The sequence below is a fragment of the Toxotes jaculatrix genome, chromosome 17 (genome assembly GCF_017976425.1).
Source record: "Toxotes jaculatrix isolate fToxJac2 chromosome 17, fToxJac2.pri, whole genome shotgun sequence".
Taxonomy (NCBI): Eukaryota; Metazoa; Chordata; class Actinopteri; family Toxotidae; genus Toxotes; species Toxotes jaculatrix.
In genome coordinates this window covers 11,879,544-12,166,363 of record NC_054410.1, presented here as the reverse complement: position 1 = coordinate 12,166,363, position 286,820 = coordinate 11,879,544, and the positions used below count along the sequence as shown (strand labels likewise).

Genomic DNA, 286,820 nt, shown 5'->3' with positions numbered 1-286,820 from the left:
TTTTGACGCCATACTATACTATGACGTTTTTTATGGCATTTTGAGGTCCAAAAAAATTTTGACTTTTTTTGGCCGATTTTGACGCCATACTATACTATGACGTTTTTTATGGCATTTTGAGGTCCAAAAAAATTTTGACTTTTTTTGGCCGATTTTGACGCCATAGTATACTATGACGTTTTTTATGGCATTTTGAGGTCCAAAAAAATTTTGACTTTTTTTGGCCGAAAAAAACGCCATACTATACTATGACGTTTTTTATGACATTTTGAGGTCCAAAAAAATTTTGACTTTTTTTGGCCGAAAAAAACGCCTTACTATACTATGACGTTTTTTATGGCATTTTGAGGTCCAAAAAAATTTTGACTTTTTTTGGCCGATTTTGACGCCATAGTATACTATGACGTTTTTTATGACATTTTGAGGTCCAAAAAAATTTTGACTTTTTTTGGCCGAAAAAAACGCCATACTATACTATGACGTTTTTTATGACATTTTGAGGTCCAAAAAAATTTTGACTTTTTTTGGCCGATTTTGACGCCATACTATACTATGACGTTTTTTATGGCATTTTGAGGTCCAAAAAAATTTTGACTTTTTTTGGCCGATTTTGACGCCATACTATACTATGACGTTTTTTATGGCATTTTGAGGTCCAAAAAAATTTTGACTTTTTTTGGCCGAAAAAAACGCCATACTATACTATGACGTTTTTTATGACATTTTGAGGTCCAAAAAAATTTTGACTTTTTTTGGCCGAAAAAAAACGCCATAGTATACTATGACGTTTTTTATGACATTTTGAGGTCCAAAAAAATTTTGACTTTTTTTGGCCGATTTTGACGCCATACTATACTATGACGTTTTTTATGGCATTTTGAGGTCCAAAAAAATTTTGACTTTTTTTGGCCGATTTTGACGCCATAGTATACTATGACGTTTTTTATGACATTTTGAGGTCCAAAAAAATTTTGACTTTTTTTGGCCGATTTTGACGCCATACTATACTATGACGTTTTTTATGGCATTTTGAGGTCCAAAAAAATTTTGACTTTTTTTGGCCGATTTTGACGCCATACTATACTATGACGTTTTTTATGGCATTTTGAGGTCCAAAAAAATTTTGACTTTTTTTGGCCGATTTTGACGCCATAGTATACTATGACGTTTTTTATGGCATTTTGAGGTCCAAAAAAATTTTGACTTTTTTTGGCCGATTTTGACGCCATAGTATACTATGACGTTTTTTATGACATTTTGAGGTCCAAAAAAATTTTGACTTTTTTTGGCCGAAAAAAACGCCATACTATACTATGACGTTTTTTATGGCATTTTGAGGTCCAAAAAAATTTTGACTTTTTTTGGCCGAAAAAAACGCCATACTATACTATGACGTTTTTTATGACATTTTGAGGTCCAAAAAAATTTTGACTTTTTTTGGCCGAAAAAAACGCCATACTATACTATGACGTTTTTTATGACATTTTGAGGTCCAAAAAAATTTTGACTTTTTTTGCCCGAAAAAAACGCCATACTATACTATGACGTTTTTTATGACATTTTGAGGTCCAAAAAAATTTTGACTTTTTTTGGCCGAAAAAAACGCCATACTATACTATGACGTTTTTTATGACATTTTGAGGTCCAAAAAAATTTTGACTTTTTTTGCCCGAAAAAAACGCCATACTATACTATGACGTTTTTTATGACATTTTGAGGTCCAAAAAAATTTTGACTTTTTTTGGCCGAAAAAAACGCCATACTATACTATGACGTTTTTTATGACATTTTGAGGTCCAAAAAAATTTTGACTTTTTTTGGCCGAAAAAAACGCCATACTATACTATGACGTTTTTTATGACATTTTGAGGTCCAAAAAAATTTTGACTTTTTTTGGCCGAAAAAAACGCCATACTATACTATGACGTTTTTTATGGCATTTTGAGGTCCAAAAAAATTTTGACTTTTTTTGGCCGAAAAAAACGCCATACTATATTATGACGTTTTTTATGGCATTTTGAGGTCCAAAAAAATTTTGACTTTTTTTGGCCGAAAAAAACGCCATACTATACTATGACGTTTTTTATGGCATTTTGAGGTCCAAAAAAATTTTGACTTTTTTTGGCCGATTTTGACGCCATACTATACTATGACGTTTTTTATGACATTTTGAGGTCCAAAAAAATTTTGACTTTTTTTGGCCGAAAAAAACGCCATACTATACTATGACGTTTTTTATGACATTTTGAGGTCCAAAAAAATTTTGACTTTTTTTGGCCGATTTTGACGCCATACTATACTATGACGTTTTTTATGGCATTTTGAGGTCCAAAAAAATTTTGACTTTTTTTGGCCGAAAAAAACGCCATACTATACTATGACGTTTTTTATGACATTTTGAGGTCCAAAAAAATTTTGACTTTTTTTGGCCGAAAAAAAACGCCATACTATACTATGACGTTTTTTATGACATTTTGAGGTCCAAAAAAATTTTGACTTTTTTTGGCCGAAAAAAACGCCATACTATACTATGACGTTTTTTATGGCATTTTGAGGTCCAAAAAAATTTTGACTTTTTTTGGCCGAAAAAAACGCCATACTATACTATGACGTTTTTTATGGCATTTTGAGGTCCAAAAAAATTTTGACTTTTTTTGGCCGAAAAAAACGCCATACTATACTATGACGTTTTTTATGACATTTTGAGGTCCAAAAAAATTTTGACTTTTTTTGGCCGAAAAAAACGCCATACTATACTATGACGTTTTTTATGACATTTTGAGGTCCAAAAAAATTTTGACTTTTTTTGCCCGAAAAAAACGCCATACTATACTATGACGTTTTTTATGACATTTTGAGGTCCAAAAAAATTTTGACTTTTTTTGCCCGAAAAAAACGCCATACTATACTATGACGTTTTTTATGACATTTTGAGGTCCAAAAAAATTTTGACTTTTTTTGGCCGAAAAAAACGCCATACTATACTATGACGTTTTTTATGACATTTTGAGGTCCAAAAAAATTTTGACTTTTTTTGGCCGAAAAAAACGCCATACTATACTATGACGTTTTTTATGACATTTTGAGGTCCAAAAAAATTTTGACTTTTTTTGGCCGAAAAAAACGCCATACTATACTATGACGTTTTTTATGGCATTTTGAGGTCCAAAAAAATTTTGACTTTTTTTGGCCGAAAAAAACGCCATACTATACTATGACGTTTTTTATGGCATTTTGAGGTCCAAAAAAATTTTGACTTTTTTTAGCCGAAAAAAACGCCATACTATACTATGACGTTTTTTATGGCATTTTGAGGTCCAAAAAAATTTTGACTTTTTTTGGCCGATTTTGACGCCATACTATACTATGACGTTTTTTATGGCATTTTGAGGTCCAAAAAAATTTTGACTTTTTTTGGCCGATTTTGACGCCATACTATACTATGACGTTTTTTATGACATTTTGAGGTCCAAAAAAATTTTGACTTTTTTTGGCCGAAAAAAACGCCATACTATACTATGACGTTTTTTATGGCATTTTGAGGTCCAAAAAAATTTTGACTTTTTTTGGCCGATTTTGACGCCATAGTATACTATGACGTTTTTTATGACATTTTGAGGTCCAAAAAAATTTTGACTTTTTTTGGCCGATTTTGACGCCATACTATACTATGACGTTTTTTATGGCATTTTGAGGTCCAAAAAAATTTTGACTTTTTTTGGCCGATTTTGACGCCATACTATACTATGACGTTTTTTATGGCATTTTGAGGTCCAAAAAAATTTTGACTTTTTTTGGCCGATTTTGACGCCATAGTATACTATGACGTTTTTTATGGCATTTTGAGGTCCAAAAAAATTTTGACTTTTTTTGGCCGAAAAAAACGCCATACTATACTATGACGTTTTTTATGACATTTTGAGGTCCAAAAAAATTTTGACTTTTTTTGGCCGAAAAAAACGCCTTACTATACTATGACGTTTTTTATGGCATTTTGAGGTCCAAAAAAATTTTGACTTTTTTTGGCCGATTTTGACGCCATACTATACTATGACGTTTTTTATGGCATTTTGAGGTCCAAAAAAATTTTGACTTTTTTTGGCCGATTTTGACGCCATACTATACTATGACGTTTTTTATGACATTTTGAGGTCCAAAAAAATTTTGACTTTTTTTGGCCGAAAAAAACGCCATACTATACTATGACGTTTTTTATGGCATTTTGAGGTCCAAAAAAATTTTGACTTTTTTTGGCCGATTTTGACGCCATACTATACTATGACGTTTTTTATGGCATTTTGAGGTCCAAAAAAATTTTGACTTTTTTTGGCCGATTTTGACGCCATACTATACTATGACGTTTTTTATGGCATTTTGAGGTCCAAAAAAATTTTGACTTTTTTTGGCCGATTTTGACGCCATAGTATACTATGACGTTTTTTATGGCATTTTGAGGTCCAAAAAAATTTTGACTTTTTTTGGCCGATTTTGACGCCATAGTATACTATGACGTTTTTTATGACATTTTGAGGTCCAAAAAAATTTTGACTTTTTTTGGCCGATTTTGACGCCATACTATACTATGACGTTTTTTATGACATTTTGAGGTCCAAAAAAATTTTGACTTTTTTTGGCCGAAAAAAACGCCATACTATACTATGACGTTTTTTATGGCATTTTGAGGTCCAAAAAAATTTTGACTTTTTTTGGCCGAAAAAAACGCCATACTATACTATGACGTTTTTTATGACATTTTGAGGTCCAAAAAAATTTTGACTTTTTTTGGCCGAAAAAAACGCCATACTATACTATGACGTTTTTTATGACATTTTGAGGTCCAAAAAAATTTTGACTTTTTTTGGCCGAAAAAAACGCCATACTATACTATGACGTTTTTTATGACATTTTGAGGTCCAAAAAAATTTTGACTTTTTTTGGCCGAAAAAAACGCCATACTATACTATGACGTTTTTTATGACATTTTGAGGTCCAAAAAAATTTTGACTTTTTTTGGCCGAAAAAAACGCCATACTATACTATGACGTTTTTTATGACATTTTGAGGTCCAAAAAAATTTTGACTTTTTTTGGCCGAAAAAAACGCCATACTATACTATGACGTTTTTTATGACATTTTGAGGTCCAAAAAAATTTTGACTTTTTTTGGCCGAAAAAAACGCCATACTATACTATGACGTTTTTTATGACATTTTGAGGTCCAAAAAAATTTTGACTTTTTTTGGCCGAAAAAAACGCCATACTATACTATGACGTTTTTTATGGCATTTTGAGGTCCAAAAAAATTTTGACTTTTTTTGGCCGAAAAAAACGCCATACTATACTATGACGTTTTTTATGGCATTTTGAGGTCCAAAAAAATTTTGACTTTTTTTGGCCGAAAAAAACGCCATACTATACTATGACGTTTTTTATGACATTTTGAGGTCCAAAAAAATTTTGACTTTTTTTGGCCGATTTTGACGCCATACTATACTATGACGTTTTTTATGGCATTTTGAGGTCCAAAAAAATTTTGACTTTTTTTGGCCGATTTTGACGCCATAGTATACTATGACGTTTTTTATGGCATTTTGAGGTCCAAAAAAATTTTGACTTTTTTTGGCCGAAAAAAACGCCATAGTATACTATGACGTTTTTTATGACATTTTGAGGTCCAAAAAAATTTTGACTTTTTTTGGCCGATTTTGACGCCATACTATACTATGACGTTTTTTATGACATTTTGAGGTCCAAAAAAATTTTGACTTTTTTTGGCCGAAAAAAACGCCATACTATACTATGACGTTTTTTATGGCATTTTGAGGTCCAAAAAAATTTTGACTTTTTTTGGCCGAAAAAAACGCCATACTATACTATGACGTTTTTTATGACATTTTGAGGTCCAAAAAAATTTTGACTTTTTTTGGCCGATTTTGACGCCATACTATACTATGACGTTTTTTATGACATTTTGAGGTCCAAAAAAATTTTGACTTTTTTTGGCCGAAAAAAACGCCATACTATACTATGACGTTTTTTATGACATTTTGAGGTCCAAAAAAATTTTGACTTTTTTTGGCCGAAAAAAACGCCATACTATACTATGACGTTTTTTATGGCATTTTGAGGTCCAAAAAAATTTTGACTTTTTTTGGCCGAAAAAAACGCCATACTATACTATGACGTTTTTTATGGCATTTTGAGGTCCAAAAAAATTTTGACTTTTTTTGGCCGAAAAAAACGCCATACTATACTATGACGTTTTTTATGGCATTTTGAGGTCCAAAAAAATTTTGACTTTTTTTGGCCGATTTTGACGCCATAGTATACTATGACGTTTTTTATGACATTTTGAGGTCCAAAAAAATTTTGACTTTTTTTGGCCGAAAAAAACGCCATACTATACTATGACGTTTTTTATGACATTTTGAGGTCCAAAAAAATTTTGACTTTTTTTGGCCGAAAAAAACGCCATACTATACTATGACGTTTTTTATGACATTTTGAGGTCCAAAAAAATTTTGACTTTTTTTGGCCGAAAAAAACGCCATACTATACTATGACGTTTTTTATGGCATTTTGAGGTCCAAAAAAATTTTGACTTTTTTTGGCCGAAAAAAACGCCATACTATACTATGACGTTTTTTATGGCATTTTGAGGTCCAAAAAAATTTTGACTTTTTTTGGCCGAAAAAAACGCCATACTATACTATGACGTTTTTTATGACATTTTGAGGTCCAAAAAAATTTTGACTTTTTTTGCCCGAAAAAAACGCCATACTATACTATGACGTTTTTTATGACATTTTGAGGTCCAAAAAAATTTTGACTTTTTTTGGCCGATTTTGACGCCATACTATACTATGACGTTTTTTATGACATTTTGAGGTCCAAAAAAATTTTGACTTTTTTTGGCCGAAAGTCAAAATTTTTTTGGTCTCAAAATGTCATAAAAAACGTCATAGTATAGTATGGCGTTTTTTTTCGGCCAAAAAAAGTCAAAATTTTTTTGGACCTCAAAATGTCATAAAAAACATCATAGTATAGTAAGGCGTCAAATCGGCCAAAAAAAGTCAACATTTTTTTTGGTCTCAAAATGTCATAAAAAGCGTCATCATATAGTAAGGCGTCAAAATAGGCCAAAAAAAGTCAAATTTTTTTTTACCTCAATGTCATAAAAAACGTCATAGTATAGTAAGGCGTTTTTTTCGGCCAAAAAAAGTCAAAATTTTTTTGGACCTCAAAATGTCATAAAAAACATCATAGTATAGTAAGGCGTCAAATCGGCCAAAAAAAGTCAACATTTTTTTTGGTCTCAAAATGTCATAAAAAGCGTCATCATATAGTAAGGCGTCAAAATAGGCCAAAAAAAGTCAATTTTTTTTTTACCTCAATGTCATAAAAAACGTCATAGTATAGTAAGGCGTCAAAATCGGCCAAAAAAAGCCTAAATTTTTTTTGGCCTTAAAATGTCATAAAAAACGTCATAGTATAGTAAGGCGTCAAAATCGGCCAAAAAAAGTCAACATTTTTTTTGGTCTCAAAATGTCATAAAAAACGTCATAGTATAGTAAGGCGTCAAAATCGGCCAAAAAAAGTCACAATTTTTTTTGACCTCAAAATGTCATAAAAACAGTCATAGTATAGTAAGGTGTCAAAATCGGCCTAAAAAAGTCAAATTTTTTCTTGACCTCAAAATGTGCCAAAAACATCATAGTATTGTAAGACGTCAAAATCGGCCAAAAAAAGTCAAAATTTTTTTGGACCTCAAAATGTCATAAAAAACGTCATAGTATAGTAAGGCATTTTTTTCGGGCAAAAAAAGTCAAAAATTTTTTTGACCTCAAAATGCCATAAAAAACGTCATAGTATAGTAAGGCGTTTTTTTCGGCCTAAAATAGTCAAATTTTTTCTTGACCTCAAAATGTGCCAAAAACATCATAGTATTGTAAGATGTCAAAATCGGCCAAAAAAAGTCACAATTTTTTTTGACCTCAAAATGTCATAAAAACAGTCATAGTATAGTAAGGCGTCAAAATCACCCAAAAAAAGTCAAAAATTTTTTTGGCCTCAAAATGTCATAAAAAACGTCATAGTATAGTAAGGCTTCAAAATCGGCCTAAAAAAGTCAAAAATTTTTTTGACCTCAAAATGTGTCAAAAACGTCATAGTATAGTAAGGCGTCAAAATATGCCAAAAAAGTCATATTTTAGTAAGACCACAAAATTCCATAAAAAATGTCATAAGGCTGTAAGGCTTCAAAATATTCTAAAAAGCGTCATTTTTTAGTAAGACCTCAAAAAAATAATAAAACATCAGTATATCATGGCTTCAAAGTCGGCCAAAGAAAGTCATACTTTAGAACAGCTACAAAATGTCATAAAAAAGTCATAGTATAGATGGCTTCAAAATTGGCTAACAAAAGTCATACTTTAGTATGGCCTCAAAATGTCAAAAAAAAAAACATCATAGTATAGTAACGTTTCAGAATTGGTAAAAAAAAAAAAAAAAAATTTTTTTGGACCTCAAAATGTCATAAAAAACGTCATAGTATAGTATGGCGTTTTTTTCGGGCAAAAAAAGTCAAAATTTTTTTGGACCTCAAAATGCCATAAAAAACGTCATAGTATAGTATGGCGTTTCTTTCGGGCAAAAAAAGTCAACATTTTTTTGGACCTCAAAATGTCATAAAAAACGTCATAGTATAGTATGGCGTTTTTTTCGGCCAAAAAAAGTCAACATTTTTTTGGGCCTCAAAATGTCATAAAAACAGTCATAGTATAGTAAGGTGTCAAAATCGGCCTAAAAAAGTCAAATTTTTTCTTGACCTCAAAATGTGCCAAAAACATCATAGTATAGTAAGACGTCAAAATCGGCCAAAAAAAGTCAAAATTTTTTTTGACCTCAAAATGTCATAAAAACAGTCATAGTATAGTAAGGCGTCAAAATCACCCAAAAAAAGTCAAAAATTTTTTTGGCCTCAAAATGTCATTAAAAACGTCATAGTATAGTAAGGCGTCAAAATCGGCCTAAAAAAGTCAAATTTTTTTTTGACCTCAAAATGTGTCAAAAACGTCATAGTATAGTAAGGTGTCAAAATATGCCAAAAAAGTCATATTTTAGTAAGACTTCAAAATTCCATAAAAAATGTCATGAGGCTGTAAGGCTTCAAAATATTCTAAAAAGCGTCATTTTTTAGCAAGACCTCAAAAAAATAATAAAACATCAGTATATCATGGCTTCAAAGTCGGCCAAAGAAAGTCATACTTTAGAACAGCTACAAAATGTCATAAAAAAGTCAAAGTATAGATGGCTTCAAAATTGGCTAACAAAAGTCATACTTTAGTATGGCCTCAAAATGTCAAAAAAAAAAAACATCATAGTATAGTAACGGTTCAGAATTTGTAAAAAAAAAAAAAAAATTTTTTTGGACCTCAAAATGTCATAAAAAACGTCATAGTATAGTAAGGCGTTTTTTTCGGGCAAAAAAAGTCAAAAATTTTTTTGACCTCAAAATGCCATAAAAAACGTCATTGTATAGTAAGGCGTTTTTTTCGGCCAAAAAAAGTCAAAATTTTTTTGGACCTCAAAATGTCATAAAAAACGTCATAGTATAGTATGGCGTTTTTTTCGGGCAAAAAAAGTCAAAATTTTTTTGGACCTCAAAATGCCATAAAAAACGTCATAGTATAGTATGGCGTTTCTTTCGGGCAAAAAAAGTCAACATTTTTTTGGACCTCAAAATGTCATAAAAAACGTCATAGTATAGTATGGCGTCAAAATCGGCCAAAAAAAGTCAACATTTTTTTTGGTCTCAAAATGTCATAAAAAACGTCATAGTATAGTAAGGCGTCAAAATCGGCCAAAAAAAGTCACAATTTTTTTTGACCTCAAAATGTCATAAAAACAGTCATAGTATAGTAAGGTGTCAAAATCGGCCTAAAAAAGTCAAATTTTTTCTTGACCTCAAAATGTGCCAAAAACATCATAGTATTGTAAGACGTCAAAATCGGCCAAAAAAAGTCAAAATTTTTTTGGACCTCAAAATGTCATAAAAAACGTCATAGTATAGTAAGGCATTTTTTTCGGGCAAAAAAAGTCAAAAATTTTTTTGACCTCAAAATGCCATAAAAAACGTCATAGTATAGTAAGGCGTTTTTTTCGGCCTAAAATAGTCAAATTTTTTCTTGACCTCAAAATGTGCCAAAAACATCATAGTATTGTAAGATGTCAAAATCGGCCAAAAAAAGTCACAATTTTTTTTGACCTCAAAATGTCATAAAAACAGTCATAGTATAGTAAGGCGTCAAAATCACCCAAAAAAAGTCAAAAATTTTTTTGGCCTCAAAATGTCATAAAAAACGTCATAGTATAGTAAGGCTTCAAAATCGGCCTAAAAAAGTCAAAAATTTTTTTGACCTCAAAATGTGTCAAAAACGTCATAGTATAGTAAGGCGTCAAAATATGCCAAAAAAGTCATATTTTAGTAAGACCACAAAATTCCATAAAAAATGTCATAAGGCTGTAAGGCTTCAAAATATTCTAAAAAGCGTCATTTTTTAGTAAGACCTCAAAAAAATAATAAAACATCAGTATATCATGGCTTCAAAGTCGGCCAAAGAAAGTCATACTTTAGAACAGCTACAAAATGTCATAAAAAAGTCATAGTATAGATGGCTTCAAAATTGGCTAACAAAAGTCATACTTTAGTATGGCCTCAAAATGTCAAAAAAAAAAACATCATAGTATAGTAACGTTTCAGAATTGGTAAAAAAAAAAAAAAAAAATTTTTTTGGACCTCAAAATGTCATAAAAAACGTCATAGTATAGTATGGCGTTTTTTTCGGGCAAAAAAAGTCAAAATTTTTTTGGACCTCAAAATGCCATAAAAAACGTCATAGTATAGTATGGCGTTTCTTTCGGGCAAAAAAAGTCAACATTTTTTTGGACCTCAAAATGTCATAAAAAACGTCATAGTATAGTATGGCGTTTTTTTCGGCCAAAAAAAGTCAACATTTTTTTGGGCCTCAAAATGTCATAAAAACAGTCATAGTATAGTAAGGTGTCAAAATCGGCCTAAAAAAGTCAAATTTTTTCTTGACCTCAAAATGTGCCAAAAACATCATAGTATAGTAAGACGTCAAAATCGGCCAAAAAAAGTCAAAATTTTTTTTGACCTCAAAATGTCATAAAAACAGTCATAGTATAGTAAGGCGTCAAAATCACCCAAAAAAAGTCAAAAATTTTTTTGGCCTCAAAATGTCATTAAAAACGTCATAGTATAGTAAGGCGTCAAAATCGGCCTAAAAAAGTCAAATTTTTTTTTGACCTCAAAATGTGTCAAAAACGTCATAGTATAGTAAGGTGTCAAAATATGCCAAAAAAGTCATATTTTAGTAAGACTTCAAAATTCCATAAAAAATGTCATGAGGCTGTAAGGCTTCAAAATATTCTAAAAAGCGTCATTTTTTAGCAAGACCTCAAAAAAATAATAAAACATCAGTATATCATGGCTTCAAAGTCGGCCAAAGAAAGTCATACTTTAGAACAGCTACAAAATGTCATAAAAAAGTCAAAGTATAGATGGCTTCAAAATTGGCTAACAAAAGTCATACTTTAGTATGGCCTCAAAATGTCAAAAAAAAAAAACATCATAGTATAGTAACGGTTCAGAATTTGTAAAAAAAAAAAAAAAATTTTTTTGGACCTCAAAATGTCATAAAAAACGTCATAGTATAGTAAGGCGTTTTTTTCGGGCAAAAAAAGTCAAAAATTTTTTTGACCTCAAAATGCCATAAAAAACGTCATTGTATAGTAAGGCGTTTTTTTCGGCCAAAAAAAGTCAAAATTTTTTTGGACCTCAAAATGTCATAAAAAACGTCATAGTATAGTATGGCGTTTTTTTCGGGCAAAAAAAGTCAAAATTTTTTTGGACCTCAAAATGCCATAAAAAACGTCATAGTATAGTATGGCGTTTCTTTCGGGCAAAAAAAGTCAACATTTTTTTGGACCTCAAAATGTCATAAAAAACGTCATAGTATAGTATGGCGTCAAAATCGGCCAAAAAAAGTCAACATTTTTTTTGGTCTCAAAATGTCATAAAAAACGTCATAGTATAGTAAGGCGTCAAAATCGGCCAAAAAAAGTCACAATTTTTTTTGACCTCAAAATGTCATAAAAACAGTCATAGTATAGTAAGGTGTCAAAATCGGCCTAAAAAAGTCAAATTTTTTCTTGACCTCAAAATGTGCCAAAAACATCATAGTATTGTAAGACGTCAAAATCGGCCAAAAAAAGTCAAAATTTTTTTGGACCTCAAAATGTCATAAAAAACGTCATAGTATAGTAAGGCATTTTTTTCGGGCAAAAAAAGTCAAAAATTTTTTTGACCTCAAAATGCCATAAAAAACGTCATAGTATAGTAAGGCGTTTTTTTCGGCCTAAAATAGTCAAATTTTTTCTTGACCTCAAAATGTGCCAAAAACATCATAGTATTGTAAGATGTCAAAATCGGCCAAAAAAAGTCACAATTTTTTTTGACCTCAAAATGTCATAAAAACAGTCATAGTATAGTAAGGCGTCAAAATCACCCAAAAAAAGTCAAAAATTTTTTTGGCCTCAAAATGTCATAAAAAACGTCATAGTATAGTAAGGCTTCAAAATCGGCCTAAAAAAGTCAAAAATTTTTTTGACCTCAAAATGTGTCAAAAACGTCATAGTATAGTAAGGCGTCAAAATATGCCAAAAAAGTCATATTTTAGTAAGACCACAAAATTCCATAAAAAATGTCATAAGGCTGTAAGGCTTCAAAATATTCTAAAAAGCGTCATTTTTTAGTAAGACCTCAAAAAAATAATAAAACATCAGTATATCATGGCTTCAAAGTCGGCCAAAGAAAGTCATACTTTAGAACAGCTACAAAATGTCATAAAAAAGTCATAGTATAGATGGCTTCAAAATTGGCTAACAAAAGTCATACTTTAGTATGGCCTCAAAATGTCAAAAAAAAAAACATCATAGTATAGTAACGTTTCAGAATTGGTAAAAAAAAAAAAAAAAATTTTTTTGGACCTCAAAATGTCATAAAAAACGTCATAGTATAGTATGGCGTTTTTTTCGGGCAAAAAAAGTCAAAATTTTTTTGGACCTCAAAATGCCATAAAAAACGTCATAGTATAGTATGGCGTTTCTTTCGGGCAAAAAAAGTCAACATTTTTTTGGACCTCAAAATGTCATAAAAAACGTCATAGTATAGTATGGCGTTTTTTTCGGCCAAAAAAAGTCAACATTTTTTTGGGCCTCAAAATGTCATAAAAACAGTCATAGTATAGTAAGGTGTCAAAATCGGCCTAAAAAAGTCAAATTTTTTCTTGACCTCAAAATGTGCCAAAAACATCATAGTATAGTAAGACGTCAAAATCGGCCAAAAAAAGTCAAAATTTTTTTTGACCTCAAAATGTCATAAAAACAGTCATAGTATAGTAAGGCGTCAAAATCACCCAAAAAAAGTCAAAAATTTTTTTGGCCTCAAAATGTCATTAAAAACGTCATAGTATAGTAAGGCGTCAAAATCGGCCTAAAAAAGTCAAATTTTTTTTTGACCTCAAAATGTGTCAAAAACGTCATAGTATAGTAAGGTGTCAAAATATGCCAAAAAAGTCATATTTTAGTAAGACTTCAAAATTCCATAAAAAATGTCATGAGGCTGTAAGGCTTCAAAATATTCTAAAAAGCGTCATTTTTTAGCAAGACCTCAAAAAAATAATAAAACATCAGTATATCATGGCTTCAAAGTCGGCCAAAGAAAGTCATACTTTAGAACAGCTACAAAATGTCATAAAAAAGTCAAAGTATAGATGGCTTCAAAATTGGCTAACAAAAGTCATACTTTAGTATGGCCTCAAAATGTCAAAAAAAAAAAACATCATAGTATAGTAACGGTTCAGAATTTGTAAAAAAAAAAAAAAAATTTTTTTGGACCTCAAAATGTCATAAAAAACGTCATAGTATAGTAAGGCGTTTTTTTCGGGCAAAAAAAGTCAAAAATTTTTTTGACCTCAAAATGCCATAAAAAACGTCATAGTATAGTATGGCGTTTTTTTCGGCCAAAAAAAGTCAACATTTTTTTGGGCCTCAAAATGTCATAAAAACAGTCATAGTATAGTAAGGTGTCAAAATCGGCCTAAAAAAGTCAAATTTTTTCTTGACCTCAAAATGTGCCAAAAACATCATAGTATAGTAAGACGTCAAAATCGGCCAAAAAAAGTCAAAATTTTTTTTGACCTCAAAATGTCATAAAAACAGTCATAGTATAGTAAGGCGTCAAAATCACCCAAAAAAAGTCAAAAATTTTTTTGGCCTCAAAATGTCATTAAAAACGTCATAGTATAGTAAGGCGTCAAAATCGGCCTAAAAAAGTCAAATTTTTTTTTGACCTCAAAATGTGTCAAAAACGTCATAGTATAGTAAGGTGTCAAAATATGCCAAAAAAGTCATATTTTAGTAAGACTTCAAAATTCCATAAAAAATGTCATGAGGCTGTAAGGCTTCAAAATATTCTAAAAAGCGTCATTTTTTAGCAAGACCTCAAAAAAATAATAAAACATCAGTATATCATGGCTTCAAAGTCGGCCAAAGAAAGTCATACTTTAGAACAGCTACAAAATGTCATAAAAAAGTCATAGTATAGATGGCTTCAAAATTGGCTAACAAAAGTCATACTTTAGTATGGCCTCAAAATGTCAAAAAAAAAAACATCATAGTATAGTAACGCTTCAGAATTTGTAAAAAAAAAAAAAAAAATTTTTTTGGACCTCAAAATGTCATAAAAAACGTCATAGTATAGTAAGGCGTTTTTTTCGGGCAAAAAAAGTCAAAAATTTTTTTGACCTCAAAATGCCATAAAAAACGTCATTGTATAGTAAGGCGTTTTTTTCGGCCAAAAAAAGTCAAAATTTTTTTGGACCTCAAAATGTCATAAAAAACGTCATAGTATAGTATGGCGTTTTTTTCGGGCAAAAAAAGTCAAAATTTTTTTGGACCTCAAAATGCCATAAAAAACGTCATAGTATAGTATGGCGTTTCTTTCGGGCAAAAAAAGTCAACATTTTTTTGGACCTCAAAATGTCATAAAAAACGTCATAGTATAGTATGGCGTCAAAATCGGGCAAAAAAAGTCAAAATTTTTTTGGACCTCAAAATGTCATAAAAAACGTCATAGTATAGTATGGCGTCAAAATCGGCCAAAAAAAGTCAAAATTTTTTTTGACCTCAAAATGTCATAAAAAACGTCATAGTATAGTATGGCGTTTTTTTCGGGCAAAAAAAGTCAAAATTTTTTTGGACCTCAAAATGTCATAAAAAACGTCATCGTATAGTAAGGCGTCAAAATCGGCCAAAAAAAGTAAAAAATTGTTTTGACCTCAAAATGTTATAAAAACAGTCATAGTATAGTAAGGCGTCAAATCGGCCAAAAAAAGTCAACATTTTTTTTGGTCTCAAAATGTCATAAAAAACGTCATCGTATAGTAAGGTGTCAAAATCGGCCTAAAAAAGTCAAATTTTTTTTTGGTCTCAAAATGTCATAAAAAACATCATAGTATAGTAAGGCGTCAAAATCGGCCAAAAAAAGTCAAAATTTTTTTTGACCTCAAAATGTCATAAAAACAGTCCTAGTATAGTAAGGCGTCAAAATCACCCAAAAAAAGTTAAAAATTTTTTTGGCCTCAAAATGTCATAAAAAACGTCATAGTATAGTAAGGCGTCAAAATCGGCCTAAAAAAGTCAAATTTTTTTTTTACCTCAAAATGTGTCAAAAACGTCATAGTATAGTAAGGCGTCAAAATATGCCAAAAAAGTCATATTTTAGTAAGACCTCAAAATTCCATAAAAAATGTAATAAGGCTGTAAGGCTTCAAAATATTCTAAAAAGCGTCATTTTTTAGTAAGACCTCAAAAAAATAATAAAACATCAGTATATCATGGCTTCAAAGTCGGCCAAAGAAAGTCATACTTTAGAACAGCTACAAAATGTCATAAAAAACGTCATAGTATAGATGGCTTCAAAATTGGCTAACAAAAGTCATACTTTAGTATGGCCTCAAAATGTCAAAAAAAAAAAACATCATAGTATAGTAACGCTTCAGAATTTGTAAAAAAAAAAAAAAAAATTTTTTTGGACCTCAAAATGTCATAAAAAACGTCATAGTATAGTAAGGCGTTTTTTTCGGGCAAAAAAAGTCAAAAATTTTTTTGACCTCAAAATGCCATAAAAAACGTCATTGTATAGTAAGGCGTTTTTTTCGGCCAAAAAAAGTCAAAATTTTTTTGGACCTCAAAATGTCATAAAAAACGTCATAGTATAGTATGGCGTTTTTTTCGGGCAAAAAAGGTCAAAATTTTTTTGGACCTCAAAATGCCATAAAAAACGTCATAGTATAGTATGGCGTTTCTTTCGGGCAAAAAAAGTCAACATTTTTTTGGACCTCAAAATGTCATAAAAAACGTCATAGTATAGTATGGCGTCAAAATCGGGCAAAAAAAGTCAAAATTTTTTTGGACCTCAAAATGTCATAAAAAACGTCATAGTATAGTATGGCGTCAAAATCGGCCAAAAAAAGTCAAAATTTTTTTTGACCTCAAAATGTCATAAAAAACGTCATAGTATAGTATGGCGTTTTTTTCGGGCAAAAAAAGTCAAAATTTTTTTGGACCTCAAAATGTCATAAAAAACGTCATCGTATAGTAAGGCGTCAAAATCGGCCAAAAAAAGTAAAAAATTGTTTTGACCTCAAAATGTCATAAAAACAGTCATAGTATAGTAAGGCGTCAAATCGGCCAAAAAAAGTCAACATTTTTTTTGGTCTCAAAATGTCATAAAAAACGTCATCGTATAGTAAGGTGTCAAAATCGGCCTAAAAAAGTCAAATTTTTTTTTGGTCTCAAAATGTCATAAAAAACATCATAGTATAGTAAGGCGTCAAAATCGGCCAAAAAAAGTCAAAATTTTTTTTGACCTCAAAATGTCATAAAAACAGTCATAGTATAGTAAGGCGTCAAAATCACCCAAAAAAAGTCAAAAATTTTTTTGGCCTCAAAATGTCATAAAAAACGTCATAGTATAGTATGGCGTCAAAATCGGCCTAAAAAAGTCAAAATTTTTTTTTACCTCAAAATGTGTCAAAAACGTCATAGTATAGTAAGGCGTCAAAATATGCCAAAAAAGTCAAATTTTTTTTTGACCTCAAAATGTGTCAAAAACGTCATAGTATAGTAAGGCGTCAAAATATGCCAAAAAAGTCATATTTTAGTAAGACCTCAAAATTCCATAAAAAATGTAATAAGGCTGTAAGGCTTCAAAATATTCTAAAAAGCGTCATTTTTTAGTAAGACCTCAAAAAAATAATAAAACATCAGTATATCATGGCTTCAAAGTCGGCCAAAGAAAGTCATACTTTAGAACAGCTACAAAATGTCATAAAAAAGTCATAGTATAGATGGCTTCAAAATTGGCTAACAAAAGTCATACTTTAGTATGGCCTCAAAATGTCAAAAAAAAAAACATCATAGTATAGTAACGCTTCAGAATTTGTAAAAAAAAAAAAAAAAATTTTTTTGGACCTCAAAATGTCATAAAAAACGTCATAGTATAGTAAGGCGTTTTTTTCGGGCAAAAAAAGTCAAAAAATTTTTTGACCTCAAAATGCCATAAAAAACGTCATAGTATAGTAAGGCATCAAAATCGGCCAAAAAAAGTCAAAAATTGTTTTGACCTCAAAATGTCATAAAAACAGTCATAGTATAGTAAGGCGTCAAATCGGCCAAAAAAAGTCAACATTTTTTTTGGTCTCAAAATGTCATAAAAAACGTCATTGTATAGTAAGGCGTCAAAATACGCTAAAAAAAGTCAAAATTTTTTTGGACCTCAAAATGTCATAAAAAACGTCATAGTATAGTAAGGCGTCAAAATCGGCCAAAAAAAGTCTAAATTTTTTTTGGCCTCAAAATGTCATAAAAAACGTCATAGTATAGTATGGCGTTTCTTTCGGGCAAAAAAAGTCAAAATTTTTTTGGACCTCAAAATGTCATAAAAAACGTCATAGTATAGTATGGCGTTTTTTTCGGGCAAAAAAAGTCTAAATTTTTTTGGACCTCAAAATGTCATAAAAAACGTCATAGTATAGTATGGCGTCAAAATCGGCCAAAAAAAGTCAAAATTTTTTTGGACCTCAAAATGTCATAAAAAACGTCATAGTATAGTATGGCGTTTTTTTCGGGCAAAAAAAGTCTAAATTTTTTTGGACCTCAAAATGTCATAAAAAACGTCATCGTATAGTAAGGCGTCAAAATCGGCCAAAAAAAGTCAAAAATTGTTTTGACCTCAAAATGTCATAAAAACAGTCATAGTATAGTAAGGCGTCAAATCGGCCAAAAAAAGTCAACATTTTTTTTGGTCTCAAAATGTCATAAAAAACGTCATCGTATAGTAAGGCGTCAAAATCGGCCAAAAAAAGTCAAAATTTTTTTTGACCTCAAAATGTCATAAAAAACGTCATAGTATAGTAAGGCGTCAAAATCGGCCAAAAAAAGTCAACATTTTTTTTGGTCTCAAAATGTCATAAAAAACGTCATAGTATAGTAAGGCGTCAAAATCGGCCAAAAAAAGTCACAATTTTTTTTGGCCTCAAAATGTCATAAAAACAGTCATAGTATAGTAAGGTGTCAAAATCGGCCTAAAAAAGTCAAATTTTTTCTTGACCTCAAAATGTGCCAAAAACATCATAGTATAGTAAGACGTCAAAATCGGCCAAAAAAAGTCAAAATTTTTTTTGACCTCAAAATGTCATAAAAACAGTCATAGTATAGTAAGGCGTCAAAATCACCCAAAAAAAGTCAAAAATTTTTTTGGCCTCAAAATGTCATAAAAAACGTCATAGTATAGTAAGGCGTCAAAATCGGCCTAAAAAAGTCAAATTTTTTTTTGACCTCAAAATGTGTCAAAAACGTCATAGTATAGTAAGGCGTCAAAATATGCCAAAAAAGTCATATTTTAGTAAGACCTCAAAATTCCATAAAAAATGTCATAAGGCTGTAAGGCTTCAAAATATTCTAAAAAGCGTCATTTTTTAGTAAGACCTCAAAAAAATAATAAAACATCAGTATATCATGGCTTCAAAGTCGGCCAAAGAAAGTCATACTTTAGAACAGCTACAAAATGTCATAAAAAGTCATAGTATAGATGGCTTCAAAATTGGCTAACAAAAGTCATACTTTAGTATGGCCTCAAAATGTCAAAAAAAAAAAAAACATCATAGTATAGTAACGCTTCAGAATTTGTAAAAAAAAAAAAAAGTCATACTTTAATAGAGCCTCAAAATGTCATAAGAAAAGGTCAAAAACAGTCTTACTTTAAAACAGACTCAAAATATGCCAAAATATGTCATAGCATAACAAAATCGGCCACAAAAGTCATACTTTAAAATGGCCTCAAAATGTCATAAAAGAGATCATGGTATAGTCAGGCTTCAAAATTGGCCAAAAAAAGTCATACTTTAGAGCGGCCTCAAAATATAACAAAAAAACATCATAGTATAGTAAGGCTTCAAAATAGGCCAAAAAATACTTTAGAATGTCCTCAAAATGTTAAGTTCCTAAGTAGATTAAGTATGTGGGAGAAACAAAACATTTCAAATGTATCAGATTATGTCCTCTCCTCTCTCCTGCTCTTCTCCCCAGAGAAGCACAGCAGTATACAGCAACAGAAAAGACATGGGCCCCTCCCAGCAGGGGGAGCTACAAGTGTGTCATCAAATGAGCATATAAATCAGTTGAGAATTTGAAGGTCATTCTGACTGTAAAGTTTGTTCAACATTGGATGAAGGATGAGGGAGATACGGGCACAAATACATCCATTTTCTGTGTTGGTGAATGGTCAATTTCATGGCGGCACCACGGCCACACCGTGTACCTTTGACGAAAGCTTTTGATAACTTTTACTCATCGCTGTCTTCTCACCCATGAGACATTTCAAATGTATCAGATTATGTCCCTAAGAGGACTTCATTAAAATACAATGTGTGGAATGTGGAAAATAGGGCTAAAACTATTGCATACAGCCAGTAGGTGGCGCTATGACTGTATTATCATATTAGCATATCAATCGGTTCAGAATCACATGCTCATCATGCCTGATTTTTTTCATCCACATTGGATGAAGTATGTGGGAGATACAACCACAATTATATCCATTTCCTGTGTGTAGGCGAAGGATCAAGTTCGTGGCGGCGCCACGGGTAGATTGTGTAACCCACACCAAAACTTGATAACTTTTTGTCCTTCATGCCTTAAGATTCAACATAAATTTTCAGCCAGATCAGACCAGTCCTCTTGGACAAGTTTGTTAAAGTACGGCTAGTCCAAAACGCCAAATGGTGGCATTTTTCCAAAATGGTGGACTTCCTGTACATCGTAGAATTTTCCTCCAAGAGACTTTTTTTCTTGTATTGAAGAGATCTATCTGTGTACCAAATTTCATGTCTGTAGGCCTCACGGGGGCTGAGTTCACATTCCAGGGGGCGCTGTTGAGCTGAGTGACCATGCCCAATTGTACTAAAATGGTGCCCTGTGGCAAGACTTGTAGGAGATTATAGGTTTCATGGCGGAATATTAGCCAGAATGGATGATAAGGGCGAAAAACCCAAAATCCTCATTTTCACAAATCAGAGGGTGAGTTTGCGGCGGTGCTCCCCCCACATTGTGTAACGTAGACAAAAGCTTTTGATAACTTTTGGACAATAGTGTCTTAAGAGCAACATGACAAGATTTCAGCTCCATCCGATGATTTCCCCTCCCTTAATTAAAAAAAAAAAAGAACTAGGTGCCACTAGGTGGCACTGTGATGATATCATCATATTAGCATATCAATCTGTTCAGAATCACATGCTCATCATGCCTGAATTCATGCCTGACATATACTTCATCCACATTGGATGAAGTATGAGATACAGACACAAATACATCCATTTCCTGTGTGTTGGCGAAGGGTCATTTTCATTGCATGTGCTTCCTGTACATCCTGGAATTTTTCTCCAAGAGGCTTTTTTTCTCGTCTCGACGCGATGCATCTGTGTACCGATTTTCAAGTCCGTAGGTCTTACGGTGAATATTTTCACACTCTAGGGGGCGCTGCAGAGTCGTTTGGCCCTTTCGCATGGACAGTGTCAAACGAATTTTTGTCGGGGGACAATTTTGGGCAAAGTTTGGTGACGTTTTGAGCACGTTCAGGGGGTCAAATTAGCCAACAAGGCAGCGGAAGAAAAATAAAAGAGGAGAATAATAATTATCCCTTCAGTTACAATAGGGTTTCGCACGAATTTCGTGCTCGGGCCCCAATTAGGCCCGCGTTAATGGGACTTTTGAAAAACAAAAGTCAGGGTCGTTGATCACATGAAAACATGTCACGTGACCGCTGCGCCTACAAGCGCCTCCCCAGCAGACACAGATGAATGTAGTGTTAGAGCCGAGGACACCAAGAACATGCTGTGAGTGCTTTTAAATAACTATAAAGTTATCGTTTCTTCTGGTCATACGGGGGAAAGAAAGTAGTCAGATAACGTTAACTCTTCTAACGTGACCGGTGCCTTAACGCACGTTGTGTTTTTTTTTTTCACCGCTTGTGATGACCTAGATAAAGAGCTGCTGCTAACAGGGCAGGTTAAAGTGCTCACACGACGGTAAAACTGCTGGAAATAACATTAACAAAACCGTGCCTTCTTTGTTTTTAAGCGCCGAGAAAGCAAACCATTTTATCCGTGCCTACGTGTTAAGAAATGGGTTTAATTTAACCTGCTTAGTCAAACTGAGACTTTGGTTTCGTATCTAACTCTGAAATAATACACCGAAATAAGGATGTTTGGAATATATCCGGCTACATATACGTGTATTTAAACGTCTGCACATGTAAATTTGATTCTGTAATGTTTTGTTTTCTCTTCCCCACAGACTGACCTTCTCCATCTCCTTGTTATTCAGCTCTTTGGTCTGGAGTGGATACCTGGAATATGACCAAGATGTCTTGTGAGCAAACTGAATCGTGAAGCTATTTCCTTATGTCTGAGTCACTTAGTAATTCATACATGTCTTTGTTTGAAAGACATTTTGAAAGTCAAGCCGCATGGGCTTTTTTTTCGTAGATACAGACCAGTCTCGACCACCCAAACGGATTTCCCTTTTCATATAAACCTATATGAAAGGGGAAATCATTGAATGCATTGTGTATGGCAGCCTATTTATCTGTTAGGCGGGAGCTGTCTGCTCAGGTTTGGGCTCTAGGACTTGTAATGACTGCAATTAATTTTTAGTTTTTGAAACTTACGTTTTTGAAATCCCTGTAAAGATCTCATGAGCTGCAGGACAGAATGGCATAAATTTAGGAAATTTCTGGGGTTTTATTTTGTTTGTTTGGTCAAAATGATCCTGTTAATGGGATTTTTGAAAATTTTGCATTTGTGTTTCTTCAGGATACCAGAAGACTGGGCTCATGTTGGTCGGGTTGATCCTACAGAGGAGCTGGAGTTGACCTTTGCCCTGAAGCAGCAGAACGTTGACCTGCTGGAGGAAAAACTCAGATTGGTGTCTGACCCTGACTCAGCTCAGTATGGTAGGGTGTGGTCTAGTTACTGCTGGCTGACCTTAAGCAACCCTAAAAAATGCTCACTGGTGTTTGGGTTTGTCCTGTCCTTCATAATGTGCAACATTTCACATGAATATTAACTTAAAATGAACTTGCTCTGACATGACAGTTTAAAAACAGCATTAACTGCTGAAACAAAAGCCTTCTCTCAGTGTTAACTTGTTTACATACTACAAACACACTGACAGAGGTCTGTTTCGTCCTCCACAGGTAAACATCTCACCCTGGAGGAAGTAGCCTCCCTCGTGCGTCCGTCTGAACTGACCCACAAGGTGGTGCGTCACTGGCTGCAGAGTCATGGGATTACAAGCTGCCTGATGGTTCGCACTCAGGATTTTTTACAGTGCACCATGACTGCAGAGTAAGCATATCTTTTTTGGCAACATTTTTTTCTGCTTACTTAACACCAAGTTTCACTTGCTCTTGACACAGTTACAAGAAAAAAAGGTACTTTTTCTGCTTTAGCTCCCTCTGTGTGTAAATCATGCAAAGACAATGCTCTTATCTTGTGAGGTAGTTCCTCTTTCTGTGGTTTTTGGTTGAAATCAAACTAACGCTCTGCTGCAGGCTTCTGCAATTTATTAAATCTAGCTTAGTGGAATGTAATAAAAACAGCACCTTACCCAAATCTCCAAGCATTGTTAACACTGTTTAACTTAGGCACTAGGAGTATATTTGACTTACTTAGAGTTATATCAAGCCAGTGAGTTTTTTTAACACACATACTTGGAATAACACGTTTGTATATTCATGACGTAGGAGTAAATGTGTACATATTTAAGCTGTGATGCTTTTTGTCTGGTTTGTGTATTAAGGGTCGCAGAGACGCTGCTTCCAGGAAGCAGGTTCCACCGTTACGTAAGGGGTGGACAGTCTCTAGTAAGGTCTTCAGCTCCGTACTCTGTTCATGATGATGTTCACCAGCACCTTGACTTTGGTGAGCATAACGTCTTTACCTATAAATTGTTTGTCATTTCTAATTTTTGTAAATTCATATTAAGATGTCTTATTATTAAGGGCTAACATCACTGGATGGAATATTATTTTTCTTCTTTTAACCCTAACCCCTAACCCTAACCCTTTTGTTCCACAGTTGGAGGGCTTCATCGCCTCCCTCCCAAAGGTCAAGAGCTCAGTAAAGAACAAAAGCAGCCAAAGGAAGGGGTGCACCTGGGAGTGACTCCTTCCATCTTGAGGGCCCGCTATAACCTGACAGCAGCTGATGTGGGAACAGCTCAGAACAACAGCCAGGCTGTAGCTCAAGTATGACCCTCTCATAATCAGCTCTTAATAAAGCGCTGTAAAACATGTAAACATTAGTTCAGACGCTTTACACTCACAACAGCTTGGGGTACTTTCTCACTGTATTTATCTCTTTTATCTCTTAGTTCTTGGAGCAGTACTATCACCCCGCAGACCTGGCTGAGTTCATGAGCATGTTCGGCGGGAGCTTCCAGCATCGGTCTCAGGTGGATCGTGTTGTAGGCACTCAGGGAGGAGGAAGGGCCGGTATTGAGGCCAGTCTGGATATAGAGTACATCATGAGCACAGGGGCAAACATCTCCACTTGGGTCTTCACCAACCCAGGTTTGTAGGAGAGAAGGAAAAAAAATATATATATCAAAGTTGGTTCACATAATGTCATGAAGCAATAAGAGAGTAAGGAAGAACATTTGCTGTAATTAGGCATAGTTTTGACTCATTGTCACATTCTGACCTCCTATATTTCAGCTCTATAAAAAAAACACACTCACATTTCCTCATTCCCCGTCAGGCCGTCATGAGTCCCAGGAACCTTTCCTCCAGTGGATGGTTCTGCTCAGCAACATGTCTGACCTGCCCTGGGTTCACACAATCAGCTACGGAGATGATGAAGACAGTCTGTCTACTGCCTACATGATGCGCATCAACACAGAGTTTATGAAGGCTGGCGTCAGGGGCATCTCTTTGCTTTTTGCGTCTGGTCAGTTTTTTGGAGGCTGTGGGGGGAAGGGGGGGGTATGCAAACACCTTGGACTCGTAGCACACAGAGAACGTTTATAAACGACAGTTAATTCGTGACAGCAACAAAACACGGCAATGAGCTAACAAAGCATTCATTTGTCCACATGTAAAGATTGTGATTGTCTCGTGTTCTGGTTGAACCTTTCATGCACTTGTTCAGATCAGTTACAAACAGATTCCTGTTTTCAGTGGTACTGGACTCTGTACTGTGATACTTCAACAAAAGGGGAACTGTAAGCTGTAATTTTTGTAGCAGCCAGAGAGAGAGAGAGAGAGAGAGAGAGAGAGAGAGAGAGCTAATGTTAAAGAACTGAGACAGCCTCAGTCTCTTTGGCAACATGTCAACTGAATGCAGCTTTGCTCCATTCTTACTGTCATTAGCTCACTTGAAACTTAAAGAAAAACCCATGACAGCATTGTGGCATAGGAAAAACTTGTTTATGTTACCTTTGTCGTAACTTACAACAGTGCTTGAAAGGCTCCCAGTTGTCAGTAAGATATGCTGCTTGATTACCTGTTACATCATGTTTTAATCTTGCTGATCTTGTTTTCATGTTCAGGTGACAGTGGTGCTGGCTGCAGACATTTGGGTAAAGATCAAAACACCTTCAGGCCCAGTTTCCCAGCTTCAAGGTGACACATTAACCCCATTTCTTAAAGTAAAACTGTTTCTGTACTTCTATGGCATAGGACTTGACCTCTGTATGAGTTATAGTAGTGATATTGCAATCTACAAAGATCCCAGTACTTTCTATAAAACACGTTACATAGAAAGTTTTAGAAATTTAAAAACTTTCGCTTGTAAAATCTTAAGGAAAAGAACCAAACATCTAACGCTCTATGCCATTTCTTGTTTCCAGCCCATATGTTACTACAGTGGGAGGAACCTCATTCAAGAACCCATTTAAGGTCTCATATGAAGTCACAGATTACATCAGTGGAGGAGGGTTCAGCAACGTCTTCAAGATGCCTGACTACCAGGTGATAATAAAATTCGACCATCAGCTCTTTTAATGCCCAGTTATTGCAAACAGTGTCATATGTGTTGTGTATTTGTGTTCCCACAGGTCAGTGCAGTGCAGGGGTATCTGAAGACTGTAGCCGCAACCCTTCCTCCTCAGTCATATTACAATATCAGCGGCAGGGCCTATCCAGACATGGCCGCCCTGTCTGATAATTACTGGGTGGTCAGCAACAGAGTGCCTGTCCCCTGGGTGTCTGGGACCTCGGTAAAGCACATCAGACTTGATTACACCTTTTGACAAACTGACAGATTAAAGGGATACAACCATAACAAAAATTGTTTTCATAAGTTCAAAAGTAACTCAATTTAACTGATGTATATTGAGAGGGAAAAAGCAATACATTAATTATGCTTTATCAAATCACCCCCCAGGCGTCAACCCCTGTGGTCGGAGGCATGCTGTCTCTCATCAATGATCATCGGCTGCTGAAGGGCCTGCCCGCCCTGGGCTTCCTCAACCCTCGCCTCTACAAGCTCAAGGGACAGGCCCTATTTGATGTAAGTCAAGCTGTTACTTTACTGAACTCACATTTTGTTTGGAAAAACCCAAGACAGTTTTTCCATTTTATTTGCTACAGTAATAAGAGGAAGCAAAGTAAATTTGCTCATTCAATGAGGCATTTTGTTAAGATGGCAAATGGAAACCCTTTTGCAACACATTTTGTTTTCATGATCTGTTATGCTTTCCTGTTTCCAGGTGACTGAAGGCTGTCACCTGGGCTGTCTGGACGAGCAGGTTCAGGGGAAAGGCTTCTGTGCTGCACTGTCGTGGGACCCTGTTACAGGCTGGGGGACACCAAACTTCCCTGCACTACTGGCTGTCCTGCTTGCTGAGTGAACACCTGCAGTTCACAAGAGCAGGTATACCACACACATTCAAACACTTGACCAGGTGCCTGATGCCAAAGACTGCATGGTGCAATGGGGGTGGAAACGATGCCTACACTTCAGATTTATGCTTCTTTGTTTTTCTTACACGTTCATTTGAGATTGAAACGCTGAATTATTCAAGTCTACAGGAATGTTTTTATGTTATTATCACTTCTATCAACTTAAGGATACACAACTCTTTTATCAGCATATTTTCTTCAGGGGTGGTGGTAATTTGGATTTTTTTTTAATACTACACTGCAGTTGCCTGTTTTTGCTATTGAGCACATTTACACTGACCCAGATATTCTCTGTGGATCTCTGAAACAAACTTACAGGTAGATGGGGGTTCAAACTAATCTTATGCTTTAAAGCACCAGTGTGTAGGATTCAGTGGGATCTATTGGGAGAAATGTAATATTCAGAAGTATGTTTTCATTGTTACATAATAACCTGAAACTAAGAATCATTGAGTTTTTGTTGCCTTAGAATCAACCCTTCATATTTACGTAGGCAGCTGGTCAGACAAACCAAACATTAGCTCTAGAGAGGGCCTCTCATGTTAAATTCATGTCACAAGATCAGTGGTTCTCAAACTCTGGTTTTGGCATGGATGACGAAATATGGAATTAAAGTAAGTTGAAAGATTATGGTTTATGTAGGAAAAATAAGAGTTTGTTTTCTGAAGGAGTGGGGCACATTCACAGCAATGGGATGTGGATATACTTGTAGCTATGCATAAAGACAAAACATAAAATAATGCTGAAATACACACATCTTTAACTTTTAGATACTTTGGCCTATTTTACTTTTTTTTTCCAGTAAGACAGCATTATATGTTAGATGTCAATCAAAAATCAGCATACTGGATGCAATCATTTCACCAGATCAAGGAATTTAGCATATGACTAGACACGTTTTTGGTTTGTGGTAAAACTGAGATGGCCATAATGTAATGTTTTGCCACACTACTGCAGGGGTGAACTAGGTACAAATGTCATCATTTAACAATAAACAGATCTGCATGAAGTTCTAAAAATGTTACTCTTGTATTTGCAATATAATGGGAACATACTTTGCTACTTAAGATTAACAGGACATTTTTAAAACTTGATTTTACTTTGGTTGTTTGCTTTATGGCTACGAACTAACCAAAATGCACTGTAATATGTGGGTTAAAATGATTCAGCAGTTCTACCCACCAGCTTTGTTGCACTAGTTTATTATCTTTTAGCCATGGAAATCCTCAAATTAGATGTATTCAATGTGAGAAAGATCGCCTATGCTGTGTTTTTCTGTGAATTTATTAAAGTTGGATTTTTAATTGGAAATGTCTGTTGATTGCTCAGGATTATCAGTCAAGAAAAGTGTGCGTGAAACCTGATCTAGATGGTACGCTTTCTGTACCAGGTAGATACCTGAAGAATAAGTACAAAATCTCTGTGAACAGATGGCATTAAAAGGAAACCTTAAATTTACAATGCAAATTCTGATGTTCGCTCGAGTTTCTACTGTGTTGTCTCATGTCAGGCAGAGAGAATGAGTAATGTGTTCAAACTCATTGTGACAAACTATGTTCCAGTTGTAAGATGCCACTTTGAAGCTGCTAAATTCAAGTTTTAAAATGTGATTAAAATTATAATAATTGTGTATATGCAGTATGCTGATGAATTAAAGAACCATACTTTGTTTCGCTTTCTTATTCCATTTTCCATTTTACCAAAAGAGGATTTGTGAAGTACTTCTTCAAACTGCTGATGGTAATACTGGTAACACATTCTGTCAACATTTAACTGCACATATGAATTTCTTACTAAGCTGCAAAACATCTACCTTTAAAACACTATTTACATTGTCCCACTGAAAGTATTAAACAACTAGGTTAATGTCAAGAACGGCCTCAGATTTGTTTAAAATGTTACATTCTTTTTGCATATAAAGGACTTCTGAAAAGGAAATGTCCCCATATCCCAGTAACACTTCCACAATAGTTAGTAGTCACCTGAGTTGCTTTATTATTTACCGTCTTTGGAGCAGCTCTGGGTTTTGTGTCCAAATGGCATTGTTATTAAAATAACTGAACATTATTATTAACATAATGTGAATTATTGTTTGAGTCTTAATTGTGACAGGACAAATGACACTTTTTGTACTGGTAATGCATGGGAAAAAAAAACATTTTTAATCAGTGATCACTATTTGAAAATACATGGCTATCTACACGATTCTGATATTGCGTTGTACAAAATGAAAATATGCAAAGACCACCCAATCTGCCCTTGAAACACACTTACATGAAGGGGAAGGTAAAACAAATTTTGAAACATGGACAGTCTTACTACATACATTACCACAGAGCTTATGTCAAACAGTGTACAATATGCACACTTGGGGAGTACAAAATTGAAAAGGTGTCATTGCTGAGGATCAATGCAAATTTGACCTATTTTGCAAAGATTTTTAACCGGCTGTGTTAAGGTATAAATAAGTTTTTAGGTGCAGATCCATGAACTTACATCTTCACAAGAAGAAACTGTAAATTGTTCCATCCAGGTAGCACTAAAGTTGGGTAGGAGGCCTGAGGGAGTTGGGGTTTTCACGAGTTCCTTGTTCAAACCCTCCATATGTATATCAAAAAGTTTGAGAAAAATTAATTTCTCTGTTTAAATCTTTATCTAGAGACGGTACAAAGGGGGCTTCTTATCTCACAATAAAGCAGACCACGGGGCATTAGTTTGTCAAGGAGAGGAGATACAGGTCAGATCCTCCGGTGTATGCTTGCGTTGTTGTTGTTACCTTGGTTCAGGGCTGATTCACTGATTGTTTTTGGCTTTGGCGTGTGTCAGGATGTGAGACTTCAGGTTGGTTGACTGGGCAAATTTTTTGTTGCAGCCGTCAAAGGGACACACGTACGGGCGGTCTCCAGTGTGAATACGCACATGTGTGCGCAAGTTAAAGTCCAGAGAGAACCGCTTGCCACAGCCCTCAAATGTGCACTGGAGACGAGAGAGACTGAATTAGCACTGCTGTATGTGTAAGTTTTCCTCAAACATAAACCCAAAAATATTTAGATTTGCATAAGTGCAATGACAATATATATACATATACATATATATATGTATATGTGTGTGTGTGTGCGCGCAAAGTTTGAAATTAAATGTCACTCAACAAGTGAAGGAACTGACCTGGAAAGGTTTCTCTCCTGTGTGTACGAGTTGATGCCTCTTCAGTTTTGAACTCTCCACGAAGGCTTTGCCACACTCTGCACAGACGTGCACGCGAGGCCCATGGGTGTGTAAGTGCTTCCTCATTGCCGAGTTGTCCCTGAACATCTTGGTGCATCCCTGAGAGAGAGAGAAACAAGATGATGCTAATCATTGGGGACATGTTCACTTGACAGTGTAGTTTTCAAGACAGAATCGGGTCAGTGTAGGATGCTGAAATGTTCCTTATACTAATGAAACAAATACCTACATGATCTCAAGAAGGTAATGCCAATAATAAACACAGCTGAGTAAACTGCTGTTTTATGTATTTAACCCGCATCTTTAACAGTACTCTACAAACATAACACTGACAGCACTCACTTTGTGCGGACAGGCTATCGTCCTGGGTGCATCGTCTTCTTTTACTTTTCTTGGCTTCATTCTGCAAAAGAAGTAAAACTTTACATCACTGAAGACAGCTGACACATCTGTCCACATTACTGAATTAAACATGTGGGAAGGGCAACAGAATCATTTGATTTCATCTTACATTCAATACTGTGTTTCACACTAAGAAAGCTGAGTCTGCAGTGTTACCACATGCTATTGCATTGCTTTGCTCACTTGTTTTGGTATGCCCCTTCATTTTGCTTGGGTTAACATGATCATCAATAATACCACTAACCTTGCAAACTCAGCCAGCTGTTTGGGGTCTGACAGGTCGATGCCTGGGATGCCCCCTGGAGGCAGCTTCTTCCCTGTCATATACTCTGAATAATCTGGAGGTGAGTTTTCTCCTGTGATTTGCTCCTCATGGTCTATGTCCTTCTTGTCATCTGAATGAGAGGAACAGATCAGTCACCAGAACATGTGGAAAGAACGAATTAAAGCCATTTACAGTTTATCACATCTCACCCAGCACTTCCTGTCACACACTATTGTCACTAATTTACTACTAAGAAAAAAAAAAAAGAAAATCACATTCTTTTGCTGGATAAGGTCATTTATAAACAGTACACTGACAGTACATCTGGTGTATTAGGTAGCTAAAATATTTCTAAAAGTCTTGTAGTATTTAAAGACACGTTGTAGCCCACCGTGTCATGGTGCTTTTTTTAACAAGAGAAATTAAGAAAATATAGTATAATTCATAACTTTTAAATATTAGGGTGAAAAGAGTTGGGTGATTCATATTTTGTCATGTGCTTTTTTTCGATAAGTCCCCCGTAAATTATCTGTTAATATTACGCTCCTGAGGCTAAAATGTCGCAAGAAGATTCACGCTGCCATGTTTACAAAAATGCCCACGTATTATATCCACAAATAAGTTACAAATGTCCAAAGCGGTCACCGGAAATAAAATGCAGAAGTTGAAATTTGTTATTTACTGGTCACATTTGAAACGGCACAATGTTTTATGTAGCCACAATTATACATGTATACCTCTCCTAAACTAATACATGTTTCCATCGCTGATGCACAGCCCCAACAATGTGAGAACTACTACTTTTGAACACAGGATCTAGTTCGCTTGTGTTAATTACACTAAGTAAACAACATGAATTCATATGTTGCGTTTAAAGCCTCGGAAATGTAATGTATGAGCGGTTCCTGAACGCACCACATCCCCTGTTACAGTTGAACTGAACTGCGCCACAGCGGCCTAACGGAGCCAGCTGCACTAGCTCCCACTCTCGCCGCCATCTTCGTCGGCCAAATAAACGCCATTTTTTCGGGCCGCCATACTTTCTAGACCGGGGAAATATGGCGGCGCCCATCGACACATAAAACATGGCTTCCCATAAAAACAAAAACATTTCAAATGGGGTTTAAGTGTCTCAAAGTTGGGAAATAGTTCCCACTTTAGCGGTGGACAAGGCCCCAACTGGGCCCCGTCACACGGCACACACGCTGAGAACAAAGCGAGGGACCAGCTTGCAGGAATTCACTCCGGACTCTGAACTTACCCGATGCCCACATAGTGACGGAAAACTCCCCCTCCAAAGTCTTTATCTGGACCTGCTTCTGTTCCCATTTTCGGCCCATTTCTCCCCCGCTCAAGTAGCTCTTTTTGCCCGCTTTCTTTCCGCTTCCAGCCTTCTTCATCCGGCCTGTCGACGAGCTTTTCCCGGCGACAGTAACCAGAGTCTGTTCGATATAGTCCTCCTCCACGGCGGGCACTGGGATGAGGATTTGGTCCTCGAAACCGTCATCAGTGTGCAGTTCAGAGTCGTCCTCGCCCACCACCTCTTCTCTTGTTTGCACCAAAATCACCTCCTGGTGCGGGTGAATCGAGTTCGGATCATCCGTGTCAAGAGGCTGTAAGGCGATCATGGGCTGGTGTTCACCGTCGTCTCCAACAACTGTTGTTTCGATTGTCTCTACTTCAATTTCGTGCAGTTCCACTATTTCGGCTGGCATTTCTGAGCCATCAGTTTCTATGTACAGGGTGTCCCCCGATGCCATGCTAAATTTTGTATTTCCTTCTACTTATGTGATATTTTTCCCACTCTAGCTTTCCCTTCTGTCTACTGTCAGCCTTCCTCCTCCCTCTCCGACAACAACTCCACTCTACTGCACTCTCGTCGCCACAACGCTCCAGTTATGAAGTCTCGCGTGATTTTGGGACAAAAAAAAAAAGTCTTGTTAAAATGAGGAACATTACCTTCGTCTTAATCAAAGTGGAATAAATGTAAATGTATGTGTTGTTAATTGTTTTATGGGAAAAATAAAAAAATGCACCAGACCATATTAATCATAGTATGTACTAATGCCTCAAAATAATATATCAATGAGCACAAACCAATGCACCTGAATCTTGATCAGCAACAACAAATTTAAAAAGTTAAATTCAAAAGTTTTATTCCTGAATAAGGTGCATATTTTGCAAAAATAATTTACCAGACTCAAATCCAACATGTTAATATTGCTGGTTTTGACTGAACAAGAATAAAAACAAAACCCGGAGATATTTTATCTGTGTTGCAAATCACTACACTCCCTGCCCAGTCTTACAGAGTTTGCAGAGAGACACCAAACATTTGTGAATGTTAACCAACTAACAGTTCGTATACTGTATTTGTGCTTGTGGCACCACTGCAGTAATTTATAGTGAAATAATGTAAGGATGCAGCTGTCCACATCTTGGACAGCATTCCCTGGAGGCTAGCATACATTTCAACAGTCGCACAGCCTTCTTTGTCCCTCCCTCTGCTCGGGGGTGGGGCTTTGTGGTCACACCTTACACCTTCACCCTGCAACCTGTGCGAGTGGGTGTGCCCCGATACTGTGAAGGCTTCATGACACACATAACGCCACAGAGCCAGTTGCCTGATACTTACAAAGGAAAGTCATGGGGAAGACAGGTGGAAGAGGCGACTTTGAATGGGTCTACAATGACCAGCCGCACACTTCGAGAAGAAAAGAAATACTAGGTAAGAAATGATAGAAAACAAAAAGCTGTGTCACTGAAAGAACTGTTGAGTTACATATGTGGTCAGTTTGTGAAATAAGTTGAAGCGTGCGGGTTTTTTTTCCCTGCCTATAAGCTACTCATAAAATCGTAGCCGGTTAAACCTGTTTACTAGTTGTTGCTTAACGAACCATCAGTCAACAGTGGATGCAGGGTAAGTGTTGAAACTTATATCCCAGTAAAGATAACACACTGTGAAATAATTAACTTACACAATGTGTGTTGGCTACGTGTTTTTTTTAACGTAGAAGTAGAAATATTCTTTTGAAACAGCGAGTCATAAGATATGAATTAATTTGCAATTGAGTGCACATGGATGAAAGACAAATGTATGGCATAAAGTCTATGAAGTTCCAGATACATTTTTTCAAGCATATTACATTTAGCAGCGTTTCTCACATTGCTTCCTCTCACAGTTGACTTAAACGTGAGGCTGCATTATTTACACTATTTTCATGACATGTTGCAAGCAAAAGTCATTTCTTAGAAGGACTGTAGATATCAGCAGCAAAGACAGGTGATGAACTTAGTCACTCATGGGAGAGATTCCTCCCTTGTCAGAGGCATGATGTTAAAGGGTAGATACTGAGATATCTATGACAGGAATGGTGTGTTTCAGTCTCTATCTCGGGACTATTAAATGCCTGAAGATTATTTAGTTTTGCTTGAAGAACGCACAGAAGGCGTCAACCTGTGTAAACCAGTCTGGCCCTCGTCATCTCTTTCTCTGACTTGTATTGATAGCAGGTGCAGCTGACAATGCCTCTGGGCTTGCTAGGTAAGAAGACACATTACCTGCTCATGATAAACACAGGTACAATGGTATGCATGAAGTGAGAAGAGAGGCTTTGTTAGAGTCTGGGAGGATCCCTGAAAGAATAACCTTCATTCACACTAAATCGCCTCAAACCACATCTGCTATCATTAGTGTATTAATGTGAGAAAATATTTCTCTGAACCTTGTCTTTAATTTATCATCCCTCATACTTTCCTACTTTTTCAAGGATATGAAATCTGTATGAAAAACAGTCATCTTTGATTATTTGATATTTTAGCTTAACAAACTCTAAACCTGTTGATGTATATTTGATACTGGCTTCGTTCAGCAGTCGCATGGTTGTTCTGGTGTGAAAGAAGGGTCTGGAAGGTGATGGGTTGTTTGACACCACTGAGCCTTGAATTATTAAAGCGTTTTGTTTTAATCATCCTCTGCCCTGCCCTGGTGGGAGACGCAGAGGGATGTGAATGTCAGAGGTCATTGTCCCTCATTTCCTCTCACATCATTGTGTGGGATATTTTGAGTAACGACTGGGTTTGTGAATTGAATGGTTTGTTGTTTGGCAGGGCTGAAGTCTAGTGTAGGTGTAGGCTCAACTCTCATGTTATAAACTTTATGTTATTCTGTGCGTTCAAAGAACATCAACGCATGCTGTAGCTTTTGAGGTCACAGCAATGATTGATAACTGGGACTGCATGACGATTCATCATTTTCAGCAGTTTCAGAAAGGCTTTGGTCTGAACAATGCATGATTTAACTGTCACTATGATTCGCACCATGCAGTTGAATCTCAGATCATTGTTAGATGAAACCTGAAGCTGTTTGAAACCTTATACAGGGGAAATATCTGACAGTAAGGCCCGTCAGGTACAGTAAATGAAGTGACTTGGTGTCTCTATGACGCAGTGGATTTGAAATCCAGTGATGGCTGCACAGCTTGTTCTGTGCTGTGTCTTTAAACAGTTTAAACAGTTTCTTTTATGATGTCTGGTTATTGATTTAACTTTATGCCCCGTGAGTGGGCTATAACACCACAACCTGAGAAAGTGTAGCCTATAAATTTGTCTACAAATAGCATGAGGAAATGACACATTGTAGGTGAGTTCACATCATAATACGGCAGATTTACAAAAGAACATGTCCTGAGAATGATGTTGGAACAGCCTGTTGATAAATTATTGTTTTAAAATGAGTGACCTGAGGGAGTGGTAGGGAATGCCCTTTGGCTAAACTTTAACTGAATAAAGAGGATTTGGTCATTAAAGGGGAGACCTACAAGAGCGACTGAATCCAGGCTCTGATATGTTTAACCTTTTAGTTACCAAGGTGCACCCAGTTTGCATAGGAATATTCACCAAGTGAGCTGAAAGCAGGCTATATTTGCATATGCCATCACCTGATGGTGGAAGTAGTTCTTGCCTCTGATGCATGATGGGACATGCTCCGGCAGCACGCTGATGAATCTGGCCAACCTACTCCCCATTTACTTGAACCAAATCTGTTAACTAGCTATAAGGTGGGGCCGATGTAACAACCTGTATGTCCTAATGAGTAGAATATGTTTTAAAGGTCTTATGAAACAAACATAGCCCTTTTTGTGGTACTCAATGTTTGTGAACCACTCCCGTGTATCTCCCTGAGTTTCATGTCCCTCAGCAAAACAACACCTCTGCCAATTAAAACTGACTTTTGGCAGCAGGCTCTTCCCAGGAGACATGCTCAACTGTGTTCTTTGGGATATACAACATGACACAGTGATGTGTGTGAGATCAACCAAATGACTATGAATTAGTCCTAGCAAACAACTTTTGCTGCTGGATTCAGGACAGATGAAAACTTTCTTTACATCCTACATACTTATTTTAAAAATTATATTAATTGCTTACAGTCTTTTCTCTTTATCTACCATTTCCATCCACTGTTTTTTTTTCGATTGGTTCCCTTTATTATCCTCTACTTCTCGATTCCTTGCTTTTTTTCCTGAACATTTAGTCCTTTATTGTTCTGACTACTTCCTCTCTTTCCTACAATCTCCTAACCTTTGGCCATGTCCATTTTCATCCTTCTTTCTTTCTTCCTCTTTCCATAGCCAAATACCCAGAGATCAAGTCTCTAATGGGTCCAGACCCCCAGCTGAAGTGGGTGGTATCAGGCATGGTCCTAACCCAGCTCCTGGCCTGCTATCTGGTTCGCGACCTCTCCTGGAAGTGGATTTTCTTCTGGGCTTACGCCTTCGGAGGCTGCATTAACCACTCCCTGACTCTGGCTATCCACGACATCTCTCACAACGTAGCCTTTGGCAACAAGCTGGCAAAGTGGAACCGCTGGTTTGCAATGTGGGCCAACCTGCCCATCGGGCTGCCCTATTCTGCCTCTTTCAAGAAGTACCACATCGACCACCATCGGTATCTGGGAGGCGACCAGCTGGATGTTGACATCCCTACAGACTTTGAGGGATGGTTCTTCTGCACCCCAGCCAGGAAGGTCCTGTGGCTTTTCCTCCAGCCGTTTTTCTACGCCCTGCGCCCACTGGTGGTCAATCCAAAGCCAGTGTGTCAGCTGGAGATCCAGAACGCAGTAGTTCAGCTCACAGTAGATTTAATTATCTACTATCTATGGGGCTTGAAGCCCATTGTTTACCTCATTGCTGGATCTATCCTGTGTATGGGACTGCACCCTATCTCTGGACATTTCATAGCTGAGCATTACATGTTCCTGAAAGGACACGAGACATATTCTTACTATGGACCACTGAACTGGATCACCTTCAATGTCGGGTATCACATGGAGCACCATGACTTCCCCAGTATACCTGGCAGTAAACTACCTCAGGTGAGATTGTGTTACTGTGATAAATCATGGCTAAATATTCAACAGGTAAACTCTGGACTTGAGTCATTTTTTCCGAGACTACTATTAGTTGAATGGCAGAGAACTAGGACGGTTACAACACTTACACCTCTTCCAGGCGTTGGCAGATAAGACAGGCCTCTCCTGTCTTTCAGAATCTAAACAAAAGGTATTATCAAATGCCACATGTCACATTTTTTTTTATCAAATGCAAATATTTATCAGATGAAAGACACAGGTTTTGTAACTGATTAACTGCTGCCTCTCTAGCACCACTGGAACATGAAGAGATTCATAGTGAGATGCCTGCTGTTTTACTCAGCTGACAATGACTCTAATGAAACTAATCCAGTTTGTTTGGAAATTCTTTTTTTGATGAGCTATTTTTTTTGCTCTTGACAGAGGAAATATTGCCCTCTTTGTTTAGAAGAATCTGATTTTGAACAGTCAAGTAGTAAATTTACAGGATTTTTCAGGGTGAAATTTCTGCTTCTGATTGTCTTAGTGAAAGCAAGTGCCATCTTGGATTAGACCTGTGTCTGTACAAAGTCTCTGAGGTGCTTCTTACATTTTGCATTTATGCAAATGCCACATGTCACATTTAGATGTCAGATATGCATGTCTGATTTGCATTCTTATTCTTTTCTAAGCTCTCAGTCTCACTAATTTCTGTTTATTTATTTATCTGGTTGTTGTTGGCAGGTCAAGCAAATCGCAGCAGAGTATTATGACTCCCTTCCTCAACACACTTCCTGGACCCGGGTATTATGGGACTTTGTGTTTGATGACAGCATTGGCCCCTACGCCAGGATCAAACGGGAGTACAAGCTAAGCAAGCAAGAATAGATGTGTGACTTATTATATGTCCCATTAAAAAGGAATGTGAATTTCAGTAGTTAGAAACCTATGGACCACTACGAAATGTCATATTCACTAGTTTAAATGTTTGGTTTTTCCATGTAGTGTGTAGTTGTCACTCTATCTACACTTTAGAATGTGGCAGACAGTCCCATCTTAAATAAGTCCTGTACTTGAGTTACTATATGGAAAATAAATATGCACATAGCAGTTGGATACATACAATTTATGGAAATGGGAATTCAGCATGTACAGCTAGATGGTTTCTTTGGCCCATTATTTACTCATGCATCTATTACTCCTATAAATAGATGTCCCGTTGTTGTGACATTGACAATGACATTTTCTTGTACACAGAAGATGCTGAGAAGGGCAAAATGATGATGATAATTGTATAATAATAGTATTCTGTGATAGTATTTGGTATAAACATCCTCATTTCTTACAAGACAAAGGTCACATGCATTCTCATGAGGTTTTACAGAGCTGTCACTACCTCTGTAGATTTCCTTCCTGCCTGTGAGCATTACGTCAGGCCTCTTAAGAATTTCTGAATGTGAGAATCAAGGCACACAAAGCCTCTTAGATTACCTAATGCAATTTCACATCCATTGCGCAGAACAGTGCTGAAGTGGAAAATGAGCATTGAAACTTACCCTTTTAGTAAGAAGAGCCTTTTCTTCAGTGACGCCTCATTCTGCTTGCTTGCCGCTCCATTGTGCTGTAAACAGTTCGATTATATCTACAGGGAGTGGACAAAATAACAGGATCAACATACAATGCAAAAATGGCTTTTTTTTCCTATGATGTGAATATCCACGGCACTGCAAGAAAACGTACTACAAAGTTACAAATAGGCTATGTTGCCTGAATTGATGATGCAGCCGGTACAAAATCCTAAATTATATGTAATGAGGTGAGGAAAAAAGCCTATGAAATCACAGCAAGAAAACTGCATTAGCAAAAAGTGGTGGTCACAAGCAGACCTTGACCTTCGCTCTATGAAAGTCTCTTAACAACACTACAAACTACCACAAATCAACACTGACTACTGAATAAAAACCTTACATACTTCCCCAATTTAGTGTTTACTGCAGGGCTGTTATGTTTCTGTTATTTTGTCCACCCACTGTATATACAACTCAATCTATGTGTTGTGATTAATAACTGTTATCTTTGTTGTTTCTATTTAAATGATTGTATAACTGTTTTTTTATAATATAAAAAAACAGTTTTTTATAATATAAAAAAACAGTGAAAGATCTGCATAAGAAGATACTACTATAAAGAATATAAGTTTTGGTTGATTTGTCATTTCCTGTTTGATTTCTTTGGTAACCAGATGTGGCCTTCTGACATACCATAAACACAAGTGAACAAACACACACAGCAGGATTTTGCGTAGATGGTTGACACGTCTATTTTTTTTTTTTTTTTTTTGAATGAATTTACTTCCAGCTTTTAAATCAGAAAGTAGTTGAGAGCGGACAGAGTGGATAGAATGCAACAACCGATAATCAACCAAATCCTTCCTGCAAAGACACATTTAGCTACCATCACATAGGCCTACCATTCACTTTCTGCACATTCTTATCTAGGTAAGATTTGCATATTGCCAGAGCAACCCCATTTATTTTTTTTCACATTGCTACCATTATCAAGTTCAACATCTCATATATAGACAGGGGAGTCTTCATGGAAACAAACCACTATAATAAATGTACCACCGTTTGTAATTTTTTTTTTTTTCCTTTTTTTTTGGTCAAACCAAATGAAAAACTAATTCATAAAGATGGGGGTTTCATGCATACTTGGTAGGTTCACAAAGCATAGGATGACTAATAGATAGTACTACGTTGGTTTATATCTTGGTAAAACCAGGTGGCACATTTACAGTTATCGGCCTGTTTTGTGAATAATCCCCAAGTTTCAATGATCTCACACATCTGAACAGGTAGAGAGAAACGTGTACCTCGGTCACACTGGAGTTGTAGAGCAAGAGTGTGTTCTTTGATTATATGCCAGAAAAAAAAATCTTTTGCTCATTTGTAATGTGTTATGCTTTGAATGAGGAGGAAAGAGGTAATTTCAGTGGCTAACTGTAGCTCAAACATTAACATGTTTTCCATCATGTCTGGAGAGAAAGGGTTAGACACACAACACCAGTATGAACAAGGTCATAAAAAGCCTGTTTTTTTTTTCCTTTTTTTTTTCTTTTTAAATACGCCAGTTGAGGGCAGGTGAGTCTGCAGCACCAGTTTGCCCATATTGTGCTTGTTATCATCAAATAGTTAGGGATAAACTAAACAAACAAAAAAGAATGATAGAAAATATAAAAGGCTGACATAAATGGTGTGCAAGATTCCTTTTTCCTTCTATAATAGCAATAAAATACTCATTGTCATCAACAGCATCATCATTATCACCACAGTTTTTAAATAATAAAACAGTAAAAACTTAGAAAACAAAAATATTTTCCTCTTAAGAACTTGGACTGAACAGAGAACAAAGAGTTGCAACTGGGCTGACTGAGTCTATAGGTGCACAGAGAGGACCACAACACCAAACTCAGCACGAATGTTCGTCCATCCCTCAATTTTAATTTATTTCTCATCCTCTGCTTAGTTCATCAGTCCTTTAATCTTTCTATACCCATCCATTTTTATTTCTTCTGCCCTTCTTTCTCATTAATCCCTTCTCTCTTATCTCGTTTTTTTCTTCTCTTCCATTTTCGCTGTCCAGCAGACTCAAATGTTGGCACAACATCTCTGCAACTTGCACCATGGCATCGCGAGGTCACAGAAACATTGAGAGAACATTCCTTGGTCCTCATGTCTGTGCATCTGCATGTCCATCCTCCTCCAGCTCCTCTTCTCGCTCTCCTCCTACTGTTGCTCAGATGAGATTAGGATGTACTGATTCTGCCGATTTCTTGTCTGATGGCTGCAAGAAAACGAATGCAACATTTAAGAGAAGGAAACTTTCTGCAGAAAAATGTCTCTCGCTTGCTCTCTCAAGCTTTTTAAGGTTAGAATTCAAGCATTTTTTTATTGCCAGTGTGTTGTAAAAACTAGTGTGGTGAAAAGATTAAAGATTAAACATGCTGTGCTACTGGATATTGCAGTAAACTGCACTGCTTACCGTTAATGATTTCATCTTTCACCTTATGCAACTCACGTACAACTTCATCCAAAATTTCCTGCAAAAAGAGACCTGCTTGTAAGTTTCTGTTCAATAGCACAGGGTGTTTAAAATCGTTACAAGTCTACAAAGCACAAAACCCCAAAAAATCACTTACATAAGAAAACACAGTAAAGAATTATACTAACCTGTTTCATCCTGTCAAACTCTGTGTCTGATTCACTAGTGCTGCCAATGGGTCTCACTCTGCAACACAAAACAAGAATATTATTTGGAGTTTGCATATTTGAAAGGTGGTGCGCTGCTGTTAAACTTAAGCAGACCTGGACACCAGTGAGGACTTTTCGGCAGAGTTGGATCGCTCCCATGGCTTCTTCACAGCATCTAGAGAGGGGGAAAGAATAATTCTGAACTCTGGTCTATAATGTAGAGTAGAAGAAATCTTAAGACATGAAGCTTTATAATGCAATAGGTATGTAACACAATGATCTGGGGAGAAAATGGGTCTATACCTGTCGAGTTCTGCTGACCTGGCCCCCGACCACTAGAGTCATCCTGCAGGAAAGAGAACAAAGGGATGATCATTCTCTTCTCAACCTGCTTTGCTATAAGTTTCCAAAACAGGTTAAATTTCTACTGACAAAGATCAATATTCTTGGAACTTAGTCGCTTTGTTGTCAAGAGTTAGATGAGAACACTGATACCACACTCCTGTCTACATGCTAAATATAAAGCCACCACCAAACTGGCTAGCTCAGCGCAAACACTCAGTTTTATGTCATGTGTTGGACTATTTCTGGTCACTGCGCACCACCCCCACCCCCCAGAGTCAAATTTTACCGACTAACATGAGAATGGTAACAATTTTCTTATCTAGCTCTTCGCAATAAATTAAATTCATGTATTCCCCAAAATGATGAACTACTGCTTTAAGGCACAAAACTTACTTCATCAGGTTTCTCTGAAGCCTTCCGTCTGTGAGAGGGTGGAATGAGGACATGAGCAACAGTGAGATACACATAAAGACAATTCAGTAACTAGTATTGAAAGTTTGTGACCAACATTAAATACTAGTGCAAGGGCTTATTTCCTTTTTTAGATAAACATTTACGACAAGGAAAACAGAACCAGGAAGACCAACGGGTACAGAACAGGCTGAGAGAACAGGTATTTCTTTGTGTTTGTCTGCGTGATTAAGGGAAAGGTGAAGTGTGAGTGGTTAACCTGCGTGCTAGTAAGGCATTCATCTCCTGCATCAGTCCCTCCCCACCACCACCACTGCCACCACTAGATCGGTTGGAGTCACTTTTGCCACCAGACCCGGGCGGACTGCTCTCATCCTGAGGGACACATTTTAAAATGAGTTTCAGTTTATGGCTGTGTCATAAACTGAAACTCAATAAGCCAATAAAATACACAAATAACATGGCTTCAGCAATTAAATACAGATAAAATAAAACCAGAAGGACTGGACCTACACCTCCTGAGGTTTGACCAGGGAGGCTCACCCTATGTACTTTACGTAGTTTAGCTCCAGCCAACGCTGCAGCTAGTCCTGAGGGTTGGTGCTGGACCCCAGGTGGCCCCCCAGGGGGTCCTCCACCAGTGGGAAGTGGAGGGGGCATGGGTGGGGGCACTGCCATTGGGGGCGGTGGGCCCGGGGGTGGTGGTGGAGCTGGAGGGCCAGCCATGGGTGCTGGAGCTGCAGCTGGAGGAGGTGCAACAGAAAGCATAGCTGGGTGACCTGCGGAGACAGGGGGGCCTGGGAAGGGCAGAATTAGAGATCAGTTAATGACTGTCAGTTTATTGATCTTTTTCCGCTTTTGGAAGATCGAGTGGCATCTTAGGAATGATAAGTTGCACACTCTCACTATGTATGATGAACACCTGACATCTGCTTTGTGCAAGGCAACTGGCCACTGGGCAGCGCTAGTGAAGCAACTGGAATTGATCTGCACATTAGCGGTATTTGGTGGGAAAAAGATATTGGTTGTTGGTAAAGTGTCTGATAAATAGTTAGGAAACTGGTTAAGTGCCAGCCACTGATTTAATTTTGTTTACTCGAGTAAGTGAATAATAAAGACTTGAAACTGATTTGAGATAGAAACTCCATCAGAATTGCATTTATTAATTTTTCTATACACATATTTATATATTTTGCTCAAGCTGCATTATCATGTCATGTCATAATTGCAGTTTTCAAAACTACACAGCTGTTGTTCAGGAAGTGTATGTGTGGGAAACCCAAACTGCTTAAGCATGCATACAATGAAACTGACAGCAGACTCCCAAGAAAAACAACAAAAAAACTCCACTACCACATGGTATTAATGTTATTTTAATGATACAATCAAGGTGACAAATTGTTGAATTTTATTGATTAAACCATGTTTTAAAAGTCTCTCCAGGATTATGTCTAGAGCATAATTAATAAATTGAAAACTAAGGCTGTCTCAGGATCAGTCCAAAAGATTTATGTCAAACCTTGAAAAACGTGCTGTGAGAATGATTTTTGCTGTGTTGGCTCTTTACTGCAGCACTTTAGTATTGTTGACAAGTGAGCATAAATTTGAAGAAAGTCATCATTTTTAATATTTTGTAGAAAATCCTTGGTGGTTTGTTTCTGGGTCAAGTCTACGACCCACAGCGATCAGCAGACACTTGATATATCTTCTGCATCTCCCCCAGTAACCAGGCCTGCACCGCAGCCATCATTGTTCCCTTTTTTGTTTTCAGTCTGGTGTTTTTGCAAATGAAACACCTGGTGAGCTGGAATAACCTCAGCTCGTGGACTTGGCAGCTCAAGAATTTTTAATAACTGGGCTATAAAAACTACTCGGTTGCATTCTTTGTATTTTTAGGATCCGAAGATATTTTGACATGTCGCAGTAGAAAAATCACAGGTGTAAATAATATTTTAATAATGTCTGAATTCCATTTAGCTGCTTCAGTTTTAGTGTTAATGTGAAGGGTGGCTCATTGTCACACTGTCATGGTTTACTGGGACACCTGAACAGAGCTGAGCCATCGTTAATATTGTTGTTAATAACCTGTGCTTTTCCTACCATGGCAAGTCAAAGGCCTACTGTCCAGCTGCACTGCGCTAAAATTTGAGAACTGCGCATAAAAAGGTGAACGAGTCCTTCGCTGCTGAAAGGGTTTCTTGTCTGATTTATAGGCTCTGCACACCCATGCAGGTGTTTCTGCTTATTCTGGCCTGGATTAGACCTTCCATCAGGCTGAAGTTGGTTGGAGCTACGATGGGAATTACATAATGCCAAAAAAGAAAATTATAATGATAACAGCTGTCTCACCCTGTAGGTCTCAATCTATAGGATTAACAGGGTGGGGTAGGATCTAGCAGAGCATGTACACACTCTCCCACAATCCTAAAAAATTGTAATTGAGTAACATAACTGAAAACACCTCTGTGGGTGGGCTTGATGGCTGATCTATTGTGTCGACATGACATACATGCCTTTTTCACATGGGTGAGGTACATTTTTTAGAGTCAGTGCACAAGACCCACCCCACACATACACATACACACATACACACACACACACACACACACACACACACACACACACACACACACACACACACACACACACACAATCTATGTGTAACATCCCTCTGCTGAGAGACTACCTCCTCCTCTCTCCTCCTAATACTTACTGCTGCTGGCCATGGGGGCCTGCTGGGGGACTGGGGAGGGGCTCTTCTTGGGCGAGCCCCCGTCAGACATTGCAGTGTAAGAGGGGGGCGAGGAGGAGGAGGAAGAGGAAGTGGTGGTGAGGGGCTGGGCCTGCTGGTGGTACACCTGCTGCTGTTGTGCTTGTTGCTGTTGCTGATGCTGCTGAGGGTGGAAGGTGGATGGGTACTGGGGCTGGTGGCTGGGGGCAGAGCCTGGGGCTGAGTGACCTATCAAAGGAGGCAGGGGGATGGCCTCGCAGAGCTGAGGGGTGAGTGGCAGATGCTGAGAATGAGGAGAGTAGGAGTCATCTGGCTGGCCGTTGGAGTGAGGATGGGGCTGGTGCTGGGGGTACTGGTGAGGGCCCGTCACGGCACTCGGGTCAAGAGGTGGGGGCTTCATCCTAGTACTCAGGGCCGGGAGGGGGTGAGCCACTGGGAGGACAGGCTGTGGGGGCAAACCCTGCTTCACAGGCATGGCCATCATGACTGGAGGGGAGGAGGAGGGGGGCAACTGGGCGTACATTTGCTGCATATGAGAGGCGGACCAGGTGCCATGTTTAGGGGGGAGCAAGATGTCTTGTTGCTGCTGTTGTTGTTGAAGGTGTGCATGGCGGGCTGCAGTGGGAGGAGACAGGGGGATCTGACGGACCTGTCGGCCCTGGGTGGTCACTCCTGTTTGGACTGGGGAAAAGGCTGAGGCGAGCGAGGTGGAGAGCTGGGAGGAGAGCTGGGCCTTGTCCCTAGCAGCCCCTACCTCTTTCTCCTGAGAGGGAGAGGAGGAGGCGGAGGAGGGAGGAGAGGAGGAGGCCACACGGACGTAGGAGGGTGGCAGTGTGCTAGCTCTGTACTGTCTGTACTCAGGAGGAGTGTCTGGGTGGGTGGGAGGAGTGGAGACTTTATATTGGAGAGTGGAAACGACTGTGACGGGCAGAGAGAGAAAGACAGAGAGAGGAGAGAGAGGAAGAGGAGATGCAGACGAAGAGGAGGACGAAGGAGGGCAACAAACAAAGGAAAACAGAAAAGAGAAAAACGTGAGAAGAATGAAAAGCAACCAACTGAGCAACCAAGCAAGTAAAGATGAGAAAATCAGGAGCAGTCCAAAAACGGAAGCCAATAGCAAATAAGAAAGAATCAAAATATTATAAAAAGAACAAGCAGCAGAATGCAACATGACTGAGCCATGATCAGAAAGCATATGGCATTTCCCCCCAACAGTAGCTGGAAGAAAGAGATGGCAGTAGAGCATGTTGCAGGGACAGAGGGGGTACTGATATCGCCACTGACAGCAGGGATAAAGGAGGATGTTTAAGTCTGTATGTGCTATTAAGGGGCAGACTTGAACATTTATATGTGTGTATGGATAAAAAGGCATAAGGGCATACAGACTGGGGAGTAGTGGTTGAAACTTAAGTGGGAAACACTAACACAAACACTGGGGAAGCGTATTTACCCCTAGGAACCTACTGTATTAGGGTTTGGAATCTCTGGTATTTAGTAATGATAAAATCACCTGTTTGCTCTGGGAAAGTAAAGCGTCCTTTGCCTGAGCCAACACCGATAACTTCCCTCATTAAAGAAGCCGAGCAAATACCCATTTGCTCCCTGCCTGGAAAGGTTGCTTATTGACAGTTGGGATGTAGTGCTGATTTTTTTGTTGACCGGTTTGTCTAAATGTTTGTGTAGCTAGGAGCAAACGCTACGAAGCCTTCAATTTATTTTGGTCTCCAGAGCAACATGTCTGTGTGTAAAACCGCTGCATTACCTGGAGAAGCAAATGCCCGAATTGGTTGAACCGAACACTAAACTGACTTTTTATTTGATTTTTTAAAAATAGGGACGATGCAGTTTAACATACTTCCAATACAGAGCACGAAACTGTCATGCTGCACATCAGTTTCATTAGCCATTGTTAATGTTAAACTGTTGTCCCTATTTGGGCTTTTACATGCATAGTTAAAATATACAGCTTTCATTCTCATAGAACCAGAATACACTACAAACACACTACAACTATGGAAATATAATGACATTCAAAAAACTGATTTAGAGTACAATTAGGTCAAAATGGCTACAGCTCTGGTTTGCTCAGCCTCTACCTTGGTTGTGAAAGATTATATATCTGTAATTACTTTGATTTCGATTGGTAATGTGTTGATAGCCCTTTATGGAGAAAGCTGATTGTCCAAATTTACCCTGCCAGCTCTCTAGGACAAAGTCCATGTGAGTCGATGTGTGAATAGAGCAGGTCATTGTCTGGAGAATTCACAGCAAGCCAGTGGGTATGTTGAGGATGCTTCTCTCCTGCCTCCTGTACGCTCTACCCAGGCACCACCCTTCGCTTAAACCGAACAGAGTATTTCCAGTAGGTGTGAGTGTGTCTCACATGGACAGTCTCCTGTTGTGTGTTGCATAAGTGAAAGTGCAACTCTAGACAACTTCCAGAGCACCAGGTCCAGTAATTGTCTGGAGCTGCCTTTCATTTGTGAAAACGGCTTGAGAGAGAGTGTGTGTGTGTTTACATAGGTGGGTGTGGGTGTGTTTGTTTAAGCCTCACCTGATCCTGATGTTCGTCGTTCCCTCTCCTTGTGCGCCTGCATCTGATGTTGCTCCATCATCCTATGAATCGCAAGGATGTCACTGCTCTTATAGTCTGCAGCTTTTAATCAGTGTGTCTTCATAAATCAAGCTTGATGTATAGTTTGACTGTGTATCACACTTTCATCAGTGCTTAACAGACCAGAACACTGAAGGCTGCTGTGTCAATCTAACACTTCGTGTAAATATATATTATATTTCCCAAACTGGGTTTCCCTACCCCACTTATAGTAAAAAATAACTTTATGCTGTAAATGTCTGCAGATTCTTATATTTTAAGTGCTCTATTTTTTTGTTTAGATTTTCTGTGTAAACACTGCTTCATGTATGAAATTGTATAAAGCAGAGCAGATCCAGGGAATCGTACCTCCTCTGTGCCTCACTTTCCTCTGAGGAGGGCCCATTTTGGCGCTGGACGACTGGACCTGGAAGGCACACAGGGAGAGAGGGGAAAAAAGTGACTAATGTGCAGTTTTTCTTTGGCATGTAAACTTTTTTGGTTTTCGATAATTCCAACAAAGGCAGAAATGCTTTCTCTTTAGCACAGAATATCAGTTTTTGCAGTAGACTGGTGCGTTTGACAGCACCATAGAGAGAAACAAGACTACGTGCATTGACCCAACATCAAAATACAATATACACCAAAAAGCATGTGGACATATTATCTACTGGCTTTACATTTTCACATCCTCTAGACCGGAGACTATTTCAGCAGCATGGGTCTATGACTTTGATGATTACACAATGCAATGCTAAGGTGTCACGCAAACATCTGTCCCTTTAAACATCCTCACTCTTTTATTTCTTGTTTGTGTTTACTCTTTTCCCCTCCCCCTGCTTCTTCCTTGTTGCTGGTATTTATCTTTATCAACCTTCTCATTTCCTCTGTCCCTTTGCTTCCCTTATTCCTGTTCTCCCTCTCCTTACAACATCCTCCTTTACTGAAAGGATCACCTCCTGATGACCAATGTGTCTGAAAAACTTTTTAATCTGTTGTGCAACATCAGTAATTGTGAGACACATTTGCATTTGGAGACAAGTTTAAGAAATTCCAATGATCTTATATAAAACAGTCCCAGTGGTGAGGGCAGGAAGAGGAGCTGTGTTTACTGAATGAACAGACAGCAGCAGGCATCATGTGAGGTACTGTGGCTTTGCCCTGGAGAGCCAAAAAGCTGTTTATAACATAATTTGCTCAACATGTTGCCAGCCACAGGAATCTCAACCATAAACCACAGCAGGAAAATAATCTAAGAGAGTTGGATAAACAGAAACGCCGAGAATATCACAGGAAAAGATCATGCAAAAAGGAAATACATCAAAACATACTGAACCCAGGCTAATGGGTTTAAATACATGGGGTGAGTCATAAAATCCTTTCAATAGAAGATAATTTATCAGTGTTTAAGTTGCTATATTAACTGGTGCTGAATGTTAAATAATCAAGATCAGCCACACGACCATCTCAGTTTAGCACTTTGCTTGTTGACCAACTACAGACTGCCTCCCCCGCTCCACCACCCCCTCCACCCCAACCCGCCTAACCGACAAAGTTAGAGCCTCATTCTGGGTGGGCTATTAACAGGGAGCATCAGGAAGAGCACTTATCACATATCACCAGAATACCAGTCATTAAACTTCAGCCTCCACCGCGACATCAAGAACACCCACGGGTGATATTTCCGTTCGCTGTGTCTGGAGCATGGGGGTGGCGGGCAGATGGGGGCAGTTAACTTGAGGCAGAGCTTTTCCTTATGTACATATTGTGTTTCTGTCCATGCGATTGATTTTTTGTGACATTTTTTTTTGTGTCCATAAAATTGACTCTACTTTAGCACTAGACCGTTAACGTCTGACTGGTGATTACTGTCATCGGGCAGTAAGTGAATGAGCTTGAAAAATGCAGGTTTCACTTGCACGCTTCAGTTTATTCTGCCACCGCTGACCTGGTCGGTGGTTGGCAGATTTCTTTTGCTGTGCTGCAGAGTAAAGAAGAGATGCCTTTGAAGATGTCTAGTTTCCCTCGCTCCCTGACACTCCCCTGAACTCTGCTTGTTAGCTCATGCTAATTATGTGCTCTGCTGGCAAAGCTGCACATTCAATTTAGCAAATATTCTAAGGGTTAAAAAACAAACTCTCTTTCTATGCAAAAAGAGAGGCTACTGAAGTATTAAAATGTTTACTTTGATCAGGGCTACATAAGAATTTAGAGCAGAACTGCTGATCTAGAATAAGCTATCACAATGAATAAGATGCTAAGAGGAAGCTGATAGGTGACAGTAGAATCGTTCTCTGAGCAGGCTTTGTAAACACAGGCCCTCTGTTCAAGTATCAGTGTGACACTGTTCTATAATTGCATTTGTTTGTACCAGCAGCAATATTTTTTGCAGCGACTCTAAATCTCAAAGAAATGATTCAAGAATATAAAGCTACAGATACAGCGTCATTTTTATTTGCTCCTGCTGACTCTCTGCTGTTCCCATATACAGTACGTTTTTTTCTCAGATTAGACTTCAGGGATTCGGTCTTTAAACATAACCCGGGGCTTTTTATTAACACTTCACAATCCTTCTGCAGACATTAATGAGGTAGATGTGAAGGACACAATTACCACCCCGTGTTGTGCATGTGTATCCATGCATATGTGCATGTGTGGGTGAGCGTGTTTCTACTGCTAACATGGTGCATGGTATAGGGCTCTGGCTGTTGCCATGGTGAAGGTCAAGGAGGAACAGGAAGCCCAGGGGACAAGAGGGCTTGATCAGACTTGTAAGCATTTTGTGGGAGAGCTCAGGAGACCACTGTGAGTGTGTGCGTATGTGAGTTGTCTTAATATGATCAAAGAAAAATCAGTTATTCCTTCTTTATTGTACTCTGCCACTCTTTCACTAAATTAAAAGATGATGAATTACTAACATCAGCCTCTATGGAAGCAGCAGCGAAGAGACAGAAACAGACAGATGGACACAATCAAACTGTCACCTTCACTTAAAAATTACATGTCTCTCTGACTTTTATTTTTATTTGTACTCTTCTCAATGATCACCAGAGGTTTTCTTAGTTTTCCCAAAATCAGTGATAAGGGCTTTAAGTTTAGGTTTATCTGTCTCAATTACTAAAGTACTGAATGCCATTAGCTCATCACATTACATCATTTAGTCTCCTAAGCTGACAGCTAGTTGAAACAAAAACAAACAAAAAATATCTTTATCAGAGGCCACAGTTTCTCTTTGATCTGTTTTTGCTGGAAAAAAGGACAATGACAAATTACTGACACGCAGTGCTTTATCATCGACTGACACACAGTTACTTAAAACATCCCAAAAAAGTGTCTCTTTTTCACAATGGGAAAATGGCTGAAGCTCAATGTCCCTCCATTTGCCAAGCAGTCTGTTACCACGGAAAACATGCATGGCTAGTTTACACATTTCTCTACAGCACAACACTTACTGAGGATGATGACGGCTGAAGAAACTCGCCTGAGGACACCAGGTGAAATCTCTGGAGTCAACATAGTGAGAAATGCCTATGCCAATGCCTATTTACTATCAATACCGTACAACACTAGAGAATAAATAAGACTTCTGTCAACAAGAAATACTATAAACGACGTGGTGGAGTGAGTAAGGAAGTGTTTCCCATGAACAGACACACTTTTTCCTTGTGTGACGAGGCTCATGATCCCACATCCAAATGCACCCAAAAAAAGGCGAGCTGCCATGTGAGCACGGTGGGGTACGACATTAAGGCTCCATATGGGATATTTTAGCCACCAATAGGAGAGTCACAAGGATGGGGTGGGATGACACCGCAGTTAAACACTCACAGATATTCTCTCATACAAGCACCGGCACACCACTTATAAGTAGCTTGTAACCAGAGCTGGTCAGAAGCTATTTTGTAAACTAAGAGTAGATAGTTAGACTTCAAGTACAGTTCAAGGTCCCTACAAAGTTTATTCACTGTCCATGTATAAAAATAATAAAAAAACTATATATCTGACCAAATGTCTATAATGATGCAGCCTCCCTGCTTGAGTTATTACGTTTTACTTTGAAAATCTGTTGTAAGTAAAGCAACAGTAACCCTTTAAATGGCAGTAATATGAGGTGTCCTGGTTCAGATGCAAACCACGTAACCACAACGTCCCTGGTTTGATTCCAGCTGGAGACCTTTGATGCCTGTCACACCCTCTCGCTACACTCTTTTCCTTTCTCTCTCTGCATAATATCAGCTGTCTAGTAATGGTGAACACACAAAAATAAATCTTTAAATAAGGATAATTTATCAGATTTCCAATTAGCAACCAGCTGATTTTGTTGCTATTGTTTGGTTTAGTGTGTAGCTGCAGTACATGTTATCAACCAGCAGAGGGTAGTACAGCTTAGTTTAGTAGCTACACTTCACAGGCTTTGAACATTGCAACATATTTAATATGGACATGCATTATAAATGAACACTTTAATATATATTGCTTAAACTGAATTGCTCTTCTCAACCAGCTTCAACATGTTTCTGCAGTCTATACTACAATATACATTCTGTTTAAGAGAGTTAGCTCTGAAGAGAAAATATCCATTAAAAAGTGCCTACGTAGTCAAAACTGTGCCGATTATTTGATTGTGGTTACCTGACATTCTTTTGAGAGCAAAAATAGATTTAAATTGATCACAGATGACAACTGAAGACAGCCGGTTGTAATTTGACCTGAAATCCATTTAAAGTTCCACTGGAAAAACATCAGCAGGTTTCCAAATCAAGCTAATGATTAAAAAAAATTCATTCCCTATTTCTCTATGGAGATGAACTGTTCAACGTGACTCACTGAAGCATTCAGAAAACTGTCTTAGAATAATTTCATGGCATGCCAGGGAGTCGAATACAAATCAAGGTGTCAATGCTTCATGAAATATATCGATGACAAAAAGGTCATGGAGTGAGTTTTTAACAGCATAGAATAAATAAATAAAAGAAACGGGCATTAAAATTATGATAAGATGCATTTATTCCATATATGAATGCTTACCTCCGCTGTCAGGTGAGCTGAGGACATTGAGGGCGAACAGCATGGCGTTGGAGAAGGTGGTGGCCTCCTCCTTACTGGCAAAGTTCAGCCCATAGACCTGGCGAGCATCACGCCACTGATGGAAAGTCGGAGTGGCTTGATTGTATTTCAGGCCCTTCACTATAGAGTAGTTGATCACCACCTTCAATAAAAGAAAGAAAATGATGTGCTGTGAATTAGAAATGTTATGTAGATTTGATAATGTGAAAAGGGAAGACATGTTGGTTAAGCATGGATACCTGCTGTTCATCAACAGCCAGTGTTGAGGGAGTGGAAGGAGATTCTTGCTCATTTTCTCACCCTTATTTTACCAGATGTTTGGAGATTTGATTTCAGTGTTCATCTGCTTCACTGTACAATTTCTAACCTCTACAGTACCAGTGCTCAGAGTAACACCCATAAAAAACAGCAAGTGTACAATAAGGACAAACTCATGTTGCAATAATGGCATCATTTTCTTTTTCTTGTGGATAAATGACAAAATGTCAACTTTGATAACAAGATCTTTTTCAGCTGTCTCAATCATGAACACTTAGCATCATGTTGTAGAGTCAAACCAAGCATCAAAACGATGGGATTTACTTTAAGATCCTCATGTTGCAAATTCAACAATCATATTCTCCGTAACATGAGAGGAAGAAACACAGATGTCTGCACCAACAAACTCCTAAAAAGGCATGAATCATAATATGCTCAAAAGGATCCTCAAAAAGTTATTATGGGAAATGTAGGAAATCACTGATCAGATGAGTAGGCAGATTGAGAGAGAGATAATACAAACAGTAAACTACAATAATGCTTCATCACATAATTCATCACTCCTGGAATCCACTGAGCACCACAGATCTGTGATTTGTGAACATGTATCTGAGGGAGGAGTAAGGAGATAATATGAGGACTGATAGATATAAACCTGGAGCTCCAGATTTCTAAAATGTGTAATGCAGATCATTTTTTTGTGTCTCTCACCTGCTGGTCCTGCAGTTTGACGCCCACCACTCTGAAGGTGTTGTTGGCAGTGTTGTGGTAGATGTTGATGCGACTGAAGCCTTGCTGCCCGGGCTTGATGGGCACCCACTTCTTACTGGCATCATCGTAAACCATCACCGAGGCCCGAGCCTGGCAGATACTCTGTTCACTGGAGAAAGAAAGAAAGGAAAAGAAAGTATGTATTAACATTACTCTGTTGGATGTGGAGACAGAAATAGAGAGCAAATAAGTGTGGGCTCTCATAGTGTCTCTTTCAACTTATAATTTTGTCATTATTCAACGACAAAATATTTCACGTCTCAGCCAAAAAAGATGCAAAAGGTCATTGTGTGCACATTCAGTCCTATATTTAGACCTCGTGGTGGAAAATAGATTCAGTGAAGGAAAAAATTTAAAGAATCTACACAGTTGATCACAGCTCCTACAACTTCATTGGACTGAAAAAAGGCTGATGTCACCCTTTGCCACAGAAGCCAAAATTTCAAAGCCCAGAGAACCCAAAAGTTCAACCTCAGTACATCATGATTTAGATTTTCAAAAATAATAATAATGTTAAGTGATGAAAGCTAATGGAACAGAAAATAAGTGGAAAGCGGGCAGTATTCTGCTCTCTAAATGGTGGAGAATACTGGCTTCCCTGCACTGTTATTCCTCATACTGTTAAAAGTGATGGTGGTCAATGAATGAAATCCAGTAAAACAGAGTTAGTGTGTAATTATCTGCTTAGCTGAGGGGTCACTGGGGAGCCACACCTTACTGCAGTTACCACTGCAAGTTACCACTTTAAAAGTAACATCCTGCCACTGCAGGAATCTGACAGCTTGTGAATCCTGAGGAGAAGGCAGGCTGCCGTTTTTAAAAAGCTATAAACAAGACCTCAACCTAAAACTCAACCCTGGTAAATTCCCTTTTCCCTTCTGGTCTTTACTGTGGTGCAGCAGCATCATTATAGTATGTCAGGAAATGTGCATAGACATCAGTGCAGAAGGGTGTGAGTGATGTGTTGGGTAACGATACAGTGTGTTAAAAACGCAAGTGTTTGATCAGCAAGCGTATCGCCAGCTGGAAACTCATTTGGAAAAAAAAAAAAAAAAAAAAAAAACGATGAAAAGTCACATATCACATACATGCACACAGCTACAAGGACGCATAAATTAACCACTAAAAAGACACATTTGGCAACTGACCGATGTGGCTTCATCACATCATAAATCACGTGACAAAACTGCCACTTCCAAGAGATGCAGCTTGAGTTTTATAAAAGTTTCTAACCACCCATATGTGTTATGTTCTGACTACTGTTATGACCTTAGCACCATATGTGCCGAAAGGTGTAAAAATTGGCTCAGAATGTAAACACATAACAGGTGGAGAGGTGACGTGGACAGGCAGAGGTGAAGTTAACCTGCAGAACCTATGAAGTGACTAAACAGTTCTCTGATTTTCACTTTCAACACCTCAGGGACTGACTCTTTTGCAGTTAGACACACATTAACAGTCTAAAGGTGTAAGAGCCAAGAAAAGCAAACCAAGATGATCGATAGTTCATATAGGATGAGTCACACTAAATAAACAAAATTTACTAGGGCCACAACTTAAAATAAACAATAATCTTTTAATCTATGAACTGTCAGAAAGCAGCGAAAAACACCCATCACAGCTTCCCAGAGGCTAAAGTGATATCTTCAAAAACCCAAAGATATTCAATTTACCATCAAATATGACAAAGAAAAGCAGCAAGTCCTCACATTTAAGAAGCTGGAACCCACTGTCATCTGGCATTTTTGCTAAAGAAAAATGTTAAAAGAGTTATCTGTTATTAAAATAGTTGGTAGTTCATTTTCTTTTGACTAACTGATAAATCAACTTATTGCTGCAGCTTTAAAATTGACAATTTCATAATTACTGTTACAATTTTTGAGTGCACAAGATTGTGCCTTACAGTCACATTTGAAATCCACTATTACATCAAAACTTACAACTTACAATAATATCTGAGACTTTGGAATGATACACAGGAGATTTTCCTGACCCTTTTAAAGAGGTTTCACAGCTGCTTAAAACTGTATAATACCGAACAAAAGCAGTGTTAAGAGTATGGAAAAAGCCAGAAATGGTGTCAAGAACCAAATGCATGATGAGTTGTTCTATTATCTTGAAAAAAAAAGAGCCTGAAGTGAGTGAGATTTTATACTGTAATTTTACAGCGCCACCAATTTAGTACAATTACATTAACAACAAAAATGACGGAAATAATAAAGCAGATATGCAAATTGGCTGATACATGAAGTTGTCATTTATCAGGGGCTGGGACTTGTCTCCAAGGCCCTGAGGATCCCAGTAACATTCAAAATGCCAACCTGTGACCCCCCTCCCCCTCTTCCTCCTCCCCCTCCTCCTCCACCAACAACCTTTCCTTCGATATGCCACTCTGCAGGAGGAACACAGCATGACACCTGAGAGATCCCCCCCCCCCGGACTGCACCAACACATGGTTTGGTCTCAGCCGGTTTCCTCTCACTTTCCTGCCATCATCTGCTCTCCGGTTCCCTTGTGGTCATCCGAACAGCCTCAAATAACTCAGCAGTGATGAGACAGCAGCTTTACTTCTTCGCTGCATCTCCATCCTCTCCAATTAATAGCTTTTTATGACACACAAGGTTTTAAGGCAGTGATGCAGACTGGTCCTAAGGCTGGTTATTGAGTATATGAAGCACTTAGTCTTAAAAAAGTCTGACCAAATGACCAAACAATTAAATGCATTTTGCATGAATTTTCCTTAACATATATGGTACGAGTAATGGATTTGGAAGGTGGAATCTTTTATCTAAAAATGATCATTTCACAAGAATCTCAGCGTGAAAGAGCCTCTTTGACACCTGACAGCTGGATAACGGATGTTTGCTTCCATGCAACATTATTAGAAAGTCTCAGTATAAACAGCACAGTGCACAGTCACGTTGTTCCTAAGGGAGAAGTCTTTAAAGTTCGCTTGACAGATGAATTTCAGCAACAACTCCCATGATTACAACTACCCTCCCTCTGTCAAATATCCATCACTCCCCACTGCACAACTGTTGTCAAGTTAACCAGCAGCAATATCAATATCAAAGCTATCAAAACACAAATTATTCATGACAATGCCTCCAACTCACAGATATTTTGATTCATAGTTAAACCACAGAATCAAAGAAATGGTTTGGCTTAGTCTCATGCTTGGATGTTGCAAGCAGGCAAGACAAAAGCAAGATGCTGGTGGCTGGAAAATGGTTACACAATAAATATCCTCCATCTATGGACAAACAGGAACTTCAAAATCAAACAGGAAACACATCTGTCATTAACACAAGCAGATCTGAATGTGAAGTTCCTCAGACACATTCAAATATAGCACAGGATCCAAACCCAACAATTCACACCAGATAAAATCTGAACTCTGGTTTGACAGCTCTGACACAAATGCAAAAGTTCAAACTTACTCTCATGCAAATGTTATCTTACTGCCTATATATCAAGATAAAGAAAAAAAAATTGTCCCTTTCAGTGGAAAATAGTAAAGAATTTCATCACTGGCAAGCCAGGCAGGAGGATTCAGCAATCTGAAAAGTTCACTGCCTCTACACTTGAGGAGAAGCTCCTGTTCTAAATGCAAAACCATAAGGGATAACTACAGACATCATGTTTCTTACATCTCTAAATAAGTTAAACAGACTCTCTAATCACATAACAGACACTTCTCTCCACTTCAGAGACCCGACAGACCACCAGAGTCTCACTGGGAAAAGGAAGAGAGGGGAGGAGGGAGGTGGCTGCATCTCTGTCATGGATCCTCTTACAAAAACAGGCCCTATTTCTGGAGCAGTTTGGGCCAGAGGGATGGAGTGCCTCGAGCCTGATGCTGACGGTTTCAGTTCTCTTCAAGCAGTCAGAAATAAAGCGGACGCTTCGTCCGCTCCTTCTTTACATACAGCACGTTGCTCAATCAACACATCATGAGATGTTGAGCAAGAAAAAAAAGGAAAACTTCTCACCACTTCTAACAGTGTGACAAATGCTTCTGTGTATTATCTAGTCACTAAGGGTGGTGGACTCTCTCTAGATCACATGACAAAGATGAGATACGGCACAGTAGTGCACATGATAGCTGCTTAACATCACAGCTGCTTTTACCAACTTAAGAAAAAAAAAAATCCAGAGGCCTGATTTGCTCAAATGCTTGATACTTGATGGATTTTCAGCCATAAAAAATAGTGACTGGGCTGAAAGATGAGCAGAGGCAAAGAACACAGAGTGACTGTGTTTGTGATGAAGGCAGCGCCGGCGATATGGCATAATCTGAAAAAGGTCAGCTTGCTGAAAATCACAATCAGTGACATTAAAATAACATGGTGAATCAAATTGATGCTCAGAGCAGGAAAACGTAAAACAGGAAGAACGGAAGGTCAAAGTGAAGCAATAGCAAACACTAAGTTACAATTTATTTGAATTACATAGAATGAAATTGTCAGCGGCACAGTTAATGAGCAGGATTTTATGTATTTAACTGGCCCTTCAGCTTTGATTTGTCCTTCCGAGCGAACCTTTTAAAATACAAGGAGCCATGTGATCCTTTTGTCAATATAAAAATATTGATTATAGCCACTCTAAGCAGTTTTATAAAGGTCCAGAATGTTTGTATGGACCTACAGCTGATGATCATTTGGGCAGTTTCCCCACTTCAGGCTGCTCCAGGCCCCTGAGGGTTTAAGTCTGCTGGTATTTTCCCGCTTGTGTATTCTATATACTACATCTTTAAAAATGCATAAGCACTTTCCCACTAACAGCTCATGAATAAAGAAAGAAATACTGTATGTTTCTCACACCGCATTGACACGCTAATAAGACAAGCACTAAAAAAATTTTAAATGTTCTGAACGTCTGTCACCCAAAACTCTTTTTGCCTTTAGAAAATAAAACATATTTGTGTTGGTGCAGAGAAAACGCATGTACTCTGAATTTCAAGTACTGGTCTGGTTCTTTCCTAGAAAAAAGGATCAACTTGACTTGATCTGGCAAACAGCTCCGATCTGAACATTTCACCTTGTTTTTGCTGGACTAAGCAAATTTCTCTCAGCGGAGGCTGAATAATATTCACCTCAAAAGGCAGCCTGAGAAGGGTGAGAAGAAAAAAAGAAGATGAAAAGAGAACAGAGAGAAAAACAAGAGCAGAAAGGATATGAGGGCTTCTGCCACACTGAGCACTTCATCGTGTCAGAAAAGCCTCATAGGCGAGTGGCGGAAAGGAGGCCACATTCCTGAGCTTTTGAATTAAGCAACACATGGTGACACATATGTGCCCCCCTCACATAAATTCTATGTATACACACTTTGAGTGTCATGGCTGTATCTTCTCCTATCAGATCAGACCATTAGCAGAAAATTCAGTGCTGGAAGAAATGATGCCTGACCCTGATCCAGTCCAGAAAACAATAGGCCTACACCTGATGGGTTGATTGTGCACATTAGGAACAGTGGTTTCGTGTTTCTGGGAGATTCAGCAACTGTGTGAGTAGATCACTGGATGTATTTAGGCTGGGAAAGTGTTTCCTTGGCATTCTGTGTGGGAGTAGGTCAGGATGGTGGGGCATATGAGGGGTTCTCTCTGGGTAGTACCCGAGGGCAGAGCTTCTGTTATCATGGCAATTAACTTTTGTTGCTGGGGTAATTGTTCCATCCTGCTGGTTCACAGTGGAAGGCACCCGAACATACCCGAATAAATGATGAGTCATTGAACACAGCCCCACACGGCTGGCTCATGGCAGCAGTTTCGTTGGGCCTTTGTTTCTGTGATGAAAACTAAATGTTAAAAACACTACCAAAGGCTACCAAAGTATGCCATCAGCAAAGATGCATTCATGACGAGCCATCAAAAGAAGTGTCTTACTGCAATAAGTCCTCATGTAAGTTCAGCTTTTGGGGAAATTCATTTTTCACAACTTAAACCTGTAGTTGATAATTTTGCCATTAATAAAGCTACAACTTATCAAACCCAATCCATTTCCTGCTTGCACCTGCAGCCACAGCAGCAGTAAAGTTCAGAAAAAGTCACTGTTGGATTCTGTATTACTTGCAATAACTAGAATTTAAGAACTAGTGAAGGGTTAATTTCACAGTATAAACCACAGTGTAGGAGAAGCTGCATTTTATTTTTTAAAGAATAAGCTTTAGGTGGTGAAAGGCCTATTCCATGTGTGTCTCTGTGTGCCTTCCGTATCTCTGCTCAACTGGCTAATAAAGGCTAAACTGATGCCTAAAATAATGAAAGGAGACCAGACAGTTTAATGAACACTAACAGAAAATCCAAGTAATTATCCCTGATCATTTGCTGCATCTTAGGCGTGCAGCAGATGATCTGCACGGCTGGTGACAACTTAATTTATCCTGTTAATCAATTCATTTCATGCTAATTAACTGCCTTAAAAATCATAACCTCCTGTACAACGAAAACCATCTGAGAGAGAAGAAAGCATCCAGAGAGGCTTCCTGTGAAGCAGGAGTGATAATTACACTGTTTTATGCATCCCTGGTTGGTGCTGTAGCTAATAGGGAAGCACAGTCAATGTCAGGGAGGGTTGATAAATCAATCCAAGGGATGTTCAGTAAATAAATAATAGCATCCTCAGGTAGACAGTGCTTGTCTCAGCAGAGGAATATGCTGCCATAACTAAAATACATCTGTCTTGAGTGGTGCAAGACTCCAGACAATGTCTACACCAACTTAATACAGTTAAATATGTTAAATAAGCATGTTCTAAATTATCCATCCTGTTTGTGTTTATGCTGGAAAGATGGAGAGATGTGGACAGGCCAAAAAAACCCACCAGACTACTGTAAAATACAAAACACAATTCTAAATTCAAATGCTACCAAAACTCCACTCTATGTTGTGATGTGTTGCAACCTCCTTTTCAAACACGAACAGAAATACATAATTATACACCCACACACAGTATATTATGGTACCCATACTGTGCATACACCCAAAATAACAGTCACTGATATTTTTAGTGATGGGCCAGCTTAGTGCAACAGAAACAGACAGGCACACACACACATACAGATTGGTTACGGCATATGGATCCAGTTAGTTGTCTGTTATTATTATGCTCACCCTGAGGATTATAGCCTCCAGGGTTCACTGGGCATTTTGGGGCAGGGCACAGCCACCGCCTGTGTATAGCATGGGTGGGGGTGTATACATTTACAGTATGGATGCCTCTGTGTGTCTGTGTGCGTCTGGGTGGGTGTGGGGGTCCAGCTGACAGAAGGAAGAGGTCTGTCTGACTGACTGGATTACAGACAGAGCCTAGCAGGCAGCTCATTACCTCACTGCAGTCTTAAATCTAAATTAACCAGGACTTAACTCTTGTACAAAACCTCTAATCTGCTCCACGGGGAAAGTACTGTTCACAGGCACACGGAGGGAAGGAGGCCTGCGGGAACTAAAAACAGCACACATCAACTTTATTGCTGAGAAACAGTGTGAAGCCCGGTCATTAGGACGTGAGCAAACAAAGTACAGTTAGCTTATCTGAAACATACAAAGAGATGTGACAGATGCTAGATTTCAGGGATTGCAGTAATGTTGCCACATGTGATGTAACATTGCTGCCAAACTATGTGGAACACAATAATTAAACTAAAGAAGTCAAATACAGCCATTTACAGCTACCATTATTAAAGTCCATTTACTAGTTACACTTTACCATGCATGTCAAATTAAATTCTTTTCTCTGTAGCCCCATCGCCTGATAAAAAGATTCAATCATTCTCTGCTGTACTCTCTGATTAATATGCTGAACATGGTGAACATACCACCTGAACACCAGCATGTTAGCACTGTGACCGACAGCATGTTGCCATGCTAGCTTTAGCATTTTGCTAAAAACACTGCTGTGCCAAAGTACAGCCATATTAAGCTGCTAGCATGATAGTCCTGTCACAATAAAAACCTTGCCATGTCAAATCTAGCACAAAACTAGCTGAGGCCTGCAGAAGAAAACAGAGTTAAATGTTACTAGGAAAATTCAAATCTAGAAAATAAGCATAGATAAAAAATGGTTGTTCAACAGTTCAGCTTGGATATTTTTAAACTGTACGTATGTAAATGTACGTAAATGGGACTTTCAATAAAATATATTACTACTGACCACAGAATATGGGTTCATAGTAATCATGGTTAAAACCACAATAATGAGGATTTGAAGACTTTAAAACTAAGCTTTAATGGCATAAAAATATCTCCAGCTCCTCCACTAATGCATCACAGTTCCACTAACAACAAGATTTATGATACACTGGCACACAGCAGTTCAGATTCTCATAATCTACAATGCCAAAGCCTCAGTGTCCCTGATCCATCATGTTGTCCAGATTGTGATCACTGTGCTACACCATAGTGCGTTTATCTAACCCCTGCCCTGCTGATACACAAAGTATAGTGCAATACTGCAGAATGGGCTACAATTAAGCCCCAAATGGGGGGTGAGGGGGTGAGGGGGAGAGAGGGAGGGAGAGGGAGAGGGAGAGAGAGAGAGAGAGAGAGAGAGAGAGAGAGAGAGAGAGAGAGAGAGAGAGCGAGAGCGAGAGAGAGCTAGCAGAGTACTGTGGCCTTAATGGCATTAATGCAAACCACATTAATGTGCTTATGTTCTTAGCTAAATGTCCCGGTTGTTGTGCAGAAAAAGCTCAATCTCAAGCTATGATGTATCAGTTTGCAGAGCTGCAATTTTTAACTCACACACAGCACAGTAGGAGTAAATGCATGACCTATATTCTCTATTTCCTTGACTGTGTCATTTGCATCTATTACAGTTTCACTACAGCACTTGTAAATGTATGTATGCGTGAACTGCTAATGGCTCTGAGCTCTCGGTTCCACTGGCACCAAAATAACTCAGAAGAATGGGAAAATAGTTCATTTCATTCAACAACCAACACAAGACTTACCCATGTTAACTTATGAAATAACATATCTACTTACTAAAATGTTATATGTAGCTTTATTTACTAAATATTGTCATTGTGATTATCTATATTGTATTTCTACTACGATGACTTCTGTCAACTCTTAATTAGTCATGGCCAACAAATCCTTACATTTTTGTATTGCAATCTCATTGTATAGTAATTGATAACAGTTAGGAAAACTAACCAGACAGGAATGTCTATTAAAATTCATCATACTGATGCAAAAATCATATAAAAATCCAATATTACCCACAATGTCCTATAAATACAAACATGTTCATATGTATGTACCATGACACAAATAGCTCATCAAACGCGTTTCATCACTAATCTCAGCCAGTGCTTTACAGTATATCATTCTGTTATCCAGTCTGTATATGTGTGCCTGTAAATGACATCTATTGCACATCTGTCCATCCAAGAAAAGGAACCCCTCTGCTGTTGTTCTTCCTGAGAAATTCAAGGGACTAAGAATAGTGGGATAAATTGAACAGACTCTAAAGGCCACTTGGAAAAAGAATTTGAGCTATATAAAGAAAATCCTTCCAAAAATCTACAAAATATGTAAATGCTAAATTTAATTTAGTGTAGGTTTTTACACAGTACAAAAAACCCAGCTACTATCATATTGTAATGGCCAGGCAGGTCATGGTGTCCTACATATTGAACGGTCCAGGTCACTTTTAAACAGCAGCTGTACATACTGCACACATTAAACCTCATTGTCCTTTATTTTTAAATCAACCCTCCCCCCCTTCTCTTCTTCCTCTCCCATGATAACAAGACAGCCAACAGAGCTGTTTGATCCTACACTTCTCATCTGGGACAGCAGCAGTGACAAAACCTCTCTCCCCTCTCTCCCTCTCCATTGCTTCCCTCTATCTTCCATCCTCCCAGCAGAAGACAGAGAGGGAAAAAGAGAAGGGCACTGGCCCATAAGGTTGCCGTTTTAGCCAGAAGCCATGCTGTCTTCAATACTTGTGTGAATTAAACATGTATGGAGCCCTTACAGAGCCCTGCTATTCAGAGATGCTCTATGTGAGGCTGTCGAGTGTTTAGAATAAAGAAGATGCTCACTGTAGTGTTCACACAGTGACTGCATCTCTCTCTGGCAGCATCACTGGCTTTGTCTGAAAAGATGCAACCAGGCAGGAGGGGGAAAAAAAGGATCATCAAAACAGGTCAGAGTCAAAACTTCTTCAAACCACTTTTATCCACAAGATACTAACAAAGTGCTGTTTTGTGCCAAAGCAAATTATTCAAGCACACAATAACTAATCCAAAACCCTCGATGATTCTGGGTCTAAACAACAGTTTGTTGAGGCCAGATTAAGATTACAGATTAGTATTTTAGCTCTGATTAAAAATACAGCAGGGAAAAGATTTGCCCGTCTGTGCTGCTGCAATATCACAACACTTTCTTTACACACAATAACTGAACCCTGTTGACCAGACTATCAGACATCTAGCACACAAAATCTGAATCATGACTATCTCCATTTCATTCACTCAAAAATGTTTTCATTTCTCTCTGCTTTCAGTTTATTTTCTGCCTTTGACATTTCACTTTTATCACTCATCACTGACATGTCCTGGAAGTAAAAATGATCTCACACACACGCAGACAAACTAAGTGTCGGTACAAACCTGGCAGCGATGTGGCTGTAAAACAACCCTGAGTCACTGACGCTCTGAGGGAGGCAGTAACGCAGAACTTGGAGTCGATGTATGTCCATTTTGGTAAACAGAAAAATCAACAGCAGCAGCAGCAGTTCATGACACAAACTCCCTCTTGTGCTGCTCCATTACTTTAAAACAATAACTCATTAAAAGCAGTTTAATCCTCCTGCTTGAAGCCTGTGACATAAATTACAAAGCGTGACGGCTTCTCGAAAAACAAAAACATCCGCTTAAGAATGAAATGAATTTAAGAACGTCCACCAGATCTGAGTTCTTGCACTGCTGCATCCACTATGATGATGTATCGAGCAACAAAGGGATGACTGACGGACAGACAGGCAGAGATGAAGTCACTGACCAGCCTGTTGTCTGACTGCATAACAGATGAGCATGTGCTTGTGTGTTTCACTGAACCTCTGAGCTATTGTCAACCCATGGGAGATTACCTCATATCCGTCTCAACCAGCTTCTACACCCCCCCCCCCCACCCACCCAAACCATATCCACACACACTACAGTTTAGTGAGTGCATGTATGTGTGTGTCTGACTCCTGCCTGCTGTTGCCATAGCCACCCAGTATTAGGCTGAATTAACCGGCACTGTGGTCAGCTCCCATTGATTGGGATGCCCTCTACATCAGAGGACAGATGTAGCGGGTGAAACTCCAACATGTACAACACACATTAAGTGGAGGAGGTGTGCGTGCTAAATGTCCATTAACATCCACTGAATGATTGACTAGCTCTAACGCTCAGTCAGAATTTGACACACAGGAGGGTCATTTTGGCGGTCAACAGCCTAATTGTCGGCCGGGGGGAATTTTTATTCAGTGTGTTCCAGATGTATTTAAGCTAGAGCTCGAACAATAAATATGGTGATGTTAGCTGACAGTAAATACAATGGTATTGGTTAATATGGCGGCCGATGAGTAACAAGAAACTGAAAACACAAAAATAGTTTTTTGAGACAGTGTCAACCATGGTTACATGTTTATATACACATACAAACTCTCTCTCTCTCTCATACACACAAAATCTCAGCACTGACACTACTCCACTACACTGCTGCAGTGAGTATAACAGCATTTTACTCTTTGAACTTTGACCTCTCTGGTTCACTGGGCTCCGCTCTAATAGCTGACCTCATATGTCGCGCTGACAGCAAACAACACAAATGACACAGAGTCACACCGCCGGGGACGTGACTGGGAACTGGGCATCAGAAAGTGCCACTTTGTGATTGGTTAAACGAGGGTCACAGTAAGCAGGGATTGGTTGAACCGGAGCGGCATTCAACAGCGATCTGTTTTTCGGGGCTCTCAGTTGACGCCTGTGCCAAGCAGAATTACCATTGGCTCGTCTGTGGCTCAGAGCGCTCAGCTGGACTGCAGGACATTTCTGTGGCAGGCCGGGCAAATGTTAACTAGCTCGATCTGTGACAGACGAGGCTTTGTTGTGCCCTGAGGAGGGGACACCGCCTGCTCACTAACATTTATATAATGATAACAGGCAACGGTAAACTGCTCCAGGTCAAGTGATCACATTCTAACATGTGATGGTAAAAAAGTGGATGTGATTCTCCTGTTTTCTCCAATAATGCATATTAGAGATATAACTCAAGCTAAACTAACCAATGTTGTGGGCTTTCCCCGCCTTCGCAATGCGTAACGCTACGCGGTACGATGCTTCGGTTGCCTCGGTAGTCACAGTGCCAAACGCCTCGATGACTTTCTTCTGTGACAGCAATTCATTAAGTTTCCGATCAAAAAACTCCCGCGGCTTGGTCGTTAAACTTTGGTGCTTGGTTTCAATATGACGCCGGGGTTTACATGATCGCATACTGTCGTTAGCTAGCACCTCTTTGCAGATAACACACTGTGGCAGCGGAGCATCGTCAGGACCAATACACGAAAAGCCAAACTTTAAATAATCAGGGTCATACTTCCCCCGTTTTCTGCTCGCCCCAGACCCCATTTTGCCCCTCGATGTTTACACTCTTTTTCTGTCTTTTCAGGTTTATTTTTTTTCTCGCCGCGCCTCCCCTGAATCCCTCTGGCGCCCCCCCGAGGGGAGGCGCGGCGAGAAAAAAAAAAACCGCTGGTCTACACGGTATGTTAGGAGTTACGTACATCATCCATTTATTAAATTTTTTTTTTTTTTTAAAGTTCAATTTAGGTCATGAGAGGAAATATGAAGCTAGTTTCTCTGAGACATAACTAACTTCTTTGTTTTCTCAGAGAGTTCCTGAGAAATACTCCACACCTTGTGAAAACACACACCAATACGAATGAAAGCTAATAAAATGTTCTTGATTTCTTTCTGGCTCTGACATTTTCTTTGTGTGTCAGCTGATGAGATACCAGTAAGTTCCAAAAATAAACATCCACACAACAGCAACAGTGCTGCATATTAGAAATTTGTCTCAGTGATCAAATTAACGTCTTTACTCGGCACTTTTCCCTCTCAAAAAAAAGGCATCACAGTAACACAAACACACTTTCAGATTAGGACTCTGAGTAGATATACTTCAAAATGTATTAGGAACTAAACACATTTTTTCATATTCTAAACACTGCTACTAAATTCTGTTGTGTCTGACTGTTAAGCCATTGAGTTTGCTCATATATGAATATCTGTCACACAGAAAAGCTCATTCCTAGTGTGATGACATTACTTCAGTTCCTCAGTAATGACTATGTGACAGCATGTTGGGGCTGGCTGTTGTGTTATTAGTAACACTTATTACAAAAGTTCCTGCAAAGAAAATCTTAATGACGTGTCAGGTCAAAAACCCTGCCACCTTTCATCAGGTCAAATTTTTCAACATTGCCTTCCTAAAATATTACACCTAAAACTAGAGTGGTTGACAAAAGAGTGATACTAGTGTGGATATGATGCCTCAGCAGGCATTTATTTGCCATTACAATCACCCACAACAGTCAAAAAGGGTCAGACAAGCGCATTAGCCAATTAGCCACCTTTAACCATGGACAGACTCATCTAGTCTCATATCACAATTCTGGTTATTTATTGATGTATAGTATCATTACATTAAATTACACAGGTTTTCTCTAATTAAAGGTTTATTAGGAATCACTGTCTTAACATAAGGGGATAATCTAGTGGTAGCACATCTACAGCAAGCAGCAATAAAGTCTCCCAGAACGTAATCAGCATACTGACCCCGATAACAACATCATTTATTCATTGCATACCTCGATAGATGCCAGTTGGCCCTCAGGCTAATTGTCACATACAGTACAATATGGATAGCAACCCCCACTTCACTGCCGCCCCTCCCCCACCTCTCCTCCTCCTCCTCACTCCACCTTCCTCAGTGCTCTCCGGTCCTCTTCTGTCACTAATCCTGATCCTTAAAGGGAAACGCCGCTTTTCCGTTTGTAGAAAATACTTTGTAGGTTACATGTGAGAAAGATGCACGGAGAACACAGGAAGACAGATTGAACGTTAGCCTGTCCATATTTGATCCAATCCTGTGTCAGTGTAGAATTACACAAACCTGTAGAGTTAATATGAGCAGTGCCTTATAAATAATGAACATACTGTGAGAGAGAAGTAAAGAGGTTTTCCCTCTGATGTACTGTACTTTACAGTAGATTACTAGAGTGCATGCGGTCAAGCGTAAACCTCTGCTGTTATCTCGTCTGCCCCACTCCGCTCCACATCTGTATTTCAGCTTCAACAAATCACCATGTCCCAACTGTAATCTGCCTGGGTCATATTATACAGAGACCCCTCTATCCATGTGTCATCTGGCTTTTGATAGTCCCACTCATTCAGCCATGCGCCCAGATTAACGCTCTCTATCCCTTTCTTCCTGCCTTTCTTTCTCACACACAAACATGCAACGAGTCAGATGGGATCAATCTTGTGAGCGAGCGAGAGCAGCTGAGCAGACGCACTGACAGACAGAGAGAAACTCGTTCCTTCTTCCCAGGAAAAAAAAAAGAAACGTGAACCAATGACAGGCTGCTAGAGGGTAACCAATCAGGCTAACAGCTGGCTACAGAGAAAACACAGACAGAGGAGTGGAAAGAAGGAGACAGACAAGAGAAAGTCAGCAACTCCTAGAGGAGACTTTCCTCTCCCATTTTTCCCCGCTCTCTCTCCAACTCAAGCCAGTTGCATTATTCAACACCATGTAAAGCTGGAAGTATAGGCCAAGAGATACAGGAGAACAAGAGAAATACAGCTTTTCTTGCAGATAAAAACTCGCTACAAATGCTGTTTGAAGGACCAAACAGATTCTGCGGTCTGAAAGCTGAGCCAGTCTTTAAACAAAAACTCTAAGAGAGAGAGAGAGAAAGAGAAAGAGAGGGAGCAACATCATTACCACATACTCCAAAGCCAGTTCTACTCAAACAACTGCAAAGCACAGACAAACTAAGAGAGACAGAGATGACGATGAGGAGTCGTGGTTTGCCTTACCCGAAATCGTCCAGGGAATACATGTCGCTGAAGAAGACAGCTCAGTCTTCAAGCAAAGGATGAAAGGAGGTATGAAGGGGAGAGATTATGGAGGAGAGGGGGAAGTGTCAGCCTGAGAGGAGAGAGCGGCACACATGCTGTCCAACGCTGAAGCAAACGCAGCCTTTTTCCCCTTCTTCACATCCTCTGAAAATGTTTTAAAGGATCCACTACGCCAACAGGGCAGACATGCAATAAAAACTGAGACACAGAGAGAGTAGGAGGGAAGGAGTGAGCGAGAAAGATGAGGACTGTTGCAAAAGAGTAAGGGAATGCAAGAGAGAGAGAGGGAAAGAGAGAGAGGGAGAACATGTGACTCGTGCAGACCAGTCACCTCTCTCTGCTTCAAGGATTTCAGAGCGGTCTTTCAACCTCTGAGGAATCATTTCCACTGGATGGAAATTACATGTTAGCCTATATGGGAAACAGGAGTGTTTTTACACCCGCCTTTCTATAGTATGTACAATTCTGAAAAACTAGGGTGAAGCTTTATAAATACATTTTACAGTAACTGATTGTTTTTTTTAAAAAAGGCATGTTGCCATAACCCTTAATCACAAATTAACTACATGGTGGGAAAAAACAGAAACACACCAGTTCATTCATTTAGAAATAGCAACAGCATTCCAGTTTAAACTCAGACTCACTGCAGGAACATGTGTAATGATTAGTTCTATATTCTAGCAACAAAAGGTTTCATTCATCTAGTGTAACGTTTGTGGTTTCCTTGCAGCTTAATCAGAATTTGTCATGCGGAGGTCCATCTGGCCGAAGCAAACTTAGACTATTAAGCTTCTTTGCCACAGTGAGCTGAGGTGTGGGAAATAAACAAAGAGCAATCTAGCCCACTAAAAGATTAGGAGGCTTTGTGGGCTTTGAAAATAGTAAGAAACATGCAACAGACCTTGGGTCTAAAATAGAGCCTGAAGGGTCAGTGAAATGAACGATAATCGTGTGTTTTCAGAACAGGGTTTGTATGAAATGGGCTACAGGAAATTTGGGCACTGAAAATTGACAGCTTGGAAAGTTGCAGAAGCTAATGTATGTATTTGGCAGACTCAGGACAACAGAACATATAAAACAATGTCAGATGCTCCACTACAAAGCCTGCCGAGTGAAAGCTGAGAGAAAGAAAAAATGCCCTGCTGAGCTGCAAATGCTTTTTACAGTATGGGGTGGGGTCATCTGATACAGCCTGTTTGACCTCCAACAAGCCAAAGCAAGAAAGATGCAGATTCACCATCAAATCTCCAATGACACAAACCCTATGTGTACTGTATGTGATCTGCCAGAAAATGACCAGATTATAGGGCATGATAAGTGTGGAGTTTTATCTGAATTACTTTTAAAAGCCTAAAGAGGTAAAACTATGCTGTGATTCACATGTGAAGAAGCAAATTTTAAAGGAATTTTTGAGACATATGTTGCCAAGTTGGATCCAATTTAAAAAGGTAACCCATGTTTGCTTAGGACTGGGTAAGCAACCGTAATACTTTTTTTGTGCTAAATTAAATATGTCTATAGTATTGAAATCAGTCAAGCACCAAAAGCTGGCAGGGTCATGCATAATTCTGGTTAGTTATTCTTTGATCAAATAGCTCCTGTGTTTGACAATAGGATTTGAAAAAAATCCTATTGTCAACCAAAGGACAAGATTTGAAAAAAACAAACAAACCTCTAGATACTGTATTGCCACTAGTATAGTTAGTGGAGTAATGTAAGGTGTCCCTGAAATCCAGGATGAACTATCAAATTCTTGCTATCAATGAAAACCTGGAGGATCAGAGTGTTGGCGTTGTGGTGACGCTGGCTCACGTGGAGCTGCTCTGTGATCAGCTGCAGCCTGCAGTAAGATGCATAACTCAGCGTTTTACCTTCCACTGGCTGCACTCGCTCATTCTACCTCTCCTACGATGAGTCACCACAACAGGCTCTTCAGAAATCATCCTGCATTGATAGTACAGGACAGACGCCTCGCTTTATGCCCTCTTCCACTGTTTCTCTTCCAAACCTCTCTGCCAGTCTCTCTCAACACACACACACACACACACACAAGCATCCAAAAGTGACCAGTATCCAACCAACCAAATGACAGCAACCAGTCTGACAACACAGAAGAGCCATCGCATAATAAAACCAGTAACATTACCAGACTAAAAATAACTACACTCACATCTGTACACACACACACACTCATGTGCACTTACATGAACATGGCCATGCACATACATAAATGCATGTGCACCCTTACATAAATGCGGCAATGGAATCATTGATGCTGAACAAATTATCTCATTGAATTAAATCTTCTTTTTCTTTACTATGCAAAAGAAAAGCCAGGTCACCTTGTTGTTGCTTTGTGGAGATTTAAGACTTCCTTTTTGGGCTTGAGTCAAAGAACAGATCTGCCTCTGGCAAAAACAAACACACAGGACCAGACACAAGCAGCACAGCTTTACAGAAAGGAGGAAACGGCGCGTTCATCCAACTGGACTGGAAGATATGAATCTTACATGTTGACTGTCTGAGAGCAAAAAAGTTCTGCTGATGGCTTTGAGCTGTACAAGGTTACAGGAAAGGGGTGAACTACTGGATCAAGAAATGCTCTTGCACTTGGATCTGGATCAAGACATGCACTTTACGCAAGCTATCCAGATGTGAGAGCACCTATGGCTTTCTGTTTTTACCACTTTTTTTATTCCCTTTCTCTATCCACCTCCTTTTCCTCCCTACACAGACAGACAGTCTCACACACACTTGAAGATGAACACCGGTAGCTACAGTAAAAGCAGAGAGAGTGCACTATATCTCAGCAGAGCTGTCAGAGTAAATCTGAAGCCATAAAACAGAATGGTGCAGGCTGCAGCTATGGAGACACGGAGGAGTCAAACTACAGGCAGCAGGGGGAAATATAAAAGGACTGTTTCATAAATAGAGCAGAATACAGAGACACTGCTGCTGGAGGAGAAGATCTGGGCCTCAGTGCCTTCCTGCATTCCAACATAAGCAGGGAAAGGGCTTAAAATACCATCCGTAAGCTCGTATATAGAATGAGGGCTTTAACATGAGACACATTTATTATAGGCTGAACGTGCATGTATGGATCCGTCATGGAGTAGGCTTATGTAGGTGTGTGTGAGGAAGGGGGTGGGGTGGGGGGGTTCTGATAACCTGCCTGGCAACCACCAGAATAAACACCCTCCTCCTCCTACTCCTGCGATGGTTATAAGGGCCTTCACTTATCCAGTTTCCCCCCTCTGAAGCCACACACACCAGTGTATTAGTCCTGGTCAACGTAACCAGTGTTTCATTTCACTAGGTGCGCCGTATTACTTATGTGGAGAAATACATGATGCTGTCGTTTCCATGACAACATTAGCCTGGATTAAATCCTGCATTCAATACAATGGGCGGGTCCGGCGGTGACAATAGAGGGGAAAATAACAGGACTGATGTAAAAGCTTTGTATTTTACGACAGTAAAGCGAACGGTAAAGGAAACCTATATGAAGCTGAGGCCCGGTGGGTGGGCCCCTGGACGCTCAATATACTGTCCTGACAAGGCGCAAAAATGAGCCACAAGATGTCCGAGAAGCTGCAATTCTTCAATACACAAACAGCTGTTTTATATTCTTGTGAGAGAAATGAATAAATGGAGATGTAGGCTGGAGGCAGAGGGCTGAGTGTCGGTGCGCATCTGTCATGACGCGTCAAACAGAGAGCATGGTGCTGGCCGCCGCTTACCTCATTTTCCCGTCTTTTATTCACCCGGAGCTGATGGCACTGATGAGGCTGATGAAATGGACCACCACAGGTCCGCTGTAAATTCTCTATGGACCGTCTGGGAGGTTTGAATGAGCCCACCAGCCTCCACCACGCGTTCCCCCCCCTCCACACACACACACACACACACACACACACACTTTTGTGCGTCTGTAGAAATATCACAGGCTGTCGATGAGTCGTGTTGCAGGAACGCTAAGCGAAAACCCGAGCGTTTTCTCCCGTCGGCTTTGTGCTCCGTGGTCTCTGCTCTCCACACACGCCGCTGCGTCTCCTTAAGTCCATGTTCAGCCGGGGTTCGTGCTCGGTAGAAGACGGTGAACGGTGGTCGTCAGCCGCCGCCTCCCTCATGCCATATTTCCTTCCCATTCGGAGTGTTTTGGTGAGGTGGAGAGATTTGGGGGAAATGCTAATACGGCGTGCGAAGGAAGTGGGGCGGGGGGTAGTAGACCGGCTCGATGCTGCCCACCTGCGGGGAAGACGCACACATGCAGCCCACTGACGCCCCCCAACCCTACATTAAGATTCCAAGGCCTGCAAGTATTCCTATATGAAGTTAGAAGTGTTTAAGTGTGCTAGTCTGCTTACGATGCTCATAAAATGTATTTTTTATCACTACATTCCCATTTTATAAAGAATATAAACTTTGTAAGAACAGAAAAGTGCATTATACTTACACATAGCTTGATCATACTTCAAATAAAGACATGAAATAAAGAAACATAAAATAAAACCATAAAGTGGGAAATATGAGACACAGCATCGTAGGAATTTCACGTTGCATTTACTTTCAGACAAATGTTAAGTGTCCAATGGTATTCTGCAGCCCAAAGTGTTTAGTGGTAAGACAAATCATGTTACATTCACTCTGTAGAGTGGTGACGGTATATCACTGCTGTTAGATTTCAGTGGTTTTCCTGATGAGACAAGTTCAACAGTCAGTCACCCGCCTGGATTTCAAAACAACATCAATGTACCTCATGGTCACACTAAAATCAGCTTAGCCCCCTTTAAAATTATCGCTTTAAAGTAATTATAGTTACACATGCATGTGAGAAATTTTGGCTTGTTGTTAACCATAGGATGAAGAGTGTGACATGCTACGAACTGTACCTTATATCTGAGCGGATGGTACAAAGCTTGGAAGGTTGAGAGCAGACATTGGTTTATGAAAAAATCCAGTAAGTGCTAAATGGTGATTTGCTTAATAGACCTGCTGCGTGTTTGTATCAGGCTGAAGCAGTGCAGTATAGAAAAATGCCTCAAGAGGGTTCAGTTCACTTAAATATTTTGCCAGTGACTGATGGTGCACACCTGAGGAGCACATCAGACGTAAACAGTTACAGTGTAATGGTCTCGACTTTCTCCTTCATAAACCGATCTGGTGCGAAACAAACTGTAAAGAGATACAGATTTGAAAAGGCTTCACATCATCGAAAAACCCAAAACATGCTTGATTTTGATTCTCCTTACACCTCAAGGCAAAAGAAACATACAACAACTCATTCCCAAAAAGTGGAAACAGTTTCAAATTCTGTATATTCACTCACATTTTGCTCATATCTGTTTCAAGCCTCTCTGTATATTTACACATCTGGGACTAACCAGGCTTTTATTGCGGGAAACAAAACTCAAATCAACTGATATTGGTAGTGGTGGATTTGAAACCTGGTCAATAAATAAAAGGAAAAGTGTGTTTTCTTTTTTAAGACCTGGAAGCACAAACATTAGGAAATCTTCAGATAATTCTGCTGAAAATAGTTAAAATCCTAATTTTGAATTCAGATAATATAACTTTTTATCACTCTAAATAATTTCCCCAGAATATGATCACTTCAAATTGCAGTTAACATTACATCTGACTGGAAAAAAAACAATGCAGTGTGTCTCCTGTTCATCTGTATTATTCTCCTTGCTGGGATGTATTTATGTCCATCAAAGTCAGCACCAGCCCTGACTGTGTAGGTAGTCTTAATACAGAATTAGTCAATGCAAATAAATCAATAATGGCTGAACAACAGCTAAATCAGATATTTACCATGGTAGATAGCTCTCTGAATATTTTAGTGAGATGTTTTTAGGGCTGCCAGAGGCTCGTCCTGATATGTCAATGTTAATAACAGGGAAGGGTCCTGCTTCACTAGTGCTTTCCTGAGTTGTTAAATACAAAATAAGAGAAAGTTTAACAATTAGAAAATCACTATTTTTGTCTTTCCATACACAGTTTTCGTCCCAGTGCTCTTGGATCTCCAGCTCGATGATACAGAGTCTGGAACGGTTCTAACAGGCAGCGAAACAAACCTATTCAGTCCATTATCTGTGGCAGGAGTGTGCACAATACAAGAACAGTGAAAGCCAAACTGTACAAATGCAGTCAGAAAGTCAGAGCCTTTGGTTCTGTTTAGTTGGATTTGATCCGTTTGATTTGTTTCGTGTCATATCATTGGTGACTAGGCTACAGTGCGAGAGAGAAAGATTTTTTTTTCTTTTTTTTTTACATGTAGTGTAAATAAAGAAAAAGGAGAAATATTCAGGATTTGTGTATTTCAAGCAACCTCACATTACACCTCTACCAGTTCATCTCATTTGGGATGTGAGAGCAGACCAGGAAGGAAACCTCAGGACACACGTTCCTCTTCTGTCAGCTCCCTTCAGTTCAGTCAGATCCACATCTTTTTAGCATCTGAGTTAATTTAAGTTTGGTTCGCTTCAGTTTAGTGCAGTTCAGTTCAGCTGGGTTTCAGGGGCCAGCAGCAGTTAAGTTGACAGTATCTGTTTCTGTCTGCTCGCTCAGACTATCCTCCACTGCATCACGCTCATGTCCTTCCCACCGGTCGACACCAGGTAGCTGTCGTCATACAGGAAGTTCACATTGGTCACGTGACTGCTGTGGCCACCGTAAAAATGGCTGGGAGCCTGAAACGAGGAGATGATTTGAAGAAGAAATTACATGTTTTTACAAGAACTTGTGTTTCTTTCTTAATATTACTGAGATGTATATTTTACATATCTTACCCTGAACTGTGAACAGGGGTATGAGAAGAGGTGGACCTTCCCAAAGTCGTCTCCAGTAACCAGGAGGCTCTTGTCACTGGACCTGCAGACGGCGTTGATGTCGGTGCCATCTGAACCGTCGGGCCACAGGCCTGAGGAGGAGAAGCCAGCAGAATCTCCTGTTTAGTGCTGTTGAATGAACATTAATACGTGGCAACGCAGAGAGAGTAAGGGAGGGAGCCCTCTCTTACCAAAAACCTGGAAGCCCAGAGTGCAGGTGGAAGAGGCCCACTCGATATCTCTGCTGGTCTCCACACTGACCACCTGTTTGCACACTGACGGGATCCCTGGGAAAACACACACAAAACCAAATACACTCCATGTTTTGGCATATATTAGTATTAGGAGTACTGTTACTTAAAGCTGCTGAATACATTTGCCTTTAAAATCAACTCTGCTGTGTGCTCTTATTAATATAATGTAGGTCCATTACACTCACGAGTCAGTTTGACATGTTTTTAATACATTTTTAACACTTGCTTCAGAACGATAAAAACCTGCTCGTCAACTCAGTCAACAAATGTCAGGTCCATTTTGCTGTCAATGGAAAATCTACACTTAATGGGATATTTCTTGTGGAGCGGAAAATTGGTCTGTCCTTAAAATCCATTCATTTATACATCAAACATTTTACTTCTCATAGTTTTTTTCCATAGTGGTTTAGTGTTCTCAATTTTAACAGGAGAGTTACTGTGTTAAATGAAGTCTGTCAGACCACCTTAGAGCAGATTTTTCACACTGACATTTTTGCACTACACAAAGTTTATAGTTTATGCTGGCATAAAATATATACTGAACATAAACACCAAAAATAGGGAAAAAAGGAATCAACTGATGCAGAAATCCTTCATGTACTCTTGTGCATGTTGTGACAATTTTAAGTATTATTTTATTTGTCATCATGTAACAGGCTGTGAGAGGATGACAGCGATCATACTTACAGTACAGTATCTCATAGTCTCCTGAATTTGATACCAGATACTGGGAGTCCACTGACCAGTCCAGGTGGGTGATGAAACTTGAATGACCCTGAGATAAGATATAACAGGACCAAGTTAGACAGCACACTTCACGGTGTTACTGCAGTGGAGGCAATACAGTTTTTCAAGCACCAGTAAAATAATCCTAGAAATGCTGATCCAGTTTGATGAAGCAACCCTTCGTCATTATGTTTACATAGACACAGCACCATTATGAGTCAGCTTGTTGTCGTTTATCATTATGAAGCTTCTCTATCAACACACAGTGAGGACAAAGTGTACAGAGCGGAGGCCCAGATATAGTGCTGAGGAGGGGGGACTAAATATAAAGTTGATGTGGGGAGGAACTAAAAATAAAGATGCCACGGATGAGGAGGGGAATATAAATACAGGTGCTCACCGAGCATTTCCCCACTCGACTGTACTTCCTTCCATTTTCTGCCACAGCGTAGATATAGATGTAGTTGTCGTGAGAACCGATGGCCAGGAAGTTACCATCTAAATAAAAGAAGACAGGAAGATTATTTGTAATTGCAGATGTTTTTTTTTATTGTAGACTGAACATGGATTATAAATATGTATGTACAAACATTTGATATTGTTTGAAGGTAACCCTGAGTTTCATGTTTGGCTACTGGAGCTATTTTAGTGGAATAAATCACCAGTTATGATCAAAAATACCAAACCATCGATCCTTAATGGTAAATTTAGTGCTCCCATGAAAGGGAAGACTTTGTGTGACCCATATTTTTTTGCAGTATTATTGTATTTATCTATATTGTATAAATATTATTCTCAAAAAATTTAAATTAACATTTGACTGTGAGACCAGCACCCTGCATGCTCACAAACACCTTGTCAGGAGTTATCAACATACCTGGCCCATAACGCATAACAGACAGCTGTTCATTCCCATCTGTGTGCACCGTGACTAAATCCTTAGAGTCAGTGTCCAGCACCAGCCACCTGCAGGATCAGTGACAGACTGCTTCACAATCACAATCAACCAATCAAATTTTTCATTAGTTTAATAACAGAAATAAATTTCGATTGTAATATTTTGGTTTTCTCATGACTTTTTTTTTTTTTTAGTTCAAACAGTCTGGCACTGCTGTAACTCCTTAGAACAGCCACTAAGTGCTTTTTTTGGTGATGGGATCTGTACCTGCCAATTTGGGTTCCTATGGCAACCACAGCTCCAGACGGGTGGAAGCCTGCTGACTGGGCAGCATCCTGTCAGAAACAAAAAGGTACAGCAAAAGATGTTTAATGTCCATAATAAACAGCAGAGGTAGAAAGTTGTGCCTCTGGTACAACACTGATTTACGTGCAGAACTGAACATTGTATTGCTTTGGTTGTCTCCATGTAAAAACATAATAATTCTACATGTAAAGTTCCTGAAGCTTCTCAAGGCCCTACTTTCTACTTGCAGTAGCATTTTGTTTGTTGGGTGCTGTGTAATTCCCATAACTGATCCCAGGGGGCAGTGTTGACTAATAATACCTCCAAGCTCTTGGTCCAGATGAGCTGATGAGCGCTAGAGTCCCACAGGCTGACCTGCCTGTCATATCCACAGGTGAGGAACTGAGACTTCCAAGGATGAACAGCCAGACCCCACAACTCATCAGTATGACCCTGGAGAAGAGAGGCGAGTTTTTCTTTAATATTTGACATCGTCTTTTGATTCTATTTATTCTCTATAAAGTCACTTAACAGAAACGTAATGAGCAATCATTAGAATTGATAAGTGATTAATTGTTTTAAGCTGAAATGCAAGGATTTGCTGCCTTTCTTTGTGTTATTTCATTGTAAAATGAATATCTGTGGGTTGTGAGCTGCTGGTTTTTAGTTGCAGCCCTACACTGTAGAGCAGCTGTAGGGATAGCGAACTAGACTCTTGCATTTACCTGTGTAATAGGCATGAATTCTCCATCCAAACTGCCTTGCAAAACAAAATTCTTGGTGGTCCCAATGAGCACAGTCTCCCCTCTGCCCTCTGCTATGGTCCTGATGGGACCAAACAACTCAGGCACCTGTGAAAAAAATATAATGAACACATAACCCTCTGTTCACCTTGAATCCAACATTTGCTAAAATAAATATAATATGGGGTCTCCTCGGACTGATCAGGCACAACATTAAAACAGGTAACTGGTTTTAATGTTGTGCCCGATCGGTGTAATACTCATCACTATCAATGTCTGAATCTGAGAGCTCAAACATATCTCTTCTTCTGTAATATTTATGATATGGTGTAGTGTTCAGAATGCAAAGTCTGCCGCCTCAGGCAAGAGTGCAATTTCTGGCTAATACAAGAGACCAAGACCTACTTTCAAAGAAGGAGCCGGATACGCAGCTTAACATTTTATTAATTCATATAAGAGAATGTGATTATAGCTGATCAGATCTTTGGGATGCTGTGGAAACTCAAGTTTCATTTTCAAGTAGCCTTGAAACATTTTGGTTTTCATACTTTTTGCCGAACTTTTTCTCACCTCCACTGTTTGTATCTGTTGGTAGCTGCTGTCCCAAGAAATGAGCCTGCGGTCTTTACCTCCAGACACCAGCGTGCCGTTCCTCAGCATACACAGAGCAAAGATGCTGCCCTCATGAGCTCCCTGGATGACCTGGCTGATACGATTAGTGCCTGCGTGACAGAGATGGGATGAGATGGATGAGAAGGTTGAGTCAGGGACACAAAGGTCGGCTGCTTGAAGAGGGCAGATTAACTGTCGAACAGACAACCAGGCAGACAGGGTGATCAATAGATAAATCAGAGACAGAGAGATTGTGGAGCTGAAGAGGGAGAGTGAGAGGTGCAGTTCTTCCTCTGAAAGTATGCTCATGAGATCCAGCTCTGTTCTGTCCTTAGTGTGACCCCGTCTCCTGCCAGCTCAAGCACAATGAAACATCTTTGAGCTTATGACCACAAAAATATTTTATAAACACAGACACATTTTTTATTTGGGTTTCTTTAAGACTTTGTCTCTTTGACTCCCTCTTGTTCCATGAGTCAGGTGATAACACACATACAGTTTTTCTATTTTTGAGAGAAAGAAGTATTTTTAACCCTTGGAAACCCTTATAAACTCCTTGTTTCTTTTCTGTCTCCACTAAAACTTTCTGGGAGGAACATTGTGTACCTTTTCCCCACACCAGGATGTTCCCACTTGAGTCTCCGGTTATCGCGTCTCCATTTTCTGCAAACGTCACGCACAACACAAACTTGGGCTTCTCCTGTTTCTGCAAGACCAGAACAAACATACATGTTATTTCATTTCTGCTAGACCTCCATTGATTTTCTATATGTAGCTACACATCACAGGTTGTCATGGTTGAATTTGTGCCTCTCCATCAAAGTTTTTTGCTTCATGTTGTGGTCCTAACATGTGAGAAAGAGTTTGGTGACCTACCTCAAACAGCCCTTGCTTCTTGACCAGCATGCCTTTCTCCAGGTTCCAAAAATAGAGATGTGACTTGCCACAGGTGACCACGATGTTGCTGTCTGTCGGGTGGAAGTCTGCAGCAAACACTGACTCGTTGGAGCACTGAACCAAACCAAAGTTGGCAGTTGACATAGAGAAAGAAGTTGAAAGTATTATTTTACCTGTACAGTGGAAAAATCTTTTCATTAGGATGTTAGGTTATATCTCAGTTTGTCTCTTTAACCCACAAAGATACATGTACACATGTCCTCATACCTTGACCTCTGCCAGTTTGTCCTCTCTCTGCCAGTCCCAGATGGAGAGGACGTGATCGTTGGAGTCGTCTACAACACACAGTGTGTTTCCTCCATTCTAACATACAGAAACAGACAATGGTTAACAAATTCAGCGTCAGAAATCTAAGTCACTAAAAAACAGCTTTAAACTCTTTGTGTCAGTGTGTCAGTGGATTTTCCTTACCGACTTGGAGAAAGACAAACAGACCAAGGCTCGGTCAAAGAAGCCTGCGCCCAGGACATGGAGGGTGTTAAGGCTCACAGAGTCCCACACACGAACATGAGGAGCCAACTGCTGCCAGGAAAAAAACACACACACACACAAACATGGGTACAACACCAGGAAAGATATATCATCAGAGTGATGTGATGTAAGGCTTATAAGTTAGTGAGGTGCACACTAAATTCACTGAATATGTAAATGAGAGCAGAGAGAATGTGTTTCGATTTCTCAGTCTGTTTATTTGGCAGAATTGCCTCAACTGGCTGACTGAACATCATTTCTTGAGGAAAATGACAAAACCATTAACTCCTCACTACAATAATAAATCAGATGTCGAAAGCTGGGGTGATAAAATATCACTGAGAGACCTCACTTACTTTCCCATCTGAAGAGGTGCCCGCCACCTGCCCGGTTGCTATGGTGATTTTGTCGGGGTGGACGGCCAGGCTGGTGAAGAGAAAGATGTGAAAAACAGACATGAAAACGTTTAAAGGCCCTTTCCGACATCAGAGGGATCATTTGAATAAAGATGAGCGACGTGCTCACAGAAGATGAAAGCCAGCGTTCGGTGAGTGAGCTTTTTTAAAGCTCTGAATGTGATACTCATTCTGTCTGTACTAATGTGTGGGAGAAGTGAAACAGTTTAAGATAAATTTATCCCCTTTTGGGTTCAACGGTGTAGCAACACTCGTAGGGTGTGTAAAGCTCTAACACTTTGCCTTCAAAGGAGTGAGAGTCTGTCTTCAAGCCAACCTTTGATCTGTAATCCAAAGTGGTGATTAATTACTTGAACTTTTATTAACCTCAGAGTGCAATAACATAATTATGACAGAGACAGCCCAAGGTTACTTTCATTGCACAACACACTTTCCTGCAAATGTACTTTAATGCTTGTGCATAAATACCTGTAAACTGCAAACTTGCACACAACACCATGCAGGAGTAAACAGGAATACTGAGCAGTCAAATCTACCTCATCATATTGCCATGCTACCTGTGTGTGTATTGTTGTGCACTTATTCCAGGTATAAGGAAAACAAAACCAGCTGTGATTGAACTCTACACCCTTTGGGGATTGTAGAAATATCAACATGTCAACTCTAACAGGGGAAAGAGATGAAAGGTAGATGACATATGATGTGGACTGCAGTGTATAATGAAAGCCTGTGTGGAGGCAGCTCCTCAGTTTAGTATGTGTGTGTTTTTTTTTTTTTTTAATTTCCAAGTGTCTCTTACCATTTGATGTCATCTGTGTGTCCAGTGTAGTGTCTCTGCAGCTGCTCGTCCACATTGAACAGGACAACCACTGAGGCGATGAAATACACCGTTTCTCCGGTGGGCAGCAAGTAAAGGTTGGAGCGACAGTCTCGACCGCGGTAACCGTAGCTGCATATTAAGGAGGTCAGGGAATCAAACAAAAGTGATGTCCAGAGTAATGCTAGTTTAATTGATCCATAGAAAATGAATCAACAACTATTTTAATAACTGATAAAATGTTTTTCATGCAAAATGTCAAACATTTCCTTGTTGCGCATGTGTCTAATTTATTCTTATCATCCAATCTAGTTCACAACAGACTCGGCATAGACAGTACATGAAGCCCACATTTCTATTTGTGTGTGTGTGTGTGTGTTTTTTTTTCTCTTCAGATTTAATCTTCTCTTTGTTTCCCTTTCTGTATTTTTCCTTTGGGTTTCTGCTACACTGAACAACACACTACATTCATTCTTTCAACAACGAATTAAAGAAAGAAAGAAACCCACACATGAAACAAAATAAAAATAAAACAGCACAAGAGGAGCTGCTGACTGTGTATGCAGGTTATTACTGACTGCAGGCTGCAGAGCCGTGAGCCCGGCTCCGACTGTGGCAGCCCCACACGCTGAAAAGGAATATCTGAGATTTCACATTTGTAGCTTCCTCTCTTAACACAGGCCAATCTTTTATTTTCTATAGAAGACTACTTCTGAAAACTTTCAAAATCAGGAATAGTGTTGTATTTGAGCTTTTCATTACAGCTGGCATCACACAAGTGATGTGACTTCCCATCTCCATCTGCTTTTCTGCAGTGAAAGGATACACCCAGTCCAGTTTGAGTTTGTTGCTGGGAAGCTCGGCTCTGGCCTCCAGGCAGTAGCTGTCCACCTGGTCTTTGGGCATGTACATGGTGATGGGACGACCCTTCAAATACATTTTCACATAACCTTCCTCTGGAAAAAGCAAAAAGAAATGGTCAGTGAGATGATACACATGGGAAAATACAAGTATAACTGGTGGAATTATATCAATTCTTATTATATTACATTGTTAATGCAAGAAGCACAGACATAATAACATTGAAGCATAGTACAATGTGCTTGTATGATGTAAATACAAGAATGATAATGCTGAATATGTGACAATATTAGAGATGATGGAGTGATATGGTATAATGTAATTGAATAATGATTTTTTTTTTTTTACTAAAAAAGTGCTAAAGACTCAGTTAAAGACAACAAATGATAGAATTTGCCAACACAAACAAATCAGCTTTTGAACTGACTTTATTAGTCATTTCAGACAAATTCTTATGACAACAAAATGAACTGCAAACACTTTGTTAAAAACTTCCACAACTCATAAATATTCAGCTCACAACAGAGGTTAACCAACATAAAATGCAGACACAAGCAGAGCAATGGAAATGTTATGACAAAAAAAACTAAACAAAAAACGGATCCAAGCTTAGAAAAGGGGATAATGAGAAATTCCCATCAATTTAAAACATGCTAACACTGAAAATAAATCATGCAGAAAATACCAAGGGGACCAAAAAAAAAAAAACCAAAAAAAAAACCCAAAAACAAACAAACAAAAATAACCTTTTTTTCCAAAGCTCATTAGCAGAGAAAATGTTACAGGTCCATTACTTGCTTGTTCACTTTTGTTTATTAGGTGGTGCTACAAAACCTGTGATCTCTCTGAAATGCCTGTGGTATAGGAGGATGTATAGAGGGAAAGTGACAATAGACCTGGTTGTAATGGTACAGACGTGACATAAAATCTACTTTTGACCATGATGTTGTCTCTGTACTGACTGAATCCAACTGAGCATAATATAGTTTGCTCACTGAAATAAACTAGTAACTAGTAGCAAATCTGGAAGTACTGGCTGGGAGATTTAATGGGGCTGCGGTAGCTAGGTGTATCAAGAGGAGAGTATGATGACAAACTCCCCGACTTCCTCAACTGGAGGCTAAAACTTGGGGTCTTTCTGACCGGTGGCACCCTGGTGGCACCACCCTTTCTCGCCACGCTGGCCTTGCTGCTTTCTGAGGTTCTCTGGGGGCAGGCAGCCGAACGGGCTGATACAGCCGAAGCCATGGGGCTGCCACTGGTCCCCGTCTGTTTGGCAGAGCGACTGAGGTAAATCTGTACTGTGACTACAATGTAGATGGGGAAAAGAGCAGATGATGGAGAGGGGTGGTGGAGGTTGTCAGGGCCGGTTGGGTGGAAGGGGAAAAGAAGCAGGGTGAAGGATAAAGAAATGTAAAGGGTGGGGGAGGTTGGTGCAATAAGTTAGACAGATTTAATGGCTGTTTTTTGTGTCATATTTAGTAAAAGCATCAGGACATTTGCAGAGACACAAACTATTAAAAGGAAACTAGGGAAAGTGACTCCTATTGTAAACCACCAGCATGTTTCTTATTATCATCAAACAGATATTCGCTGGGATCTTATTATAAAGTCGTGTTTAAAATAATTTTCTTTGACATTCCACCACTGTTAATCTTTTGTGAGTAAGATCCTGCCTCACTGGCCTAAATCAGTGGTTCCCAACCTGGGGTTCGGGACCCATGCATTGGGTCACAAGATGATTAATGGAGCAGTACATAAGAAGAAGAAGAATGTTCTGCTACTCTTTTGGTTATGCTTTACTGGTCTGTAACTTCTGAGTAATTTCCAAGTTTCCTTGAAAGAAGTACATAATTTGGTATTGATATTAGGGAAAAAGCAAAATATAATCCAACATTCATAGAGAATTAACTTTCCAATTATAAAGTACTACTAAATAAATACAGTATTTACACAGTTTTTTTTTTAGAAAATCCCAACTTTTCATTGATTAGCACCAAATTCCAAAGTTACTTTGTTCACAACACATAGAGCTAAGAAACCTGTTACGTGGGGATGCAATTCATTTTAAGGTCTCATCAGCCAAAAATGCTGGGAACTACTGGTCTAGATGTTTACGGGCATAAAATACTCATTATCTTTATTATTATCTTTAAAATTGTAAAGAGTCAATTATCCAGTAACAAAACTGGGTAAACAGCAATATTCTGTAAGGAAATGAGCCAGTCTCTTTGAAATTCTTGGCAGCTTTGTGAATACTTTGCTGAAGGGGACTACACACAAACAGATGACACTTCAGGCTGCGTGAGAAAACTACAAGCAGCAAAATCAAACAGACTTCAATAGGAACTACCCAAAAAAGGAAACTGAATGTGTTTGTAATGCAAATATTCATTTTGAGGGCACGAAGATAATAAGAGCAATGGCCAATCTACTTGCTCTGAACTGCAGCGAGGAAACTCAGAACAGAGAATTTAAAGAGTTCGCAGAGAAACTCAAAGCGACTGCGAGGAAGCGAATGTCAGAAATCTTTGTGTTGTTACTATGGTGACAAAGACTAAATGCCTACGAGCGGGAGTGAGGCTGTGAGCAAACAGACACATGTCTGGTGAAGCAGCAGCTTCATCCTCAGTTGAACAACGAGTGTGGAGACACACAAGTAAACTGCAAACACTGCAATCACACTCTGTGCTCAGTGGAGGTTAGGTAGGGTGTTTGCATGTGTGTGTTAGTTAATTCAGTCTCAAAACAAGTAAAGGGAGGGTAACTTTCACACACACATACTTTGCCATTGCACTCCCGCCACCTGTCTGGACAGCTCTCTGATCATTGCACTGAAGGGAATCACGAAAAAAACATAATTTGAAAATGTTGAAGAAAAAAAAACCCAGGACATGAACTAAAATTTCAAAATAATAGTCCTGATTTCATCCTGTGCTCCTGCAGTACAGTTCAGAGCAGAGGAGACGTGTTTACACTGATCAAAACTGCATTGTCCAGAGAGCTGTGGAGGCTAGGGGGCATTAGAGGACAGGGGGGACAGCCTACCTTTGCAGTGGGTCACACGTCGCATCCCTTGTAAAGGTCACAGAAAGAGAGACACAAGCACCACGTGAGGGGTGGCATGGCTTCCTCACTTCCTGGTTTGTCCTAATATGAGTGCACTTCCAGTTTCCTGGTGTTAATGAACAGCCGCTTCTGTCCTTAACGGTCTTAATGAATCGGTGCTTGTTTCCTGTGTGATGGTGTCCCACCCTCTGCTCCTATGTGGTAAGTAAATTATTAAATTTGTCTGCCCGCTTAGCTTTTTGTCTTATCTGTTGATCCCTCTACAAAGAAAAAAATACCACTTCCAGTTCCAGTTAAACCTGCTAGCACTGGCAGACAGTACACTCTGTTGAATCAAATCGCTTCATGTATTGCAGCTCAGCATAACCTTGGCAGAAGTTACCCTTCTAATTATCATTTGTATTGGTTAATTGTCACCCAGTGGTAGTTTATGTCCATGACACTGCCCTGATTGTGCTGTTTTGCAGGAGATTATTGGCCTATAATTAATTCAAATGTCCATTAATTGCTGTACAGTGGAATCAATTATCTCCATAGCTGCTCACAGCTTCTCCTAATAGTCAGCATCCTATTCCAGACAGCAACACCGTTAGAGATAGTTAAAGACATTTATCAGGCTCAGCTTAGGATGATATATGATTTATAACTAGGGTTACTGACTGAGTAAACAATTCTGCCTCATAATCTGATACTTACTGTGTGAAAATGTATTAGTTTTATATGTGGATCATATGTGTGAAAGGTAAAAATACTAAAGGTAGTGGGTTGGTCAGTTGTACACTAGTACAACTATAACTTTCAAAAATCTAGATAAGCTTTGTTGGGGCTGCAGACTGAACTGATGAAATCTGGAGCCAGGTGTGTAAACCAAAACAGCAGTTCAATTTACACAAAAATCAATGACATGCTGGAGATGAAAATTCTGATCAATACTCATATCATTTAATATTCACTCCCACTGTCTAGTTACCATGTGTTTCCTGCTTTTTTGTGTAAAGAATAAATCGTATAGTTGGTTCACTTGTCTGGTTTGTGGCTCCGGGAACATTATAAAGTCACAGTTAATGAGCGGCTCTTAGTTCTTTCGTTCTTCTCCTTATTTGCAAATGTCGCACCATCTGCTGAATTTTTGTTAAAATCAGCTAAAAAGACAAGAAACTTTATGAATAAAGCTATCCTGGCAAGGTTTCAGAGTGCTGTGTTCAGGGGATGCGATCAGTACTTAAAGGGAAATTCCCATACTTTTTAAACTGGTTTTGAATTATTGTTCTACTGTAGCCATTATGACAATGGGTCAAGATAACTTTATATTTGCAACCTATATTTCAGTGATTCAGGAAATGTGAACTCCAAAAGAAAAGTGTCCAAATACTGGAGTAAGCAATACGAGCTTCCCAGAGATTTCAAAATAAGCTTCAGACATTTTTAGTTGTTTGTAAGGTTGGTTTGGTTCGATGGAGCAAATCCCTGTGCAATTGGCTAACAGCTACAACAGCTAATCCAAAGACCTTCTGAGTTTCAGTCAGGCTCAGGGACAAATGTTTGAAATGATTTGTTTAAAATTTGGAAAGCTTTAGAAGGCTGGCATGACTCACTCTGGTAAACTGTGTGTTTGAGCTGGACTCCACATTTCCTCAGTCTCTATACAATAGAGGTGACGAGTGCAACATTTTTATGACCCATAGTGAGAAAAGCAACAATGATGAGAAAATACAGGAATTAGCCTTTAATCGAACTTAGCCCCTTAAACCGTGTAACTAAAAGTTTAACTTAACCAATGCAGAAAAAGTATATTAAAAAGAAAAGATGAACAGAAATTTTGATGTGAGGATGCAGTGAAGGATGAGGTTACTCGTTAAGGAATGGATCATGGAAAGGATGAATGTTGGACACTGATGTTCAAGTTGCCCTCAGCTGAACTCTGTGTGCAGAAAAGAGTTCAAGGCACTGACAACATGTATTTCCCTTCATACTGAGATGTTGTTTTGGGATAATAAATAATAAATTCTATATTTTGACAGTTTTCCTTAAAATGCATTGACCTCTGACCGACACAGAGAACCGCTGAGGTGTGTAATTGCTCTCAGTGGGTTGTATCATAGCGTGAAACTATCATAGCTGTCAGGCTAGACAGCCATGAAAGAGCCTCTGGTTCTTACCTGCATTGAACACTGGATCCCTCTGTTTGCTGCAAAGTAAATGAGTAAACAGACAGCTGTCAATCAGCGTCTCGCTCAGGATAAACCACATCTACTGTATGATTTGAAATTGCTTTACAAGGAGTGCAGTGTGTTATCTAGTGAGTCAAACTTGAAAAAAATCAGATCAAAACACAAGCTAAGTTCTTGTTGAGACAGAAAATATCAGTGACACATATGGACGCACTGGTGTGTGGCACTGAATGGGGCAAACAGATTCGTCATTACATCCATTTTACCTGTCACTTCTTTTGCCGCTGGAATTGCTGCCGGTGGATCCGGCCCGAGTTCGGTTGCCCTTGGAGTCGCCTGAATCTTTCCGCGTAAGAGTTCCCACATGTTCGTTTGAGTTGGTTCTCCTCACAGTGCTGTGGTGAGAAGGACGGTGTGCAGAGGAAGAGAAGAGGGGGGAGAGAACAAGAAATAGGTCATAAAACTACCTGACGCTGCTTTTTGAAAAATGTCCTTCGGTAAAGTTTTCATCCAAGAAATAGCTTCTGAAAGCACTTTACAGGGAAGATGTGTTTATTTGATGATTCAGCTCAGATCTGTCTTAATATTACATGGCATTTTTAAGAAAAGCCTTAAACTGAGTGCCCCCTTTGGAACAGTATAAGAGAATTAAAAGTATAGATGTTTGTTGTTTCCTGACACTTTTACTCCCTGTTTACTTCACTGTGGTGATTATAACTACAGCGTCAGTGCAGACCTGTGCAGGCCTGCATATTGGTGGTGCAGACTGCCTGCCTATTCACAACAATGAAAAGGCTCCATCAGCAATCCAATGGCCAGTAGGCACAGTCACCTAATCCACCCTATGGGAGAAAAGTCTATTCAAATCCTAAAACTGGCCGGTGGCCGTTATCCTTTCTCTAGAGCCTGCATGTGTTTGTTCGGCAAAGAGCAGAACAGAATAAAAAAAAAGGAGAGAGAGAGAGAGAGACTGTTGTTTGCTGTGTTATCCCATGAGGAATCATAGTAATTGGGCCACAGGGCATTGGGGAAAGCTGTTGTGTGTATGCCAGCGCTGATGGGATTGTGACCAATCTGCAGTTTAGACTAATCCCAGATAAAGACAGTAAACAACACAAACACAGCCTCAAAGATTTAAGCAACGTAAAGTGAATGTTACAGATGAGATAAATGGTGAAAGGGAAATGAAAAATGTCACAATTTCTCTGTAGTTACTGATTTAGTAACTGAAGATGATGGTTAACATGCGCTATTACTGTGATGCAGGAGAGGATGTTTTATGGTGACCAGTAATACACTGTAACTTGGTGACTCTCTCACCTGAGGGGCAGATAGAGAATTCTGGTAGGGCGAGACAGAGAGGACAAACTGGACAGATTGGCAGCACATCACACAGTAGATGGACAGGACATAAACAGGATACAACATCATAGTGGAAAGGACATGTTATCAGAGATGGACAATACAAGAGAAAGGACATGCAGGACAGGAAAAATGGGAAAGAGACGACAGGACATATCAAGATAAAAAGGTGATTGCTGCCTTCAAAGCCAAACATCTGGGACGACAGCAAGAAAACATGTTTAATACCTTCATTTTGCAAAGCCTGGCAGCTAAAGGACACTGAGGCCATGTGCTATGTGTTTTTTCTGGGAGGTTTGAGCAGCCTGTGGGGACTAAAACCGTATAAAGAACCGGTCTTTTTTTTGGCTGATTTCAATGTTTTTAGACTCAAAATATTTAAATTCACCAACATACAGGCCAAACATTAAATAATGAGAGATTCTGTAGTTTTCTGCTTGAATTTGTTCTGGGCATTGTGGAGAACGCTTTGAAACAGGACGACAGCATTTAGACCAACGTGGAGGAAAATTTAAAGAAAACAGCAGAAATTCATTGTTCATTCATGATTTTTGGGGAGTCTTAGGCCCATGACCTCAGCACTTCTTCATTATTAAGAGTCAAATGGTCAAAGTTCGAAGTTCAAGAAACTGTGAAGTAGAAAGAATGAACTAAGCTTGAAACCATTCAGAGAAACACAAGCCAACTCCAGGGACAAGAAGGAAATACACCAGACCAAATCTCATTTCCTGCATCGATACTGTCCTGCTTGGTGTTTGGGGTTTGTTTCTATCAACCAGCTTCATACTGGTTACGTTTCAATTTGCAGAGCCATTTCTTTACTGTCCTCTCCACTGAATCTCAAGGTGAGAGTCAGCGAGCATTAAGAGGTATCACCTCTCACTGCTGTAAACCATTCCCAGAGTAGAAATAAAGGTACACACTTGGAAAAACAAGAAAACAACATCTCATGGGAGTTAACATCTGTTAGGACTGGAGCTGATCTGCTGAGCTTCATCTGATTATGGTAATGTCATCCAGAGATGGGAAAAGGCTATTGTTCCCCTGACAGACAAGATTGATAACCTGTGCTCCACATGCATGTATAAAACACACACACACACACACACACACACACGACAGAGAAACAGAGACGTGACGTTTCTGTGTTTATCAGCCCCCGTTTAATGTCAGTGGCTTTGGCCAATAAAAAGCCAGAGATGTGACGATTTATGGCTAAAATTGTCTGACGTGGCTCAGACAGACGGGGACAAAATATTGTCTCGAGACAAATAAAATGTCTGGAGAGAAAAATGTAATAAACATGAGACCTCACAACCTGGCGTCCATGCAGCTAGATCTAGACCAAACAAGTTTCCAACTGTGTTAATGAGGCCTGAAAGTTCAGCAGAGCAACAAAACAAAATCTGCTGAAATTGGCAGAAAGCACTCAACTTAGATTTGCAGCCCAAATTATTTCAGTCACAATGGGGAAGTTTTAGTCTCCTCACCTCTTGTTGGCTGGTGCGCTGGTGTCCTTCCTGGATCCAGATCCAGATGGGGAGGGCAGGGTGCCGCTGCCTTTCTTTGGTAGGATGGTCCCGTTGTTTACTGTGGGCCGTAACGGCAGGGTGGCAATCATTGGCCTGGCTGGAAGAAAAAGGACAACAGCAGGGCATGTTCAGAAAAAAAAAAAAAGCTTGATACTGAACCAGGACCAGGATCAGCTGTTGTTGTGTCATTAAAGTAATGTGAGTGAGACGTTGCAGCATGCTGGTCAGAGAGGTTGCATTTCTTGGTGGATAATATGATCTTGATAATAACTGAAATGAGGTAAAAATCTATAAAACTATATTTAGAAACACTGTGGCGTCCCTGGAGGTGTAGTGCATAGCCTCCCAGCATGCACTGGGGTAGCAGGTTTCCTCAACATTGCTAGTGGAGTATTGTATTGACATTTTGTTCTATGGTGTTTCAGCTATTCTTACAGTTTATTTGTTGTTATTTCAGTCTGTATAAGAGGGAAATATCTTTAGACTGGGAGTGTTGTGGTGAGTTGGCTGGAGTATGAAAATGATGTGAGCAAATGAAGCCCACTATTGCACTGGAAACTTTGACTCAGAGGGACCTGGCAATTTGTGTTAATTATGGTTAAAAAAATTTAAAAATTGAATTTATGTGATTGTGATTATCACAATAGTCACATGAGAAATAAGAAGATTTTTCTAATGAAAAACAAATGAATTATTAACATTTTAAGATTGATTTTAAAATTGAGCAATAACAGTGTGTGTTTGTAGGTGATATCTTTAGTTTACCCACTATTGTTGCAGCCTGGCACATTGCACATATACAATACTTCCTCTGTGATGCTATCATGCTCTTCAGTGAGGATTCAAAGAGATAAAATGGAACATAAAAACACATACACATATACACTGGCTGTAGGGACTGTAATCCAAGTCTGAATAAGCTTAATTTAATGTTTTTAATTTTGTTTTTCTTCTCATTTTACTGAGAATATTGTTCTGTTCCAATAATCTTTTCATATAGATGCTAAATATTCACATGTTGTCGCTTAGAAGGCCGTACGACAACACAAAAGGTGCATGCACACATGCACGCACACACATACAGCACACATGCCAGTCAGGCAAGCCCAGAATAACAAATCCAAGCTGCAGCTTTATCTGCAGTGATAAATATTTAATAGACACTTTTTCATCCAGCAGAGACACACATTCACTCACACACATACACGATCAGGCACACACACAATGCATGCACACTCAGGCCTACACACGTTTGCACTGTTATCTTTCATGTAGCAATTACACAGCAGGGGTAAACTAAGGTTGTAATTTTGTTAACATGTTCAAGAAGATGGATGTGTGCGTTTCTGTGTGTCCATGACTGTCCATATGTAGCGTGCGTGCATGTGTTAAGCTTTCTGAAGCACATCATTGTGAGTCAGTAGAGGGAAGCAGGCTGCTGGCTCCCTGCAGCTCAAAGTGGAGAACAATAAGGGTAAGCAGCTCTGAGCCTGAGTCATCCTCCAGCCCCCAAATCAAACTGAAACTCCATCCAGCCAGAGTCACTCCACAGACTGAAACAGGCAGCAGCTCCGAATCATAATCCGTCTCTGTTTCATCATTAAAACCTGCATGAAGTGCAGATAATTTCACACGCACTCTTCATTGGTCACCTAGGGTGAAGACGCTATGTGTAAGACGGTGTGTATCAAACACACCTCAGCTGAAAATCGACACATGCAGCATTGTCACACAATAAAAACACAACAAAGACGGGAAAGACTAGCATCGATCAATCTATGGTATTCAATACTTTCTTTATTCTAAGATGATGTGGTGCTTTTATTAGGTCTGCCTCCCACATTTCTCATAGTGACTTCACTGAGAGAACAGATGGAAACATAATCCATTCAGCTGTGTGATATGAGGGGGAGAGAAAGCAGCAGTAGAAGGGACAACGCAGAGAGAATTTTTTGAGTTAAATAAATTAAGAGTTGTGTCTTTTACTTGGGAGGAAACGTGTCTTGCAGCTGAATTTAATTCTGGATTATTGAAACTCAACTGAGACTGTGTCAAAAGGGTGTTGATTCAACTCCAACTCAAAGACATAGTTTGGGGAAATTCACTTTCTTGACAAGAGTTAGATGACTCCCACATCTTTCTGTTCAATATAAAACTACTAATTTCTACTACTGTCCTTATGCTAAGATAGGGAAAAGAGTTTTAGGGGAGAATTGTCCTTTAATAGAAACGTCACACACACAGACTAGGACAGAACATGTACATCATAATTTTGTGTTGTAGTTCATTGGTAACTTAATACTATCAGAATGGTTTTTTTGTGTTTCCTTTGGTTAACAATGTTGTTTCTATCTACTGGATTTTCTTTATACCCAGATCACAGTGCATTGACCTAAGGCAGTGAAGTGCTGAACATAACCGTTTCCTTGTGAAATACTATACTATAAACAACACAATACTAGCAGGCAGTGACTGAAATGTGTTCGCTTGTATACACAACAGCAGGCCTGGTTAGTGCAGACAGACTACACAGTCAGCCTACCTGGCTTCCCAACATTGCTGTCTGCTGAGGGAGACTTTCTCATCAAAGCAGGGTCTATACATGTAACGTACAATACATTTAAGGACACAACACAGTCCAGGAGAAAAGAGGACAGGAGATTGACAACTAGTCAGCCAGAGAAAGGAACAAAACAGGATTTGAAGGCGACATCAACTGGAAAGAGAGGAAAGTAGGAAAGGAAAGAAAGGATGCCTATCAAAAGTGGGTGAGTAAACCCGTGTGTGTGTTGTAACCAAAAATATCAAAAGAACTGTGCTCCCTGACAGGATGTAGACCTTCTTATAGATTTCCCACATGAGGTGACTCGTAAACTCATCACAAAACACAAGCACCTGTACTGTATATTACCTTTGGTGGGTCCTCTGCGTGACCCCATGGCCTGCTGCTCCTCAGACAGGTTGAGTCTGCGGACGACATCGGCCAGAGCGGACTTCAGCAGCTGAATCTCGTCCTCCTGCATCTGGACCCTCTGCTCCAGGGAGGCGATGCGGTCAGTCACCTCCATACTGCTGGCTGCTGACGCACTGTCATCTGAGGAAACACAGAGAGCTGATGTCAGAGATGTGGAAAATGTTACTCAGGTGCCATATTAGGGATATGGTGGTCTTATGAGTCAGCCAGTGCTTATATGTGTCAGTTAGTTTTCTCACATTGTGCAAAAGCAGATAACAATTTTTATTTTAACAGCAGGACTGAAAAAAAGAGAAAGGGCAAAGCCACAACTGGAATACAAGCAGCAAACTCCGTTCAAAACACATGCTCTTTTACCCTTTCATACATTCAGACTCTTTGTCTGTGAAAGCCTTTGCCTTGTACGGTTCAAAGAGATGACCGCTTTTTTGTAAGCCCTTCATTCATAACCCTGTTTTTAATGTCTGTCTGTTCTTTGAGTTTAAACTAACTTAACACATTATTATCACCTCTCCACCTGACACCCAGATAGAGCCCAAGAGCCGGCCACCAGGGTCCACTTCATTAATGATAACACACATATACACACAGGCAGACAGACAGACAGACAGACAGACACACGCACACACACAGAGGGTCTCCTCCATTAAGCCTTTGATGTCACAGCAGTTTGATGAAATATTAATGTAAATCGCTGCTGTGTTTTCCCTGCAGACTTGTAATAACAGCCTGATGCATTATGCATTAGGGAGCAGGCATCTGGTGATTAGGCAGATCTGCGCTGTGTGTTCCTTCTGTGAATATGTGTTAAACCTTGACTGCTCGGTAACATTATTCAAATCTGAGGAAGCTCATGACTGGTAAATAACATTCTCCAACAATCAAGTACAACAACATCTAAAATACTCTAAAATATGCCTGAAATCGGACAATTATGAGAGTTGGAGTCTCTTAGACAAATGAAAATAGCACAGGGGAATCAGGACATCCTGAGCCTCTACCCAAATATTTGCTTGCAGATAAATTGCTTTCTTTAGGTTTATAGTATCTCTATAACCAAAAATTAAATGCAGTCCATTCAGTCTATGTTGCAATAACACACGCTCAGAACACAAGACATAAAATTACTAAAAACATAATTTCCTGTCGCTATTAACAACAATATTAACAAATGTGATTTTCCAACTGAAAAAGCAAAGGTGTTTTTCAATGTCGTAATATCATGAGAGAGGAGTAAAACTAGTTGGTCTTACTGGAGCAATAATTAATCTACAGAATGCTCTTGATGTGTAAATAATTATTGAAGTTGTGCTGAGTCTGAGTCTGTGCCATTAAAAGACTGCCACACTTGCTCAGATATACTTTTCATGCATCACAACAAGCATTCTGAAACATATAATCCCATAAGGTCCAGTGAAGTTGTTTTCATTTAATTGGCAGAACATGCCGGAAAAGCAGTTTCACAGATTTATTTATGAGTGGACAAATTCCATTAGTGAGAAAAATCCTCCTCCTGTTAGCTGGTCATGAATTGTTTTAGTCAGGGAGACCCTCCATGACACTGGATGGTAAATTGATGCATTAAGCAGATGTGACGCTTGACGCTTGTAGCCTAAAATGGTAATCTGAACAGATTCACAATCAATTACGATTCACACAGAAAGACAGCAGATACAGCTATAGCTATACACACACATGCACAGAAACGTGTTCTCTGGTGCCTTGGACTTTTTGAGCTGATGATGACACTAGATGAAAAGTCAGTGGATGACCAAAGTTATTACAATTTATCCTGGCGGGATATTTCAACTAAAACCATAAATGTTAACATGCTGGTGGTGCTAGAAGATCAACAAAACCATAGAGTCCATCCTCTGGGGACCATGAATGTCTGTACATAGCTTCCTGGCAATCCATTCAGTAGTTGTTGGAATATTTCAGTCTGGACCAAAGTGGCAGACTGATCCAACACTGCTGTCCCTAACCATCCCACTCTGCCAGTGTGACTAAAAAACACTGCTGGAGAACATCTGCAGAGTAGAATTATACTTCAAGGTTCACAAGGTGTGACAGGCTGCAATTTTTTGGTAGTGATACCTCTATCGCACATCATATATGCACTGTCTAATATTTTCATGTGCCCACCAAGTGAGAATCTCATAATGAAAAGCCCCATCTGGAGAAATGGATTCAGGTGAAAACTGCAGGTGGACAATCTAATACATTACACTTCCAGCAGCGACTTTACAAGCACAATGAGAAATATGTCTGCCTCAGTTTATTTGCTCATACATTCACTTACTGACAGATTTCTGCTCAAAGGAAATACTTTCTTGTTTCATAACGCACAATGCCAGTCTCACTTCTTCATATGAACACACACTGACAACACATATTCCAGAGATAAAACTGGAAATTAATAATTTTCGGCTCACCTGAGATGCTTTCTTTGAAGCAGTCCTTGTTCATATTCATATGCGAATGTGTGTCACAGAGTGAATATCCAGAGATAAAGCTTGTATTATCTGTACAGCATCTGTTGGGGGTCTGCTCCCAACACTGACACAATGACAGCATGATACCATCAGTCGTTGAAATACAATGACTGGCTGTCACGGCAGTGATTCCCTGGCTCTGCACTAACATCCTCCGTCTGTCACCCTGCTCCCCTGGTTAAAACCTCTGGGGCAAGTTGACGCCCAACAATAACACATTCACAGGCAGCACGAAAATCAGAAAAGGTCAGCGAAGCTCGAGTTTGGTGTTTGGTTTCATATAGAAAATATGTGTTGATGGTGTGACACCGATGTGACCACAGCTGAGTCAGTGTGGATTCGGCTAAATTTGCTCCTGATTTGACCGCACTCTCTGGGGCTCAGGTCACACGCTTTTTGTCCAGAGAGGCATTATCAGTCAAATGTCAATCTTCATTTAACAACAAATCCATCACCACATGTGTACCCCCCGTCCCTATCCCCACAAAAGCATATCATTACAGCCCACCAATTTCTTCCCGCTCCAGTGCGCTATTCACACCTTGTCAATCGGTTGCTTAAATTACTTCATTTCTGTCAGCATCTGCCAGACTTTCTTTTTCTGTCCTCATTTCATTATCTGGTCAATATGTGGCTGGGTCACAAATCCGAGACGGATCCCTGAACCCATCTATCTCCTCACCCTATTGCATCGTAACACGCCGCTCCCTATTACCTTCTTCTGCAAGGAGATGTCCTTCTGGGAGGACCACCTACCTGCTTAAGTGCTTGTCCGCCACTTCAGCTGCAGGGACTCAAAGAAAGGCAAACAGAAAACAGGAATCCTCTGCAGTTCATTTTTCCTGCTCTAAAAAAGCCACACCCACCTCTGCTTTCATCCCCACCTTATTTCTGAGTCATTTACTGACCTCACTGTCATCAATAATAAACACTGGACGGTGGACACATGCTCTGGCCCGTTTCCCCCCACCCCCTGCACTCTCATCAGCCACAAAGATCAATACACTGAAGGAGTAAAAAGACTACAATTGTCCAGGGGAAATGCTTCTGGTCAACACAGGGCAAACATGCTCACATTTTGAGCAATGCACGGCAACCTCATCTATTAAATATCTCTTGCAGCAGCCCTGCGCGGATCTGAGCTGTCTGGCTTTTTAGCTGACTCATTCCTTCATGGCACTGGCACATTTACAGACTTATGTAAGGATGTAAACATATACACACATACACACACACAAGGAATAAAAGGAAAATTACTTTTAAAGTGATTCCCTCTGAGGAGATGCCATGAAGCCAGCTGTCTCACCATGTGCTTGAGGACTCCTTGCACACTTTGACAACAATCCACCGGGAACCACGGTGATTGATGTCTACTTTCTTTTCACTCAGTGGTGCAGAGAAACCAAACAATAAAGCTACATTGACTTGATGGAAAGTTCAGCTGCCAGGTTAAGCTGCGCCACAATGGGAGGTTTTGAAAAACCACAACCAATGTTTGCAGAAAGCCAACAGATCAAAGAAGCAAGAGGCTGCAGGAAACGGCCTGTCACAACATTATGACAACGATTCCTGTTTTTCAGAGACAGAAAGCTAAGTGCTGATATCACCAATGCTGGCACGTCTATCTACAAGCTGGATGCAGATAGCAGAGTCCCAGCTCAGCAGCACCTTGCCATAACAAGGTTTCATAACAAGAATGCACACGGCCAGGTGGTGCGCTGCCATAGTGTCTGTTCAGCTGCTGCAGACTGTGCCTACAGCAAAGCCATTCCTCCCAAGACCAATGAGTCTCACTTATTAAACAACCTGACTTCACTAATGGAAGTGTGGACCTAATCATAATCAAGTGGCAAACAGGATTTAATTTTAGGCCAATAAGTGAATGAGGTAGTGATTTAGAGACAGACAAAGGAGAAAGCTGTGAGAGCAAATCAAGACACAGGAGATTTTCCTGATATTATGCAGAGTACAAGACAAGAAAAATGCCATGCTTGAAATTGCAGCATTTAGAAATTACATTCTGCCCCGCGTACGACTGAAACCATCCATCTGGTACATGTCAGCAGAATGAAAAATTGCAAACCCAACTGAGTTTGAAATTGGAGACAGAAAAGAGAAAAAGAGAAATGGAGGAGAAAGAAAGAGTTCCTTATAGTGCCATCAATCCCATGTGTCACCTGCAGCGAGAAGCGGAGGTGTATTAGCTAATCAACTGGCCAGATTAGAGAGACAGACTCTTGGTTTACAAGCTGCCCCTTGTGGCTCCTGCTGGACTGGAGCTTAGGAGCTATAAATAGACAGAGGTGGATCAGAGAAGGGGAAGCCCTCACACACATGACCTGAGTGGAGATTAAAGAGGAGAAAACAGTGCTGGGAGAGGGAGAGAAACATGGCAGGGAGAGCTTGTTTCAAAACAACAGCACTGAAGAATTACAAAAAGACTGACAAAGGGATAAAAGAGAAAACGATGGAGCTGTGAATGTGTGTGTGTGTGTGTGTGTGTGTGTGTGTGTGTATGTGTGTAGGGTCATAAAGATTGTCTGTACGCGTGGGTCAAAGAGGAGCATGATGATAGGCCAAACAACCCCCACAAGAGATCCTACTGTCCTTGTACGAACATGTTAAACCCTTCCTTCCTCCCATCACTTACATCCTTCCTGGGGTCAAACTCAGGTCAAATGGGAATCAGCTCCCCCCACCTCCATGCTCTCACCGTCACACAGGGTGACATTTACACACACACACACACACACACATCAAGCGCACCATATAAGAGGAGAGGTGCTTGAGCCAATGGTGTATGGAAAACCTCTGATATGCAGCCCGAACCTGGTTGTTGTTTTTTTTTTTTTTTTTTTTGCCAGCTGCAGGCTGAGTGCATGATCGGATGATGCAACAAACACCATCTGTATTTTTGTCTGCCTCCTGAGGGGAATGTGCACAAATTATTGGGAGGGGAGAGGAGGCCAGAGAAGGGGAAGGTTTCAGCATTCCCTTACAGGATTAATAAAAAATAACAAATGAATCCCATCTTTACAAATGATCTTTCAGGTATGCACAGTGCATCATAAAGGGATTTATTTCTCCCATCAGACTAAATGTTTCTATGTACATTTAAGGTGTCATACAGAGTTGGGCTATATTACAATTCAAGTTCTAAATTCAGGTTTTTTTCTACATTTGAATTAACTGGGAGATCCCACCCCCTCCCTACACAAGTAGTTTTCATATAGTCCCTAAACCCTTTCTGAGACAGTGAGAAGAATCTGAAAACCAAAAAGAAAGAGATAAGAGGGTAAAAAAGTAAAGAAAGAAGGAAGACATGGCCCATTGAGGCAGAATAACTCCTTCTTAACTCTGACACATACTGAATATACACCAATATCCCAACACCCTGCTTTACAAAACACACACACATACACACTCCGACACACACTCTCCTCTGTCAAAGAGGAAGTGCTCATGGTGTGGCGGAGGGATTATGCTGGATATGTGGAGCAGATCTTGCTCAATACTAGTGATCCCTAAACTCAGGGGGTTTGAGCTTAGCGGCAGGCTGGATTTGTATTCTTTCTCTCACTTTCTGTCTCCAACCTCTTTCACCTCTCTCTCTATTTGTCTGCCTCGCTCTCTCTCTCATGAAACTCTGGTGGGGTGAATTTTTGACACAAATATAGAAATAAAACCACTGTGGGACGATAAAGGTGACAGTATATTTACTCTCTATCTCATATATTTATACTCAGTTCCTCATCCATGATGCTAGCCATAGTAACATCTTTCCTTTTAGTGGCAGACTGCTTTAAAATGACTTGCAGACTTCAGAGTGTGGGATATGTAGAGCATCAATATGCTAAGCTGAAGCCAAAAAGTATCCTTGTTGAACTGTGCAATGTGCAGACATAAAATTGACGCGTTCGCTGCCTCAGCTAATGCAGGAATTGCTAGTTTGTGAGTCGACGTCTTTCAGCAGCTAATACGAGCTTGAAGCCTTGGTGAGAGAGGAGCTGTAGATCAGAAGTGCTTGTTCATGTATTGATTGACAGTCGTGAGCTCTCATCCCCTGACTTTGGTCTTCTCTATTTAGCTAGAAGGGCGAGGCTCGCTCAGAAACTGTAGAAGGGAATATCTCTGCCCTGCTGCCAGGCTGTTCTACGAGTCAGGATCACAGAAGCCTTTGACAACATGTCTCCACACTACGATATCCTTTGGAACATGTTTCAGCCAAAAATATCAGAAAGAAAGTTACTTACAAGTTTTAGTTTTCATTATTAGTAGCTGAATTCAATTGCAGATTCACTGGAACTACTACTACTACTTTCCTTGTGACAACAAAAATATATCAAAGCGGTTATGTGGTAGACAGGGAACGCCCCTTTCTGAATGACAGTGGTGTTTGTTGCTTATACTCATCACAAGACAGGCACATGGACGCATTTGGAAGACCTTATCAAGTTGCAAAAAAAAAAAAAAGCATGCTTAACTTTACATGACATCCTCGCCTGGATTCAACCCAGTGACTGAAAGTAATAAACATCTGAAGAAAGACAACCTTCTTATTGCTGTGACTTTTAGGGAAGAAACAGAAACACTAAGTCATGCTTGGCAGTGGCTCCGGGCTCTGACACAAGCCTCTTTCTCTGTTTCAACCTTTCTCTACATAAAACAGGCTTTGTCCCTCAGTAACAAACAACCAGGAAGGAACAGGAGGCGGGACACTTGTTCCATCCAATATGTGTGTGTGTTTGTGTTTGCACTGTGCTGTGTTGTTCCATCCAGTAACTGTGTTGTTATGGGAAACCAGATTTCCATTTTGGTGTAAGAATGGTCTCACACACTTACAGAGACACAGTGAGCCAGAAACCAACCACGGGCCAATCACATATCTGCCATCTGGAGAGGAGAGAACGTACAGTGGCACTGTTGGCAGCAGACAAGATCATTACACAACAAGACTGAAGAGAAATGTCAAAAACTGATCTCAGTGTGTGATGAGAGTTTCACTTTGGGTGTGTTTTCATTCTTGAATTCCACCCTGCAAGACACTCACACTGCTAAATGTCTGTTAATCAGCTTCAAGGGTAATTTTGTGATGATTTACTATTTGTTGTTCTCTACAAAGAGACACAAAACAACCACAAAGCAACACAAAACAACTACAACGGGACTCAAAGCCTTCAGTGAGGGGGTCTTGCTCCTATGTAAGAGATGTGCCTTTTAGCCCTGTGTCACTTCATCTTATAATATGTCCACGTAATGTCCAACATCTGATTAGACAAACATTCAATTCAGTGGGCTATAAGTAAGTTTTGGTTCTGATTGTAAAGCTGGAAAAACAAGCAGTTCAGGCAATGTCAGATGTTCCCAAGATCTGCCATGAATGTGCCATGAAAAAAACGAAACATTTTCTTCATACATTTGAGAAAAGAGGTCGTACTTGTGGTTTTGCTTTATTTCAGTTCCGGTTGATTAAAATAGTTTTGGGACTTTTGAGAGGTCCAGAGTCATATCATCATTTAAATTCTTCCCATAGCTCATTGATTGAACCAGTCATCATCTATGCAGTTGCTGGATTGTCAAAATAAAGCGCATTTAGTTTTTCTTTACCCGTAAGTGAAACTGACAAACTGACAATAACATCTCTGCAAGATCTTCAAGATGATTTTTAATGGGATTTCTAATGGGATTCTCCTCTTTTCCCTCTCCATCTGTTACAGACAGGCTGAATGCATGCAACGGGACACACACACATATGCTGAGCTGGGGTTTCCCCCTTGGTTCTTCCATTAACAACAGATGCAAGAGACCAATTAGGGTGCTGAGCAGCCTCTGGGAGGTGCACCACGGGCACCAAGAGGTTAATTATACTTGTTCATATCACAACTGGCCTGATTGAAATCCTGGATGGGGTTAAGGGACGGGAAGCGGCCAGATCAAGGCCTCAACTTTAGACCCACTGGAGACAAAACGCTGATCAAGATAATTACCATAAATATAATCGAGCCGACTCTCACCTTGTCACAGTAATTGAATTTATCTTTAATTAATCCTAAACGGTTAGGTGACGTACTGTAGGATTAAAAAGGGGGATTTATGCTCAGGCATTCATATGCACAGACACGCATGTGTACACATGAATGCGGAAACACATACCTGTATGCACATGGATGATTTCATTTGCATACTAATTTGAAACCCATTTGAATAAGTGAGTGTGTTTTACAGCATCTTCATATGTAAAAAAAAAATCATAATCCCTCTTTTCTTACCTTGACTGGGCAGAACAGGTTTAGTGATACTTAGAGCATCAGGAAACAAGTAGAGACCAAAAATAACGGCATCTCTTTGGGAATCTGCTGACCTGGGTGATTTATTACTGGTTGCCCTCCCCCATAGGTAGAATTTAACACTCTGTTGAGCACATTTAGTGCTACCGTGCAGAGTGGAAGCATCCTACTTTCCGCTGGAGAACACAATTCTGTTTCTGGCTCTTTCATGGTATTTTTACACATTCATGACATCCTGTTCAAGGACTCCTGCTGCCTGCATGTCTCCTCTCCTGACCTTGTGATGGTATGCACACACACACACACACACACACACACACACACACACACACACACACAGATAGTGAACTTGAAGATAGACATACACACACATGCAGAGTCAGTATATATATTTAGCAGAGGAACTCATACACTCCAGCTTTACATGCCTGGCTGTTTTAGTGGGTCACGGGATGAGGCTGTGTGAATGTGTGTTAGTGGAGGAAAAGACGAGAGGGAGAGGCAGAGAGAGGGGGAGAGAGAGAGAGAGAGAGAGAGAGAGAGAGAGAGAGAGAGAGAGAGAGAGAGAGAGAGAGAGAGAGGAGAGGGGAAATACTCAGGACAACAAGAAAGGGCATCTTCTGCCTGCTGGCTCACTGAGAGGCTGTTTCCATGAGCACGCTGTCTCGTAACCTTGTCCCTGAATAAAATGCAATATATCACACAGTGATCATACCATATGTAACAGTATCTATTTAACTGTAGATCTTTTACAAAGAAGAATATTTTATCTGTTCCTGGATTGTGAAGAGCTTTCAGAGTTTTACAGATGGATTTTCTATACTGTTTTTCACATAACTGAGCTAAATTTAGATGAGGAAACTTATCATGACTTATCGTCATCATCATCACTTATCATAAATGAGAAGATAATATATATAATCTAATGCTCAAAGTCAGTATGTATAACTGACTGATGTCAGTAATCATATTACAGCACACTGCATTATGCAGATACAGTATGCACACATGAAATTTCCCTGAAGAGCAGGACATCAGTGTCAAGGCTGGTACCACATGGACAGCGGACTGTTATCATTACACAAGTGGCTTCATTTCTCAACTGGTAACAAGGGCAGCCACAGATCTGCTGCTTCTCACAGATCTCAAACACACATATTTTGACTCTCCTGTAGGACAATCTGCTGTTTTAGACAACACAACACACCACTGAGCAGGAGAAGCAGCCTCTGTAGCCTGCTGCAGACACATAATACAGCTGCAACATGTACATGTTTAATGAGCACACTGTGTAAATGTTAGGAGTTAACGGCTCACGATTGTGCAGAATGAAAGAGAAAGTGCAGGGCGAAGCCTTATCAGGAGAAAGGGGGGAAAGAGAGAGAGATAAGGAGTGTGGGGAGGAGGCAGCATGACTCATGACTAGAACTGCCCAAACCACGCTGCTCAAAACAAAACAGAAAAAGCACTTTGAGCTCCACTTGGGGCATTCGCTCAAGATCAAACAAAGAGCAGGAGAGAGTTTGACGTAGGGATGAGGGTGAGAAGAAAACGCAAAAAGCTAGAGAAAGAGGGAAAGTAAAGCAAGGTGAAGGATTAGAGTTTTAAAAATGGAAGAGATCCAGCAACACTGTGGAAGATAAAAAAGAACTGGAGAGTGGTGTGTGCTCACTCTGACACAGCTAAAGGAAATCAATGTCAGCCTTTAAATGAATCAGCAGCAGCGGATGAGCTATCCCATTCAGATCGATATTTATTATACTGCTGCTCTGATACATGTTACAGTTACAGATGAATAAGGGCTGTGTTTCCCCATTGATGTTTTTGTGCAGTTTTATGTGTGGTGGACATATCAGAGTGCAGGTCAGCTTGCCAGTGGGCTTTTACAAGGCATTGATTGATAAGGTGAAAGAGGCAGGGGAAAAAGAGAAGAATGAAGGAAAGTGAGACATGGTCAAGGAGGAGAAAATAAACTAGGAGTAGATATCTTCTGGTAAATATATCGTACATTTTCAAGATGGGAAAAGGTCCATGTGGGTTTAATCACCACAGAAGCGGTGAGTAAATGCTTTGAATTGTCAATTTAAGAGCCAATTTCTGACCAAAACACAGGCCCACAGTTTATAAATAAATGTAAGAAAATAAAGGTTCTATTATTTCTAGTTGAACTTGCGTTTCAGTGTAGCTTCTAAATCAAGGAAAACAAAAGTCAGTGCACCCTCTTCCTCTCATCCTCTTCCTTCTCCTCCCTGCCATCCCTTCTTGGCTGCTGTGGTCGGTAACGTGAGCAAGACTTTAATCCTAATCCCTCTACACGTGCCATGATCAATCGGGGTTTGGATGGAGATGCCTACAGATGCAGAGCCAAGAAAGGGGAGGAGACTGGATGGAGTCGTGTCAACTCTACTGTGAATCAAAATACCTCCAGCAAACATCAAACGGGCCTCCGTCTTTATTAATTTCCCTGTATGCCCCCTGTGTCCATCCCATCCATCTGCACTCCGTCTTCTCTCTGTATCTAATTTTTGGTCGGAGACGTTTCCTGATTAAATCAACATTTGGTTTTCCTAATTAAAAACTTCCTTCCTTTGCTGGTTTTTGCTCCTGTCCTCCATCTTACCCTTTATTCCCTTCACCCTGCCCCCTCTGAGCTCTTGTGGGCATGTTCTGGTGCCATCGTGCTACAGTGCGATTGCCGGCGAGTTGAGGGTTCTGCCAGTGTGCCTGTGGCTGTACAGCACGAGTGTGGAGCAGGAAGATAAAGGGGTGTTTGATCCAAATCTGAACAGACATCATTATCTCAAAAGGTAAATGAATGAATCACATGAGTGAATGGAGGGGAAGGGATTTGTTAGGATGGAGAGGCTGAGATGAACATGAGTGTGTGATCATCAGTATTACAGTGCTGTAAGTGAGCTGGATTTACTTATTAACAGATTTACTTATTAACACATCAGGGGCTTTTGGTGCATCAGAAGCTAATGAACAAGGAATCGCATTAACTCATGTTTTTGCTCTGATAGTTGTGCATGTCTTAGCCACACATCTCACATACTCAACGTAATTATCAAAGCACAGCCTTTTAAATGTGTTCAGACTAATTTTCTACCTTTCATGCAGCCATTCTTCCATCCTCTTCTGTGTGGGGTTTAAATTCAACTTGCAGAGATATTAAAGGATACGTCATCACATCATCAAACTGTTCAGGTCATTTACTGAGCAAAACTACCCAACATTCCCTGGTTCTCTGAGCTCAAACATGAAAATGTGCTGCTTTTCTCTATTGTATAATATTGTATTACGTAAATAGTTTGGGTTTTGCACGTTTGGAAAAAACAAACCATTTGAAAAGGTTACCTTGGACTTCGGAAACTGTTGATGGGTATTTTCATTCACTGAAATCCATAAAAGTGAAGATTTTCATTAAAATCCCTGGGTAATGCATTTGTGAGGGGAGGTCTATTTTAAAACACTCTTTGGAGGTGGATTCAAGGACACTGCAATCTGCTAATTCAGACTTCCAAAAAGCATTGTTTTCGAGTTGTAAATTCAAAGTTAAAGAAGGAATAATAAGCAGACGAGACAATGTAAAAAAAAAAAAAATCATATATCTTGCTTGCTTATTGCTTTGTAAGTTGATCTGAAAATCAACTTACAAAACTGGTCTGGTAATGTTTAGGCTGACAAAACTGGCAAGAACACTAGAATAAGTTTTTACAGTGATGGTGACAACAAATGCTCACTTTCTTTCTTTCTATGATATCTGCCAGGCTGATATCATAACATTAGTAAATTCTATAAAAACAAGAGCAATCTCATTACCAGCTGCACAACACAAACTAATTCAATCAAATCTGTCCTCTCCTCCAGGCCCAGCTGATTCCAAATGTGATTTAACAGAGAGAAAAAAAGCTTCTCTAAAGGATTCACTTCCTCCATCAGATGTAATCAGTGTGAGTGTGTGGGGCTAATTTTCAGTTAGCCTGAGCTAGCCCCGACCTCCTGAGGACAAAGCATGCAGCCTGCGCTGGTTTCTGCTGTTTAGCTGACCTAGTCTCTGAACATTAGTCTGGCTGGGTGCTCCACAACACACGGGCCGAGAGAGAGAGAGAGAGAGAGAGAGAGAGAGAGAGAGAGAGAGAGAGAGAGAGGAATGAATGACATCACTGACTTTTGCTTTGAGTGGATCTGGGTTCAGCTGGACGACAGCAGCAGAGAAGTATGATGTCACTCTGGCCTAAAGGCCCAACACACAGACAAACACACACACAAATACACACTAGTCCTGCAGACTGAGCGCGCACACTCCCACTGACACACACGCATCAGCTCTAACTTGGACAGCCATGAGTGCACACACCAGGCTCACCCAATTAAGCACTTTGTTGGAGTAACTAGCAAGGCGCAGCTCCCTTGCCGTGTGAAGTTAAGACTGCGTTGGATGTATGTGAAGTAAAGAAAGAAAGAAAGAGAGTGAGAGAAAGCAGGGGGTTGGAGGTTGGAAAATCCCTGGCAACTGCCCCTGAGCAGCATGTCTTATTTCATCGACTTTCTCACAGAGAGGAAACATGACATTGTGAGGGATTACAAACATCCTCGTAGTGTCGGACAAATCAAGAGACTCTCCCTCTGCTCACAGTCATGACACTGCAAGAAGTGGAAACAGGAATCTTAAAAGAGAGTTACCTAAATCTGTACTAAGTGGGCAAAATGTAGCTGGGATTCTCTACATCTTTCAAAGACAAGAACAAAGTCAAAAAATATGTAAAAGTTTTTAGCCATATTTCATGGCTCTGACACTGAACTCCCATCTCCTGTCACGAAACCACTGAGCCTCGAGGCCAGCGCACATTGCAAAAGCTGTACCTGCCACTACATTATAATTAATGGCAGTTTTAAAGGTCAGTCATTTCCTCAGAAGAATTTGTAGCACTTACTGTACAGCCACTGCTACACCTGTTTTTCTGGTCTGTCCAACCAATCCACCCTCAGGTGTTATCACTGGCACTGTCAGCACTTTGCTCATCAGACGGGAATATAACACGTGAGCAGAAAAGGCGCATACACACCTCTCTTTCGTCTCTGGGCTACTCTAGCTTCTCAGAAATCAGCACTGATTACTGTAGCATATGCAAACCATGAAGTGGATTCAGTCTGATGCCTCACCTTTGTTACCATCACAAATGTAGCAGATGTACCATTTGTAATTAGTCATTTATGGACTTGCTGTACCAGTGGAAGCTGTGGAGGAAAATACCTCATCATATCTCTCTTCTCTTAACTAAATACACATCCACTTTGCATGATATATCTCTCAGCTGTCAGCTTCTCTAACTCATCTGCTTCTCTTTGTCTGCATCTCCTCCCTTGCAATTGCTACAAATTTAATGACAGAAATCCATAAGGGATAAAAGCTTTTAACTGGATTCGCCACTTCAGTGATTCATGAAAGTAGTGGAGTACCTAGTATCCATGGCAGGAGATACCTCAATGCAATTCCACATCCATGATTTGCTCTGTTAGACAGTAGTAGTCCCCCATCCCGTCAACTGTTAGTGCTTACACAGCGCAGTAAATATTATTGATTTTTTCATTATCCACCAATGGCAATTACGTTACTGTGTGCTTCGGGCACGGTTGCTTAAGCTCACTAACCAGTCACTGCAACAGCTCAGGACACAATGAAAAATCATAAGTGTACAACAAAAACAGTGCAGATTCCATAGTGACAGTGAAAGGAGGTGACTATTTTAGGGGAGTTCTACCCCACGTAAGCATTTATCTTTAGTTAACGGGTTGAGTGAAGCTCAACAACGACCTGGTTCAACTTCCCTCTGCTACAGTAGTCTCTGTTAGAGACACGGGTTATTGTGTAGGGGATAATCCCCTTTGTGTGGCGGGCTCACTAACTCTAGTTTGTCAGTGTGCCAGCTGTTATGGTATCACTCAACTGGGCAATATGCTGCAGAGCTTCATCTAAAAACAACACATCATTTCAAAGAAAATATTCAGGACATGTTGAATACAAGTATGTGTTACTGCAGATTATGATCAATGTAGAACATTTTTAGGGTAGTTTTTAATTTGAAGTAATAAATCTGACATTGAGGTTTACCTTCCAAGATGACACTCGAGCTTCTTGGAAACTAAACTGATGTCAGACTGATGTGTCATGCTGCTTTCCCTCTTCCCTGAGTCACCCTCTCCCACCCATAACATTAGCAGGCTGAAGCATGGTTTCTGCCTCTGCCAGCAAATAAATTACATTAGGACCGTGAGCAAAACATGAGCAATAGTGTCCTGTTCTGTCATTCCTGTTTTGTCTCATTCAGCAAACTGGTCGCAATCAGCCAACAGGGGGGAGAAATATATTCATAACATAGACTTCATCACATCAAGCAGAACCTAAGTAATCAGGGCAGTGCTGTGAGCAAAGGACTGTTCCTCATCGTCCCTCCTTCTTTGTTTATTAGCTCTATTGATGGCTGCACTGTTGACATTATTCTGGCACTGATTCCAGGAACTTCCTTAAAACTACACTGTTTTTTTCTGTAAATGTCCTCTGGAAGGCTTTACCTTAAATATTCAAATCATCTCTCTCTCTCTCTCTCTCTCTCTCTTTCCCTATATATATATATATAAGTTAATCTGTACCAAAAAAAAAAGAAAAGGTTTAAACAGTGAGGGAAAATGTTAAAGTAATGCACAACAGCATAAAGGTTGAATTCATTTCACCAAAGCCCTGAGAGCTGGACCTAAAATAGCTTCATGTCTGCAACGCAGACACACAAACACACATAAGCGTGGTGACAAGTTTAGCCAGTCAGCTGATGACATGTCAAGTCCAGAGAAACAACATGCAGCTGAAGGAAGACAGGGATGGGGGAGGAAGGAGGAAGGATTAGTTAGTTTTACCGTTGCAGAACTGTAGCAGTGATGAGGTGTCATACAAGCTGCTGTAGCTGGAAAACCCGTCCTCCATTCTCAGCCTCTGCTCTGCTCCTCTGTGCTCCCTCTGTTATCCACCACTCCTTTGCTCTCTCTCTCTCTCTCTCTCTCTCTCTCTCTCCAGTGACTCCCCTCCGTTAGTTTATCGTTCACTTGGCGTCTAAGGCGATCCCTCCATTCACTCTGCACGGGTCAGGCTCCCTGGGTGAGTCACCATGGCAACCCATTCACTCCGATTATGTCATGTGAACTCCAACCCCTCTTCTTTTCCTCTTCTTATTCCTCCCCCCCTCTCTCTCACAGAAAAAAAAGTCCTAAACTACAGTAGAGAAACACTCCCTGCTGAAGAATGGCTGCACCGGACCGCCAGAGACTCACAGACACAAGGAGTTAAGAGGCTGCTGGTGGTTTTGCTTCCCCCCTGAGCTTGTCCTTTCCTCCCTCTTTTCCCCTCCTTCTGTTCTCCTGGTGTCTCTCTTCTGTCTTCAGCAGAGGCAGCTGTGTGTCGTTAGCTCTCACTGATCTCCAGCAGAAAAACAGCTTTAAGAGGGCTTGAGCTGGGAGCGCAGGCAGGCAGGGTCTGGCATAGGCAGTTACTGTGTGTGCGTGTGTGTGTGTATGTGTGTGTGAGCGTGTCTGTGTGAGTGTGTGTGTTTAGATAATGCTCGGGACAGCCCAGCCTTCCCCTGTCACACAGTGTGGACGAGTCAGAGCGCAGGGGGCTGGGCCTGTCAGAGAGATCCTCCTCCTTTTGGTTGGTGAGAGAGGAGAGAAAGAGGGGAAGAGAAGGAGGAGAGGAAAAGAGAGGAGAATAAAAAGGAGGGGGGCAGGAGAGAGGCAGAGATAAAGAAGAGATGAGGACAAGGTGGAGACTGAAAGAGAAAGAGGAATTGGAAATAGACTAGAAAGGAGAAGAGGAGAAAAGTAGACAGGAGAAAGGAGGAGTGAAGCAGTGAGCAGAGGAGAGAAGAGGAGAGGAGAGGAAAGGAAAGAGAAAGAGAAAATAAGGAGGGAAACAGAGGAGAGGGCTTAAGAGGAGAGGATGAGGAAGGCTAGAGGAGATGATAGAAGAGAAAAACAAGAGAGGAGAAAAGGATAAGAAGGTGGAGCGGTTATGAGAGGAGAGAAGAGTGGAGGAGAAAGGAGAGGACAAGGTAGGGTAGAAGAGGAAGGAAAATGAAGAAGAGAAAAAGACCGGAGGGGGAGACGAGATGTAAGGAGAAAAGAGGAGAGAGAGAAGAGGAGGAGACAAATGCAAACACATAAAGGAAACCAAACCAATGGTTACTAGAATGACCAAGGAAGTGTGAGTCCTCAGAGAGAAGTTGCCACCTTATACTACACACACACACACACACACACACACACACACACACACACACACACACACACACACACACACACACACGTAATGAAGTCACACGGGGACACAGCATAACAAACTAAAGTCACATCTTTCCTGCAGCCGCCACCAAATATTCAAAGTGAATACTGCCAGGGGATCTCTACTGTGGCTAAACATGATTATCATTCTGTCCTCTGTCTGTCTTATCTGGCCCTCTGCAGACTGCACAGAGACCGAGGGATCCTTAAAACAAGGACAAGAGGGGGAGAGAATGAAGGGGAGACTAGGGGATTGATGAAAGAAAGAAATAAATGGGAAAAGGGGGGAGGGGGTGGAGGAGGAAAAGAAAGAGAGAATGCTTGAGGAGGGTGAGGGGTATTGAGGATTGAGAGAGGCACCAAATTAAAAAGTGAGCATGGTGGGAGTTTAGTGAGGGGGAAAAGGGGATATCCTATAGAATAAAAAGGGGAAATTGGGTGCTTCTTAATTCTGACTGGGGCTTTTTGTGTATACGGGGCAGGGGGGACTCCTTGCATTATTTATAATTCAAGCTTGCAGGGAAAAATAATAAGCCTGAAGAAGACAGAGTCTGTGGCCTATATTCATGTCGGAAACACTCCCCCCTTTCTTCCTAAATCACAAGACGGAGCCAACGAAAATTACACAAAGGCACGGATGCTCCAAAGACAGCCGTGGGAGAGACCATGAAAGGATACGTTTGTTTCACTCACTGATTTTTATTGTAGCCCAGCAGAGGCGATATGATCTGTCCGCGTGAAGCTCTTTCTGTGCAGGTATCTGTCAGAATATCTTGTTCAAAGGTGGCCCGGCTAGATTTGACCTTTAACAGCAGCATGAAAGGGATGCGGTGAAGCACCTTTTTAACGGCAGATGAGTAAAAGCCTTGATCACTTTATGGTTCAAGTTGTTGACCTCACAGCTGCAGAAATCTCTCTGCTTCCTTTCCCTCAGGAAAACACTGCACTCTGCTTCACATATGACACAACAACATCAAGCCGCCAATAGATCTACCAAGCTCAGTGGCAGACAGGATTATGTGAGGAAACAAGGTGCTCATTGTGGCGCAGTGTAATGTCAGTGCTGCATTTGCACACTGCAATACTTGTTCTGTGAAATCACAAGGATATTACAATTTCAAAACACTCAGAAAGTAAGATTGAGTGTTGACCTTTACACCATTCGTACACATCGCTCTTTGTCTGCATCTACAGTTAATACTCTTAGAGCTAGGACATGTAAAAATGCACCAAGGTATTTGCATGTATGTGCAATCGTCCTCAGACGTTATTAAACACAAAACTGCCACAATAGTCTGTGTTTTGATTCAGATACAGAAAGGAATTTCATGCAGCGCCTGGCCCAGAGTACAAGCAACACACACTGTAAACATCCTTTGTGTTTTGTTTTGAAGACTGCAGTCACAGTGGTGTTTTGTCTAGGGGGTTCAGACTACTGTAAATCTCATGCAGATTTGACATCTAGATTAGGGACAGGTCTGGTTTTTGTGTGTATCTGTCTCTCTGTGCATATGCTCACGTGAGAAGAGGCGACTAAAACTGGGGTATATTCCCTGCAAAATCCATCCCCATGGGTCTCTAAACCCCACCTACAACCCAGCGGGTGGCAGGTGGTGGAGCCGCTGCTGCGCCACCCCTCCTCGCTCCACACCTCCCCGTTGCCCCCCCCCCCCCCCCCCCCCCCCCCCTTCAGCCACTCATCAGTGAATCCAGAGGGTTCACAGACATCTGGCAGGGGTTCACTGTCTTGCTCAAGAGCACTTGAACGAGAGACTTGGCATCAGAGCTCCTTTGCTTTCTCACCTGCCCTGCTGACTCTGTTTTTACAGCTTTTGTTGTTTGGAGACACTTCAAGGTTGTGTTCAAACTGAATGGGTTGTTCTTTTCTTTTTTTCAGACAGAAACTGCTGACATTCATTTTATCCACACATGATCAGTCAGTCTGTCAGTGGGCCAGGATTATACACAATCAAATCCAGAGCTGAGGAGGAAACAAGGTCAATCCTCTGTATGATCCAGCCACCATCTGTGTGCCTGTCCTGGTTATTGGGCTGCTTTGTGCTTTACACCAAATTAATCCAACCTGAGTTCTTAATGATTCATACAAACACTGAATTTAGACAAAGCCTAGGGCCACGCAATATTTTAAAGTCAGTCATGCTGATCACACTGTATACACACCTTGATGACAATGTTTTTAGGTTGCTGTATAAAGGTTTACTCCAAGTGGTTAAACATTACAATATGAAAGTGACACGAGCTGCCGGTTGCCAATTTTATCAAATAAGATTTAGTAGGACTCAAATGTCCTTGTCATGATATGAAGAAAAGGCACACCCCTGGCTCAAAAATAAGATTGGGACTGTTCGTTTTTCACTGAAGTGACTTGAAAAATGAGAGGTGAATGTGTTAAATCTAAAATGCAAATGTAGCAGCAGGTAGCAAAGGTCACCCAATAAGAGCCTGTGCCAAAGCAAAGAGCATGAGCCAACAGGAAAGACAGAGCAAAAAACCCTCACCGTGAAACAAGTGTTATTCATTTATTTCCCTGATGATAACATTCACATGGAGGTAACGAGTTTAACAGCCTGGTCATTGTGCCAGCTCATTGTCTTAGTCAGACTCACAAAGCTACTAGCATGGTGTAGACGCTAGTCATGTTCCTTTGGGTCTGTTCATGACACTGGACAGACCCAGAACAAACAATGACAAAATACAAAAATTTAAATGTTATATCTATTGTACATTTACATAAACTTCCTTGCTTCCTCTGTGATTTTTTTTTTTTAATCTACGAATACATCGTTTTCCTTACCAAGACCAACTCTCAAAGCGCAACAGTGTGATGTCTAATAACAGAAGCTGTGATGCACCTAGATGGTGAGGAGAGACCAGGCCAGCAGAGGATGTAATACTGTCAGTGACTGACATGTTCACTCTTTTTAATAACTATCTGGACAGGAGAGCAGAGATAGAGACGGGGAGAGACAGAATGTGAGAGGGCAGAGTAAATCAGCTGAGTGACTGTTGAAAATACATCATTTCCCACCTGCTGGAGAAAATAACCTGTCATTTCTAATACATGATTATCAGTGTGGATGTCAAGTCCAGATTAAAACACATTTTATGACCCTGCCTTGTGAACTGTGGCACTTTCATGTTAGAGATTACTAGCATCCAAGAACTGAAAGTAAAGAGACTTCTTGCGTACTATTTGCTCATGAGCCATTTATCAAGGTCTAGACCAACACTAATTAGGAGAAAACTGACAATCCACTGTCTGCTGTGTGTGTGCGTGTGTGTGTGTGTGTGTGAAAGAGAGACAAATAGTTTAGTCTCACCCGGCAAGATCAACTTGAATCCATAAAGAAGAGCCTTTGTTGACAGTTTTTGTCATCATGAATTATGTGGTGGAAATGTGACCTAGTTTGAGCAGGGGGAGAATCCAGCAGAGTGATAACGTTTTATCTGCAGCTCTGCATAAGAAAAAGCACAAGGAGCAGCATCAGGCAGAATATGAGGATACTTATGGAGACATACTGTAAATGCTGCATTCAAATACACAACATGGTAACATGCTCTTATCCCAGGAAAATATCTTCTTACCTGCCATCCATAGCTATTACATTATTCCTGACAGGAGCTAAGTAAGAGTCCACAGTCATGCTAGCAGTTATGAGGCAATAGGAACAGCAAGGCTTTGAGCTAAATGCTAACTTTAGGGTGCTAAAATGCTCGCAATGAATATGCATGGCTAAAATTTCATTTTGTATGCAAAAATGTATCAGTACTTCATTGTGCTATTGGCTGCACCAGACTTATCAGCTGAAAAAGCAGGTGACTAACACTGGTTATATAGCATATTTTTTGTAATATCATTGCACAGAAACAAGGCCACAGGATGAAAGCAAATGGCAGCTACACACTGCAGTGCACTGTTGTGGGCCACACAAGCAGCAGCAATGCCAAATAATGATGCTATGATTCAGGAAAACTGGGTCACCACTTGTGTTTTTAGTGCAGTCTTTTGGTCATGGTCTCTAATAGCATTATGCATGTAGAAATCCACTGCCAGACTCTGTAATATCTACAAAAACCCACATTTACCCACATTTAACAATTTTAAAGACAGATGGAGCTGAGGGAATATACTGTATTTTGAAAGTATCACAAGTAGGACTAATTTAATGATTAAATTAACACTTATTTTTAAGATTTAATAATAAGAGATTTTTACTCTGTCTTTGGATCAGTTTGTCTTTTCAATAACAGAACTGTATTGGTAAAATGGATCTGATAAATGCTTGATCAGCACTTAAAGCCTTAAAATAAAACAATAAATGTGGACCCTGACGTGGTGCTGCAGCTGTAAGATAAACAAGGCAATGCTCATTGGATTCAAGGTGCCTGGTAGTGAAAGTGTTGGGTGGCAGAGGCTTGAAACACAACAAATCCTATCCCTTGTTAAGTCTCTGTGGATGCCGTGTCAAAGGCAGACTTTATGGGGGAGAGAAAGTGAAGGCAAGCAAGCGTTGAAGACTAGAATCTGCTTTTGGTCTGTAAATAGCTCCTAATCCTGAGGCTGTAGAGCAGCGTTACATGTCCTACTCCAGCTCCTCTTTCCTGTGTCGTGGTGCATATAACCCTGTCAATTGCAGGTCAAGCAGCACTAAAGAATTATAGATCACCAAACCACCACATGCATATTTCAGTATGCTGTCTCTCCCTATTGCACAGGTTCATTAGTAACACCCTATCTGGACTGTCCAACATAACTACTTAGCATCATCTAACTTTTGGTTGAGTTTTACAATGAAAGCGTGTTCAAGTTTGTAGCTGTAAAACCAAGAAGTGAGTCAGCAGTTTTTAAGCCACAGCTTAACTCAGCAGATTTGCAAATTTTTCCCACTGAGTTTTTGATTTATGCAAGAAATAAGGTCTCCAGAGTTTCACATTTTGTTGTATGACAAATTATATCTCTCAATATCTCTACTGTGAATTTTTAGGATGTGCCAGCTGTTCATAATACACTGTCCAGTGTTGAACGCATCAACATCAACTGACTACCATTAGCTATCAGTGGCAGCTCCCAATCCTCATCGTGAGTCCATCATAGTGCCCTAAAATGGTGAAATTCTACTCAGATGCTGAATACATTGCTAGGGGACATATTCTGATCCTTTACTTAAGTATAGACCACAATACAAACCACTGAATAACAGTACAGTAGCATTATCACAAAATATTATTATAATATCAAATGTAACAGTACTTATTGTGAAGAAAATGGCAAGTGTGTATATTGTAATATGTTTGTAAGCACACTATGTATAAAAAGAGTAAAAAAAAGTAAAGAATACTGTTCCTCTCTGAAATGTAGTGATGTAGAAGTATAAAACTGAAGTATTCAAGTAAAGTACAAGTACCCCAAAATGTGAACTTAAGCACAGTAGATGAGCAAATATGCCTACTTTTCAGCACTGGTTGAGAATCATGGACAACTCCATGGCTTAAACAGGCTTAAACAAAGCTTACGTGATAAGCCATTAAGACGTAACACACAGTTCAAAAAGTGGATCTCACTGATAGTCTAAAAGAGAATAAAGACTTTGAAATGAATTCATCTACCGAATGTAGAACTCCTTAAAAGGTGAACCCTTAACCCAAATGTAAGGTTAAGATCAGCCCCAGTGGTTTGTACACAATATATGAGCCAGTGTTAAGAGAAGATTCTTCTGGAATCAACTCTCTTATTTCAAGCAGCTCTTCAGCCATACAATGTGTTTTTTGTTTTTTTAACAAGGCCTCTGTCTCTGTTGAGATTGCACAGTAGGTCCCTCAGTGAGTCTCTGTCTAGAGTCAAGTCAAGTCAGTTTCATTTAAGTAGCCTCAAATCACAAATCACGCACTTGCCTCAAAGGGCTTTAAAATCTGCACAACATACAACACCCTCTATATATAGACCCTTGGATTAGGAAACACTCCCATAATCCTTCCTTTAACAGGGAGAAAAGGGAACAAATTGCATGAAAGGCAAAAGAGGAGGGCTCCGTCTTCCAGGATAGAGTGGGCAGACATGCAGAATAGATATTGCACATGTGTGGAGAGCAGGGTTAGATTTTCAGTGAGCACACAGGCAAACGCTTTGACAGGACCGACATGAACAGATAGGCAGGTGGGAGAGAAGAAGAAAAAAAAGCAGATGGCCATGCAGAGAGTATTATTCTGCACAAAAAGTATGACGTTCATAACATCATACCCCCTTTCAAATCATATTGTGAATATTACTTGAGCCTTCATTGCTTCTTTGTCAACCTTTGGTACCTCTTCCCACCTCCTTCCACCCGGCCTGACCTCCTCGCCTGCACACTACCCCACACTAATGATACCATAGAGGTGAGGAAGAAGGGTTATAAACCACACTGACTTCTCTAAATCTAATCTATATGTTAATAAGACATATCTTGGACACAGAAGTAGAACAGGATTGGTGTTATTCAGTGGACTGCAGTCTGTGGAAGTCTACTAATGTGACTGCTGTTGAGCACGGCCATTAAAAAGCGGAAAACAGCTCCTTGCAGGTCAGTAGGAGACATTGTAATTCCTCAGCCCCCTACAACTGTGAAAATGATCTATGTATCTGAAGCACGGCAATCTACATACACCATGAAAATCCAAGAGTGCTGTGGCACATTGTGCATCCCAGAGTGTACTGTGTGTTCTCTCAGGCGACGACAACATTAATCACATCTGACTTGGCCGCTGAAACAACCATGTACACCCTTCCCCCATTTCCTGAACAACCAAGAAGTCTACTCTACTCTTTCTCTATTTCTCTCTCTCCCTCTCTCTATATATAAATATATAAATGCAGATGGGGGCTCGAGGGGTCACCACATCTCAGCTCGGTTGAACTTTGGCCTGATGTGTTAGAAAATGCTCTCCAGCCCCATAATCAACCAACTTTGTGTTGGTTTGTCCTTTCATTTGTCACCCGTCTGCGCACAGTGTCATCTTATACTTTCCATGCACCACCTCCCGCAGCCTAACATTATAAATTCTCTTGTCTATTCTTTTCATTTCATGTTTTTATCTTTACTCATTTTCCCTGAATCTGATCATATTACTTTTCGTCCTGCACTTGCTGGCCTCTCCTCTCCTGTTCCTCTCAAAGTCAAAGCAACTCAGTCCTTCAATCAATGCAGCCTAAAATAAATTCTGCTGAGGAAATCTGCCGTCTGCTGCTGCAGAATTTATTGTAATGCATATGTTGTGGCAGTCACGCTCCTCCTTGTATGTCTCGCATATGCACACACACAAAACTGCAGGTGACTGTGCTGAAACCTGTGTGACAAATGACCTATTTTCAGACAGTTTGTTAACAAGAGGAATAGATTTAACGTCAGCAAAGCTACTTGTCCTCATATTCAGGGCACAGATGGAGGGCTGACGTCAGCGGGCCATGACGGTGTCTTCATCTCTCTCTACATTTTTGAACACACTCACTCCAGCGTGCCCACACAAATACACACACGTCTCCATGTATAGCATCTGTATTGCAAACGGTGGCAGCTGTGTGCTGATGGTTTTCCTGTCAAATAAAGTCTTGTCAGCTTCCACTGATGCCCCGATAAGTCTCAGTTACATGACACACAGCAGCCACTGCTGTTTTTCATTTTTCACCAAACTGATCTCCTTGGAGACAGACACCTCCTCGCCCCTCCATCCTCACTACCCCCCCTCCATTTCATTTCCCACTCACTTCTCCGCTTTAGTCAAATCTAATTTTCTCCACTTTAGTCACCGATCTCCATTTGTGTCCCCATCCTCAATTTCATCCTTTTTTCCTATTTAACTTTCCACTTTTCATAATGCTCTGCTTTTCATTCACTCAAAGAGCAGTACCACCATTCATAAAATATGCTAATACTGCCACCTGCAGGCCATTTATTTGAACTGCAACAGTTGTCCTGTACCAGAAAGTCAGTGCTGGGAACCAAATGTGTATATGAAAAATAAAAGTCCACTCTGGAACTCCCTGAGCCTGTCAATACATGTTTTCACCATAGATCCTACAACATTGTAAGAATCCTCCAAAATTAAACATTAAGATAAAATTACATTTACTTGCACAGCTACAACATTGCTGGGTTGGACTCAATCAATGGACAGATTAAAAAAAAAAAAGTATCAGGCTTTATGCATTTTTTGTACAGATTCAGTTGTACTCAAGAGTTTGAAGAAGGGTAATGAGGCATATCACCACTGAAAATTTTGCACAAGACATTCACAACTGCTCCTTTGATGCATTTGTGCAGCCATGAAATTGACAGGTAGACAAAATATAAGCAAAAAAAGTGTGGAAAGCACCTTAAACCTGTTAATTTAAAGCTACACAAGGGGCCATTTCAATATAATATTGGGTTTAAGTGGTTAATATGTTTGTCGTGTCAGCTGGTGGAGCTAACAAGGGCAGGGGGTGACTTAAGGATGTTTCAGTGTGTCAGTTAAAGAATCACAGTGACTTAGCTTATCAAGTTTAATGTCATTTCCTGGCAAACGCATTAGGGAACGATACGACATGATAATGGAGGTGTGGTCAGAGGATGGTCAGCTGCTTATCAAATGCAATTACCACAACATCAAACAGTTCTCATTCTGGTGTGTCGTGTTTAATTATACTGAAGAGGGAACCATGCATGAATTGAGCCAGAGAGGAAACAGGAAAAAGAAGGGATAAAGGGGACAGAGAGGGAAACTAGAGGGGAGGTAAAGAGGGAAAGGGGGCGAGAGAATGAAACATGAGTGAGTGAGTAAGTGAGTGAAAGAACAAGAGAAGGGAAGGTTTCTATTTATAACTGATTGTTTCTGTTAGTCTGTCAGCCGGGCGGTAGTAATGCTTCAGCTCCTCTGTCAGCTTGGCTGCACTTGAGGGAAATGACCCTTCACTTAACGCTTTGCTATCATGCACGCACGCACGCGGACACACACACACACACATCTTCAGGACACATCTTCATAACATTTGAGGTCATAGACGTGGAACAGCCAGGTCACATGCAGCACTGTTGTGTCCACAGGTCTTTCTCATGGGAAAAGTGGCAGAGACTGACAAGATGTATGAGCTTTCTACCTCCATCCAGCCTGACCTTCTTTCAGTCTCTACATATCTCTGATTAAAACTTCTGCAAAGTCATTCTGCATTATTTTGATGAAAGCAGAGGGGAATCACTCCAAGTTTCCATATAAGGGCCCAAACTGAACCAACTCTTCTTTGCAGCTAAATACTTGCTGGGTGAGCTGTCCCAGTGGAGAGCTTAGACTAAAACAGGATGGGCTAAGAAAGACCCCCATCCTACACAATGACAGAAAACACACACACACACAGACGTAGAAATCCAAACAATTTGCAGACTCGCATGCACACATATGCACCTCATATATTGCTCTTGAACAAGCACATGCGCACACTTCCATGCACGAGTCATGCAGAGTCTCTGTTTTCTCTTACCCATTGGTAGCCCCTCACAGTCAGACATGGTTTCAGAGAGTGAAGAGGATCAGGACAGTGTCTTCTCTTGTTAGCTGAGTCTCAGCCTGTAGCTTCGGTATCTGTGCCTCCTTGTTTTTGCTACACTGGTCATATGCTCTGTTTAAGCCTCTTAATTATTAGGATCTCTCTCTGTTTAGCTTTCTTACTAGACTTTCTGCCTCCTTGTCGTCCCCCTTCTCTCTCCCTCTCTCAACAGTCTGACCAGTGGCCAGCAGATATGCCAATCAAGCATCACACACTACACTATTGGATATCTAAATTTGTAACTAACAGTCCTCCCTTGGGATACTGTTTCCCTTAGATATGGAAGGCCTTTTTGGATATGATTTCATGGACTTTCTCATGCATCTACAACAGATTTCTCAGCATTAAAATCAAATTTTAAAAAAGGAAAGAAAGAAAAGAAAAGAAAGAAAATTGCTATTTCATTCACATGGTCTGCAACAAACAAGAAGGTCAAGCTTTCCTTTTTCAAACTCACCATGAAATTTACAGAATCGCAGTTGTTTTCTGCCAAATGTTTCTCCTTATCCCATGAGCCTGTAACAGAAAACACAGAAAGTTCCAGTAAATTTCTCACACCCTGAGAGACAGGTTGGCTAAATCCTGGCACTGTAACCAAAAAGTTCATTATTTAATTATTTATTGGCAGTAGTAGTTGTTGTTTCCTGTGAGGGGCGCTAGAGTCTCATTGAACAGTGGCTCCTTCATGTTAGGAAACATTCTTTGTTGACTCCAGTTCCTCAAGTATCCTGGTTACCAAGAAATTTCCAGGGTCAAGTAACTCTGGACTCAGCACTGCAATTCTGACAGCTAAACTAAATCTGTGTTCTCTTTTATTCCCTATAAATAAACCAGGAGCCATGTTTACGAGCAGTTGCAAGTTCTACAAAAGTCAGGCAGACAGCCAGGGAAGCAGAATAACAGAGATAAAGTTTTCTCTTTAACAGAGAGACAAGGAGTTAAGAGGCAATGTAAAGAAGAATCAGTACAAGGAAAAAGCTAGCTAGGAAATCAAAGATCACAGCCAGCTTTGTCTCTCCTTCTAAATCCTTTCACAACAGAGCAGACAAAGAAAAGTGCTCGCCAGGCACTTCATAATGCTGTACAGGTTACTGCCCCCCTTGGCTGCAAAAGCGTTCCTCAGAACATACTTAATGCTGTGCAGCTTTGATTAAGCCCGCCGCCGACCTTTCCACACACTCATTCCTGAATTACTTTTCAGCTTACTCAGCTGACCCTTTGTCACTTGACTGAGAGGATTATCACGAGGGAAGGGTCCAGCATGTGACTAAGTGGGGTCAGATGGTAGACTTGTCCAGCAGCACCAGTGTCACAGAGGTTAGGATTTAGTGCTAAGGGACTGGGGTTATCTTGAGATTTGAGAGTGAACACAGGGAATGAGATGTAGAGGGGCTTCCTGCTCTGTTATCTGTTCTCCAGACCTTTCAGTAACCACCCCCCCCCCCAACCCTAACACAACACCCCAGCCTTCACACCCAGGACCAGCTTTGATGTTTGATCTCCAACTCTTATTTGCAGGAGAGCTTGAAGGCCCCCTCTGCAAACGTAACCTAAACCTTCACCCCACAAAGACCTCTCGACTCCTCTCGCTCTGGCAAACAGAAAGTGGACCATCCACCACTGTGACTGTTTTTACACACTAGGGAGCAAATGCAATTACTTCAGCTGAGGTAATATACTCCAGTGTGCAGAATGGCGGACCAATTATGCTTAATTAGACTGTAAAGTAGTTTAATACGAGTTTTCAGGACTTATCTTGTAGTGGCTATAAACACTGTTTACATGAACACAAGAAACTAGGGTATGAGGAGGGGTCATGCTGAAGCAGGAAATCTGTGAACATATTTAAATCCCCGCTATAATAACCTGGATACTGTAAAGCAAAAAGAAGGAGAAAAACAGGATGTAAAGCTGGGAAACTGGTACTATGGTACGTAATAAGGTTTCAAAAATGGGAATGAATAAAATGGGACTGAAGATCTTTCCTTGTGGAAATTTTTTCGTAAACTGAACAAATTCAGAGGACATATTTCCTACATTTGCACACTTTGATTTGTATCTGTTTGTTAGATCATTCTCAAACCATTCATACGCATCGGAATTAAGGGGCTAGAGGGAAAGCACTAACCGCACTAGGATTTGCCTTGAAACACATACTGTAAACCATTTTCACCACTGTTCACAGATGATGAAAAGTATTTCCTCAAATTTTAAATTTATATCTACTGAGTTATTGTGTCTGTTGTTGGAATATTTGATGTTGTCGTTCACAGTATAGATTGTGACCTCGCAGATGTGTCACCTTTTCTCTTCAGCCTCTACATCACTGTCTGGGTTTCACCCAGTCTTGGTTGACCTCTGGCCAAACCACTCTCTCTTTCTACCTAGATGTTTTTCTTTCTCTCCTCTCCCCTGTGTCAGTCACTTTGTCTATCGCTGTGTACTTTAGTCTCTGCCTCCCCACCAGTCATTATCACTGTCTTCAGTTCAGTGCACAGGCCTTTCCGTTTCCCTCTATTTCTGACATCAAGTTATTTATTGGTAAGCTAAGTATTTGACCTATTTACGTACTTTCTTGTCTCCAAGTTGTGTTTACTACTGTCTCTGCTTAAAAATTAATTCTTTATATTGATGGCAACATTATTTCACAGCAGTGTTTTGTTTTGTTTGCTTATTTTTTTATCTGCATGTTAATGTTTGTATTGTACACCAGCAGTATGGATGTGGATGGTGTGGAAGCCTATATGTAAAACTCTGTCAAAATCATTAAACGATAAATAGTTTAAAGACAAAGAAATAAATTTATCTCTTTCATGATCATTCCTTTTTTATCTGCCTATTTTTTAAAGTAGCACAGTTAATTTCAAATGTAATTAATTATTTCTTAAAGGTGACAATTTAAATAATTACTTAGACTTAACCTGTTTATAAGCGCATAATTAATCAAGTGCCTCTCCACACTCTCCATGTGAAACTGTTAATCTGTTACCAGATAAGCTACAGCTTAAAGTTTAACACCTGCAGTTTGAGTATAAACCTGTGTTTTCTTTAAACATCTAAAATATATCAAAATACTCTACAGGGGATATCTAAAAGAGAGTGTAATTAATATGAGTGAAAAGGCCTCTAGCCTATTTTAATGGGTCTATGTTAATGAGCTTTCAATGGCAGCAGCAGTTGTATATGCAGGTACTAATGAACTCTTAATAGTGTTAAATCTAACAGCCTCTGAATGATTCCTCTAACTGTTTTATGGCTGTGTGGGCAGAACCCTAATTTGGGACTTGTGGCAAAGAGCTGCAGTTCACAGCTCTCCACAGGTTTAACAACCTGCACGGGGCAACTGAAGCTGCACTTCTTTGTGCCAGAGACAATGAAAGCCCCCCAAAAGGAATTGCAAGTATAATTACTTACTTGGTTAATTTCTATTTCCCTGTCAAGTATTTTGGCCATCAAAAATACAGCAAAGCAGCTGGTAACACATCTAAAAGGATAAAAGAAAGACATTTATGAAACACAACTACAAGATGTGAAGGAACGTACTGTAAATTGACATACAAAAATCTAAATTAATTGTGCATTGAATAGAAACAAAGTGCCTTTTTTGACTGTGATAGAGGGTATAAAGGGTTTTTCCCTCATCTCCCAGGCTTCTACATGTGATAAACTGGAAAAATGCAAGTAGTGAAAGTTTAAGGATTAAAGGGATTTCTTTGAGGAGAGTGTCTGCTAACTTTGTGCAAAATGAAAAGGTCAAATTTTACATGCAAAAAAAGGAACCAGACTTGTTTGTGCATTTCAAGTAATTGGACAATCTTATCAAACTAAATTCAAGTCCTGAAAGCACAAATTAATTTAATTTGTGTATGATTCTGTGACTCAGAAGGAGTCAAAGGGCGTATTTGTGATAGAAGATTAACTGCAGAGGAGGAGGAAGTCTTCCTCTGGCTGGGGGCAAGAGTCCCCCTGCTGAGAAACGGCCGAGGTGTGACGGAGGGGATTCCAGAGCATGCAACAAAAGGCAGGCGCTTTGATTTGAAAAGCAGTGGTAGTCAGCAACACACACGCACATGCACACATACACACACGCACACACACACACACACACACACACATACACACACATATATACAAACCACAGTTCCTGGTCCTCAGCAGCCCTGCCCTCAGGTCTCAGCCAGTTGAAAGACGGGGGGAAACTCCAGATGCTTCACAGCAGTTGTGGGCTGTGACTTGGAAGAAGACGGGAGCAGTGGAAGACTGGCAGGCGGAGGACACTGATGGAGGGTTGGATTTGTGTATGGAGTGGAACAATTTAACAGCAAGAGCAGAGGCCTAAATTAATAGTAAAGCGATGGAGGTTATTTTGGCCTGAAGCAGCATTTCAAACAGAGAGGGAGGGCAGTGGCAGCAGCAGCCGCAGCAGAGGTGGATGGGTGGGGTGAAAGGAGGTTCCACAGACTCTCTATGATGGATGGACTGGTGAGGAAGAGAGGTGGGGGCAGGGGGGTGGGGTGGGTTTGGGGTGCTTCAAAAGAAAAATGACCCAGTCTGCTGCTGTGATGTAGCAGGAGGGAATACAGGGCAGAGGAACATGTGGGGATCTCATAACGATAAAAGGTTTTGAAATACCTCAAAGTGAGGCTGCCCAAAAACAGATATACAAGACTGAATATCAAGTAAAAACGCTATTTTCAGGCTTTTTTGAAATATGCTTTTAAAGCTGTGACTTTTTTTTTTTTAGGTAAATTAGGCAGCACTGTAATTATCAGCTTTTCCATATAACAGATAACTATGCAGTGGGTCCATAGAGATGCCACTGGATACAATACAGAGCTATTACACCTTTCAAGATGTCTCTGTGGCTTTAGTGGTAGGCATAAACCTTTTGACTGGGGTTAACTTCAGGGCTTTTAAAACATGATCCAGCCACACCTCCCCCGCCTTCACTTCAGACAGACAGAAATGAAAACCTCTCCTCCTCACACACACCTACTTGCTCTCTGCTTCAGGGCCTGCTAAAGCCATTATGACTCTAAATGAGATAGTATCGGCTCCAGGCAGACAGACAAATAGTTAGTTAGACAGTTAGATATACAGACAGCGACCTGCAAACTAAGAAGCCTCTGTGCTCGGGACAGGCCGGCTAAATGTCTGGCTACTCTTCAGAGGCTCTCAGGTGTGACCGGCCGGTCTCCTGTGTACCGCAGCCAAGGCGGCAGACAGGCACAGAGGTGTTTCTGTGAGCCCGGAGTCGGGTGAATATCTGCTCTATCTCTCCCGTCACAGGCTGCATACGCTCCTGCGAGCAACTCAAACACAAGCCAGATCTTCTTTCCTGCAGAACTATGCAGGCTTTCACCGAGTTAATGCATATTTTTAGTCTGAGCCAAGGTCAAACATTTTGCCAAAGACCTGCCTGACACGTAATTTCTCCCAGCAGCTGCGGTTTCTAACATTTGATGACTAACTTTGCATTTGAATCAAAGACTTTAGCCAGACCGCAAATGCATTGCACGAGGATTTTAAGAGAGGATGATGGAGGCTTTGGTTCTTAGCTTAGTCATATACATCTTTCTCGCTACACTAACACTGTTACATTGGTGGAGCCTGAACCTCACAGAAGAGGCCCTGATGTCCCCCTCCCTGCACGTGCACACGTACACACACATGCGCGCACACACATACACACATACACAACTCTTCCCTAAAATTGCTGATGGCTTGTTTTCATGAACATATATTATTTCCAGATGGAGGTCATGAATAAAACCCGACGGAAACAAGTCGGGTGAAACTGGAAACTTAAAAAAACAGAAATGGTGGGGTATGGAGCTGAGTAAAAAAAACAATCTTTCTCCTCCCCCGCTCATTCCCTGAACCGTTCACAAAAGACCAACTTGTCAATTACACGGTTAAGAACAGAGGAACACTGTACCACACATGAACATGCGGACAGTAATACCACATGATCATTTTAAATGTTCGACCACGATACAAACATTAAAACATCCCTAAACAAAAAAATTACTTTCATAACAAAACAAACAAGAAAAACAAAACAAAACAGAGCTCTGAGCAGCTCAGCCATCCAACCTCCACGCATATTTCCAGCTTTCCAGCTAAATAAACAAAGTCGGGAAAGAAAGGGAATACTTTCAGAGTCTACTGAGAATACAAAAACTATGCTGTGAAGACCTCCTCTGGAACAACCGCAGAACACGCTGCTGATTCACCAACCACAGGTTCTCCAACAAACCTGTATATGAAGAAAGGTGCATAGTTGTGCTGTGACTATACACTGCATTCAGCTGAATAACCTAAAGAATCTTTCGCAGCCGGGCATTCCTGATGTGTTTAAAAACATTTGAGCAAAAAACAACATGAGCAAGCTTCGTACAAAGCCAGAACATCCATTAGCTCTGTCAAAAAGACTGCCAAGACAAACCAGACAGACTCCAGACATTTTCTTCTCCGAGCTGACGTGGAGGAGGATGAACCGCAGCTGTAAGCTTCAATAAATTAAAGCTTATCACTGGAAGAAATTCAAGTGATGTGCTCTGTATTACCAGTGTGAAGACCTTATTTGTGACTAATGTTTGCTGAGTTGGCGGCTCACCTCAGTTCATTGCTTTTCCAAATTCTTGAGAGATAACTTTTGAGTCCTAACCTGCATCAGTGTTCTGGAGAAACAAAACAGCTTTATGGTAAATATGAAACCCAGCTTTGTGAAAAGGTTAAAAAAAAAGAAGAAAAAAATCCACCAACAAGCAGCTCTAAACCCACCTAATTAACATCATATAATTTGTTGAATTCGTACAAAAAATTTAAATTTAAAAATAACAATTCTAAATACCCTAACTAAACCAACTAGCTGTTTCCAATCTTTGTGCTAAACTAAGCTAATCAGTTGCTCGTGGTAGCCACATGGTATCAATCTTCTCATCAAACAGTTAGGGAAAAAAAAAACAAATGAGCACATTTCTTGTGGCTATCTGCAGTTTTCAGTCAGGTTTTAAAAGTCTATTTACTGTAGAACAGATAAAACACTCACTCTTGTGGGGGATTATTTCCCACACCATGCATCTAGTCGGTCCTGCTGTGTTGGTCCAGTGAGTTGGTTTGGTTTTATCTAATCTGACTCAGACTCCTTATCTCCATGATCAGACTCTAATCAGCCAGCTTTGTCCAGACAAACAGGGGCCAACATGAGGCAAAGAAGACCCTGAGGCCTCCCCGGTGTCTCCGTCATAAAAGTGTAATTTGTAGACGGGACATGTCCTTTCAAGTCGGTGGTAGTTGTATGGCTGAATGGTAAAGGAATCACCACAAAACTATCTGGCATTTGCGGTATCTAAAATCTCAGCATTCTTGATATTTTTTTTTTTTTTTGCATTGTGCATTTTGTTTTTCCAGCCCAATGCTAGAATTATTGTGAAGGTTTTGATTTTTCCCCCCTCTTTGTAACTGCAACAGGAAATATGTTAAGAGTGGGGGATGACATGTTACAAAAGTCTCTGGCTTGTTTCAGGACATCATAGGTATTTGTTCTGCTCTTTCTCACCCCACCAGAAACTCTGTGGCTGATGAATCTTGATGCTACAAGTCCTGACCTTACAAATCCTTGAGTCTGCCACCCTGCAGTCCTGCCATTATCTCTACCTCACTAGGTTGCTCCTGGCAGGCACAGATGGCAAGCCCATTCGTGTGCAAACCACAGATTGAGCTCTGATTGTCCTGATGACTGTCTTTGTCTTACAGTAACACTGCCTCTCTCACCATGAGAAAGGGCTGGTAAGTAAGCTAATTTACATGTATTAATTAAAGCCCATAATGAGCCCAGCATGATGTGGCATTTGAATGCATTCCTCTGGTATTGTGCAAACTCTGCGGAGCTCCGCGGGTTTGCAGTCTCACCCATTCAGATGAGCCACAGATTGTTGATGTGGGGGCACGCGATCAGATAACGGACTTAAACACACACAAAACCAGGCTAATATACACATGCAAGTTTCACCTCCCCCACTGACGCCCACACAGATAGACAGACACACACACACACACACACACACACACACACACACACACACACACACACACACACACACACACACACACACACACACACACACAGAAAGGTGCTAAAGAGAAACCAACACCTGTTAGTTATAGTTACACTAGTATAGTAAAATAAAAATGCATATAACAATAGCAAAAAGTAGAAACAATACATTTATGTAATTACAAATCATAAAACTGTACAGTTACAATTAGTGAAATATAAAAAAAAACACTGAAGTGAATCATTTTTCATTGAAAATAAAAGTTTCACCCACAAGGTGCACGTAAGCTATAATGCACAATCATGTAAGAACAATTACATTTCATTTGATCTTATAAATATTTATGAACTAAGCACTATAAACTAAGTTTACAAAAGTATGTAAAAACAGACTGCTCTGGAATGGTTTTAATCATCTTTGCTCATTGTTGATGTGTAAATGCTTACATGGTTGTTGCCATCTCATACCACAGCGCAGCTAAGCCAGAGAACCGTGAAAAAACAGCCGCAACCTCAGCGCATTAACATCAAAGTGTATTTCTATAAGAGCTTGTTTTCTTTTCTCGTCCTCGGGCTTCAAACGCTGAGCTGTAGCGGCTGTTCTCATTACCTCTTTGGCTTAAAAATCCTACTACGGGGACCCAGCCTCACAACGAAAGCCAACACACATGGCAAATAAAGACAAGGTAGAAAAAAAAAACATGTCAAGGGCACAAGGCTCTCCCTCCCTAATAGTACCTGAAGGGAAATCCCTTTAAATAGTAGTTGGCAGAGTCAGTGAGCTGGCAGGCAGATCAAACAGTCACTGAGCAGAAGCCCTATAAATACATCACATTCACTTGCCTCACTTCAAACGCCTCCTCCTCAGCCTCTGCGCTCCTCCTGTGAACCCACAGAGCTGAGCTGCGTTGGACATGTTCACGAGGAGGACACAGTTCCTCATCTTAAGCGCAACGTTTTGCTTTGCTTCACATCACCGGCTGTGTGTTATCTCTCATCCCACTCCACTGCAGGAACTCCAACATGATTTAAACAGGGATGTTCTGTTTGTTTCTCGTGTCACACTGTAGAAGTTTCAGGAGCTTTGCTTTTCTTCACATACACCTCTGATGTCCCATCAGGCACCAGATGACTGAAGCTGCTCCTGAAAGAGGCCAGGAGGCGACCTGCAAAGCACAAAAAAAAGAAAAAAAGAAAAAAAGACAGAGAGGGGGGAGGAAAAGAGCCATGTTTAACACGTCAGCAACATCAATACACTAACATGCTCTGACTTGATGCCCTTAATAGCTGTGTACATTTCAACATTTAAAAGCTTCATCAAAAGATTAAAGAAGTAGCGACTGTATGTTTACTCAGCAGCCTCAGTCATGTGACAAACATGATTTAGTTGGCAGTTACACATACTTATTTTCATATTTGTGTGTGAGGCCAATTTAATTTTCATAATAAGTTTTATTCAGACTAAAATGAGCTGGAAACCCATATATAAGACCCAGCTTCTTGATTAGAAATAACATCTGACAGCCTTGTAGATCAGACGAAAGATCAGAGGAGTAAAAGAGTTTCAGTTTATCTGTGGCTTTACAAACCCGTCCATGTCTTCTGTCCAGTCAGAGTGAAGCTGTTGCACTGAGAATGGGAATTACAGATGTACGCAGCCTCTCTGGCACTGTGGACCGACAGCACGCAGCCCTGCTGGCTGTAGGACGGCCAGCAGCGGTACTCCACGTTCCCAGAGGTCCCCATGCCTCGCATCACGGTGTAATCTAACCACAGAAGACAAGATGCCACTTCAACACATGAGGTTACTGAAAGTTTCTGAAGCGCTCTCTGAGGAAAAGATGAAAGTTTAATGATTTCAGTGGGGAGAACTAATACAGCGCAGAATGGAGAAAATACAGATTAGAACATGAAAAGGAACAACAAAGAAAACATACTGAAAGTGAAGGTATTTGTCTACAGAGCTCCTCCTTTAAAAAAAAATGAAAATGAACCTTAATTTCTGTTGTTTTAATATACTTTCACATAAGTAAAAGGAAAACTGCAAATCCTCACAACCGAACAGGGAACCACAAAACTTTTCCTTCAAAAAAGCCAAATACAAAAATTATTTTTCTGCCAATCCACTAATTGACTAATTTGTCTCGGAAATGACAAACACACTTTTTTTCTTTGTTAATAAACCACCTTGAAAATCGATTTAGGTTGTTGGAAAATGAAAATAAATCTCATTTGATACCAGTCTGAGCTCTTCTCGCACAAACTGTTGCTTTGCACTGAAAAAAAAAAAATCCCTTCACCGTCCTCCTGCCCAACATTTGTGTTACATTCATCATTATAATTCTTTCAGTCAGACTTCTTGTGGATTGGGCCTTAAATCATCTGCTACACATTAGCAGCCATGAGAAAGAAGTACGCACATACACACAAACATGCCTACACACTCTCACGCTCTCACACAAGACACACACACACACACACACACACACACACACACCAGAAATGGACAAAAGTCTGGTCTGTGAGTCCGTACGGAGGAGGCACAGTGTTATAAACTGTTAACCTTTCTAAATGGCAGGAGCTGGTGTGTGTATAGGGGTATTGTTAAGAGGAAAAAGACATGAGGATCTGCCTTCTGGGTCTGAGAAAAGGGAACAAGGAGAAGGAGTATTTAAAGGATCCTTCTCAGGGGAGAAAAAAAATGAGGCCTGCCAGGGAGCTGAAGGGTGGCAGGCCTCAAATGTTGAGGAGACAGAGGCATATGAATATAAGCTCTGTGTGTTAGATGAACGGCGGGAAACAGTCTCCCTTTCACTTTAATATATAGAATATCAATGTCTTTATATTTATGACAGTGCTCAGGACCTAAATAAATCCAGTGGTTCGTTTTTAGCACACTACTAAATTTATAATTGCAGCAACAGCCATTTTAAGAAACTATATCTTTAGCAGATTCTGGCTTCCTTCATCAAATCACCGATGATCTCAGCTGTGGAAAAGTTAGATCCACATTACCAATGAATCTCCATCTGTCAGCAATTTCAAATTAAGACTTGGGATGTGATCAGCTTTTTTCTTCTACACACACACACGCACACTAAAGTTACTGCACTGTGTTCTTCTTCAAGCTGCGTTCCCATTTGGCTTCTTTTATCAAGCTTTGCTGTGTTTGTGTCTTTGGCTGCAATTCTGATTTTTTTTTTCTCTGCTGAGAGGAGACATGTTAATGAGCCCATGTGTTTTTTAATATACAAATGCAGGGTTTTTTAAATTATTTTCTCTCCTCTGGTTGTTTAATCATTTAAAGCAACAGTTTTAGATTGGGGGAAATAAGCTGAGATGAGTTTAAATTAAACTAAACTAAAAACTAAAGACTGGAATCAGGGAAGCAGCTGGACTGGCTCTGTCTAAAGGTAATAAAGTCGGCAACAAAGCACCTCCAAAGCTCCTTTTCTAACATGTTGTATCTTTAATTGTTTAGTCCATACAAAACCCAAAGTGTAAAGATGATGATTTGATGTTTTACTGGGGGTTATGTCCTGGACTATCTAGAAGTAACTTCCTAGAGTACTCTCATCAACCAGCAGAGAACAAACAAGATATAACATGTTGATTTTTTTTATCTTTAAAGGTGCTGGTACTGGCATATTTTTAACTGCTAGCTTGGCTGCATACAGCCAGTTTCCCCCGTTACCAGGCGGCCAGTTTCCCAATATGTCAGAGAATAAACTAAGCCAAACTAAATAAAGCCAAACTACGCTTTCCATATTGGGAAATATGTTCATTCACTTTTTTTTGCTGCGAGTTATATGAAAAGATTCACACTCTCACAGTTTTTGTTCTAAATAAATAAACTAGTAAATAAACTAAATTAAGCTAAACTAGGTTTAACTAATCTAAACAAAACCGTGACCAGGTTTGTCCTGGTACCTCTGTTTCAACAAAACCCACAATGCGGCAAAAGAATATACACACATTTTTTTTTTAGGTCTTATCACGCACACTCAGCAGCAGCAGCACCAGCAGCAGCAGGGTTGGCTCATGGCACCTCCTTGTTAAGCTAAAACATTCTCTCCCGGTGTCAGCCTCAGCGCCCTGGCCTCTTTACCCTGAATCTGTGATTAAATTCACAAAGCGCTGCTATATAAACAGTCCAGCATCTGGGGGATGGAAAAATCTCACCACAGGAACGCAGGCCAGTCATTCTGTTATTAATATTTCATAGAGCTGAGACGAACGGCGGGAGGGGTGAGGGGCCTGCAGTGGAGTGAGTGGAGCCGAGTTGGAGAGAAGAAATATGAAGGACTTTTGGTGCCTATGCTGAAAATTTACAAAAGTGGATGAAATTTTTGCCAAAAAAAATACTTTATATGACCATTTTGAAAGGAAATATGTTAACTTGAGTTTCTTATATTAAAAAAAAAACTCTAAACAAAAACGTTTCAAAAAAATCTCTATAAAACTAACAACTAAGGCAAAAGAACAAAACAGAGCATTTCTTATGTAAAGAATAACTTGATGTAATCCCAGCAGTGTTTTGTTAAATGAACGCCAACTGTGCTTTCTGAGCCGGAGACATGCAGGATTAATCCCACTTTGTTGGTCTTGTCCTGTCATTCCAGCTGCCTAATAAACCTGTCAAAACAGCCTGAACAGGAGAAACAACCCCCCCAACCCTTCATTTTTTTAAAAAAAAGACACAAAATGAAGGGGGTGTAGGCTGTCTGAGTTTTCTCTAAAAGTGGATCAAAAAGGACCAAGCATTCTCTCATAGAAAAAAGGTTTACATGAGGACCCACTGTACTTTATAAGAAAAAAAACAGCCTCCATTCCACAAGCTCTTACCTCTGATTATTGATGGAGGCAGGTTGTCCAGGTGCAGACCAGACTTGTAGAGGAGGAGGATGTGTTCAAAGGCCTCCAGCGTCTGATTGATGTCAGCTTTCAGCTCCCCTGGACACACACAATGCATTAAGTCTGATAAAAGATCTAACTGACTACAGGCATAAAGTCATACAATATGGATGATTTTTTCCTTTTTTCTCTCTTCACTATGCTTTCTCTTGTAATCCTAGCTATGTGATCTCAACAGATAAAAACTTGTATTCATTACCGTGTTACATGTCGCAATGCATTTTGTGGAGCTCATTAAAAGAAGCACTCAGAACAACATGTCATTACACGACTCCAATAATGGAATGATTTGCTTTCTGATCTTCAATAGTTAGCGTCCTGTCATGTCAAGACGTCTCTCATCCTCACCTGTGGAGTTCATGATGTGGTCTACCAGGTGTGTAAGGCCGGGCGGGGCCTGGTGAGGCAGCAGGTAGGTGAAAAAATACCTGGGGCCAGGCAGAGACAACTCATTCAGACAGACAGAAAGACAGGCAAGCCCCATCACATAGTTCCCACAGAACATGACTTGTCTCACATTGGTGTTAAAACAAACAGTCCATAAAGCTGTCAAAAATCTGAAGGCTTTTTTTTTTTTAAGGGGAAATACTCCTTTTTTTCCAATGGAACTACCAATTTAATCATCACACCTCCTCCATCAAACCACACATTTTTCAGCAGTATGTCTTTGCTATCAACAATATTTTAGGTGTCAGCTGAGCCAATCATCCATGTAGCTGCTGTTCCATCCACCACACATCTATCATGTAGTAAAACGTCACTATTCTTACCTATAGGCGTTGTAAATGTTCCTCTTCTCATTCAAGCCCTCACACACTCCACGAGGCGAGCAAGGCAGAGTGAAATTTCTGTGTGGAAATGGCAGGGTGCAGTCTGCATCGCTCTGGCAGGTGGTCTCCTCAGCGCTGGCGTCATCCAGGTCTGTGAGCTTCAGCGCACCGGACACAGTGACAAACTGCCGGGGCTGGAAGTCCAGCAGAGATACGGAGCCCAGAGGAGACTGGGAGAGGAAGTGGAGGAGCCTGACCAGGTCCAGACACACCTGGAAGGAGATCAGACATGCCAAAACCTGATCAGCTGGATTGATGACAGTTTGTTTAAGTGGACAGAAATGCAGTCAAGGAGAAACGCACTGTTGTTGTAACTCCAAAAACACTGTAACTAGGGCTGAAACAATGAGTCAGTAGTTTAGATAACCAATTCATTGTAATTTAAAAAGAAAAAATTCAAAACATTCACTGTTTACACCTCTATACTGTGATTTTTTTTATCATTTCAAATTGAATCGTTCCACTTTTGTAATGTTGGTAAAACAGAGCTTAACTTTAAAGATGTTTTCGTAGACTCTGGAAGCTTTTACCAAGACATTTTACAGTGGTTTCAGACATTTCATAGATTAAATTTGGGCTGAAACTAATGATCACTTTCATAATAATTTTTCATTTTGGCAATAAAATATATAATAAAAAATAATGCCCACCATGATTTCCTAAAGCCCAAGTTGACACATTTAAACAGCTTGTTTTGTCTGACCAACAGTCCAACAGTCCCTGACCCCCCTGCCACCCCCCCAAAAAACAGCATAAAACTGTCATTGAAGAAGCTGAGTTTTTTTTTTTTTTTTTAAGTTTGCTAAAAAAGTGATAATTCCATTTTCATCATTGTTGCTGCTTTATTTTCTGTCAATCTTAGATTTGATTAACTGACAAATTAAAAAAAAATTACCAGAAGAATCAAAAACAAAAATAATGGTTACTTTTTGCCCTAGTTGTAGCTCCCAAGTTGGCTCTAGTTTTTCTGGTTACTTCAACCTGTTCCACTTTGAGTCAAACAAAAAACTTTTTAAAAATGTTGGAAGAACCAAAACAATTCATCATGTTCAAGCTAAAAACTGATTTGTTTTTTCCTGAAAAGGTGACAGACCAGACAATATAATTAAGTTTCATGATATAGCTAAAAATGGTAAAATATAAAAACGTCCAGTCTTGCAAAAATATAGTGTTATTTGCTTTTAAGACTTTTCACCAACCACATTTGCAAGCCATTTCCTGAGACTGTTTTTATAGTTCTCTGTAAATCCTATAATAAAAACAGAAAGGTAAGTAGAAAATAAGTAGGCCACTAAAGGCAAAATAAAGGCATTAGCCACGCACTGACAGAGCATGAAATGATTCTGTCACATTACAAACATAGCTGCAGTGTTAGGTAATGTTGCGAGTCTCTTGGACGTCACTTGGTGGGATCGAAGCACTGTAAAAACAGGGCTGGGTGAAACCAAACACCCCTGGATTACTGTAGCCTGCGCAGATGCAACGTAGCTGAAAGGGGCCGAGCAGCTCAAGGGGGGGTATCATGAACGGCTGTTTGAATGATGTAGCAAAACGAGAGCCATAGTTGAGACGATACTTGCAGACTGTGATGCTACTTTTGCTAATCCAAAAACAAAACATTTTTATCTCATTCTTTCTTTCTCTTTCAAACACATCCAAGCGCGAAGACACACACACGCACATACTTGAATCCCTGGAGTTTTAAATTCAGCCTCTGTTGACTCCCACTGTGAGCATACCTGTGATGGGGGTTGAGCTGAAGCTGTGTGTGTGTGTGTGTGTGTGTGTGTGTGTGTGTGTGTGTGTGTGTGTGTGTGTGTGTGTGTGTGTGTGCATGTGATGGATGACATTCCTAGCCTCCAGTGGATTAACTCCAGGACCCATCTCCATTTCAGCCACGGCCTGATCAAATGCACTGAGGGACAGATGTCAGACCTCCAGGAGTTTCAAATGTCCTCTTTCAACCTTCATCTTTTCTACTAAGAGGAGCAGCAATATGTGTGAGGGAGTGTGTAGTGCAGTGTAAAGGACAAACGACAAGAATGTGGGTATCGAAAGCTAAAGAGCGGGAGATGAGGTGCTTACCCTGAATCTGTCCTCCCAGGGGCTCTGGAGCAGCTGGATCATCTGGAGAGGATTCCCCTGCTCCAGAATGACTGTGACTCTTCCTCTCTCTCCTCCTCTTCCTCCCTGACCTCCTGCGTCTCCAGCACAATGACCTTTGAGCTGTGGAGTGGACAATAACTGTGGTTAGTCAGTAAAATGGAACAAGTGCAGAGAATTATACAAAATAAGATCATTACCCTACTGATTGTTTGTTTGTTTTTTGTTTTGTTTTTTTGCATTTTAACTCTGTGGAAACTAAATAAAGCAACAGGCTAAAGTGGCCAAAAGTGTGTTTTGTGTGTGGGTGTAAATTGAGAGGACATGGTGTTCTGCCAGCCTTACTCCCTGCAACTCAGACTTGTGACAATAAAATCACATTATAGCCTAAAGGGGAATGTTCTCCATCCACTAGTGAATTTAATCGAGCTGTAGGACACGCTGCTGTCACACGACTGCTGGATGTGAGAAACAAACCTATCCCTTTAGTTCAAACTAGTTCTAAATTAGGCTGTAATGGTTTGAGTGTGTAAGCGCTGGGGGTTTCAGATGCAACCAGGGATTGCGGGGAGGACAGAGGCACATTGTCAGCTCTGGCCAAACTGGACCCAAAGGTCAGAAGAGGGTCAGTGAATTTAATTTAATTAGATGGGAAGGTCCTGCAGAGCCAATGAGGCCTTTCATCCAGTTCACTGTGTGCGAGACAAAGGAAAATGTGGGCAGTGGTGCATGGATTATGGAAAGTCTTAATATTCCATCAGGATCTCCAGTTGTTAGAAATGGGCAGCAGCTTCTGATGCTGTATACATTCTTTAACTTTGCAATAACATATATTGTCCATGATGTTGTTTTGGTATTTTCACTCTAACTCTACATTTCAATAAATAAAAAGTTAAAAATGGATAAACACAAGGAAGACAGAGAGAACACTTTACCTTTATGATATTTGGATGCTGTAGCCTCTGCAACAGGACTATTTCTTTCTTCAGCTTGTAGGAGACGAGCTCGCGGCAGCCTTGTGGGTCTTTAAAATCCTCCAAACACTTTCCCATATCTATCCCCTGCTCGTTGACGAGTTTTAAGGCCACGGGCTGACCCCCGGATAGATTCACTTTGACAACCAGTTTGGTGTATCCGGACCCGAGGACCTCCACAGCCTGCATGTCCACCAGAGAATCACAACCCATTTCACCCATATGCGCTTTCCTGGAGCCATGTGCGATCTCATTCCAGAGATTATAATCCAAACTCGAGTCTAATTGGGGAGAAAGTCGAGTTCCCGTTGATTGTCCGTTTTCGTCATCATCCTCATCAGGTAAAAGCAGCGGAATAATTTCCTTGCGCCTCTCGTTGAGTTGGTAAATCAACGCACCGCGGAGCGACGCGGACTGCTCCTCATCAACAGCAGCAAGAGTTGCGTTAGATAAGTGCGATACTCTGGCTCCAAACTGCTGCACGCTGCTGATCAAGAGTGACACTAAAATAGAGAGAACCACGAAAGACAGGAGGGCAGCCGCGCGTAAAGAGTTGCCCATCTCGGGCATTTTCCTCTCGTGGCACGGCTACTACTGCGGAAAGGACGCACGGCCGCAGGTTCAGACAAACGCTCTCTACTCCGAGTGAAAGCACTCCTCCTGATTTTTCTGCAGGAGAAGCTATCAGCTCCTTGTTTCCACCTCCCCGGGAACTCCCTCTAGAGGTGTGTCCTGCGCGCTCGTAACTTTACACCCGCTGAACAACTTTGCAGGAGAGCTCGACCTCATGTTGTCACTCAATCCTCATGTTAAAGCGCTTCCCGCAGCTGATTTTACAGCGAGAATCAGACGCTGTGTCTGGATTATTTGAAGAAATTCTGCTGCCTGAAAATAAACTACATGTTTTATTTAACACAGAGACACAAAAAATAGATATCAAAGAAAATATCAAAATTAAAAATGAAATTTGTACTTAAAATGTGAGTAAAATATAATCCCAAATTACTTTTCTTAGAGTGCTGATTAAATCCTATAAGCGTATGATAGTGTTACCAAGTTATGAAACCCGTGTCTGCATACAGAGCTATATTTTTTCACAGAATGAGGGAGAGACAGAGGGTATATGACTGCTGGCACCTCCACAATCTATCCAACAGGTGGCAGCAAATCACCTTTTTGTTTCCAGTAACACAACATCACTTTAAGAGATGGATTTCCTAATTACCAGGAGCCTTGTCAATTGAATCAAAACAACATGTCAGATCTATACAAGTTCACGGAAACACATTATTTTTTAATCTTTGTTTCCACATGGTCTTTTATGGTGTAGTTCTTTTTGTACCTCTGTTTATCTAACTGTATTTGTTTCACAGATCTGGAGGCAGCGTTGAAGCTGTAATGAAGCGTTTCCCAGAAATCTGCCACAGGAAATTACCATGGCTGTCACCTCAGCACCAGCCAGAAGACCCCCCCCCCCACCCCCCCTCCCCCCAAGCTTCTAACTGTATGTGTCTGTGTGTGGTATCCAGTATGTGCCTGTCACACTTTGAATATGTGTGTGTTTGCGTGTTTTTTTTCCCTATGTGTGTGTGTGTTTGCCTGGCTGCAGCTAAACAGTGTAAGTTAATCAGTGTCTGAAGTCAACAAGGCATTAGCCACGTCCACTGCATCACAGGCTGTTCAGAAAATGACACGCCAACCACCAACACAGCAGGCTGTAGTTTTGACTGATTCACACTCTCATCTAAAGCTGTGAATCAGCTCAGATGTTTACTCAGCCTATTTTACTATGTATGACATCATGACTCACTGAAGCACTAACAGGTATAAATGAAGCAACATTACTGAGATAAAATAAAAGATATCCCCCTCCACCATCTCTGCTTCTCATTTAAAACCATGAAATAAGACTTTGATCTCTCTTACAAGACTTTTCTCACACCCTCCTTTTCCCAGTCTTTTCTTCCAATAAATAATTTCCTTTTTTTTCGTGGCCCCTCACAGACAAGGGCCCAGTGCCATGATTCATATTTATAACCAGTGCCAGACCAGCGGCCACCTCATTAGCAGCAAGTCACACAGGTCTGCTGTGTCACAGTTTCTCCTTTCATTTGAGCCACTCGGCCTTGGCTTTCTGCCTTACTTCTCTTAATAAGTAGCCCAAAGTCATATCCTTTCTCTTCTTCAGTTCACATCTTTTCTCTTCAAAATTGAGAGACACTACTGTTTTGGCCATAACAAATTAGTACTAAATCAGTCTCTTTATCAGCAGAGGATGGTAACAAATTAAAGAGGTTTTTGAGATGCTGCTTGAAGATGTCCAGTTTTTCTTCTCCTACTGCAGTATATTTCAGCCGGAAATGTGCTTTATGAATGTACGATTATTCACTGGTTGCAAGCCAAGATTATGTTAATTCCAACATATTAAGTTTCTAATAAAACACAGTTTATGAAGTTATGTATAAGTTGTAACTACAGAGGTTTTGTTAATGGTTAACAAATCATTTACTATTGCTTTACAGATCAATAAGAAGACATTGATAAGAGCTTTGGGTTGCCAGGTTGTGAGAAATCCCTTTGGCTTGTGTTCAACTTTTCTATTTGGTAACGTCGTTGGTTATCCATTAATAGAGGCTAATGATTTTCTGGCTTTCTAATATGCCAGCTAGTCTTCAGATAATAAGGGTCATTAGGTTCATAATAAAGGCAACATGTCTGCAGCTGTACATGTTCTAGTCCATTAAGTGTCAAAATATTTCAACCACTCAAAGGGATTTTTCACAACCCGGCAACTATTAATAATAACTTATCCATAAAGCATTAGTAAATGATGTATTAATTATTATTAGAACCACAATATGTGGGTAGTTAGATTTGCAGCTTGTATCTAGGTACAACGTTATGATGCTTCTTTTTGTTACTATAGCGAAACAAAAACATACAAGCACCAAGCTTAAGGCTACTTTTAGGCTCTGTTTTTGACACTTGGGTGCATTCACCACTCAAACTAAAATAAAAGCTTAAATGAAAACACCATTTCTTGTAACTGGAGTATTTCTTGTGCCTTTGCTCAATTAAAAGATCTAATACCGATGATCTCAGCCTCCTCTTTATTGATTAGTGATTCGTAATAAATGAACGTGATTGGGGAGAGTGGTTTTTACCTGTTTTTACACTTCATCAGTCCTCGTAAAAGTCCTTTTTAACATACTATTAAGTGCCTTAGTGATCAGCAGCTCGGGGTCCGAGGTAAGTTATGGTTTAACTGGACACAGCGTCACTATCTGTGCGCATTCATAACGTCCATTAAACAGCAGGCTTAGCTCCTGTCCGAGCCAATTAAGCAGGCACTGATGCACACTATCCGTCACTTGGAGCTCCAGCACCGCGGCCGGTTGGACAGCGACCAGGCAGCGTCCTCAGCATCACCGCGGCTCCGCCAATCAGAGCGCAGCTCGGGGGCAGATTAACCCAAAGAGCCCTGGTGCTGCTGCTGCTGTGTAGTAGCAGCAGCAGCCTCAGAAACAAGCTCGTGCCTCTGATCCTCGTGGACCCAGTCTGGGCAGATGGGGGACCGTTTGGTTAACCCAGTTCAAAATAACAGGAAATTCACAATCGCCTCTTTTAAAATTTAGTTTTCAAAGGCGAATCAGGAGGGAGATGGATGCTTGCTCGATAATAGGAGAAAGCACGGATGCGATAGTGATGGATGATTCTCCTACAGAAGATGAAAGGGATCTTCAGGAGGCTTGCCAAAGGTTGGTTGTTTTTTTTCTTCTTTATTTCTATTATCTCTTTTTTAAATTTTGGTCTGAGTATTTTTTTTAGTGCAGTAAAAAATAAATGAGATTTACAGTTAGTAGAGGTGGATGTGTTTTTACCCTCCTGTGGCCATTGTGAATACTATTCAACGACAGTCCAGCTGTGTTTCTTCTATGGGCAATAGGTTTATGAACAGGATATGACTTTCTTTGCTTGTTATTATTTTTCCATCATACTATTATAATTGGGGGTTTTTTCAGCATAACTACATCAGTGATTCCTGATTATGCTGCATGGCTGGTGAAACCAAAAGATGCTCAGGTGCTGCTGTCAACTTATCATAGAACCAGGATTTTAAACTCTTATTTTTTGCCTTTGACAGATATACAGTATGCAGTAAACAACACAAATCTCTGACTCACACTCACACTGTAGTGGACTGGAGCACTGTGAGGTCTGTTCAGTGTCACCAGCCTCCTGCTTCGGTCTCGCCGGCTCTCTGGGTCACCGCTGTCACCCTGTCACTCACTGCATACAGCAACCCTGCATATAAAAAAAATGAAAAAAATGGCTTCAAGCTTCAGACATGAAAGTGGGGCTGGAAACAGCTGAGGCCTGCCATTCTTTAGCTCAGCAGCAGGCCACGTTTGTGTCTCTCCAGGAAGGAACCTCTCTGCAGATCCTCAAGTCTTTTTGCTCTAATAATACCCCCTGCAGAACCAGCTCTGGCTTTTTAAGAAGGTTAACAGTTTGCCTCCTGCGTACAGACTCAGCTTTAGTTCTGTTTTGGGTGCATGCACATGTGTGTGATTGGCAGTTTAGGAGATGTTTGAGGACATGACACTGACTGGCGTCCAGAGAGCAGATGAAAGAGACATGTGCTGTAGAAAGGGTGAAAGACGGGGGGCCTAAAGGCAGGCGGAGAAGAGAGTAGTGAGAGCTGACAGTTTTTAGCCTCAGAGATACTCTGGGAGTCTCCTTGCTGGAGTCTTTTGAATGCCTTAAAGCTGTCCTCAGACAATAGTTTGGCTCCAAATAAGCAACTCATGCAGTTTACAACAACTACTACTCAAACTCAGCTTTAACTACAGTAACATCACAGCAAGTGCATTTTTGCTAATGATACTTTTATGCAGTTTTGAGTCAAGTAATGGATGTGAGGATGTAAGGATGTTAATAAATATATTCTTCCTTTACTGCACTCACAGTACAGCAAACAGTTGCCAGTTTACGAGGTACACCTAACTGACACTAATGCAGTCCTGCAATAAATGCTACTTTTGTAAAGGTTATGATCCTCCATTTTTGTTGAAACCATTGTGGGGTTTTTTTTGGATGTTGTAGTTTGTGGGGATGTTGAATTGTAATACTAATAAATAGTTTACCTTTGTTAATATTGCAGGGCCTTTGTTTTAGACTGCATTACATTGGTTAGGTGAACTTCAGACACTGGCAACTGACTGTCTGCAAAATGAAATGAGAGTAACTTTTGTTTTAGCACATACACTTTGCTGTTTTGCAGCAAAGTAACACAGATTTATGAGGCCATTCTGACGTCAGTGCACAATGCCAGAGTCGATTTGTGTGTGGAGCAGTTGGGTGACACCTTCCTGCATGTATTTTTGTATTCATCCACTAAAATATTGATGAGCTCCACAAATTGCTCTCCTCTCGTTTGTGTGTGTGCCTACATTGGCCAGACCTGTGAAAAATCATCAAAGTGGAGTAATAGGCTTAAATACTCATATCCTGAACCCTGTGGTGAGGAGGCTGCCAGGCACAGGTTACACAGTACCTGCTAATAATTTGGTGTATGTTTTAACCTGCACTGCGCTCTGGGTGGGTGGAGTTTATCACGCTACAGCAACAGAAATTGTGTTAAATTAGTTGACAATGTTGACTTCCAGGTACTTTTTATGAGTGTATTTACTCACTCACTCCAGCCTCTAAATAGGCTAAACTAAATGACAAACATTTGCTTTGTGTCTAAGAGCTGCTGAGTACACTGCGAGCTATTTATTATTTAGATCATATTACAGTTTTATTGTAACACAAAGACAAAATGCTGAGGTTCAGCTCCTCACTGAGCTCTACCTTTAATCTGCTCTATAATCGCTCTGTTTCTGTATACCACCAATTCAACAGACTACTCATCATCTGTGCGCCTTATTATGGGATGCAAATAAAACTGTGTGAGGTCATTTAGGTTCTGTTTACTCTGTCGCCATGGTGACAAGACAGGAAGTGCGGTTGCATCCAGTCTACTGTGGAAAAACAAGCATGGGGTAGACTGCACAGACCTCACAGCCCCTTTACTGAGATACAACTACAGCATTTGTTTAGTTTGGTCTTTCTTTACTCTAGTTTCAAAATCATGAGCTTTTAAGAGTTTTTAAAGGTAAAATTCAGGAAATAGGTAAAAAAAAAAGCACAATAAATTATTCAGTCTGACTGAATGATTGAACGACTGATCAGATTTAACCCCTCAACATATAGTTTCCCCCATTTATATTAGTGTTTTTGAATATTTTAGAAAAGGTTTGTAGCCGTGCTGCCCGTGTGCATAAAAATAAACAATTTCTTAACCAAGTTTCATAAAGTGAGCTTGCGACATACAGTATACAATAGGAATACATTACAGGCTCAAGCTGGAGAAGCATATCATTACACTCGTCACTCCAGTGTCCTCCTGACTCCTGCCATTACCCATGAGTCATCACTCAGTCTCATGTTATCTAACCTACCTCTCTTATAATTGGTCCTCCTTACTTCCAGTAGCCACAGTGTGTAAGAAATCCATTCCTTACCTCATTAGTTGTGCTGGCCCCGCTCAATTCTCCATGGAACATGAGGAGAAGCTGAAACAAGAATATAGTCGAGAAGCTGAGATGTCCATCAATGCATAGTGGGGGAGATAGATTGTTATGCCTTGGTTTAATAAACATTACTTACTGAAGTTTGCAGTTTCACCGGCTGAACTTTTGCACCTTCTCCTTAAAAGAACATTGTTGCTTTTTTCTCTTGCCTGTCAATCATTTCTGCTCTCCTCTTTTTTTCATGTTTTCATGTCTTCTCTTTTGTTCTCTTCTCTTCACCCCCTCTCACCCGTCTGTGTTCTCCTCTCCTCAGTGAGATCCCGGCGGTTTCTCTGTGCCCTCCTGACAGCGTGTGCTCTGCTGAGGCCCCGTTGACAGTCATCCACTCTGAGGGGGGGCTATGTGACAGCTGCAGCAGCCTCGGCAGACCCTCTTCCTCCTGCCAGCTTTATCACCAAGTATGCCTGAACACTGACTCTACTGTGTGCTGTTTAGGATAGATATATAGGGACCCATTAAAATTGAGTCAGAACGTCTCAACAAACAGTTAGAAATAGACCCAGGATTTGGGAGGCAGTGGCAAATACAGCCATTGTTTCACTCCAAATACTTGGCTGATACCAGAATCCTCTATGAGTAAAGGAAAATATACACAATTTCTGTATAAGTATATCCTATTATCTTTTCTCCTTTAGGTCCCCCAGGGTCCTCGAGCTCGGGCCTACAACTCGCCACAGCCCCAAAAATGCCCCCACTGTAGCCATCACGGGCAAAACAAACCAAGCACTTGCCACGACTGTCATTCAAACACAACAGGTCCTCATGCCGAAGGAGGTGTTGTGGTCAAAGTGGGACATAGCTGTAGTTCTGCTCATCAGACATCATGTCACGGTGCGGTGAGATGCCACTGGTTGCACGGGTCAAATGAAAGCGGGACACCGAAACCAACACAGCGACATGTGGTTACAGTAAGGTGTGTTTAAAGGAGGTGGTTTGACATTTTGGGAAATATGCATATTTGCTTCCTGGCATAGAGTTTCATGAGAAGATTGATAACACTCTCAGACATTCAGATGGCAATCTTCATATTTAACTCCTGGCAAGAATACGAATAAGCAAATTTCCCCAAAATATTCTTTTAAAGGCATTTTCATTCTTTTCAAATTTGTGCAGAGACATTATTATAATAAAGTTCTCAACTATTAACAGGGATGGAGGACTCTACTGCATTCTTAGAAAGTAAGTGCTGAAGCTCATTTTCACTACAAAGCTCAAAGGTATTACATGTCACACTTCTTCTGATCATGATAATTAATCTTTACTCTGTGTCATTGACAGCTTCTTCTTCTGTGGTTTTCTAATTGGCAGTTATTCCCAGGTGGTGGTGGACTACCCATTAGCTGTGTTGGTGGGTTGTGCTGTGCTGTTGCTTGGATGTTCATTGGCCGGACTCTTTATTGGTCCACTGCCTGACTTCTCTGATCCATTGCTGGTGAGCCTTTCTCTCTCTCTCTCTCTCTCTCTCTCTCTCTCTCTCTCTCACACACACACACACACACACACACACACACACACACACACACACACACACACACACACACACAAAAAAAACATATACAAAAGCATACAGCCTCTAAAACGTAATCCTCTCTTGTTGCAGAACATGCATCTGTTTTGTCAATCTTCTGTCAAATCTACAATACAAATCTCCCTCACCACCTTAGGCTGAGTGTTAATTACCGTTTCCCTAATGACTCATGATCTCAGCCGCATCCATTTACTTCAGTCTCATCTCAGATTCGGTGGACCGCGCTGAATTAGATCACACTCGCTGTCATCTTAATTAAATACATCTTCTCACCTTTGAGATGTATGCTTACAGGATAAACACTGATTATGAAATTGCTCTGAAGATGCAACATGATTCACAACAATGTGCTATTAATGAGTTATCTAAAAAGATTTACATAAGAATATGGGTTGGGCTGTACAAGGATTTTTGTTTTATAAGTCTTGGGCTCTTTCTTTTAAGATAACATCAAACACTCATCGACCAAGCATGCTGATCTGGCTGCTTCTGGCAGTACAGACAACACTATATGGGGCGTCTTGATGCTGATTAATTCAGTAAGCTGCTGCTGTGCATCGATGAGCACCAGAGTTTACACTGCGTCTTTAACTTTGATGTCTGTCTGTGTGTGTGTGTGTGCTCCTTCCTCAGGGTTTTGAGCCACGGGGAACATACATTGGAGTTCGCCAGTCCAGCTTGTCCAAGCTGCAGGAGAACACTGGTCCGGGGAAAACTCTGTCTCCTTTACCACAGCAGCTCAGTAAAAGGTCAGTAGAGAGTTTCAGTAGAGTGCAGTGACTTTAACCTGTATTTTAGCTCATTGTTTTGGTGCCACAGCCACCAACTTATTTTGGTTCGCTTTCATCTATCTCAGCAGCTGCTGTTTCCTAACACGTTAACATCTATATCAACTGAAAGGTTAATAATCTGACAGTGTTGTGTTTACATCTCGTTTGTGCTGCCCCCAAGTGGCTAATAAAAAAAAAATTCTGGTTTAAAACGATTCAATTGTGAGAATAATTTTCTACTTGTCTGGAATAAAATGTATGTATTGAGACAGAAAAAGTGCATATAGTGTTTTATCTGTGCTATAGTTTTGGGGCTGATGTCAGCGGAGACAGTGGTGGTGGCCAAGACACCTCCAGACTTCGCATAAAGAGGATGCTGGCCAGAGACTCATCTCCAGACACCTTCCTCTGCGATGCTCCAGGTTTGTCAGTCCTGATTAGTTCATCCCTTTCAATGAACTATTAATTCACAGATGATGAATAAGTCCTTCAAGCTCTCGCAACAATAGAAACAATGAAAATACCATATGCAAAAGTTACTGAGTTAAGCAGGTTATGTAACACTGTTTGTTGCAGCACACTCAAAGTCAAAGCAAAGTAGTAAATAAAATGGAAATATTATTAAAACAAATGTGATGGCTGACTATTCAGTAGTTGAGCAGTTTCCATATATGTTAATACTGTGAGCTGAAGGCGAAATCGTCTAGCTTGTTAGGGAGTAATGAGCACCCCTAGCAAACTGATGAAAACAACACAACATAAAAACAGCAGCAACAACTTACTGGATGAATGCATATTAAAAAAAAAGAGCTACAGAGGATGTGAATAATAGCTTTTAGTGTGGCTTCAAAGGGAACTGTTTGCTGAGTGCAGGTTATCCCAGATTTTCATCTTAAAGCTCTATTTTGAAATGGTGTACTGGTACATCAAAGACTATATTTCTGTTTGCCACATAAAAACACAGAAAACTCCCTGAACGGATTTATTAGCAACACCAGGCCTTGAGGTTTTCGGAACAAGATGCCTAAATTTTACTCCACTACACAGACAGCAGGATACAACACACAAGAAACTGGTTGTTAGCCTGGTTTTACCTTTATGAATTTATAGCTACAAAATGTATTTCTTGACAGTTTAACCACTCTGAACATTTTGAACCCCATGAGTTGCTTATTCACTGCTGGTCATCTATTATATTAGTATGTTGAATCCATCTGTCTGTCTCCATGCAGGCGAGCGTTTGGCCCAGTTGGTGTTCCGATCAGAAAACTCAGCAAGTCTCTGGAGCCTGAACGCCATCCACGCCATGTGTGAGATGGAGCAATCCAGGGTTCGCTCTGATCTACTCTGCCCTCCATCTCACCTTTAGTCCTCTGCCTTTTTAGTTCTCATCCTCTGTCAGTCTCTACTCTGACCAACGATACGTCACATTTACATCTGGGAAATAAAAACACTACTTTGTGTACATTAGCTCATCTGAAATTAATTCCTTTTTGTTTCAAAACTGGGCATGTGTTCAAAAAATCTCTCCCTTGTCTGATTCAGATTCGCTCCCAGGCTCAGTTCCAGGACCTGTGCCAGCAGCATGTGAGGGCGGAGGCTGAGGGAACATCGAGAAGCGGCTGCTGTCCAAGCTGGTCTCTGGGGAATTACTTGGCTGTCCTCACTAATGCCTCCTGCTGCCTCAGCCTCACCTCACACCAGGTACTGTAGCCCTCTTTTCATTTTAAAAATTAGCATACAAACAAATTACCATATAAATTACAATCATTAGCACATGGTTTTACAAAATAGTGCATTGCAGTATGATTTTTGTCAATGTGAAAGGTCATTCTTGGCCTTAGAAACAGTAGCGTGAAAAAATAATCTTAAAGTCCAATTACTAGCTTTATACAGAGCATTTAACCGCATCTCACTGTTCTCAACAGTGGATTTTCTCAGAAAAAAAGACTGTAAAATGGACTTTGAATTACAGTAATACCGTGTTAACAGTTTTATTTTGCAGACAGGACCCGATTTGGTTGTTTGGAGTTATGTTTTTCATCCTTGTCAATGACTAAATAACACTAATCATCAGGTATTGAGCATCATTTAATTTTCTCCCTTTCACACCAGGTTTCTGATTCTCTGAACCTTCTGCGGCAGTGTGCTCTGCACTATCATGAGGGACATCTAGTGGAGGCCTGTGTTGACAGACCCAAACATGGCAGCTGTTCCTCTGTCCCATCCCGTTGCAAACAATCCCGCGTGGTGTTCCAGATCCTCCACTTCCTGGTTGATAAAGATTTTCTCGGCCCTCAGACTGTTGAATACCAAATCCCAACACTAAAGTACAGCCTTCTGTTCTTACCCGTCGACAGAGGGGAGCACATGATGGAGATATACATGAACAGTCTTGAAGGCAGGGATCTGACCTACAATAATACGACTATCACTGGCATGGACTTTGGCATCAAGCAGGCGCTGTTCAAGCATTACCTTGCAAGAGATTCAGTGTATCCTGTCCTAGCTGTTGTCTGTCTTCTTTTCACTATGGCTCTATATCTCCACTCTCTCTTCATAGTAGCATTATCTCTAATAGCAATCACAGGCTCCCTCCTGACCTCATATTTCTTCTACAAAGTAGCATTTCGCCTGACTTTCTTCCCTCTGGTCAACCTCTCTGCAGCTCTTATTCTCCTGGGAAGTTGCTCCAATCAGGTTTTCATCTTTGCTGATTTCTGGAACCTGCAGCTATCCCAGAACCCCTCAGCCTCCCTGGAGAAGAGAGTACACAGAGCTTTGCAGGAAGTCGGCTATTTAATTTTGTCATCCGGTTTGACCTCCAGCGCAGCGTTTTTCTCTGGTTATCTCAGCAGCATCACGGCAATCAGATGTTTTTCTGTTTATCTTGGAACTGCCTCTTTCATCAGTTCACTCCTGGCGCTGGTCTGGCTGCCGTGCTCCTTTGTTCTGAGGGAGCGCTACACAGAAGCGTCCTCTGCATCTCTTTCAGTGCAGGGATGGAAACCATGCTGTTCCAAAAACCCCGGCGGCTTCTGGGATACGAGTTCACGCAAGAGATGCCTCTTCACTCTTGGCCAGAAGCTGAGAGAATTAAAACGAGGGCTCACTGACACTTCAAATTTATTATTTCTAAAAATCTTGCCTTGTGGAGTGGTAAAGTTTAGGTACATCTGGGTGTGCTGGTTTGCAGTGCTTGCTGCTGGGGGCACGTACATGTCCTGGGTTGACCCAGGCATGAAGCTGCCCACCTTAGAAAGCAAGGTCACCCAGCTTTTCCGCTCCAGTCACCCGTTTGAGAGATACGACGCAGAGTATCGCCACATGTTTATGTTTGAGAGACAGAGAAATGGTGAGGATAAGCCTGTTACATTAATGCTTGTCTGGGGTGTCAAACCAACAGATAATGGGGATCACTTTGACCCTAAAAGCAACGGCTCCTTGGTTCTTGACCCAGACTTTAACATGAGCTGGCCAGACGCTCAGGTATGGTTAAGGGACCTGTGTGGAAGGGTCCAGAACCAAAGCTTTTATTCCCCGCCATCGCCTGAGGATAGAAATGTTATGACAGACAATATCTGTCTTGTGGAGCAGCTAATACACTGGGTATCTGTCAGACGGTGCTCAGAGAGTGATGACGCCCTTCACTTCTGCTGTAATGACATCCCTTTCCCCTACCCTCCCGGTGTTTTCGAGAACTGCCTTAGTATGATGCTGGCAGAGAGGTACGCTGAGGGCCATCTGGCCCACAGTGGAGGCCTGTACTTCCAGCCAGATGGCAGGGTCGCTGCCCTCGTGTTGGCATTCAAAACCACATACCTCTACAGCTTCAACTTCAGCAGAACCAGTATTTTTTATAGAGAGATCCTGACGTGGTTTAACAGAGAAATAGCAGGAGCACCACAAGGGCTGGAGAACGGCTGGTTCATCAGTCAGCTGTCTCTTTTTGATCTACAACAGTCCTTAAGCTCAGAGACTCTGGTAGTAGCTGGTTTCTCAGTAGCTCTCACATTTGTCTTGCTTCTTCTAACCACCTGGAACATCCCACTGAGCATATATGGGACTGTAGCTGTAGGAGGCAGTGTGTTTGTCACAATTGGCCTCCTGGTTCTTCTTGAATGGCAGCTGAGCGGCATCGAAGCTCTGTTTATATCATCAGCAGCAGGACTGTCTGTTGACTTTATAGCTAACTACTGCATATCCTACAGCTTGGCTCCTCATTCAGATAAAATTGGTAAAGTAGCACACTCCACTAAAAGGATGGGATGCCCCGTAGCAATAGTTTCTGGTGCATTTTTCTCCATGGGGATCATCATGTTGCCTGCCACAGCCTTGCTGTTCAGAAAACTGGGTATTTTCCTGTTTTTGGTGAAATGTGTAGCATGTGGATTTGCAACCTTCTTTTTCCAGTCCCTGTGCTGCTTTTTTGGACCCCAGAAAAACTGTGGAAAGATCACGCTGCCGTGTTTTTCAGACCAGACTGATGGCGTGCTGTCCTCCTGCTCGGCAGCAGAACCTGGTTCCTCCTCAGCTGCTAACGGGGCCTTTGGCAGATCTAGAGTGAGGAGGAGTTATGACAAAGAAGCAGGTGGCTATCTATACCCCAACCACCAACGTCAGCACAGACAGAAACCGTCCGGAGGAGGAGGAGGGGGGGGAGCTGGGGGCAGAGGAGCGGAGCAGTACGAGCTACAGCCGCTGGCTTATCGGCTGAGCGACAGCTTTGAGAACAGCACCTGCACCAGTAAACTGTCCAACCGGCCCTCTGTGCTCTCTGATGAGATTGAATACTGTGGGAGAGATGTGGCAAGAAATAGCATGGATGGGGAGAGTGAGATGTGCAGTCGTCAACATAAGATCTGCCAACCACCTCCAGCCCTCCAGACTTCATCTCCTTACAAAGAAAACACCCTGCGGCCTGTAGCGCTGGCACAAGAGGACCTCGCCAAGGACAAGCTGCTGTGTAAGACATGCAGAGGTCAGTCTGGTGGGATGAAGCAGTGGGGCAACACATCCTTCTCCTCATCTTCCAGCATACAGGAGACTATAATCAGCCACACACTGGAGACCATTGACCAGCCATCACTCTGCAAAGAGGAAGAAACCTCAGAGGAGCATGTCCATCACCACTCCCACAAAGAGCACCTCTCCTCCCAGTCCCAGAGCTCCTACGAGGGTCTGGAGGATTCATGTGAAACATGCCTCAGTGACATCGAGCCTGGGCCTTCAAACACGCAACAACATGAAGAAGAAGGAGAGGCTCAGTTACAACCAGGGTACCTAAATGGGAAGAGAGATACGCTTCGTCTCTCACTGAAAGAAACTGTTTATGAGACTTGTAACAAGGGCCGCACCAGTCAGAGTGAAGAAGTGGTTATTTTACCCAACAGTAAGCCAGATTTACCAGATGTTTGGATAAAGCGACGGGAGGATACATGTTGAGCAAAGTTGGAGGGATCTTTGCAAACACTGTGCATTAAATGCTCTGAGTTTATAAAAAAATGGAATACACAAGCATATAAAAAATACAAAAGAAGCATATACTTACTTTTGTATAATACTCAAAGGAAATATAAGCCAACTGTAACATGGGACAGCATGTTTGTCTAATGTTGCTGCTAAGGTTGTTACAGTTTCTGTTACGAATGAGGGCAAAGCATGAGTGTTTCTTCAGCGAAAGGTCAAATCAAAGCATTTGTTCAACACAGCATTTTCAGACAATAAAAGGTGACGCTTTCTTTTCTGCCACAGTTTAGCACCAATGTCACACTTGAAGAAGCTACAGCTACAGTGTCTTGTCAGCAAAAAAGAAAAAACAACAGTAAGTACTGCACCTGCTGCTACAGAATTTATTTTGTGCCTGGATTTTTTTAACATCTGCACCTGTTCACTCTGCACAGACTGGGTTATCAACAAAAACAAACAAAGCCTTTCTCCTCGCTGGAATTGACCTTAATGAGCCATATACGTTCATGGACTGAAGAATATTAAAAGATAAACGTGAGATATACAGAGAAAGAGATCCATTATGTGTGCCTGTGTGCAAATCACATATAGTATATTAGCAAGAATCAATCATTATCACAGGTAGAGTAGCAAACAACTGTCACTGAACTACAGTCAGTTGATTTTGCACCTTGTGACGATAATATGTACAGAATGTCCTTTGTGACCATGATGTAGAAAATCAGAAACGTGTCCTTCGTAATGTCATGGCTTGGTTGCATTTAATGTTTCATTGTCAAATTAAAGGCCATGCTGTTTATTCCAGTGTCAGTGCCAAAAAAATATAATGTTTACTTACTGTACTCAATCTGAAAGGGAAAAGAGGTTTCTAATGGAGATATAACACTGTATTGTAGGTTTGTACAGTGTTGGTGAATTAAAGTGCATTCTGTTCCTGGATCTGTGGGTTTCAGTACATGCCTTAGCCTTTGTAAAGAAGCAGGAGTGAGCTCTAATTTCGATTTCCAAAGCAGTAGTTGTACCATCACCTGCCACTGCTTCAACAGCTAATAATTTGTATATAAACCTTGCTGTAGGACTGTTAAGAGAAACTCCAACCGGCAATTATCTAAGGAACAGAAAGCCTTTATCTATGGCTCATCCCACAGCTGAGATGTCACATCACATGTGTCTCAATAACATTTAAATAACGGTATTTATGACATGAGCAGCATGTGCCAATTGTCTATCAAATTGTTTCATCTGATGAAACAGCTAAAAATGTGTGTGTTTTGTGCAAAGGATGTGTCCTTTAAAAAGAAGAGATGTTTTTATGATCCTAAATATGATATTAAGTGTAAAACAAAAAGGAGTTGGAGCCTTGACAAGGAAATATTTCTAAGACAGTGTTTGCTTTTGACATCTTAACTGTATAATCACAATTCTTTAATGAGCCTTGACTCAGCAGAATCATCTGCCTTAGAGACGAATGAAATCAATCACAGGCTTTCTGTGAACAGAAGAAATTATAAGGGTCTCCACCACTGTCATTTACAGCTGTCAATGTTGTTAATTTTTCACAAAACTGAAATAAAATGAAAAACATTTATTTTCCCGCAGACTGGCTTTTATTTTATTTGAATTTTTGGTTGGACTACCAGGCAGATTACAGGCTTCAAAGGATGAAATTAAATTAAACTGTATTCTTGACATTAAAACAGTCCTCAAAGTAAAATGAGAAAAAAAATCCAATTTTTGTTTAAGGCATAAACAGTTTGAAGCCAAAGAGAAAAGATAGTTCAATTCTAGTGGAAGCAGCATATGCAAAAACTAATTTACTTTGTACCACCTTCAGAAAAGCTACTGACAGACTGTCAAAAGAAATACAGCAAAAATCAAAGTGTCTTGAAGGATTTCTGGTCACACTTTTCCATGTCATGCATGACAGCAGTGACCGAATTGTCAAAGTCATCATTAGTGTTCATCAGGTTGGCTCTAATCAGCTTCGACCCAGTCTTCTTTGGCCCAATCGGGTAAATGTGTGGAATATTCAAAGTCAGGTCCTTTGTAGCGTAACGCGTGGAGATACATGATGAGCTCCTTTTCCGTAGGATCTGGTCTTACTATCTTACATTCACTACACAGGAGGTCTCTACTCCACTGAGTTTTCTGGGTAGAGTCAGTTGCTTCTGTCTGATTTCCATTTGATCTGATCGGTACATGGCTCTGAGTTTCTTGGAGTGAAGTGCTGTTACTGTCTGGGTCTGTGCAGCACTGACTCACCTCATTTACTGTCTCACTGCTTGAGCTGCAACCTGTCGACTCCTGTGTATCTAGCTTTTTGTCGCCACCGCATGCATCAGGCGGTGTCTGATGACTTTCTCCACTCTTGTCAGGTTCAGTCATACCATCTGACTTGACTATTTTCTCAGATGTCTTGTTTTTCTCAGCCTCTTGTCCAATCCCAAAGCCGTCATCAGGTAAATCCAACAGGTGTAGACTTTCTTGAGACTGATGTTCCTCTACCAGAGCCCGTAGCAGCTCCTCGTCGCTCTTCCCCACCTGTCCCCCTTTCCCCCTGTGAGGACCCCATGCTGAGGAACCATAGATGGGGTCATTGAGGATGGGGAAGCCCAGGTACTGGAGGTGGACCCTGATCTGGTGTGTACGGCCAGTATGTGGTAAACAGCGGACAACGCTGGTTTTTCCGTTAAAGCTAAGGCTCTGGAAAACAGTTCGGCACTCCTTTCCCTTAGGATCAACCCGGCAGAGGCCAATTTTAAAGGACACGACCAGGATGGGCTCCTCGCAGATCACCTCACCCTCTGGAAACTCCCCCTCCACTCGGCAAACATACTCCTTTTCAAGCTGCGAAAGAAAGCACATGTAAGGAACTTCTGAAATCGCTCTGATGTATGGGTTATAATCTGAAATGATGTACTTCAAATGTGCCTAACCACCTGATGGTCAGAATATGAATCCAAACCATCCCGAACGTACCTGCCTGTCTCTCACCAACTGGTCCAGTTTCTTTGATGTCTCCAAAGTTCTGGCAAACAGCAGCACTCCAGAGGTGAGTCTGTCCAGTCTGTGGACAGTGTGAAGCTCAGAGATGCCCAGTTCTTTCCCCAGGATGAAAATTACTGTGTTGTGGCGAAAACGACCACAGGGGTGGACTGGGATTGAGGCAGGCTTGTCGACCACAAGCACTTCACCGTCATCCACCAGAACCTCCAGGGGTCGGCCGACCACAGGTGGCTCGTGGCGGTGGACAGTGTTTCTCATGTGGTCATTATTCTGCGGATAGTAGAGAAATATGGAAAACTTCTGGACTGGCCGACAGCAGCCAGATGTCTCACCCAACACGTTTACCGTCCTTCTCAAGCCAGAATTTGAACATTTTTGGATTTTGTTTGGTTTCCTATTTTATGAGAGGAATAGTTTTTAAACCTGTCATATGGATCTTGTGAGAAATATATTAAAACATCAAGATGAAGAAAACCGTTTGTGTCATCATACTGCATACCATACTGTAACTGCTAAAGTAATTTTTAATTGCTTACTACTGATCAAACTGATAAGCCTAAAAAAACCCTGGAAAAAAAAGGGTTTTTTAGGCTTGACAGTTCACTCACCCATGGAAACAACCCTGACACTGCACTTCACATGTGACAGACAAAAGCTGCAGAACAAGCATGTAAGTGGAGCTTGGGTTGAGATTGGTTTTGTAAACAGTTTTTTTTCTTTACATTTGGCTAAGATTCCTGAAATCTAGTTAAGAATTGATTTTTTTAAGTAAGCCCACATTTAATATGATTGCATCTACTATGCTGCTGCAGAGCTTCATAGACCACACCTGAGTCGATGATACTGTGTTTCTGATATTATGAAATCACACATATGTGCTGTTGATACTGACCCTGAGCACCACAGACAGGTCCTCCACAGGTGACTCGTTGAGCCGAATGCGACCCTCTTTGGCAGCCCTCTGATAATACTCTATGGATTCAGCTCTGAACTCACTCTTGAAGACCTCGAGGAGACTCTTCCCAATCCACCTACCTTTGCAGTAGGTTTTGAAGTCAAAGTAATATGGGCGAACTTTGCGGAGGCCACCTTCGAAGTAGTAGGAAGTCTCGTTGAAATGCTCCTGGCTGAAGCTGACGCCGGGGTTCCGTTTCTGCGGAGGAGGGATGTATCGCTCGCCCGGACGTAGCTTCTTCCCCCCAGCTCCTCTCCTCCTCTTCCCTCGGCCACTTGCCTCTGGATCGACCGGCTCGTCGCTTTTACGTTTGCCGGTTTCTGCCGCCTCGCTAGCGGTGGTTCTCTGAGTAGACGCCGGGCTGTTTGCCTCCGCCGGTGTCCCTGGAGCAGCTGCTGCCTGCTCCATGGTCGGGCTGCTCTGTTGACACCGTGGAAAACAAAAACGACGATTTCGAGATTTCTCAACGTTATAAGATGAAACAAGTCGATGTGTTCTACAAACTACACGCTTATTAACTTCACTTTGACCAGAGAGGAGAAAAGGTAAATTACATTTCGTCAAACCTCTGAACGAGACACTCACGTGCATCGTTTTCTAGCTAGAGGTCTTTCTCGTCAAAGGCGCGCAGTGATGACGTTAATATGTAGTCAATTCAGACGAAAGTGTAGTCCAAACAGTAGAAGCGTCATGTTTCTTCTTTTCCTTTGGTTTTAAGGGGAAATCACCTCCTCATCGGAACATTATCGCCACCAACTGTCCACAACGTGCACCTCGTTAGGTTTTATGCGAAATCCCGTGAACGGCAACACCAAGACTGTGTGGCTGTGCAAATGATGTTTCCATATGAATATACTAACATGAAACTGTAGTTGTATTCCCATTTTGTTGCAGGTTTTTGTCTAAGAAGCGAGGTTGTGTCCATAGAATTCTCTGGATAAACGAAAATGTTGTTGAACTACCATTAAATTCAATAAAATGTATAGAAATCCAATGCAGTATGAACGTAAGGAAAATTAGCATTTAGTTGTGTGTAATCTTTTGTGCATGTGTGTCTTTAATGTCAACATGGGTTATTCAAAGTACATACATGTATTTATTGTAGTATTCTTCTCTCTGCTGGTTTTGATCATGAAATGTGTATTTTCTTGTGTTGGTGCACTGAAGTGACTGAAAAAAGAAAAAATGCTTCTGATTGTGCTTCCTTCTGCTGAGTGATAACATTTTTGTGGGTTCAGTTCCTTTCTGTGTCTTCCCATGACCTCTGTTCACTTTGAGACAATTTTACACAGAAACAGACACAAATTTATTCATTTTCAGTAAAGACTGGCAACAATCAATGAACTATCCATTAAGTGGGTTTTATTAATAAATCTGATGAGTGTACACATAACTACAATATTTGTATAGTTTCAAAAAGTTAAGTGCCTCAGTCAATTTTTGGCACGAAGTCCCTTCTGATCTACAATAACAATGTAGGACATGTCCTACACATACAGTTGATGAGGCAAGTAAGTTTTTACCACAAAACAATATTATATTGTTAAATTGCTAAATTTAAATTTAAGTTTTAAACTTCTTGGCTTTATGTGTTACTGCATTCTGCATAATCAATGCATTCCCAGATTACACACAATATCACCAATTATCCATTCATCTGAATTAAACACAGACTATAGCTCTTCAAGCTGCAGCTGCGATTTTGTCATAGCTGAACTTCACTAACTTGCCCATAAATAATGACGTGACTCACTTAAACCACAAACAACCTTATTTGTCATCTACTATGTCCTTATCAGTCTCTAACTGATTCCATGGATTCTGGTAGAAAAGTCATTAGTCCAGCGGTGGTCACTCATTCAGCCACTCACTCATTTTGGCATTCTTGGAAGGATCCTCCTTGTATGTTGCCAGGTGACAACCCACCAAGGCAGGTGGCTGTTAAGTCTGGAGCTCAGTGAAACCATGAGGAGTGCTATGGGGCCCCAGAGACACAGCACCAACGCCATCTCCTGCAGGGGCAACCACACTGCAGTCAGAGCTCACCTCTGCAGAGACAAAGGACAAGGACAGCATGGATCCCATCAGGAACAAGCTGCTGGATGTAAGTGGATGTGACTCATGAAAAATACTTTTAAGATAACAGAGGCGCCTGAAGGAGATAATGTCCAAAAATAATGTTCAGCTATTTGTCAGTACATAAAGTGGTTTTCTTTCACTGGTTTTGCTTTTAAAATGATAGGTCAGAAGTGTTATTGTGCAATACCCAGGCCACTGACGCCTCTTGTCAGTCAGGGGTACATAAACAACTCCCATCAAAGCCTTTTTAAGGAAGGTCCCGTCACTCTGGCGATCATACTGCTCCAACACCTGACTGCCACCATCAGGGCCCACTGGGAGAACCAGCCGCCCACCTGGCTTCAGCTGCTCTAAAAGCTTTAACAGAGAGAGAGAGAGAGAGAGAGAGAGAGAGAGAGAGAGAGAGAGAGAGAGAGAGAGAGAGAGAGAGCAGAAAACAGAAATATAACATGACAAATTCAGTTCAGTCAGCCAAGATGGAGACACTGGAGAAAATTTTTTTAACTTGCTGAGCCTTGTTTGTGGACTTTGGATGTAGCTTGTGCACGATTTTTTTATTCTCTTCTATCCTTTTTTCATGAGAGTAAAATCCATATGTGTCCTTACAGCCTTAGGAACAGTGGCTGCAGCTGCACCAACATGAATAGCGTCGTACGGTGCTCCTTCTGGGTAGCCCAGCCTTCCATCTCCCACTGAGGACAGGTGTAAGGAAAACGTTTATAGTACTGTGAAGTTTAAACATCCAGATTTGAGATGGTATGGCTTTGACATTGCCAGACTCACCTACAAGTCTGATACGTCCAGAGGAGAGCAGTTCTGGGTCATCAGCTTGCACGTTTTTTATTGACATTTGAACCAGTTCATCGATGTGTTCAATGCCAACCACTCTACCACTGGGTCCTGTCTACACATAATAGGAAACATGTAGCTGTTGCTCTCAGGCATACATTTTGCATCAACTCATGTGAGTAAATATAAATTCAATAATAAATTAATCATAAGAAATGTGAAGTTTATACAGAATTTACCATTCTTGCAAAACAGGCAGTAAGGTATCCACTTCCTGAACCCACATCCAGTGCTGACGCCCCTTCTGTTAGCTTGTCACTTAACAGCTCTAAAGCATGAGCATGCTGTGAAACCAAGCCCATAGGAAAACACTCAGTGAATCGTGGATGTATACCAGTGATTTTTTTTAGTCCTACCAACTGTAAAACACACTTTAAGTTATCTGAGAGTTTGTACTCACCATGTGTGGTGCACTGATGGTTGCCCTGTATCCTGAGATGAGAGAGAACCACAGTGCACATCTGTACTCATGAAACAGCTTCCACTTAACAGCACAATGAATTTAATCACATATCTGTTTCTGAATTGATAAGCATGTGTGTTTAATAAAGAATGACTGGAATGAATACCTATGGCTTGAGGAGAGTCTGCATAAGGATAGTCTCTAGAGTAGAGCCCTCTGTCTGTAGCCAGCATGGCATCAAATACTCTGTCGCTGCGGATCACCCCATGATCTAAAGAAGAAAAGAAGAGGAAATAACATTGAACTGAACATTGAACTGAATTGTATGCAAGATAAATTCTGGGGTGCTGAAGTACGGTCCTCTGTCTATTTGTGTTTCCCTCATTTGAACCTGAACCCAACCACCTTTACCACTCCTAACCACACAGAGTTTGATAATCAATATTCAAAGGGGAAAGAATTCAGCTAGGTTCAATATTTAGACCTGGGTGGTCTATCAATATAGAAATCATGAGCTCATAATCAGAACTGATGTGCAGGATTTTGGTTTCTGAGCTGTGACCAGCTATGCCCCCTCATGCACAAACAGCTTGAAAGAAAAAGAGAAAAGGGGGAAATCCCTTCTTTTCTCCTCTTTTTAAAGAGTACCACACTTAATTTAAATACATTAGAAAAAAAAACAACCCTCACAGTTAAAAATGCCTTCACATTGTGGACCTTATGATATCAAAACTGATGGCTTCAGTCTATTACCCCTCAGCCTGCTGACGAGCTCTGAATGTGTTTTGCCACTGGACATCCACGCCATGGTCCGGGACAGCAGCACACCCATAGGGACAGCCACTACTGCCAGGCGCAACGCCGCTCGCATCTCCTACCCTGGGTCTCCCTGCTGTGACATGAAGATCATATTTCTTTCTTTCAAAATCACATAATTGCAGCATAACATTTAACAGTCTGGCTGGATTCCTCCATGTTGCAACAACAGAGACAGTTCTGGTCATTTGTAACAGGTTTGTCAACCATTCCCAGCAGACTTAATGACTGAGATTATTCACATTTTAAACTGACGTAGTTTACAGCTGTAAAAACAAGTTAACGTTACATTATAAATAAACAATATCGCGGAACGGCTGCAAATTCTCATATCAACTCTGAATATAGTTAACACTCACTAATAAAATAATTCCACAGAGGTCAGGGAGATTGTTTACCTTCGCCACCGCTCGTTCCTGCTGAGACAAACTTCCTAGCCCCCTCCTTAGCAAACAGTAGCACTTGACCAATAAGATGCGTATCTTCAAACACGAAACAACAGAGAGCCAATCATAATGCAAAGCAGTTAGATTGACGGGTATAATGTCCAATAATATTCCCCCAAACGAGGAAGTGGGCTGTCGCGCGTTAAAGATTGTGGATCATGGACGCGGTCAGCTAGCAGGGCTAATCTTTAATCTTTAAATTCACACATCAGAGGAAATAACAGTTTACCTGTCGATTTTCACACAGGTAAGATGCTTAGGAGACATATTTGAGATTTATTATGGTGACAGCCATTTTGAAGAAAGTAGGTAGACACCAGTTTAGCTTAAGCATGTTGATGTAAATTATGCTTAATTTTTGGTTTCTCTTTGCATTGTGAAATATGCGCAGTTTCCATTTCTGTCTTTTATATATAAATATCCTCTAGACATGCCTGTTTTAATGCTGCTGAAAGAGCCAGGTCACAGACAAACACAGGCTAACGCTAACTGATTTTGAAAACTGACGTTGACATCTGTGACTGCACCAGAATGACCGACGACTTCGAGAGTCAGGAGGTCCGGTCCAGCGGTGAGCTGTGGACCGAGATCTGCTCCAGTCTTCCAGAGGTGCAAGCTGAGGCAGCTCCAGAGAACAACTCCGAGTTCAAAGACTCATTCCAGCCACTAGAACAAGTCGGAGTCCAGGTCAATGGACAATCAAATGGGACAAACATCAGTTCTCCCAGTGCCAAGTGGGAACCCATGGAGGATTCTGAAATCTACATAGCCAGTTTAGGTATTGGCCCGCTTCTCCCTGTCCCTTTCATGGCTGTGCACCTCAGGTCCCATTTAGCTCTCACTATATTTTGTATGCAAAGTAATGTTGCCTTCACTTCAATTGAGGTGGCCCACCTCTGCTTTCAAATGTTGTGGGAGCACCTGAAAGAAAAACTGAATTGAACACAAATGCAAAACACACAACTTTGTCAAAAATATTGTTACAAAGTACAACATCTTGACCCACAAATGGTTGTTGTAAACTTGATACCTATGTTAATTTATACATCACTTGACTAATTGGCAACCGGATATACCACCCTATTATAAGCAAAATAGAATATGTATTGCAGCCACAGCAGGGTGTAATATTGTGGCATGTTATTAATTCCTGAGAATTTTGATGCACTTTGATGGAAAGTGGTCTGCAGCTTGCTGAGTGATTGTGCTCTCAAAAAGAGAAATTGTTGCCCTTAAGCCTCCATTAAAAAAATGTCATTTATAACTTTGATGTAAGATGTAAAACAGTATATTTGGCCTATATATTTCTGCAGAGAATCGCCTGAAAAAATTAAAGGGGCAATCCAGTGATGTGACCTCCAGGGACATGTTGCGTTCATTGTCTCAAGCTAAGAAAGAATGCTGGGATAGATTCCTGCACGATGCCCAGACCTCAGAGCTTTTCCAAGGTGGTGACATGGATGAAAGGTAGGACATGGACTTGACATGAAGAGTTATCCTGGTGGAGCAGTTTTTGTTTTTTTTTTTACTGTCTTGTCTTGTCACTGTTCCACTAAATCCAAAGAAAAGATAGTGTCCTTACATTTTGCTGTGCACTGGTTTAGATGACAGATTTCCTACACATTTTGTGTTGCAAGGATAATACAGGCTTTCTGAGCAGTAGAGAGCTTTAGATAGACTTCTTCTCATCTTAACACCCTTGACCTTTTATTTACCTCTCTTCCCAGTGCCCTCGAACACTTCAAGAGGTGGTTGATTCCTGAGAAGGTGGCCATCAGCGCAGAGGAGCTGGAGTATCTGCTGAGGCCATCTCAAAATAAGGAACCAGCAGGACCAAACGAAACACAAAATGGAGAGGACACAGAGGGAGAGACACACAACCCTGAGGAAGATGACACTCACAGCCCAGAGAAATGAGCACATTAAAATAGAAACACTGACAGAAGAACTCATTTGGAGTGTATTCAGTAAGGGTGGCTTGTTAGCCCCCGTTCTCATTTCGAGCTGCGTTACATCATTCTGCTGTTTTGACCAAAGCTTTTGTTATCAGCGGTCAAAGGAGCAATTACAGCCTGTCATCATTCTCTGTATCCCCAGCAACTGAGTGTTAAGTACTTATTCAGTCACGTTTTTTGTCTTTGCTATTCATCCCTTCAACCACATCACACCATGAAAATATATAATAAAGAGTATTATAAAGAGTTGAAATTAGACTTATTTGTCCTGCAGCAGCAGAATTAGCATCTAGTCTGTCTAGTGACTCCTGCCTCCTATTTTATGAGTAACAAGAATAGCTTGTTACCCTACACACACATACAAAGGATAATGAAGGACCACATGCAGTATCATGTTGTAAATTAGACTTATATGACATAAGCAATGCATTATCTTCCAGAGACATTATTTTTCAGCGTCTCACAACTGTGACATCTAAAGTAGGAATATGATGTGATATACTCCTGAATATACTGTTACATAATATGTTACAGTATATTCAATATACAATATTATTGTTTAACATCTTTATTTTTGCCATGTTGATTTTACATATGACATTTTACCCTTGTTTCAATAAAAACAAGTAGAATTGATTTTGTTTGTGGGTCTGCTCATTAGCAGGAGCAAGTGCATTGTTACTGTATGTTTAGCTAGAGAGCTGAGGCACAGCTAAAATGCAAATTAAAATGTAATTATTAAAACTCAGAATATTCTGAGAGACTGAAGTGTGTGTGTGAGTGTGCTTCTATCTTTGTGAGGATCAAATTGAGATTCAACCTTCGGGAATGAGGACATATTGGCAAAGTGAGGACTGTTTTAGGCTTAAGGTTTTAAATATGTACAGTTCCCCTTTGTAACAGTTGGGATTAGGTGGCTGTGGAAAGCGTTTTATGAGTGAGGGCCCTCACAAGAATAGAAGTACAAGCCTGTGTGAGTAAGTGAGAGCAAGCGAGATGATAGGCAGTGTCAAGTGCAGCAGGTTTCTCCCCTGTGGTGTAACTTTCTGACTGTAGTATCTTTAGGTGGCAGCAAAGAACCAGAGTTTATTTATCTACAAAGTGCAGAAGATTTCTGTTCCACAAATTTTAAACTTGTTAGAGGCCCCTTGAGGCAGTTTGCAAGAAAGAAGGAAACGTTTAACTTAATATTTAAGGTACTAAGCTCTCTGAAAGGCTGAAAATATTGGTAACAAGAAAATGGGAGGGATATACTAGTTTGACAGTGACATTCCACTCCCTCACTGACATCTACTCACATTGTGTGTAGCAGTGTTTCCCCTTAATGATATAAAAAGCATGGGCAAAATATTTAGTGACACCCCTCAGTATAATGCAATGCAGTTCAACAGCACCGCAAACCTTAAAAATGACCATAAAAATGAATCAACATCTCTGTGAAACAGCTTCAACAATGAGGGTAAAATTTAATGCACAGTTGTTGCATCAGACTTCAGTTGTTTTACCTGGATGTGACTTATAAATTGGTGTGTATAAATTGAGTTAAAATCAATTATTAAATCAATTCAGCATGGGAAAATCTTCTCAGATAGTGTTCATTTGAGTAGCAGCAGCCACAGCTTCATTCTGTGAATCATTTTCAATTGGGGTCCTTGACATGAAAACCACTGAGGACTTCCTGATTAGCTTGCTGTCGATCTTCTAGGACCCAGAGGTCTGAAAGTGTGAAATCTACTGAACGCAGTAAAACTGAAACAGTGTTTGTCATTTTCCTTTCAAGTGGAGAATGCATTCTGCCAGTTATCTTGACATAACAAAGTGGAATCCTGATTACAGTTACTATTTCAGTAAGAATAGTCAGTGACTTGCCACCTCTTGAGGTCTCACAAAGCCCTGCCTGGTGGTAATAGGTTGGATTGGGGTGGAAGATAATGGTGTGAGTCCCCGAGTGGCAGGAAATTAAAATTTGATTGGCACCCATCCTTGATTAAAATGTCATTTCCACCTCTGGAAGGTGTTAATAAAGAAATGCACCTGCGATGTCCCCTGATAAAATGAGTCCCAGCAACCAGTTAACACTAAATGTCATCCCTAGGAAAAAGAAAAGGAAAAAAACGAAAAAGGATAAATAATTTAATTTATGAGGGAATATTATATTTTTTTTAAAAAAATCTATTCATTTATATTTATAGATTTTCCAAAAGCATAAAGAACATTTACCATTCTTTTCAATGCAATACTAGAAATCAGAGTACTAGGACTGATTCCCCTGCCAGGAAATTACAATAAATTCTGGATGTACGTTAGATCTTTGAGGGACACAGTCACTGTTGCCACACAGGACACAGAAAATGACAGAAAGTGAGGTACACCATGACCAGCGTTTCTGCCTGGGGCCCCTGCTTGGTCACATGAAAGACCAATGCAAGACCCATTTGCGCCCAGGACAAAGAATAAAGTACCGAACAAGATACGAGCAGCACATGAAAGGAAAACCAACCAAATGGGGCTTCAAGCTTTTTCTGCTGGCACAAAGTAGCAGTGATGATACATCAAACTTTAATGTTTAAGGGCTTTTCCCACAGGAGCCAGACTGGCATATAACTCAGTAACTTACCTTGTAAAGCCTGCCATGAACACTGGGGCCACTTGTGGTTGTGAAATGGATGAACACACGTAAGGTTGCTGTCTGCTCCACTTCATGTGGCATACTGCAGTGGCACAGTGCAGAGAAAGATGAAAAGCCAAGTTGTCCGGTGGTGTCCTGAGGCTGTCCTGTGTTCCACACCTGTGTTAACAAACATGTGGGAGGTTTGGATTTATCACTCCATCTGATCTAGTACTGCAGTGTCCACAACTTTTAGGTGGTAACGCACATTTATCACTTTGTGTACAATGCAGCGACAAACAGCTACATCCTTCACAAAGAACTCAGCCCGTGACCCACCTGTCACCTGCGCTCACGGTTCAGACCCCCTGAACGTGCTCAAAAAGTCACCAAACTTTGCCCAAAATTGTCCCCCGACGAAAGCTCTTGTTCGACACTGTCCGTGCGACCCGGCGAGGTCAAACGGCTCTGCAGCGCCCCCTAGAGTGTGAAAATAGACCTACGGACTTGAAAATCGGTACACAGATGCATCACGTCGAGACGAGAGAAAAAAAGCCTCTTGGAGAAAAATTCCACGACGTACTGTGCAAGACTGCACCATTTTGCCTTTCGCACTCACCGTACTTTAACAAACTCCTCCCAGGGTAATTTTCCGATTGCGCTAAATTTTGATCAGATTGCTCATAAGGCATTAGGGACAAAAAGTTGTCAAAAGTTTTTGTGTGGGTTACACGGTCTGCCCGTGGCGCCGGCACGAAATTGACCCTTCGCCAACACACAGGAAATGGATGTATTTGTCCCTCTGTCTCCCACATACTTCATCCAATATGGATTAAACAATCAGGATGACCTTCAGACTCTCAATTCATTTATATGCTCATATGATGATGATACACTCATAGCGCCTCCTGCAGGGAGGGAGCCATGTCTTTTCTGTTGCTGTATGTTGAAGAAAGCAAATTATTAAAAACTCCTGAGGGCCAATTAAACTGACATGACATGCTTCACTTTATTTCATTGACAATGACCATTATTTGCTAACTTGGATAATTACTATAAAATAATGATAAAACAGCTTTATAAACCCTTAGATATTTTTCTATGTCCTCCAGTTCATGGACCTCTTGATTACTATCACAATCAGCCTTTCAAGTAGTCCTATGCTAATGAATTTTGTCCTCGATCAACCTTTGCAGATACTTGATGAGTTACACGGTCACACTGCTTTTTGGTTAGCTCTGGCACCAAGGCTCACAGTTTTTAAATTAGGTTTAGCTTTATGAATATTTAAGATGTTTATTGCTGGAGAAAGATCATGGCTTGTCCCTTAATTGTTCAATTTTTGTTCTATTCCCTCATGTCGGTCACTCGGTGTGTCTGTTAAGAAAGTGGTCACATTGTGAAAAACCTCACAGCAGGAAATGTGACATTCTGCAGTCACAGTGATTCAGAGGAGGTGAGGGCACAGGCTATTCAAGATAATAATTTGAGATTTTTATTTCTCCTTCTTTTACACTTTGTCAAAGTCAGTCCTTCCACTCTGTTGAGATGTCTGTTTCAAGATAAATTTGATATGACAAGTGACAATACAGGGAGAAATAACATCATAAAATGTGTGTGAGATACTATAAATTGGCTACATAAAACCCTGGACACGTTCTAAGTCCCAACGGGAAAATTATAGTGATTCCATGGCAGATAAAAAGTACCATAAAACAAGGCTAGGTCATTATAAATTCACTATTTATTACCAGAGAGCTACTATAGCTCCCAAGAGGAGTATCATAGGTGATTATAATGATTGTTCACTGAGGCTGATACTGAGTGAGACTGGAATGACAGACAGGGCATCTTATTTTTTTTTATATCACACTGGATGTGACTCACTCACATGAACACGTACTGTGTGCTGTATGAGAGAGAGCGAGAGAATGAGCACACCTCTTTATTCTGAAGCAGAGCGGGCTGCAGTGAAGAGACGAGGCTGCACAGCAGTGGGACTCCCTGCAGACAGAGGACACAAACAGGTGCTGGACTGTTCATCTGACAGGTTACCAGATGTCTCTACGAGGTACCTTTCCTTTTAATTTGCTCATTTTGTAAATTCATACTCTGTTGCATGAGACTCCTTACAGAGTGAACTGTTTTTATAATAAGTTTAAGATTGGGGGATTTCTCAATATAATAATAATAATAATAATAATAATAATAATAATAATAATAATAATAATAATAATAATAATAATAATAATAATAATAATACCTCTTTATGATCATCTGCACTGGACATGATTTAACCAATTTAACCAATTATCCTGACAAAATTCAAATCATTTAGGGAGAGAAATAACATTATGACAAATGCGGTGGTAAGGAGATCTTGCTAAGTCTAAGTAGGTCATTAATATGTACTTTTTCATGTTCTACCATTGGTCAGGGAAGGTTTTTTATTGACAGTTAATAATGTAATGAACCAGCTTCCTTGGAATTTGGTGACTAATCTCACAAAAGTTGTCCTGTAAATACTGATTGTTTTCCTTTTGTTGTTTTGTTTTCTTTAATTTTGCGGATACAGTGTGATTTGCTTTTTTAATGAATGAAACTGATAAAATGAGCATGCACTTGTAGCCAGTGAATGAAGAAATGACACTAATGAGTCCAAAATGTATTCATTGTGATTTAGTAGTGATTTCTATCATTCTCAAAAGCCATTCAAGTGCTTCCATCGCTGTTTTTTTTTTTTTTTTTTTTTTGATGAATCAAATCCTTTAAGTCACAGCCATGAGAAATTCATACCATTTCCAAGCCTCTGTGCAAAATGTGGGGGAAAAAAAATTCTGCATTCATGTCCATTTGTATGCTCTTGCATAACATCTTATTGTACAGTGCCAGGTGATGAGTATAACTGGATCATTAACATCAGTGTAGACGACACATACAGATGTTGTAGCAGATGTTCAGGATGACAATCTTTGAGAGTGACTCTAAAGATATTATTTCCGGTGTGTATGAGAAAAGGCTGAGAGAGAGGAAAAGTGCCAAATGGATTGGACGAATGATTGCTGGCTGGTTAGAAAAAAAGAACAATGTGTCAGTGATGAGATGGAAAGGATTGGGAGAGGCAGAGAAAAATGAAAGGTGATAAGTGTAGAGTGAAGAGGAGAGGGGAAAGGATGTTGTGAAGATGAGACAGATGAAAGTAAACAGATGTATTACTGTTGAGAGGGACAGCTTTTTAATGAGATTGATTGACTGAGAGTTTTGAAGATGGTCACTAATTAGTCTGTCCAAATGTGACTCATCTCTTCAATCTCTATATCTTATCATCATATTAATAACACTTTGGGCTCAATCAAAATGTTGTTCAATAAATGATGCAAATATGTGTCTGTAATTATGATGGTAAATGAGGTATGATGTATGCAAAATATGCGGCAGGTTATTTGATATGATCTCATTATAAACTGTTATTCATTCTGGTTTCTGCAGCTATGGACTGGGAGAAGTCGCTGAACCGATCCAGGGTGAACTCTTCCACTCCAGCTATTTCTTCATCTCCATCCACGTCTGACTCTTCAGCCTCCTATTCCTCCACTTTCTGCAACTCCTCTCGCCCCTTCTTCTCGGCCTCCTCGTTCTCAGCTCCTTCGTTTTCTGGCCTGGACCTCCTGTTCGACCTGAAGCTCGTCTTCATCCCTCTCTACTCTGCTGTGGTCCTGATCGCCTGCTCCGGCAACCTCCTCCTGCTCTTCCTCATCTGGCACAACAAGAAAAGACACAACACCACAAACTTCCTCATCAGCAACCTGGCGCTTGTCGACCTGATCATGTGCATCTTCTGTGTCCCTTTGACGGCATCCTATGCTTTTGACAAGCGTGGATGGGTATTTGGACCGCACATGTGTCATTTTGTCACTGTCATGCAGTCTGCAGCTGTCTACGCTGCAGTCCTGTCCCTTATGGCCATTGCAGTCGATCGTTACGTTGTTGTGGCTTATCCCATCCGCAAAAGAGCAGGTTGCCAGTTTTGCTGGGGTCTGGTGGTCCTAATCTGGCTGTCCTCTCTAGCTTTATCTACACCTACAGCCCTACACACCGTCTACCTGGACCTGCAGGCTACAGGCCTGCAGATGGCCGTGTGTGAGGAGTTCTGGGACGGTCAGGAGCGAGGTCGCCTCATCTACTCCTGTTTCATTCTCTTCTTCTCCTACTTTGTCCCACTGGCTGCTGTATCCATTTCCTACTGTGCTATATCCTATCAGCTGAAGCAGAGGACCACATCTGGCCTGATGGCATGTTCAGAGCTGAGATCTGCAAGGGCTGCCTGGAGCAGACGGAGGAGGAAGACCTTCTACCTGCTGCTGGTGTCCGTCCTCTGTTTCGCCTTTTCATGGCTCCCCTTACAGGTACATGAGTGAAGAGAGAGAGATTGATGCTTTGATCAATATATGAGGGATAATTAGACATTGGAAATAAGCCTACTCACTTTCTTGCCAAGAGTTAGATGAGAAGATTGATACCACTCTCATATCTGTAGCTAAATACAGCTTTAGCTAAAGCCAGCGGCAATGACATGACATATAGACATGATGGTAGTATTGATCTTCTCATCTCTTTCTCAGCAAAAAGGTGAATAACAGAGGTGTCCTCTACTCTGTAGGAATGAATCTTTAACACAATATCTTTAAAATGAACTGATCATACCAAATCACCACTCATACTTACTGAATCAGTAGATTTTAGCAGTGTAGTTAGCTCAGTATGTTGCTAAAAGAGTACCATCAGACAGCCAAAAACCACAGGAACAATCATACTCTTGTCTGTCTGTCTTGCAAATAGGTGCTTGCTGATCTATTAAAACTATAAACACTGTTTGTATAGACCTAGTTTAGTAGTGAACTGAATATAAGAGCTTGAACAAGCAACAAAGTGAATTAATTATCAAATGAACTGTACCCTGAATCAATACTCTAAATAATCACAGTTTCTTTTGCAGGTGGTGAATCTGATCCGTGACCTGGACACAGACTTCTCTATCTTGGGGAAGAATTACGTAAATGTGATCCAGGTGTCGAGTCACCTGTTTGCCATGAGCTCCGCTTGCTACAACCCTTTTATTTACGCCTCATTACATGACAAGTTCCTGTCCTACCTGTGTCACCACTTCCTGTCCTGGAGGAGAGGAAGAGGAAAGGACCGGGGTCAAGGGTCAAGCATCCTGACAATGTCACACAGAATGCCACGTCTTCACACCTCCACCATTGTGGCAGATTTACCAGGTGCTGTTGCAAGTAACATTGTTCCTCAAGACAACTACGCTTAAGCTGTTGTTCAAGATGAATGCGCATAAGAATTTCATCCACTGGATCCACTTCATCCATTTCTTTAGCCCAGTTGGATGCAAACGTCTGCCTTGGAATTGATGCAGTTTATCTTCTTTACTTCAAATTTAAGAGGCATCTTGTCAGCCTTCATACTGGCAGACAAATGGAGTGAATAGAGAATTCATTTAAAGCACAGTGAAATTCAAACAACACATAAAGGCTTTCATGAAACAGCCACATTGTGTACAGCCCAGTGGCTGAATATAAAGATGGACGACGCGTCTTTGCTTCCTCCCACTGTACAAAAATGAAGCCAAAATATCCCGTACAGGTGCTGCCATCTTGCACTGTTGACATCATTTGAAGCCAGAGTGTGCATAGTAGTGAGGGGGGGTGTCGAGTTCCTGCCCATACACCTGTCAGTTGTGAGTCAATCACAGCCGTCAGTCATGTCAATCATTTTTTAGTTTGGCCCAGGCCCCATACGCTAACAAGGACGGGGCAGGGTTTATGGCCTATACTGCAGCCAGCCACCAGGGGACGATTTAGATGTTTTGGCCTCACTTTTAGGGAGTTGTCATATTGTCCATCTTTATACAAAATCACTGGTACAAATGATAATGGCCACAAACACACAACAACTCTGTCTTGTGTATTTTTGCTATAAACACCATAACCTCACTGACTGAGAATCTTCACAGACGGCGCCTCTGTCTCTGTGACTGAATTTCTACACATGTAAAAAGATTAAGAGAATTTGTGTGTACAGACATATTTTTTGTGTATGGATGTTTATGTTTAACTGAAAGTCCATGTAGCACTGAAAAATTTGCTATTGTGAGCTTACAGATACTAAAGACAGTGATTTTGCTCTTGTCCTTGCAAATAAAACGCAATGAAGTTTATAGTTTTTCATTATATTATTGTCCATATTCATGTCCTTGTGCATTTGTACTGTTTGCTATTCTATTTGTACTATTAGATGTGTTTTGTTGAATTCCACTCAGTAAACACGATTATTTAAACCATTTTCACTATTAATTTCATTCATAACAGTTGAGGAATAAAATAGGAACATGAAGAGATTCTGTGATAATGAGCGATTAATGTGTGTCTGTCATTCAGTTTGTTGGCCTTGAGCCAGGGAACGCTTTTCGCACTTTCTGCTACAGCTGTGACATTTGACGAACACAACCTAATATGCAAAACCTGCAGCGTTGTTTAAATGTCAACTTCTAGATGCTGATAGGTTTTAAAAAGCATCCTCTGTGCTGTTCATCAGGATATGTAAAAATAGTAGAGTGGATAAAATTGAGAGAAAGTTTAACAAGTGCAGAAATACCTCTGTGTTCTTTCTTTCTTGCAGCTGTCACACACACACACACACACACACACACACACACACACACACACACACACACACACACACACACACACACACAAAAAACGAATTCATGATATGTGCTGGTTTTGTGTCACTACTATTACTGATTGCAACAGCTCAGAGCAGCTCTACCGAAAGATGAGTCACTTTTACCTCAAAACAAGCAGTGAAAACAAGCAGTCTGGTGAGTTATGCACCATTGCAGGGTTTCTCAGTATTTTTTTGACCAAGTCCTGAAGCTTTTGTAAGATCTTTTAAAATTAGAGAGCTGTCAAGCTGTAATAAGTTGTAATGAGAATGCGAGTATAGCATTCTTCTGCTCTTTCAAGTCTGTAGATATGCTATATTTAAAACCTACACTAAAATCACACAAACAGGCTTGTATCAAGCAAACCCACATGGAATTACAACACCAAGGCTGAAAACTTCATCAGTAAAGTTGATTTTATATCACAGTTATTGCTAATGAAACCTGAATGAAAGATCATTTAAAAAAAGTTTTCTTCTGGATAATCTTTTGAAAAACCTTTCTAATACAATCTAATACAATCACAATAATGAGACACTCCAGGGAAAAAGAAGAACTGAAAACTATTCTATGAGTTGACGCACCATTAATTGCCATTAATGCACAATTAGATCAAAATATGGTGCAGTCAATTATACAGTCTGACATTTACTAAAGGAACACTTAATCCAACACGGTCCCTGTGTTTAAGTGCATAGGTGTCATTTTATTCCACATCAAGTTAAAAAGCTGAGTGGTGTCTTTTTTTTCTCTCGCTTCAGTAAGTGAATTTCTGAAGCTACATAATGCATCTAATTTACTTGATCTTTATCTCACAAAAAAGAGCATCTGACAGGATGGTGGTCTAGAGCCTGCTTGGAACTCCTCTATAGACCGGTTCACAGAGCATAAAGTATATGTTTTAGTAGCTGATGGTTGGGAGATGATTGAAAAGCACAGACAGTTTAGGCAGGGATGAGCTGCTTTCTGAGTACTATAGAAGATAAGGAGAGACTATTTGTCGAATATCCTATCAGGGAAGAGTAACTGTTGTCACCTCTGCTAAAGGGAGCATGACATTTTCCAAATGCAATATATTGTAGGCAAATCACACTTCTACTTATGCATCCTGCTATTCTCATGTCTGATTGTGTTGTGAACATCTTTTATGAAACTGCAAATGCAAGCAGGCTTTACGTAGTCTTCACATGCAAATGTCAGTGATCTTCGTATAGTGAGCACCGGCAGTTGTATGCTGTGTGTGTAAATTCAGGAGATGGTCCTCTTTCATTGTGAGGCTGTTGGAATTACTGGCCTGAACTCTATGCATTTTCAATGTTCAGGAGAAACTCAACTGGGGCATCACAAGAGCTATGAAATAAGACGATAAACAACATAAATCAATTCTAAAAAGAATATGGTGTGGTTGTAATATCAGCTCTTATTGTCTGATGATACAAAAAAAATAATAACAGCAAGCAACTGACAAGACAGTTCTGGAATAACCTTGCAGGGCATTTTGGGCTGAAGAAAACAATTTACAGGCTTTCACTTACTATTGTAGAGTAGCTTTTTTTCCTCTCTACACTCACAAGGCTCTCAGAAGAAGAAAAAAACACCTCCTGTGGAGTCATAGCTTTACCTGAAGGGTTCACTGTAGCCAGAGGTTTATAAAAAAAAAACAGAATAATTAGAGAGAGTTTTGATGAAGCATGAAAATCCTGAATGTTTGCTAAGTAATGGCTTAATTGTTTCCTCTGCCTTCATGTGGAGAGGATTTTGCACAGACCAAAAGAACAGCAGGAAAAACAAGTCTCTCCTGAATAAATCAGAAAGCTTACAGTCCCAGCTCTTATGCAAATCTGAAAAAAAAAACAAGAAACAACAGCATTGTCATGGTTATATTTAGATTTCTTACAATGTAACAAGCAAAAAATATATAGCACCATATGTGATTTCCCTTTAAGTTGTAGCAGAAAGAACAACACCAAATCGCCTCAATAATCTGAAACTTTCCAAAGGGTAAAGCTGCAGTGCCTGTGAGTCAGTACACTGCTAGTGTATACAGCCATACAGAGGGCAGGAGAGGTTGAAAAGAGAGGAAAGTGGTGCAAAATTGGAATGAGTCAGTCCGTGGAAAGCTTTGCAGGTGTGTAATTTAAACACCTTCAGACCCTCTACTGAAATACGCTTGCTCTCTGCGCAGTGTGTGTAGTTGGCTTACATGACATGAGGAAATCCCATTTGAGATCATTTCTTCACCTCCCCAGACACTTCTGACACATGGGAAAATCTTTTGTTGGAGACGTGTTTGGGGAAAAAGGCAGTTTTTCCTCTTACATTTGTAGGGAACAGTAAATGGTTATTGCCATTCATTTACAGCAACTGGTCACAGCTTTAGCTGCCTGTTTTACCTGTGAAAGTGTAAGTTAAAGAAGCAGCTCCCAACCGTTTCTGTCTGACTCACCTCTATCATATGAGCTCAAGTAACTTTTGCCATTGTTCCAAACATGTTCTTTTCAACTGACACTTTTTGCATACAAATAATTAGGTTGGTTTAACCAAGTCTGTAATTGTGTATCTTCTACCATTGTCAGGGGTAGAAGATGAACGTTTCAATTTGTTCATTTTTTAGCAATTTTGACTAGATAGTTTACAAATTAAGCCGCTTATCAATAATTTTCATGGTTTAAATACCTGAAGGTAAATAATTCCTTTTAGTTGAATAACTGTTTATCTAACTAATATTGTTAGCTATTTTAACTCTATATTCTTTTAGCCAGCAATTTCAACTATCTGTTACTTTTACTGCAGAAGAACCCCCTGGTGCGCAACTAGTACCCCTGGTTGGCAGTCATGGAGCAGGACATATTCATGAACACACATTCACTGAACAGTCATTGAGCATGCACACAGGCACACAATCTGTAAATAATCTGCGAACTGAAGCAGCTGAACTCTCTGACTCTTATTCCACACATGCTCGCTGTTGCAGATGCAAATGATTTACCTCCTCATGCCATTTAAAACCTCATAACCTGATTGAGTAGTGCCATAGGCCTCATACATATTCATGGGAGGCCTGATTATTGAAGTGAGATAATTTATGTCTCCTCGTGTCTGCCTTCGAGATGCTCTCACTCTAGTCTTCCCTGTCATGATCTACAACACGCCAGAAAAATGGAAGTGTAATCATTTCAGGTGCAAAGAGTTAATTAAAATAAAAAAAAGCAGGGACAAAAGGGGAAAGGCTTAAGGCAATGCAAAGAAAACAGACAGATTTTGATTTGTGTAGGTAAAGTATTCTTTTTCTTTATCTTCAGCTCACTTCAGTTTTATTTATATAGCGCCTTCCACTATAAAAATTGTCTCAAAGCGCTTTACATTGACCTAGAGCCTGACCCCGGAGCAAGCACTTAAGGTGACAGTGGCAAGAAAAAAAAACTCCCTTTTAACAGGAAGAAACCTTGAGCAGAACCTGGCTCATATGGGGGACCCTCCTGCCGATGGTCGGGCTGGGTGAAAGGAGGAAAAGAAGGAAGATAGGACAGTTGGGAATGGAGGAGAGGAGGAGAAGGATAAGGATGCAGAATATAAAACATGATACAAACAGGGTTGGAAGTGGACAGTGTTAGAAAGCCAGCATTCAAATTACATAACAGTTAGTAGATACTGTGTGCTCAGCAGATTATAGTTATGATAGTAAACAGAGCACAGAAGCAAAAAGGCTGTCATGATTGGTAATTATTTACATTACAGTTGGCACAGAATATTAATTCAAAATTTATCTGAAGCAGGGTGGAAAATTAAGCATAGTAATGTGTTAGCAATGGATAATTGTAGACAATAAACAGCGGCAGGTTGGTGGAGCCAGGACCACAGACAGAGAACATGCAGCTCTGGAGACAGAGATACCTGCAGAAAGGTACAGAGAAAGAGAGACCAGAGAGAAACAAGCACAGGACTACGGGAGAGAGAGGACAAAAAGTTAATGGCATGTAATAAAGGCTAATAAATGTGAGAGTGGGTCTCACATTGTCCTCAGTAAATACAAGGGCAGGTAATTCCTAAAAATTAAGAAATTATTCAATTTGTTTTCATGCAGAAGAAAGTAAATGAGTTTCTTTTAATTGCTGACAGTAAAAAAAATGAGTAATAGTGCAGGAATCTAACCCTATTTCTAATTATATTGTCCAGAAAAAAACAACAGACAATAAGCATGTACCTGAGTGAGGGAGAGTTGAGAGCTATATGCTGTGAGAACTGATCGATTCAATCATGATTACACAAGAGCCTGACAAACCTAATTAAGTTTGTAATGTGGATAGAACTTGCTGCCTCAAGTATCCTGCAAGCCTGCAGTCAATTAATATTGACTACATACGTCAATGTTGTCTTTTAAATGTTGTCTTTCCAGTTCTGCATTAGCCCTTTCTGTAGAGCAAAAACTCATCTCATACAATATCTGACGTATCAATATTAAGGTAATTCTTTGAAACGGCTCTGTGATCACTGTGATGACTGTATATGACAAAACCAGATCAGATATAGAAAATACTGGCAGAGTGAGCCACCATGTGGGCAAGAACCACTACTACAGCTGTCAACCTGGCTAGAGTATTTGCCAGTTAACCTCGATGCAAGCCATTTAAAAAAATTCCCAAACACGTATTCAAACTCATATATTATTTATTACAATTAAATATTTTTCTTATATTACAGAGGTCCATTTGAAACCATACAAATAATCTGTGCTGTGATTAATATTTCCAAGATATTTCCAAAATGCCATGCAAAGAATATGAACATAAATTCACATCAGAATAACCAAAGTTTAGATTTTTGTACACCTGGGAATGAAGATAAATTCATGTTTCAATACCTTCCTCTTTCTTTTTCTCTCTTTCTCTTTTTGGTGCAAACATTTCTTTGTGGTGATTCAAAGATCAGACCAGCGTCATCTGACAAAAATGAAAGGCATTTGGAAGGTGAGTAAAAACAACAGCAACTGTTCATCCTTCTCTTCATGGAAAACACTTGGAATATATACGGGTTAACAGGAACAGGCACAGAGGACCAATTAAGACATAAGTATCACACATCTTGATTAAACATAATTAGTTTGCTGAGTGATTCCTAAGGCCATAATATGTACTGTGTGTGGTTTCTAACACTGATCCCCTGTGGGATTTGAAATTGAAATCAAACCAAATGTAGTTTACCCAAATCTGCCTTGTAGTATTGTGCTGTGTGGGCTTTGCTACATCTATCATGCAATAATATTCCATAAAACGTTTCAATGAGTGGAGAGGTTTTTCTACCATTTTGATACAGACTGATTACCTTTGGTTTACTGAGAAAGGCAGACTGAAATGTCAGTCTATTCTCTCTATTTTAGCTTACTGAATTGAATTAACCGATATGAATATATTCATCCAAGGAGACTTGTTTGAAAGTCAAATATGAATCCATTAATTACAGTGAATTCTATTTTTGTAAATTAACAAATTGAATCCACCCCACCCTTTGTACAGAGAGTAAAGCAGAAGTAGACAGGATGTGGGTAGTTTCAAGTGATAGTACACCCAAAATCTCTTGACTATCAAAGACTCACCCACTGTGCTTGTACAGTGGCCCTTAATGTATTTTTCTCCTTCATGTAGAACAGCGCTTGCCGGCAGCTTACAGCATGTTGGATACCAAGTATTCAAATGCTGAGTGTCGAAGCACAGCAAATGACTTGTAACGTCTCAAATAATCCTGCATAATCCATTTCTTCGGTGTTGATGGCAAAATATACCACCTCTGTGTTGTGCTATCACCATCCACAAAGCTCTGCCAAAAACACTCTTTAGCAAAATTTTGGCAAAAATGTGGTAAGTTTGGAAAATAATGAGCCTGCAGATGGACAGTTAAGAGGTGGATTAGCCTGAAGAAGTGGTTAAGAGAGTTTCGATGGACTTTTTTTTTTAACAAACCGAGTACAATTCATAGCCACTGTTACAAATCAAGCTAACCACAGCCATTTGAGAACGGTAAAACTACAAACTTAAAAGAAATGTTTGACATTTTGGGAAAAAAATGCATTCTTGTAGAGAGTTAGATGAAAAGACCAAGATCATTCTCATGTCTGCATGTCAAATATGAAGCACAGCCGCTAGTTGGTTAGCTTAGTTTGGCATAAAGACTGAAAGCAGGGCTAACCGTTTCCCCATGCTTCAAGACCTTATGGTAAGCTAAACTAACTCATGGCTCATGGCTCCATCTACACCTTAGGTGTACAAATACGAGAGCGGTTTCAATCCTTTCATGCGTTGCTCTGCAAGAATGCGAATAAGCGTATTTTTAAAAATGTCAAACTATTCTTTTAACAGCCATCTAGTCTTCAGGTGTTTGATACTAATCACTGTAAGTCTGAATGAAACGTGCAGACATTTGTCAAAATAAAAGTGTTGATCAAGTGTCACTTTTGCGTTTCAGATCACATGAATGAGATGGACCTGAGATGCATTTCAAGCATCTAGGAATCAAGGTCAGCACACTAAGAAGCTTCACAATCCCAGGCTGAGATTGGTACACATTTCTAAATGAAAGGCTGGGAATGTTCTATAAGGCAGCAAGATCAAGGGCACAGGCTAATGGCAAGGTATGTTTAAATCATTGTAGCATTCTGCTTTTAAAGGTGAAGAGGCAAAGCTTTATCATCTGAGGAGACGTGAAAGGAGAATGGCAGGAAGCTGGGAGAGGCCAAGGTACGCTTTGGTCCTGCAGGTTAAGCATCTCTGGTTACGTTAGCAGGTGGTGTCCTTCAAATTGTATCTGATATCCTTCCAAATACTCCAGATGTGTCCTCAAAACTGCCTGGAGGACTTCAACATCTCAACACAACATTTAATAGACTTGTATTGGGCAAGCAAGCTCAAACAGTCACAGAAATACTATTGCAAATGACTCACACACTTTTCATCTTAGACAGTGCAGCTAAGAAGGAGAGACAACCTTCTTTCTACTCAGGAATGAAAGCCACTCATCTAAAACTCTATTCTTTAAAATTATCTTTTGAAAATAAATTATATCTTCTCAGTACAGAAATAAATACATATCTTCTCTTAAACATAGGAATGAATCATTATCACAGATTTAAATGCTACACTGAATACATTACTCACCATCGCACTGGTGAAGAAACAAGAATATAGGTGACTAACTGATGCCATCTGCCAGGGACAGACACTCATCCAGACATATAAATGCAAATATACAGTTAGCTGTCACCAGAGTCAAATCACACCTCTGGCAAACAGCTTTGAGAAAGTAAAATATTCCTCAGCATTGGCATAACAAAAATTCCCTCAATGCTCAGCTCGTTGAACATCTTCACACTGCGAAACCAAACAAACTCAACTGTGCTTTCTTTGTAGAGTGCACGTCTGTCCTACAGTGTGAAAATCACAGCTGAAGGGAATTTCAGAGTCACAGATTTGACATAAAACCTAATAATTATCTTAGAATCTCACAAGAGATGTGGCCAAAAGACTTTCGTATTTCATTGTTTGATGTGCATGAAATCAGTGATAATAAAACTGAAAAAAAATGTTAACTATTTCTTAAAAACATCCTGAACACAGATGTTAGCTCCAGAGCTTTTCTGCAAATCTTCAGTATAGAGTGCCTTGTAGAAAACTGCATATTTCTACGTTCAGATGGACACTGATCAGAGTCAGATTACAGAGGAATCTGATGATGAATCTGATTAAGTCTTCAGCCACTCAGATATCTCTTTGTTTCGACAAAATATGCGTCAGATTTTCCTTATCTATGGCGAATCACTGAGACGTTGTGTGTTTGATATCTGCAGGCAGATAGTAACATTATTCACATGTAACATTAACCTCTCTTCATATCTATCAAATGTCACATTTCTAAGAGCTACAGTAGCATTTTCTACAGCAGAGTATGTTCCAGGTTCTTCACACAGCTGCTACAACACCAGAGAGGCATGTATGATAAAGACCATTTACACTGCCATAATAACTCTTACACAATATGTCAGACCAGTACTCTTACTAAATAAATGTGCGACATGTTAAGTATGAACAAGAGATGTGAAATCAAAATAAGCTCATGTCTCCTTCATCCTAAACTTCCAGTTTCTCTCTCACAGAGGCAGCAGGTAGGTTTGTAGCTAATTAAAGTTGCAGAGGATGAAATCAGAGTAACATTAACTCACGTCCCATAGCATAATGTGTCATGCCTGTCAGATGCTACTGCAGGTTCTTGAGGAGGCGTCCATAGCGGAAGTCATAGACGTGTCGACTGAAAAACACCAGCTCTGGGTCGATGTCATCGGGCACACAGTGGTGGGTGGGCATGGCGTTACCAACAATGGGTGGCACCATGAGGGAGGCAGCACTGTCATGTACACCCTCCCTACGGCGTTTTACCAAGGCACAAAATCTGGACACAGCACATAACACAGGACATCAAGCTCAATCAGGTTAAAAAACATTCAGAAAAACAAACATGTTTCTTTGTAGCTTCAAAATGTCTGAGAACAAAGAAAACCTGCCTGAAGGAGATTCATAAACCATTATTGTAGAATTTTCACAGCAGGACCATGTAATGTTTCAAAAGCAATATGTTTAATGCAGAACTGTGAGAGAAATATGCTTGAAAGAAAAATGCTAAAAAAGTCACCAAGGCATGTAAAAATCCCTTTTTTCTTACCGACAATACTGTGCCAATGTTAGGACATAGCATTTGTCTTCAATACAGGCCACACTGTTCACATCCTGGTGACGAGACGCAAAGATCTCATTCTGGGGACAGAGAGTTGCGTTTTATTCATGTGTTAGCTCAAAACAAAAAAGTGCCATTTAGCAGCATTTGATCCTGAAAGCTTCACAGTCGGTACACGTAATCCTCAACCGAGCTGAACCACAAAAGACAACATCTGTCTGCTCTGTCGTACACAAGAGAGACTGCTGTCTAACCTTCACTTTCAGATGTAAAGGCAGATTCACAGGAGAAAGATGTTTCACTTCTTCTTCTGTGCCACAGCCACTGTTAATATCCTTCCACTGCTGCTCTGAAGTGTTTGTTGTTTGTTAATGCAGCTGGGAAATGACAGACTTTATGTGGCTTATTGTGTCTAGAGATGTAAAATTATAATGCACATGAATGATTCTGGATTTAAGACGAAATGGTCAAGGTCAGTGTGAAAAACACCTTGAGGCCATTATTTTCTCACCTGGGCGCTGCAGCTTTTATCAAATATTACACAAAAAGGAGTAAATGGTACATTCAATGGGGACTATTTTCAGCTGCGGATTAATACATATTTGGTGCTCTAGTGAGTATTTACTGCGGCAGTGACAGTGTCTTTCTCTGATTCTCCAGGACAGATGCAGATATGGACAGCTGTGGACTTGCAAACGAGGTATGTGTACGTGGACACCTTCCAAACATGACATCCACACTGACACTGACAGGAAGAAGTACAGCTCCTTTGTTGTTGTATTTAATTTTGTTATTTCACCTGATATTTTCAACATGTGAATGCGTGAATATTCTGGTCATGCTTCCATGCAGTTTAATATCCTGTACCCTGCACACTGATTTACATACAATTTGCCCACTGTTAAACTGTTAACTGGAGCTACATGATTTTAACAAGCACCTGCTGACCACTCACAAAACCATTTTTTGTCCCTGTGGCCATGGTATGAAAGAATTGGCTTCTCACCTCACAATGCATGCTGGGGTTGCGTCCCCCCTGTGTGTGTTCTGGACGGTAGTACCAAAACAAACTCATCATTAGCTCTCCTGAGGAAGAGAAACACACAAACACACAGTTCACGTCAAGGCTTAGGGCAGCTATTACTGCATTACTTCGGCTTCTCTTGAGGTGTTTGAGGAAACACTGTGTGCTGTGTGTGTCCTACCTGACTCTGGCTCTTCCCACAGAGCTGAGATCTTGGCCACATAAGGTAGAGACTTCTTCCTAGGACCAGATTTCAGCAGAACAGTGTCTCTGACCCGAATCAGCTCTCCGTCCCTCTGGACTCCCTCAAAACACTTCCTCAGCACCAGAGTCTCCTCTCCCTGGGAACAAAGGCAGCAGGAAATACTGATTCCTCCAGCAGCTACAAACTGATAAGCTGTGAGAGGCTGTGGAGCGAAATGCTGCAGGATTTAATTTGTATTGAATGACTTCGGTGTCTTGACCGAAATGTGGACAGTCAGGTGTTTGGATGAAATGCAGAAAACTGTGAATAAGCCCTGATGTGACAATGAGGCCTGTGTGATAAATCATCCCAAACTCTCTTAGGACAAGTCAAGTTAAATTACACCAGATTTAATTACAAGTGGCACCATCATGGCTGAATCAAAAAGCACCCGCATGACTTTTTCTACATACCACAGAGAAAACCTCCTTCTGAAAGGGCAGGCCAACTGGCCGCCAGCCGTTGGTGGTTTTTTGGCGGCCGTTCTTCGGCTGCTTGGCAACCGGTCGCTCTCTGACACTGGGCGAGCTGAGCTTCTGTTTCTTGTCCCTGTTGAGAGGGCAGACAGCCGAGCTGATGCTGCCGGTGCCGCGTGCGCCAGACCTCGACCCGCTGGGCGGCTTGGCACTTTGAGGGCACTCCTTCGCCACCTGCAGCGGAGGCTGTGGTTGGCTGGGGTCGGACAGCGGAGTCTGAACATGGGGCACTGATTGGCCGGCTGGAGGCACAGCGGGAATAGGGCAGCCAGTGAGGATTCTGGGGCTGGGAGAGATGGGGATGGAGGAGGGGCTGTGATGGTCACTGAGGGTTGATGGGTCTGAGGAAGGAACAGAAAGGGAAAGATAATGAAGGAGAGCGACAGAGTGAAACGTGCACACAGTCCTTTAAGAGACAGCCACAGTGATCAACAACCTTTAACAAGGTTACATAATAGAGACATAAACTGCACTCAGTTGTTATTAGTTCCGCTGAAGCAGCAGAAAAAACAAACAGGGCCTCAATTAAGGTCAATTATAGCCTTTAACAGAGCAGCCACACACATGCACACAAAATAGGCATCCCCATAAAACTGACAGTGAAAAACACTAACATCCTCCTGTGTGTGAGATAACAAGAACAGGTTGTGCACACTCCTGTGATACCGCTGTGGTGACGACATTAAAGTAAATTAATGGTCAATTTATTTCAGTGAGATCTCTCAGCTCTCTGGATCCAAACCTCAACAGCAGCCGTTATTTGCTTCATGGAGAATATATTAACATTATACTACGCTCAGCATTAGGCTGCTTGGTTTAGCGTAGAAACGGGCGGATCGCAACTAAATGCATTTACTCAAGAACTACACTTGAATACAGTTTTGCACTATTTGCACTTTATAGTTCTTGAATACTTAAATTTTCTGCCACTTTATTATTCTGCATCACTGCATTTCACAGGAACACCTCCACTACATTTACATTTTCACTCCACTACATTTATTTGCCAGCTGTAGTAGTAACCAGCTACGCTGCAGATTAAGATTTTATGTACAATACCTTTCCTTTCATAAAGTTGGGAAATACACTGCACCAACAGTATGTACATTAAACTACTACTTATGCAGTAGTGATAAAGCAGTGATTACTCCTATTTTTAACCTGAAACAACTGACGTTTTGACCAGCTGGGGGTAGCAGAAACAAGCTGTAAACACAACACCAGCTGCAAAGCAAACTGTTGCCTATTTACACATCCAGCAGATACAGAACAATGTTAGCTTCCATTTAGAGTCATGTTCGCTCTCCTTTTAACATTGTCTATGTCTCCACCACCCCCTGAGAGAAATTTCTGGCTGCTAAATGCTCCACTATGTTCACCACGTAGTCTCTAACCTCACAGGAGAGCAAGGGAGATGTAAGAGATGAAACTTGATTTGTACATGCCCATACACTCCTGAGAAGAGTTCTAATCAGGAAGGAAACACCTATGCTGGCTGTCCACAGGCCTTTTTCACAGCAGACATTCTGACTTGCCATAGCAGGAAAAGCACAGCAGTTATAAGATCATAACATTAACAATGGCTCTGTTCCGTATGTTATCATCAGATAAGGCAGCCATATGGAACTAGACAGCATTAATTCTGTTATTTACACCTGTGCTTTTCCTACTGTGAAATGTCAAAATGTCTTCAGTGAAAAAGGCCTGTTTGTAAAGATTTCCACTGAGATGAAGGTTGACAGTGCTCTTGAAGACAAGAGAGGCCAACCCTCACAGCCTGACCTGGTTTGGCCTCCTGGAGACCACAGAGTGAGTGTGTGTGTGTGTGTGTGTGAGAGAGAGAGAGAGAGAGAGAGAGAGAGAGAGAGAGAGCATGTGAGTTCATGTGTAATCAAGTGTTGTTTTGAGGTTACGTTCAGGTGTTTTTAACTATACATCCACACATTCAGAAAGACACACACAGTTACACCACAGACACTGCAAAAAGTTTTCCTGTTCTGATTCACATCTCTGACTTGAACACAGCAGCAAACTGTTAACACTCAAGCTCAAACATTCAGCTCATTAGGTTTCAGCTGCAAAGGCCTCATATTCACTGTCCGGCAGCCTGTATTCAAACTGAGACAAAAGAGGTCTTGCCCTTTATCTGATTTTTTTTTTTTTTTTTACTTCCCACTCAAGTGACATTCCAAAATGGGAAATTAAAAATGTCTGACACAATAGCTATTCTCAGCACATTGTACAGCTTTGACAGCTGGATTAAGAGGGACACTGCATACAAAATAATCTTATAACCATAGTGTGCTCATGATAATAAACTTATTAGGAAGCCCTGCTGTCTTTTGTGGCTCTGGTGGGAGCTTTGTAAAGTCTGAAAAATAACTTGATGTCATTGTACAGGGGGGCATCTTAGTTTAGGCGTGGAAACTACAAATTTATAACACACAAAAAAATCAGTGTTATAAACTGAAAGCATGGAGTTTGAAAGCTGTGGGCATTTACCAGAAGTCTAACAAAAGATTCCATTGTGTTTTTGAACTTGACCTATAACAGGGACTGAAAGTCAGGATATCTCATCCTCTGCTGCAGCGATTTTGATCATCATTTCCTTCTAATCTTGCAAACCTCCAGACTTTGTAAACTAACCCTTTCAGTCAGCTCTCTGTGATCTCTTCACTAACACAACCATTTGTACTCCTTTTAAATTTACTACCAAATCATATCTTTTTTCGAGAGCTGACACACAACTAACCCCACCAAGTTTGCTTTATCAGTTTTTGTTACACCTTTTTAACATTTGTTTGGGCATTTTGCCCTTTTCTGACAAGTAGCTGTGGAGATACACTGGGAGATGACACACTACAAATGTGTTAGTCAGACTGCTATTTCCAAAATCAGAAGCTGCTGCTGAAGCTGCTGTCCTGATGGTGATGCCATCAGGACAGACACCTGTGCAATAACTCATCTTGGTAATATCTGTCAAAACAACTCTGACAGTGCTGGAAATACATAAGAAGTAAACCTTGTAATGTCAGCCTCCTGTCTGCTCACCTCGTTTGATGCCATGGTTACAGTTGGTGCAGTCTGCGGGGCTGAAGGAACACCCTCCTCTGGCGATGGCTGGAATCACACTGGTATAAGCGGAGTAGCCGTTGATCCTGCATGGCTCTCCATAGCACGCCTCCACTGAGGTACAGCAGTACACTGGATGGCTAATCCCTGAGGGCTGCGGACCTGTGCTGGGGAGTAGTTTGGGCTTCTTGCCGCTCCTTGCGCATAAAGCGAGGGGTGATACAGGGGTGGTGGAGGCGTCCGGGTGGCTGAAGTGGACGTAGTAGCCAGGGAAACAGGTGTACGTGTGCGGACTGATGGTTATGGCTGCAGGGTGGGCTACAGAATGAGGAGACTGAAGATGGTGGTGATGATGGTGATGGTGGTGATGGTGGTGGTGGAACACGTCGGACAGCGAGCCGTCCTCTGGTTCCTTGAAGGTCTTGTCTTCCAGGAAGAGGGCCAGCCTGTGACAGTACTCGACACACCTCTCCTGGGAACAGCAGTAGCAGGAGGACACCTCAGTCTCCACCTGCTCCTCTTTGATTGTTTTTAAGGAGAATCCCAGTGCAGAGCCACAGTGGAGAGAATGTTTGAGACACTCCTGCCCCCCTGTGGCGCCTTTCCACTCAGGATCCAAAGCCTCTGTCTTACATAAACTACAGCATCCCTGGATGTTAGGGCCCAGCTGGGAATGAGCCGGATCCTCTGTACCCTGTTGTCTGTGCTTTAGTTGATCCTCATATTTGGGATGCGTTATTCTTTTGGTCTGCGTTGTTCCTCCACACAGGGGTTTACCGTTAATCTCATTCTGAGTCGTAGCTGCTGTTTCACTTCCACTCCCTGACTTGGCCTCCGACTTCTTTTGCCGTTTGGTTCCATACCGAGCACTGGTGAGTTTGAGCAGTGTTGCAGCCGTGAGGCCTGCCTGACGCCGAGGGGTTGGCGTAAACAAACTCAGCCAGTCGATGTTAAGAGCTTCCACTGATGACCTCTTCTGTTTTTTAGGTTTCTCTCTTAGCACTGCTTTCCCTCCAGAAAAAACCTTTTTGGTTTTATGACCTCTATGTTCAGTTTTAGTGAGACTGTCTTTAGCTGGACCTTCATTAGAAGAAGGTGGTTTCTTCTCGAGACTTGACACGAGAGAGTCGTCTCTGTAGAGCAGCAAGCTGTTAACAGCCTCAGCGTTAAGAGAGGCCATTCTCCGCCTGCGGGGCTCGAGGACAAGCGAGGGCAACAAGAGTAAGGCGTCAGATTGGTTGATTTTTGGTTCCAGTGCATGTTGATTGGCTGTGGAAGATTTCTTTTGTCCCGATTTGGTCCTTCTTTGAATGGAGCTGGAGTGCAGCTTCTTTTTGACTTTAACGCTTTTTTGTTTCCCAGCTTTTGTTGCATCCTTCTCTTTTCCTACGACTCCCTTCTCCTCCAGACGGGTGAGCAGGACGCAGCAGTCCAGTGCGTCTCCATCGCCCACCACCAGTGTCTTCTTCCTACGTCGATGTGACTCTTTCTTATCATTTTTTTTCTTTCCTTTCAGCTCATTCTTTCTCTCTTTCCCCTTTTTCACACCCCCTCCTTTTTCCTTGCTTCCCTTCTCCTTCCGGGGCTTCCCGCATTTCACTGGCTGGCTCCGCTGAGCTTTCACCATGGTCTCAGCGTCCGGAAGCAGATACACCACCTTCTCTTCATCCACAGGGTCTTATGATGGTGTGTCTCAGCTCAGAGAGGGCCTTCAGAAAGTATCATCATGGATGATCAAATGGGTCCATACGCTCTGCGGAGACAGAGATCAGACATTGAACCACACAGACATCACTCTTGTAGAATCTGAGAGTGACTTAATGTAACAGACAGGATCCTCTAATGAATTATTTAACAACCGTTTTTACTTAGTTTGCTGTCAGTTTCCAGGCCTCCAGAGAATATGATCACTTAGACAACCCTTCTCCTTAACATGCAAATACACTGCACACACAAGATGCTGGAGAAACTGAGATAAACAGAACATTATGGTATGTTAGGTTTAAACCTGAGGCCAGGGTGTACTCCTGCTTTCCCATTTTTCATTACTGGTTTAGTTTAAAATTTGCTCTTTGATCATGGCATATTAATTTTGCTGTAGCTAAAATTACAAAAATAAAAACCTATTGCCTTTTCATCCTTTGTATCAATAAAAACAATTTTCAGCCCCTTGAACCCATGTTGTGGCAGATTAATGACTCACACAATCCACCAGGAGGCCAACATTACAAGCATTCACCCACTCAGTTAAAACACAGAAGCAAAGAACAAGAACAGATGAGGCTTTTAGGTGATTTACTTAATGCTTGATATGATAAGTGGTTCTAAGGCTTCCCAAAGAGCAGGTAATTCAATTAAATATGAAAAGACTGTTTCGCCTCAATGGCGTACATACAGTGGCTTCAGACCCCTTCACATTTTGCACAGTTTATTCTTAAATTAAATTTTAAACAGATAAAATTACCATTTTTGCCCAACAGTCTCAATAACCCATACTGACAAAGTGAAATGTGTTTTAGTAAATCTATTAAAAATAAGAAACTAAAGTCTCATTTATGGCAGTATTCAGACACGTTCCTAGTCCACCCGTGGCATATTGAATTAATTGGACCTCACTTGGGAAGGCACACAAATGTGTATATAAAGTCCCACAATTCACACTGCATGCCAGCACGAAAACAACTCTCTGTAGTCCTCAGTGATGAAACTGTGGTGAGGCATAGATCAGGGCAAAGGGTATAAGGAGAGGTCCTTGAAAAAAACCTGCTCCAGAGAGGTGGCCACCTGGGACTGGGGCAACGATTCACCTTTGCAGCACAACAACAACCCAAAGCACACACCCAATACAAAGCTGTGTGGCTGAGTGGCTTTGGGACAAGTCTCTGATTGCCCTTGAAGATGGGAGTTCACAGACAGTTCCTATCCAGAAACACACAATCATGTCAACAAGCTGGAACAGCAAACGTCAAAGGATCTCCGGCAACTTCTTAGAAAAAGATGCATATTAAGATTTTCAGAGCCTCTCCCGCAAATCACGTGCATCCATTTCTCTGTTCTCTCAACACAGAAAAACAAAACACCTCACAGGAAAAACCTTTAAAGTTCCTGATGACTCAACTGCCAATGACCTTCATGCAATGACACTCCCGCGTGCTGCATAGAGACATGGATCATCCTTCTTGGTGCAGCCCTGAAACACAATTATGCTACTTGACCTCCGAGAAATAAGTCAGCATGAGCCATTTTTATATTAAGTGACTCCTCAGCCAGAAAATCATTCAGCTTTCACAGCTACACACACTCTCAAAAATGTTCCGGTTTCCATTAATAACTGATAAAAGATACACATTGCACATGATCAGTTAGGTGACCAATTCTTTTGAGCAAGCTGCTACATATCACGGTACATTTATATACGTCCAGGTTGGTCATTTCAGATGCCATAGTTTTGCCAAATCTTTCTACACTGCAGATTTTGTCCTCTCCTTAAAGTCAGTCTATCATGCCTTCATGCTGTTGGAGGAAATATTACAATTATAAGCTGAGCATGAACGTAAGCCTCCAACGATTAAGCCGCAGATTGTTGCCTCTTAGTCTATATATCTAAATGTCTTGTTTTGTCCAGCTAAAGGTCAGTTCATAGTGATATGAACAGAGAAAAGCTGCAAATCCTCACACTGGAGAAAATGGAACTTGAGAATTTCTGCTCAAAAAATTTTTGCTCAAACAAATGACTCGATTGCTTGATAATAAACGATCATTGAGACAAAATTCATAGAGAAACTCGTCATTTAATTTTCTGTGGATCAACTAATCCAGTATTCAGCTGTTTTAGCGCTACATGAGTGATGTATACGGTAATAGTACCAAGCAAAACCTTTACAGGGCTTTATTTGCATTAATATTTTGATCCAGGTGATTCCTTGTTATGAAAAGCACATAGCCAGTGGTGGCTGGATAGTTGGGTCAAATTTCCTTTTTTTAACATCCATATCAGGGCAAAAGTGACTCCCTGCAATATCTCTAGGTACAAAGATAATACTGAGAGTAGCTGACTGGAGCTGAGTACAACGTGTGAAGCTCTTATATGCAAATGATGTTTATCTCCTTACTGATGTTTTCTTTCCATAAATCGGTGCATCATATCATGTTTAAATGTCAATTTTATTTTTCAGTGAGCCACTTACAGTTGCAGCTAGGCTTCAAGTGACTGTGGAGGGGCAGACAAAAGAAGCACGTGTGTGTGTGTTTATGTCTGTGCATGCCTAAATTCTTTTTACACAGTACTGTAAGTTAGAATACACACAGATTACACACAATACAGCTGATTTCTGTTGTTGTTCTTTTTCTAGACAACTGCTTTCTGAACACAACACTGGAAACAGTCACGAAAGCGTAATTATAAATATGTCAAAAAGACACTGATGAGTGATTATGGGTCAATAATGCCTGCAAATTCTACTAGAGACTTTTTCTTGCACTGCATTATAATACCCAACTCACTTAACAGCTTATTTTGGCAGTTGAGTAACTACACAACTTCATCTCATCAAGTGTGCAGCAAATCTGCTATTCTTATACTGTGACAAGTTGTTTTCATTTAACACCTGATAAAGTGCTGGAAAACCAAAAACCTAGTGTAAGTTTAAGTGCTTTAAATACAAAGAAGAGACAGAGTGACTTATTTTCTTACATTCTCTCTGTCTGTCAGTAACAATATCTACAACAGCAAAAAGACTGTAAAACATGTAAAGGATATGTCTAAAACCTGAATATAATTTGTGACACCTGTAAGCTGTGTTCCGTTGTAGAATTTGCTGCCCTCTTAACATGACTGAGAACATACCCAGAGATGAACTGAACTGAAAATACAAAATGCAGCTTGACTCTGAAGTGGACACAACTCTCAGGCTGTGCATTTTCAAACCATCTCATGGCTCTGTCTGCCCTTATTGCTGAATGACTCGGTGAACCGTGAAATGCAATCCATGAGAGAGAAATTTAATTTCCAGATAACAAGAGGACAGAAGGAGCCTCGCATTGAGTTTCTGTCTGTGGATATCAAATCAAGTTGCTTCATTTGAATAGGACAAGCATGTACAATGGCAAGACAGGAGGAGTGTCATTATTTCCCCCCGCCTAGACCTTTACCACACTGACCACAACAAATAACAGGATAGATTTTTAGGTTAAAATTAATTCTGTGGTCTTATATTTTGCTTTTTTTTTTTAGCTGCTAAGAAAGTCAACTTAAAACAGGGTGCAAGTTCAGAGGCACTTTGCACACTCAGCCTTGTGCACAGCAGCAGGACCTATAGCTGCACACACACACACACCCATGCACACAGGCAAACAGGAGATTTAAAACTCATCACAGATTCTGGCCTCAGCGTGGACAAGAGTAGTTGTGTAGATTAAACAAAGGGTGATTTTTCCTTCTAGGTGAAAGTCAGTGTAGTGCTAAAATACTGAACTCAAAATACTTCACGTTAAAATAATCTGCATTAAGAGTAAAATTCAAATTTTCACTTCAGTGGAGTATAATTAACGAAATATAGTGTCAACAATTGTTTACTTTCATTACTGATCCTGTAACATGTAGCTTCATATTTTAAAAGCCGAAGATGTTTTGTATGTAAAATATTAATCTGCAAAGTAACTACATTTATCAAATAAATATAGAAGAGTAAAAGTACAGTATTTGTGTCTTCTGGAGTGGAGCATTAAGAAACAATGGAAAACCCCAAGTACTTAGTATAGTACCTTAGTAAAATTTCTTGAGAAAAAGCAGGAAGAAAAGCAGCAGAAATGAGCGAAAACATAGGAAAATTAAACATAACTTTGTTTGACAGATGCTCTTTTTCTTTTGTATCCCTTAACATATTTTCAGATTTATGCTCGATCCTGACACCCAGGTGGAGAACCACTGATTTAGAAGATCAACTGCTGTTTAAAAACCACTTTAAAAACCCTTCACTTAAACGCAATCAACCCAAAGTAAATGGAGCATAATTGACACATAAAACCTACTTAGTGATCACTTTGTGTCATGGATTTCTCTCTTGCCTCCTGATGGCATATTAACTGACTGTAGTTTCGTCTGTATCGGGAGCTGGATAGAGGAGGAGGTGGCTGCGCTGCCTGAGCTGTCACACAGACTCATTCAGAAGAAGGACATGGTGTAGGGCTGTCATCACGAGAGGATAAAAAAAAAAAAAGCCCGGAGGCAGCTGGTTGGTGTGCTGTGTGTGCAGCTTCAGATAGTGCATATCACCAAGTCCACTTTCCTGGAGCAAATCAGCAGTTCAACAGTCCTACACCACCAACACTAACCATCCTCCACCAACAACACCACCTCCCTTTACCTCCATGCAGGTTCAGGCACCAGCAGTTCCAATCACACCCACATCCACTCGTGGATTTGGATTATTTTAAGCAAGACAAAATAATTGCAATTAAGTGCAGCGTTGTGCGTGTCTTGTAATGAGGCTGTGTAAAAGCAGACTCGCCTACTGGAGCCTGTAGTTGACCATGGTGGTGGACAGCGTTAATCTGACAGCATGCCGTAGCAGGAGTGCAGGCTGTGATATGAGAAGTGGAAAAAGCTCCACAGCGGGGAAACGACTCTAAAACATCCGCTCATCCTCGATCAATCGTGTTTTTTTCTTCTTTTTTTTTAAATTTATTTTTTTTAAGCAGAGCTGCTGGTTAATATCAATATCATTAGGAGCTCCTATTACAGCCGAGTTGTTATATACAGGCTACCCACCGGTCCTATCATCTCCAACTGTGTCGGGAATTACAGCCGCGATTCATCGTTACCTTGCGTGTCCCGAAAACGAAAATCATCTCCCCCCCAAAAAAACACGTCCCCTCGTCCGTGCCGTTTCTTCTGCTCAGTTTCTACTCGGTCGGTCTGTCGACCTGGAGCCGGAGAGCGATCCGCGGACCAAACAGCCCACAGTAGCTGGAGACATGGTGAACAAATCGGTGAGCGGTGACCTACTTCCGAAGTGCACGCTGGAGATAATATCCATGCGCTGCCTGCATTCACATTCGCCGTTGCACCGGGACATCCCCATGTAACGCGAAATCACGGTCATGTAGCTGTAATATTCCTGCAGGGACTAAACTCTGCCGTCGGTGGCAATTCCCCCCCACGCTTAACAGTATTTTTTAAAATCTCCTAACACGAAATGTGCACTCGTGTCTTTTCTGCAACGTGTCCTCAAATATCTGTCTAAAATTAATTATAGGAATATTATAAGATCACTTCTTAAAAATAGGGACGGCAACTATTAATTATCTGGCAGCGATACAGGGAGGTAAAATCTATTTTCTATAAATGTCACAAGCAAGAAAACTATAGGTCCTGTAGGAATTTTATACAAGGATACTACTGTAAGAAAACGTTAAACTCACATATAGTAAATGTCTAACAACTCAACATTGAAATATTGCAGAATTAACAAAAAACACTAAGACATAACTATGAACTCATTGTGCATAAAACACACTATGCAGTATGTCCCTGTAGGTGTAGTAACAATCATCATTTGGTAAAAAATCTCAACCCACTAATGAATATAACATTCATAATATAAACAACCAGGAATCCCTCTTAACTATGGGCTACATTTCTTCATATTCTCTTCTTACTATGAAAACTAGGGAGAAATTAGGGAAAATGAGAAATACCCACTGGTGAATAATACACAGACACACTACAACAAACACATACATACACACTACAATTGCTGTTAAAGAAAACTAACTAGGTATAAAACTGAAATCATAAGTCAACTTAAAAAATTTATCAGCAACAATCCTGATAATATGTTGACTGTTTGGGTGCTTTTTTCGAAGCTGAAAATTGCTGCATTTCACTGGCTCCAGCTCCAGAGAGGAGTTTCTGGTTTTTTATGGTCTTATATTTTAGCAAACTGAACATCTTTAGGTTTTGGTTTGTTAGTTGGACAAAATAAAACATGTGAGGACGTCTCATTAGGTTCTCAGAACTTTTTTACTATATGGTGTCATTTTATAGACAAGTGTTACTGTTAATCAAGTGGTAATCATTTATGAAAAAGATAGTTGGAATTAACACTATAAAATATGATTATATGAGATAAGATCATAAGAGCACACTAAGTCCCTATACAGTGCAACATCGACATGAATGTTATTAACTGTAAGATCACTGTCAAGTCACTAATGAGGGCTACATCCAAAATATGAATCCCTAAAGGAACATCCCAGTGATTTTTTTCCCCATCAGATTAATGACAGCAGAAAATAGAAGCATGTATCCGTCTTAATTAGTCTCATTTACTGTATCCTCTTCTCTTAATGATACATGCAATCCAATAATATGGACCAGTGATCAGTCTCTGCTCGTCATTTATTACCCTGTTTCTTGAGGAAACAGATAAGATTGGCCTGTTACGACACACACATGCGCGAAATACAGACGCTGCCAATAATGACCGCTCAGCTGCTTGACTCACTCAGCGGGTGTTCAATGTCCAGGAAAACTTCAATATCTGCTCCAAACAGCAGGTTCAGTCTTTTAACAGCAAAGCTGATTGGAAAGCCACTACGTTATCAAGTTAGCATGTAGCCAGAATCAAGCTTAATTGGGATAAATGCTGATCGTCCTCATCAATATCAGCTTTACAGTGTGTAATTAACAGCTGTAAACGAGCTGAGTGTGTTGAGTTAATGAGGCGTGAGCACCCAAGGAAGCTGAGGGAGTACATACTGCTGAGAGCTGACCTGCACTGCAATAAACACACTGCGGAGAGATGCTCGACTCCAACGAGGACGACTAAATGCTTCCTACAAGCAGGAAGCACTCATTCACCCACTACCAGTGATGATACAGACATGAAGCAGATATGTAAATCATTGCTGAAAAGCACTTTCAATGAGATATTTAATACTTCCTTCATTCAGCATTAAAACAGATGCTTTTTGGAAACTCAAGGGGAGCAGAAACAAGCTGTGAGCACAACACTGACATTTTATCACTGTTTAAGTTGATATGGCAACCTTGTTCGCAAACAGCTGCCTCGTTCTACATCCGCCTGACACCAAGCAACATAAACATTCATTTGAAGTTGTGTTTCTGGCGACCTGTTCAATATTCACTTTTCTTGTTTCTTGTTTCTACCAACTCTAACAAAATTATGCTGTGAGAGAAGTAAGAATGAACTAAAACGTTAAGCTCAGGGCACAAAAACCAAAACAATGAGCTGAAAGACGCTATAAAGCTGAGCAGAAGTGAGGTGACGTGGAGAAGTGAGGTGAACTAGATCCTGTTCTGCAGAGTGAGTGTATTCAGGCATCTGGTGTGAATAGTTTTAGTCTTAAAAATCATATTTCTAATATGCCAGCTGAAGTGAAACAAGTCAACCAGGGTATTTTTCTGTGTTTTGCATCATTTTCAAAAGGAATTTCAAAGAGGCAATTATAAATTAAGGCAGGTGTAAAATAAATATCACTAACCATGAAAACTCAACAGCGGGAGGCAAAATATCTGGGATGTAGCACTTAGTAAAATGGAAATTGTCATGATATCAGAGAAAACAGAACATCACAAGCAGAACCTCCAGCTTTCTTGACCTGCATCAAACAGTTCACAGAAATGAAAAGTTTTGAATTCCACTGCATTTTCATTTACAGTCCCTCATGTCAGCAAACATACACTGTCCTCAAACGAGAAGATGTTTCTAAAGAGTTGTGGTCCTTTGTATCATCTTAGTGTGTTCCAGACCCTTTTCATCACAGATATCTCCAAACTGATCTACATTTGGCCCTGTATCCCCATTCAAAAAGATCTTGCCCCAGAAACTCTCATCTCAGGAGATATTTACTCAAGATGATGAATTTTTCATTCTAAAGGTGGAGAGATAGCATCGGGCCGAGTGAAATAACACTGTAATACTTTATTGATCCTTTTCTCCACTCCACTCCGCGCCTGCCTGAAAAGTCAGAGCTCAGATTCTGCTACAGACCAGCCATCCTCGAGCTGCCAGAGCATCAGAGCACAGTAAATATAAAGTTTACAAAAATATCTACAGCATGTAGTTGAACTGAAAGATATATATATATATATATATAAAGACAAGTTTACAAACCACATCTTTCACATCTAAAGATAATAACAGATACAATGAGTGAAGTCTACTCTGTACTTTTAGATTGGCATTTAACCTCTTAAAAACTTTCATTACAGATCATTACATTTGAAAGAAGAAATAACACACTCTTCTTCTAACAAATAAAAAGTTAAATTCATATGAAATGAAACTTACACTTAGTCAATTTAGTTCACTCCAGGGTTTTCGCTGCTACAGCCTTACTTGGTCTGGTGTGGCCTGTAGCTTGGGGTGACTAAGGTAAGCTAACATTAAAAAACATAAGTGAGGTATTGAAGAGTAATTGCATTAGTTAATTTACTTCATGGATTTTCTATTTGTGTGCAGCTATTAAGCTAGTAGCACTATTATCCTGATACTGCCACTACACAGCAAAAGTTACATATGGCATCTTAAAACATAGTTTTCCCCTTTTATTTATTTACCAAAAGAGTAACCCCACATTTAATTTTTTCTAGTTAGCATGTTAATACGGGTAGTTTTTCCAACAATACATTAAAGCAGCAATTATCAGGATTTTTATGGCAAGGTGGAAACAATGTGACTGTGAAAAGAGTAGCTCCAAGCAATGAACCTCCAAGAATTGCTGCCTGACTCTGCAGCTCTCCTCAGCTTTACGGAGCTTTGTGGCAAGTTTCACCTCATTGTTTAGCTGCAAGGCCTGTTTTGGTTTTGGTACTGTTTTGGTTCACCTTCGCTGCTTTCATGTCTTTGTTTTAGACAGCTGTTTATAGCAGTGTACACTACCTGCTCAGCCCCAAACCAACACAGTCATTAGCTAGTGAACACAGTGGAGCATTTAGCCACTAAAGAGCCAGATATTTCCCTCAGGAGTTCATAGAAACCAAAAACTAAAAGCTAAACTAAGAGCTAAAAGAGAGTGAATGTTGAACTTAGATTTGCCAGGTGGCCAGAAACATGACTCCACATGGACGACAGTGTTGCTCTGTAACTGCTAGATGTGTAAATAAGCAACTGTTAACAAGTATTTGAACTTAAAACGGTGATGATCTGGCACCGCTAAAAATCACTGACATCAAAACATCAGTTACTGAAAGGTCAGTTAAGCCACATTTTGCAGGCCCTCTTTAACTGAGATGAAATGGCCAAGATCCTGAGGTACATTTGGTTTTTTGTTTGCTGACACCCCAAACTGTGTTGGCAGCTCTTCTTGTCACCTGATCTAAGGAGAGCCAACGCTAGGTTTGTTCCCTGACATCTCCTGTCCTCACTTGGTCCCCCACGGGCTCAGCGCCTACAAGGCCAGCCACAGTCTCAGGTACAGGAAGTTCAGCCTAGTAAGGCTCAGAACCTCTGCAATTTCACTCCTCATTGTCGTTAACATTATCTTTAGTGACAAAAGTGTCCCGAGAGCTGCTGCTGTCATGAGAGGTAAAAGTGACTGATGCAGTGGTAACAGTAGTGCGTGACAGAGAGAACCATTCGTGTCATGCATTGCTGACGACAACAATGCGCTATATGACCGGTTTGTTTGTGTGATAACAACTTATTCTCACAAAATAGTGTTTGTGTAAGTTCAAAACATTTAAAGGGAGAATCCTGAAATGAAAGACTGAAAAAACACATAAGGAAGTAAAATACAACACAGCATCAAGAGGAAAACTGCGGGATTTTCCAGGGACAAAACATGAAAACAAACTGATAACCAGATAATGCACTACATGTGAGGAAGAAATGAAACAAGCAGGGCACATAATGATGCCTGAGCCTTGAAAGAGCTGAGAAATGACAGTGAAAAAGCAGGCGAAAGCCAATAAAATGAAAATGAAAATCAACACACAGGTTAAAAAATTGTCAAGGACACAAAAGCACACCACACTGAAGACAGGTAGTAAGCTGTTATGTCTCAGCTTCAGTGTGTAGCCTACAGATGTAAAGATGATAGTTCAGCACTACAGAGCAGATACAGGACAGGAAGTGTAATTATCTGCTTCTACTGTTCCTCTTCAAAGAGACGAGGCAAGATGCCAGACAGCCTGATTGGCAAAGAGGGAGAGGAGAGAAAAAAGAGAGAGAGAAGAGAGTCAGATAGAAAGATATAGCGATGAAGACTGAACTTAGGAAGATCGAAGCAAAGCGCTAGAGAGGAGCGAAAGAAAGTGGAGAGGGAATCTCACACCTCGCATCTCATCAAGCAGCAGAAAAGTCAAACGTAGTAGAAATCAGAGGGACAATTTTTCACATTCTGCTTTTCTTTGCTTGACAGTTCCTCAGAGATACAGCCGTTTGACACGGACTTTCTGAGAGAGCAGACGAGAACAAGGAGGGAGAAAAATTAAGAGAATGTGTGAGAGACAGCAACGGACTGGGAGGGGGGGTGAAAAGACAAGAGAGTGATGGATTGAGATAGCACAGAGAATGGAGACAGAGAGAGACTGTCATCATCATCATGAACAATGACTCTCTGATAGGAGGTCTCTCGCTGGATTTTCAACCCAGCTGAGGAGGGAGTGAGGAGGGGGCGGCCGCCTGCCTGCCCACCTGCCAGGGCCTCAGTCATGCTTTTAGCATCTGCCAAACTGAAGGACGCTTGGTGCCATGTGCTTTTCACTGAAGGAGCCTGACGTTTGTCAGTCACAGTGAGAGCTTCTGTTCTGTTCAGTCTCAGCCAAACAGGGTTTAATGTGCCCCCCCCCCCCCCCCCCAGCACTCCCCAACACACACACTCCTACCCCATGTAAACAATCCCTATGTGTGTGAGTAACACCCCGGCTCTGAAAGCTCCACATCCACTGCAGCTGTGGGCCAGCCGACAGCTGACGCCAGGCAGTGGGTCTCTGCTCTCTTTCTCCGTCCTTCCCCACCAGCCCTGCCTCCTCTTCTATGTTTCCATGAAACAGACCTGTAATTTTCACAGCTGTGTCTCAGGCATTGTGCCAGGGTGAGGGGAAAGAGAGACTGAGAGAGAGAAAGAGGGAGAGAGAAGGGTGGGGGGGGCTGGCTAATGGCTTTTAGAGGACTACAGGCTACAGCACAGTTTTGCTAATCCTGAGCCACTCAAGATTCACTGCTCATTCAGACCAGAGAAATATTCACACGACCGAACAAGATTAAGATCCAACTGCAAAAACTCATTAGCATCATAAAAACATGCAAAGTTCTGTGAGTTGTACGATAGGCCTTAAAGACAAATACAGTTTATTACAACTCATTTCTTATTTTTATGGTTTTGACACTGTATTCAGCAAAGTAACTGCTGAAATATGAGAACACACCAACATCTCCATCAGACAATCAGACAGGTGGTAATGAGGTCAACAGTTTAGCCTGATTAAACCATGTTATTTGGAGGTAAAACCACAAGCAAGTACACCCAGAATGACCGTAATAATCACAAATTGCAGGAAAACTATTTGCACGCGAAACTAAATAAGTACAGTAGGTCAAAGTTGAGCCAGGAAGCCAGTGTGTAAACTGTGATGCTTGTTTACAACGGATAGTTTGGGAGATAATTTTACCGTCTGCCTTCATTTTCTCCACCAAATAAGACTAACTAACCAGATGGCTTTATATCGTCTGACTGCTGTTGTGTCTTGGCCTGTTGGACTTCTTCTTAGCAATGTCGCCACATTCCCAGATCTCAGCTAAGGCTGGATTAACCACAGTGCATAGCAAACATCTGCCCTTAAGCTCCAGAACTCTTCAGAGTTAGGGTTAGGGGTTAAATCTCCAGGGTTTGTGCTAATTTTAATGAACATTTGAATAGAACTATGAATTATTAAAACACAACACAGTAAATGAAAAGTCCTCACTACGTCTAAATCTAGCTGAATGCGTTCAGGTACAGTATTGGGTTTAGGTCACCTGTGTTTTGGCTGCACTCAAAGCCAAAAGAACCTCTTCAGTTACGCTCATAAAACAGAAGAAAATAGACTGGAAGCATAAAAATCTGTTTCAGAATGCATTTTACGAGCTTCTTGTGCAAGTAAAAGCCGAGCCATCACGCATCCTGTGTAGAAAGCTGAATTGATTACCGTAACAAATATACCATATCTGTTCTGTCAGATATGCGTGTGACAGATGACTGAAAAATTTGGCTGAAGCGCCTCCCCGAGTGCACACGTCGTTAAGCTGCTTCAAACCCAAACAACTTACACCAACAAGCTAGGGCAAACTGAGAGGCAAAACCTGGGGCAGAAGAAATCCAAAAAGCATTTTCTGAACAGCTTGTTGCTGCTCGTTCAGTGCACAGTCAACTGACAGCAACTCAGACAAGCATATCAAGATTTTTTTCATCAACTCGGCTCTTGTCTCATCTAGATTATGGAACCTGCACAGGAAGAGGACAGTGTTCATCAAGTTTTCAGTTAGAAAATCTACAAACTGCAAAAGGGAGAGGGACTTGTCCCCCTCCTTCCAATCTCCAGTGGAAATTATACTCTTGTATTCATTTATCAGATTTGTGCCCTAATGTTGCATACTCCTGAACAAATCTCTAACAATTCAAGTATGTTGGCCCCTAAGGACAAAACACACACACAACAGAAAACACAAATATTAAAGGGAAACATGTTCCAAATACAGGAACACTACAAGCTTTTGCTCCTATATGTACAATTTTACATAATACTATGACTCTTCTGAATTTAAAATACATAAATAAGTTTCCCAAAGCCATACCAATCTAGCCCAGATGAAGCCATTTACAATGACTGACTTGCAGCTGAAACTACGGAAAAATGGAGCTAGTATCAACAACTGACAGCAGTAGCTTAAAAAGTTATGTAAAAGAAGATAGCTTCAACTGAATGGCATCCAAACAAATCAAGCCCAATGAGCCGTCTGAGTTCCTGTTAGATAATGTTTAACATCGCTGTGTGGGGCACTACAGTGTGATGATGACAAGTGTTTTGGAAAAAAAAAAAAAGGGATGTGTCAGTGTACTTTTCCTATGCTGCTTCATGAACAGTAAGTTATTCACTTTTAGAAAATCTTCTCATACTAAAATATACTTTTATGGATTATTATGCAAGATGAGAACAATAAACCACATTTAGTTACTTACATTGCTCACACCTATTGTATTCTAGACCCTGTTGTCCTGTCTTCTGACCACATGTGGCCTGTATCTGAGCAGGAAGTATTTGTCTCCTTAGGGACAGCAGGGAGGACAGTGTGTTTGGGTGAAATGAGGCACATTCCCCCTTCTCCTCCTCCTCCTCCTCCTCTAAAACTCTCTATGGCCACAACAGGACAGTTCTTCAAGAATAATGGGATTATGTCCAGGATTGATATCCAGCTTTATGGCTCACGTGTGGCCACTGCACCTCTATTCAACATGCTGCTATGACAGGCCTGTCAAGGTAGGCTGTGGAGAACTGACTGGACACAAATCTACCACGACCTCCAAAACTGAAGCTCTATTGTCAGGCGTTCCTGTTCACAAGAGGCTTTACAAACACCATTATGCCGAGGAACTCACCAGGCAACTTGTATTCCATGCATTATGACCCCGATGTCAGGTCAAAGCTTGTGCTTTCCAGCAGGAGATGATCAACTTTTCACAAATTAGATGTTTAAGTGTTTAATCCAAACAGGACTGAAACTAACATCATCCATTAAGCTGATTCTTTCTCTGACTAACTTTAACAAACTTTTCAAACTGCTTGTTGTGACCAACAGATCTTTTACTTGAATAAAAGTACCAATACAACTGTGAAAATACTCTTGAGTAAAATAAAACCCTGCATTTAAAATCTCAGTTAAGTAAAAGTAAGACATTATCAATAAAGTTCACTCAAATTATCAAAAGTAAAATGTGGAAGGCTCATAACATATTAACTCGTTTTAACAGATAAACAGCATTTAAGTGCTCGATATAGGTTTTAAAATAAATATTATGGACAGTATTTTCCTCTAAAAGCCGTGGAATGAAATTATAAAGTAGAGAAAAATGGAAATGCTCAAGTAAAGTACACGTACCTCAAAATCGTACTTAAGTAAATGTACTGTTGTCGACCGACAGTCCACCCCCCCTCAAAAAAACAAAAACCACCAAGTGACCATGTAACAGCGAACCTACAAACACGAACTCGCAGCGGAGTCGAGCCTCAAACTTGACTCTAACAGAAGCTGCTTGTGTGACATTTTCTGCGATCACGAGCTGTGGAGTCTCAGCCGAGGCTCTACTTTTACCGTTTAGACGAAAAGAGACGAACGAGCCACCTGCACAAGCGCAAACAGACCAAACTGACATCTCTAAAAAGTTGCTTCTGAGCCTTTATAGATCAGCAGTTTTTTGAAAAGGAGGAAAGGATCTGTTTTATCCGTCTGTAGCTGACACATTATTCCAACCCCAGCAGTCTCATCGCTCGATCTTGTCCTGCCACTGACACTTTCAGTTTTGCCCGAGAGACGATAGGAGTTGAAGGCTTTCGTGTCTTACCGTTTCGAAGACTGGAAAAATAACCCCGCAGAGACGATTTTCAGAAAGAAAGATCACTTCCACAGGCCGAGAGAGTGATGCGTCAGGTGTACGCTTCCCGCAAGTGAAGGAGGAAAACAGAGTGGAAGGCGACTCATGTTGAGTTGATCGGGTGAAGCCTTTTTTTTCCTCCTCCTTACTCCAAACTGCGCTGCTCCGTGCGCCACGCGTAAAAAAAATCTCTCGGTAACACTTTAAACTACATTACTGGTTTTTAGGGCGAAGTAAGGCGTGCCAAGCATTCAGCAGAGCTCCTGCAAACTACGGCTCACTTCAGCATGTTTTTACATAACAGCATCATCCGCTTTTTATGTTGACGCATCATGTAGCGAAAACATGGAGTTTCTTAAAGGGCCACGGACGCGCCGTCCACATGTCACCGTCCCCCCGGCAGCCCCGCTGTGGCTGACAGATGGCTTTCACCTAGTTAATGTCCCTAAGCCCCGTTCTTTTGACACTTGTATTAACCCTGGCAGCGGTGAGTGAAAGAGCTGGGTTCTGCTGCTCAGGACTGAATGAAGGATCCGTGGGCTGTCAGCTGGATCATTACCAAAACCTGCTCAGACATGTGACTGCGTGGTGCCTCCTGGAGTACTGATGTGCAAGAGTTTGTTGTCTGTTTGATGTGACTTTAATTTTCCACGGTGGAATTTGGTGAAGTGGAACCTGGGATTTTGACTTTATGGACTTGTTTTGTTTAATAGTCTGTGTGCAGAATTCACACAGATCCAATTTTGGTTGCCATGATTACACTCCCTTGCTCTGGTCTAAAACTCAACTTATAAAAAGGGATAAAACAATTTAAAAATAAAATACAGATATGATAAATAAAGACACAAGTATTTCATTAAAGATACCAAATTAATTAAGGGAGAATTATCATTGTTCCTCTCTGTGTGTGAATTGGAGACCACTGCAGCAGAAGCAGTCATCTGACAGGCACATTACATGATTGAAACCCACACTAATCTCAGACAGGTGCTGATAGAACACATGTTTGCATACATTAACATTTAATCTGCAGACAGAGACAGAAAAAAATATTGCAAATTCCACCCGTCTCCTCCTCCATCTCCTTACCTGTTTTCTTGTACAGTGCATTCTTCAAAGGTCTATTAATCACCACAGTTCCACTTTCTAATAAGACACCCTTTAAATGTTTACGTAATTTGTAGTGTTTTAAAAATATAATAAATTCTTTGCTAATGCTTGATAGAACAACTTTGGGGTCATCAGATTGTAGACAACGTTGGTAATTCAATATTAAAGTGGGTTTTTCACTTAATAACAAGCTATCAGGTCTGTATTTATACATGCTAATAATTCTTTAATAAAAGAGTTAAATCCATGGAATCTGCAGTGAAGTAAGCTTATTCAAATCATGTTAAATTGATAAATGTACATTGTTCCAAGCAAGTGGTCAAACCCAAATAAAGCCTTTACTTACAACTTGAAAACCTGTGATGTCTTATTACAAAGTGGTACTAAATTTACATTACAGTACATTAACTTCAGTACATTAACTTCAGACTTGATGCACTTGAAAATAAGACGTTCCGTTTTCGCCTTTCTCCTAAAGGGAGGTTTCCTTCCTGCTTAATAAAGAGCCCACAGCCAGAAAGTCAAAGCACAGTCCGCTGACAGAGGTCACGCAGCAGCTTCCCTCTCTAAGATGTGGACTCACTACCTGGAAACTTAGAAGTGCTTTTAAGTTCACATTATAATCACTTATCACTGATCTGTGCACATTAAATAAATGAGCCGCCCTTTAGAAAGTGGTTGATGACAACTTAGAAACCCTTTAGTTGTATGTTTTAGTGTAAAATTAGACCTATTCTTTTTTTGACATACACAAACTGACTGCTGTGCCACAGGTGCATGATCATCTCTGCACTCAACTATCATCCTTCTTCTTGTCATTGTGTTGTGGATGATAGAATGGGCCACCTGCCATTTCAGGAGAGGAAACTGACAGAAATAGTTTGATTGACTATCTGCGAGAACATCTGAGGTCTTGTGAAGTGTTAACAGATATATTTGACATTTTGCTTGAGGTCAGTGTCAAGGAAGTGAAGAGGTAAAAAGAAGGGAAATGTCTGTTAAATCGTTTTAAACCTCTTTGCTTGGATGTTGATTGATCGAATTTAGGGCTCGATTTAAGGCTTGGTTATTTCTTTCAGCTTTCATTAATGTCACTGTCATAATAATACATGTACTATTACAATAACAAATGTAAAGGCTTAGGGTTGGATTTATATGAGGCTACATTTTCCCAGTATAAAAGTCTGAATCTAATTTCTTAATAACAACATTTCTTTTACAGTCAGCTTAAGCAGTTAGCTCCGTGTGGTAGAGATATGATTGTTTAAACCAGACTTATTTCCTGCAAAGGGAAAACCCGCCCTGAAACAGAACTCCCATGTATTATTCAAATGTAGTGGGATAGTTCAATCATTGTCTGAACTACTGTCTCCCCTCTGGCTTTCCTAGAAACAATGAGCTCTATGTTCAGTGGATACAGAGGGACTATAGAAACATGTATGTTATGTTTACAGTGTCTTTCTCTTTTTAAAAAAAATTATGATAGGATACATCTGAACCATACATACACCCGCATTTCAGGACAAGCACAGTCATCTCGGATTACAGTCAAGAGAGAAGACATAGTGTCTTTTACATCTTTTGGCAGAGAGCTGATGAGCGTCTCCAGATCTGAAATGCCACTCTTTCATCTCCACTGGAGGGTTGAGAAATAAAACAACAAACTCAGAATACTGTTAATCCCTCAGCTCAGCACAGTCTTTTTATCACACAGCGGAGCGGTATCAAAGTCTAACCATGCACATCAATCAGCCTGCGTCACAGTATGTGACAGAGATGAAACAACAGTAGATGGATTGGAGGCAATAAGCCGAGGATCCATCATCTTAACAGGTGATGGACAGAGACGTTTGAGCAGCAGGTTAGTGAGAGAGGGATGAGAGAGTGTGGGAATCACAGAGTATTCATAGACAACAATGTTTTAAAATAAGACTTCCTCAAACTTTTTAAAAAAGTTATTTTGTAAGTTTTAGGTTAATTTTTGTTTGTTTTCTACACAGACTGAGTGAGCTCTGCCCAGAAACAAGGGTTTCTGTGAAAACAAAAAGCTTTGCAAAGAAGCTCTGTGCCTTTAAAGAGGCTCAGTTTCTCAGAAAATTAGAAGAAACAGTTCATCTTCAATTGCATTATTTGTCATTTCACAACAGACATTTATCTTCTTGCACAGTTTCAGGGCAATTAAACTGTTTTTAGCCATGGTAGCAGCAATGTTTTCACTTATCCTGTGATATATCTCAGTGTCTAGATGGATCTTCATGAAATTTTGCAGACATTTGTGGTTCCCAGATGTTGAATCCTAATGACTTTGGCAATCCTGACTTTACTTTCCAAGAACCACCGTGAGGTTCAAATGTGTAGTTTTGAGATAGATGTCTCAACAGCTGTTGGCTGGGTATTCATTAAATTTGGTACAGACAAATTGTACTGCAGAAACTTTTGAGATCCTTCACCTGTTTATCTAGTAATTTTTTTTTTAAATTTGTCCAACATTTTGGCTTAGACTTTTGGCTATTTTGCAGTTTGGTATGTTGCTGTAATTAGGGCATACTAAATGTGGCCTGTATCTGATGAGGGGGGATAAAAGCTGGTACAGCGTTTTAGTATTGCACTTCCACAACTCACAAAAACAGTAATGGATTTTAATCCTTTAGGGAGTACATGGGAACTGACAAAAACTGCAGTGCAGAATTAAAAAATGTTTCATTTTTATTTATTGCAAACAAAACTAGTATTTGTCATACATTTTCATACTGTACAGCTACATACAGATAATTAAATCGAAATCCTGTAGTGAGGACAAGACAAACAAATCTTACAGAGGGACTCTCCAGTGGGACTGATTTACACAGTGTACAACAGCTAAATATGCTTGCTCCCAAAAATGAACAAAGAGGGTTTCTAATGCTAATTCAACAGGGGAATCACAGACATCAGCTGTTCTCACTCAATCATCAGAAACATTTCAGTTTGCGCTGAAATCATGAAAGGGAGTTTATGAAGATTTAATTTACAGCCGAGTTAAATACAAAAACTCCACGCGTTTAAAGAGAGAGATAAGAGTAAAATCATGAGACTTATTTTTCCTACAAATGTAGTGATGATGACTGTTAGAGAAAGTCATTAGTGGGTGTTGTCACATTTTATCCCATCAACAGTGACCTGCCAAAGTGTCCTGCAGCAACAATAAGCCCCTGGCATCTATTTGCCATTTTCCTTACACAAGAAATGATACAGTAGTCATAATACAATTTGTTCTTGCAACCCTTGAGATCTCTGCAGCAGAGGTTTTGGAGCTCGGAGTGTTAAAGACGACGCGGATCAATTTACATTTAGTTGTGGTGGGGCCTAAATAAACTGTAAAATACAAGAAAAACAAAAAACTGATACACAACCATGTCAAAGATTTCCAAATTCAATTTCATCACATAAGAGGAAAATCTTTGCTGCCTGTTTATAAGGCTCAATAATTATAAAGTCAATGTTTTAGACTGTTGCATTGGCATTTCAGTGGTTATTAAGTAACTGGGACTAAAGTTAGCCTAATATAAAAAAAGGCTAAATGGCATAAAGGCCACCTCAAATCATTCTTAAATCAACATTTAATTTGTTTTGTCTGTTGTCAGTTAGCTTTGTGACATCCCTGTCAGCTCTGTGTGATTTCATGTGTATACTGTTTATGAATTAAAACACCAGATGACACTGATTATGAAAACCCACAACATCCTTACAGCAGCAACAACTCTTCAGTATAAGGCCCTGGGTGTGAGTGACTGTGTTCATCCACGGCGAACCATTCATTCAGTCTGCAGCGGTCGCCATTTCTCTGTTCAGCTTATTTGTACATGGCGTTGAAGGATCGTCCAATGATGAGCCGGCGAATTTCACTTGTGCCCGCGCCGATTTCATACAGCTTTGCATCACGTAGAAATCGCCCCATAGGGTAGTCGTTGATGTAGCCGTTGCCACCTATTGACAAGTGACACACAGGTTAAAGGAACTGCGTCAAGGTATCAAACTCTAAATTTGTTTGCACGACATACAAAATGTCCCACTGGGTTGCTTTAGGGTGCACGTACGGCAATATCCTCATCAATTCTACTCTTTTTGCATGGCTACAATATGTATATCGGCATGCAAGGCCATGATAACCACTGTGTATTTTATCTCGGAAATATAATTTTACTAGCAAAACAGACTTTAACAAAAGTCAAATTCATCTACATATATAGTGCTGAAAATATATCACTACATTAACGTAATTAACCACAGTATATGAATTTTCATACAATTTTTTAAGAAAATATCTAAATTAGTCTAGAAATCAATGTACATGAGACAACTATTCTCATTAACATGAAGCTTATATATCTTGGTTTTTATCCATCAGTACTGTACACACTATATTCGCACGTCTCCTCTATTATTCTATAAGTTTCAAAAGAGGCTGTTCTCTCCATGTTCACACTATGTAGTCAAACAAACCTCCTTTCTCGTATCCACACTGCAGCGATCGGCTGCTCAGGGTTCTATTTATTAACCAAATTAGCTGCTCCTGTAGGGCTCCTGCTCCCAGGTGGCTGACAACGATGCTAACATCAAACCACTGCCATTCACAGCAGTAACAAGACTCAATTCAGAATTAAAGGACAGAGTTATCACACTGACCAATTCATAGGCTCATTCTAAAACTCAATTTGTGCCTCCATTTCTGTCTATAAACTGGACTGACAGTTGCAAATTCATTATAATCTGAAACTGATGTTTCTTTTACTCATCCATGACAGTTTAAGGTTCACTTTTCATCTGAACCATTCAGTTTCATGGCACTTACCCAAACACTGAATGCCATCCAAAGCAACCTGAGTGGCGTTCTCAGCACAATACAGGATCACTCCAGCACAATCCTGCAACACAAAGCAGCACTGTCGCTGGGTGCAGGGGAGGGGGAAATACCTTTGTCTTATGCAAAGAGTTCTACAAAAGAATCAATCTTTCAATCCTTCTTTGGTTTAATCAAGGTAAGCCTGATGCAATTTCATGCAAGACAGAATAAGCTTAACAACATTTTACTACAACATAAAAACAAAACATGTCTAACCACCATCTGACACTATGACATGACATAAATGTTTCCACAAGTCTTCAGATTTTTATCTGGGATTATAATCAGTTTAACACTATTCAGGGAAATCAGTTTAGATCATTTCAGCATGTTATATATTTTACTATCAGTGATGCAATATTTAAAATAGAGGTTTCTATTAGAAAAAAAACTGGAGTAGATGAGTGATTAAAAATCCTCTCACCATTGCACTGAAGTGTCCTTTGTCACAAGCCCGGGCAACATTGTACACATACTGCCGACAAGAGCTCAGTCTGGTGTACATGTCAGCCATCTTGCCTTGCATCAGCTGTCGAACGGATGAACGTGACACATTAGGCCAGTTTCACTCAAGTTATTCTAAACTTTTAAATTCTATGCTGCCACCTTCAAACCCAAGCACGTGTCTGTTATGAAGCTTAAATTTGTTTAAAAATTGTACTTTATACATGAATAAAGTGAAGGCTGGAGGCCAAACCTGAAAGTGTCCAATCTTCTGTCCGAAAGCTTCTCTGACATGTAGGTAGGGAATGGCAAAGTCTAGAACTGCCTGCATGATGCTGCAAAGTAATAATGTTAAAGACTCATTTGTTAGAATATTTAATAGCAACTCGTTATTTACAAGATTCCAAAAACAAAAAAGTAAATGATGTCTGCCATGGTGTGTTCTTTGACTTGTTGTGCTAAATGGCTTCTTAATGCCAGAGGTATGAGTTTGTTCAGCAACTAATGGCTTCAATAAAATGTGAACACTGCTTCAAGTAGGTAAATATAAGCTACACACATGTGCTAACTAAATGTGTCACTAGGTTTTCTGACTGCACTCAAACCCACAATGTTTAGCTGGCAGACACGGTGTTTACATTCAAATTGTTTCCTGAGAAAAACCTGAGGCAGAGTTATGAGTCACTATTATTCAAAACTAAAGGTCAGATTAACAAGCAATTACTTTGGTTAATTAATATGAGTGAGAACAAAGAAATTAACCCCAACATATTATATTTTATGTGTTCTGGTATGAGCTTACCCAAGAGGTCCAGATGCGAGCACCAGCCTCTCCAGATCTAAGCCGCTCATCATCACATAAACACCTTTGTTCAACGGGCCGAGGATGTTTTCCTCTGCAGCAAACAGGAAAAAAGTTTGATCAAAACAAATTAAACAGCAGTGTCTCAGAAACAGAGTCAGGCTGCACAAGGATCACACAACACACGTGCAAAGAAATGAGCCTAAATAAAAACTGATCTATGGATTCTAGTGTTTTACACAAATCAACATATGGCAGCGTGAGAGCTTCAACACACACCTGGGATTTTGCAGTCTTCAAAGATCAGCTCGCAGGTGTTTGATCCCCTCATGCCGAGTTTGTCGAGCTTCTGTGCCGTAGAGAATCCCGGCATTCCCTACAAAATGCACATACATATAAGCCCAAAAGACACTTTTTAAATTGCTGTGATTCATGTTGCTTCCCTGATCCTCAGAACAGAGCAAAACATAAAAACCCATCACATCCTATGCACTGAAAATAAAACCAGAGGCAGAGAACAGTACGTCTGTGCTTGCCTGGATTTACCTTTTCAACAATGAAAGCTGTGATGCCTCTTTGATGGGCCTCAGGATCTGTCTTGGCATAAACAATAAGGACATCGGCATCTGGCCCATTTGTGATCCAGAACTTGTTGCCATTCAGAACATAGTAGTCACCTGTAAAAAGAAAAAAAAAAATACAACGTCATGTCATCATCTGCTGCTTATCTGGGTCCAGGCCCAGGTCGTGGGGGTGACTGCCACCCAGTCCACAATGCACCAAAGTCTTACAACACCTCCCACGGGTGGTGGGCCCATGGGAGGCAGTGCTGCCCAGAGTGGGGCTCAAACCCACAATCCCGAGAGATAGAGTCTCGTGCGCTACCAACTGAGCTAACTGGGCAGCAAAATACAAAGTCAAAAGAGTTAAACAGCAGATTTAAGAAGCACTTGTCTGGATCTCGTACACCATAATTTTGCATGAGAACAAACATACAAATGTTACTCATTGGTTTAAGAGAGAACGCCTGGGCGCAACCCTGTGATTTTGTGTATTTAATAGGTACCTTCTCATAAAGAATTTTAGGTTATCACATTTGCAGAGAGCTTAACAATAAACTGTTTCATCCTGGAAACATCTCAGTCTCTCTGGTTAATCTTGCACAGATAAAACACACACCACCGCTCTACCATTAACCTTATAATCAACAATAGCTTCAAAATCAGTATTTACAAAGCATAAGGTAAGGTACAGCCACCAGGGATCAAACCCTGCAGCTGATTTCACTCTGACATCTCGATCACGTCCACCTCCTTGTGTGTCTCCGGCTTTGACTCAAGGTGATACACTCATTCAATGTGAAGGCACAAAACAGCTGCAGTGTATTTTCATATTTTCTGAATGTGTGCACCATCAACATGTGACTTCACAGTTTCTTTGTTTTTTGATGATGGTCTTTGAGAAACATGAAGGCCTCCACATACTGACAACCTCTTTGTCTTCTGTAGCCTACCAGTGCCGTTTGTCTGCCTTCTCTCTTTGCATCTTGTTTCCTTAAATTTATTCACACTTTTCCTGTTTAGAGGTAATTTGAAATTCATGTCTGTATATTTGCATACATTGTTTTCATTGGTTCTGGGCCATTTTTGTCCTTCGCTGGTATTTTGGCTCACGCTCAGCCCACTCTTTCCACTGAGCGCAGCAGTATGTGGGAATCACTGAGTCTGATTTTCTGGAGAACATACAAATTGCTGATCTCAACTGATTAGAATCAGCCAAAGCTGGTACTTATCTATGCATCAAGGTGCAGCCCAAAGACTTGCTCAATGTGTGAATCCTCCTCTAGAATGAAAGTTTATTTCAAGGAGATGCACCTCATTTCATGATGTGACATGAGGTGAAGGTTAAATCTGTAACACTCTGTGGGCCTCACAGGACTAAGCTATAAACAGAGTGACTAACTTTTAGCTTTGCTGCTATCTTGACTAAAAAGAACACTTCAGGTCTCTTTATGTACATCCACAGTGGCAGTCTGTTCATGCAGTACACATGCAACACTGCTGAGTCAGACTCACTTGGCCAAATGTAATATTCAGTGTGAAAGGGCTAAATGCCAGCAGTGTTTTTGTCAAACCATGACTCAGTACAATCCCCAAGAAATGCAAAATTGATGATTTTAATTAGCAGCACAAAAACCAGAGCACTATCAAATGGTAAGTTAATAAATTTCAGTTGACATTTCTATACACATGCCTGCATGTGAATAAAGATATGTTCACCACTTCTGTAGAATGAAGCACACTGTTTAATCATTTAAGCGTGTAGCACTTATGCAGAGGATTCACAGTTTTTGGTGTCCTACCTTTCTTCTTGGCTCTCAGTTTCATGGATACGACATCTGAACCGGCATTGGGCTCACTCATGGCCAGAGCTCCGACGTGCTCTCCTGTCATTAACTGACAACAGGAAAGACCCAGAGGAGAGTAAAGGATTTAACCAACTTTCTTTTTTTTGTTTTAGGCTTTTTCCAACAATCTGAGCTGTTTTGGTTCTGACCTTTGGCATGTACTTCTCCTTCTGCTTTTCGTTTGCGTGGCGTACCATCTGGTTGACACAAAGGTTAGAGTGGGCTCCATAACTGAGAGCAATGGCTGCTGACACCCGTGACATTTCCTCCATCACAATGACATGATCTAGGTAGCCCAATCCTGTGCCCCCATATTCCACTGAAAGAGATGTACAGTGTAAATTCATTTTAAAACACCTATTATGAGCAAGCTTCTTACTGAATCATTGATTTAAAAAAAAAAAAAAAATAATAATAATAATATACCAGCTCCCTATAGATAACTATACTGCAACTACTTCTACATATACTGTAGAATTACAGTGTTTTCCTTAAGCTATCATACCTGGAGCAGTGATTCCAAGGAGCCCCATCTCCCCCATCTCTTTCCAAAAATCCTGGAAGAGAGATAATGCAAAAAATGACCAATACTGAAATCCTGCTCCATGTTTCATGGGAAATCTAAACTTGGATATGATACATAACTCTTTATGAGATACAGCAGGCATTTCCTGAACTGTGCAACCCAATCAGGGAACTACACATATGCATACAATAGAGTCTTTCAACTCACCCGCATTCCACGAAATTCATTCGTCTTGTCGATCTCGTCAGCATAAGGTGCAAGCTTCTCTGCACAGAATTTACGTACCGTCTGTCTGAGCTGTTCAAAAGACACATGAAAAGCAACAGACTAAACTAAGTCACACATGTCACTACTTCATTAAAAGCACTGAAAAATGAGCAGATTCTGGCATTAGTTCCCATCCTCTCCCTTCATTTAACAGAAAAGCAGACTGAGATGGCTCTTAGTTATATAGGATTAGGTATATAGATAGATCAATAGATATGTGGGGGAGTTGTCTGAGTTACAGATGGATTAAGCTATTTCACAATCATAGAGAAACCTGTTAACTCACATTACAGGTATTTCCAGCTTCTCAAACGACCAGAATTGGAGGGCAGCCACGTTCAACCAATCAAATCCTTCCCATGAGCCCCACCCCCTGCCCTCCTCCCAGCCCGTGTCCAGTCTCCTGAAGGTGGTGCCAACATACCACTGACCCCTGTCACCTCATTTTGAATTAATAAACCTTAACTGTAAAGTATGTTTAGATGGACCTTTCATCCCTCATTACCTGTCCAGCAACGCTAGCCGTTGTAGCTGTAGGTAACACTGCTAATTCAAGCTGTTGAAGCTTTTGACCCTGGCCCCGGAAGAAATTATTAGTTCCACTTGCTTCAGTAGTTAGATAAGAGCAAACAAAAACTAATTCACACTAACATTAGATAGATGTCGAGTACGGCAACTGTGTTTTCTAGGTAGTTAGCTAGGTCGGCTACTACCAAGGTCTTCTTATCAGGGACTCTTAGCTAACGTTATGTCATCACGTCATGAGCACTGCGTCCTTAAGTAACCGTCCGTCAAACTCATTAAACTTTCCTGTACTTTATGTTTGTTTCATGTGACTCATCTTGGGCTGTTTCTACCTCCAGCGTCTTATCTGCACAGACAGGTGAACCTTGTGTTGCTCGTTAGCTAGCCGATGTGGCTAACCTGTATCTGCTCGTCGGTGAGCCCGTTCACCACATCGTCCACCGGGATGGCAGCTCCGGCGCATCCTCTCCTCGCCACCGCGGGGATGGATAACCTGGAGCCGAGGCGGAGTGCGTTTCTGACGGCAAACATGGTGGTTTCTTGGAAAGCGGGCGGTAAAGAGAGGGAAACAAAGCAAAAGCTGACACGCTGGATAACTGTTAGACCCCAGGGCTCGCTGCCCTTTAGTGGAGAGAATGCAGGAGGTCTCACTCTGCCACTATTTCCCGGTACCATAGACGTGATCCACGCAGACGTTTCCTCTTCTTTTTCTGGCGCTAATGAGCAAAGTAGCTCATTAGCGCCACCCATTGGACTGGAGTGCACATTAGTAGCTCAGCGAACAGACAGTTGAAAACAATTAGACCAACATGTCTTACAAAATTGGAGATATACACTATACTTATATCTCTAAATGCATCGCCAAATTAAACGGCTACAGAGGCCCTGGGAAAAATTAGCTGCTAACATTATTTAACCTCATTCGTTACAGCACGTATCTACTTTTACAGCCTAGTATTGACGCCTATCAGTATTAACTGAGACAAAATTACCAAACGGAATACAGATGTGGCAATCAAAAAAGTGTAAATGTGATGTTAATTTTGCGTTTCAGTTTGGACAAAACCATGTCTAAAGTGGTCGACATTTTTCCATGGTAGTTGTGTTGGTAGTGCTCTTTTTTTTTTTTTTTTTGGCTAAACTTAAAATTCTTTAAGTAGTACGACCACTCCCTCTGTTACAACAAGATTTCTTTAAAGGACCAGGCCACTGGTTTAGCATGTTTTAGCCCATTCACTTGACATGTAAGTCTACTTTATAATGCTGTGCAGATTAGTCTATGCATAAACTGCATGACCACTCAACAATATAACCCTGAAAAATATAACACAGACTTGATGGATTACACAACTCAAGCGAGTCTCACAGTCTGCTAATTTATTTTCATATTACACATGTCATATTTCAAGTGAATTAAAATCAATAGCTGTCTGCAATGATAGAGAAATGAATCCATAATCTGAAACTGTATGGCACACACTCAACAAAATTGTAGCCTTTGTCCTTCACATGATTTGTGGCTAAGAAGCTGAAACTCTCAAACATTTTTGTAGTCATTTCAACAGTAACACACTATGTGCATGAGAGCATGGACCTATTTACATGCCACTATCTCACCTTCAGTAAGAGTTACAATGAATGTTCAGGCATCCCAGTTTCCACACATACCTGTAAACATATGCTGATAAATGTTTCAGAATGTTTGAAATAACACTGAAACAAATATTAACTTTGTTCTTTTCATACTTTCTTAGTCGCCACAATGACTGTAACTCACTGGGGATTTTTTTAAACAAACAAGTGATTCATCTTCCAGTTTCACACCATCTTTGCTCTCAGAGGTGACTGTCTAGGGCTGCACAGCAGCGTCGCCTTCTGGATAACAACGACTTGATAATGAGGACTTCAAGTTTAAAATGTGGTAGACTTCCTCTTTTGCCGTCAGGGTCCAATAACGGCACGCGTTTTAAACGTTCACATGTTTTATTTTGAAAACCCGTTTTGCTGATGGTGTGCTGGAATTTTTGGTTTGCATGATTTCATTTTCCTGCGCATTCATGTACCAAGTGTGCAGGCTACACCCAGTTTGATTTTTATTTGAAATGGCATTCTTTTGTGTTGAAGGCTTAAGTTTTAAAGGTGTTATGTGTGTCTTTTGCTAGAAATATTTCGATGCAGCAAGCAAAAATCTTTTTGTATCTGTGAAGCTATTGGGTTAATCACATTTTGACTTAAAGCTAGTTCAGTACGAGGCAGAAAAAAGTTTGAAACTTAAAAAAAAATTAACCTGTCAGCTGTTTTAACTTTTCAGTCAGGAAGCGAGAACGATAATGCGGAAGGTAATAAACCTTGTACAGTTGTGTACGTGAGTGGGCCGCTCTCGCGCGCTCGCGCGTGCAAGGCGCGTAGAAGCGCGAGCCACGCCACCAGCAGAGAGGGGTTCCCCTTACCGTCAGTGCGCACAAAGCAGAGAGAGGCTGACAGAGGCTTTTAATGTGTGAAAGCTCGGACAACAACGAGGAAGTGCCGCAGAGGACCGACGGAACAGGCTGAAGTCAAAGTGCGTCTGAACTTTCTGAGAGTGAAATGGCCGGATTTGACGACTGAAATAGAAGAAGCTGTGCGCCTCTCGTTGTGCGCTCACGCGACGGATTCAGCTCTCCAATGCCCAAAGAGTGCAGGAGAAAGACCTCCAAGGATTTCGGACTCCCTGGGACTGGAATAAACGAGGGGTCTCGCTTAGAGCGAAGAGCACCCGCCAAGTCATCCCAGATTTGCGATGAGCTCATTCAGAAAGCCGCTCAAATCTCCCCGTCGTCCGCAACCAGAGCGCCGACTGTGATGGATACGCGCCGGGTACCGCAGGTTACCATAACTCCGGAGGGAGGCGGCTCCTCCCGGGAGATGCAGCAGGAGGACTGGGGTGACACGGTGGAGAGTACCCTGCGCAGGAAACTGTCCAACTCCTCCATCTCCTCCACGGGGTCCTCTGTTGTGGAGTCTGAGGATGACTTACTCAGTGACAACGAGAGTAAAAGCAAGGGCATCGTAACTTTAGAGCATCTGGTGGACTCTGGGGAGGTGAGTCAACTGCAAAGAGATAATGATATGGTTAAGACTTTCAGAAGGCTTTTAAAGTGACTACTAGAGTTGAGTTTCCCAGGGGTTAATGAGCAAATAATTTCACTGTAGATTTTTCCAGCTACAGAATGTGTTAAATAATTCAAAACACCCTCTCTTGCCTCCCTGTATAAACTGCCTGCTGTTATATAATGTATGACTAAAACAATTACACCAAATGTCTGCCTATATGGAGCATCCTTGGACAAAAACATTTCACATTGTCACTCTTGACCTCCTGTGTGTCTTTGCAAATAGGCGTTATATATGTTTATAATTACCCAGTTACACTGAAGAGCTGATGTTTTGAAAAGAAGAAACAGTGAAGCACAGCAGCACATAAACAGCACTCAGCAAACTACTTCCTCACAGAAGAACACTGGAATCTGTTTGGCTGCAGAGAAGAGACAATTACAGAGAGATAACAGTGTTTGTTTAGTTGATTTTCAAATCCCATGTCTTAAAAGTGAACTCTGTGGCAAAGATTTCCAGTGGGGAATTAGTCACTTCTTCATTTCAAGAGTAGCTATTTTTATCTGTTCTGTGCTTGTGTCTGTTGTTTTGAGATCTGGGAAATTTCACTTGTCAAATGTACCTGATCAGAGTCACACTACTTTTGTTATCTGAGATGATTTAAAGGAAAAAAAAAAAGATTAATCAACCTTGAGAACTCTGCCACAGAGCGCAGGAAAACCTCCAGGAGTTGTACAGCAAGTGTTCCCATTGAAATCATGTTATCTCACCTTAAGTTGAATGAGTTATCAAAGCCTTTCACATCACCTTAAAGACCCTGGGCGCTGTATGAACTGAAACCAACATTCAGAAGCTGTTGAAAGCCAGATAATCTTTATTGTGGGATGAGTTTCTGGATTGCTACTGTCAGAGTTGTGCACATCATTTTGTCATGGCACACAGTGAAGAAATGGACTTATGTTTTGGCACTGTAAGGTCCTGACCTTTAACACTGTGCGTCCCTCCTTCAGCACACAAACTGGTGTTGAAGGATCGGCCTTTAGCTCAATAGACCCTGAGGGTGCAGATTTGTTTGTCTTTGGCATTCTTGGCTGATACTGTTTTACTTGTGGCCAACAAGTCTCAGTCCTACTGAACATGCTTGAGTGCGCATTAAGACGGTGTTGTTTCATGGCTTTCAGGAGCACAAATTCTGATAGTCTGCATTTAGATTTGAACAGAATGACATTTATTTTTGCAGCTGCAGAGCTTTTACACAATCATCATCTCCCCATGTGAGTTGTAGGGAAGTTGAGTGTGATCATAGTGAGTCACCTCAGTGTTTCAGCCCTCCAGTCAACAACATAATCTGCTTTTTGTCTGTCACCATGTTTGACTCAGGTGCAGTCTTTCATTGGTTGCGTGTGTGTTTAGTTCTCTTTGCCTTCTCCATACAAGGTCTGTAGCTGTCACTTTCTTTTAAACACACTGAATACACATTGCCTATTTAGCAAGTGTGTGTGTTTGTGTGTGTGTGTTAAAGAGTGCTGATGAACATAACATTGTCCAATCCAGTGAGACTCAATATGAAAGCTTGGCTAGCCAAATATAAGGCCATTCAAGTTTCTTTAATGGCTCCTTTGGACATCGTAACTTGAACTGCAAATATGGTGGTCTTGTCACCTCTGAAAATCATGACTTTTTGCCTGCACCCCTTCAGCCCACACACAGACACCCACACACGCACGCACACACACACACACACATAGTATAGCACATTCTAACATGTCATTGTAATCATGTTTTTCGTGGTCAGTTGCCTATTTCAACATTGGCTTTTGACATTTAACAAAGAACCACTTCAGGAAGTTAAAAAAAACCTTGTGTATCAGTACTTAGGCTTTGGTAGTTCACACTGCATTTGCTGTACAACACAAATGAACTCTGAGTAGATATTGCACGGTAAAGAGCGCTTGAATGGAAATACAACGGAGGAGAGAACAGACAGACAGGTGGACAGAGATTCATTGAGATTCATTTGATGATCTTGCAATATAATTAACAATATTCCATCAACACTTCATGACAGCGCTTTATGTGAAAGGCTGAAATAAACCTGATCGAATGAGTCACCCCCCCGTTATTCTCCTCCATCTCTGGAAATGTATTGTTGGAAATTTGTGAAATTCACTTTGAATTGTCAGCGTGTTTTGCAGAGTTGCCACTGAGTAGTCTGACTCTTTGGAACAGCGTGGCATTGAGTCAGTGTGTGATGTACACAACAGGCCTGGTGTTACAAAGAAAAGGTGTGTCTGACAGGAGAAAACAAGTGTTGAAGAAACCAACCATAAAGCAAACACTAGGCCAGTTCTAGATTTTGCTTCCCTTTAATCTGAGTCAACAAAACTTTACAAGTAAATATATTTACTTGTAACTCTTTCCTGGTCCATAAATCATCTCATGGCCCTTCAGATTTATCTTGTGACTCTGTGGAGGCCTGTTCTCTAGGCTGGGAACCAGTGGATAAAACAGTTTACACAGCAGGTAAATGTACAGCAGCTCCACCTAAACCTGTAGAACTTGCAACAGTAAATCCTGCTTTCTCATGGATGTCATACATGATAATATATGTACAATATATCAGTCACAGAAGGCATTTTATCATGAACTATAAATATACTTTACATGAGTACTTTACATGAGTACATTTTCCTGATAATACTTTAATATATTTACTTGTAACAGAGTATTTTACATTGTTGTACTGGTGCTTTTACTTGAGTAAAGCATCTGAAAACCTCTTCCACCTCTGGCATTAATGCAGCTTTTTATGCACTATGCTTTCTTGAACACACAGTAAGTATACTGTAAGCAAACCTGTTATTTCCAGTTCCAACTTGAAAGTGAAACCACTATTATTCCAAGTGTTATCAGTACAAACTCTTGTGGTTTCTGTCATCAAGGCTGGTCAGGACAGTGTACTTGGAATAACATGAAGTTTCCAAGGAAGACTTTGTGTAATATAAATATTGTCCACAAAGCTACAGGGTCCTTGTGTTTACACCAAAACCCAAGGTCCAGATCTAAGTTTCCATTCCCTGTCAGTCTATGGATAAGACATTACACAACATGACTCCAGATTCCATTTTATTCAAGATGCAATCAATCAGTAACATTGGCAGCTGTGAATCACCATATTATCTGCCTGGATTAATTGATAAGCCAGTGAAATTAAAGACTTCACCCTCATATTGTGATATCATCAGTAAACATTAGCACTTGCACTGAAGCATATCAGTTGACATTTAAGAGAGGGTTTGACTGCTGCAGAGTTCTGCTATTAGTGAGGATTGTGAACTGTGAGACACTCAAGCATGAACATGACAGTCCCTGTTTCATTTCCTTTTCAGAATACACAGAATAAAATGACCTCTCCACTGCCTAAAATGGGATCTAATAACATGCACTAGTTTTCCTTTCAAGTCCCTGGTAGTTTATTTGGTTTATGTTTCCTTGTAATGGTATAGAAATGTAAAAATCTCAGCATTAAAGTATGTGTTGAGATTTGGTCAGTTTTCTTGGAGGGAATAAAACAGGCAGTCCCCCAAAAGTGTGAAACGCCACTGTGTCTGTGAAATCTGCAAGCTGTTCCTGTGTTTTTCTCTGTTTTTGTGTGTGTGTGTGTGTGTGTGTGTGGTGAGTGCTGAGAGTCAGAAAGAGAAAGAAGGTGAAACTGAGGGTGGCAGGCGAGCCCTTAAACAGTCAACCATGAAAAAAAAATCAAAATTTGTGCCAAGAAACGATAATGCCCTTCTCCATTATAATTGTTTTTTTGTTCAGGATTCAGTGCTCACACAATCATGTGACACCAAAAAAATAATAACACGTGAGTGGGAGTTGAGATGCCAACAACATGGGCAATATCACCCGGGGTTATCTGGCATTAAAACTTCAGATTTTCCCATAAAATATGAGAATCTGACCAAAGATGACAAACTATGCAGGTTTTACTTAAGGTGAAACTATAAATCCTAGTTGAATATAAATGAAGATCTTTCCTATATAACCAGACATTGTCTTTGGTTGGTGAATTCATGCCCCGATGTTAAATAATAGGTTTTGGAGGACTAGCTTCGTGAATCAGTGTTATGAGTCCATCACCACACCGGGGTGGAGATTCTGAATAGAGATGTTGAGTGCAGATATGAGTTTCCACAGAAATGGCATTTCACTGACCTAGATTGGAGGCTTCACGCAGTGGAAAACCAAACGCCTGGCATCAGACTTACTGGGTAGAATTGTTGTTTATGTGATCAGATTTATATTTAGACACCATAGGGTGGACCAAAGTCAGCGACTTTACAACACTACTTCCTGTTTTCAGATCATATACGTGAATAAGGACCCACAGACAAACCTTAAATTATGACCCAGTGTTTTACAACAATTCTATTCTGGTCTATTATATTCACTTCTATTTGTTTTCTCGCATGTCCTCTCCAGAGCAAGCCATGGTGGAAGCTAAAGACGATTGTTCACTGGCCCTTCAGCGCTACCCAGAGGAGAAAACTAAACTGGGTTCAGCTTGCTGGGCATAAAGGTATGACCTGTTCACATCATATCACATGCTGCTCAGACCATCATATTCTGTTTGTGACACTCTGTAGATCCCCGACGGGAGCTTTATGATATAAGATAAATGTGGATGGTAAGAGGTCACCACAGGGGACTGTCACCACAGGGGACTATCTAGGGACAGGAATTAAAGAACACTTTATGTCAGATGTCCAAATGTGCACTAGAATTCCGACATATAGAGGTTCATTACTGGAAAGTCAAACTCAGAGCCTGGCTTTTTAAATGCCTTGACATTTCTCATCGCTCCTGCTTGTGCATGCCTGAAATCTGGAGTATTGGTCCCTTTCTCTGATCCCAGGTAACTTCAAAGCGGCAGACGAGGGCACCATTCTGAAGAAGTTCTCAGAAAACGAGATGCAGTGTTTCGAGAAGCTGAAGGGGGACATGCTGCTGCCATTTGTTCCCGGTTACCACGGCGTTGTGGAAAAAGAAGGAGAGTCTTTCCTCCATATGACTGACCTGCTGGCGAACTTTGACCTTCCCAATGTCATGGACTGTAAGATGGGAGTGAGGTAAGGAAGTAAGGTATTCATTTATTAATTTCTGATAGATTTTGTTTAATTTATTTACAATTTATATTTATTTATGAGCAATCAGATATTTTTCATACATGTAACGGTCAAAAAGGGACATTAATTTGCCAATTTAAAAAGATAATGTCAGATCATTTTTATTTATTTAGTTATTACATTTATGTTTAGTGCTCATGTTCTGTTGAAATGGATTAATGAGATTAGTGCAGCCTGGTGACAGTACGTGCTGCCTCAAGTGTTTTTGCTCTACAAGGGAACACCTGTTGTAACTGCAGGCTATGCTTGGCTTCCTGCCACAGCGGGCGGGGTGTCTCTCTGTATCATGTGCACAGGCACAAATACACACACACACATACACAGATGCAGGCGCACATACACATACATACACACATGAATGCACACATGAATGTATACATGCACATATTCATGCATGCAAAGACATGCAGGTATGGACACCCAAGCCTCTGTGAGCATTACGTGATCAAACAAGCTAATACGTGCACACTGATTCATGCACTAACCTCACAGACACACACATGATCACATGCACACATGAACAAATTATTTTATTGTCTACTTAGTGTCTGTGTGTGTCTGTATTTCTGAGGCTGCACACAGACACATACACATTTACACACACTCAGGGTGTCCCTGGAGACTCCCCTTTGTCAAAAACACTCTCAACCACAAAGTTGCAAAACCGCCAACTTGCACAAACACACACTCAGACTTTCACACAGTTAAACACTGCACACTGGAGTTTCCTCCCAGCTTCCCTCTTCAGCACAGAGGAAGTGTAGCTCACAAACTGAAACTGAAATTCACATCTGTTTGCACATAATTGCCTGGTATGAATACGACAAGTGTAAATGTGCTGCTGTACTGTACAGCAGAAGAATTTAATACTTATACAGCTGTGCTGTTATGTAATGGCATTTTTTGCACTGGTCATCATCACAAGTTTGTTTAAAAAAAATATTTTTTATATTGAACACAAATATGTAGAAGTCATACTGGCCTCATAAAAAGAACAGTATGTGTCTGTTAGCAGTGTATCTTCCATCTTAATAACTTGGGTGTGAATGCAGTACAAACCCTGAAAGTAAATAACCATTACCATCTATTTGCCTGCAGAGAACACTTTAAACACAGTGTAAACACACTGCTCCTGCACCTAAAGGGTTTTTCTTTTGTGCTGTTTCAGGACATACTTGGAGGAGGAGCTTGTTCGAGCGCGAGAGCGGCCAAAGCCAAGGGAAGACCTGTACAAGAAAATGGTGGAGGTGGACAGCGAAGGCCCGACTCCCCAGGAGCATTCCCAACAAGCTGTCACCAAGCCTCGCTACATGCAGTGGAGAGAGACAATGAGCTCCACAAACACCTTGGGCTTCAGGATAGAAGGGATCAAGGTAGAGGGAGCGACAAGCCACGTGGACCCTAGTGACATGTCATTAACAGGATAGTCATAGTGAGATGCTAAAGATAGCTGGCTCATGACAGGATGATTTCTGGGGTGAAGAAGAATCCATGTGTATAGTTACATCAGTGGAAAAATATGTTGTGGAGAAGCAGAGTGTGCATACCACAAAACATGTCATGTCATGTCATCATCTGCCGCTTATCTGATCTGATTGTCTACTTTACATATATTTTGAGAATGACAATGTTAAAATGAGTAATGTGAAAAGGGTCACAGTGATGAACCCACAGGGAATTATCACCCCACTCTGCAGTTCCCCTCAGCTCAGTGGAGCGTTTTAGGTTCTTTCAGCTCATTGTTTTGGTTGTATGGAACCTAAATTTACTGTTTTGATTCATCCTCGCCGCTCTCTTTTGTCATGGTTCATTCATGCATTCATTCATTCTCTGCAGGCATTTTCCATATTACTAATCTTCCTGTCAATTCAGACCCTGCCATGCCCAGTTTTCCCGCCTTTCAGCCGCCTGACTCTTCCCCGCCTCCCTACTCACACCTATTTTCACACATTTCCAGCCAGATTGTCTCTTGTGCTTTCCAGCCTGTAGCTTTCCAACTTTCTTGCCTGTTTTTGCTGCCTATCTGTTTTTGCCTTTGCCTGCTCCTTTTGCTTGGTTTTTCTGCCTTGCCTGTTACCAACCTCTGCTCATGCCCTGACTTCACCTTCTGTTTGCCCTTGCCTGCTTCTTCCTACCAAGCCTTAATAAACTTAAAATAACTGCTTTACTTTTACTGGTGTATCTGAGTGGGGTTATTGAGTCCTCCTAAATCTGAGCCATGACATGACATGACATGTGTAACTCAATTTTATTCAGGCTCTTTCCTCTTTTTAGAAATGTGACGGCACATGTCGAACTGACTTCAAGAAAACCAGATCGAAGCAGGATGTCATCCAGGTGTTCGAGGACTTTGTTGAAGGGAATGTCAGCATCATAGTACGTGGCAGTCAGTTCCAGCACACACACACACAGTATATTTATGAATGTAATGACACACACAAGACATTCTCTACTGTGCATGTGCATTACATAAAGCAATCCTGCATCAGGCATTACATGAAGGACAACATCAATTACAAACACACTAGTTCAGTAACCTTTCACAGTTGTTTTCAGTGTTTGGACAAATATGAATAATTTTGTAGACTCAGTCCTTACATTTGAAAAAGGCTGAGGCTCGTCTAATGATAAATGAAAACAACCTCAAAGTGTTTGCACTGCAAGAGCAAAACACAGAATGATTCTATCCACACAGCATTAAGCAAATATTCACACTGTAATGCTGTTTGAGTTTTCTGAAATGGTGGGAGGTTCCCAAATATACACTGAGTCTACACCCATGTTAGTATTTTATAATACGCCCTTAACTGTTCTGTTTCTTCTCAAAACACAGGAGTCTTACCTGAGCAGACTGACAGAGATCCAGCAGGCCCTAAAGAGATCAGAGTTCTTCAAGCAGCACGAGGTGATGACTGATCTAAAGATGAATGATAAACAAAAAACTGTGAAGACCATATCACTTTCACACACATCCAGCCAATTAGCAACCCCTCATGCCTTTTGTTTGGCATACAACACAACCCTATCAGATAAACTCAAGCAACAAGCACTTCAAGCTATTTAAATTATTTCAAATATATATCATTCGCTTTTAGCTAAACACACAGAAGAAAGAAAAGTAAAAACTAATATTAAACTCTTCTTGTTATTCGTAGGTCATTGGCAGCTCTCTCCTCTTTATCCATGACCACACAGGCAAAGCACAGGTCTGGATTATTGACTTTGGCAAGACGACAGCATTACCAGAGGGCCAGATGTTAAACCATGACATTCCCTGGCAGGAAGGCAACCGGGAGGATGGTTACCTGTGGGGGCTGGAAAACCTTATCCACACACTGGAGTCTGTAAGCAACAAAGGGACCAGTGAGCAAACCTGTTGTACGGATACCAAAGAAATTAGCCAAACTATAGAAACAGATGTCCAGTGACCTTTGACTTATAAATGCATGTAAGGAACTCAAACTATTTTAATGGACACCACAGAGATTTCATATATGTTTATTTGCTTTGGGTGCTCTATGAGCAATGTTTAAAAAGTACAGAAATGCTACAAAAACATTTCATGTAGCCTAAGAAGAGCTTTATGAAGCTCTTGAACAGTGGGCAGATATGAGCATCCACAGTAATCCCAGGCTTTACCATTTCAAACAAGTGACCATATTTGGATGTGAAAGGTTTTGTACTTACACTGACAGAAAAGACAGGATGGACACTGAACAGAGAGTAGAGAATTTGTCACTAGTTTGAGTAAAAGAACTGACACTAATTCAACTTCCTACAAAGTGAACAGAAGTGAAAGTGTAGGCTTTCTGCATTTCAGTTTCAGGGATGGGATGTTGCATGTGAAGGAAATGCTCATAAAATCCTCAGTAAATCAAGGAGCGTCAAGTCACAAACTCAGTCTCACTTCATACCATCGACTGTAAACATCCCCCTTGATGTTACAAACCTGAGTGAAACTCTGACTGGGTCTCAGACCTCATTGTCACATGACTACAACATTATAACACATTCTCAGTATAGTACTGCATAAAGATTAACCTGTATTATCAGTGTCTCTGTTTTGATAAACTGTCATTTATTGTGTATCAATTTATATTTCTTTCCCTGACTTTATTTCTGTAATCAAACTTGTAAATATTTTCATTTCCTGTGTGCCTTTTCTGTGCATAACTTGTTGGATACAGATGCTGCACTGTTCGCTATAGCACATTTTTGTTTGGTCTGGATCTTATCTCAGAATATGACATGTGAGAAGTGTTGTACAAATGAATGAAAATGTACATGGAATTAAAAGGGGGACAATACTGTTTTTATTATTATTATTATTATTATTATTATTATTATTATTATTATTATGAAAACTATTTTGGGGTATTATATATGTTAGTACAGAGTTCACATCTGTATATTTCATGTCACTGACAAAACTGTGTGTAACTGATCAAACTCACACAAGTGAGATAAATGTGTTGATTTATTTGGGGCACAGTTAGGTTAGATGAAAGTGTGAAAGACAGTATATTGCATAGAATGTCTTTGCACTATTGGTCGAGGCATAACACCCTCAGCTACATAAAGAATACAGAAAAAGAAAACATTTTCAGTGAGTGTAAAATAAAATACACCAGGCCTTAAAAATATACACTGTGAGCAAGACAAGGTTGTTTTTTTTCCACAGTAATCAATATCTGAAGTGGCACAAGTCTCTTACTAAAAAGGAGTTATTAGAAAACTATGAGTCTTTTAGTAAATTACCTTTTCTAAAGAGGTTATTTAAAGTGGACTGTTGAGCAACTAAGATGAACACTCCCTAAAATCAGCAAGCCTGAACATAAACAGTAAGCCAACAGAACCCTTATATAAATGTAACCGTTCATTCAACGTATTAAAAAATAAACTAGGCTCAAAACAAAGACACATATCAAAGTACAGCTATTAAATCGATTAAATAAGAATAACCTGAAAATATAAATACCAAACAGAAATGTTCACAATTGAATCTTTGATTAATTGTGTAAGACTGAGATTACCTGCAGCAGCATGTGTGGTATTTCAAAGCTGAATACCTCCCCCTGCTGAGTAAACATAGGTACTACCAACACTGCACCAGCAGATGCAGTGTAGCAATATCTAATGGCAGTGATCAACTACAAGTACAAATTTATCACAAACAATAAACTAATAAAAATAGCCAAGAAATGACAAATGCAATGGGTTAGTCCAGTGTAAGGAAGTGAGTACAAAAATAGCAAATATTTTCACAGCTGCGTGGTCATCATCAAATTCTACACATTTGTACATTTACAAGACCCCATGCAGTAAAATACTGAGAATTGGGGTAAGAGACTTGGAAATGGAAAGTCAAATAAGGATTTGTCTAGTTACAGAATATCCACCCAAAGATTTTCAGCCAATGAGGGTTTCAAACCATGTCAGTATATGCCATGTTCTTACAATGTGACACTACAGTCAGTATTTATTTAGCTTAGCTTAGCACAAAGACTGAAAACAAGGGTAAACAACTAACCTGGCTCTGTCAAGAGGTAACAAAATCTGCCTACCATATTATTGCAGTGTATTATGTCTTGTTTGTTTTTGTCTGTACAAGAATTAAAGTGTAAAACCAACAAGTTGGTTTTTAGTCCTACACATTACCCCAAGTAAAACCCCCAACTTGTTGTTTTAACATTTCTCTGTGTACAGAAGAAAACAAATATAAAACATGTTAATTAGTGTGTCTTAAAGGTGCTAGTGGGTATTTTGTTACCTTTGGACAGACCCAGGCTAACTGTTTCCCCTTGTTTCTAATCTTTGTGCTAAGCTAAGTGGCTGCTGGTTGTAGCTTCATATTCACAACACAGACATGAGAGTGGTTTCAATCTTCTCACAAGCATAACGCATGAAACTGAACGAAAGATGGGAAGAGACAACATCAGCTGTCTGTGAGCACCAAGCTAAAGTCGCTCACAGCACCGACTGGGAAGGTGTCAAAGTGTTAGACCAGGAGCCTGCTGATGGCCAGAGAGAGATAAAGGAGGCTATTTACATCTGACACTAAAGACTTTTGAACAAGGATTTACAATCTCCCTCCATATACAAACATCTATTATCGCTTTAATGAAATTCCATTCTTAGACCATGTGATAACAAACTAAACCACCAAACTAAACCTTCATGACAAGTGAGCAACTTCATCTTGAGAGGAAGTTCAAGAGACGAGGCTGACAATTTTGAAAACTCCAGGTAAGTGGACCGTGTGTTGACATTTTTTTTTTCTTTTTCTTTTCTTTTTTTTTTGCCAAAGTGCTGTTTCCAAGAGTAAACCTTCAGGCACAAGATATACTGTATATGGAAAAACTGCTATTTTCAGGAACCATGTTATTGCAGTCGTTTGGGAGCATGTGTTTTCACATTATTTGGGGTGAAAGCAAATCAGAATCACATAACTAGCACGACAATTTCCTAACATGCATAAAATTATAAATGAAACAAACTCCTAATTCCATACTTCCACAGTCAAAACAAGTTTTAATAACTCAACAAAAACTACTTCTGATTTTACACTGCTGAAACAAAAACTTCTATTAAACATTCTTAGAGATTGTCTTCCTGGTGGCTCAATATTTTTGGCTTGTTAGAATTGTACTGTTCACTGAATACTACAAATACCAACCAACTGCTTGCAATAACGCAACAAATACTACTGCCAAAGTTGTCGTGAAAAAATCCAGCAAAAAACAAAAAAAAAATAGGTAAAAAAATAAATCTAACTACAGCAGTAATTTACACTGATCAGCCACAACATTAAAACCAGTCACCAGTTCTAAAGTTGTGACTAACCAGTGTTTGGCAGCCATCATCAACAGTGTGGACATTGAGAAAGTGCAGGGCTGCATGTTGTCCCAGTGTTTCAGCTTCAGTGTTAAGCTACCAGTGTACCAAAAGCCAAGGGAAAGAGTCCAGCACTGGCTCTCTGTATCACAGTGCAGAGGAGTGTTTGTGTGCATGTGAGTGTGTTTTCCAGCATTCCAGGAACTCTTAACAATTTGATGTGGTGGCTTTCAGACTGTGGCGGAGCCCTCGTGGTCATGCTTTTTGTTCCAGAAATCCAGAGCTCCAATCTCAGTTTGTGAGAAAAGCGGCTCCGGGTTGACGTTTTAGTTTAATATCAATCCAAATCCCTGTTCCAGTGAGCCATTCCTTAGATTGGGGTAACGCTGAGGTCTTCAGACAGGGAAAAGCCTGAGTCTCGGTCACGTGTGGGTTTCTCAGCTTTGGTGTGTCTCCTCACGTCTTCATGTCCGTAGCTGGCGTGGCGCTTCAGCAGCAGCTTGGGCATACAAGATGACGAGGTATGGAGACCTAACGCCAATCCCAGGCTAGCCCCTGAGGAGACACTTGGGGCAGAGCTGGTGTTTGTGATGGCTTCTGAGGCTTTGGGCATAACCAGGGGAAGGCTCTCTGCCTCGTAGCTTTGCTCGTCGTAAGCATAGTTTACATTGCCACATGGGAAACTCTGCAGTTTAGCCAGGTCCATGCCAGCTTTTGTGGTCCCCCCTGCTGTCTTATGCAAGGACATACTCGGGGCAGCTTGAGCCTGGCAGGAGGGGGACGGAGTTGAGGAAGTGCAGAGGCTGGGATTGCCGAGGTGGGTGCTGTTGATACTGTCGCACCCGGACTCGTTGCTCTCTGAGGTTGGGTTGCAGGTCTGTGTGTTGACGGTGGAGGATGTGGAGCTTGAGAGTGGCATGGACTGAGTGTGAGCCAGTGTTTTCTTCCCCCTGAAGTTTTCCAAAACCCAGGAGCCGTACGTGGGGTTCCACAGGTTCTTAGTCTTGTTCTTCAGCCTTTGGCTCCCTGAGGAGGAGCTGTTTCTGGAGCAAGGACGGTGGTGTGGAGGCTCAGGGTGGAGCCAGTGGCTTGCTGCTGCTGTGGTTGCCAAACCAGGTGCAGGAACAGGCTCAGCCCAGGACGGTTCCAGTGCTTCACGGCACGATGTCACTTCATGGTGGACAGGTTGGGTTCTCTGGAGAAGCAGACGAGGTTTGGTTGGTTGTGGGGGAAGAGGATTAGGGCACAGGCCCAGAGAGGAAAGTCCTAGCTGGGAGGAGGAATCCTGGGAAACAGGGTGGGAGACCAGCAGTGGAGTGAGGCTGGTGGAGGTGTGGTCAGAAGGACGGATTACTGTGCCGCCATCATCCTCTGTGTTAGGGCTGTATTCCACTGGTAGGGGTGTGTTGATCACATCTGGGTCCTGATAAAAAGCAGTGTAAAGTACAAGACAGAAAAATAAGAAGAAGGAGGAGGAAAAAGTGTAAAAAAATATCTTTGGACACTTATATTTAAGTAATATTAATATGATATAAAGTGTACCTGAGTGCAGTAGTTAATTCTCTCCAGGATAGTTGAGAAGTTGGGCCGGTGCTCGGGACAATGCTGCCAACACTGGGTCATGATCCGATAGCTACACAGTCACACACATAAACTCCTGATATATTGTTTAACCTGGATGTTATATAAGCTACTTTGTAAATGCAATACCACTGGACAAATGGTATTATGGTAACGCAATAGTAAATATCCTTGCTCTCACTGCTTAATCATCACTTTGAAGAAAGAAAAGAAGCACAGCAAACTTTCTGAAAGTTCAATTAATTCCACATCAAAGGTGGCAGACTGAGCAGACTCTGTGCCATTACTTCTAAAGATTTTTGGCAAGAAATAAGTCCCACATTATGCCTGAAGTCATATATTTCACAAGCCATTATCTTAAGTGGAGTTGCAATCCCCACTTGAGAATAGTGTTACACAAAGAAAAAAACAACAACAAAGGTAAGGTAAAAACTAACAAAGGTAGCTATGTCAGGGAGGTCTCCAAAGTGAACTCCACTCCAGTTTGAAACTCCACAAGGGGAGGATTTTGCATTATCACAGCATTCTGTCTTTGTAGGGAATTAATGAAACATTTACACTCAGAAAACCTGCCTGGAATAATGAAGAAATGCAGAGCCAGGCAACTCAAGTGTAGTGAAAAGCATTTCAGTTCTCTATCCAACTTGGACTTTACATCCAGGCTCATCCAGTTTGATGTATTTCCTGTCAGTACTCACACTGGCCCTGGGCAGCCCTTGGGGGGATCCATTCGACCTCCGCCGGTGACAAACTCCAGTACCTCCTGGTTGGTTTTACAAGGATATGGCATGTAGCCCAGGGAGAGGATCTCCCACAGCAGCACTCCAAATGACCTGCAGGGGGAGACACAGATCAGCAACTGACAAGTCTGGCTCATTCAAACTGATAAAAGAGGAGGGGAGGCATCCAAAAATCTTTCCTGCTCTCATGTTCTTCAGACTGAGAATACCCGAATAAGTACTGTAAACAGCACAAACAAAAACCATAAACAACTAGAGATTTCATTGTTCCTTGGCTAGAAGCAAATGAAGAGGAAAGCCAAAATTCATTACATTTCTACATAACTACAAACCTTCCTAGGAGTCTTTAGTGTGGTTTTCCCTCCTGACAAAATTAATGTTTGCTGCCTGCAGTATAATTACAGCTGAATCCCATTTCTTACTGATCAGCAATTACAGTCTGGTGTTTTTATCACATACAGTGGGGTTCAGAAGTCTCAGCGCACTGTCAGGAATTGTCTTAATTACCAAAACAGAAACCGTTTACAGAAAACAAATGATATTGCTTGGACATAAAAATGTTATTTTTTCACTAATATACATAAAAACTGTAGTGATATTTACTAAAGTCTAAAATTCTCATTATTTTGTATGTTCACGGTTCACCTTAATCAAAGTTTACCTGTTATTGTGAACATTTGTTTGTCTAATATTAATTCTCTAGTCTTTTATATTATTCTAGCACTCTGTTAGAACCTTCAAGATGGTGTGCTGTGATGTTACAACACATTTTGTATTTTCTCTTTATGTATTTTCCCACAGTTGTTCCCTGGGGTTGAGTTCTGGTAATTGAATGGAAATCCACACAAGCTTGAACTTGTTTTTTTTTTTTTTTTTTCATTTGTTGCGGGTGAAAATCTTGACGGAAAATGATTCCTCTTCCAAACAGCTGTAAGAGAGAAGGAACATCTGCAGGGTTCAGCTATACTTTTTTGTGGTTAAAGTGAAGCTGATCCTGTGCATATTCCCACCACTGTGTTTGCCGCCTGCTGTCTCCACATAAAAAAGTGAAATTGTGATGTTGTTTGGCCCATGCTAAATATTTGACTTGTTTTGTCATTGGAGAAGTGGTTTGGACATTGCTCAGCTGGCTCTATGTCTTGAATACAGATACTGTTTCTGTCTTGTAAAGATGTTCACTTGATATACTGCTCTTCAAATGCTGAACTCTCAGTAGGTCTGTCTGGTTTTGTTTAGCAGTAAAATTACTTGGTTTGTGAAAATTTCTTCATCTTGCTCTAACTGCATAAAGGCCTTTAAATGAGCTACAATTAAGAGTTGTGATACTATGAGTTGTTTACTGTCAATACACAATGCCTATGAGTATGTTTGAATAATATACTGGACTTGGTGTGACAACAGTTGACACCAGTCAATAGCATGAGCACATGATACTCAAAATGTATTAAATATCTATAAATTCTGTCAGTTGTAAACAAAACACTCATCTCAAACCAAAGGAAAAAAAGTTATCTTTATCCTTATTGTGAATTTATTTTGGAGCCTTCCTGTATATATTACGTGTTTTGTGTTTATACCATGTATCAGTCTTGCAGGTAAAGATTCCCTCCATAAAGGCCTCTGGTGGCATCCATTTGACTGGCAGCATGGCACGACCGCCTTTCCTGTAATAGCTGGCTCTGGAAAAGAAAAGCAGTGCTATCAGATTTAAGAATGTCCATTTATCATTAGTTTAGAAGAGAAGGTAAGTACCACAAGGCCACGAACTCTCTAAGTACATTTTAGAAACTGGCCCCATGAAGGAAAATTAGATAGTTGTTCAACTGGTCCCCCATTTACCACATCATCCCAGTGCTGCCAGCACTATAGCTCCCAAGAGACACATTATCATAAATCATCGGGTATGCTTTGCTATGTGGACTGCAGAGGTGCAGAGTCAGTATACAAACCTGTAAATGTCTCGTGCCATGCCAAAGTCTCCAATCTTAGCCACTCGGTCAGGTCCAGGGCAGGTAAGCAGGCAGTTTCTAGCAGCAATGTCTCTAAAAAAAACACAGTTACAAAATGTAGCTTCGTGATGGCACTAAACCCTACCGCTAAATCAGTTTGCTGTACAATAAGTAAAGTTCATACACTGTTGATTTTTCCCAATTTTATTTGTTTATTTTTAAAAAAGGTTTGGTTTAAAGATTGGTTTAAACCTATTCACATTTACCTAATGACCAATGGAGTTGTTGCAGTTGCTGGGGCATTCTCACCGCCAAAAACAACCTCCCTGCTAGTGCTACACAATGTTGGTTTAAGTGCAGCTCTCTCAGTTACACACAGAAGTGACTGTAACCCTGGTACATTGTATTTTTCACTTGCTGATCTCCAGTATTCCCTATATTCAGTTTGCATTTTAATTGAGCTCTCAGCTGTAATCACTGGGTGTGAATCTGAACCTGTGTATGAAGTGGTTCTCCTCCAGGTAGCGACAGCCACAGGCGATGTCTCTGGCCATCTGCAGCAGCTCTCGCATAGTGAGTGAAGAGCTCTGTCCCTGGATACAGCACAGCTCAATTACCACACAACCACACAAACGCACACACATGCACCCACACAGAGAGGTGTAACAGACGTACAGCTCGTGGCCTGTTCTGTCTCAGAAAGCTCTTCATGTCTCCTCCGGTCATCAGCTCCAGGAGGATGAAGCGTGGCAAGATGTTCAGACTGACACCGATGCAGCGCACAATGTTCTCATGGCTGAACTTGCTGTGTGGACAAACAGTGAACAACATTTGGGTTAGCAGAACTACAACTGTATGATAGTGGCTGGCTTTTCATACTAGATACAACTGGTTATGGTCAAGTTTTGTTACGCAATATGCAAACAGCAAATTTTACTTACAGAATTTCAAAACAGCAAGAAGCGATATGAATGTGGAATGTACAGAATTTTATTATAAAACTCTTTAAACCAATTCAAGCTTTAAGCATAGAACAAGTTTTGAGAAAAAATATCCTGATTTAGTGAATCCTCAGAGCAAAATAGTCCATGGCTATCAGGGTCGTATCATTTTCATAGCAGAAGCTTTTGGACAAATGAAAAAGCCGATGGGACTAATAGATTGATGTTTTATTTCTTCATGTTGCTCTCAGTGTGTATGTCATGTGCTCCTTTAAATGTGGAGACACAACTCCTCCTCTGTCCTCAAAACAGATTTTGCTTGACGTGCTGTCCTTCTTCTAAGGGCCATTTTTGAGCCTTTACTGCAGACAGCAGGGAGAGGCCGAGAAATGAGGGTGAGAGAGAAGCAGCTGTCCTGTGCTAACAAAGATGTCCTTGTGCACTTTCAAATCTTAACTACAAATTTATTACCAGTCAAGGCTGTTATGTGTGGCTCTGTATTTTTGTCATTAATTATCTTCCACACTATGTGTGACCTGAGTGATTTGTAGCTATGTGTGTGATCTGATCTAAATTTGGAAAGCTTCTTTGATCTGGATTAACCCCTGGCTGTCTCTAAATATTATCTCTAATAAAAGGAAAATGTCCAACAGATGTTTAAGAGGGAGACTAATTACTGACTCTGGTAAAAATTAACATCACTCAGGTCATAAAATAAAATTAAATGATCCGTATTATAGTTATTTTCCTGAGATCTAAATATAGTCACTAATTGGCTTCTCATATAATTAGCCAAAACAACCAGTAAATTATATGAGAGGCCAATACACATGCTTAATTTATGGACGTAGTTTCATTTCTGAGTGAGTAAAGTTTCACATCTGGCTCCAGCTGTTATCTCCTCTATCGCTGAAGAACATGTTAGGCTGTAAAACACAAGCTAGCACAAAGGTCAGGTGTGCTATGAGAATGATGCATTGCATGAACTAAATTTGATGGCGACCAGCATGGTGTACGGCTGTAGTATGGTGCACCTCATAATCAGCGCCTCCATCAGGAAATCCATTTCATCCTGTTCAGAGCAGATTTCTGGAAGAGTCTGTGGAGCAGAAAGTATCAGAGAAGCAGTTTGAGGTCTGTGTGAGCTATTGTCAAGAGGAAAGATTTCATTAGACCTAATCAGAAGACTATTGAAAAGCAGGAAAACCCATATTGAGATCACTCAGCTTTTGCTTTTTTACTTGTCAAGTTTTTAAAGTGACTTGAGGGCAGTGACTGAACAAATTTGCAGTCTCCTTCTTCACAGTCAACAATCATTTTGTGCAGGATGTGATTTCATCTTTGCATGATAATGACTCATTGCACAGCAAAGCACATGATTACGTTTTCATATTAAGTTGTAAGCAAATAACCCTTCTTTAAATAAAAGCATTACAAAAAAACCTCTTTTTTCAAATCCAACGTGTGTGTGTGACCTTTAGTTCCCAGAAGCAGGAGAACCCCACGTATTGCTGAGAAGATTATAATGTAATGAGCATCTGGTGAGGTGCGATCATCTAGCATTTAAGTGCAGTTCGTCCACATGTGCTTCACAGAGTGTGAGCTGACCTTTATGGCCACATGCATGGGACTGTTATCGCCGCTCATCCCCAGAACTTGTCCTTCATAGACTTCACCAAATGCACCATGGCCAAGAGCTCTGAAAAAAAAGGAAAATACAGCAATTGAAGTGAAAGTGAAAGGACCCAGCAGAACCTCAAACGGACCCTTTGATATGTCTGCTAGTGTCCTACCTGAGAAGTGTGATGTTCTTGCGCGGTACTTCCTTCAGTTCACTGAGTGAGGCGGCCTTTCCTGCAAAGCAGTAGTTGGGGTTGTAGTCCGTCATGATGGTGGAGGAGCGGATCTTGCTCAGCTTGTACTCTGGACTCTGCAGACGCCCCCTCACTGCATGCAGGTCGTTCTTTCTGCGGTACCACACTAGAGACAAAGACAAGACAAAGAGACAAACAAGCCAGTTTTACTTCGCAGTCTAAGGAACCTTCTTCAAAAACACTTATAACCCTGACTGTCACCAGGACCCCACACTTGCATGCAAGTTGTAGAAACAACTTCCTGACTATCTGTCAAAGGTAGGAGCGGTAACACAAGGACGGGTCAAGCCACATCTCAGTGATCGAAGTGAGGCTATTTGTAAAAAAAAAAAAAAAAAAAAGAAAAAAGATTCACAGACATAAATTTTATTCTTAAAAAAGTACTCCACCGACTCACACAGCACTAGCTAACTCTGTCAGACAGGTATCAAAATCGATGCAGCAGGAACCAGAGATACTTTTCCATTCATTCTGCTTACTTGTCTGAAACTGGTACCTATAGTTCCCACAATGCAACACAGCTGTCAGCTCAGTTTGAAGATACAGTTGTATTATGCTGGCAGTGGCTAATGTAGCCTTTAGCCTCCAGCAGGGATGAGGACCAGGCTACAGAGGCCTTGTAAGTTCACTTTTTTCGAATTTCACACCCCAGTCAGCTGCGACAGACACCGACTCAAGTGACATCAATTGAGGCAACCTATGAGACTTTACACAGCTTCCTCTGAAGATATAAAAGGTTGTGTACAACTTTTTTCCCCAACATATGCTGTAGCACTCCCCTGTGTGAAATCGGTGGAGTTCTCTTTTAAGAAGACAAATCCTTCCACACACACAAACACCACGCTTTGTGGGATGTCCTCTCCTTGGTTACTGCTCCTAGACTAGTCTGTGCCAGTGAGTTTGGACTCACCCGCCATGGAGGCAGCCCACGTCCCCGATGCAGGTTGGTAGTCTGCCAGGGAGGGGGAGTTGCGTGCAGGTAAGAGGTGCCGTCGAGCCATCGCCCGGTGCAGATGCTAGGGGACTCAGGGGGTTGGGATGAGGGGAAGGCTGAGATGAGGGGGGGTTGGGGGCGGGAGGAGGAGGAGGAGGGGTGGAGGACATGGAGCGCCCAGGGAACAGACTACCTCCCTGCATGGGGGAGAGCTCAGGTGAAGAGACACCGTTAACCTGAAGAGGTGTGTGTGTGTTTTGCTGCCTTTTTTTTTTTTTTTTTAAATGATAAACATGCTCCTGATAAATACATCTTCCTCTTTTAAAAGCAAAGCAGATGTAAGGCATTGCACACATGTCATCAGTCTTTGTTTTAGTACTTGATTTATTCACTTGCAAATTCACACAATTACACACAACGCAGTTAGTAAGAAGGCCCACTAAATATTTCATCCATTTTTCATAAAAAAAAGAGGTTTGCCCCAGTTTGTTGTGCCCTGTTTGCACTTTGTCTAGTATTGCAATACGCTGTCATGCAGTTACACTCCACAGCTGTTCATGATAACCATCTTATCTGCAATTAATATCCATCTGATTACACTCTGATTTCACAGTGAATCTATGTTTAGCTCTTTCTAAGCTCTAACTTTTTTGCAATAGTATCTCACACACTAAAATTTTCTTTTGTTTCGTTTTTTTTTTTCCTCTGTTCAGGATAGAACAGAAATCTGTGTCTTTTCTCAGAAAAGACCATTTATCTGATGACTTATATTTGCCGGTCGAGTTGACCTTAACCTTCGCTCACCTGTCCATTCCACTTTAATGCATTTCCCATTTCCCATTCATATAATACAACTGTCTTATCAAGATTGTTGCCCATTTCTCTACATCTCTCATCTCCTGAAAGGACAGTGCTCCCCTGTAGTTCAGTTTTGACTCTGCAGGAGAAACCAATTTATTACATTTTCACAACTTATTCTGGTACTTCTACTTTTGAAAAGAAACACCATCCAGCGTTTTCCCAATGTACATTTCAAACATGCATTCGCAAACAAATCCAATATCAATATCTTGTCATATAACGGTCTTCGTCTTTGATTTAACCTCGCTCAGGTCTCATTGCCAATGGGAAAAACAACTCCACTTTACTCCTATAATCCATCAGCTTCACTTTGTATCACTTTCCTTACAGGAAGTTTGTTTTATGTAACTGCTTTAGTCACACCTGGTTTTCTTCTCTGTGTTTTGAGCCCACAGAGCTGAAAATGTAACTGATATTTCACAGGAAGTCAGTGCTGTGCGGATCCCTCCAGAGGCCCTTACACAAAGTTTAGATTCACCAAAACTGACTGTGGGAAAGGAAGAGCGAGCGAGTCTTCCACAGTTGAACTTCACTTAATATTCAGCTCTTTCACGGAGGTTATGGAGAGGATGAGAGAGAGCGAGAGCGAGAGAGAGAGAACCTGAAATATTCAAACACCTTCAACGGCATTTGGTGGAAGATTAGTGGGTCGACCAATATGTGAGGATTCCCTTCCCAATTATCTGCAGCAGATGCAAAAAGGTGACAAAGGTGCAAAAAAGAAGCATAATTAGTTATATAATCCCTTACTGTCCTATATTACTGCAAAATGACTGCATATGTTGTTAATACTGCAGACAAATACTATTAATATAAAGTGTCTGCGGTTCAGAAAACAAGGGTTAGCATATAAGTCAACATTTAACAGTATATATTGCATAGCAGCTTTTTAGACCAAGTTAAATACCAATGCAAAATTAGTTATTATACAACATTGTTATAATTCATATTAGATATTATATTGTGGTTTTCTCTTTATCCCTCAGTTGTCTTTCATTTTCTTCCCTAAAGTGTTGTTACCACTGAGTTGTAAAATTAAAACTGCACAAATTGGTTAATTGTTAATTCCCTAATTATTCCCAGTTTACTTGTGCAAGAATCATCAGTGAAGCATTTTACATTATGTCTAAGTGTCCAACTGTCTCAAATTAACCAAAATCTGCAACCAATAGAGAAAATCTATTCAGTTCTTTCTTCAGAAACAGATGGTCTTGCTCACCCTCTGCTAAATTCTGTATATCACCGTGCTTTGTGTAAAAAGCATTTTGTTGTAACAGCGTAAGTCTTTCTGCCATATCTAAGACTCTTATCATAAAGAGTCAATGCCCATGGATTCAGATAAAGTCACCATCTAATCTTCATGTCTATATAATTGTTTTGTTTTTTTTTTACATTTTTTTTCAGGTTTTTTTTGCTTTTCCAGCCACTGAATCATAATGGCTGACATTTACTGCTATATAATCTCACTCATCAGTACACATCTCCAACTGAGAGACACTTCCTTGTCAAATATCAAAGCTTTTGGCTTGTCCTTTTTAAAAGCCATTTATCTATTTCTATTAAACTCATATTCTGAGATGAACTTACAGTACATCCCTACTGTTCCATGCTTCCACAAGAGCAGTTGTTCTACTGTAGGCACTAAATACAAAGTATAGACAGAATGGTATTTAACTGCAGTCAGCTCATTACCTAACTTCTCTGTATCTCTGTAGTATGATCTTGTTTCACATGCTTTGGGCTTATTTCTACTGTATTTACACACAGCTAGAGAAAGAAGAGCATCACCTGAAACAAGTGCTTGTAGTGAAAGTGTTCATAGGTGCTCACATAATATTGTGTCAGCATCCTAAAATTCAGACCCACATCATCCAGCGCACGACCAGAGGAGGAAACTCAAACCAACACTTATCAAAGGTGTTCCTGTTTCTGCTGTCACTAAGATCTGGAAGCATCTGTACATCCAGCTGTGCTCACAGCCGGTGGAAGGTGGTGGGCACAGATTGCACACAGAACTGGAGGAGTCTCTTACTGAGGATGACGCCTGCGCAGATCAACGCGATGCCACTTGCGATGGTGGAAACCACGACAGCCAGGATCAGCGACGTCGACATCTGGCCTTGCGGTGCCGGTCCCTGCGGAGCTGCTAGGAGAGTTGGGGAAGAAGAGGGTTGATTAAAAGGCTTGAAGAAGAGTTTCAGTTTAGCTTAACCTCCTCTGTGGCATTTATTGAGATCTGTTATGATTTGTTAACTATTATCCAAAAGAGAAAGTACTTTTTATTTGGAGATATTTACATACCTACAGTACCAATGCATGTAACATTGTCACTGGCCAGGACTTCATCTTCATCACAGAGACAGAGGATGAGGTGAGTATCTTCATCGCGTTTGCAGCTCTGTGTCTGGCAGTGGCTGCAGTTCAGCTGCACCTTGATCTCACATTCCCCATGACTCTCCATCGCTAGTATACACACATAAACGCACACGCAACAAAAAACACAAACACCAGAAGTGAAACTATTTGTTTCAGAGGGAGATCATCAATCAACTGCGTTCCTAGATGCTCAAACAAACAAGGTCTGGTGATATTCTGAAAGTTTCTTTCTTGTCAGCAAGTCACATGAAGAGAACAAAACCAACATTGAATTAATCTAACAAGTGTCATCTGAGAAGCCAAAGTCTGAAATAACATATTCCTTTGAGCCAGAAAACTTCATTGTTATCCAAAAACTATTAAACAAACATCAGTGAGCCACACTTTTGCACTGGCTGACATGACTATTTATTGTGCGGAACATGGACTCTGTAGTTGAGTTAGTCTCACATTCATCATCCCGCTGCTGTAAATACTAGTGAAGTAAACCAGCAGCTGAATATAGTCCCCTAACAAATGAATGTTAGAAAACGGTTTTAAGGGATTATTTATGTGTGTTTGAGTAAGATTTTCAACAGACTTACACACTATTAGCTTTGGTCTTTTAATGAGATTTGCTGATAAGAAGAATAATCTAGAATCTCACCAGCTTTGCCTTTCAGCATCGGAACAGATAACAGATGTCGTGCTAAAGCCTATATGATCAATTATGTGAGTATTTGTGCAAAAATGCAGTAATAAAATGGTTTTCTATAACATTTACATACCTTTATGGGTTCAACATTTTAGTCTACATTCAACATAAGGCTGTAATTTGAATGTTTTCCATTATTAGGTTACTCTACAAATCTGGACCAAACAGTGCTCCATTGTTTGTTGATACAAACTATGAACAGGAGGAGCAGTAGGCATGTTCCATGTGTCGTTTATTAAACCTAAACCTTTGGTTAAAGACAAGAAGATGTTTTAACTACATTACAGAAAAACATATTTGCCATAAAACTCAACCATGATAACATCTCTTTATCTCAGATCTGGCTTTGAATGCGTTTCATGTTGCATAGGCACTCATTGTGTTTGAAAGCGATGACTGGCAGCACACGCAACAACAACAACAAGAGCGTCTTTCACATGAGAATGGAAGTCTGTCTGTTGGCGCCGAAGGCAACAGGCTCCATGAGGCTGTGGATTAATCAACTGCCTTCCTGTTGCTCCCACTGAATAATGAGAATCAGATGGTTGGTAGTCTCACCAAAAAAAAAAAAAAAACACAACCCAAAAAAAACAAAAAAAAACAAAAAAAAAAAAAAAAAAAACACAAAAACAAACAAACAGAAAAAAAAAATTCCCCACTTCATATATCCATGTGTAGGAGAGGCTGTGTGGGCCTAAATGTTCAGACACATAGTTTGGCACACACATACAAACACAGGTATATTCTGAGGCACTGACTGGATCAATTGCTTGGAGAACTAAGTGAACAAGAGCCCGGGAGCTCAGGATTTAATCTTCACACCGACAACGTCTCTGTGCCCTGGGATCAGCCACGTTTAATGCTGTCTGTCAGCAACTGACTCAAAGCAATGATGCAACTATATGTTACATAACTCCAAATACGTCCAAATGTTTTCATAGGAATACTGGAGAACATAAAATACAGGATGGCATCTTAATTTATAGTACATCTGTTCATTGAGCCTGTAGTTTTACTGCCAATCTGCAAGTTTAATATTTCAATAATTACACATCAGTTTTATTTCGTTTCTTTTTTTGCTTCCTATCAAAGTAATTTCATGACTTTATTTCAAATTATTGTTCAGTTAGTTCTTGTTCATTTTATCACCATTTTATGCTCCATTTTCTGTTAATTGATCTCAGTTTTTTTATGTAAATTTGAGCTGTTACTAGGAAACTCATAGCAGTATTTCCAACATGCTACTGGTCACCACTAAGCTGCTTTCCACAGCATCTTATGGTCTTCATCAGCTCTGTTCTAGTCTATTCTACTCTAATTTCTCACACACACACACACACACACACATACACGTACACAGACACACACAAAACCACAGGGACCATTTACTAGCTTTTCCAGACCTTTCAACTGCATCTCATCTCATCTGTCCTCATGAGTAATGGCATTTGCTCTTTGTTCTCAATTCTATTCATGGAAAATAAATAAATAAATAAATAAAAACATAAGTGTCAAGTGACTAGCTTTCCTGGTGCATCATATGCTTTCAACAACAAATAGAGCATTATTCTTAATCTCATTTGGACTAGTCTTCATCTTTACCACCATCATTGTCTTCGTATAATTACGATATGTGGTCAGACCAAGTCTCACCTGCCAGAGGCTGCAGGAAAATCTCTCCCATTGGGTGAATAAATGAGACACCGTTCTGGCCGTCAGCTGTGATCTCATCCATCAGCGCTGCGTCACCTCCTGTCATAGAATCCATGTTGTGAACGTTTCTATCAGTCGGTATTAAAAATCATATCAACACTTTCTGTTCCTATTATGACAGTTCATGCTCGTCAGTGTGTTTGCTATATACTTGTCAGTTTTTCGCCACTCTTGACAGTTTCCTCCCGGCTACAATAAATAAATCAATACATACATAAGCATCCTGTATTTTTAACTTGGTGAAAGAAAGTTGAAAGACATTAAACTGTGTTTAGATCAGAGTGATCTTAAAATTAACCTGCTCTATTCTGCTGGTTCTGGCAGGCTGTTATGTCATTCTAGGATAAAAGCATAGAAATAAACAAAAAGAAGATGCAGAGTTACTATGTATGATTAGCAACAAACTAAAAAAAAAAAAAAGTAATAATAATTGCAGTGCCTGGTAGTCCTTGACATTATTTTGCGCAGAATTGCACATGAATATGACAGGGACAATTACACACTTTTTAGTTCACATTTTGTCACATTGTGTCACATTGTGTCAAGAGTCAACTGTCAAGAGCAACCTAAAGAAAAATGCATGCGTCAGACTGAAATACAGGCTTTTTTTTTTTTAAAAGAGAAATGCCACAAAAATTGTAACTAGTCTTTTTTAGTTTTGTGGAGTGTCTGTGTTGAAATGACAAGAAAGTGCGAGACAGATAAAACGAACAGACATAACAGTGCAGGGATAGAAAAATGGTAAAGCACAGATAAATATTTTTACCTCTGTACCCTCCTCCACCACCTCCAGCGGTGCAGGCCCCACCTCCACCTCCAAACCCCCCGTAGGTGGACCAGCTCAGCCTGGACAAGGCCAGTGGACATGCTGACCCCCCCTCTGCACCCTCTGCCAGAGACTTGCCAGCTCTGAGGTGAGGACTGGGACTGTCGTTCCAGCCTCCACCTCCACCTTCAGGGAAACAAACAGGAACACAAAATTAAACACTACTACATCAAACATAAAAAGTAGGGGCCGTCCATTGTGTTTTTATAACCATGAGGGACTTAAAAAACAGAAATAAGATTGAAAACATGACAGGTTTCTGCGTTAGATAACAGCAGCAAGGAGACTGGGTGGCTTAGAAAGGAGTAAGTCTGAGTTTCCTCATGTCTTTAATGGTAGTTGTTGAAACTAATCTGCAGATTTATGTTATCGCTGCAATGACACTGAGACAGTGGGTGATGTTAAAGGAATATTCCACCAATTTAGTATTGCATTTTTGAAAAAGGGTCCAAATCAATTCACACGTAATTCCCAGTATGAGTCAAGCTTCAAAAATCGCCAGCCCAGTGTGAGATGCAAATCAGTCACTGCTCCGAGTGTCAGGATCCAGAGAGAAATCTAAAGAAGGGAAGGTTCTTCAAGGAAAGAGCTGAATCTTGTTGAGACTACATTTGACAAGGTGCGAAGACATCTAGCTGGAGGTTTGAGTGAAGTCGGCAGAGACACAGCATAGAAATAAGTGGCGACTGTGGAAAGTGATTTGTTTCTGGTCACAGGCATCTGGTGGGTGGACATGAGAGGGTCAACAGCGAGGCTTCAGCCATTCAAAAAAGATAAAGAACAACACAGAATTTTGTTTGACAGCATACAACATCCCCACACTTTCCACCAATCCTCTTATTCATATTTATGTTGCTGGCAGCCACATGCTATTGTGTAGTTGCATTGTAACGGTTTTTTATTTACATGGGAAGCTTAATTTGCTTTGTGTCTCCCATTTTGCATGCTGACAAGTGATTTAGCACAGAGCAAAAAAAGCAGGTAGAACTGTGTCCTGGTCAAAACAAGTGCAGTGATGAAGACAGAAAACCGTTTAACAATGAACAATCATTTTAAGAGTTGACAGGTTCAATCACCAACAGATCAGGGCACCTAATCTACGTTGATGAGCAGATAAAAGCATGAATCACACAAGTGCAGCACAGTAGTTCACAGGCCTGAGCAAACTGCGCCGAAATCTTAAAATCCCATCATTTATATAAATTCTCTAATTAAACAGTTAGTCTCACTGAGATCAGGGTCTCCTTTTCAACAGAGACACAGACACACATTACATATTTTCACATTCATGATTTTTTTCACAGAAAATCATGTGCAAGCGTGACTGCAAATATATAGATATGTCTATCTCTCTCTCTATATAAATATATATCTCTAATCTCTATCTCTAAATTTATCTATCTAGACAACCTTTCAAATGTTCCAGCGAAAAAAGAGAATGTAACGTCAATTATTTTAGGGCTCCATTTGTATGCAGCATAATATTTGAGCCCAGTTTTTCTAAGTATGAACAAGAAGCACAGCTAATGTTAAGATGTCCTGTGACCTGGCATTGTAAGTACTATATTTAAATGTGACCAGAGAGCAGAGGTAGCTAGGCAGTTTTTGCAGTAGTGCTTTATAAATAAACAACATTCAATGCTGCTCCCTTCTGTTTGTTAAGGAACAGCCAGAGCCATGTGATGCATGATAATGACATATATACAGTATTTTCTGCAGCTCAAAGTCTCACGTGGCAGCAGGAAGACCAGTTTCAAACATGGTTCAAATATATGCACCAGCAAAAACACAGCTCACAAACCCACACACTCACACACCTCCTGTGCACACTACTAAGAGCTACACATTTAATGTGACGCTCAGAGCTTTGTCTAAACAATCCCACATAAGTTTCAGTAAGATTAGCTGATAGATGGTCTGTGTTAAGGCTCTGCTAGTCAGGGGGGATTTACTGAGAACGTTCCATCAGGCATTTCCAGGAGCAAAGAGAGCAGTCTCTGCCATATATGTCCTGATTCAAAGGTCAAGACCAGGAACGTAAAACTACAATCCAGATAGCCGAGCATGCCCTGCGGTGTGAGAGCACACATGCATGCCAACACGTGTTACTTAAGAGTGTGGGTACAGAACAACAGGTTTTAACGCTACCTTCTAGAGAAAGGAGAAAAACATGCACTTGGTTTCACACCACAGTTTGAGTTCACTCAGTTTCAAGGGGCCTGTTGTCAGCCTGTTGTCATCTGAGGCTTATAGCTCTTCAGCGCTTGACAAGAAAGCACATTCTTTACTAGGACGCTTAAGCACTGTGATCATAAGGATCAGAACTGAGTCTGCAACCAGCCTTCAGATTCATCAGGATTATGTACTGTACTTAATTTTATGAATCATTTATTATTTATTATATTTATGTTATGTTTCCTTCCTTTCTTTTGTGTTGTTCCTGCACCATGTGTCAGTAAACAGCTGAATAAATTGTGAAGTTTTCTCAATGTATTCACCTGGGGGGGTGAAGAGAGCTGGAAAGGAGCAGAAGCTGATGCTCTATGCTGATGACATTTTATTGCTTATTAGCAACGTCTCCAACCCCCTCCCTACATTAATGAATGCTATCCAATTATTTTCTGAATTGTCAAGTTACAAAACCAACTGCAGTAAATTTGTGGCTATGCCATGGTCAAAACCTTGTGATTCAAATATTGTGTCTCAGTTTGATTTTGAACGGGTACCTGTCGGAATGACGTATTCAGAGATTAAACTTAGTCTGAATCTTGATGAAATAATGAAAGTAGGACTCACTACTGGGCAAAATAAGAAATAATTGGAGTAGGGAGCACTGAGACTATCACTTTGGGGTAAGTAGTCCAAATGGCAGTGGCTCCTCATTTTAATTATCTCTTGACGATGCTTACTCTGAAGATCTATTATTTGATTTATAGGTAGTACACAAAATTACCAACAATTTTCTATGGGATAAGAAGAAGCCCAGAATTAAAATGATTAAGATGTGTATGGACAGGGATAAAGGAGTTTGCATAATGTATAATCTTTTGAGATAATCAAACTGGCTACACATTGGTTTAGAGCTGACCCCGACTGTATAACTACAGAACAATGCCTGGCTGCGCCACATTGTCCCATTACCACTGTATCACGTCAGGAGGAAAATAAGAATCACAATCCCATACTGTTTCACTTAAGGAGGGTGTGGACTACAATCCATTAAGCTTATAGAATGTAACATTAAAACCAGTCATTCTCCTCACTCTGGAATAACACCAAAATATCCACTGAGAACTAACATTGTATTGGCAGTGCATTCAAGAACAGTGAATGCACTGTTTAAAGGAGTGCTTCACGTCACCTCTGGAAGTTCAAAGAGCTTCAGTGTTTTACAAAATGTCCAAACACTCCACAGGTGATTCCTGTAATAATCTCAAATTAAAATGGCAGAAGGACCTTGCAACTGATACTGAAGATAAGGAGTGGTCAGATGTTACATCAAAAGTAGGGGAAAAAAAACATCAGAGAGGGAAATTTATTCACTATAATTTAGTACACATATTACTAGACACCAGCTAGACTTCACAAAATGGGAACTGCTGATCGCAATCAGTGCTGGAAGTCTAAGAGCGAGCTGGGCACACATTTGCACAGGGTCTGGGAGGGTTTCATGGCTCCCCTATTATGGTGTAAAATCTTGGAGATGTTGGGGAATTGGCTGGGTTTAAGTCAGCACCTACCCCCACCGTTTTGTATCCCTGGCAAAAAGACAGTGGTACCTAATATAACAAAGAGCAAATTCAATATTTTAAAATTTGGTTTTATCACAGTGGCAAGGCTTGTACTGGAAAACTGGAAGAACCCTAGATGTCCCACGGTGAAGGAATGGGTTGATGAAATGATCTGGATAGAAAAATTAATGATGGAGGGAAAAGAACAGAGACATGGTTTCAATTCAGTTTTGGTTGAATATTAAACTGAATGTAAATAGGTGCTTCATGTCCATGGTCATTTTATTTTACAGGATAACTGTCCTTTGTTCTGTGTAAATGCTTTGTACTCTGTATCTGCTCTATGATGTGCTGCACTGCTCCAGGAATAAAATAAAAAAAAATGTAATGATTAAACAAAACAAAACAAAACAAAAAAACAAGAAAAAGCACTGACCATGAACCATAATGTCCCTGGGTCAAGTCCAGCTGGGACCTATGCTGCATGTTTACTAGATCTCTACCTTCATTTACTGTGATCTCATCACTGTTGACTATCTAATAAAGTTATAAAATCCCCCAACAAATACTTACATAATACAATACAAAATCCAACAATTGCCCAAACAGTGTTCCTGATTCGTAATTACTCACAGACCTCGTGGTAAACTGTTTTAAGCAAAATTACTTTCGATTAAAGAAATAGTCCCTGTGAGGACTGCTGACTACATGTGCTATGGATTATCCAGAGTAACAGAAACACTGATTTCAGAGAGAGATGTTGCTGTTGGTTGTTGTTTCAGTTTTTTTTCTGAGAATGAAAAATAACCCAGTGAAGGGAGAAATCTCAAAGTCAGACATCTCAAAACCTGGGCACATAAAACTGCAAAATTCGTCATGGCTCCATACTGCTACAGGTAAATGAGAAAATTAGTGTTCTGTAGTTTCAGTGAACCAACTCTTTAAACAAACATCTTGTATTGGTTGTAGGATAAATTCCACCAACACACCTGCAGCGCCGGTTCGACCATTGGTACTGGGACGTGTGGTGCTATTTTCGTACTGCTCCAGTGGTATCTGATGCAGACTGGACTCCGGGTCCTCCAGGTAGGCATTTCCTCCTCCACCAGCTGCGATCAGCAAGGGAATCAGCTCACCATTCTCCATCTGACAAGACGGCAACACAGAAACTCTCTTTTGTTTGAGACCACTTCATCTATGTACAAGCTAAGTGGTGCAAATGCATTTACTTGGATCTCAACATTTCACTGCAAATGGAACATGATTAAGGCATCAGCCTCAGCAGTAAAGCAAACTGAACATGACCCATTTTAACCTCCATTTTTATTATAGATGGGAGATCATAGCGAAAGTGACAAACATGTTTGGATGCCTATCAGCACATTCACTTAATCCTGGCAAGGCATCACACAAACCGACAGAAGGGACTTGCAGTGTTGAAGCAGCACAAAGTATCCTTTGTCACCTTGAAGATGTAGGTAGCTCCCCCTCCGCCACCTCCTCCACCAGCCCACTCTGCACCAGCCTCTCCCCTGAGGTCGTCTTCAATCACTGACCACTCTCCCAGACAGATCTTCTGAGTGTGGGGATTTCTCTACGCCAAGGGGGAGAGGAAGATTCAAGTTTCAGAGGGAGAAGCCGTCTTCACAAAATTGTGAATCCAGCAGGCAAGAATTTTATATCTGGGTCACTCTCTCTCTGGCAAAAGATGTCCCAGTGGGGACATTGCACACATCAACGAATCCTACTCACCCCTGGGCACGCATCTTCTCCCTGGTGGCCCACCAAGATGTAAAGTGTCTCTCCTTTCTCCAGAGGAAATATGGCAGAAATGAAGACCCCATGGTTGCGTTTGTTGTGGTTTTTGGCTCCCTTCCCTCCTGCAGCCCCGTAGGCAGAGATGCTGAGGGAGATCATTGCACCACAATGTGATTAAATGCTGTGAAATAAATTGCATTTTGGCTCAGGCTCCATAGCATATATCACAGTAGATAGAGAGACTGCAGTACAATTGAGTAGCCTGCTATAGATGTCTGTCACAACACACCAATCAAAAGACACAATCACCTGCAGCTTTATCATGATTTCCTCTTACAAACAGACGCTCTGTGTTGATATTGGCGCCTGTGTATAATTTAGCCCGAGTAATTCAACACCCTGTAAATCCTAGGATTAATCCTGACATTTTTCTGTTGCCTCATCTCATGTCGTGAGTGTGAAAATGAGGTCCCATGACCGTCTGTGCAAAGACAAACAGCTTGACGTTTCGATCTGGCAGGACAACAATCAGTTACAGTCAGCATGGCCAGAATGATTTAGTCCCTAAGCACATAGTCACACCTCTAAATTATCACTTAGCCCAACTCTCTGAGTCACGCAAACAATGTTAGCACATGTGGATGACTGTTCGCTCCCTCAGTGACTAAGCTCTTAAAAATGAACTATGTAAAGAAGTGTAAACAGCACAGGAACTCTTTTTGGTTGTATAAAACCTGTCATATCCTGCATTATAGGGATCACTTCTTTTACAGGACGAGACTGGCTCTATTTTACATTTTAGCTTTTGTCAACAAATCCTGTGAAAAGATCAAAACCAACTGTACATTAGTCCATATTTCAATACTTTGACTTCCCATCACTGTCTGGGCTCTAAACCTCAAACACTCAAGCCATTTCCGACTGTAAACCTTGAAAAAAAAAAAAAAATACTACAGCTGAGCGATGTAACAGTAGTTACCTCTGAACAGTAGTTAATGGGGCATTAATTGTTGGTTTTGGCCTTTTCATGGGATTTTAAAAGAAAACAAAAAACTGACCAGCTTGCGACTGACTTGAGAGAAACTTTCACTTCAGATAGATGAGCATCAAACCATCCCCTCTATCACTTACAGATATCTGTTGGTAGCAGGTACCCTCCACATCTGGACTCCTTTAAACTGGCCTTCCTTCCCCACAGTAACACTGACATTTTTGTTCCTGTAGGTACTGTCACACTGGGCCTGGGTGGGACCGTGGGGGCCACTGGCACCGCATGAGTTAAACCACCATGTCATCAGAGAAACCTCTGGAAAAATGGAAGCAAAGAAAAGAAAAACACTGACATGAGCTGGTGGGAGATTATACAATTGCTGAGTGAGTAGGTAAATGTAGGTAGTGTGTATTCACTTTAAAAAAAAAAAAATTACATGACAGCAAGATAAACTGTTGAACACTGAAGAACAGAAGTGCACATATGGCAAAACATTCAGGAGAGAGCTTCAAGTGTCAAGAGAAATTGTGAGTACACAATCCTCCACCTGGTATGTAAATTCTGCATGCACAATGGATTAAAAAATGACACAGTAGACAAAGGAGGCTTCAAAAAATCACAAAGTATCCAAGGTGACAGCTAGAACTGCACATTACCTGAGGCCGAGGGCTCTGGAAGGGGGCTTAAGATATCCTCAAAGTCTGTTATGGGCAGCAGAGAGTTGAGATCTGAGGAGAGGGGGAGCCAAGGTAGAGTTGGTGAGAGGAAAGAGAGAAAAAGAGACAAAGTCACCCATCTGCATTTCACTGAAAATTATATTCAGACAGAAGCGACACGGACTAAAGGGAATGAGAACAATTCAAGACAGGGTATTACGGGTGAACATAGAGACTAATATATAAAGACTAATTCCTGTGCTGGAAGACATCATGAATATGTTTCTCTCTTAGACCTCTTCATCTTCTGTGTAGCATACAGACACAGTAAATTTGGTCCATTTACTGGTGGTTTCACTCAGTGTAAGCCAGAGGTCCAGTGCACTGTCCTTTGCCAGGCACTTCCCTAAAACCAGTCCAACATAGTTGAACGCGGTTAGGCAACGACAGCCTCCACGGTTTAGTCTCAACATCATGTAAGCGAGAGGGAGGTGATAAATGTGAAATGGAGAAACATTCAGCAAAGTTATGCTGAAGTTACTCTCGGATCCTAAAATTGACCCTGATATCAGTTAGAAAATCTTGCCCGGCTGGAGCTGAGCAACACCATCGTGTCTCCCCTGAGGTTTTAAACAACTGATCTAAATTACACACAACCAAAAACACACTTATTGCTTTAATCCATTGCAGTGAAGTCAAATTTCCAGGCTTTGTATCTATTCTCCGATCACGCTAAATGGTAAAATTCATCTTGGACCATTTAAATGGAGCAGAAATTGGTTTCAATAAAGTCTTCTCTCATGACACTGAGATTAACAACACTAACAAGTGAATGCTGGCACACACTTTCACTCTCATTCTGCGGTATTGCATTTGCAGCAAAGAATTACATGTTGGCTACCCTCACGTCGTAACCAATCATATAAACAGGGCATCCAACGAATGACTGAACACCACTACAGCTCAGAGCAAAAGACAGCCTTCATCAGTTACTCCAAACAACAGTCAGTCCCAACACTTGGGAGGACTCCATGTACTTCTCTGGTCTCCATTTAACCCAGCAAGAGTTTGATTCCATCTGGCTTACAGATCAGTTTAGAAGTAAAGAGAAGAGACAAACCAGTACTACATTCTCTACACAGAAAACCATTTAGAATTTTAGTGGTTGTCACTGGACTGTACCATTTTGATGAAATAGTACAGGAACAACTTTCAGCAACTTTATCTTGTAATCAATTTGTCAACTTAGCTTCTCTTGAATTACATTATCATTGGGATACCTGAAAGAGAGCGAGCCACATGGGACCAAAAGGAGGCAACAAAAAAATGTCTTCAGTCTTGCAAGCAGTGCTGTTTTAATGATGTAAGCTCAGAGTCACTTCAAAGTATCTGTGATTAAAGTGGCTAATTCTTTTGAAATCCCTGACACACTCACTGCTGTCATCCTTTATTCAGGATCACAGTAAAGGTTATATGTTAAAACCTGATTGCTCCTTAACACCACAGCTACAAGACCGGTTCTGCTTTTAAATATTGTAACAGAGCGAGAAGCACACCCTGAATTCAAAATCATCACTGATACGTATGTGATGCAACAAGACCTCGTTCACGGTCGTCACATGATCTTTCACGTGTTGAAGTGAGGCACTGACTCAGTATTACAATACAGTAATATTACTGTTTTGAAATATCAATAGTACTTTGGATGTAACATGACTAGTGTGTTCACTTGTTTTATTATTGTAATAAAACTGTTAGTAAGTCATTGTGTAACAGTAGCACAAGTGAAGTTGGCTTTGTTGGCTAATATTTACAACTGGTGCAACCCAACAAAATAAGACTGTACCCCTTCTCTGAGGAGATGGGCAAGAAGTGCACAAGCTTGTTGATTTGCAGATGGGTTTGACTTTGAAATAAAACAATTCACATCCCCACAACATTCATTTGAATTTGTTTTCTCATCATTATTCTTAAATTATAATTCTTATACCATATGATGGACCATAGTTAAACCGTGGTATTGTTGCTACAGTCTGTAGCATTTCATGGTGGCATGTTACCAGCAGCTCACCTGTGCTGAAGCAGGCCGCTCCAACTGCAATGTCGTCGAGAGCGACATCAGCGTTGGAGCCTTGTCCCCACACAGCTGTCACCTTCACGTGGAAGCTGGAGCACAGGACATACCATTTATGTATTTAGAAAATTATTGTTTTAGTGAAAGACAACAGGATCCCAAATATGTGCACAAAAACAGTTCACACCAAAGAACAGGCCACAATTACAAATTCATCAGATGGAGGCAGCAGCTTTTCTCTTTCTCTTCATCAGTCTAAAATATGTACTCATCCTCAACCTCTTCACCATCATTGGAAGATTATAATGACACATTTCTTTGAGAAGAGATTTTGTTTTGACACAAAATAAATGAAATGGAAATATTACAGAGCCTGGAGTGAAAGAACAACTGCTTTTAAATGACAGTGAGGAAAAAGAAGTGAGTAAAGTTGAATAATAGAAGTAACTTTTATACACGAGAGACAAAGCCTGATTCTTTCACTGTAGTGCTTCGGTGTTACATAATCATCTGCTCTGCTATCCTTTTGTTTTCCCTATTACCAACCCATGATGAAGGCCTGTCAGCTGCAGGGCAACATCCTCCCAGTCGTCTGCCCTCTGATCATTTCTCTCCCAAACCAGCGGTGAAGTGCTGGTCCCATTCTCCTCTATAGTCACCAACAGCGAACCATTAAAGTTCCCATGTATATACAGAGAAAAGCGCATCTGCACAGAGAGACACCAAAGATTTAGCATAGGTTTTTTTTTTTTAATATGATCTGAGCCAAAGAACTGTCTCAGAAGGACACGGCAAACCACTGTATCGGTCTAAATAACTGACCTGGCAGGAAGCAGTAGAGACTGGAGGAGGGAAAGGCGAGCTCTGAATGGACACCTCCCGAAACGAACTGCTCTCTCTCACCTGCAGAAACAAGAAGTGCCCTGGAGGCGAACAATAAATCTGACACAGCAGAACACTTATCAGGTCATGAAACAAATGAGCCTCAAAACAATGGAGGTCAGAGATGCAGTAGCAGTTTGAAAAGGTTTTTTGTTGTATTTCCTAAAACCACACAGTTGAGCGTGTTTTATTGCTCCAGAAGAACAAGCAGCCTATAAAATAAAAACTACTCAGAGGTGTGAAAGCAGTTAGTAGCACTGGGTTAAATATAAAAAGGCATTTTGAGCCCTGTTAGCAAAAGTATGTTCTGCAGCGGGATTTAAATGATCCATATGAACTCTTCAAGGTCATGTGGTGTAACTTCATATGGTAGTAATCTCACAAGGCATTCCTATCATCAGCTGGGTCTAGAAAGAACAATAAATGAAAAGCCTGTTTGAGACAAAAGACATTAAGCTATGTGAGATTTGTGGAACATTTAAGTTCAATCTCCTCACAACACAATAATCATTCATAATGGGAAGAGATTCACCAGAGAGCTAGTGGTAAAATCAGAGAATGAGATGTTAATATACCAGTTTCACACATATGGCGCGCACACACACACACACACATAGCCAACCTGGTGTACTCTGCAGAGTGACACCCTGCATGTCTTCTCTGTCCAGAAGCTCATCTCCAGCGACCCTCCTCCAAGCTGAGTGCTGGTTGGACACAGACCAGCCACATGTATCCTGTTCAAACGAACAGTGTGAGCCAAACGGAAGAGCACCTGGGGAGGAGGCAGATTGTTATCATTTTTAAGTAAAACAGACATCACAGCTGCTAAAAAGTCCACATTCCCCCTTTTAGGTCCTCTTCCCTCAAAGCAAGAATCACATTTTGGAGAAATTAACTCAGCACATATAATATTCCTGGGCTGATGCCATTTTCTTGATGTGAAAATGTGTTAGTGTGTGTCTGTGCATGTTTCCTTTAATCTCCATGTTACGTACTGTCAGTGCTCTACGAGCAGCTCCAGCTCAGTATTCAACACACAGAGCGGCATCAAACTTCTCATCTCTCATCACCATCAATTGCAGTTTCACTTATAAATGTGTGAACATATATTTAAATGTACATATGTACCAAATCGTTTTTTTTTCATCTTTGTTCTTATGTTCCCCCACTACTTTTTTGATTGGGTTTTATATGTTTGACATGTATTGAAAACAGAAAAATGGCTGGGGGGCGGGATTCCTTTAAATCACATAATGTAGATATAAATTGTTGTTGCTGTCTTTTATGGCGTCGTGTTGTCTTTGCTTGTAAATTTTACCACTTTAATGGCTCTCAAAATATCTGTCCAAAGGACAGCAGTTGAACATTAGCCATCTGGCTAACACTGGCACATTTGCAGAAATGTTGATTAGTGTGTGGTCCTCATAAATAAATAAAATAAAAATGAATAAGTTGAAAGACTTTTTTTCTTCTTTTCTTTCCATTTCCAGTCTTTGTCCTTAGCTAGACTACATACAGTCACCTATCTGCACTTTATCCTTTTTTTCCCCTGTTTTTCTTGTGAGCTGCCTAACAAGTAAATTTCCCCACTGTAGGATCAATAAAGTGTTATCTTATCTTCTCTTATCACTCCACTGGACTAAACGATTTTTCGTCTGATCTTATGTAAGATGACAAAAAAACATTTATCAAACATCAGAGTGTCCCTTTACCATCACAAAGAGAGTATTTTATGGGGACTCAAATGGGATAAATTTTACTGGTGGGCCATTGCAAAAATTGCACCACCACCGTGACCTAGTTCCTTTCCCCTCGGGTCCCACAACTCAAGGACTCTAAATAGCCCTGACTACATTGATTTCATTACTGACTGAAGCGAGGCCTTTTGATTCTCAGTGTGGTGAAGTGTTTTGCTTTGTGCTAAATGATTGATGTTTTCAAGAGAAGGAGGAAGCTTATTATATTTCAGACTTTGAAGTGGGAGAAAATACAAGGTATTGATTGAATGTCTGTTTTTCTGCAGAATATTTTTCAAACATGGGATTTCAAAACATTCATAGATCCACAAGGGGCATACCAAATCATAATAAAGTATTGAATATCTTATGTCTAGACATTTTAAAAGGCTTGATTTCAAGATGAAAACTGAAAAAAAATAAACAAAGCAGCATATCACATTCTTAACACAAAGTCATTTCCAGTTAATGAAGAAAAAAAATGGATTTTAATGCAAACTATCAATGACAGAAGCTGCACTCAGGTTTTACACTTTAAATGTCCATATAATAGTTAATCTCTGCACTTTAAATATGTTGCATAGAGGCTCTTAGCATGGAATAATCTGGTACCTCCGGTCAAAGGATTAGCAATTTATCAAGGATTTAAACTTTAATACAGCTAATGCAAATGGATTACAGCCTGCCAATAGCCCCACTTTCTGCTGTAGGACTGCTGTATTGTATGCTGGCCTCACTTAGCTCTCCACCCACAATCACACAAACTGAAGCACCCACACATACACATCTTTTTGCTTTTCATATTGTGTTCATACTCCCACTCCAAGTGGTGCAGATCAAATCAAATGACAAATTATTTATCATTGTACAAGGGTAAACCTGTAAACCCAACTGCAAAAGTGCATTTTCATAGATTGCTAATAGTAATTCAAGAACACGGTTCCACTTAAAGCAACATCCGATTCTGCATCCTGTGATTTTATTAAGAAAAAAAACAACGAAAAAAAAAAAAAACCCAAAATCTCACCACAGATGAAGCCCTCTTCCTCTCCAAAAGGACAGTCAGTGTGGAAGTCACACACCTGGCTCGGGTCGATGCAGACGTCTGAATCCATGCAGTGGAAAGATTCTCCACAAACTATATCTGGGTGCTCTGCATCACATCGACCACACAACAGTTATACAGTTGTACAATACTGTAATCACACATTGTCTTTACCAGTGGTTCCCAATATTTTTTCCCCTTTAACCCCTTAATACAAAGCAATATTTTCTTCTGAGCTCTCATCACAGATTTCATGGGGAGTTGTTCAATCAATTACAGATTTTTCCTTCTCAGACTGTTTAATTTGAAATATTCTTAAAGGCCAGTGAAGGAAAAATTTATGAGAATGAAGACAAATTCAAAGAAATGTCTGACACACAAATACAGCTTTGTTTTGCACAGTTTAGAAACTGTATTTCCTTGTGACATCTCAACGTAATCGTGTCACCCGGGAACCACTGGTCTATACCATGAAAAACTGAGTAATGCAAAACCATTGAATTATAGATCTGCATCTATAAAACTGCTAAGAAAATTGCCAAAGATTGTGAAAATCAGTTTGGTCAAAGGTGCTTCTCAGAGGAAACAACTGCTATTGGGTTTTGTCTGAAGAGAAATCTGTCAGTCCTCTGCAGGACATGTTGAACCCACCTGATTCACAGTCTATCAACTCCAGAGAGTCCAGAGCCATGATGAATCCATCTTCCCGCAAGCAGGAAGTGTAGAGGAGGGTCACCTGAAAGGGTTCGTTCACCTGGCCAATCACGCCTTCCAGAGTCTCCCACTTAGCCCTATATTAATCATAATTTAAATATACAGCATTAAAAAAATAATAACAAATAAATGTGTACATACACACTCACACATATTTGTCTTATTTGCCTTCTTTCGATCAGCAGTCAACACCCTTGCGTCAGCTGTTAGGTAGGTCTAAGTACATACTACTGAGTACTAAGTACATACTAAATCTAGTACATACTACTGCCGCCAACATGCATCTTGTTGCAGAAACTTGCGTGGTCTGATGTACTAGCAGCACCCCTTTGTTTTCTCTAAGCAACAACAGTCACCTGCTGTCAATAATGAGCTAACATGGTTAATAACATTAGCTAATGTCATTAGCAAACTGAAAAAGAAAAAGGTTACGATGCATGTCAGTTGCAGTTCTCCAAAGCGGATGTTGTTTCACATGATATTCATGTTTTACTGTATCATGTTTTTGGTGAAACAGGCTTTAGCAGAAACAACCAATAACTTTGTTATTGGTTTTATACATTTTCCGTGTTTATAACAGATCTAAGACAAGAAAAATGTGCCTCTGCTTTTATGTGTTTGGAAAGCTGAGAAGTTGAGGTTATCTAGGGTAGTTTCCACTCAGATTTGAATATTTTCAAGTTTCCTTCAAATCCTCTGGAACAAATTAGACAAAAGCACTTCTCAGGGCCAAAGTGTGTGTAGCATTTGAAGGGGAAAACCTGCAGGTTTATCCATTTAGAAAATAGAGGAATTGCTATTGTCAACAAATCTTCTTGTGAGGTCTTCAAATATATCACGAATAAAACGAAACAGAAAATAAAATACATTTTAAGATGCATTACATTTGTTTTCAAAGCATAATGAACATTACAGTCACACTAAGCTGTAACATGATCATGGGAATTTGTATCTTTGTATAACAGTTTATAAATGTGTAAACTTAGGACCTTTGCTCAAGACTTTCACTCCTCAAACGCTTTAATCTACTTGAAGTAGATATTAAAACAAACACTGCGGCAGGTCAGGATCATGTTACCTTCAGTACTTTTTACTGTACTCAAACACTGTGTTTACACAATCCTCATTTTTCAACTAAATGAATCACTTTGCAGCCTTCATCTTTTGCTCTTGGAGCATGGCTCATTACTACCACCATTGTCCATATGCAGTCAACAGAAATGTCTCTCAAAACACTGCCATAGTTGTAGCATGTACAATAGGTGCATCCTTATGCATGTCAACCACTAAACACAAACAAAAGTCCATCTAAATATTTCTCCACTGCACTATGAGCTGCACAGTTTTCACACAAAGAATATTCCATCTTTCTCCTTATTATGCTATTTTTTTTTGATTCTCTGAGTTCCGCCTGACACATTTGATTTTTCATGCCACAACTTGCAAAAGCTGGGCCACCTACAGCAGCTCCGCCCTTGCAATACTGTAATTACAGCCTCCATCACAGAGCACAGTCCCCCTAAAGATGTCATTTTTTTGACATTTTTAAAAATTAAATCGCAGAATGCCACCTTGCATGTGATGGCACCTTCACTAAGCCTGACTTCACACACATTGCAAATCCACCTCTCAGAGTCCATTTAAAAAAAAAAAAATCCCATGCTCACAGCTTCAAAAATACTGAACATTTAACTGAGTGCATGAGTAATATCCCACTACTGGAATCATACAGTAAAATGAAGATGATTCACACAATCTAGGATCCGTTTCCAGGGATATTAAGCCTCTGTTCTGCAGGGAAAATGCTTGATTGGGACAGCTGCTGACTTCTGAGAACGATAAGTACAGGTGAAATGTCACAACACTCACACTCACACTCCCACACACACACGCACACACACCTACACAACTACACACCTACACACACACACACGCACACACTCAGAGACCACTGCAGTAAAAGAGGTTTCACGCCAGATAGGAACTGTGCATTAAAAAGGAGAGGAGTGTGTCCAGAAGTTACTGGACCCAATCTGTAGGTTAGTACAGGATGAATGGCAAGCTGAATAAATGAAACCACTGTGTGTGTGTGTGTCTGTCTCATAATGGAATTGCTCAGTCCATTACTGCACAGACACTAACAAAGCCGATGTACAAACCTATTGCACATGCCCATCCATCCCTCTTCTGTCCTAACCAATTATATATAAATTCATTTCCCGCGTCTGCATCCAGAGACAATAATGCTTTTAGCTGCTCTAAAGATGGCTGTACTTCAGCATTAGATCAATAGGAAATACCTGTCCCTATTTCCCAAACAATACACAGGGGACTGCTGTCCCCACACAGTCACAATTCTACAGTCTTGTCCTACATGGCAGGTAAGAAACATTTTCTTTAACTTTAGTACCCCACAAGTAAAATGTATTAGTTTCTGTGCCCTTGTTCATTCTGAGGGCCTGTGTCAACTTTCATTGCAGAGAATCTAAGCCCCCTTTAATTCTTTTTACAAGCTAGACCTCACCTTGACAAGCACTTTAATCAGAAAAGATGCAGGGTTTTGCTTCTTGAATTAAATGGACACGTTGTGTTGCATAAGTCACAAGGACACAGACAAATAAATAATAGTTCTGTACAAAGAGCACTGCAGAAGCATGGAGTGTTTTTTCTTGGTATTTGCTGACCTGCGGTCGTCTCGCCTTCCATGGTCGAGGACCACAGAGTGAACAGCTAAATCTGAGAAAAATGGTTTGACCAGGAGCGTGAGGTTCCCCAGCGTTGGAAAAGACTCATACAGAGCCACCTGCAGGATGCAGTGCCTGTGGCTTCTTGGCATGACTGGACTGGTTAAGTGGTACTCGCATCTCCCAGAGGCTGCAGCGGCAGGGGAGGAACTCAGGAGAAGGAAGTGGCCTAGGGTAATAAAACAGTAGAAATGTCAAGCTTGACAGTTTTATAGCAGCCTTAGAATACTGTCACTCCCATAAATCATCTGACGAATGCTTTAATTAGGATATATCTCAGACTTTGCATTAGGATACACACACAATTCAATATAAATGTCAAGGGAGAAGCATTCATTCAAAAAAGTAAGTCAAAAGATCCATTACTGGATTTCTACACTTTTTTACACGACGTTTCAGAGAAGAAGAAAGTATGTATGGTGTCCTAAAGCTCTCATTTAGTTTCTCCTCAGTGAGTCTCTTACCATCAGAGTTTCCCTCTGAGTGGTCGGTCGCAGGCATCGTCTCAACCTGTGCGCTGTCTGGTTGCTGTGGCGACACCACTGACCAGTCACTTTGGTCGCTATGATTTGATAAAGTCCAGAGGCACAGTGACTCAAAATCACAGGAGGTAACTGCAAGACAGAAATACAAAAGTGTAGGCTTTAACTAGATGTTTGCTGGTTACATAGTCAAAGATATTTGAGATATGATTTTTTTTAACACTAGAAAAAGTCTAAAAAAAATGACTGTGGCAAAGTGATATTGTTTGTCTAAGGTTTATGTGATAAACTGCTTGAGGAGGAAAAAGAGAAAAGTCTGCCTAGTATTTATCTGATGTTTTGATGTAAGAAAACACAACTATTAAAAAGAAGAATGTGGAATTTTCAAAACCTTTTGGAGAACAAACAACATCTGTGAGAGGATGTCTGTTTGGCTGTCTCAGAGAGAAGATGGCCAAAGATGACACGCTGTTGTTTTTTGCTTTTTTTGGGGGGGATCACGAGAAATACATTTATTGATCAACATAACAAGCTGTTTTCTTAACAACACAAAATCCTGAAAATGAGAAAACACGAGGCCACTCACAAAGGCTGTGAAATCCTCTAAAATTACCAATTTTTTATAAACAAAAATGTTGAGAGATTTTACATTTTCTGGATGCAGGATTGCATTAAAATAGAGTGATATGTCACCATGAGATACGTGTACCAGAGGCTTTCAATTTGAGTATGTGCAGTAGATAATCGAAAAAAAAAGGCACAAAAATGCTCAAAAATATCCTATCGCAATATCATAGCGCAAGTTCCTGGAGTCACAGACTAATTACATCTTTGGCTAATGGTCAAAATTTCCACTAAATTTAATTGAAATCCAAAATGTGTTTAACAGCCAACAGAGACACTCTTTGTAAATTTTGAGGGATTCTGTGTCTGTCTGTGTTGGGGGCTGATGAGCAGGATGAGGCGAGCGAGACGTCATGTGATGTCTACACATGCCACTGCCACTACAGCTAATATGGCAAAGAGCCATAGGAATCCCTCTAGGGATACAGGACAGAAATAGGCGCATTATTAATTTGTTATTTCTTTGAAACCCACTTTCATTTCTTTCTGTCAAAAAACAGCCCAAAAATAAGCTTCCTTTGATCACAAATGACCTAAAATGTGGTGGGTTGGCTTTTTTGCTGCTAAACTCTTTTCCTGGTGTCAGCATGCTGCTAGTGTGCTGCTTTGTTCTTCAGATTTCAAAATCTAAACAGAGCAGTGCTGTTACACCACGAGTCAAACTTGTACCTGAAATTTGTAACAAGTAGTTTGCTGTGCCTCAAAGGTCAAGTTTCTCGTGGTGGATAATTGGCAATACAGTCACAGCATAGTCACTGCTGACCTTTAAACAGTTTTCAAGTTTTCAGGCGCTACACACTTTTAAAGTTTCCTCTTTTGATTGTGCTTTCCAGTCACAGTCATTCAGATCCGTACTTAAGTGGATACAGGTAATCACTGCTGCAAGTGATGATAATAATGATACAGATGATCATGGGAATACTTATTTGGTGTTTGTGTGTGTTTGTGTGTGTTTGTGTGCGTCAGCGCTTCAGGAAGCACGCAGCTCTTACTTTGGCTGCCATCTTCTGAGTTCAGGTGACGAGGAAACGTCTGAGCCGAGTTCTCCTCCTGAAATCTGTCCAAAAGAGCGTGACAGGTACTGCTAACTGAGGAGAGACAGACAGACAGACAGACAGGGAGAGTGTTTACAGTATTTGTTTTGCTTATGACGTCAAGTCATTAATACACGGAGTACTTCCTGACCTCTTCGTTTAGTTTGGAGGACTTGCTGGATAGACTGTTGACCTGTCCTGAGTGTGCTCTGCCTCCTGTCTAATGGGAGCTGGGATGGGATCCAGTATGGAAGATTTTAAATGACTGAATGAAAACAAATCAAACTATTAACACTCTTCATCTCCTTCAGATTTGTTCTGAGGAGGCCTTAAGACCTGAACAGAACAAAGTGGGGCTCTGGCACAACTTCACTTACAAACAGAAAAGGGAGCAAATGAAAGCAAGAAAAACACTTCTAATATAAACCAACACACTTACTTACATTAAGCCTTGAGTACATGGAACTTGACTTATTAGGCTTAATAGTCAACAAACAGAATCCTTTCTGTTATGCCAAATACTCAACACGATTGAAATTCCCTCAGCATGTTTGAGTGAAGGCACTCTGGGAAGCACATTTGTGTGACCAACCTCTCAGTGTATTAGCTGTAGATGAGTCTATATGAAAACCATTGACCTTTTCCATACTGTAGATCATTTCATTTCATGTGGGATTTCTGATCATTTTGATCAAAATCAAAATTTGATTTTTGCAGTTTAGTAGACCTACTTCCCAAGTGTACGGAAGCTAGAAGAGGCAATAATAATGGCTGCAATCATATGTTTAAATTATTGATAAGTGTTGTTGTTATCTTGGGATGATAAATAATGAGAACAGTATTTTAAGTAAAAAAAGAACAAGCTTCTGATTTCCTCATTTTTCAAAATCATATTTTTGTACTACTAACGTAGTAGTACAAAAATATGATTAGAGTTTTATTTGCCCACTAAAATCTTTCTAAACAGTGTCATCCCTCTGTCCGGATGTCACAATCCATGAGATGAGAGAAGCTCTGAGTTGATAAAAATCCTGACACTGCCTCATCCTTATATAGGTCATCTTTTTTTTTTTTTTTTTTCTTAACCATGCTTTCACTGTGATGAGCTTTATGAGCAGCACAAATGCTTTGTAAACTTTCTTCCTCTGGAATTTGCTTTTAAGGATACAGGCTGCCCTAACTCTCTAATTGGTCTGGGTTTTCTGGAGCCTGAGAGGAAGCGGAAGATGTGCAGACAATACTTAGGGCTTAAACATGACTAAGTCTACAGCCATGCGTGTGGCTCAGAGAGGCTGAATTTAGGCACAATGGTGGTTTGAGCTGAATGCCAACATCAGTACGTTGACATGCTCACAATGATGATGCTAACATGCTGGTGTTTGGCAGGTTTAATGTTTACCATGTTCATCATCTTAGTTTAGCTTAATAACATTTGTTAATTAGCACTAAACTCATAGCACAACAATGAGTGATGGGAATGTGATTAGTTTTGCAGGTATTTAGTCATGTACCTAAACTATTAGAAGAAGCAAAATTTTGAACTGACATTAGTCTGAGTTCCCATGTCTCTGAAAGTGACAAGTGATACTGAAAATAGAAAAAAAAAAACTACAAAGCTAATCCAGAAATAGGGCCACTACCAACAATTACACAAAACACCAACAGACAGTCTTATTTTTATGTTTCTGGACATGGAGGATGGAGAGAGGGAGGCAGGGGACTTTACACGTGATATGACATTTAACATACTAACTAGCGTGACCGCTGGACAATGAGGGAGATGATCATATCTCAGTGGGTCATCGCAACTTAACCCCTCTACTGGCCTCTGAACAGTGACATCGCTGTTCTCTGATGCCTGGAAGGCAAGGTCAAACAGGTCAAGCAGGACAAATTGAATTATTAAAAGGACAGTTTATTAAAAGCAGCTAGTGATTGTAATGATGGGAGGGTGAAGAGGGTCATGTTGTTGAATGGCAGCCTTGCTATTCATTGGTAATTATGGAATAAAAGCAGCTATGGACAGATTCCTGTACACGGAAACAGGAAAAATTAAACTGCCAAAAAAAGAAGGGGATTCATCCAAAAGAAAAAAAAAACATAAACAGACTATTATTAACATAAAATCGCAAACAGGGCCTAGGCAGATCAGGAAAGTCATCTCATTGGATGTTTTTCTCTAACAGAGATGGCAGTAAAACAACCCAAGCCAATTTGCCACTGATAGACCGGACCACTCTCCTCTCCTCGTCTATCTTCTCCACCTCCCAGCTATCTCCCACCGTCTCATCTTTCTCACTTTCCCCTCAGAGGATTTAGTTCACACCGCAGTGAGATGTGTAACAACAAAGAAATCTGGGCCTGTTTACAAAGCTGTCTGGAAAATTGCTGTGTGAATATTGGCTGCTTGTCAGGTCAAATAACACTGAAACACTGCAGCTTCATGAGGTCTCAGATCAGTATGCTAAGGACAAGGCCATGAATTTGACTCTTTTATCTGTTAGGCCACATTTCCTGAACGCATACTATTTTTGCATCAATTTTTGGCACTTAAAAAACACATTTGTTTTTCATGTGCTCATGAAAGTAGCATGTGGCAAACAGTATTTGACTGAAAACAAGACTAAGAGTCTATAGCCATGCTAGCAGCTCTACGGAGCCTCAATTATACTCCCTTGGGGATGCACACATGTGTAGCTGCAGACACCCATACTGTAGTTCTTATTACTTTGTAGTTTGTTTGGAGTCTGCTTGGTGCTAACATGAGAATGTTAAGCTGATGTCAAGTAGGTATAATGTTTAGAACGTTACCATGCTAACATACGGTAATTAGCACAAAACACAAAGTACTGTACAGCTGAAACGTCTCTGTGGCAAAAAGATCACTAAACTCTTTAGGATGTTAGTTAGATATTTCAATTTGGACCAAAGTGAAAGATCACTTAGGAGTTCCTGCTTCCTTTACAACAGCACAACAGCTCACCTCTGGAAACATTTTAACACAATAAGGAATGGTGTTGGGTTTTGCTCCTGGCGAAAATGTGTGAAAACCCAAAAAAGAATTAAAACATTTTTAAGTGCAATTTGGAAGTTTAAACGACCACAAATTCATCTCTGAGTGTGCTGAGTAATCATGTGCTGAAAGTGAAACTTCATCTCTCTCTGACTGCTTAACAAAGTCCTGATCCCCTCAAATCCCTCAATCCCTCCCAGGTCTTATCCCTTATTCCCACCAAGAAGACACATGAAGACAGCTGAACTAATATAAAGACAGCCATGATCTAAAACATCCAATGACAACTTTGCAGCATCAAGTGTGAACACATATGGAGCCTTAGAGGAAGATTCATTGACAAGCAAAAAAAAAAAAAAAAAAGAAAGCAGATGGCAACGAGGCACATAAAGAATACACTTTATACACAAGTATGTACACAAACACACAAACGCACTCCTGAGAGGAACTTCAAAGCTAAGGATTCACATATTAAATTCACATAGGATGGGTTAAGCAAAAGTAGGACATTTGGCCTTGGAACCCATACATTTTTTTTTCTAAACTTAATTTTGCTATAACGCTAGGCAGGCAGGCATTTTTATCTGTGTCACATCATCATTGTGGTGTGGCTAAAAGTCAAAAAGAGACTTGTGTTGAGGGAAAGTGAACTTGCAAATTGATTGGACCTTGACAGATATAAGTGTTTTTAGGTAAATATAAGCTGGCCAGCAATTATGCAGGGGTTTGTCTATAGCAACAGATCAATTCTCTTTCAAACTTTACATTAACATCCTAAGAAAGGTTATATCCATTCAAACAAGAAGAACTGTTGTGAGTGAATATTTGTTACAGTGGTGCCCCAGGGTATTTTCCAAAAAAAGTGGTCCACTTTTGCTGGACCTGCTCTAATAAAAGTACTCAATGGCTTATATTGTAAACAGTTTACTCTTGTCCTGGTTAACATAGCTATTGAGCATGTTTGAGCTTTTGTAATTGCTTGCAAGTGTGCAGTTATGAGCACATTCAAGTGTGTCTCAGAACTCTCTGCTTCGTTTAATGAGGGTGTCTGAGTAAAAAAAAAAAAAGGAAAACAAAGAAAAAAGATGAAAACACGTTGAAATAAAACAAAACTCTCACCCACAAAATATTTGCTCTCCACTAAGAGGAGTCAACTTTTGCATCAAGCAGCGTGTACAGCATGATCAAAGCACCGTCTTACACATAAAAGGAGGGTCTTAATGCGTCTGTCACTAAACTAAAACCTAAGCATAAGTTTGCAAAGCTTTCAGAGACATACAGTCAATCAAATATCTGAAAATTGGCTGGAAAAGCTTCTAACTCAACAACAACTGGTTATAAAGGATGAGGGCAGTGTTTCCTTGGGAGACAGATGGTGTAACAGTGACGCAAAACTGACTGTAAAATTACAGCATTAGCCAGTGCTCCCATCTATCGTTGCCATTTACCGGGGCTATTGAGGTAAGAGGAGTACGTACATGGGTAGATGTTGCACTTTTATATGCAGTGAATCATTCACAAATTGTTTTCAGTTGAGCACATTGTAAAGAGAGAGTTGCAGAGAAAGCACCAGGCTGCAGGAGAGATAAACAGAACCACAGAGGTTCATTGACCCTGCCATGTTTGCCCAAAGCCAGAGGACATGCATTAGCTAATCAGGCCAGAGAGAATACAAGCTTAACGCACATCACATGACAATTTATCCACAGTTACTGTCATAGAGGGTTGATCCTCCAGGGTGGAATACTTACAGTACCTTGAAAAATATGTCTGTACAGTATAACCAATTAGTTATGAGTCACAGTGCAGTTGAGATTATAGTGTTTCAGGCACTATGTCATCATCAGAGAGGCGAGAGAGTCCAAAGGAAAATATGATAAAAGGTGTCTGAGGGAACTCAGAACAAACAAAGCTTTCACATTAATGAGGAAGAATTACAGTCAAGATGAACAGTCCAGAGCTGGTATAGGAAGCGGTAACAGTTAGCAGGACACTTGGACATTTTAGCGCATACATACATACACACATACATATACACATACACATGTATATATGTATATATGTGTGCGTACGTGCGTGTGCGCCAAAATGTCCAAGTGTCCTGCTAGCTGTTACCGCTTCCTATACCTATACCTATACCTATACCTATATATATATATATATATTTTTTTTTTTTTTTCCCCAACAAGTCCTCCAAAACAAGAGACAAAATCACATCAACTTGCTTCCTCCTTTCTTTGCTCCTGACAGAGAAGACTCAATTACTATTACTATCGATCTTCTCATCTGACTCAGAAAGAAAGCCAATAAATGTATTTTGAAAAGTATCAGACTATTCCATTAAGATTCAGCCCAGGGTTGTGCATGATGCTTGCAATTTTGCAGTGTAATAAAGTAGTGCACATTGATCTTGCTTAAAATTAAAGAATATGATTTCCAAGACATCATTGGCAGAGAGAAAAAAATGAAATAAAAAAAGGAACCCTCATTACTCTCATCTCCACAAAAATGGCTCTCTCAGTGACAGAGTCTGGATAATTAAACTTAAGAAATTACACTGCTAGACAGAAAATGGTGGCACATCACATTGAGACAGAATCTAAGTAGTGTGGTGCTGTGGTAACCAAGACCTCAGAGCTTGTTAAATGGTAAAAGTGCTATGAAAATGTTGCTGCCTAAAATATTACCAATTACACTTAGAGTACAGCTGTCACTGTCTTCTCTGACCCACCACAAAGGTCCAAGACACAATTTATACAGACACTCTTATTTTAAAGAGAAAAAACCCACCGCTGACAAAAAAAAAGTAACTGTACAGCTGTTTTTCAGTTTTCATTCAACATGTGCTTTGTTACAATTCACTTCCAACCAATAAGCTACTGGGATTTAAAAGATTTCCAGGAACACACTATAATCCATGAGGAGTTTTCTCAGATTCCACTTGTGTGGTCAATTAAATTTCTCTGACGCGTTTTGACCTTATACCATATGTTGCAATAATAATATAGCCTAAATCCAGTTTTCTCTCTGGGATCAATAAAGTTTACAATGCTCTAATTCAATTCTTGTCCATGCATACTGTAAGTTATTTGGTATAAGTGAATTAGCTCTTATTGGATTCAATGCCAGATGTTAACAAAAAAACAAAGAAAACAAATGAGAAAAACAAGTTTTAGGCCAGGAAAACCTTTAAACTGTTTTTCCATTTTCCACTTTTGTTTTGTTTGTCCAACATCACCAACGGTTATTATTATTATGTTATTATTTCCATATATTCAACCCAGATAGACAAACAGACAAAATAAAACTGAAAGGTAAATAATTCTCAGTTCCACATCCCAATACTCTGATTTCTGGGTTTGATGATGATTTGGAAGTCTTAAATAAAAGTGACAGACAAGAAATGGTTGACAAACGGTGACCTACGCCCTTGATTTCGACATAGAAAAAAAAAAAATTCTACCACAAATATTCCTTTACCATGGAAAAGTACATAACTTTGTCCAGTTTGCTGGGATTTTAAAATCCTGGTATGGTCAGGAAAAAATGTGCAAAGAAAAAGGATCTTAATCTTCCTTCTTGATGGGAATAGCTTGTTTATACTGGTGTCTGATACATTATCAGTCAGAAATAATTCATATGAGGGGGCTTCAACAGTAAAAACATTAATGTAATCATTTCAGTTCAGGGTTTATTTTTTTCAAATGTGTGTAGCTATTTAAAGCTAAACTACGCCTTAAGCCTCAACTTAAACACACTGCCGTTACATTTCATGCGCCATCTCTCATCTGCCCGTCAAAGTGCAAAACACATTTGCGCCCTTGTCTGTGCTCAGAGGCCCATCCAAAAGAAACAAACACTGCTATCACCTCCCAAAACCTCATCTATTAAGCTCCAGATGCACACACATATATTTGGAAACCATTTGTACATACCAACATGACTCTGAACCATAAATCTACTTTCTACTCTAATTTTATGTCAATCATCTGCAAGGTCATTAAAAGAAATAGGTTTTTGACATGAAGAGACAAACTGAAAACTCTCTCAAGACCCACAATTTGGCCTTAATGTTCTCAGAGGTTTAATGTGGGCAGATAAAAGAACAAACATTTAGGCAACACGGGAACAATTGCTGAAAGTGTTCATTACTACTGGAAATTGACGCAAATTCTCAGCCTTTGCTCAGGGTTATGATCACCTTTGACTCAAATGTGACTGTGAAAAATATAATAAAACACTTAGCCGGTCCAAAATATGTCTCTATACCTTTGTTTATACTCTTGTCTGGAGAAAGATAACATGCCGCAGGTCAATGACAGTGTACAAAAAGTTCAGAGAACAAGTGCTGCCAGTTCATATGCTTCAAGTTACAGAATAAAAGCATTATGTGAAAAAAAACAAAAAAACATTTCATTTGGAACCATCAGAGATTCCTTATTTCTGACTGTCAGGTTTTATTTTTCATTCCGCTTATTTCCTACAAGGCTGCTCCTACAGAACTTCTACATTTATATTTCCACACACTCAGACAGGCGGGTGAAAGAATAGTGCAGAACTTTACATGAAGCATAAAGTCTGTAGCAACGCTTTTGGATCTTACTTTGTGTTCAAGTGACAGACATACATAACAACTTTAAAACTTTAAGCACTTCAGAGCAACAGTTTTGAACTCACAAAAACTAAGGTGGGAATAAATAAATAAATAAATAAATATCACACTTTTTGCTGGATCTGATTCAGCTGCTAAATGCAAAAAAAAAAAAAAGGTTTTGCAAGTAATCCGGCGAAAAGACTGTTCCATGAAGAAACAACAGAAACTCAAGTTCTACTATTCATGGCTTGAAAGTAAAATACATCTTCTTACAGGACATTTCAAAACACTGTTTGTTCTCAAAACACACCCTTGCTCTTATACAATGAAGACTTAAAATAGATTTTCAGATGGGAATAATTTTTTTCACAGTTTTCTGTGAGGGGCTTTCTCAAAGTGACAAGAGACAAAGGGAATGAAAAACAGCCACAGACGGGGGAAAAAAAAAACCACAGGTGCTGAGCACATTATTAGCTATTTAAAGTGCATAACCATCTAAATATGTTCTCCTCTGATTCATAAAGAGACACTACAGCAGTCCATTAATTCACACTGTCCATTAAGTTACATCAAGCAGAGCCAATGAGAAAACAGGGAGTTCTTTTGTGCTCATGCAAAAGGAAACTAAAGATCCTTCTTCACCTCCATTCAGCCCCTCAGTTCTGTGTCTGAGTAAACTAAGGCCAAGAGGTTCATTTCCTTCCAGAGAAGAGTCTCCATTATATCAGACTTTCGATAAGAATAAAATTACAACCATGCATCACCATGTCAAAATATGTGTATCTTTGCTGAGACACTTCAACGTCTCTCTGCATCCAGACACACTTCTGAAGACCCATTCATGTGCAATGAATCAGGCTTTTGGTATTTCCAAAAGAATTAAGGCCAATAACTCAATTTATGATTTAATTGGTAGCAGCTTGGCTTCAGTTAGCTGGTGTATCATACCGGTATGCAGTCTCTTCACAGGCGTTCCCTTTTCAACAAAAAACACACTGACTTTAAGACATGCCGTGTCTGTTTTCTCTCTTTTCGCTGACAACCAGATATGAATATATTAAGCTTTTTAATTCAAGGTGACTTGAGACAACTTAGCTGACATTACAGTCAGGGAACAGTACATGTGATTTTGATGATGTGTGCACTGAGTGAAAGCTTGGAGTGACGGTGATCGTGAAAAGCTTTCACTGCATTAGCATGATGCATTTTTGCCAGACATTTTTCATCTTTGTGTGGTACATGCTTCTCATGAGACAGTGCCATTACCATAAATATGATGTAGAATATTTACATTTACTCATTTAGTGGATGCTTTTATCGAAAGAAACTTAAAGTAAAAGTAATAAGTGAGGGACACTCATAGAACAGACTCATATAATGAAAGAAGGGTCACCTCTCCACCAAAGACCAGAAGTAGTTTCTGGTATCATTTTCAAATTGATTGACAAGCCATTTAATACAAGGGCTGGAATTAGACTACAACAATGTCTATGCATTATATTCTAATGCTGTATAATGATGTTTACATGAGTGATGTCTGTTAACATAATGTGATGCTAATATTGGATTATAACAGGAGTTGGTTAACTGCGTTATCTGGATTAACCTGGAACATTATCCAAAGTTTAAAAAAAAAAAAAAAAGAAAAAGAAAAAGTCCTGTTCTGGGTTTAGCACAGCAAACACATCCACATAACTCGGCAAACCACCTTCCAGTAACAAGCCACAAGATGACTGACCTCAGAAACTGACAATTAAACAATGGTGGTTTGTTGAACAGCTTTGTGCTGAGAATTCTACTCAGACTATTGTCTGACTGGACTGACAGCAAAATGAAATTTCTGTCCCAGCACATGCCTGGGTCCTAAGCCTTAGTCTGGCTCATATACCATCACATCTGGGCAGATTCTGTCTGTTATCCTCCAGTGTTGGCTGAAAGCCAGAAAATCTTCTGTGTGTGAGAGCCAGAATTGGTCCAGATGTGGAAGTAGCATCTGACAATCATACTGGATATGGGATAGACTAAGGCCGTGGAACCAAGCGTGTACTGATCTAGAAGTGAAAAAGACATATGGACCAAGAATGGGGCAGATTTTTTTCCCCCTCTATCTTGGGAGCAATGGTGAAATGTGAATTAAATTGTGATAGTGCTAAAAAGCAGAGGTGAAACCAAAACCAAGTCTTCAAGAAAAAGTTTGACATTTTGGGAAAGATGATTATTTCCTTTTCTGCCAAGAGTTACAGTAGAACATTAATGTCTGTACACCAAATATGAAGACACAGAAAGTAGCTGTCCAACTTAGACATAGACAACATAGACTGGAAGCAGAGGGAAAGCCTTGCTCTGTTGACTCTGTGTCTGCTAGTGGTATAAAAAGCCAAATGTTTGCTAAATTGTTGACTGTACCAACTTAAAAGAAAATTAAAAGTCAGTGTTGTGTTTACAGCTTGTTGTGCTGCTCTCAAAATGGTAAAAAAAAAATAAAAAAAAAAAATAAAATAAAATCAATATAGTAGCAGAAGATCAGAGAGTGGTCGAATAAACAAATTTTGCAGTGTTATTTATGATGACTTAACAATTCGCTGATATGGGGCACCAGATCTAAAAATGTCTGTTGTTTTAGGAGGCAAAGAGAACAAACTTAACTTGTTGCTTGTGCTGGAGTACTTGTTCCTCAAGGTTTCAAATTATCCATTTATGTCCAATTATGCGATTTAGGCTAAAGTTTACAGTACAATGGACAATGTCAAAACCGGACATTGTCCAGAGTTGCACTTTCACACATTCAGCACACAACCAGAGATTGTCCATATGAGACACATTCACATGCCACTGGAAATAATCCGCTTGGCAGGGACTGGCACCTGGGTAGAGCGTACAAGATGTGAATGGGATGGTGAGCTGACCATCCTCCACTGAGATCAAACAGCAGTGTCTATGGAAAGTGTGCTCACACTTACTCATACTCATAAACTCTGTCTTTCAGTTCAGCGTTGAGGCATTAATTAAGCCAGAACATCACTGTGACCAACCAGAGTCAGAGCCAGAGCCGCCTCCTGTATGACTCACTGCTTTGCTTTAGTGGACCTGAATGAGTATCTGCTTCCCAGTGATTTAGCACTGATTCTTTTTGACAGCAGTGTGCTGAAGCAGTGTTTCCTGAAATATAAAAGAAAACTGAACACACAAGGTCAAATATATTAAAATGCTTCTTGGTAACTAAATGTTGTCTGTTTGAGTGAAACACTGCTATATGAGCACATGAATTGGCAAAAAAAAATCACCCTGTTTATTATTTCCTTAATAGACAGACGCAGAGAATAACAGCAGTCTGGGTTTGTTGCCCTCTCCTGCTGTTGCCTGTTCCTTCTCTACCACAGACTCAAAAATCTCCTCTGACGTATTATTCTCCCTCTTAACTCTAAACCTTTTTACGTTAGCCAGGAGTCAGGATGCCTCTGTGCGACAGTGGAAACCTGGTCACTGCACGAATGTCTTGTGATAAATCAACATGTGACCTTGTGTCTGTGATGTTGGACGCTCTGTTGTTCTGTTTTGCCCTTTTGCTTCCTCTGACAGCAGCCTGTTTTTATTCAACAATGCCAAGTCACTCCCAAGTTATCCCTCACCACATGGAGGTTTGGGGCCTGCGAAATGTCAAGCATTTAATTTCTAAAACCAAGCTTCATTCAACCCTGTGTCACATAAAGACAGAAAAAAAACTGGATGACAGTTGCACAGATGTTGGAAAATGAACATGACAGAAACATTTAAAAACAGCACAACCCTCAGTTTCTGCTTTCTGTATTTTTTCCTTTTGTCTTCTATCAGAGATTAGGTGGTTTTCACAGCCAATAACATTCCTGTTTGGAACTCTACTTCCTTAATTATTCATTTATTGGAGACCAGTCACTGCTTCTTTAAAACACTCAAACTATCTGAGCATGAGTCTGTTTTGTTCATAACATGAAATAATTGGTAACACTTTACGCCCAGCCCTGTTCTATCTCAAAACCACTTCCACACACACATAGTTCATTCACATTTCGTAAAGCAGTCAGTCCTTACTCAGTCCTCGTATCAGAGCCTCTTAAACAAGTGTCAATTGTCCTAAAAAGGAGTTTTCAATGAAACTGTGTGAGAGGTTTGTGTATGTGAGTGTGTGAGTGTGTGTATGAGGGGAATTCCATCTCAAATTGATGAGACTGGAGTGTATATTAAAGAGAGGGGAGAATCCAGGCTGGGAGAAAATGTTAATGTACAGAAGAGGGGTAAACAGTAGACAGCTTGGGGTTCTTGAAGTGGGGAGAGCAGGGAGTAGAGGCATAATGAGGAAAAAGGGCAATAAAGAGCAAAAAGAGCAATAACACAATTCTCCAGGTAGTGAGTAGTTCCAATCAAACATCAAACAGGAGCCAAAAGGTAAAAAAGAACAATCAAACCTGTCCTCTGCGCTTGCCAGCAACTGTCGTCCTAGCGTCTGATGCAGGCCAGGGATTCTTTGCTCCACTAAAAGCTTGCTATGACTTAATATAAACGAGAATTGAAATGGACTTAAGCTTGCTTGGCTTGTAGATTTGGCTAAGAACACTCTCTGCTACGTCCTGCCACTCCTCCCTGCAATGCGTCTGTCCTCTCTCTCACACAGGTTCCCTCACAGGTGTCAGTAATTATCACCCTCTCCTCTGCTGTGCCACACCCACTCCGTCACAAGTGTCTGTAATTATCACCCTCACCCTATGTGGTGCAGTAAAGGAGCAGTCTGCTGTTTGTTTTTTTGGCTCAATGCTACCATGTCTTGATTGGAGAAGTTATGATCACTGACAAATACTGTACACACTACTACATAATGTGTTACAGTGTAAACCACGTATTAAATGTTTGTATTCTGCTTAAAAATGCTAAATTATTAAAATATTTAAGTCAATTAGGACAAAAATTAGGGATGCAACTACTGCAACTATTACTACAATTACTATGCTCTTCATCTCCTCTGGTTAGAATAAGTATCATTTCAGATTGACAATCTCCATATTGTCGAAAGTCTTTAGAATAAGCGTCAGAAGGTGCAGGGAGGGGATAGATTGAAACTGTGGCTCGAAAACTAGGTTGTACATGAATTAATCATTAAAAATTATCAACCAATTGCGTTTTTTAGAGCTGAACTGAACTGGTATCTGCTGTTATTCATAGCCTATTTTGTGTCTGAGTTTTATCGCTGCTTACTCAGTTAACTGTTACTGATTTAGTGTTTATGCTCAGGTGAGATTTTGGTGTTTTGTTGTGTCTCACATGTCTTTGCAGTATTTCACTACAACGCCATTTTGCAGCGAGCGTATCGGATGGTTTTCTTACTCTGCTGTGATCTGTGGATTGCATATTTAACATTCTGTCTGATTATTTGATGCACATAAAAAGCTTGTATTCTCATGGTGTGTTTTCTATTGCACTGACATCTGTCAATCTAATCTGGCAACACTGCTGATTGCATGCTGTAGCTTGGCGTGCCGCACATCAACAACAATAGCCTGCTTGCTTGTTTTGTGAAAGCAGCAGGGGGGTGGCGACTGTGATGTATAGAATGAAGGTGGCTTGATGGAAAACGAGGGGAAGGTTGAATGGGGTACTTTCTTGGCCAGCACAGATACCTCACCTCACAAACAAGCACTGAAGATTAATCATGCTGAAAAGAATCCTTGTCTTGACAGACATTGAAGTAAACACACACTCTTTTTTTTTTTTTTTAGATGGCCTACCTTAAAAAATGGAGGAAAAACTCAAAATTCTGAGTTACATGATACACCATTGCTTGAGTACAGCAGGAGTGAAGGAGGCTATCTTCGTTAAAGTAGAGAAGCCATCACTCAACAAAGGAAGGGGTCTACAACACCACTTATCACCCACCTACAATGCTGTCCTTTCATCCCCCCCCCCCCCCAGGAGATTTAACAACCGTTCACACTTGTGACTCCAACAACAGTCATTTACACTTGGCCTCAGGTGACTACCACGATTCCAAAGATTGACGTTAAAACAGCCAGGAGCACTAATGAACCAGGTGACGTCAATGGCCTTGACCTTACAGAGGTTTAACATCTGGGAATCTCCACCAGTCAGTCAGAACTGAAGAAGTCTCCTGGATGAGAGACAAAACGTCTCCAAGATCTACAGCCAAGTCCAGCTGCCCTCGATTCTGCTTCTCTTGGATATTTGGTGCATGTGGCATCAGGTTAAGCAAATTAAACCACGTCAGTTGGTCATTTAGCATTTTACTCCAAAGCAATATATCTCTAATAAATCTATTTAGTGGATTACCACAAAACTTAGTGAGCAACACCCCCTCAGTAGAATGATACTATGGCCTATCACTTTTCCTCAAATGCCACCCTCAGGCTGAAATGTTTTATCACTGCTTTCTGACTACTTGCATTCCACTGACGGGCACCAAGCCAATGAGACAGCATCAGAAGAGAAATGATATCTTCTGTTGAACTGTTGGCCTCTTGAAAATCTTGAGTTTATAATGAACACAGTAAATTTCATTAATACATGCAGACAAATATGTTAGACCGGTTTCTTGGTTATTGGGCTCCCTGTCATTTTTGAGTTAGAATGAGGTCCTAATTTGCAGCGTGGAAAAAGTACCCCACATCAACTGGTTTCAGTCTATCCTTACATTTGAATTTAACCCCAGTGTCCTCTGCCCATCCAAGTTTTGGACCAAAAATAGATCAAAGTTTTTGTGAAACTGGCTAAAAATGTTGCCAAGAGACATATGTGAGTGGAACAAAGTTTTTGGGTTTTTTTTTAGCTCCACAAAGCAAGAGAGTTTGCACCCTTTGCATCTCTTAACATACAAAGTGTGATCTAAATGCGACCACACTTAAACAACTTTGGTACAGCTTTGGAAAATGGTTGGCAACAATACACAAGACGTTTCATACGTGGGCCGAAACCTGTGGGTTGTTTTCCCTCTTTAGACACTGTCATCGCCACATCGCAAACAACAAATATTTGAAGTATGCACCAGAGACGATGGGTAGTGGTGGCCATAAAAAGATTCTCCTTTGAAATACCCACCACTTTTTTTTTTTTTAAGGGTCCATATATCAGGAGTGGACTCTTCTGTGTTTTGTTATGTTTATTTGTGATGAAATTGGATCCTAGTTACCACATGAAACTGTTTGGAAATCTGTCTGAAAGAACATCTTTCCATCTCCGGAAGATAAAATGTAAATGTAACAGCTACTCAGCTTATTTTTGTGTATATGGTATAGTAATCAGTAGTATTACAAGCACAGCACACTGCATACATAAAGCAGTTCCATTGAAAATATAGAGTAAATACAGTAAATTAGCGATTCACTCAGTTATGTCACGTCTGGAGCCAACTGCAAACTAGGTTATAATATAATTTAATGCACAATTGTGCACAGTGTAGAGAGAAAAGTAAACTTTAAAGTTGAGTATTCAGTGTGGAAAAGTAAGACGTTGAAACAACATCACAATATCAAGGTTGATTCAGTTTTCAAAATCTAAGAAAAAAAAAAATCAGCACTGATAAAACTTTTGACATTGATGGACCCGAGAATAAACATTGAAATGCCGACTGGGACCTGTAGATGTGAGCTCATTTTTTCACATGATGACTGCCTGTTTAAAAAATAAGCCCAGTATCATCTCACTCATGTCATCCCCAGAGACACAAATTCTCTTTGCATTTGTTGCTGAATAAATCACAGAGAAGAAATGACCTGATCTCTGCTCTTTTCTTAAGACGCATTGCTCACTATACGGTTTCATTTCACCTGATGAAACCCAGCTTTGAAGAACTGACAGATTGGGACAATCTGTGCTTTAACATATTCAAGATAATTGTCTCCCAAAAGATGGTTCTTGCAATTCGCTGCAATCTCACTGATAGTATCCGGCTGGGAGTGACGCTGTTAAATCATTTATGGTCACTTTTTGGAGTTCTACCTATTTATTCAGATAACTGTGATCTACCAAGGTCTGGAGCTTATTATCAGTGTGGTCGTGGTGCTTAGGCTGCCAAAAATTAATTTGAAAAACTCAACAATGTCTTTTTCCCCGAGTAAACACCCACAGGATTTTTGTCTGTGTGATTAGCTCTGGTGTTTTATGAGCAGACTGAATTGAATGTACACAAAACACTACAGCCTGTTTTCTTGTCTTTTTTATTGTTGTTGTACTAACTTTACAAAACCAGACATGATGTAGAGCCACAATTAAGAAAAATCTTTCAACCAACAGACCATCTGTGCGTTTACATTTCACCATCTCAACGACAAAGGTGATAAATTTGTGATGCTATTTAATTGTTATACCTGTAAAAAAAGATAGTGTGCCACCCTCAGACTTCAACCCTTTCACATATAGCAGCATAAATGAAACTAGAGCTAAAACAATTAGTTGATATATCGATTTGTGAATCCACAGATGATTAATCACCAACTATTTTGATAATCAATTAAATGATTAGTCAATGTCACAAGAAAATAAAGACATTACTTCAACTGTTGCTGCTTCTCAAACGCAATGATTTGCTGCTCTTTTGAAAATTATATGATAGTAGATTGAATCTGTTGAACATTTTTTGGACATGACAAGTCATTTGAAGACATCATTATAGGTTCTGGGATACTTTTCAGTTTTTTTCTGACATTTCTCTCAGCCCTAAATGAAAACATGATTCCTCTTCTGCCTCTTACTGACTTGAATTTCTCTTCAGTATTGCTTCTGGAAAAAAAAAATACATAATGCACCTTCAACATCTGCAAAGTCTAACATGTTACTCCTGTTTTGAATTACTTGCCAGCAGTCAGCTGATGTCATGTCTTATTTTTAATTTTGCTCCCTAACTGCGTCTCTCTTGCCTATTTTTGATGACAAGAACACACAAAAACTACCTTTAGCTTCGTCTGACTGGTTTTGCCTTGACTCATGGTCGGTCTTGAATGCAAGAGTTGCACAGCTGGCTCTGTTATCCAGCCAGCAGAGTGATGCCTCTGAGGCACAGCTTTGATCTGCTGTCTCTCTCTCTTTTACCCAGCTGTGGATACATCATTATACTTTACATACACCTGAGCAACAGACATTAGACTCTCATCCAGCAACTTTGTTACAAAGACACAGGAGGAAACAGTCTCTCTTCTCTCGTTGTGTTAAGGACTGTTGCTGGATCAGGAGGTGGAAAGCAATAAACACAAAGGGACACGCAGTCCCAGAACACAAGATCTGTCCCAGAAGCCTGACACAGAAATTCTGGGAGGAGGCAGACCAAGGAAATCAGACATTTTGCAGGGAAAAGTAAAAAGAAAATGCACACAAGTGAAGTTTGCACCTGTGAGAAAAGGCTAAACTGAGTGATCATATTCGCACAACCTGCCAACAAGACATGTGACTCCTGAGATGTTTGAGTGGAAACGCACCTAATTCTGCATTTGAGACTAGGACTAATCAATTTACACCTTAACCCAGCTCCTCTCGGGTCGAGGTAGGGTCAACCTTTAACGCTTGTTTGATCTCCTCTAAAAGATCAAGTTACCATTTATGCCTCTTAATCTTAGGGTAAATTTCATATCTAAATTCAACCAACAGGATTAATCTGACTTAAATGACATTAAACAAAACGTAAATGCTGGAGGATCAGTTTGTGTTTGTCAAGAAATACATCAAAGCGTGAACTCTAAAAGATCCACACTGAGTTAAACTGAATCACTAAAGTGATGAGCTGACTTACCGTGTGTGTTTGTGTGTGTGCGATCTATAATGTGTGCTGCCCGCAATAATGAGATTCAAACTCTGCTGATTAAGTGCAGATCAGGCTCAGTTTTTTTTTTTTTCACAGACACATGGGGACTGAGAGGTGCAAAATAAACACAGATGATTACTTTGAGAGGGATCATTATATTTATACACACACACGCAGGGACACACACACACACACTGTTACTGATATTTGAGAGTCACTGCTGTTCAATCAACAATCAAAACATCATTAAACTCTTCAGTTATTACCTGAACCACTGTGACATTTACTCCTGAAGCGCACATTTTCAACTCAGTCATACCTCCACAGCCAAGACAACCAAAATTACTTCAGTCTCCATTTCAGTCAGTTAGTCAAAGCAAAAGTCAAAACAAAACTGAAGCCAAAATATAAGGATGTAATTTGTCTGGCTTTTGCTCTCGGTTTTAGGATGGAAACAGGGCAGTGGTCTGAAAAGGTAAATAGCACAGAAAGTGAATCACAGGGAGGGCTTTGCATGTTTTACATTCTTTCAAGATAACAAAAGTGTTCTCTTCAATCCTCATTTTCTGGGAAATTAGCAGAGGCTTCCTAGTAGTTAGTGTTGGTGGAAACGATGGCATGAGCCAGTGTGAAAAGAAGCACTCTCTTAAAGACTAAAGATGCCTTTTTGGCCACGCTCCCCTCTGTGCCATTTTAGAAGATGCAACTTAGCATCTGGCAGAGCTGTTAGAGGAGAAGGGAACGGTGGAGTGTCTAAAACAGCGAGGTTAATCTCTCTGGCGTTTCTACTGTACGACATCCAGCTGCACAAGGTATACAAAGGGCCAGAAATATAGCTGGCTTCTTAAAGTGACTGCATTGCATTTATGTAATCAATATAATTTTCAAAGACTGCTAAAGAAGAAGAAGCACTGACTGCTGGGGAGTGAGTCGAAAACTCCTCCACCTTTGTTTCTATAACCTTTCTAGTAGGTTGAGATTAACTACAGAAGGAGCAACACGTTATATTTTTATAATATACAGTTTTTGCTTTTTAAAATCTTTTTTAACCTTAACTGCTTTGACTACCTAAACATAACCATAAAAAAGTCAAATCAAGCTGCTACCAGCAGACATGCTAAAGGGCTAAAGTGGATATTGCAGGGTAACCGTTTAAATATAATGTCAGTCAACATTTTGTAGATTCAGTGTAAGCATTTTGTTACTTTGCACATACATTCATTAGAGATTTCCCCCACCCTGTTGATGAAAAAATAGAATTTGATCATTTAGTCCACTGTAAAACAAATTTGTTGATGCAAATTAGTAATATATAAATATCAGAGGTGGGACCAAGTCATTGTTTTGCAAGTCCCAAGTAAGTCTCAAGTCTTGGCCCTCAAGTCCCGAGTCAAGTCCCAAGTCAAGACAGGCAAGTCCCGAGTCAAGTCCAAAGTCAAGATTGACAAGTCTCAAGTCAAGTCCAAAGTCCTACACTTTGAGTTTCAAGTCCTTTCGAGTCCTTTTAACCACACAGCAATAATATATTATGTAAGAGGTAAGCATATTAAACAGATGTCAGAACATCCCTTATAGCCACACATGAACTGTATTGAAACTACTCTTAATTACTCATATTATTAATATCAATCTTAACATTGTGTGATAATATATTTTGTATCTTAGTGTGTTACGTTGCAGCACGTAGACCAGCAACTCACGTGTGCAAGCTAACTTGTTTTTTCGTCAATGGACTGCTGGAGAGTAAGAACAACGAGCAGTATAACTTTGTTTTCCTGTCGGAAAAATCCGTCTGACAGCAAGCTAAAACGGTACACATATTCTTAATATAGCGCACATTTAAAGTGACCTTGATTTTATTAGGTTTGCCTCTTTGTAGGTGGCTAAAATATGCGTTGCTGCTAACCGCCGTCTACTGTGTGATACCTTGACTAATGTTATGTATAAGTACCTCAACCATAGCCCTGTTAAAAAAATACTTAACAAAGGTATGAATAAGGGAGTGAACTCGCAGTAGACGCAACAAATTACCGTGTTTGCAATGATTTAGCTACACAGCAAAGAAAAAGCTACTTAGCCAATAAATGTAAGCTTTCATTCAGAACTTACCTTTCTTTGTGCAACTTTAGATGTCGAACGAAGTTCGAAGTTGTTGCGTCTCCATCTGTAATCTTCGAGCCACATGTTTTGCATACTGCAATTCGTTTTTTATTGACCACCTCGTAGTTTTTATACCCGAACGAAACTATCTTTGGTATCATTTTTTCCAGCTAGCGCGCTGTTTGACAGTCCGTCTTCATTGGTTGTCCTGCAATTTGATTGGATGGATGCTGTCGGATCAAAACAACGTTGATCTAATTTGATTGGATGTTGTGCCGACAGCACACACACAGACGCACACATACAAAGAAAGATACAGAGCGTTCCTTAAATAACATCCTTTTTAATCTTTGGGTTTTTGAGGAAAGTAGCAAGTCTTGTCGAGTCAAAAGGCTCAAGTCCAAGTGAAGTCACAAGTCATTGATGTTAAAGTCCAAGTCGAGTTGCAAGTCTCTTTACATTTTGTCAAGTCGAGTCTAAAGTCATCAAATTCATGACTCGAGTCTGACTCGAGTCCAAGTCATGTGACTCGAGTCCACACCTCTGATAAATATCATTCCCTGGAGACTGGGTTGCTGCTGTGGGAGAACTGCCCCTCAATAGCTTCTCCACAAAAAAAAAAAAAAAAAAAAAAAAAAACTGCTGCTTGCTGGATATGACTCAGGAACAGAGAGGGAGGGGGTGGGGTCTGACATAATACTGTGAGTTTTTGGCAAAGCTCACCCTAGGTTTTCTCCTGTCACTGGGACTGACTGCAGTAAAAGCCACTTACCAGCCACTACGGCTCCAAAAGCCAAAGAGGGGTCAGGCCAGGAGACTCACTACTCCTGTGTCTGATCTTAGTAAAATAAAAGTGGAGCGAGCTATCCACTGCCTTCTTACAGGCTCATCATGACTGGCTCAACACATACAGCACACACAAACATCCAGCAGATACAAGACTATGAGTGCAAAGCACGTGGCCTGTGTGAAATTCCCGGAATAACAAGCACTGGCAACTGAAAACTTGGTTGGCAATCAGAATGAGCAGGTGATCCAAATCTGGCCTTAACATGTAAAGAGGTGAACTAATGTGCTCCATGGGAACATTTACAGCCAGACGGAGTCACAGTGATGCTAATAAGGCAGCTCTGGTGTATCCACTTTAATACAAGAAAGAAAGAGAGACTGATTGGAAATTTAAAAGTGAACTGAAACAGAGCCTGTGAATAATTCAACCTTGTTAATGTGCTGATAACTGTCTTCAGATTTGTTTATTTTTTCTTTTCTCTTTTCAGTTTGGCTACAAACTAAAACATGAAGTTAACAAAATAACATCTGGATTAACTTATTTCACTGACACATTACCTTCATTTTTTAAAGGGAAATGGCAAAATTCCTTCTGTTGTTTGGATCCTATCAACCCTGTAACTAACAGCATGAGACATTCTGTAACTGCAAACCCACTAAGTCTTATGAGACCGGTTGCAGAGTCTATGCCTTGCCAAGTCTTGCTGTCGTGCTGCAGTGTAAATGAATGTAAATCAAATTCTCTCAAGAGAATATGAAATCTCGACTGATGTCGTTTTTCAAACTAGATGTGAAAACACCTTTGGGTGAGTGCGTGGCAGTGAGAGAGAGACAGAGGCAGAGAGTGAGGGAGAGAGTACACTCTCTCTTCAGAGGTGAAATCAAACTGCAGCAGGCTCTGTCTAAATACTGGACCAAATACTCAACCTGTGATCCCCCTGTGAGTGACACGGCAACACACGGAGCAGAAGGTGTGCGCTGCAGCACAGCAGCAGCAGCAGCAACAGCGGCTCATTAGTTTCACACATTGTTGGCAAATTGGTTCAATCATTTAGCGAGAAAAAAATGAGAGTAATAAAAGGCTGAGGAGGGGAAAAAGTTTTAGTGGGGTTAAACGTTCCGTCTTGCTTTAGAAAACACTAATTGGGGTAAAAGTTAATAATTCTACTTACTGATCAAAATGACGATGGAGAGATAAGTGTGCTGGTTTCTTATATAATCCATGGCTCCCATTTTTTTCGGCAGCTCCACAGACAGTCTCCGTGTCTATGATTTTTTTTTTTTTTTTTCCCCTGGCACCTTTAGGTCCTCATGAATACGTTGAAGAGACCGTCACAAACAGGCTCGTGAAGCAGAGAGTTAGCGGACACACACACATAGACGCGCTCCTCCGGACAGTGTAGTTGTTTCTCCAAGTTGCGCACTCTTACTCATTCTGGTGATGCTGATGCTGCTGCAGCTCCCAGTGACGACACCCCCCCCCCCCCCCCCCCCCCCCCCCCCCACTACCACCATCACCACCACCATGACCCACCCCCCTCATCTTCTCTACTCTCTCTCCGCTCCCTCGCTGTGTGTTAGTCACCAGTCATAAGGGCTCTTGGTCCTTGTTTTTTTTTTTTTCTTTTCAGGTTTCACTCAGGCTGCTGTCAGGACGAGTTTCTATGGCCACTTTATCTCCCTGCAGCTGGTGACAACATATTGTGTCTGAAAAAAAAAAAAAATCTTGAAAGACCAAAGAGTAAGCAAAGAATATTATTTCACAGTGACAGAAGATCTTTCGCTCAAGTGGCAGTAATCATATAATTTAGTGAGATCTGTCTGATTCTGTTCTTATGGCGACTTTTTGACATGTGGCCACGGACAAAAAGATGATCAACGAGCATTATACCTGTCAAATAAATTAAATATGTAAGTAAAAACCAGCATAAACGCTCACATTTACAAGTAAAAATCCTTTACTTGGGTAAAATTACAGAAGTCTTTTCAGTAAATTGTACTCAGGTATCAAAAGAAAAAGAACCCGTTATTTAGACTGTTACTATTGTAATTAGCATCATTAATATACACTCAATATTGCTTGTAGGTGCTAAAACTAATGTGGTCCACTATAATATTATATTCAGTCTTTTTTAAAAACTGTTTTAGAAGATGTAGATTGTGTTGATCCACCCCCTTTATATCAGCAAGAGCAGACTCAATAATAGATTACAGGGCTGTTGCTTTTAACTGCATTATTTCAGAGTGATTTATGTACTGGGGTTATTTTTTTAATGCATGTACGCAATGTTTTCATGTTGTAGTTGGTCAAGGTGTAGTATTTCTTAAAGTATTTTTAAGAACTTTATAAATGGGTGGGGACTTAAATCAATAAACTTGCTTCACATTTTGTAATGTTTTGTACATGTGTTTGTAATCTACACAGTAACTATAGGTGTCAAATGAATGTAGTGAAATAAAAAGTGCAATATTCCCCTCTGAAATGTGGTGGGGTAGAAGTGCAAATACCTCAAAGTATGATCCGTGAGTTACTCCACTTTCCACCACTTCTCTGTCATGTGAAAATGTATAATTTATACATGTAGGACCAGGAAATGTCCATAATTGGTAATTACCTGAGCAAAACTATGAAAACTATGCTTTTTTGTAGCACACATTCAAGGTCGAATTGCTGCTGTTCTCTGCCTCATCCATGTTTTTCCCATTTACAGTGCTGTATGAAGCGCCATGTGTTTCCGATTAACGGCTTAAACACACACAAACAACCACGACCTCTGGATTTTCACCTTTGATGAGCAAAGAAAAAAATGATTATTGCAGTCCTGCCCTTATGGCTGTGTTTTAGCTGAATGCAGACAAAAATATGTTGCACTGATAAATATGAATCACTGGTGATTTTAAGCTGTATTATTAGAGTCTGTTAGACTCTATCAAAATAACAACTTATAGTATGTACATTTCTCTCAGCTATAAAATGCCATCTACCTGATTTTTAACCATGTAATAATATTTTTGTGAAGTCTAAATATTTTGCAGTGTTTGCATGAAAGTATGTTTTCTTGTTGATTGAATAAGTAAATGTATGAATCTACATCAAGCAGAATTTCAGATGCTGCCATTGCCTTTGTTGTTTTGTTATTGCTCAGAGTAAATAATACATTCAGTACTGACGCTTGACATGATGTACTTTCTGAAAAAAAAGTGAAACTCACATCAAAAAGGTGTCTCATAGCGCACAAAAATATATAAATTTGACTCTTACTGTGTTAAAGGTGGAATGACAAAGGTTTGCCAAATTGTCAGATTTGTTTTTGTGTTCTCTTTTCCTTTACGATATTAAGAGAACAGTTTTTGGCTTGTCTCCGCAGTTGCCTGAGGGAGGAAACAGACCCAAAACAAGCTGACAAGTCTGATGATTGTTCCACAGTTTCCTATAAGATTATATTTGAATACATTCTCTTTCTTTCTTCATTACGGAAAGTGCCAAACTCATCTTACTTGAGTATTTCTGTTTTATTTTTCTCCATTACTTTATATGGACGTACCTTTGTGTTCTTCAAACAGACACTGGCGTTTCAATCATACCAGGCTTCCATCATCAGCCGTCTGAAGAGCACCTTCATGTTCATCTGTGAACCTGTCAATCGATGACGGTTTGAACACAGTGTTTTTCACCCGTCAGAGCACTTCACGCTGCAGATTTACAGAGCGACAGCAAAAGTGAGGGTGGCTGTGGAGTGGGAGGAAAATAGCTTCAGGACAGAGGAACAAAGAGAGATCAGAGGAAAATAGCAACTTCTTCTGTCAGCGGTGTAAAATGTCGCTGTTGTCACTGCAGTTCTAAAATCACCAAAGGATGTTCCTGATTTTAAAGGTCATCCTCTCAAAGAACTCAAGAGCCAATCTTGGAGTGTAGGAGACCTGATATGCCTTGAACGGTGCTCGATACTGAAAGCTCATTCAAATCACTGTTTTTATCACCCACTACAGAAATATGTTGGGGAATTACAAACAAGAATTTGTCACAAATGCTGCATCCAAGTGGAATCATAAGCAAAGGAAAATCAAAGAAAGTAGAGCACACATAATGATGCCATGTGTTCTGCTTTTTTGCCATGCTTCAGCTTTTTAAAGACATATTATGTAAAGGTAAAATAGATAGCCTTTAGTCAGATGGCTTCCAGGTGACTCAGTCAACTAATGTTTATACCAGGAACCACAGACATCCTGACGGATCTCTGTTGTTTTTCACACGTCCACCTTGCCTGCATTTCTCGTAAGCCGTTCGACACAGCAAAAAAAACGACTCAAACAAGACACAAACAAAGGATGTTGTCCTGCTGATAGGAGCAGTGGTTCAGAAAACACCTCTGTGTGTTGTTGTAGAGCGCATGGACAATGTATTTTGTCATTTAATTTGAAGGACTCGTTGAAAAATGCATCTGAGGGTTGTTTGGTGGCAGAAAGTCTGCCGAGACAATTAAAGAAGAACCCAGCTCAATTTCGTCCTCTTTTTAGAACAAATTTGCAGGTAAAAGAGGGTCAACCGTTTCTGAAGCAGCAGAGCTGACCTGTCACGTTTTCAGTTAAACAATCCCAAAAGTGACCTAAATGCAAAACTTCCTCATTTATTCTCCAGGATCCATCTGCCATCATTACTTTGTAAAAAAGGCTGAATGGTTTCCACAGAGCGATTTCATCATGGTGATTTCTACAAAGCTCAATCAGTGACTGTGATTCTCTGATTCCTGTTCTCTAGAGAGGTCCCTACCAAAGAGACGATCAAAGCTTCAGCCAAACCTGACCAAAGAATTACCTCAAATCACCCGTCTCAAACATCTGCTGTTGTAAAGGAGATTTCCCCCCATTTGAGTTATGGGACAGCCTTGATTGCATGTCTCCACATTCTTTTATCTTGAATCTACATCCAATACAAACACCAGTGGACACGATCTCATACTTCTACAGCTCCACTGTATGGTTTTTCTCCACAAGTGTCTTCTAACAAGGCTGTGAAAGCTGGCCAAGGCCAATACACAAGCTCCCACCTCTGCTCATCAGTGTGCTATTGTCATCACATCTGAAGAATCACATTTGAACTCTAAGTCAAAAACAAGAAATTGGTGTCAGATTTTGTCAATCAGTTGGTTTCTGCAGCAGTCCCTGCAGACATAAGTCAAGTGCATCTCAAAAAAAGACACTAGAGACCAAACACATGCAGCAAATCAGTTGAGATCAAAATGATGTTTGAACCTGCGGTTTTCTTTCCTGCACTTATGCTAGAAAATGATAATTTCACAGCTATTTTTGGTGAGGGGAAGGCATACTGCTGTCAGTGAAGCTGCAACCCTGCTGTGTAAACCACGCACAAGTTACAGTTACACAAGTTAAAATCCCATCAACATTTTCTGACAGAGAAAAAGAAATGCCAGAATAGATTTAAGATGCCATCTTGTCTTTTTCTTTTTCAGTTGAAGGCAAATAATAGAGAACCAACTGTTTTAAAAGAGACATGATGGAAGATCCAATGTGCAGGATTGTTACATTCACTGGATATATGCAGTATTTTCAGTTTTATTTGGATCAGAACATGGTTTTAGTTGGATTTATCAACTCCAAAAAAGAAAAAAAAAAAAACAGGATATAGAAGCAGGATGTGGAATTCCTGTTAGTTTCTCAATTTACTAATTAATTTATACATTTGCTTTAATATGTCAATAAAATTCAAAATGTCAAAAAAAAAGAGACCCAAAGAGATATCTTCAAAATTCTTGATTTACAACCAAGTCCAAATCCGTAGAGATTGAAATGACAAAGAAAAGAAGCAATTCTTTACACTTGAGAATTTGGAACCAGTAAATGTTTGCTTAAAAATAACAAAAAACAGCTTTCAAACAACTAATCTGCACTATGCTAACACTAATTAAAATCAGCAAATAAAATGCACATTATATGTAATGGTAGCGATATTATGTCGTCCCAAGGCTTAGTTAAGTTTGTGCTCAGTCATAGTGTAAAGTAAATGTCATATCACAGATATAATTTTACCTTATGTCCCATTCATTCATTGAGTGCTTGCATAAATATTGGGTGATGTTATAGCTACATGGCCTATGAGTAGCTTAGGTTGATTACATGCTAGGTCTATGTTTT

The 286,820-nt window shown here is 40.3% G+C and overlaps 15 protein-coding genes across 27 annotated transcripts; 6 read left to right on the top strand and 9 right to left on the bottom strand.

Annotated features, from left to right (window-relative positions):
• The first annotated feature begins 21,476 nt into the window (after positions 1-21,476).
• Positions 21,477-28,276, top strand: tpp1 (tripeptidyl peptidase I). Its single transcript, XM_041060252.1, has 13 exons — positions 21,477-21,538; positions 21,999-22,073; positions 22,517-22,656; positions 22,900-23,050; positions 23,505-23,626; positions 23,783-23,952; positions 24,078-24,276; positions 24,464-24,652; positions 25,254-25,326; positions 25,554-25,674; positions 25,761-25,922; positions 26,090-26,215; positions 26,415-28,276. Exons 1-13 carry the CDS (start codon positions 21,534-21,536, stop codon positions 26,553-26,555), a joined length of 1,674 nt encoding a protein of 557 aa, XP_040916186.1. The 5' UTR covers positions 21,477-21,533; the 3' UTR covers positions 26,556-28,276.
• A 472-nt stretch (positions 28,277-28,748) lies between these two features.
• Positions 28,749-32,374, bottom strand: yy1a (YY1 transcription factor a). Its single transcript, XM_041060253.1, has 5 exons — positions 31,761-32,374; positions 30,479-30,629; positions 30,175-30,235; positions 29,773-29,931; positions 28,749-29,583 (listed from the first exon to the last, which is right to left on the bottom strand). Exons 1-5 carry the CDS (start codon positions 32,257-32,259, stop codon positions 29,401-29,403), a joined length of 1,053 nt encoding a protein of 350 aa, XP_040916187.1. The 5' UTR covers positions 32,260-32,374; the 3' UTR covers positions 28,749-29,400.
• A 707-nt stretch (positions 32,375-33,081) lies between these two features.
• degs2 (delta(4)-desaturase, sphingolipid 2) lies at positions 33,082-39,058 on the top strand. The gene is made up of 3 exons (XM_041060383.1): positions 33,082-33,227; positions 36,133-36,875; positions 37,596-39,058. Exons 1-3 carry the CDS (start codon positions 33,146-33,148, stop codon positions 37,737-37,739), a joined length of 969 nt encoding a protein of 322 aa, XP_040916317.1. The 5' UTR covers positions 33,082-33,145; the 3' UTR covers positions 37,740-39,058.
• A 288-nt stretch (positions 39,059-39,346) lies between these two features.
• On the bottom strand, positions 39,347-72,603 carry evla (Enah/Vasp-like a). 4 transcript variants are annotated; one of them, XM_041060380.1, is made up of 14 exons: positions 72,159-72,603; positions 53,218-53,386; positions 52,210-52,390; positions 47,551-47,608; positions 47,143-47,204; positions 44,571-45,506; positions 42,401-42,654; positions 42,117-42,232; positions 41,840-41,867; positions 41,405-41,447; positions 41,216-41,276; positions 41,081-41,138; positions 40,893-40,950; positions 39,347-40,694 (listed from the first exon to the last, which is right to left on the bottom strand). In XM_041060380.1, the coding sequence occupies exons 1-14, from the start codon at positions 72,161-72,163 to the stop codon at positions 40,657-40,659; spliced, it is 2,067 nt and encodes a 688-aa protein (XP_040916314.1). In that variant the 5' UTR covers positions 72,164-72,603; the 3' UTR covers positions 39,347-40,656. The 4 variants fall into 4 exon arrangements, with proteins under 4 accessions (XP_040916314.1, XP_040916313.1, XP_040916316.1 ...); XM_041060379.1 differs by lacking the exon at positions 72,159-72,603 and adding an exon at positions 68,377-68,633; XM_041060382.1 differs by lacking the exon at positions 72,159-72,603 and adding an exon at positions 63,895-63,983.
• Positions 72,604-72,959: 356 nt separating this feature from the next.
• On the bottom strand, positions 72,960-120,240 carry eml1 (EMAP like 1). 7 transcript variants are annotated; one of them, XM_041060268.1, is made up of 24 exons: positions 120,024-120,240; positions 93,337-93,519; positions 92,968-93,021; positions 90,384-90,522; positions 87,798-87,926; positions 87,520-87,548; positions 85,340-85,366; positions 82,257-82,386; positions 81,413-81,562; positions 80,554-80,623; positions 80,138-80,248; positions 79,934-80,029; positions 79,646-79,780; positions 79,376-79,475; positions 78,728-78,879; positions 78,140-78,265; positions 77,736-77,867; positions 77,397-77,464; positions 77,109-77,197; positions 76,632-76,729; positions 76,193-76,280; positions 75,443-75,538; positions 75,213-75,343; positions 72,960-75,113 (listed from the first exon to the last, which is right to left on the bottom strand). In XM_041060268.1, the coding sequence occupies exons 1-24, from the start codon at positions 120,049-120,051 to the stop codon at positions 74,988-74,990; spliced, it is 2,487 nt and encodes an 828-aa protein (XP_040916202.1). In that variant the 5' UTR covers positions 120,052-120,240; the 3' UTR covers positions 72,960-74,987. The 7 variants fall into 7 exon arrangements, with proteins under 7 accessions (XP_040916202.1, XP_040916199.1, XP_040916200.1 ...); XM_041060265.1 differs by lacking the exon at positions 120,024-120,240 and adding an exon at positions 109,097-109,740; XM_041060266.1 differs by lacking the exon at positions 120,024-120,240 and adding an exon at positions 109,097-109,740 and having other exon boundaries at positions 80,138-80,245.
• Positions 120,241-128,303: 8,063 nt separating this feature from the next.
• Positions 128,304-137,622, bottom strand: pkdccb (protein kinase domain containing, cytoplasmic b). The gene is made up of 7 exons (XM_041061514.1): positions 136,934-137,622; positions 135,981-136,121; positions 133,836-134,107; positions 133,414-133,493; positions 132,997-133,104; positions 129,741-129,917; positions 128,304-129,317 (listed from the first exon to the last, which is right to left on the bottom strand). The coding sequence occupies exons 1-7, from the start codon at positions 137,540-137,542 to the stop codon at positions 129,211-129,213; spliced, it is 1,494 nt and encodes a 497-aa protein (XP_040917448.1). The 5' UTR covers positions 137,543-137,622; the 3' UTR covers positions 128,304-129,210.
• Positions 137,623-140,632: 3,010 nt separating this feature from the next.
• Positions 140,633-151,353, top strand: disp2 (dispatched homolog 2 (Drosophila)). Its single transcript, XM_041061067.1, has 10 exons — positions 140,633-140,730; positions 143,864-144,008; positions 144,246-144,523; positions 144,760-144,789; positions 144,919-145,042; positions 145,772-145,887; positions 146,215-146,330; positions 147,141-147,238; positions 147,454-147,612; positions 148,024-151,353. Exons 1-10 carry the CDS (start codon positions 140,633-140,635, stop codon positions 151,351-151,353), a joined length of 4,494 nt encoding a protein of 1,497 aa, XP_040917001.1.
• Positions 151,354-152,974: 1,621 nt separating this feature from the next.
• Positions 152,975-155,999, bottom strand: rpusd2 (RNA pseudouridine synthase domain containing 2). Of its 2 annotated transcripts, XM_041059899.1 has the most exons (4): positions 155,893-155,999; positions 155,276-155,758; positions 154,357-154,653; positions 152,975-154,224 (listed from the first exon to the last, which is right to left on the bottom strand). In XM_041059899.1, exons 2-4 carry the CDS (start codon positions 155,744-155,746, stop codon positions 153,352-153,354), a joined length of 1,641 nt encoding a protein of 546 aa, XP_040915833.1. In that variant the 5' UTR covers positions 155,747-155,758; positions 155,893-155,999; the 3' UTR covers positions 152,975-153,351. The 2 variants fall into 2 exon arrangements, with proteins under 2 accessions (XP_040915833.1, XP_040915832.1); XM_041059898.1 differs by having other exon boundaries at positions 155,276-155,946.
• Positions 156,000-156,577: 578 nt separating this feature from the next.
• On the bottom strand, positions 156,578-159,933 carry pcmtl (l-isoaspartyl protein carboxyl methyltransferase, like). 3 transcript variants are annotated; one of them, XM_041060695.1, is made up of 9 exons: positions 159,845-159,885; positions 159,423-159,561; positions 158,836-158,940; positions 158,667-158,698; positions 158,446-158,550; positions 158,201-158,321; positions 158,024-158,109; positions 157,605-157,774; positions 156,578-157,350 (listed from the first exon to the last, which is right to left on the bottom strand). In XM_041060695.1, the coding sequence occupies exons 2-9, from the start codon at positions 159,538-159,540 to the stop codon at positions 157,314-157,316; spliced, it is 774 nt and encodes a 257-aa protein (XP_040916629.1). In that variant the 5' UTR covers positions 159,541-159,561; positions 159,845-159,885; the 3' UTR covers positions 156,578-157,313. The 3 variants fall into 3 exon arrangements, with proteins under 3 accessions (XP_040916629.1, XP_040916628.1, XP_040916627.1); XM_041060694.1 differs by having other exon boundaries at positions 156,579-157,350; positions 159,884-159,933; XM_041060693.1 differs by having other exon boundaries at positions 156,587-157,386; positions 159,884-159,933.
• A 129-nt stretch (positions 159,934-160,062) lies between these two features.
• Positions 160,063-162,522, top strand: ccdc32 (coiled-coil domain containing 32). Its single transcript, XM_041059930.1, has 4 exons — positions 160,063-160,178; positions 160,462-160,709; positions 161,245-161,398; positions 161,659-162,522. The coding sequence occupies exons 2-4, from the start codon at positions 160,463-160,465 to the stop codon at positions 161,846-161,848; spliced, it is 591 nt and encodes a 196-aa protein (XP_040915864.1). The 5' UTR covers positions 160,063-160,178; position 160,462; the 3' UTR covers positions 161,849-162,522.
• A 5,463-nt stretch (positions 162,523-167,985) lies between these two features.
• prlh2r (prolactin releasing hormone 2 receptor) lies at positions 167,986-169,817 on the top strand. Its single transcript, XM_041061118.1, has 3 exons — positions 167,986-168,055; positions 168,140-168,900; positions 169,491-169,817. Exons 1-3 carry the CDS (start codon positions 167,986-167,988, stop codon positions 169,815-169,817), a joined length of 1,158 nt encoding a protein of 385 aa, XP_040917052.1.
• Positions 169,818-175,880: 6,063 nt separating this feature from the next.
• bahd1 (bromo adjacent homology domain containing 1) lies at positions 175,881-201,666 on the bottom strand. The gene is made up of 7 exons (XM_041060676.1): positions 201,331-201,666; positions 184,744-186,517; positions 181,630-182,033; positions 181,154-181,313; positions 180,955-181,034; positions 179,937-180,028; positions 175,881-179,666 (listed from the first exon to the last, which is right to left on the bottom strand). The coding sequence occupies exons 2-7, from the start codon at positions 186,389-186,391 to the stop codon at positions 179,474-179,476; spliced, it is 2,577 nt and encodes an 858-aa protein (XP_040916610.1). The 5' UTR covers positions 186,392-186,517; positions 201,331-201,666; the 3' UTR covers positions 175,881-179,473.
• A 3,487-nt stretch (positions 201,667-205,153) lies between these two features.
• On the bottom strand, positions 205,154-212,980 carry ivd (isovaleryl-CoA dehydrogenase). Its single transcript, XM_041061337.1, has 12 exons — positions 212,723-212,980; positions 211,739-211,828; positions 211,511-211,562; positions 211,155-211,324; positions 210,961-211,054; positions 209,145-209,275; positions 208,878-208,974; positions 208,599-208,692; positions 208,050-208,131; positions 207,777-207,881; positions 207,302-207,374; positions 205,154-206,436 (listed from the first exon to the last, which is right to left on the bottom strand). Exons 1-12 carry the CDS (start codon positions 212,852-212,854, stop codon positions 206,303-206,305), a joined length of 1,254 nt encoding a protein of 417 aa, XP_040917271.1. The 5' UTR covers positions 212,855-212,980; the 3' UTR covers positions 205,154-206,302.
• A 1,325-nt stretch (positions 212,981-214,305) lies between these two features.
• itpka (inositol-trisphosphate 3-kinase A) lies at positions 214,306-224,912 on the top strand. The gene is made up of 7 exons (XM_041061075.1): positions 214,306-215,404; positions 219,899-219,995; positions 220,332-220,545; positions 221,771-221,975; positions 222,877-222,978; positions 223,436-223,507; positions 223,758-224,912. The coding sequence occupies exons 1-7, from the start codon at positions 214,988-214,990 to the stop codon at positions 224,028-224,030; spliced, it is 1,380 nt and encodes a 459-aa protein (XP_040917009.1). The 5' UTR covers positions 214,306-214,987; the 3' UTR covers positions 224,031-224,912.
• Positions 224,913-227,607: 2,695 nt separating this feature from the next.
• On the bottom strand, positions 227,608-282,064 carry ltk (leukocyte receptor tyrosine kinase). The gene is made up of 29 exons (XM_041061595.1): positions 281,840-282,064; positions 260,355-260,450; positions 258,721-258,870; positions 258,197-258,425; positions 255,450-255,589; positions 254,781-254,906; positions 252,640-252,789; positions 251,958-252,058; positions 251,682-251,842; positions 251,133-251,227; positions 249,062-249,133; positions 248,546-248,720; positions 247,409-247,559; positions 247,122-247,250; positions 246,646-246,802; positions 241,866-242,051; positions 241,040-241,138; positions 238,618-238,779; positions 238,349-238,462; positions 234,441-234,627; positions 234,256-234,346; positions 233,682-233,746; positions 232,382-232,511; positions 232,202-232,299; positions 231,707-231,799; positions 231,335-231,436; positions 229,716-229,850; positions 228,979-229,069; positions 227,608-228,859 (listed from the first exon to the last, which is right to left on the bottom strand). Exons 1-29 carry the CDS (start codon positions 281,898-281,900, stop codon positions 227,807-227,809), a joined length of 4,599 nt encoding a protein of 1,532 aa, XP_040917529.1. The 5' UTR covers positions 281,901-282,064; the 3' UTR covers positions 227,608-227,806.
• Positions 282,065-286,820: the final 4,756 nt, after the last annotated feature.

What these genes read in the sequence shown, in the direction of transcription:
- evla (XM_041060382.1), bottom strand. Translation starts at nt 63,983, where the DNA reads ATGGACATACATCGACTCCAAGTTCTGCGTTACTGCCTCCCTCAGAGC. An exon ending in CAGCTCACCTGACAGCGGAG is followed by an intron (nt 47,609 to 52,209) that starts GTAAGCATTCAT and finishes TGTGCCTTCCAG; the next exon opens with GTCCAGTCGTCCAGCGCCAA. An exon ending in AAGTCCTCACTGGTGTCCAG is followed by an intron (nt 41,139 to 41,215) that starts GTCTGCTTAAGT and finishes TTTGTGTTGCAG; the next exon opens with AGTGAGACCCATTGGCAGCA.
- pkdccb (XM_041061514.1), bottom strand. Translation starts at nt 137,542, where the DNA reads ATGCCCGAGATGGGCAACTCTTTACGCGCGGCTGCCCTCCTGTCTTTC. An exon ending in GCCTCCATCAATAATCAGAG is followed by an intron (nt 129,918 to 132,996) that starts GTAAGAGCTTGT and finishes TTCTGTGGTTAG; the next exon opens with ATTACACCGTGATGCGAGGC. An exon ending in TGGACAGAAGACATGGACGG is followed by an intron (nt 129,318 to 129,740) that starts GTTTGTAAAGCC and finishes TGTGCTTTGCAG; the next exon opens with GTCGCCTCCTGGCCTCTTTC.
- degs2 (XM_041060383.1), top strand. Translation starts at nt 33,146, where the DNA reads ATGGGGAAGACAGGTGGAAGAGGCGACTTTGAATGGGTCTACAATGAC. An exon ending in GAGAAGAAAAGAAATACTAG is followed by an intron (nt 33,228 to 36,132) that starts GTAAGAAATGAT and finishes CTCTTTCCATAG; the next exon opens with CCAAATACCCAGAGATCAAG. An exon ending in CTGGCAGTAAACTACCTCAG is followed by an intron (nt 36,876 to 37,595) that starts GTGAGATTGTGT and finishes TGTTGTTGGCAG; the next exon opens with GTCAAGCAAATCGCAGCAGA.
- yy1a (XM_041060253.1), bottom strand. Translation starts at nt 32,259, where the DNA reads ATGGCATCGGGGGACACCCTGTACATAGAAACTGATGGCTCAGAAATG. An exon ending in CGTCACTATGTGGGCATCGG is followed by an intron (nt 30,630 to 31,760) that starts GTAAGTTCAGAG and finishes CCTCTCATTCAG; the next exon opens with ATGACAAGAAGGACATAGAC. An exon ending in CAGCTGGCTGAGTTTGCAAG is followed by an intron (nt 30,236 to 30,478) that starts GTTAGTGGTATT and finishes CTTCTTTTGCAG; the next exon opens with AATGAAGCCAAGAAAAGTAA.
- eml1 (XM_041060265.1), bottom strand. Translation starts at nt 109,163, where the DNA reads ATGGAGGACGGGTTTTCCAGCTACAGCAGCTTGTATGACACCTCATCA. An exon ending in AACAGATACAAACAGTGGAG is followed by an intron (nt 78,266 to 78,727) that starts GTGAGAAAAAGT and finishes TTTTTTTCACAG; the next exon opens with GTGCCTGAGTTGTTTGGTCC. An exon ending in GTCGAGTGGGGAAATGCTCG is followed by an intron (nt 76,281 to 76,631) that starts GTGAGCACCTGT and finishes ATCTTATCTCAG; the next exon opens with GGTCATTCAAGTTTCATCAC.
- bahd1 (XM_041060676.1), bottom strand. Translation starts at nt 186,391, where the DNA reads ATGGTGAAAGCTCAGCGGAGCCAGCCAGTGAAATGCGGGAAGCCCCGG. An exon ending in AGAAGGAGGTTTTCTCTGTG is followed by an intron (nt 181,314 to 181,629) that starts GTATGTAGAAAA and finishes CTTTGTTCCCAG; the next exon opens with GGAGAGGAGACTCTGGTGCT. An exon ending in ACATTGGCACAGTATTGTCG is followed by an intron (nt 179,667 to 179,936) that starts GTAAGAAAAAAG and finishes TGCTGTGTCCAG; the next exon opens with ATTTTGTGCCTTGGTAAAAC.
- ccdc32 (XM_041059930.1), top strand. Translation starts at nt 160,463, where the DNA reads ATGACCGACGACTTCGAGAGTCAGGAGGTCCGGTCCAGCGGTGAGCTG. An exon ending in AATCTACATAGCCAGTTTAG is followed by an intron (nt 160,710 to 161,244) that starts GTATTGGCCCGC and finishes ATATTTCTGCAG; the next exon opens with AGAATCGCCTGAAAAAATTA. An exon ending in GGTGGTGACATGGATGAAAG is followed by an intron (nt 161,399 to 161,658) that starts GTAGGACATGGA and finishes CTCTCTTCCCAG; the next exon opens with TGCCCTCGAACACTTCAAGA.
- ltk (XM_041061595.1), bottom strand. Translation starts at nt 281,900, where the DNA reads ATGGGAGCCATGGATTATATAAGAAACCAGCACACTTATCTCTCCATC. An exon ending in CTCCATCGTCATTTTGATCA is followed by an intron (nt 260,451 to 281,839) that starts GTAAGTAGAATT and finishes GTCTCTCCTCAG; the next exon opens with TTAGCAGTACCTGTCACGCT. An exon ending in AAGAACATCACACTTCTCAG is followed by an intron (nt 234,347 to 234,440) that starts GTAGGACACTAG and finishes CTTTTTTTTCAG; the next exon opens with AGCTCTTGGCCATGGTGCAT.
- tpp1 (XM_041060252.1), top strand. An exon ending in CCCTGACTCAGCTCAGTATG is followed by an intron (nt 22,657 to 22,899) that starts GTAGGGTGTGGT and finishes CGTCCTCCACAG; the next exon opens with GTAAACATCTCACCCTGGAG. An exon ending in AGGGACAGGCCCTATTTGAT is followed by an intron (nt 26,216 to 26,414) that starts GTAAGTCAAGCT and finishes TCCTGTTTCCAG; the next exon opens with GTGACTGAAGGCTGTCACCT.
- rpusd2 (XM_041059898.1), bottom strand. Translation starts at nt 155,929, where the DNA reads ATGCACGTGAGTGTCTCGTTCAGAGGTTTGACGAAATGTAATTTACCT. An exon ending in ACCTGTCTGTGGTGCTCAGG is followed by an intron (nt 154,654 to 155,275) that starts GTCAGTATCAAC and finishes TACTATCCGCAG; the next exon opens with AATAATGACCACATGAGAAA. An exon ending in AGTTGGTGAGAGACAGGCAG is followed by an intron (nt 154,225 to 154,356) that starts GTACGTTCGGGA and finishes TTTCTTTCGCAG; the next exon opens with CTTGAAAAGGAGTATGTTTG.
- ivd (XM_041061337.1), bottom strand. Translation starts at nt 212,854, where the DNA reads ATGTTTGCCGTCAGAAACGCACTCCGCCTCGGCTCCAGGTTATCCATC. An exon ending in ATGAATTTCGTGGAATGCGG is followed by an intron (nt 211,563 to 211,738) that starts GTGAGTTGAAAG and finishes TCTCTCTTCCAG; the next exon opens with GATTTTTGGAAAGAGATGGG. An exon ending in CAGCTTTCATTGTTGAAAAG is followed by an intron (nt 208,975 to 209,144) that starts GTAAATCCAGGC and finishes TGCATTTTGTAG; the next exon opens with GGAATGCCGGGATTCTCTAC.
- prlh2r (XM_041061118.1), top strand. Translation starts at nt 167,986, where the DNA reads ATGGACTGGGAGAAGTCGCTGAACCGATCCAGGGTGAACTCTTCCACT. An exon ending in AGCTATTTCTTCATCTCCAT is followed by an intron (nt 168,056 to 168,139) that starts CCACGTCTGACT and finishes CGTTCTCAGCTC; the next exon opens with CTTCGTTTTCTGGCCTGGAC. An exon ending in TTTCATGGCTCCCCTTACAG is followed by an intron (nt 168,901 to 169,490) that starts GTACATGAGTGA and finishes TTTCTTTTGCAG; the next exon opens with GTGGTGAATCTGATCCGTGA.
- disp2 (XM_041061067.1), top strand. Translation starts at nt 140,633, where the DNA reads ATGGATGCTTGCTCGATAATAGGAGAAAGCACGGATGCGATAGTGATG. An exon ending in CTTCAGGAGGCTTGCCAAAG is followed by an intron (nt 140,731 to 143,863) that starts GTTGGTTGTTTT and finishes TCCTCTCCTCAG; the next exon opens with TGAGATCCCGGCGGTTTCTC. An exon ending in ACTTCTCTGATCCATTGCTG is followed by an intron (nt 145,043 to 145,771) that starts GTGAGCCTTTCT and finishes CTCCTTCCTCAG; the next exon opens with GGTTTTGAGCCACGGGGAAC.
- itpka (XM_041061075.1), top strand. Translation starts at nt 214,988, where the DNA reads ATGCCCAAAGAGTGCAGGAGAAAGACCTCCAAGGATTTCGGACTCCCT. An exon ending in GACTGTAAGATGGGAGTGAG is followed by an intron (nt 220,546 to 221,770) that starts GTAAGGAAGTAA and finishes GTGCTGTTTCAG; the next exon opens with GACATACTTGGAGGAGGAGC. An exon ending in AGTTCTTCAAGCAGCACGAG is followed by an intron (nt 223,508 to 223,757) that starts GTGATGACTGAT and finishes TGTTATTCGTAG; the next exon opens with GTCATTGGCAGCTCTCTCCT.
- pcmtl (XM_041060694.1), bottom strand. Translation starts at nt 159,540, where the DNA reads ATGCGAGCGGCGTTGCGCCTGGCAGTAGTGGCTGTCCCTATGGGTGTG. An exon ending in CTGCCTGTTTTGCAAGAATG is followed by an intron (nt 158,322 to 158,445) that starts GTAAATTCTGTA and finishes TATTATGTGTAG; the next exon opens with ACAGGACCCAGTGGTAGAGT. An exon ending in CAGCCACTGTTCCTAAGGCT is followed by an intron (nt 157,775 to 158,023) that starts GTAAGGACACAT and finishes TCTCTGTTAAAG; the next exon opens with CTTTTAGAGCAGCTGAAGCC.